Genomic DNA, 288,358 nt, shown 5'->3' with positions numbered 1-288,358 from the left:
CATGAAAAATCCATTTTAAAAAAGTACAAAGAAATGGCAACGCGGAAAAAACCTTCGCTGCATATATAACAAGTTAAGAGAATTCTTACAAATCGTTAAGAAAAAGTAAGCATGCTAACAGAAAAATGGGGAAGTCCATAATTTGCCACAGAAGTGCAAATGACAACAAAATTAGGAAAAGTTCTATCTTTTCAGTTAGCAAACAAAAATAAAGGCCAAAAAGATCTCCTCCTCCTTTTTTTTTTTTTTTTTTTACTTAATCATATTGGCAAAAAACTGTTAAACAATAATATCCTTTGTTGGTGGGAGACTAATTGGGAGCCTTTCTGGAGGGCCGGTTGTATTATAAACCAAAAGCCTTATCAACATGCATTCATTTTGATCCAGCAATTCCTTATCTAGAAATATATTTGAAAGGAATAATCAGAAGTATGTGCAGATATCTCTTTATAACTGTGTCCAGGCAATTTTCTTTTTTGTAGTTAAAAGGAAGAAACAACTTAAAATGTTTACTTCTAGGGAAACAGTTGCACAAATGACAGTATATTGTTCAGTAGAATGCGAGGCAGTTATAAAAAAGGTGCTATACAGGGGCGCCTGGGTGGCTCAGTTGGTTGAGCATCTGACTTTGGCTCAGGTCATGATCTTATGGTTCATGGGTTCGAGCTCTGTGCTGACAGCTCAGAGCCTGGAGCCTGATTTGGATTCTGTGTCTCCCTCTGTCTCTTCTCTCCCCTGCTTATGCTCTGCCTCTCTCTGTCTCTCAAAAATGAATAAATGTTAAAAAAAATTTTTTTAAAGACAGGTACTACACAGCTGATACTGTAGAAGAGTGTTCAATGACATGAGAAACATTCGTGACAATGTATACTGCAAAGTGAAAAATGCATGTTACTAGGTTATATTCACAATATGGTCCTGTGTTTGTTTAGGCACACACACACACACACACACACACACGCAGCATGAATTGTGCATTACAAATTATTCTTTTCCTTTTCCATTTCTGTATTTCCACAGAACATATTTATTGCTTTTCCAATAAGAAAAATGAATAGTTACTATTAATTGTTATTAAATGAAACCTAACAAATCCTGGATCACTTGTTTTCTGAGGGCACGAAGTTACAGGGTTGTTCATGTCCTACAGTATATACTTCTGTAATGCTTGAATTTTGTTAATCGAATTTGGTCATTAAAAAAAATTTTTTTTATGTTTATTTATTTTTGAGACAGAGACAGAGTGTGCACAGGGGAGGAGCAGAGAGAAGGGAGACACAGAATCCAAAGCAGGCTCCAGGCTCTGAGCTGTCAGCACAGAGCCTGATGTGGAGCTCGAACTCATTTACCTCAAGATCGTGACCTGAGCTGAAGTCGGAAGCCCAACCAACTGAGCCATCCAGGTGCCCTGAATCTGGTCATTTGTATAGTCAAAAAGAAATAATTAAAAAAAACCAAAGGGTTGGGGAACAGAGAAGTTCGTGTTCTTCAATACAACAATTTCACTTTTAGAAATGCTCTTGACCCTGAAAATGAGCAAATATTTATGCAAAGACTGCTCACAATGACAGTATTTATAACAGAAAAAGCAAAAAACAAGCAAACAAAAAACCCTGATGGCAAACATACAAACACCATCTAAATGTCTAACAATAGGGAGCTAGATAAATAAACTACGCTAGGCCCATTAGATGGTCCTCTAGTTGCAGATGAAGTCAGCATGAATCCAGCCTGCCTGGATTCAACTCTAATCTGTCACTCACTCGCTGCCTGACCAGGTTCAAGGTGTGAGTTTCATTGTCATCAGTAAGATGGGGATAGCAATAGTACCTACTTCATAGGAGAATTATGTGGATATTTATCAGTTAGAGTCCACACAGGAAACTGATGACACACTGAGATTGGGTAACTTGAGGAGAATTTAACAACGGGACTTTTTACAGACGTGGGGGCAGCTTGTAGGGAAATCACCAAGGATAGCGCGGTACCCTGGTCTAGTAAAGTAGGGAGTCATTGGGCAGTTATGGGAACCTGGAGAGAGAAAGAAGAGAGAGAAGGAGAGGGAGAAAGAGATCGATTCTAGGAGGAGCAGTGCCTTTTAATGAAAGTGCACTGAGCCTTCATAAATACCTTGACCTCACTCTCCAGGGTCCTTCTGACAAACCTGGGATTAGTCTCCCATTGCTGCAATAGTGCTGCGTAAAAACAACTTGTAATCTCAGTGGCTACCAACTGTAAACATTTGTTTTTCTCACTCCCAGGTTGACTGGGTGGCTCTGCTTCAGGCTTTGGATTGGTTGGATTCTGGTCAGCTTTAAGGGCCTTTTGTTCTGGGACCAGCAGTCAAGAGGCCAAACCAGACAGGCAAGTCCATTTCAGGCCTCTGTTCACCCCACGTCTACAACCATTCCATTGGCTAAAGCATGTCACATGACTGAGCCTAAAATAAATGGAGTAGAAATATTTCTATTCCGTACACTCTATTAGAAGGCACACTCACATGGCAAATGCTAACATAGGAAGAGAGGGAGAGAGAGGAGTTGGGAATGGAAATCCAATCTACCACAATGTGTCACTGGCCAAACCCAAGGGAAGTAAGAGGGTAATGAAGCTCATTGACATAGTCTCAGCAGGTTGGCCTACTGGGACACAGAGCAGCTAGAAGAGGGTAGAGGTGTCTGGAGAGGCAAACAAAGATATCTGTGCAGGATTATATGAGTTAGTATTTTTAATGAGTTTAGGATAGTGACTGGCATGTAGAAAATACTATGCAGTTGACTCTCGAACCACATGGGTTTGAACTGCCCGTGTCCACTTACATGCGGATTTTTTGTTTTGATAAATACAGTACTGTACTGTAAATGTATTTTCTCTTCCATATGAGTTTTTTAAATAACATTTTCTTTTCTCTAGCTTACTTGATAGTAAGAATACAGAATACAATACATATACAAAACATGTGTTGTTTATGTTGTTGGTAAGGATTCTTGTCAACAGTAGGCTATTAGTAGTTTTTGGGAAGTTTTTGGGAAGTCAAAAGTTATATGTGGATTTTTGACTACACAGGGACGTTGGTGCCCCTAACCACCACGTTGTTCAAGGGTCAACTGTGTAAGTGTTGTTAAATGAAATAATAAAGTATGGTGCAATTGAGAATGATGTTTTTAGGAATATTTAAATTTAAAAGTTAATAATTAATTGTTAAGTGAAGGAGGTTCATAAAGCAGGTGTACATTATAATATCATTTAAAAACACAGTGTATCTAGAAGAAAGACTGGAAGGAAACTTAGAAAAATATTAATATTGTTGCTAAAAGGTAGAATTATGGGGAAGTTTTTCACTTAGGTACTATGTGTTCAGAAATAGGTTGCCATATACAGTCTCATAGGATGTACACTGTACAACTCTAGGGTGCCCCATTTGTCCCTCTTCACACCTCTGGCTTATACAACCTCCTTTATTGCCTATAGCTTCTAAAATGTACATGTGTTACTCTTGTGTAATCAAACAAATGCAGTTTTAATATATTGCAACTTTGCTTTTTCTCCCTAAAACATTTATTGTATTTGTTTTCAGTTTATTTATTTTGACAGAGAGAGAGAGAGAGAGCAGGGGAGGTGTAGAAAGAGAGGGAGAGAGAGAATCTCAAGCAGACTCAGTGATACCAGTGTGGAGTCCTACAAGGGATTTGATCTCATAAACCATGAAATCATGACCTGAGTCGAAATCAAGAGTCAGATGCTTAACTGACTAAGCCACTGAGGTGCCCCTCCCTAAAACATTTAAAAGGCAACTGAAGTTGACCTAGTTTGGCATTTTTATTAGAGTGGGAAAGAAATGATCCCTATACTCCAAAATGATTGTTGTAAGGCATACTCACCAATGCTTGAGACAAACGGGGTGTTCAGTCACCACTGCAGAACCGAAAGTTTCTTCATGCACGTAGCATAAATAAAAGACACATATCTGGCCTGAGAGTGTTATTAAAATAATAAAAAATAAATAATAAATAATAAATAAAATAATTTTTAAAACCCGTAATATATTTTAATCACTGGAGAAATCCAGAACTGCTGGATCAGAAATGATGAATGTAAGAATGGAGCCTTCATATTAAATCCACAATGGAGAAGATTTAAAGTAAGCCAATGCTTCTTTTCCCATGGCCAGGATGAAAGGAACCTGGTTCTTAATGACATCCAGACCTACCCTGCCCTTTCTGGTCTCCAATGTTCTTGTCACATGAGATGATAAACATGTTTACTTAAAGAGTAAATACCACTGTCATTGGATATTGTATTCCTTGAAGCCAGAAAATAGATATATTCTCTTAGAAGCCCTTCCTTCCCTATGTAGAGTTAAAGATCCCCTCCTCTACGTGTCCACAACCCCTTGCGTGTACTTCTGTCCCAGTCTTCAACGTGACTTGTTTGTGAGATCCTCCAAAGAATTCATGCGTTTTCTTTTATTTTGTAACCTCAATATCCCTCCTGGTATCTAACATAGAAAACATTTGTTTAGTAGGTATCAGGACTCTGTATATTCACTGTTCTGGGAGGTGTGGAGGGCACTTTTTCTTGAGAGTATGGAGAATTGGCGGACCCAGCCCACGCACACATGCACACACACACACACACACACACACACACACACGAGTAATCTCATAGCCTGGGTGAGGCTCTCGGTAAAGGCTGAGTCAGAAATACCCTCGTGTGCTCCTTGAAAATTAGATGGAAGCAACAGCCACTCTAGATGCAGGGTGATGACAGAAGAGTACGTCTCTTCTTCCCACTTGAATTCTTAGGATAGTTTTTAGATATTATTTAAATTTTATTAAAGTAATTTTTGGAGATTAAAATGTTGGCTTCATTACAAAAGTGGATTGGAGAATGTGGTCTAGTTGTGATATCAAATGGGCTTGGTAATACTCTCCTATTTTGAACTTACCCTCCAAAATGCCACCCTCCATCCCTGGTGGGACAGAGGTGGTCCTGTTTGGCTTATATATGGCTGGGGGAACAGACCAGAACACACATCTGCACTCCACAGAGCAGGTTGCCAACCCCTGGCCCGGACAAAAGTGAATCCAGAAGGCCAGGCCTGCCTGGGAAGCGTGAACAGCAGTCTCCCTCATCGCACTTTCCATTTGCATGGTTTCTATTACCTGATGTCAACCGTGGTCTGGAAAGAGGAGACCCTCCTCCTCACCTATGGTATCTTAAGGCTACATCAAAATACCTATGTACCTATGTCACTCTCTTCTTTTCTTTTCTTTTCTTTTCTTTTCTTTTCTTTTCTTTTCTTTTCTTTTCAAGGTTTATTTATTAAGAAAGACAGAGACAGCACAAGTGCGGGAGGGGCGGAGAGAGAGAGGAACAGAGAGAAAAATCTGAAGCAGGCTCCTCAATGCCAGCACAGAACTCAACGTGGGGCTCGAACTCACGACACCACGAGATCATGACCTGAGCTGAAACCAAGAGCCGGATGCCTAACCGACTGAGCCACCCAGGCGCCCCCTCTTCATTTCATCTCATACGTAGGCATTTTATCATCTCAAGTTATCACAAGAAGGAGAAAGGTGAGTACAATACAATATTTAGAGAGAGAGAAAGAGTCCACATTCACATAACTTTTATTATAGTACATGGATATAATTATTCTATTTTATTATTAGTTATTGTTGTTAATCTCTTGTTATGCTTAATTTAGAAACTAAACTTTACTATAGGTATGTGCATATAGAAGAAACCTCGTATGTATAGGGTTTGGAACTATCCAGTTTCAGGCATCCACTGGGGGTCTCGGAATGTTTCCCCCACAGGGAAGGGAGGGGGAGAACTACTATAGAAAGGCGTGAACTTCTTTATTGGTAATCTGCTAGTAAATCGGCTTCTTTGTAACCTCTCTCACTTTCCTTTCCTGGTTTGGATCGTTGGGAGGTCACAGGGTATAAACATTTCCCCCCAATGTTGGTTTGGCTTTTGCTTTCTTACAACATGAAGAATGCGGCCACTGAACCAGCTGAGGAATGTGGGCTGCAAACGTGGTCTATTTCATGTTCGATGTCATCATAATTCCACACTTTCTATACACAGTTTCAACGCGGTGGCTGTAATTATCATTGGCAAACATATGCAGGATTCTGAATTCGAAAATTTGGGCTCTAAGCTGCCAGTAACCAGTCCAGAGTGCTATTTTCAAGGTTCAAAGGTCCCAGTGGGTAGATCTGATTAATGAATTTGAAAGGCATTAATGGCAAAGAATAGGTTTAGTTGTGAGACCACCCAAACCCCATTTGCTTTTTAGCAGCCAAATTCAATGCCTTAACTCAAAGGAGGGTGTTCTGTGGGAATGTTAAATCATGTGGCAGTTCTCCTTAAGGATTGGGGCTTTATCTAGCACCCTTAAATCTTGGCATATAGGAAGCTCCTACTTTATTCTTCCACATATGGGGCTGATGTTTGTATGAATGTGGTGGAAAAGGAGACACTTTCCAGGTTTAATTCAGAAGGAGCAAAACACAGGTGGCCCAGAGCAGGGACCCTTCGAGCCCTGCCATATCACGATACACTTCAGCAGTTTGAGCAGAAACAGGAAGTAGGTAAGGGCAACACAGAGGCCCGCCAATGTGACCAGGGCACCATTTCTGGGTTCTGTAGAGTAAGTTGACCTCATCAGGTTCCATCCAACCAGTCTGAGACTCAGCCTCTCCTTCCAGCCTCCTCAGCCTACTACTGCTCTGGGCCAAAAGGTCCATAGCCTGCCTGGCCCTTGGTTCCGCCCCCACGGTCACAGCCTCTGCATTGTTAATCCTGGCCAATTGTCAAGAAAATAATCTCCTGGATTCTTAAGGGCCTGGGGGAGAGTGTGGATGACTCAGTGTGGCCCATCCCCACTGTTAGGGAAGCAACTCAAAGCAGATTGTTTGTGGCAGTGAGTTACTAATGTCAGCTTCATCAGAGATTATTCTGTGGAAGGTACAGTGGTGAATAGCAGTTGCAAACCTTTTAAGACTAATTTTTGTGCCATGAAAGAAAGGGGAAGTTAGAATAAATAGACTGAGACTCAGATGATTTATTTTTCAGTTTAGACTTGCGTGTTTCATTCATTCCTGGGATAGTCTCATCTATCTGCCTTTGGGGATCAGCATAGAAAGAGGAGTGAGTCATCACTTGGCTATGTCTTTTTTGTCTTTAATCCCTTAATGTAAAGGAGAATTAGGCAAGAAGTTTAAGCAAGGTTAAACAAGATTGATTAATGAATTTTTAAAAATTAAACTCGAGCTTAAAACAACATGATAGATGTGTACAATAAGGTAAGGGACATAAAAACTCTTTATTCAAATATAAGATATGTCATCCATTTACTTCCTGAGAAAAATCAATTGTTAGTAATAATAATAAGAATATACTCAGAAGATATTATAATGTTTCTTCATCCACGCAGAGACCCTATTGACCCCCCTCCTGGGAGAGTATAGACTTAGAAGAGTAGCTCTCTCTAGTCCTGAGATGGGTTATCTGGTATTTCTCCTCATCTGCCATAGGACTGGGTCCCCTTATGCAGTGGACACTCAGAGTTTCCAACTGCTACACCATCCAATAAATGCTTATAGGTTGGAAAGCCTCTAGATGATGCTCAGTTCAGGGCTTGAGAGAGATACCAAAAATTTGTAAAGTTCCCTTCCTCCTCTTAAATGATAGACTTGGCCTTCAAGTTCAGCTTCTCCATCTATTCCTGCCTTCTAGTCTGTAAGTGGAAGAACAGAGAGTGAAGATCCAGGAAAGATTCTGGAAAAAATAAAATTGGGTTTTCCTCCAAGAACTTCTAAAAAAATTATTTAGATTGTCGAAAGATGAATACAGTATTGAAGGTAACATGGTCATGTGTTGCCTATTAGATTTTATTTCTCCCAAGATGTTTCTTAAAACCACAAAAGAGAGGGAAATTTCTGTAGAGCAGCTCAGTCTCAGAAGATTACACTTGCAGACGTCAGAGCTACAGTGAGGTTCTCGAAGGCACAGTGCGTGTTCGCCTTCAGAGTTGCTATGGTTTTCACAAGAAGGAGTCACTTCCTTTTCTTTGTGGGCTTCTTGCTGTTGGGTTTAGTCTACAGCCAGACTTGAAACTCCTTAGTAGAACCACAAATGAGCAACTTGGGAGGGGGGTGTCTGTGAATCCTGTGAACTTACAGGAATATTTTCGTTATATGAACACTGTTTGGGGGAATATGGAGGATCCAAAGCTCTCATTAGATTCTCAGAGGAGTCTGTGACTTTATAAGTGAAGGTCCTGGTCCAAGCCTGGAGCACCTGCATGCCTTCTGAATCAGCTGCAGAACCCATACCTTAAACGTAGGTAATATTATTATCCCTATTATACAGATGAGAAAACAGGCTGACAGTTTAAATAACCCACCCAATAGTCATACAGCTGGTAAATAGTGAATTCAGGTGATAAACCCAGATCTGTCTGACTTCAGAAATGGAGCATTTCATTAGTGGGCAGTGCTTTGCCTACACTTAACAGGTTTAAAATAAGACCTGGAATTTGTTAGGGTTTTTCCAACTTCCCCAAATCCTTGCAACAGCCTTCCTGACAGGTGACCCAGCTCTGTATGAACACTCCTGGGGATGAGTGCTTCCTACTTCTCCAGGAGTCAGCAGCACTGTTGAACAGCACTCAGTGTTGAATGAGTGCCTTTAAAATATTAAACCCCAACTTACCTTAGGATTGGGTGCTGGCAAGGTTCTTTCAAATGTAAAATGCGAAACATCTTCAGGTGTGTTTTCTAGGACTGGGGTCCAAAATTCTGCCGCATGGAGCCTCTACTTCTCTCTCTTCAAAGTGGGGCACATGGGAGAAGATGAACTGTGTTGGGAAATACAAACATACACATCCAGAAATAATACAACATGTGGAATGGTGGATAGACTCTTTCTATCTTTCAAAAGCATTAGAAGAAGGTGTGCTTTGAAAATGGGAATGACCCCAAAATTTCCATATATGGAAAAACTTTTCTTAGCTGCCTTTGAGGTCTTTTTTTCTTTAGTTTCTCTTGCTTATTTATTTTGAGAGTGACAGAAAGAGAGTGAGAGTGCATGCATGTCGGGGAGGAGCAGAGAGAGAGAGAGGGAGAGAGAGAATCCTAAGTAGACTCTGCACTGTCAGTGCAGAGCCCAAGGTTGGGCTCGATCTTGCAAACTGTGAGATCGTGACCTGAGCTGAAATCAAGAGTTGGATGTGCAACTGACTGAGCCACCCAGGTGCCCCTAGCTTCTAAGAATGATCCTTTTTAAAAAAATGTTTATTTATTTATTTTTGAGGGGGGAGGGTGGCTCATGCACGTGCATGAGGTGGGGAGGAGAAAGAGAGAGAGAGAGAATCCCAAGCAGGCTCCCTGCTGTTAGCAGGGAGCCTGACTTGGGGCTTGATCTCACAAAACGTGAGATTGTGACCTGAGCTGAAATCAAGAGTCAGATGCTTAACTGACTGAGCCACCTAGGAGCCCCAAGAATGATCCTTTTTATATCTTCTTTACACTTGAGAAAACAAGAAATCTGGAGGGTGGGGTGGGGAGGATGTTTTCTTAGAGTATTGATGGTTTCTTGTGAAACCAAGTTCTTTCCTGCTTCCCAAAAGGTCCTCAATGATAGATGCCTGCAATGTCTTAAAAATTGAAAGCATTTAACAGTAATATTAGTAAATTAGAAAATTTGTTGTTGTTATTTCCTGAGGAAACAATTATTTTTGCAGTAGTTAGACTCCAGAGATGGCCCCCAAGGGTCTCTCCTCTCAGGACCCATGCCTGGGAATCTAGTCTGCCCCAGATTGCCTTCCATCAGTATAGTATGGTGGAGGTGATGCTGTGCCAATTCTAGGCCCAAACTTTAGAAAAGTCTAAAAATTTCCACTTTGGACGTTTGGGAGCTCTGTGCTAACATGTATGAAGGCCAACTATTCTGCTAGAAATGGAATGTTCAGAGAGAAAGACTATGAGACAATGTGGAGAGAGAAAGAATCCCAGCTGCCCAAGCATCCCATCTGAGTCCATTCAGCCTGCCAGCCATCTCTGAGAAGGTGCCAGACATGTAGATGAGCTTATCTTGGATGTTCCTGTGCATTGGAGCCCCCAGGTGACTGTAGCACCAGCTGATATCACCAAGAGCAGAAGAATCACCCACCTGAGCCTAGTCAACCTACAGAATCATTAGAGATAATAAAATAATTGTTATTTATTTTTTTTAAGAGAGAGAGAGCACGAGCAGGGGAGAGGGGCAGAGAAAGAGAGAGAGAGAGAGAGAGAGAGAGAGAGACAGAGAGAGAGAGAGAGACAGAGAGTGAGAGAATCTCAAGCAGACTCCACGCTCAGCATGGAGCCCAATGCAGGGCTCAATCCCATGACCCCGGGATCATGACCTGGGCTGAAATCAAGAGTCAGACTCTCTACCAACTGAGCCACCCAGGTGCCCCAAAATGGTTGTTATTTTAAGCCCCTAAGTTGTGGGGTGGTTTGTCACATAACAATAGATAACCAAACACTTTCCATTTTCATATGTCAAACCTATTTTTTGTGGGTAAACAAGGTTACCAACAAAGCATATTATAGCAAAATAATTAACAACATTTATTTATCTTGCAGAATACCCAATCATAAATAAGTCTCAGACCACAGTGGAATAGCACTTTACACCCATTATGATGGCTAGAATCACAAAGACAGATCATAGCAGGTGTTGACAGGTATGTGGAGAAATCGAAACCCTTCTGCACTCCTGGTGGAATGCAAAATGGTGCAGCTGCTTCGGAACATAGTCTGGCAGTCCCTCACAGAGTTAGCATATGATCCAGCCATTCCATTACCATATACTCAGGAGCAGTGAAAACATATGTCCCCACAAAAACTTGTACAGGATTGTTCATAGCAACATTAATCATAGTAGCTGAAAAGCAGAATCAACCCAACTGTCCATCAAGTGATGAATGGATAAATAACATGTGGTATTATGTATACAGTGGAGTGTTATTTGGCAATAAAAAGGAATGAAGTACTGATACGTGCTACAACATGAATGAACCTTGAAAATGTTATGGTAAATGAAAGAAGGCAGTCACAAAGACCACAAATTGTAGGATTCTATTTATATGAAATGTCCAGAAGAGGCAAATCTATAGAGGCAGGGAGTAGATTAGCGGTAGCTTAGGGCTGGAGAACAATGAAAAATGACTGGTAGTGGGTACAGAATTTGTTTTTGTGGTAATGAAAATATTCCAAAATCGCTTAGATGATTTCAAACTGTGAATAGACTAAAAACATTGAATTATACACTTTTTTTTTCAATATATGAAATTTATTGTCAAATTGGTTTCCATACAACACCCAGTGCTCATCCCAAAAGGTGCCCTCCTCAATACACATCATGGATTATACACTTTAAATGGGTGAAATGTATGGTATGAATTATATCTCAATAAAGGGGGAGTTTTAAAATTTTATTTTTTTAAGATTTTATTTCTAAGTAATCTCTACACCCAATGTGGGGTTCGAACTCACTACACTGACATCACGAGTCACACACTCTACCAACTGAGTCAACCAGGCACCCCAAAGGTGCCTTTTTTTAAAAGACAATATTCTATAAGACTGATGTCTATTCTGTTTTGACCACTTTGGGCACCAGACTCCTGACTATCATAAGATAAGGCTAAATCAACGCAGATAGCTAACTATGATGACACTTTAATGGGCTTCTGGTTGGGGGAGTTTATAGGACCAATGTACAAAATGAAAACGGAATGTCAGTTTATTATACAATTAATATAGACTAATATTATGGTTACTATTATTTTTAATAATATTTTATTTTATTTTATTTATTTATTTTTTTTTTTACTTTAAAGAGAACAAGTGGGGTAGAGGGACTGATGGGGAAAGAGAGAGAATCTTAAGCAGGCTCCACACTCAGCACAGAGCCCAATGCAGGGCTTGATCCCAAGATCCTGGGATCATCACCTGAGCTGAACTCAAGAATCAGACGCTCAACTGACTGAGCCACCCAGATGCCCCTAGAGTTAATATTCTTATATTCCTCTTATCAATAAGGTGAAGATCAGCACAGACACTTGATCTGAATTCTTATTTTCTCTCATGAGGTTTAACCCACTTCTTAGGATCTGTGTTCTGATTAAAAAGTGATAGTAGCTTGTCAGCATGAAGAAAGGGGAGAGGGAAATATAGCCCCCTCCTCAACTTCCCAGAAAACAAAACAGTGTTCATAACTATATTTCCAAGAACCATCAAAAGTATCTGAATTCATTATTTACATGGCCGGAAAACAGTTTGACTCTCCTGCAATAGCATGATAGCACAGTGTTCATTGTCTAATGGTTACTCTGTGGTTGACTTTCACACAGTGAAATGCTTCATATGGTTTTGAAAAAAGCTTGCATGTTCTATTTGCTGTTACGTGCAGTTTTGTATATATCCATTAATTCAAGGTAATTTGTTTTAGCTACTTTATTCATTTATTTATTTTTTAAAGTGTTGTTTATTTACTTTGAGAGAGAGAGAGGGAGGAGAGAGAGAGAAAGCATGAACAGGAGAGGGGCAGAGAGAGGAAAAGAGAGAGAGGGAGAATCCAAGCAGGCTCTGCACTGTTAGCATAGAGTCCAATATGGGGCTCCAACTCATGAACCATGAAATCATTGCCTGAGCCAAAACCAGGAATCAGAGGCTTAACTGACTGAGCCACCCAGGTACCCCTTAGCTACGTTATTTAGAATTAAAATGATAGAATAATAAATATTTATGTATTGATAAACTGAAATCTATCAGGCCCCATGCTAGGCCCTGAGAAGCCAATCCTGAATCCTACCCCTCAGGGAACTTACAGATGACAGGTGCCTCAATACATGAGAATATATGACCTGCAATGCCAATTTGTTTTTACTTTGAATATATATTTTTAATTTGTACTTTGCTATTGTTTTAATTTAAAGCTTTGCCTATCAGGTTTTGATAAAGCAATGCTAAACTCTCTCACCATGGTCATGAAGTCATCAAATCCTCCTTTAGATCTGTCAATTTTTGTTTAATATGCTTTGAGTTTCCATTGTTAGGTGCATAGTTGTTCAGGATTTTTATAACCTCCGAATGAACTCTCCTCTATCTCCTGCAGGGGCCAATCTGTTGTTCACACCGTGTAGTGAAATTTATCCCAGATATTGTAGATTTCATCTCTAGAGGTTCAATTTGGGTCTTTTTTTTTCTTTCTTTTTTTTTATTATTTTTTTTAATGTTTATTTTTGAGACAGAGAGAGACAGAGCATGAACGGGGGAGGGTCAGAGAGAGGGAGACAGAGAATCTGAAACAGGCTCCAGGCTCTGAGCTGTCAGCACAGAGCCTGACGCGGGACTCAAACTCACGGATCAGTGAGATCATGACCTGAGCCGAAGTCAGACGCTTAACCGACTGAGCCACCCAGGCACCCCAATTTGGGTCTTTTTAATAACACTCATGTCTCTACTTAACATGCTCAATCTTTCCTCCACCTTCTGGAACTTAACGGGATATAGTTACAGTAGCTTAGTGTCCTTATCTGCTAATTCTGTCATCTGTGCTGTTTCTGGATGGTGTGTTTCTATTAATTGACTTTTCTCCTCATTATGGATCGTTGTTTCCTGCTTCTCTGCGAGTCGAGTAAGTTTTGATTAGTTTCCAGACATTGTGTAGTTTACTTTGTTAGATGCTGGATGTTTTGTGTTTCTGTAAATGTTCTCGAGCTTTGTTCTGGGACACAGTTAAATTACTAGGAAACAGTTGATCCTTTTAAGTATTTTTTATTTTTAAGCTTTGTTTTGTGGGACTCCAGTAGTCTTCAGTCTAGGGCTGGTTTTTCTCCACTGAGAAAAGTGCAGTATCCTGATTACTCAATGTCCTGTGAATTACAAGGTTTTCCACTTTGTCCATGGGAACCCAACTATTCCTAGCCCTGTGTCATCTCCCTGCATTGCTCTCTCTGCTCCTTTTGGGTCATTTCTTCTCTGGCTTTGGGTAGCTTCCCCACACTCCTGTGCTGATGAGCACTCAGCTGAAGACCTGAGGGGGATTCTGTGCAGATCTCTGAAACTGTCTTTCTGTGTGCAATTCTCTCCTGTCCAGTACTGTGCCTGCAAATTGCAGCAGCTTTGCCTCCCTCCTTCAGACTCCCAGACTTCCCACTTCAACTCAGGGAGACCACAGGTCTTCCTGGTTTCCACCTGCCTGTGCTGTGTCCTGGGAACTCTCCAGGCTCTCGAGCGAAGCAACGGTACAGCTCACCAAATTTGTTTCCTCTTTCAGGGATCCCTATCTGTGCTGCTTGATGTCCAGAGTGTGAAAAAATAACTGTTTCAAGTAGTTTTTTAGTTGTTTCAGGTGAGAGGGTCAATCTGGGTCTTGTTACTCCATCTTTGCTGGAAGCTGACGTCTAATTAATTTCTAGTAATGTTTTTTGCCTGATATTGGTATTGCCACACCAGCCATCCTTCCTATAGTATTTGCCTCCCTTGTACACTGCCATCCATTTACTTTGAACATCTTGTATCTTTATGTCTCATATTTGTCTCTTTAAAAAGAACATAGTGGTTGGATTTTATCTCCTTGTCTGAGAATGTTTGTCTTTTAACAGCTGGGTTTGTTTAAATTTATTGGGACTAGTGATCTATTTGGATTTATGTCTCTGTCCTCTTTTTGTGCTTTTCCTTTATTGAGTTTTTTCTTTCTCTACATTGTTTTTATTGTATTAATAAAGTGTTTCTTATGGTCCCCCTTTTTATTTCTACGAGTTTGGAAATTATGTATTCTATTTTTTATTCTTTTAAGAGTTACACTTAGCATTTTAATATGCATTTTTGACATAATAAATTACAAAATTAATTGGTATCACTATCTTCCAAAAAAATGCAAGGTCTTATAACGATTTAATTCCTTTCTCTCCTCCCCTGCATTCCATATTACTGTTGCCTAAAATGTATTTCTATCTTGTTTCTAAACCTCCCCACACAAATTAGTAATTTTTTAAAAAGTTTGTTTATTTTGAGAGAGAGAGAGAGAGAGAGAGAGAGAGAGAGAGAGAGAAGGAGGGGCAGACAGACAGGGAAGAGAGAGAATCCCAAAGAGGTTCCACACTGTCAGCATAAAGCCTGACATAGGGCTTGATCATGGTTGAGCTGAAATCAAGAGGAGGACGCTTAACGGACTGAGCCACCCAGGCGCCCCCTCCAAATTAGTAACTTTTAATGGTCAATGTTTGTTACAGTTTAAATTACCAGTCTACCTGTTTGTTCACCACTGCTTCTCCTTCTTCTTTTTTTTTTTTTTTTTAAAGAAAATTAATTATTTTAATGTGATGCCCTTTTTGGTTTGTTTTGTTTCAGGAGAGTTTAGTGATTCGTTACTTACATATAACACCCAATGCTCATCACAACAAGTGCCCTCTTCAATACCCATCACCCATCTAACCCATCCCCCGTGCACATCCCTCCATCAATCCTCAGTTTATTCTCTACGGTCAAGAATCTCTTATTCACCACTGCTTTTTGCATCCCATCCCTTCAACTACCATCTTACTGGAGAATGTTCTTTAGGAGTTCTTTCACTGAGGGGCCGTGAGACGTGAACTCTGTCAAGTGAAGTCCTTTTGCCTGTCTGAAAATGTCTTTATTTTATTTTGTACTCAGTCTAGAAACATGATTTAGCTAAATATAGAATTCTGGGTTGACAATTACTTTCCTTCTCTACACTGAAGATATTGTTTCATTTTCTTTTGGCATTTGTCATTGCTGATGAGAAGTCTGCTCTCAGTAGTTATTGTTCTTTTGTAGACAATCTGTCTTTCCAATTTGGTTGGATTTATCTCTTCTTTGTCTATATTGTTCTGCAGGTGTGATGATGTGTCTAGGTATGGATTTGTATTTATTTATTCTGTTCAAGACCCAGTGTGCTACTCAGTTAGAAAGACTTACTGTGTTTGACACTGTCCTGTATCACCTGGATCCCTCTTCAGGACTGAAGGATCTAATCCTCCAGATACTAGAAGCTGGAGGTGCTTCTAACAGACAACATTCAGTGTCAGCCTCTCTCTGGGAATTGCCCTCAGCTGAATAGTGCTGCTTCACCCACAACTTCACACCCCTTCTTGAGTACAGCCTGCATCCAATGATTGGTTGATGCAGGGGTATAAAGAGGCAGCCCTCTTGTCTCAACATGGGACAATTCTAAAGGTCCATCTCAGTTTCCCTGTTCCCGTGGTAGAATGATCAACTCATCCAGGTTTGCCAGGGACTCGTGTATCTGAAACCCCTCAAGTTTACATCCTGGGAAATTCCTTGATCCCGGACAAACCAGGACCGTTGGTCATCCTTCCCATGAAGCTGAGTGAAGTCTTTGTTGAGACTCCATTGCAGCTTCTCTCTCTGCCTGGTCCTGTTTTCATGCCTTCCACTGGTATTGATCCCAAAAGTAGTCCATCATAAGCCTCCTGCCTCACCAATCTCTGTCCCAATCTTCCTCCCTGGGAACCTGATCTGCAACACCAATGTCTCTCTAAATTTAATTATAGAAAATTCTTAGATATTTTCTTTAAATATTGCCTTTTTGCATTCTCTATTCTTTCCTTCAGGTACATTCACTAAATACATGTTGAATGTCTTCACTCTATCCTCCATTTCTCGTAGTCACCCTTTTTAATTTTCCATCTTTCTATCTCTCTGTTGCTTTCATCTTCATGTGAACCTAAACTTCTGTTTAACCCATCTATGGACTTTTCATACCTTAATAACTTCCTTCAGTTGGCTTTGAAGACACAAACTCATCTGGTTTTCTTCCTGTATTTTGGGTTGCTCTGTTTCAGTCTTGTTTGCTGGTTCCTCTTCATCGTCCCTGCTTCTAAATGATGAAATCCCTGGGGCTCAGTTCTTAAACCTCTTCTCTTTTTTTACAATCTAAACCACTTTCCAGATGAAGTCATCAGCCTTGTGACTTTAAATACCATAGATAGGCTGATAACTTCCAAATTTATATCTCCAGCTCAGATGTCTCCCCTAAACTCCTGACCCATATATCCAGCTGCCTATGAGACATCTCCACTTGGAAGTTTGGAACTGGAGTGCCTGATCCTCATTCCCCAATCCTGCAGTTTTTTCTCAGTAATGGTAACTGTTATTATAGGGGTTCAGGCTAAAATCTTTGGATCATCTTTATCTCCTCTCTTTGTCTCACACTGTAAATACTACAAATCTTCAGGATTTTGTGTAAAAATAGATCCCGAATTTGATGACTTTTTACAATTCTCACTGTGGCCCCCGTTGGTCCAAGTCACTGTCATTTCTTGCCTGCATTATTACAATAGCCTCCTGATGGGTCTGCCTACACTCTCTTTTCAACATGGCAGCCTGAGTGATCCTGCCAAAATGTTAGCCCGATCCTTACCTCCCTCTGCTGACAACCCACCAATTGTCACTCAAAGTAAAACCAAAGTCCTTACTGTGATCTGCAAGTCCCTGCATGATCCAACCCCCTGTTACTTCCTGGGCTCACCTCCCACTGCGCTCTCTCTCTCTCTCTCTCTCTCTCTCTCTCTCTCTCTGTCTCTCTCTCTCTGTCTCTTTCTCCACTATCACCTACACTGGGCTCCTTGCTGTTGCTTAAAAACATCAGGTATATTCCCCCTTCTTGGGCTTTTGCTCTGGCTGTTTCTTCTGTCTGGAAATTTCTTCCCTACATATCTATATGATTTGCTCTCTCACTTCTTCAGATCTTGAATAAAACTCATTTATTTGCTCAGAGAGCCTTTCCCAGATACCTTATCTAAAATGTCACCCACTCTCCTTGATGTTTTATCCCCTTCTTCCCTACTTTATTTTTTCTCCTTAGCACCTATTATATCTACTTCATATGCTATATTTATTATCTATCTTCACAATTAAGATGTAGGCTCTGTTAGGACTAAGCTTTTTGTCTGTTTTTTCACTGCAATGTTCCCAGAGCCCATGTCTGTCGTATAATATGAGCTCAATAAATATCCGGTAAATGAATGAATGAGTGACTCTATTTCTCATTTCTAGAAAGTTTATTTAGTTCTTTCTTCAAATCTGCCTGTTCTTATTTAATAGTGTCCTGTTGCTTTCCATTTATAGCGACAAATAGCATGTGTTCTGGCACGAGACTGCTTGGATGCAGATCCCCACACATAGTTGTGTGAGCATTGGTAAATTCCCTAACGTCTCATCTGTAAAATGGAAAAAGTAATAGTATCTACTTCACAGGGATTTTGTGAAGATCGAATGAATTAACGTTCTGCAAACCCTCTGAACAGTGTTATGTAAGTGTCAGCTATCTTTACTTTCATCTTCATCATTTAAAATCGACTTATAATTTATGGTACCTTTCAGATTTTCTATTACTTTGACTTTTGAGGAGGGGCCAATTTTTCTGTTTCTTGCATATGCAAACTCTCTACTGATAAAGCCTAATCAGCTACTGATCACCAGGAGCAGGTCTGTAGTCTGACCACATAAGTTACCGATTCAGGTCTGCAAGGGAGGGCACTCTGGGGAAACTGGAATGTCACTCCATAAGAGGGAGGTGGGGGACGTATTTTGTAAGGTTCAGATCCCACTAAAGGATCCTGAGGATGCTAAGGGAAGTGGGCATCATTTCTGGATTGGTTGCTGTTACTGACGGGGTATTAGGAGAAGTGCAGATTAAGGATTAGGTGCTCTCATGAGGAGGAGGTGGCTTAGCAGTTGGGTGCCCCAGCAATAGAAGGGTATGGCACAGTGATCGGGGGGTTAGTAGGAAAGCAGTAGTCACTCAAAGAGTCATTATGGTATTTTATAGAGGCTGCCTGACCTTGGGAGTAACAATGTTTTCTGTTAATTGCATTTGGCTATATTAGTGCCTGTCCCCTTGCCCTTCCTTCCTAATTTGGCAGAGCTGTTGTTTTTGTTTTTTCCCCCGTTCAAGCCAATTTGCACTCTTTAAATCCCAGACAAGATTTTGATCTTTCACCAAAATGGCAGGGTGTTTGCAATTTCTCGTTGTGAACTTATCTTCAGCAGGGGGTGTTTTTTCCTATGGGAATCTCTGAAGCTCTGGATAGTGGCTTATCTCCATGGAGCAGATTCAGATTTGTGTTTACAAGAATGCAAAGCATCTCAATGGCCCTAAGCCAGTTTTTATGTCAAATTTTCATCTTGGAATTTGCACCATGCAGTTAGATCAATTTAGACCTCCAGTCCTGCACATGGCATAGGCCTAGGGTTTAGACATTTTTGCTCCGCATCTAAGAACTTTGACAAATGGTGAGCTTCTTGGCCAATTTCCAGGGACTGTGTGCAATTTTTCTATCTCCATTTCAGAGGTAAGAGTTCTTCAAGGTCTTAGATTTTATGCAGAGAGTGCAATCATGGCTTGCCACCTTCTTCTTGTCCTTTACAGGCATTAACCCCTGCCTAACTCCAGATCCAAATTCTTGTGGGCGGGCTGCTGTGACATTAGTTGACCTGATGGATGCTCTACCTTTGATGGCTTGCTTTATTCCTAGCATGTGGGCATTTCCCTTTACTTTTTTCAAGCCTTTTTACTTAAATATAAATTTCAATTGTATTTTATTCAGCATCTTTTATGTATCTGTAATAGAACTGAGCCCACCTCCATATTAGCTCAGCTCACTCTAATGATGCTAAGATGTCAGTGTTTGTCTGGAGTCACACTTGGCTCTAAATCCCAGAGTCTATGCTTATTTTTTGTATGACTGTGGTAAACTCTCTAAGCTTCCATATTTTATGTATAAAATGGGAATAATAATAAGACATGCCTATAAATGAGGTGATAGACACAAAATACATACATAAGTATTAACAGTATAACACTGTTAATACTATCAATATAGAAAATTTTAAAAATAGGCGTTCAGTTGGTTGTGTCCGGCTCCTGATTTTGGCTCAGGTCATGATCTCATGGTCATGAGATTGAGCTCCACACTGGGCATGGAACCTGCTTAAGATTCTCTATTCTTCCTCTGTCCCTCTTCCCCTGCTCACACACAATCTCTCTCTCTCTCTCAAAAAAAAAAAAAAAAAAAAAGGAAAGGAAATAAAGAAAACTAAAAAAATAAAAGGACAAGAAAGAAAATGGCGTGTGCCTTTCCATGGCAAGGCCTACTTCTCATCAACTATATTTCAATAATAAAAAATTCTTTAAAAAGATCTACCTCCTGAAACCAAAAAGTCTACCTCTGTCCATTTTTTGACATATTTACGTATTTTGAGCATAGAACATTTGCTTTTTTTTTTTCCTTTTTGACAAAAAGCTTTTGATTTCCTCGAGGGTTCTAGAAAATGCCTTCCTATAGTTATTCTGCCCAGGATATGGCTTACGTCTTTGGCTGCTGGTGGTGATAGCAGACATCTTTTTTAATACGAGAGCTCTGACCAACTACCTCTGTGTTTTGTGTTTTATGACTTGTGCCCATGGGTTAGTGGTTTTCTGCTTCTTCAGTGGAAGAAAAACGTTCTCTTTGGTGTCTTTTGAAGCAGAAACCTTTCCCCTCACCCCCACCACATACGCCCACCCCAACCAGGCAGAAACACCAAGGCCATAACACTTCTTTTGCAACACCATTGGTTTAAAGTTAGGATTAACTTCAGCAGTCCAAGGTCATGAGAGTTAGATGTATATTTAAATTTCCTTACACATTTCTGCTTTGGGAAATCTGACATTTTTACTAAATAGTTGTACCTGGCTTTCAACTCTCATTTCTCTAGCAAAGATAAACGAGTTGTCTCTATACCTACTGTTTTTACCACCACCTTGCCCTTTCCAGGAAGTTCAATAACTATTTTATGTATGTAACATACCCTGTACCTCAGGAATTCTGGATTCATGTATTATGATTAGATGAAAAAGCAATATGAAGGTGTTTCTTGGTATTTGGTAGGCTCGCAGTGAATAAGTGGTATGCATTGAACGCATCTCCAGCTTCTATATCCCGATGTCATCTAAGGTAGACTTTTTAAAAAGCAAATTATAATTCCCTATTGTATTTGTTTTTAGAGGCTGTCATATACATAATGTATACTATATATACATATAGTACTGGCCTGCCAGTCCGAGCGTGTGTTCCTATTTTTCAGATGAGACAGTGTAAGCTCTAGGCAGCCTGGAGTGATTTGTACTCTACACTCTTGGCCCTTCCCTACCAGAAGGCCGCCTGCTCTGTGTGGCTTCTTCTTATACACATGATGATGTTCATAGCTGGCCTTGTGCATGAGAATGAAGTTCCAGGGGCCTTGGAGAAAATTGCACTGTTCCCCCTCCTCCTTTCATGTCAAATATTGCAGATAGACCCACTCAGTCCCATTTCAACTCCCTCGTAATATGCCTTGCTAAATGCTTCAGCTACAAAGTGAAAGACTCCATATTTTCCAGAGTCCTGGGCAAGCGGAGTTCCAAGCCTGTCAAGGAAACACACTGGGGTGTTTGAAAGTCAGAAACAGGTGGAGGCCATGCCTCTGTGGGTTTGGTCATTTCTGCCGGCTTGCATGCAGTAGAGATGAGTTGGGTTCTTCCGGGAAAGTGACAGAAGTCCCAGTGTCTGGTTTTTAGCTTTGTGGGTGCCCGTATGTGGTGGTGCTGATGACACCGGCTTCATCTTTGGCCCTCCATGGTGTTCATGCCCACACAACGACCTCCCTCATAGCTCAGCTACCAGGCCCCGTGGAGGTTAATGCGTGCCCGGCCAGAATGTGAGGGGGCTTGCTCTGATCTTCCCTAACGGGGCACACACAGGCATCACTGTAGATGACCAGTGGGGAGAACTGGTTTACAGAGGGCCCACTGTAGGTGACTAGTGGGGAGCCTCTGGTGCACAGATGGAACCACTTTAGATAACTACCTTTCACCTCCCCACAGTGATCCCCTCACCCTATAAAACCTGTGGGTTAAGGTCCAGGTGGGGGTGGAGAAATTGCTGCATGGCACCTGGATCTTCTGTCTGCCCAACCTCCACCCCGCCGCCATCAGTAAGTTACTCTGAATAAAACTCTGTGTACATGGTGTGGCGTGCCTTGCTTTGTTTTACTATCTGGAAAGGCCTTCTCAGTCTGGAGGGTACTTTACTGTCCCTCTTCCACCTTCTTTCCTTCTTTCTTTCTATCTATTTACTTATTTACTTATTTATTTATTTATTTATTTATTTATTTTGGAGAGAGAGAGACAGAAACAGAGTGCGAGTGGGAGAAGGGGAGAGGGAGAGGGAGACACAGAATCCAAAGCAGACTCCAGGCTCTGAGCTGTTAGCACAGAGCCCATTGCGGGGCTTGAACCCACGAACCCCGAGATCATGACCCAATCCAAAGGCGGATGCTCAACCGACTGAGCCACCCAGGCACCCCATCCCTCTTCCACCTTCTAACACAGGAGCAAAGTGGTCCTAGAGCTTCCAAATTCTCTAAATTACTAGAATTGACAGTAACAGCTCCCTTGTGGGCCACTTCTACCATCGTGCTCTGGAATCATTCCTGGAAGGTCTTCTGACACCCTTCAAGCAATTTTGCAAGCACCTAACTCCCTTATTAAAGGGTTGTTTAAACTAGCCAAAGTCGTTTCTGTTATTTGCAGATGGACCCTGACTGATAGACCCTATAAATGCCTCCTCCTTTCACACCCCCACATTCCCTCAGCCAAGGCTGGTGGCTATAGTTCTTGCTGGAAAGCGTACTCCATTGGTTTGAGTCTTTGAATCTTATAAAAGCTTACCGAACCTGGGAATATATAACCCACCGCAGGATATTCTCAACCAAATATAGCTCAGAAGAAGATATGCAGAAGATTTCTCCTGGTAGGAGATTTTGAATGGAGGAAAAGAAAGAAAAAAAAAGTAGGCAAAGAAGGGAGAAAGAGAAAGAAAGTGGGAGGGGAGGGAAGGAGGGAGAGAGAGAGATAGAGAAAGGAAGGAAGGAAGTGAGGGTGGAAGAAAGGAAGGAAGAAAGGAAGAAAAAGAAGGAAAGAAGTGGGGGGAGGAAGGAAAGAAGGAAGGAAGGAAGGACGAGACTACAGGTATATAGGGCACCTTTGGGGAGGAGTTGCCACTGAGTGCGGAGAACCAGATGCTGAAACCAGAAGATAAATTTGCCCCCTTCACACTTTCACCCCATCCACCCCCACCCCAGCTTCTCCTGATGATGAGGGGCTTGTTTTTAGCAGTGTGACCATCAGGAAAACCAAGCCACTGAGAAAGGGCTGGAGAAATCCCCATATCCCCACATCCTCCTTGCCTGAGTCTGCATTCATGATGCAAATTTCCCAAAATGCTCTGTTTACCAAATAAAGAGTTGGTTGTGAGATCTAAAGAGAAATCCCTGACATTACATTTGTACCCATCCTAAGTACTCTTTCAGGAGAAGATTTTTTTTTTTTAATTTAAAAGTAAAATGTAGTTATTTTTATTTAGGACAGTTCCCCATTTTGAACACATTTACTTTTTTTTTTTCTTCCCCCATTTACAGCCTATTTCCTGAAAAATGTTGAGCAGATTTAAGTGTCTAATATCTTCCAAGCTGCCTTATGATTCATCCATTTATTGTTTGTTAAAATATCAGCCTCAAGAAACTGGTTTCGATGGGAATGTTCATCTGGATTTTCTCTCCTGATTTACTTCAAGGATGACACTAGACTGAATTAAAAGATTAAAAAGTCAACATTGTGCTGAATCCCTCGAATGACAAAGAGGCCCTGTAAGAACCACGAGACCACAGCTAGCGTCACTTGTCCTATGAAACAGGGTCATATATTAATAGAATTTGTAACCATAAGGGGCCTTAGATCTGTCACCTCATTTCACAGAGGAAGAAACTGGGCCTCCAGAAGGGAAATGACTAACCCAAGCTCACACCTTCAGCCAATGTCAGAGCAAGTACTAGAATTCACGTCTCCTGAGATTCACCCTTGGCTGTCCTCCCACTCCAGGCTGATTTTCAAGTGCATTCTTTTGATCTGTCTTCCCTTTCCGGCTCTCCAATGTCCTTCCTGGCACATACAGTAGGTGGCCTGGTGGCGAATGCACAGGGCTTTTGTTTTAAGAAGTATATAGGAAGAAGAATTTGATCTAATTAAAGGTCATCCCAGGGGGATTAATGAGGTACAAAAAGATCCTCATCCAAAGGAGCTGTCCTCTAAAAGGTCAGTGGCAATTACCTTTCCAAAGTGATCATCAGGAAGCAGTGCCTGTATAATTTTTCAATCATGTACCTTTAAGATTTGTACCAGGAGGGGCACCTGAGTGGCTCAGTTGGTTGAGCAGTTGAGTGTCTGACTTTGGCTCAGGACCTGGTCTCATGGCTCATGGGTTCGAGCCCTGCCTTGAGCTCTGTGCTGATAGCTGAGAGCCTGGAGCCTGCTTCAGATTCTGTGTGTGTCTCTCTCTCTGCCCCTCTCCTGCTTGTGCTCTCTCTCTCTCTCTCTCAGAAATAATAAATGAATAAACTTAAAAAAAAAAAGCTTTATATCTATAGAGTATGTATGGGTCTGCATGATGACCCGAATCATGGTTGACTTGAACAGCGAGTTGCTAAAGGTCCATGATCACACGCTAGTACCCTTCTTCTTGTGTAATTATTTAACTTATGAAAGTAACATAAGCACATTACAGGTCTTTGGAAAATTTAGGAAAGAAAAAAATATAATCGCAATTCCACCATCCATCACGTTATCATTATTATTTTGAATATTTCCTTTCTGTCTTTTTTATAGAAGTGTTTTTGTACAGTTTTACACTTTTCCTCATTTCTGTAGTGTATTTACAAACTTGTACACTGCTTTCCCCCGTGGCATTATATCACAAATACTTTTTGTGTTAATACATCATCTTCGTGAGCATCATGTTCAATGGCTGTAAAACATTCCACCTCACGAAGTTCCCATAAAGTGTCTGTGATCTGCTGCAAGATCCACGGACATTATTCCAGGGAATCCCAGAGAATGTGGAACGTTATTCCACTTTCAAAAACAGCGATGGCATTTGTTTGAATTCCAAAAGGTAGAAAGCAGCTCAATTAGTTATGCAAAACATTTGCCCTTTAACACTGAGCGGTGAGAGAATGTCTGGGCGTGTGTGGGGATAGGGTGCACAGATAGGGTTAGTGGAGACCATGCAGCAGTCCCCCAGTCCTTATCCCGCTCCATACAACACCATGGGCTCTAATACCTAAGAAACCTATTGGGCAGACAATTATAAATTGTTTTTATTCCTATTGCATTATTCAATCTATGCTCATAATGGATTACAGGCCAACAACAGAAAGAATAAAGAATGCTTTTATTACAACACAATAAGTGAATGAGAAGCATTAAAAATATAATTCTATCCTGGGGGCAGTTGGTTAAGTTTCCAACTTTGGCTCAGGTCATGATCTCGTGGTCTGCGTGGGGCTCTGTGCTGACAGCTCAGAGCCTGGAGCCTGCTTCGGATTCTGTGTCTCCCTGTCTCTCGGCCCCTCCCCTGCCATGCTCTGTCTCTTTTGCTCTCAAAAATAAATAAATATAAAATTAAAAAATATATATATAATTCTATACTGATATATGCTACCTTTTCAAGGTGCACCTCGAAAACATACTAACTGAAAGAGGCCACGTGCAAAAGGCCACATACTGTCTGATTCCGTTTATATGAGATATTCAGAATAAGCAAATCAGATCAGTGGCTTCAGGGTCCAGGAGGGAGGAGAATGAGGGGTGACTGCTTGATGGGGATGGGGTTTCCTTTTGGGGTGATGAAACTATTCTGAAATCAGATAGTGGTGGTTGTGATGGTAGCACAACATTGTGAATGTACTAAACGTCATTAAAGGTATATTTTGTTACGTGTATTTTGCCGAAATAAGAAATTATAATTCTAAATTTTTTTCCGTGAAATAGCTCTTGCCAGATATGCAAGTTGTATTTACTTCATAAGTCTAATAACATGAATTTAAACATCAAAATATACCTGAGACTTTAAAGTCTGTGTTAAAAGTGGGAAGGACGTCTGGCTGGCCCTTTCAGGAGGAGTGTGTGACTCTTGATATCGGGGTTGTTGTGTTTGTGCCCCACTTTGGGTGTAGAGATGACTTAAAAATGAAATCTCAAATAAAATAAAAGTGAGGAGTAATTATTTACTAGCAATAATGACTATCTGCATTCAATTTCCATTTCCAAATGTGTTTCTAGACAAATACTTGCAAATGAGAGTTTAAAGTGTCCCTCACCTCTTCATGGAAACAGAATATGAAAATTATAAAAAGAAAAGAGTTTATATTTTAAGTTAAAATGCAAGAATTCTCAACATTAGGTGATGAAAACAATTTTTACCCATTTTAATGCCATGCCATGTAGATTCTTCCAAGCTATGTGAAATATAGATTTTGTCCATAAACATATTTAGCAATTCCATTTCAAAATATATAACAAAAATTATGCTTTTTAATATAATTTAAAATGTAACTATGTAATTATTTTAAAGTATGTGTCATATGTTAATAGGAAGTTACATTTTGTCTTCACATGGATATTAAAGACCCTTGTATTAAAACAATCTTTATCATCGGTTTTAATATTATTTCATTAAAGAGAAAATATTTTACAAAAAGCTTTTAAACTACATCAATGAGCTTATATTTATAAATGTAACATTTTATTTATTTTTTTTATATTTTATTTTTAAGCCATCTCTACACCCAAAGTGGGGCTCAAATTCATGCCCCCAAGGTCAAGAGTCACATGCTTCACTGACTGAGCCAGCCAGGTGCTCCTAAATGTAATATTTTAAAATACTTTTGAAGTTCTTAGAACTGGCTCTTTTTAAGCACTATGTGTGCTTATTAAATAAAAATAATACAATTACAAAATGATTTTTTAAATGCTATGAATTTTATGAGATTATTGTATGAGTGGAAAAGGAGACTTACAGAGTAAAATCTATAGAAATGTATATACATATATTTAAATCTAAATATATAAATCGATATAAATATATGTATTTAAAATTTTTTAATGTTTATTTTTGAGAGAGGGAGAGCTACAGAGTGTGAGTGAGGGAAGGTCAGAGAGAGAGAGAGGGGGAGACACAGAATCCGAAGCAGGCTCAGACATCAGCATAGATCCCGACGTGGGACTAGAACTCACAAACCGTGAGATCATGACCTGAGCTGAAGTCAGAAGCTTTAACCCACTGAGCCACCCAGGTGCCCCTAAATCTACATAAATATAGGTGTATCTACAGGAAAAGGCAGATTTATGTAATGATTTCCTCATTGTTGGCTGTTTGGGTTCCTGCCAATGTCTTGCTTTAACAAGAATTACTATGATGAACATTTTTCAAGCATAAAGTTCTATAGTTTGTTATTTTCTTGAGGTGTATTTACAGAATTAGGGTTATTAGCCCACATGTTAGGATAACATGTATTACTTTTTTTTTTTTAAATGTTTATTTTATTTTTGAGAGAGAGACAGAGCATGAACAGGGGAGGGGCAGAGAGAGAGGGAGACACAGAATCTGAAACAGGCTCCAGGCTCTGAGCTGTCAGCACAGAGCCCGATGCGGGGCTCGAACTCACGGACCGTGAGATCATGACCTGAGCCGAAGTCGGATGCTTAACCGACCAAGCCACCCAGGTACCCCTATTACTTTTGACATATGTCATCGTTGCTAACCTTCTCTGTGTGGCACTTACCATAAGGAAAAATAAAATGTCCCAACTCATTCAGTCCTTTGTACCAACCTTATTTTTTTTGATCTTCATAATAACTCTGTAGGGTAGGAGGTATTATCATTCCCATTTTCTAGATGAGTAAACTGAGACTTGAAAAGTTAAATCATTACTATTTGATATCTAAGAGGTCATACTGAATTTCAACTGCAGGGTAAATTTCTTGTCTTGTGTGGTAAATTTCTTTCTCTTGGCTGAAGAGGGCAGGGAGAGGGTGGTGGTCAACTTATTGTCATCTACAAAGGAAATGGAAAAGGCTTCTATCATGGAACTGACCATGGAAAGATGGAAAATGGGTTGGAAAGGGGACCAAGGATGATTGGTAAGGTTACACAGTATATTCATTTCCTAGCACTGCTGGAATGAATGGCCATGAATGGGGTGCCTTAAAACAACAACAATTTTTTTTGCAGAGTTCTGGAGGCTACAAGTCTGAAATCAAGGTCATGCTCCCTCTGAAGCCTTGGGGTGAGGAATCTTTCCTTGCCGCTTAGTTTCTGGTAATTGCTGGCAATCTTTGCTATTCCTTGGCTTGTAGATATATCCCTCTAATCTTGGTGCCTGCCTTCCCATGGCCTTCTCCATGGGTTTGTGTCTTTGCATCCAAATTTTCCTATTCTTACAAGGATACCAGTCATATTGGATTTATTTACCCTAACCTGGGATGGCCTCATTTTATCTTGACTACATCTACATTCGGGCCCTATTTCCAAACAAGGTCATATTCACAGGTTTGGGGTAAACGTGGATTTGGCATGGTGGGGGGGACACTACTCAATCCAGGTAGGAGGAGACTGATAGTTCTGTCCCTCACCGCTTCCCACTTTGTGTCACATAGCAGTTAGCAGACCTATCTGCCCCTGAATACTGGGAAGAGACCTTTGGGTATAAGGGACAAGGTAGCATCTTGGGAGGCTGCTGATACACAGAAATCAACAGCAGCTCCACACACAGAAGGTCAGACACAGGTGCATCCCCATTTTTCTCCTTAGCAGTTGCTGGAAGTGGGTTTCAGTAAACCCATAGTCAGGGTAACAGTGAATCTCAAAGGAAAAGATGTGCACAAGGCATATACTACTAACACATCATCAAAGAGAAGTACAAAACGCAACACATGACTGATACCTAGGAAACAGTTACTAGAAGTCACAGAGGTGATTATAAGGGAAATAGAATTAAAGTCTTCACAGGGGTATGAGACGTAATTGAATCCATGAGACATAAAGGAAGTTATGAAAAGGCACGAAGTATCAAGGACCCAAGGACCAAGAATCAAGATCCTGGAAATGAAATGTATTCAGAAGAAGGGGAAATAGCAGAATGAATACAGACGAAGTGCTATTTAGTGAGCTAGGAATGACAGCCAAGGGATTCTCCCAGAGATCAGTAGAAGGGATGAAAAGTATGAAAGTAATGTTTAGAAACATGGAGAATAGAGCCAGAACCTCCAAAACCTGGTCATATATGTTCCAGAAGGAAAAAAAAAGAGAGAGAGAAGATGAAAAGGAAGAAAAACTCAAAATATAATAAAAGAAAATTTTCCAGAGTTGAATAAAGACACAGTCTTCAGGTTGGGAACTGAGTAGGATGAATAAGAAATGACTACACCTTTTAAAAAAAAAGAAGGAAGGGAGAGAGGAAGGAAGGAAGGAAGAAAAAGAAAGAAAGAAGAAAGCAAGCAATGACTACATCTAGATATACAGAGTGAAATTTTAAAGCAATAGGCATAAAGAGAATCTGTAAAAACATCCAAAGATTCTTTACTTGTTTATTTAAAATTTTTTAAAGGGTTGGGGCACCAGGGTAGCTCAGTGGATTAAGCATCTGACTCTTGATGTTGGCTCAGGTCATGATCTCACAGTTTGTGAGTTCCAACCCCACATCGGGCTCAGGGCTGACAGTGCAGAGCCTGCTTGGGATTCTCTCTCTCTTCCCCTCCCTGCTCGTGCTCTCTCTCTCTCTCTCTCTCTCTCTCTCTCTCTCTCTCTCAGAATAAATTAATAAACATAAAATTTTTTTTAATGTTTATTTATTTTTGAGAGAGAGCAAGAGAGAGTGCATGCACGTGCAAACAGGCTTGAACCTACAAACTGTGAGATCGTGACCTGAGCCGAAATCAAGAGTTAGATGCTCTAGTGACTCAGCCACCAAGGCACCCCTTCTTTCTTTTCTTTTCTTTTCTTTTCTTTTCTTTTCTTTTCTTTTTTTTTTCTTTTCTTTTCTTTTCTTTTCTTTTCTTTTCTTTTCTTTTCTTTTCTTTTCTTTCTTTCTTTCTTTCTTTCTTTCTTTCTTTCTTTCTTTCTTTCTTTCTTTCTTTCTTTCTTTCTTTCTTTCTTTCTTTCTTTCTTTCTCCAAGAGAGTATGAGCGAGGAAGAAAGGTAGAGGGAGAGAGAGACAGAATCGATCTTAAGCTGAGTGTCGAGCCCAACTCAGTGCTTGGTCTCACGACCCTGGGATCATGACCTGAACCAAAATCAAGAGTTGGGTGCTCAACTGGCTGAGCCACCCAGGCACCCCCAAAGATTCTTAAAAAGCATTTCTACAAAGACTGATGTCAGAAATTTCAGTGGAAGCATGTTGAAAACAAGAAGACAATAGAAACACGTCTTCAAATTTTTGAGAGGAAAATGATTACAAATCTAGAATCCTATACTTAGCTATTATTCAGGTGTGAATGTAAAATAAATACATTTATAGATATTCAAGGACTCAGAAAAATTACCATCCACAAATAATTAATAGAGGATGTACTTACCTAGCAAAAAATTTTAATTTAAATGTAATCCCACAGAGACACTTATTGTAAAATCCATATAACTGAGGGTAACCACTGGAAGAAATAAGCAGATACAAATTCCAAAATTTAAGGGCAAAATAGGAAAAAGAAACTTCAATAAATTTTACAAAAGACAAAAGGAAACAACAAAAACCAGAGTAAGTAGAAAAGGCAAAATGAGATGGGATCTCAGATGTGTCACTATCACATTCAATGTGATTGGGTGAAGTTCATGGATGAAAAGAGAATCTTATATTGGATTTTTAAAAATCTAGTTATCACAAGAGATACCTGTAAAATAAAATCACCTATGCATGTTGAAAACAAAGTGATGGAAAAAAATATTCAAAGAATTGAATGGAAATAAACTCTGTGTGAGTACGTTTAAAGTAAATAAAATAGGGGTGTCTGAGTGGCTCAGTTGGTTAAAGAGTCAGACTTTGGCTCAGGTCATGGTCTCACAGCTTGTGGGTTTGAGCCCTGTGTCCAGTTCTGTGCTGACAGTTCAGAGCCTAGAGCCTGCTTCAGATTCTGTCTCCCTCTCTCTCTCTCTGCCCCTCCCTGACTCATGCTCTGTCTTTCTCTCCTTCAAAAATAAATGAGCATTGGGGCGCCTGGGTGGCTCAGTCGGTTAAGCGGCCGACTTCTGCTCAGGTCATGATCTCGCGGTCCTGAGTTCGAGCCCCGCGTCGGGCTGTTTCAGATCCTGTGTCTCCCTCTCTCTCTGACCTTCCTCCATTCATGCTCTGTCTCTCTCTGTCTCAAAAATGAATAAAAGGTTAAAAAAAAATAAATGAGCATTAAAAAAACTTTAAAGCAAATAAAATAGAATTCACAGAAAGCCTAGAAAATGGATCCACCCACTAGAAGTGAGCATCCCTGGTACCCCAATAGTGGTCTCTAAACATCATTTCCCAATAAAAGAAATCAGGGATCGCTTGAGAAAAGGCTGATTCCAGGTCAGGGCAGGAAATGTACAAGATGAACCTGGAACAAGTTGTCCAATCAGAGGCAAGAAAGCTAAAAACTAAAGTGGCAAAACCACTTAGGTTTTGACTTAAAGGGGCTCCTACTGGCAAATTTGCATTAATAAAAATAATACGTGCACTGGATTAAAACACTTCAAATATAGGTTTATCAGTATGTGATAATTAAAGTAAACAATTCTTATTGGCTGCTTTCTACAAGAAATAGGAGACGATGAAGAAATTAAACAACACCGTAGGGATAAAATGAACAAAATCCAAATGGTAGGAGCTTCTACAGAACCAATGCCTCAGTTCTTTCAACAAATAAATTCTTAGGCAAAAAGAAAAGTGTGGGTGGGGTGGGGATAGGGGTATCTATAGATGAAAAGAGACCTAAGGGACAGATCGCCCAACTACATTTTTGGACTTAGTTGGATCTTAATACAAACAAATAGACTTTTAAAATATTTATGAGACATGCAGGGAAACTTGAGCCTTGGTTAGATATTTAATGATATTATCATGGTAATGTTTTAAAAAGTGTTCTGGGGTACCTGGGTGGCTCAGTTAAGCGTCCTACTCTTCATTTCGGCTCAGGTTATGATCTCTCAGTTGGTGGGATTGAGCCTCGCATTGGGCTCTGTGCTGACAGCATGGAGCCTGCTTGAGATTCTCCCTCTCTGTCCTCTCCCCACTCATTCTTTCTCTCTCTCTCAAAAGAAATAAACTTTAAAAAAATAAATAAAAAGAATTCTTATATTTTATTTTATATTACAAAATTTTTTAATGTTTATTTTTGAGAGAGAGAGAGAGACAGAGCGTGAGTGGAGGAGGGGCAGAGAGAGGGAGACACAAAATCCGAAGCAGGCTTCAGGCTCTGAGCTGTCGGCACAGAGCCTGATGCGGGGCATCAACCCATGAACTGTGAGATCATGACCTGAACTGAAGTCGGATGCTCAACCAACTGAGCCACACAAGCGCCCTAAGAATTCTTATATTTTAGAGACACATGCTGAAATATTTACAGATGGAATGTTATATCAGGGATTTGCTTCAAAATGATCATTGCTATGAGTCAATCATTTTTGGCTATGAGTTGGTAAGTGGGGGGTTATGTTATCTCTTGCATTTTCAAAAAACTTTTTAAAGTTAAAAAAAAACAAGACAATAAGCCTGAAAGTTTTATGGGTACTATAAAACTTTCCAACAAAAAAGATAATTTCTATGTTATAGACTTTATTCTAGTGTTGGAAAGGTATCCAACTCATTCTGTAAGAACCAGCAAAGCATGGATGCCAAAACTGAAAAAAATGAACTGCACTTGGAACATAGATGCAAAAATCCTATCTAAATTTCAGCAAAGCAAATACAACAGTGTATCAAGGGAATCTATCATGACAATAGGTTAATTGCAGAAGTCCACAAATCTAATTTCAACTTGGAAAGTTTATATAACTGACTACATTTACAGATGAAAGCATCTGATTTATATCAATAAATGCGAAATAATTGATCACATTTAACATCTGTTAAGGATTGAAAAAAATCCTCTAGGCAGCTAGCACTATAGGTGGGAAATTTCTTATCTTAATAAAAGGACCTACCCAAAACCTACAGCTGTCATAATACTTAGAGGTGATGTTAGAGGTCATCCTATTAAGTCAGGGATGGGACAGGGATGCTGGCTTTCATGCTACCATAAAACGTTACACCGGGAGAGCTAGTCAATGCAATAAAATAAGAAAAATGAATAGGAAACCTATAAATGAGGATGCTTTCATCTACAAATACTAACGGAAAACCTAATTTGAAATAGCTTATAAAACAAATTTTATTATCTCACGTAATAAGAAATACTGAAGTAGGCAGTCTCCAGAGTTGGCTAATTCAGTGGCATACTGACATCATGAGGGACCCAGGCTCTTTCTATTTTTAACTCTACCATATCCAGGAGATCAGATACGTAAGTCTCTCAAACCTGCCCCTCCCAACGCAACAACATGGCTCCCATACTACCAAACCTCTCAAACCTGCCCCTCCCAACACAACAACATGGCTCCCATACTACCAAGCCTCCTATGTAGAAGTGATGTCTTCCTGCTTGTGTCTTCTCAAGAGTGAGGAAATGTGGGCCAGAAGTGCTTCAGGATGTTTTGTCGCATCTCATTGGTGAGAACGAGCTCATCTACCCATCCCAGAACTGTGGAATAGAGCTCCCAGTCTGCCCATGATGGACATGTAGTGGGAGAAAGAAAGAAAATCTTCAGGCGCCTGGGTGGCTCAATTGATTGAGCTTCTGACTCTTGATTGCGGCTCAGGTCATGATCCCAGAGTTGTGGGACGGAGCCCCATGTTGGGCTGCGCACTGCGTGTGGAGCCTGCTTGGGATTCTCTCTCTTTCCTTCTGCTCCTCTCTCCCACTCGCACGTGAGCTCTTTCTCTCTCAAAACAAGCAGACAGACAGACAGACAGGCAGGCAGGCAGACAATCTGGGCAGATAGACCACTGAGATTCTGCTGCGTTTGTTACTGCAACATAACCAAACCCATCCTGACTTGATTAATGAAATCGTGTTAATCAGCATCTCTATCCTCCTCTTTAACAGTAAGTCTAGTCACTTCCTTCCGGACTGATATGCTGACCTCCATGCCCTCCTTCTCTCTGTAGTTGAGCACTTTTACTCATTTCTTTTAAATATTTCCCATATTCTTTAAGCAGATCCAAACAAATAGGAATATATACATATTTACCCCCTTTCTTGCAAATAAAGCAGAAAATTATAAATTACTGCTCGGTACCTTCCTTTTGTGACTGAAAGTAGATCTTAAAGATCTTTCCCATCTGTACATAAAAAAATTCCAATTTTTTTTGTAGCCGTATTGTGTTCCATTGTGTGAAGAGGGCATAGTTTAGTTAAGCTGTTCCTTATTGATAGGCACTTGTTTCCCTTCCTTTATCATTGCAGACAATCATGCAGCAATGAATTTCCCTGTACATACATCATTTTGTCAGTGAGTAGGGGAACATATAAAATCTCCAGAAGTGAAACTGCCAGGTCAAAGGGTAAATGCATTGTAAATTTGGGAAATAGTGCCAGTTGCCTTCTATTAGGGTTGTACTGTTTTTCACAACTACTGCTAACGTAGGAGATGACCTGGTTCCCTGCAGCCTTGCTAACAGAAACTGCAGTACAATTTTGGGGTTTTTCCTAATTTAATAATTACCTCAATTTAGTTTCAATTTGCATTTTTCTTATTATGAGTTCTAAGGAAAGTTTACTTTCTTTTTATATGTGTAAGGGCCATTTGTCTACCTTGTTCTGTGAACTTTCGGTTTCCTGTACTTTGCTCATTTCTCTTTGAAAGTATCGAGCTTTATTGGTCTTTTCTGCATTGATTTACTGTTATTCCTTGCATATTTGGATAATATACTCTTTGGCTATGATGTAAATTACAAGTACATTTTCCCAGTTTACCTTGGTCTTTCAATATTGCTTATGGTATATTTTCCCATGCACTTATGTGGTCAAAATTTGTATGTGTTTTCGGTATTTTAAGTCATGTTAGCACTTAATGAATTTCACTCATGTTTTCTTCTGATAGTTCTATGGTTTCTTTTTTTTTTTTTAAACGTTTAATTATTTTTGAGAAGAGAGAGACAGAGCATGAGCAGGGGAGGAGATAGAAAGAGGGAGACACAGAATCCGAAACAGGCTCCAGGCTCCGAGCTGTCAGCACAGAGCCTGATGCAGGGCTCGAACTCACGGACTGCGAGATCATGACCTAAGCCGAAGTTGGACGCTTAACCGACTGAGCCACCCAGGCGCCCCTCGTTTTTTAACGTTAAGATTTTTTAAAGCATTTGTTTGTTTGTTTTGTTTTAGTAATCCGTACACCCAACGTGAGGCTTGAACACCCAACCCCGAGGTCAAGAGTTGTATGCTCTTCCAACTGAGCCAGCCAGGCACCTCTTTTAATATTAACATTTTAGATATTTGCCTTTTTTCCCGGTAGGTGATGAGAGCTCCTGATTCAACATTATTTTTTCCAAGTGGCTACCCAGGTATTTATTTAAAATTCTTCTTGTCACTCTGATTTGAGTTGCCATCTTTTTTTTTTTTTAAGTTTATTTATTTTGAAAGAGCGAGAGAGTGAGAGGGAGGAAGGGGCAGAGAGAGAGGGAGAGAGAATCCCAAATAGGCTCCATGCTGTCAGCACAGAGCCTGACTTGGGGCTCTAACTCAAGAAGCCTCGAGATCATGACCTGAGCCAAAATCAAGAGTCAGATCCTTAACTGAGCCACCCAGGTGCCCCTGCCATCTTTTCATATACTAAGTTTTTGGAGATACTGTATTTGGTTCTATTTCTGCACCGTATATTTTTCTCTTTTATCCTGTCTAGTCATGCACCATTATCACACTGTTTGGGGGAATCTATTAGTATGGTTTAATACCTGTTTGGGATAAATCCACCATATCTTCATTTCCAGAGTATTTCTAGTAACTTTTTTTTTAAACTAACTTTTTTAATTCCAATGTAGTTAATATACTCTTTTTCTGTTTTGTTTTAAGTTTTTGATTTAGGTAAGTAATCTCTGTACCCAGCATGGGGCTCGAACTCACAACCCGGAGATCAAGAGTCACCTGCTCTTCGAACTGAGCCAGCTCAGGTCCCCTGGTTACCCTTGCTTATTTATTTTTTGAATGAATTTAAAACCAACCTATCCATTTCCTGGAAATAAGGTTAAATTTATAAATTGATTCAGAGAATACACTTTTTTGCCAAGTTGGCGTTTTCTACTGAAGAACATGGTGTATATGTCTACTGTTCAGCTCTGTTTTAGTGTCCAACAGTGGGGTTTTGAAAGTTTCTTCACAAAGGTGCATATTTCTTATTAAGTTTATTATTAAGTAGTTTATCCTTTTGTCATTGTTTTTACTATTGCAGATGTGGTCTTCTTGCCACTCTAATTTTTAACTGGTATTGTTTCATATAGCTTTATATTAATTTTATATCCTGTAACTTACTGCATTCTTTTATTATTTGTAGCAATTTTTCAGTTGATCTTCTTAAATATAAAATCAAATCATTTGAGGGGCACCTGGGTGGCTCTGTCGGCTAAGTGTCCTACTTTGGCTGGGGTCATGATCTCGTGATTCATGGATTCAAGACCTGCGTCAGGCTCTGTGCTGACAGCTCAGAGCCTGGAGCCTGTTTCAGATTCTATGTCTCCCTCTCTCTGCCCCTCCCCCCCCCTCAAAAATAAAAATTTTAAAAATAAAATAAAATCATTTGAAAATAGTGACATTTCTACGATCTCTCTCAAAGTTCCTTACTTTCTCTCATCTAATTTTATTTGTCAATATCTTCAGGACAATAGTAAATAACAAGGGTGAGAGTGGGCATTTTTGTTTTGTTTCTGACTTCAGCATGTATTCCTTCAGTGCTCTCCATTTGGACTGATTCTGGTTTCTGAATAAATCATGTTAATCATGTTAAATAAATCATCTACTTATATTTTGAGTAATGTTTTTAAAAACCACGAACGGTTACTTTTTGTAAATCCTTATTAGTAACAGTTGAGATGATCATATAATTTTTCTCCTCATATGTACTTATACACATAGATTCCTAATATGGGAGTCTTTTCATTCATGCAATTGGCATCACTTGATTATTTAAAACAATTTTTTAATGTTTATTTATTTTTGAGAGAGAGAGAGAGCATGAGTGGAGGACGAGCAGACAAGAGGGAGACACAGAATCTGAATCTGAGCTGTCAGCACAGAGCCTGACGCGGGGCTGGAACTCAGAAACTGTGAGATCATGACCTGAGCCGAAGTTGCACGCTCAACCGACTGAGTCCCCTAGGCACCCCAATTATTATTTTTAATGTACCCTTTGCTTCTGCTTGTTAACATTTTATTCCATGTTTTTATACTGATATTTACAAGTGAGGTTGGTCTGTAGCTTTCTTCTTTGTGCAGTCTTTGTCAAGGTTTGGTATCCATGTAATATTTGCCCTCAAACTATTTAAAAATACATTATCAGATTGAGGTTTCTCAGGAAACATAGGCCATGTGAATTTGAGTCCCACACCAATGGAAAAGCTAGCTGTAGTTCTAGATTTTCAGAGGATATTTTTATTTCCCCTCCCACCCACTACTAAGATTGAAGCAGATCCGTTTTCTTACTGTACTTTTCTGTAGGCTTGATTTTTCTAACTCATCTTTTAGATTCTAGCTTTATACATGGGTCTTCTATCCCATTTTCCTCATTTTGGAAGAACTTCAATGCTCTAGGCCTCGAGAGGATGTCAAAATGGAAGCTTGAGGTCATAAAAGAGGACAATAACACACCTGGTATTCCACTGGGATTTCTCCTTTCACTCATTTAGCCTGTGTAACTCTTAGTAATTTTCTTGCTAACTTATTTTTAAAATTGAAAACAAATCTAATTTGTTCAGAATTTTTACTTGTCTTGCAGCAAGAAGCTGGTCAGGGTATCTGATCTACTAAACTGCTAGAAATAGACATTAGGACTTGCCATATCAAATATAAAAATATTTTATAATAGTAAAGCAATTAAAATTGTGTGGTTTTGGCATAGACATACATAAATAGATTAATAGGGCAGAATGGAGACTATAGAAATAAATTTGTCTGTATGAAGAACTTAGTAGTATATGATACGAGTGTTATTTTAGATTCAATAGTGTTGGAATAATTGGGGGGAAAAGCTACATTTTTGCCATATACCATTCTCAAAATTAAATTCCAAATGGATTAAAAGGCTAAACTTAACAAAACCCATAAGCTATGAAAGTATTAGATGAAAACACAGACAAATATATACAACTACTGAGAAGGAAAAATAGTTTAAATCAAACATACACAGACACACATAATCATAGGAAGATATGGGCAAATATTTGCAACCCATGGGGTAGGGAAAAATTCTCTAAAGCAAGAAAGACTCACAAACAAAAAGCTTTAGGACAGAGTGATAAATTTGATTACTTCAAAGTAAACTCATGTTCTTATAAAACACACCATAACCAAGTAAAATAAAAAGCAAGGCTAGAAAAAGATTTACATCATACCTACAGTAACAAAAATTAATATCACAAATATGTTAGACAGTCAATAAGAAAGAAAAAAGAAATTTAATAAGAAAAATGATCAAAGGCTACAAAGAGGCAAAACAAAAAGCCAGTGAAGGCATTGAAAGATACCCCACTTTTACAGGCAATTGGGGATATGCAAATCTTAATAATGAGATACTATTTACTGTGTTGTAGACAAAAATTTCATATTGATTATATCAAGTGCAGGCAAATATGTAGAAAACTGGTATCTAATATTCAGTTGTTGGGAATTTAAAAGAATATAATCTTTTGGAAGATAATCTAGTGATATCAAAATTCTAAAAATGCATGCCCTTTTATGTAAGAATCTTACACAGAATTTGCTAGAGGAATATATGCACATATGACAAAAAGATCTATAATAATAAAAATTTTAAACAAACTAAATGTCCATCAATGGTGATATGGTTAAATAATTTATGGATTGTACAGGTACACAAGGAGACATGTACAATAACATTCATTGTATCACTGTTTGTGATAGCAAATAGTTGAAAATGACCTAAATGACAGTCATGGGGGGATATGGATAGATAAAATGTGGTCTAATCATATGAGAGTTGATTGCACAGCAGTTAGAAGGAGTAAACATGCCTATTTATCAATGTAGATGGATCTCAAACATAATTTACATAATAAAAGCAAGTTAGTTGTAGAGACATACAGTGTGATACCATTTTTATATTAAAAAAAATTAAGCTTATTGGGGCTCCTGGGTATCTCAGTGGGTTAAGAGTCCCACTTTTGATTTTAGCTCTGGTCATGATCTCACAGTTCATGAACTTGAGTCTGGAGATGGGTTTTACCACTGACAGCACAGAGCCTACTTGGGATTCTCTCTCTCCTTCTCTCTCTGCTTCTCCCCTGCTTGCAAGCTCTCTCATGCTTGCTCTCTCTCTCCCTCTCTCTCTCAAAATAAACAAATACACTTAAAAACTTAAACTGATTAAATAATGCTATATATTATGTAATAAAAATATGGCAGGTGGTTTGGAAATATAGACATTAGATATCCAGTAGTAGATGTCTATGGTGATGGGAGAAGAGTGGAAGTAAAGGAATAAAACCCCAAATTGGCTATAAATAAATAATCAGATCATGTCAATCCATTTGTACACCTGGGATCTAACACAGTTAGAAAGACAAAAACCAAACAAATGAACAGAACTGTGATAGAAGCATACCAATACTTAGATGAGAATTAAAAGAAAATAATTGAGCTATATTTCTTTGACATGTAAAGATCCCCAAGCCATATTGTTAAGTGAAAAAAGTATGTCAAAAACCATATGTACAATGTTATAACACTTATGTAAAACCACACACACACACACACACACACACACACACACACACGTATACAAATGCATAGAGAAAGTTTTGGAAAAGATAACTATGGAAAAAGTATAAACGGTGATGTGGGAAAATTTCCTGCATTAGTTACATAAATTGATAAGTAGTTAAAAAAATTTTTAAACATTTATTTATTTTTGAGAGGCAGACACAGACAGAGTGTCAATGCGGGAGGGGCAGAGAGAGAGGGAGATACAGAATCCGAAGCAGGCTCCAGGCTCTGAGCTGTCAGCACAGAGCCCGACGTGGGGCTCAAACTCACGGACCGTGAGATCATGACCTGAGCTGAAATCGGACACTTAACCGACTAAGCCACCCAGGTGCCCCAGTAAGTAGTTTTAAATAAAAATAAAGGTAGACAGAAATTTTAAGAAAAACAAAAAGCAGTAAGAAAGGAAATGTAACTAACGATCAGTGATTCTGCAATGAACAATATTTTCACAGTCCAAATAACGTAGAGGTTTTTATTTCTGTTTTTATATGCTCTCTCATTCTAAACAGATATGTATGAATGGTGTATATGTGTGTTTACATGTATATGGGCATGTTAACTTCCACAACTACTTCATGCTCACAAATATTCGTGCCATGATAAAATTTTGTTCATTTGTGAAATGAAATACCTCTCTGCCCCTCCCCTGCTTGCGCACTCCCTCTCTCTCTCAAAATTGAATAAATGTTAAAACAGATTTTTAAAATTGATCCAATCCAGTATCTCTAACTTTGTTTCCCTGTACTTCTTTGGGCTCCGAACTTATTTATTGGTTGTCTTCATCCTATTGGTATCAAAATGGCTGGTATTCCAGGTCTTTCCACATTTACAAGTCCTGGGAAAACTGATCTCTAGTCCCCAAAAGGAAAATAAAATTTCCCTTTATCTCTCTCATTTAATAGTTTTCTAACTTTTTAAAAAATTTTTTTAGAGAGAGAGAAAGAGAGAGCGAGTGGGGGAGATGGGCAGAGGGAGAGAGAGAGAGAATCTTAAGCAGGCTCCACACTCAGCGCAGAACTGCATCCCATGGCCCTGGGATCACGTCCTGAGCCAAAATCAAGAGTTGGATGCTCAACTGACTGAGCCAACCAGGCGCCCCAAGAGTTTTCTAACATTTTTATATTCTAACTGAAAATGAACCTATTTACAACATGATTGATGGTGGGAACATCCATTCTTCATAGAAAGGAAAGACTTGAAACACTTTTGTGGTAGAGAGTGAGCTGCCTGAAGTCAGGCCAGAAGAATGGCCTGGGAGCCACCTGGGCTTAGAAAGTAATAGGGGCACCTGGTTGGCTCAGTTGGTTAAGCACCTGCCTCTTGATATTAGCTCAGGCCATTATTTCACAGTTCATGGGTTCGAACCCAGAATCAGTTTCTGCGCTGACAGCACAAAGCCTGCTTGGGATTCCCTCTCTCTCTCTCTGTCTCTCTCTCTCTGTCTCTCTGTCTATCCCTCCCACTCACACACTCTCTCTCCCAAAATAAATAAGTAAACTTTAAAAAAAATGTGGGGGGCACCTGGGTGGCTCAGTCAGTTAAGCATATGACTTCTGCTCAGATCATAATTTCATTGTTTGTGGGTTCGAGGCCTGTGTGGGGCTCTGTGCTGACAGCTCACAGCCTGGAGCCTGCTTCGGATTCTGTGTCTCCCTCTCTCTCTGCCCCTCTCCCACTCGCACTCTGTCTCTCTCAAAAATAAACATTAAAGAAAAAAAAGAAAATAAGTATAAGTTGGTTTTGAATGGAACACCCTGCCTCTACTCTCAACCTCTCTTACAACCTTCAGGAGGTGTTATTAATGTTCCATCTCAGTCTCAGTGCTGGTGGGGGAAATTAGGAAAGAGATAGTACTCAGGCTTGGCACAAAGAATTAGAAGGAAAAGTGGAAACCCTAACTTCTGGCAGAGATTGTTAGCAATATCAGTCAACAAAAGAAAGCCGTGTCCAGGAAAATGCTGAGCCTCGAGGTGCGGACTGAGGAAGAGCTTCTCAAACACACTGGGGGATGTGTGTGGTGATATATAGCAAGTAGTCTGCTAAGGGCTTGGGTCATAATTATTTGGGTGTAATTGTTTGGGTATAAAGCGAATGAATGAACTAAGTGTATATATGGGTTTCAAATAAATTGGATTTTAGCCTAATTTCTCATTAATCCTTTTCTCTTTTGGGGAATATTTTCCTAGGAAAAATGTTCCCTTATTTTACAGAAAAGTCACTCCCCTCTATAAATGAGTTTCCAGGGCACAATTCATGACCTGGCTAAGGAAGAGAAGGCTGCTTATGTAAGACATGGACGCTTCTTTGTCCGCTTAGCTATTGATTTGTTTTTGTTTTGTTTTGTTTGTAACTCAACTATTTGTGTGTCCTGTGTGTAGATGTGCCTATTTGCGTTCAAAGATTATAGCAAGTCAGAAACTGAGCCCATAGAATTCTCCTTCCGCAATGCCTGCCGTTTCACTGTGTGTAATAGGACACACATGTGTAATAAAAGATTCCATGTATTGGTGACCTTCTTCTAGGAGAACTATTTTTCTAGGGCACTTGTGGGGCTGGAGATGTAGCTATTCTGGTCAAATATGAAAGAGAACTTGAAAATGCTAGACAAGGCTCTCTGGCAAAACAAAGGATTTCCTGATTCCTAGAGACCTTTATGAATGGAGTGGACTGAAACTTATCCTTGATAATTTCACTGTTCATCTCTCTGAAGGAAGAATAACTATCGGATACTCTTTCAGGGTCCTTCCTTTTCCTTTTAGGTTTATTTATTTATTTTGAGAGAGAGTTCAAGTGGAGGAGGGGCAGAGAGAGAGGGAGAAAGGAATCCCAAGCAGGTTGTTAGCACAGAGCCTGACTCAGGGCTCCATCCCATGAACTGTGAGATCATGACCTGAGCCGAAATCAAGAGTGGGATGTTTAACTGGTGGAGCCACCTAGGTGTCTCTTGAGGGTCTTTTCCTAGTTTTGAATTTTTACATTTTAGAAATTTAAGAGCACAAAGTTTAAGCTTCCCATTTTGTTTTGCTCTCAAGGTACATAAATTTGATATTGACCATGGAAATGGTGAATGGAAAGAAAAAATATAAAGTTGAATTTAAACTTATTTTTCCTTCAAATAACAAAGCTTATGATCTGCCACATACGCTCTACAGCTTTGGAACACAATTCTTTCTCCATTTATTCCTAAGAATTATTACAGGCAGGAGAAAGATATAGGGAAGAGTGTTGCTTTCTAAATAAGATTTTATTCAAGGTTGGCAGCCATCAATGTTGTAGGAAATGATAATAGGGCAATAATAATTTTTTCTGCCGGCAAAATGCTTTTCCATGGAAGGACCATTAAGAGCATCTAGAAACGGTGACCTCATTAATCCTAACCACATTTGTGGGGGAGAACTGGTACGTGTGTATATGACAATGTTATAGACGGCCAGGGGCTGCAAAGGAAAGCTAAATGATTTGTCAAAGGTCAACTTACAGATAGATCCCTAGGAACAGATCAACAACCATTTTCATATATTTTGCAGTTCAAAATCTTTGTGGTTCAAAATCTACAGTAGTACTTCTTATTGATTGATGACTAGGACTCGTATCGCAGGTCACAGGTGTTGACTCAGGGAGGTCAGCATTGGAAGGTCAAGTTAATGAAAGAAGACACGGCTACAAAGAATTGTACAGGTACACAAATGCCTTGTTTCTCCTTTGCCTGAAATGGAGCAAAGTTAACCAGAAGAATTTAACCTTCCCCCAGGATAACTTTCACGTGGGCCCCTCTGGATCACATGGCGGTCAACTTCTCTCAGTCCACTTGTGACCTAATGATGGCCTTCTTTCTTTTTTTCTTGCAATCTCTTCTATTTTGCAAATGAACAATGACTTCATCTGTAAGGTTAAAAATTTTATGCAGTGGGAACAATATCAACTTTTGAAATTGGAGCAGGAGATCAATAGGCGTGGTTTTAAAGAGAGCCATTCTATTATTAATGAGGATGAGAATTGTTATGGGTCAAAAGGAAAATATTTTCCAGTTTCAACAAATAGCTGTTTAGAATGTGTCATGTACTGTGTTAGGCACTGCTCACGGTACAGTGATTAAAAAGCCGATCTGCCCTTAAGAAGCTGGGCCAGAGAAGAAGTGTATTTGACTGTGTGGAACATCAACGGCTTAAACATAAAAGGTTTATTCTTTCCCAGAAAAGAAGTCTAGAGGAGATAAGCCAGGGATGGAATAGTGGCTCCACAAAGTCATTGGACATTGTCTGATTCTATTTTTTACTCCATTATCCTTGGTCATGGCATCTATCCTGAAGGTCTCCTCATGGTCCAAGGTGGCTTTCTTAGCTCTAGCCATCCCCCTCTTCATCTAAGGCAGTGAGAAGGTAGAAGGAGGGAAGGACAAAAGGTCCAGTCTTCCACCTGAATCTCTTCTCCTTTCGCGGTCTTTCTGTAAGTTCCAGAAAACATTTCTCCTTATGTCCCGTTGATCAGAATTGAGTCACATGACCATGCTTAGCACAGTAGGCCGGAGAGGGTAGTTTCTGTGTGGGTTTATTGCCACCCCGAATAACTGGGGCCGTGTTACTAAAAAGTGGGGCAGAATGGATATTGGGTGGCAACTTCCCAAGGCAGAAATGTTGCCTTAGGATGTTAAAATCTACCTGGAGAAATATGAACCTTAGGCTTGAAAAGACAGTCAGTAGTATACTGAGAGGGGCCAAGCAATGGGTTGCCAAAATGTGGAGGAGAGAGAAAAGATGTCAAGGTAGCCTGGGAAAGCTGCTTGGAAGAACAAGGATTTGAGCTCCTCTTTGAGGATGGGAAGGAATCAATAGACACAAAGGCTTGGCAAAGACTTCCCAGCAGTAGGCACTAACCTGAGCAGAAGCCTAGAAGCTGGACAGTGCAGATCAGCCTTGGGCAGGAGCAGTGGCAACCGCTTGTTACACTGCAACGTAACAGAGTATTTTGCTGGAAGAGAAGGAATACTGACTGATTTTAAAAATTACCCAAGGCAGGGGCACCTGGGTGGCTCAGTCAGTTAAGTGTCCGACTTCGGCTCAGGTCATGATCTCGCCGTTCGTGGGTTCGAGCCTTGCATCGGGCTCTGTGTTGACAGCTCGGAGCCTGGAGCCTGCTTTGGATTCTGTCTCCCTCTCTCTCTGCCCCTCCCCCGCCCTCTCAAAATAAACATTAAAAAATAATAATAATAAAATAAAAATTGCCCAAGGCAAAAGTTCCAAAACCACTTTGCCAGGATAAAATGTAAATGCTGAATTTGCTCTCCTGTTACTGGAACGGACAGTCATATATTCTATACACAACTCATGCCAGCAGAAATCATGGTATTATTTACTCCAATGAATTCCCCTAATTTTGGATTGTCCAAAATAGCACAAAGAGTGTAACCGCTGAATATGTGACAACAGTAATCGAAATAAATGGGACGCCTAAGACCACGGCTATTATTCATTAAATGGGGAGAAGAAAAAGCCTACAAAAAGGGTTCCGGGCCCCTTTCCTAAATATTAATTGTTTATTTCATGATTCTTCTCCGCTCTAAACAGACCTTAAACTGTCCCTCCTCAATATGCTCCCGTAAATGATTATAAACTAGAGAGGAGGTTGGTTTAAACAAAGTAATCAGAAAGTAAGCAATCTTTCTCTTTCTTTCTGGCTCAAAGCTTGTTTTGTCTGTTAGGGAACTTTTCAGCGCACAGACCTCAAGGTCAAACAGAGGTCACTCTTCTGCTTTTTGAGGGATGGGTGCTTTCACGTTATTTGCTCATTTTTATTGCTGAGAATAACCATCCATTTGCCCCCATAACTGGGGCCTCCCCAACACAAAGACTTGGGAGTGGGCACTGGCAGGGGGGTTAAGCCCATTCAACACAAAGCAAACAAGTTCAAATCTCATTAAATGTCGGACTTTGCGGCAAGAATACACGCATTTCCAATTTAGAAAAGGAAGATAGAAATGTGACAGAGAAGTATTCTAATCATTTAGCAGAATAAATTGTGCCAACACGATACTAAAGCTGTCAACTGGGTGGAAAAAAAGGATAAACTCCATTAATAATACGACAGCAGTGCTTACTTTTTCACATGAGGAAAATTCCATTACAACAAACAGCCCCGGGGCTTTCGGATTGCTTTTGTTCTAGATCAGTGGAATATTGTTATAAAGAATATATTGCTGGCAATGATAGTTTGGATCTGAGGATGAAACCTAGCTGATGTTTTAGAGTGAATCAGCAAAGAACTTGGTGGATGCACACGGGGCCGTGTGTGAATAACCCACCTTTGTGCACATTTTAAAAGGTAGACCCTGGGGTGCCTGGGTGGCTCAGTCGGTTGCGCGTCTGGCTTTGGCTCAGGTCATGATCTCGCCGTCTGTGAGTTCGAGCCCCGTGTCGGGCTCTGTGCTGACGGCTCAGAGCCTGGAGCCTCTTTCAGATTCTGTGTCCCCCTCTCTCTCTGCCCCTCCCCCACTCATGCTCTATCTCTCTCTGTCTCAGAAATAAATAAACATTAATTAAAAAAAAAGTCTCATAAAAGGTAGACCCTTCACACGGGCGAGCGATTGGTGACCAGATTGCAGGCTGGAATTTGACTCCCCTCTCCCCCTCAACCAGGACACAACCTTCTGCAGAGGGCCTGGTTGCACAAGATTGTTCTTTGAAGGCTTATTTATAAGTTGCCTCTCTGAAATTTTCTGCTTTAAATCTATCCCGGGATAGGCCCCACTACACGCAGCCGTTTTAGTTACAAGGTCCTCTGTGATAGAATTTCTCATTTAAGGATTTGAACAAATGCTTCCCCCCCCCCCCCGGTTTTGAAGTGCTTTAGATTCATCCCACAAGGGTCCTGTGAGCACCCCATCCCCAACCGGGCCATGCTCTTGGTGCATCTGGCAAGATAGGCACCAAAGTCTGCCAGAGGCCCTGCTTGTTTAGCAACACTTCTTGGCTGACACACGATCTCTAAGGGGACTGACTGTCTTAGCTTGGGTTCCCCTAAAAGCAGACCTTAAGACAAGGATTTGGATGGAGTTTATTTTGGAGTTGGTCCCAGGAAGCCCAGTGTGTGGTTGGGAAATTGAGACATGAGGTATGGAAAATGTCAATAAAGGATGCATCAGTGAGCAGGCGACTGCTGTGGGCAGCTGGAAGGTGGGGCGGGGAGGGGGGCGGGCATCCCACTGGGGATGCTCTGAAAGGCTGTGTAAAACACACCTCAGGATTGTCCCACTGAGGGTGGGAACGCCGAGGCACTTATTCACTAACTCCCGTCCTCAGTGAGGGTTAGCCCTGGCAGTGTGAACTGATGTGATACTGGGGCCAGAGAAAGCTCAGAGGCAGACAAGAAGCAAGTGTCTGGGATGTGAAATTGTTGGTGTATACAGGGACTTCTACCAAAGCTGGAGGTGGCCTCCCGGGTGGGCTCAGGGGTGACGGAGCATTGAGGAGCATTGACAATATCAACCTTGGAAGCTGTTACTCACACATCAGATCGTGATATGGCCCCTGGTGGTTTGTGCCCTCTCTATGTCCTCCGATGTGTTGGGGCAGAAAAAGCTTGGGAGCCATTTGGATACTGAACGGCTCTTTCCACCTCACTTGTGCTCTTTTTTTTTTTTAAATGTTTATTTTTGAGAGAGAGACAGAGCGCAAGCAGGGGAGGAGCACAGAGAGAGGGAGACAGGCTCCAGGCTCTGAGCTGTCAGCGCAGAGCCAGACGTGGGGCTCGAACCCACGAGACGTGAGATCATGATCTGAGCTAAAGTCGAATGCTTAACCAACTGAGCCACCCAGGCGCCCCTCCACTTCACTTGTGCTCTTAAAATATGGTTCTTTCTCCCCCTTTCCTCTAAATCAGTGCCTTCCGATCTTTTGTGTGTAAGCAAACATACAGAAAGGATCTTATTTGTGTAGCGTGCTGACTTACTCAAGGTTTGCTTTTGGGGTGAACAGAAATTGAGAGGTTGCTCCTAGATGGAGATGCCCAAGAATGGAGAAGTTCTAGCAAAGGGAGTTTCTGCCCCAGCACTCAACCTGTCCCTGCACACCAGTGTTGTTGGGAATGTCTGTGCCTACATCCTCCTGCTTACCAAGTCCTGCTGATACTTCTTTATCCCAGTGGTTCTAACTTTTCTGTGGGCAAGAACTGCTTTGAGAATCAAATGAGAACCATGAACTTGCTCACTAAAATAATGTGCCAACACACACACAGAGATACATCGTTTTCTTTTTTTTTTTTTTAAACGTTTATTTATTTTTGAGACAGAGAGAGACAGAGCATGAACGGGGAGGGGAAGAGAGAGAGGGAGACACAGAATCGGAAGCAGGCTCCAGGCCCTGAGCCATCGGCCCAGAGCCCGACGCGGGGCTCAAACTCACGGACCGTGAGATCATGACCTGAGCTGAAGTTGGAAGCTTAACCGACTGAGCCACCCAGGCGCCCCGAGATACATAGTTTTCATACAGTGTCAGGGGATCTACAAAAACTCCAAAGCTTTTCCAGGGACATTCTATGACTTGAGCCATGGCATTGCTTGCGTGTGTCCATTTCCCTCCATTTCTACAGCCCAAATGCCTCATTTGGGTTTGCCCACCTTCCTGACCCTGTTTTTGAAACGACACAGCGAAGGGATGAGGAGCCAGGGAGCCAAGGATCATCTTAGCTGTGTTGCACATTAGCTGTGTGCCTTTGTGAAGACCTCTTAACCTCTCTGTGCACTGATTGGTTTCCTCATCTGTACAACAAAGAATGGTGCCTACCTGAGAGGGTTGTTGTGAGGGTCAGAGAGTTAGCAAATGTAAAACCCTTGGGAACCATGTCTGGCACATACCAGGTGCCGTGAAGTGTAAGGTATTTTAATTGTTGTTACTTGCGTGGAGGCCATGGCTTTGGAAGGTAGAGTGGCTTAATGGAAAGAGTCTAGACGTGGTGTCAGTCAGCAATTGTGTATAGCTGTCCTCTCTCAATTACCCCCTGTGCCATCTTTTTTTTTTTTTAATTTTTTTTTAACGTTTATTTATTTGTTTTGAGACAGAGAGAGACAGAGCATGAACGGGGGAGGGTCTGAGAGAGAGGGAGACACAGAATCGGAAACAGGCTCCAGGCTCTGAGCTGTCAGCCCAGAGCCCGACGCGGGGCTCGAACTCACGGACCGCGAGATCGTGACCTGGCTGAAGTCGGAGGCTTAACCGACTGAGCCACCCAGGTGCCCCCCCACCCCTCGTGCCATCTTAAGCTAAGGGAAGGTTTGTGGGTTTTTTCCCTCTCTTAGCCTAAGTTTCCCTATTAAGGCGGCAATTAGTTCACCAGTTCTCCATAAACATTTTGTAATGTCCTTTTCAAAAATGACATTTGGTATTTTTTAAATTTTTTAAAAGTTTATTTATTTTTGAGAGAGAGAGAGTGTGTGTGTGTGTGAGCAAGATGGGGCAGAGAGAAGGAGACGCATATTCCGAAGCAGGCTCCAGGCTCCGAGCTGTCAGCCCAGAGCCCGACGCGGGGCTCGAACTCACGAACTACAATATCATGAGTCGAAGTCAGACGCTTAACCCTCTGAGCCACCCGGGTGCCCCTGTAATGTCCTTTTTTAATAGCAAAGTGAAATTCACAGGCAATGTGATCATTCTACACACAAAATTTTAAAATAATTATGATGCCCGAATATAAAGGAGAAATAGAAGAAGAGAAGTTTATCATAAAACTACATAAAATGTGTAGGCCTATCATAGAAAGCATAATGAAATGGTCAGACGTTTGCATCTCTATGTAGAGTCACCATGAAGGGGGTACCTTCAATCGGAGACTGATACCAGTGCACACTGTCTTGGTGGCTTAAACACCATGATCAGTGCTGTCAGGTGACAGACTTTTGGGGGGATTATCTTGGTAAAGCTCTGAACCAACCAAAATTAGAATCTTCTCTCGGTTTAAGTAGTGGTTTACATTCCTGGGACAATCAGTGTAAACCCATGACAAAACACTTTGTGATGACATGGAAAACAGAGACAGGTACTAGGCTTGACCATTCTGGACAGGTCTATCATCCAGATAAATGTCCAGTAGGGCTTTTGAAAGGTGTGTGGGGGGGGTTGGTGGGGAGGGTGGTCATGGGAATTCTTTGTCGGGTAGGACTGATCCATACATGGAAGGAAAATATAGCACTCTGGTTTCCATCCGCTAATGCCAATAATGCCAATCCCCTGATTATTGTGATAATCAAAAATCCCCCCAAATTTCCCAAACACACCCTAGTAGGGATGTACATCTTCCATTGAAAAAAAGTGGATTAACTAGTCCTGAATCAAAAAAGGCTACAAAGCTCAGGACCAGAAAAAGCCTTCCTCAGTGAAGATTTGACTACACCTTCCTCTCTCCCTCAGCCTCTCCCAGGCTTTAGGACTCCGCTCTGGGGGACTGAAATGGAACTGAAGTGACAGGTGGCCAGGCCAGTCCTTGGAAGGACTATGAGGAAGGTGAGTGGTACCTGCCAGCTCCCCTCACCTCATCTCCTCCTATCTCTGCAGGGCTTTTTCCACTCCTCAGGCTTTCTCCCTATCAAAACTCTCTTTCAGGACTGGAGATGATGTTAAGGATTTATAATGGTGTGAATATGTGTTAGCTAATATCTCTCAAATGCAAATGGCCTATGAGCATATCAAAAGATGCTCAACTCCGCTAGAATTTAAGGTGGTGGCGATTTAAAACAACGATGAGATGCTATTTCATACTCATCACATTGGAAAAAATCCAAAAGTCCATCAATACCAAACATTGGAAAAAAGGTGGAGAAGTTGGTACAACCAGTTTGAGGAGCACTGATTTTATCTATTAAGATTGGAAATGTTGCGGTGCCTGGGTGGCTCAGTCAGTTAAACGCCTGACTCTAGATCTCGGCTCAGGTCATGATCTCACAGTTCATGGGTTCGAGCCCAGTGTCAGGCTCTGTACCGACGATGCGGAACCTGCTTGGGATTCTCTCTCCCTCCCTCTTTAGCCCTCCCCTGCATGCTCTCTCTCAAAATGGATGAATAAAGTTTTTTAAAAAAAGATTAGAAATGCTCATATTCCTATATGTCAGCAAGTCTATTCTCTGGGCTACCCCTTAGGGAAACACTATTTGGTTGCACTAGAAGATGTGTATGTTTGTGGCGGCATTACTTTTAACAATGACAAATAAATCAACTGGAGACATATAAATGTCATTAATAGAAGTTCAGATCCATATATCATCACATGTTCATACGAGGGAATATTACACAGCAGTTGCAATGATGAATCACAGTTTTGTGTCTGCACCGCGATAAATCTTAAAAACAATACAGAAAAGCGAATTGCAGGGTATGTAGAATGTGACACCATTCAAATAGTTTAAAAACTTGCGAAACGGTACCATATATTGTTTGTAGATACATGAATATGTAGTAAAAGCATAAAATATGTACAAGAATGAGTACTGCTAACTTCACGATCTTGGTTATTTCTAAAGAAGGAGAAAGAAGAATGAAGGTGGGAAAAGGATGCACAGAAAGCCTCCAGTTGCAGCTGCAATGTTTTTGTTCTAGAAAAAATACCTGAAGGAAATGTGGCAAGCTGTTAAGATTTAATTTGCTGTAAATAGTGCCGGGATAGACTAGGTACTCGTTATAGCTTTTATGTATTTCTATGAAAAATATACCATAATAAAAATAATTTAAAAAATTTTTTTAACGTTTATTTATTTTTGAGACAGAGAGAGACAGAGCATGAACGGAGGAGGGTCAGAGAGAGAGGGAGACACAGAATCTGAAACAGGCTCCAGGCTCTGAGCGGTCAGCACAGAGCCTGATGCGGGGCTCGGACTCACGGACCGTGAGATCATGACCTGAGCCGAAGTCAGACGCTCAACCGACTGAACCACCCAGGCGCCCTTAAAAATAATTTTTTATATTGATGCATCTCTAAGGGGTGGTTTGTATTCTTGATTTAACACATTCTTTTTGACCTTCTAGGCACCGGGAGCTGAGACAGAGAATTCAGCAATGAATAAGATTCAATCGTATTCTTTAGTTGGTGGTCTTCAATTTTGTTGTGCATCTGAATCAGCTGGAGGGCTTATTAAAACACAGACGGTGGGGGTGCTTGGGTAGCTCAGTTGGTTAAGTGTCTAACTTCAGCTCAGGTCATGATCTTACGGTTCATGGGTTCGAGCTCTGTGCTGACAGCTCAGAGCCTGGAGCCTGCTTCAGATTCTGTGTCTCCCTCCCTCTCTGCCCCTACCCCACTGTCACTCTGTCTCTCAAAAATAAATAAACATTAAAACACACACTCAAAGATTGCTAGGCCCACCCCCAGAGTTTGCGATTCAGTAGATCTAGGATAGGGCTGAGAATCTGCATTTCTGATTAAGTTCCCAGGTGATGCTGATGGTGCTGGTTCCAGGACTTCTCAAGTCCTGTGTCTCCCTCTCTCTCTGTCCCTCCCCTGCTCACACTCTGTCTGTCTCTCTCTCAAAAATAAACACTAAAAAATAAATAAAAATAAAAGCCCGCTTATGATGCCCACCCTGGGCCACAAGGAACACATGTTCATCCACTTACCCCTTCTTGCTTGTGTATATTTCAATTCATTCCATTAAAATTTTAGCTCCCTCGAGACAAATATACATCCCGTTTAGGGTACACCCTATACAAAATGTTAACGGTACTTATTTGTGGATGGTAGAATTATAGGTAATTTAAAAATCTTTTTTGCTTGTCTGCATTATCTCTCATTCCCCTAATGAACATCTCCAATGTGAACAAGTGTTAATTATATGATAAGGATATAATAGGGGCACCTGGCTGGCTTAGTCGGTAAAACATGCGACTCTTGATCTCGGGGTTGTGAGTTCAAGCCCCACGTTGGAGGTAGAGTTTACTTAAAAAGAAAGAGAGAAAGGATATAATAGGAAAATAAATATATATCAACTTGCATTAGGCTCTGTGACGAGGACAGAGATACTAAGAAGTCGTATGAGTATGTAATTGCCTTTAAGAGATTTATGATCTCATTCATAAGACAGACCATACACTGGAAAAATATTTCATAATATGACAAGATATTCAGGAAAGAGTGTTCATTAAGAACTAACTATAGTTGGCAAGCACTTTGGGAGGAAATAACGGGACTGGGTGGCCCTGGAAGGGGCATGTGGATGACATGCCTTGGATGACAAAGCAATTTGGCACCTGCCAAAGCCTCGGCAGAGGGTGAGGGAGGATGCAAGTATCTCTGCAAATCCCCGCAGTGACTCTGTTACATAGCCCCATGAGTGTTCACTGAACACTGTTGATGAAGTGAAGAATTGAACAATTATTGAATTCACATAGAAACTTCGACGGGGCACAAGTACACACTCAGCACAAACAGAAACCAAAATCAATTTCATTATGGATTTATGCCAAGTCAAGTAGGGGAGAAAAGTCTGTCATATGCTTTGTTCACATGATTCTGTACTGATGACCACATCCCAAAGTGCATCCATGAGTTTGCCGAGAAAGACCCCTTTGGACTGGACATAATTCTTAGGCGTGTTCTTTACCTTTGCTCTTAAGATCAAAGACTTCTCTTGGATTGTCTGTCTTCTAGATTCTCTGTTCGAGGGGCATCTGGGTGGCTCAGTCGGTTAAGCGTCTGACTTGGGCTCAGGTCATGATCTCGTGGTTCTTGGGTTCGAGCCCACTGTCAGGCTCTGTGTTGACAGCTCAGAGCCCAGAGCCTGCTTTGGATTCTGTGTCTCCCTCCCTCTCTCTCCCAAAAATAAATAAAACATTAAAAAAAAATTAGATTATCTGTTCAAAACCATACTTACTCTGAAGGAGCATCTCCTCACCCCTTCATATTTGGATTAACATTTTTATCTCTGTTAAAAAAAAGCCTGGAGATGTCTACTCTGAACAAGATAAAATAACAGGGACCAAATGTATCCTTCTGCCTTAAACAACTAAGAAAGTAGATTAAAATATATGAAAAAAATGAGGCAGAGGAGGGGCTGGATGGTAGAATTACAAAGGGGCACAAAGAAACTTTTGAGGGTAATGGGTATATTCATTACCTTGATGCTTTCATAGGTATATGCATATTTGAAAAGTTAGATTGTATGCTTCAGGTATGAGCAGTTTATTGAATGTCAACTAGATCTCAGTAAAACTGTTTAAAAATTACTGGGGAGGAAAAAAAAAAAAACCAGCCTGGGAGCACAGGTACTATTTAAAAAAATAACCTATGAATTAATTGGCTGTTAATGGGATAGTTTTTTTAGCAGTTAAAAAAATTTTTTTTGACATTCATTCATTTTTGAGAGACAGAGAGAAAGAGCACAAGCAGGGGAGGGGCAGAGAGAGAGGGAGACACAGAATCCGAAGCAGGCTCCAGGCTCCGAGCTGTCAGCACAGAGCCCGACGTGGGGCTCGAACTCACGAACCGTGAGATCATGACCTGAGCTCAAGTTGGACGCTTAACAGACTGAGCCACTCAGGCTTCCCTCTTTTAGCAGATTTTTAAAATTACTGTCAAGCAGAGGTGAATATACAGTGAAAAATACTTCGGTGTTATTTAGTTGAATAATTTCTCCTCCTTTTATAAGATTTGTCACTACTGTTAAGCACAGGTATGTATACAGTGGACCCTTAAACAACACGGGTTTAAATCTGAGAGTCCACATAATACGTGCATGTTTTTACAGTACAGTAAGTGTATTTTCTCTTCCTTAGGATTTTCTTAACATTTAATTTTCCCTAGCTTACTTTATTACAAGGTTACAGTATACAATACATGTAACATACAAAATACGGGTTAATTGACAATTTATGTCATCAGTAACACCTCCTGTCCAGAATAGGCTATTAGTAGGTATGTTTTGGGGGAGTCAAAAGTTACACGTGGATTTTCAGCCAACCCCTGTATTGTTCAAGGCCAGCTGCACTGTGAAGCTGATGAAGTTAAGGCTTCTGGACCCTCACAGAGTTCTTTCCAAAGTCCTGTATCTAATTTTTTATTAGGCACCCAAAGAACTGTAGGGCTACGGTTGCCATGTTTAGACTTAGAACACCATTCTCGCCTTGGATAAGCCTTGTGGACTTGGCAAAGTAGCTGAGGAGCTGCGAATAATATTTAAGACTTCCTCACCTTCTATTCAAGGATTGAGAAAGCAATGTAATAGAGGAGAGGTCCACCCAGGGGCCCTCTGTGACCAAACCTTGGGGACGTTCAGTTCCAGTACCGCCAGAGAAGGAGTCTTGAAAGGTTGGTGGAAATGGGATATTTTACTACATTTGGGCCACGTTTCACACATGCTGAGTAAGAGAACCTTGCTGTTCTCTGCCTACCGGATGCACCGGTCCCTCAGCACGCAGCACAGTACCTCCTTCCTGCAATTGCTTTCCTAGATGTACCCAGCCCGGTGTGAAATCTTCCTCCCTCCAACCGGGCACTGAAGACATTTCTCTTTCTTGGGCCGCCTGGGTGGCTCAGTGGGTTAAGCGTCTGCTTTCGGTTCAGGTCATGATTTCATGGTTTCTGAGTTCGAGCCCCCATGTAGGTCTCTCCCCTCTCAGTGCCGAGCCCTCTTCGGATCTTCTGTCCTCTTCTCTCTCTCCTCCTCTTTCTCTCCCCTTCTCCCCCCTCACTTATGGGCTCTGTCTTTCTCAAAAATAAAGAAACATTTGGAAAAAAAAAAAAAAAGACATGTATCATTCTCAGAGCTGTGAGAGATTTAGACTCTAACTCCTATAACCATGTGATTTGGATAAGTGATCATCTTTCTGAGCCTAGAGTTCCCCAATAGTAATCCATTTGCCACACTAATCATGTGTTAATTTTATCATTAAGATGTTTTCTGATGGTCATAGTACTTCCTTACTGATCTCTGAGTTAGCATGAAGCTTAACTCAGACAATATATGTAAACATCTTTAGTAAACTATGAAATGCTGTACAAATATAAGGTACCAGTGGAGGTGATATTCCAAATATTTAATGACCTGTAGGCATTGCCGTTGGCTAACCAGAACACTCTTCAACCACAGCCCTGGAACAGAGGTGGGTAGGCTAGATAAAAGACAGGTTTGGGGTTTCCTGAGGGAGAAGCTGTGGTAACGTGGGCCTAGTGGAAAGGGGCTCAGCTATCAAAATATATTTTAGGGGTGCCTGGATGGTTAAGGGTGGGAATCTTGATTTCAGCTTAGGTCATGATCACATGGTCGTGAGATGGGGCCCTCTATGGGGCTCTGTGCTGACAGCTCGGAGCCTGCTTGAGATTCTCTCTCTCTCCCTCTCTCTCTGCCTGTTCCTCACTCCTTCTCTCTCTCAAAATAAATAAACATTAAAAGACATCTAAATATTTTAACCAGTATTTTAACTTGCATATCAGTACAATAATTATTGCTTAAAAAAAAGCAATACTCTTACTAATTTGCTAAAAAGCAAGAGTTCAACATGAACCTTTGTGTACATATGTAGTGTATGTGTGGTTGTTTTTCTTTTTTTAAGTATGCCCAATCCTCTCTTATATTCTACTGGTTTATAATGCTATTACAGAATTCAGTTAAGCCTGAAAGGCATACTAATCAATCCTAATTTTTGAGGCCTCCTGTTTTTTAGTCTTAGAAATGTCCCAGATATAATCCAACACCAATTAGCATACAAAGAACGAGGAAAATCTCAACTAATAAGGGGAAAAAACAATCAACAGACACCAACTCTAGGGAGATATAGATGTAACGATGAGACAAAGACTTTTCTTAATGTTTATTTTTGAGAGAGAGAGAGCAGGAGAGGGGCAGAGAGAGGAGACAGAGAATCTCAAGCAGGCTCCGCTCTGTTAGCACAGAGTCTGATGTGGAGCTCAGACTCGTGAAGTGTGAGACTATGACCTGAGCCAAGATCAAATGTGGGACATTTAATGAGGGGCGCCCGGGTGGCTTAGTCGGTTAAGCATCCAACTTTGGCTCAGGTCATGATCTCATGGTTCATGGGTTTGAGCCCCACATCCGGCTCTGTGCTGACAGCTCAGAGCCTGGAGCCTGCTTTGGATCCTCTGTTTCCCTCTCTCTCTGCCCCTCCCCTGCTTGCATTCTGTCTCTGTCTCTAAGATAAATTAAAAAAAAAAAAAAAAAAGAGTCAGATGCTTAATCTATTGATCCACCCAGGTGCTCCAAGGCTTTTAAACAGCTATTAAAACAGTGCTCAAAGAAGCACAGATGAACATTCTTGAAACAAATGGTACAAAGAACATCTCAGCAAAGATATAAAGAAGAAATGAATGGAAAGATTTTTAATGAAAAATATAATAACTAAAATAAAAATTTATCAGATGACCTCAATAGAAGAATAGAGATGACAGAGGAAAGAGTCTACAAACTTAAAGATAAATCAATAAAGTGATTCAATCTTAACAACAGAGAGAAAAAAAGAAAAAAATGAACAGAACCTCAGGGATTCATGAAGGCATATCTGAAGTTCTAATATATATTTCATCAGATGATTCACATAATCAAAAAGAAATAAGGAAGGGGAAACAGAAGAACAAAAATCAGAAAACAAACAGTAAAATGGTAAATATACGTCCAAATATATAAAACGTTAGAAAAAGTAGGCTTTAAAGCAAGAAAAATTAACAAGTATAAAGAGGGACATTACGTAATAATAAATGGGTCAAGTTGTCAAGAAGACATAATAATCCTAAGTGTATATGCATCAAACCACTGAGCTTCAAGACACATGAAGCAAAAATACAAACAAACGTACAATTGTAACTGGAGATTTCACTACTCCTCTCTCATGTATTTATTTATTTATTTATTTATTTATTTATTAAAAAATTTTTTTTTAACATTTATTCATTTTTGAGAGTGAGAGAGACAGAGCATGAGCAGGGGAGGAACAGAGACAGAGGGAGACACAGAATCCACAGCAGGCTCCAGGCTCCGAGCCGTCAGCACAGGGCCCGACGCGGGGTTCGAACTCACGGACCACGAGATCATGATCTGAGCCAAAGTTGGACGCGCAACCGACTGAGCCACCCTACTAGGGGCGACAGGCGCCCCTACTCCTCTCTCATTAATAAATGATACAGCTAGACAGAAAATCAGCAGGGATATAGAGGAGTTGAGTTACACTATCAAACAACTGGATCTAATAGACATTTATAAAGTATTCCACCTGATAACAGCAGAATACACATTCTTTGTAAGTACTTCGTCAAGACAGACCGCATCCTGGGTCATAAAACAAAATTCAACAAGTTTGGAAGAATTTAAATCATATAAAGTATGTTCTCTTTATAGAATCATAATGAAATTGAACTAGAAATCAACAACAGAAAGATAACCAGTAAATCTCCACACTCTTGGAAATTAACATACACCTAAGTATACCTACGGATTGAAGAGAAAGTCCCAAAAGATATTTTAAAGTATCTTTGACTGAACAAAAAGGAAAACACAGCACATAAAAATTTGTGGGATGAGGTTAAAGCAGTGCCTAAAGGGGAATGTATAATGTTTATAAATGCTTATAATGTTTATAAATTTAAAAAGCTTGTATTAGAAAAGAAAAAAGGTCTCAAATCAACAGAATGAACTTCCATCTTAAGAAAGTAAGAAGAGTGCAATAAACACAATGTAAGCAGAAGGAAGGAAATCATAAAGATGAGAAATCAATGACACTGAAAACAGAAAACAACCGAAAAATCAATGAAATCAAAGGCTGGGTCTATGAAGAGATGAATTCAATTAATAAGCTCTAGCCATACTGGCAATTGAAAAAAAAAAGACACAAATTGATAATATCAGTAATGGAAGAGGGAATATTACTATAGCCCCACAGATAGTAAAAAGAAATATCATGAATGGCTCTACCTACATAAATTCGGTAACTTAGATGAAATGGACCATTTCCTTAAAAGCCACAAGCTTCTGGCTCAGTCAGTAGAGCATGTGACTCTAGATCTTGGGGTTGTGGGTTCAAGCTTCCTGTTGTTGTGTAGGGATTACTTAAAAATAAAATCTTTTTTAGGGTGCCTGGGTGGCTCAGTTGGTTGAGTCATGATCTCATGATTCATGAGACAGAGCCCCATGTTGGGCTCTGTGCTGACAGTGTAGAGCCTGCTTGGGATTCTCTCTCTCCCTCTCTCTCTCTCTCAAAATAAATAAACATTAAAAAATGAAATTTTTTCATTTCAAAAAAATTTTGACATTAGGTTTTAATTTTTTTTTTTTTTGAGAGACAGAAAGAGACAGAGTGTGAGCAAGTGAGGGGCAGAGAGAGAGGGAGACACAAGATCCAAAGCAGGCTCCAGGCTCTGAGTCTGACGCGGGGCTCAAACCCACAAACTGTGAGCTCGTGACCTGAGCCAAAGTCAGATGCTTAACCAACTGAGCCACCCAGGCACCCCTAAAATCTTTTTTAAAAGAAAGGGTTGTGGGTCAAAGCTCCATGCTAGGTGTAGAGATTACTTAAAAATAAAATCTGTTTTGTTTTTTTTTATAAAGCCACAGACTTCCAAAACTCACCTAAGAAGAAATGGGTAACATATATATTAAAGAAATTGAATCCATAAGTTAAAATCTTAAAACAAACAAATGGGGCACTTGGGTGGCTCAGTCAGTTAAGTGACCAACTCTATTTCGGCTCAGGTCATGATCTTAGGGTTTGTGGGATCTCAGGGTTTGTGGGATCAAGCCCCATGTTGGGCTCTGGGCTGAGAGTATGGAGTCTGCTTGGGATTCTCTCTCTTCCTCTCTCTCTGCCCCTCCCCTGCTCATACTCTGTCACTCTCAAAATATATAAACTTTTTTTTTAAATTTTTTTTTAACGTTTATTTATTTTTGAGACAGAGAGAGACAGAGCATGAACGGGGGAGGGGCAGAGAGAGAGGGAGACACAGAATCCCAAGCAGGCTCCAGGCTCTGAGCTGCCAGCACAGAGCCTCATGCGGGGCTTGAACTCATGAACCATGAGATTACGACCTGAGCTGAAGTCGGACGCTTAACCAATTGAGCCACCCAGGCACTCCTCATTTAAAATTTTTAAAAAAGAAATACTTAGGTATAAATCTAACAAAACTTATACAGGATCTGTATGCTGACAATTATAAACACTGAGGAAAGAAACGAAAGGACATAATAAATGGAGACATGCTGTGTTCATGGGTTAGAATACTTGATTTAGTTAAACATCATTTTCTCCAGGTAAACCTATAGATATAATGTAATTCCAATAAATATTCCAATAGGATTTCTGCAGATACAGACAAGCTGATTCTAAAATTTGTTTGGAAAGGCAAAGGGGCCGGAATAGCCAAAACAAATTTTTTTATTGAAGTATAATTGACATGTAATATCGTATTATTTTCAGGTGCATGTCATGGTGATTCGATATTTTTATACGTAATGAGATGATCCCCATGATAAATCTAGTGACCAACTGTCAAAAAGTTATTACAATATATTTTAAAAATTTTTTAAATGTTTTATTTATTTTTGAGAGAGAGAGAGAGAGAGAGAGAGAGAGACAGCATGAGTGGGAGAGGGACAGGGAGAGAGGGAGACATAGAATCCGAAGCAGGCTCCAGGCTCTGAGCTGTCAGCACAGAGCCTGACGCGGGGCTCGAACTCATGAATTGTCATATCATGACCTGAGCTGAGGTCAAACACCCAACCAAGCTGAAGTCGAACCCCCAACCGAGCCATCCAGTTGCCCCAGTTATTACAATATTATTGACTATATTTCCTATGCTGTACATTAGCCAAAACAATTTTGAAAAAAATGATAAAGTGGGAAGAATTAGTGTACCTGATTTTAGGACTTACTGTAAAGCAACAGTAATTAAGACTGTGGTGTCAGTGGAGGGATGAAGGCCTAGATCAATGGAACAGAATAGGATGTCCAGCAATTGACAAAATGTGGATTGTTGACAAAGACACAAAAGCAATTCAATGGACAAGGGAGAGCCTTCAATATATGGTATTGGGACAACTGAACACCCATATGCAAAAGTATCCCACAAAAAAGCCCTAAGAAATCTTGACCTCAAGAGCTTGTCTGGCTCAGTTGGTAGAACATACGACTCTTGATCTCGGGGTTGCAAGTTTGAGCCACGTGTTGGGCATGGAGCCTACTTAAAATTTAAAAAAATCGACTTCAATCTCATACTTGATATAGAAATTAACTAAAAAATGGGGCACCTGGATGACTCAGTCAGTTAAGTGTCCGACTTCAGCTCAGGTCATGATCTTATGGTTTGTGGGTTCAAGCCCCGTGTTGGGCTCTGTGCTGACAGGTTGGAGCCTAGACCCTGCTTAGGATTCTGTGTCTCCTTCTCTCTCTCTGCCCCTCTCCCACTCGTGCTTTCTCTCTCTCTCAAAAATAAATAAACATTAAAAATAAAAGAAATTAACTCAAAAATAGATCATAGATGTAAAAGTGAAAACTATAAAACTTTCAACGTTTATTTATTTTTGGGACAGAGAGAGACAGAGCATGAACGGGGGAGGGGCAGAGAGAGAGGGAGATACAGAATCGGAAACAGGCTCCAGGCTCTGAGCCATCAGCCCAGAGCCCCGACACGGGGCTCGAACTCACAGACCGCGAGATCGTGACCTGGCTGAAGTCGGACGCTTAACCGACTGCGCCACCCAGGCGCCCCATTTTTAGAAGAAAATATAGTGGAAATGTTCTTGACTTGAAATTAGGGGCAGCTTTCTTAGATGTGACACCAAAACCCCTAAAAGAAAAAATTGTTAAACTGGACTTTATTAAAATGAAAAGCTTTTGCTTTGCTAAAGAAACTAGAAGAATGAAAAGGTATAGACAGGGGGAAGATATTTTCAAATCACATATCCAACAAAACTCTCAAAATTCAATGGTCGGAAAACAAAAAACCCAACTAAAAAAAAACAAAAAACAAAAAACTCGAGGAAACCATCTTGTTAGAGTTGAGTTCTTATGATCCTTAAAGTAAGGTACCTACCGTAATAGGAAACAATGACAATGCCTTTTGTTTGATTGTTTCCAATGTCTATTTAAAATATGGTCCTTCCAGGGGGCGCCTGGGTGGCTCAGTCAGTTAAGGGTCTGACTTCTGCCCAGATCATGATCTCACGGTTAGTGGGGTTCGAGGCTTGCGTGGGGCTCTGTGCTGACAGCTCAGAGCCTGGAGCCTGCTTCAGGTTCTGTGTCTCCCTCTCTCTCTGCCCCTCCCCTGTTTGTGCTTTGTCTGCCCCTCTCTCAAAAATAAATAAACATTAAATTAAAAAAAAAAAAAAGTGCTTCCATTCCAGAGCACCTGGGTGGCTCAGTCAGTTGAGCCACCGAGTTCTGCGCAAGTAATGATCTCACACAGCTCGTGAGTTTGAGCCCCGTGGCTGTCAGCGCAGAACCTGCTTTGGATCTTCTGTTCCCTTCTCTCTTTACCCCTTCCCAGCTTGTGCTCTCTCTCTCAGAAATAAATATATCTGAAAAAAAAGTATAGTGCTTCCTGGATAATTTATATCACTGTAAGCGGGAGCAAAACTAATTTTACAATTTAAGTCTGCTTAATAGTATGGGATAAGTATAAGCCAAGCATTTTATTTGCTTAAGATTATTCAAGTGATCAGCTCTTCCAGAAAGCTCTCCTTGAGCCTTACATCTGATTTTGGTTTTCCTCCCCGGTGCTTTGACAGGTTCCTGTGCATATATATCTTTATCACAGTGCCTTCCTTACCTTACAGTATCAACCTGTCTTTTTTTTTTTTTTAACGTTTATTTATTTTTGAGACAGAGAGAGACAGAGCATGAACGGGGGAGGGTCAGAGAGAGGGAGACACAGAATCTGAAACAGGCTCCAGGCTCTGAGCGGTCAGCACAGAACCCGATGCGGGGCTTGAACTCACGGACCGCGAGATCATGACCTGAGCCAAAATCGTCCGCTTAACCGACTGAGCCACCCAGGCGCCCCTCAACCTGTCTCTTAATGGTAGGTTTCACTTTATCCCTAAATCCTAGCACAGTAACTGACACAACATATAGTAACCACTTGGTGTGTTTGTTGAACAAGACTTGCAAAGAAGAAATAAAAATTATTAATAAAGTAATTAAATGACAACAAAAACAACAGATCTGATAATATTACGATGTTTTGGGAATGCCACTTGACACTTAGTAAATACTCAACAAGTGTTAGTTCGTTCATTCAATAGATATTCGTTAGATATCTACTATGTGTGAAGCACTGTTACAGGGGATAAGATACTACAAGTTACAAGCACCTTAAGTTATAGCTGTTAGAGCGATGAACAGCACAGACCACAATGCCTGCTCTCATGTAACTTACATATTTTTGAGGGTTTTTGTTTGTTTGTTTTAGAGAGAGAGAGAGAGAGCATGAGTCAGGGAGAGGCAGAGAGAGAGAGACAGAGAGAGGGAAAATTTCAAGCAGGCTCTGTGTTGATATAGCACAGAGCCCAACGCAGGGTTTGAACTCAGGAACTGTGTAATCACGACCTGAGCAAAAATCAAGAGTTGGACGCTTAACCAACTGAGCCACCCAGGCACCACTGGAATTTACATTTTAATAGAGGAGACAGACATTAAGTAAAATAAATAGGTAAAATATGTAGTTTGTTAGATGTTTAAAAAGGCAAGAGGCAAAAGCCTTAAACATGTAGCCACTTTACCAAAGTGAATTTGTATGAGGAAAATAAACACATGAAAACACGGTCAACATCATTAGCCATTAAGAAAAAGCTAATTAAAACATGATGAGATACTATTTAAAACTTTTTTTTTATTTTAGAGAGGGAATACGTGGTGAGTGGGGGAGAGGGACAGAGGGAGAGAGAGAGAAAGAGAGAGAGGGAGGGTCTCAAGCAGGCTCCATGCTCAGTGCAGAATCGAACATGGGGCTCGTGACCTGAGATCAACCCTGGGATCATGACCTGAGCCAAAATCAAGAGTCAGACACTCAACCAACTGAGCCACCCAGGTGCCCCTAAACCATGATGAGATACTATCATATACCTATTAAGAATGGGAAAAAACAGTAACTACAGCTAAAACTTTCATTCATTGCTGGTGGGAATATATTTGGTACTTAGGAAAACAATTTACCTGTTTCTTATAAAGTTAAACACATAGTTACCATATGGTCCAATGATCTCTCTCCTAAATATTTACCTTAGACAAATGAATCTTATGTTTACCCAAAAACCTGCACAGCAATGTTTGTATCAGCTTTATTCCAGACCATTGCCAAACACAGGAGACAACCCAAAGGTCCTTCAATGGGTGTATTAACTGTGTACATTCATACTCCTCAGCATTAAAATACTATATAGTGATATTTACTTTTGCTAGTATAATATGAATACTATTTAGCAATAAAAAGGAGCTATTATATGCAGCAGCATGAATGAGTCTCAAAGACATTATGTGGCGTGAAAGAAGTCAGCCTCAAAAGATTATGTACTATGTGATTCCATTTATATGACATTTGGGAAAAAGGCAAAGTAAAGGAATGATAGAGAACAGATCAGTGATTGCCAGGGGTTAGGGACTGGGGGGGAGAATGTGACTCACGGAATAGCACGGGGGGGGGGGGGTTGGGGTGGATAACGGAACTGTCTGTACCCTGATCTCTCTCTTTCTCTCTCTCTCTCTTTCTGTCTGTCTGTCTGTCTGTCTGTCTCTCTCTCTCGCTCTCTCTCTCTCACACACACACACACACACACACACACACACACACACACACACGTCAATTTTGCTATCTGGGTTTTTTTTTTAATGTTTTATTTTATTATTTTTGAGAGAGACAGAGACAGAATGCGAGTGAGTTAGGGGCAGAGAGAGAGGGAGACACAGAATCGGAAGCAGGCTGCAGGCTCTGAGCCGTCAGCACAGAACCTGATGCAGGGCTCGAACTCACAGAGCTGTGAGATCACGACCTGAGCCAAAGTCAGATGCTCAACCGACTGAGACTCCCAGGTGCCCCAAGCTATCTGTTAATTTAAAAAAGAAAAGAAAGCCTACACTTAGGGGCCTCATGGTGAGGCCATTTTTAAAATTTTTAAAATGTCTTTTTTAAAAAAAGACATTTTTTTAAAAAAGACATTTTTAAAAATGTCTCACAAGCACGTATTATTACTTTTTTAAACTAATAACTTAAACACATTATAAGAACTCAAATCAATTTCTAACTACAGGATCTCCCAAATAGAGATTTTGTTTGGACCGTATTTTATTTTGTAGACAAGAATGGACTTCGCTGCTCTAAGTATGATTTCAAGCGATTGTAAAAGAGTGCTTCTAAAGGGATTTCCAGCAGTGAGTTCCCTTAAAAAGATTTAGTGTAAGCAGTTTGGCAACTCCTCAAAGAGTTAAACATAGAATTCCCATACGACCCACCGATCCCACTTTAACGTGTGTACCCTAAAGAATTGAAAACAGGTATTCAAAGAAGTACACGCACCCTCATGTTCATAGCAGCACTATTCACAATTGCCAAAAGGTGGAAACAACCTAAATGTCCACCAACTGATGAATGCATAAACAAAATGTTGTATATCCATGCAATGGAATTGTATCCAGCTATAAAACAGGAGTAGAGGACTGACATATACTACCATACGGATGAGGCTCAAAAACATTATGCTAAGTGAAAGAACCAGACAGATAAAGGTCACATAGTGTATGATTCCATTTACGTGAAAAATGCACAGTAGATAAATCTAGAGACAGAAGGCAGATTAGTGGGTGCCAGGGGCTGGGGGAGGGGAGAGTAGGGACTGACTACTTACTGGTTACTGTGGGTCTCCTTGGGGTGATAAAAATGTTTTGGAACTAGACAGAGGTGATGGTGATCCAATATTGTGAATGTATTAAATGCCATTGAATCGTACACTTCAAGATGATTGATTTTATATTCTGTGACTTTTGCCTCAAATTTGGAAAAAGATGAAGCGTGTCCCTGTAATCTTACTCGCATTTGTAGCAGAATCTTGGTTTTTCATGGAAATTATAACGGAGAAATGAAGTTTAGTCCATTTCTGAATAGTTAGGAACTCTGAATGGGATTCAAATTAATCCGTGATATGTACTTTTTTTGAAAGTGACCCAGATACTCTAAAATGTTCAGAGGAATTAAGTATTTGCAAGAGATACAAATCAACATAATGCACTCCCTTTGCCCTTTGTAGGAGTTTTTCGATTTTACTCATATGTAAAAGGCATCTACGAATACTTAATTATACCAAGATCCTTTTTTGGATTATAGTCTCTTCGGTTGCCCTAGTGGCCCTAGCAACTTGCGACATGCTTTGCCTGTCAAAGGACCTTTTTGTTGTGATGTTGACCTAAGGGCGGAGGAAAAAAGAGTGAAGGGAGTGAGGCGTCAGCGGCAAAATTTGAATTTTGGCCTCCAGTGCTTCTCAAAAATTTGAAATCTCAGGTTTGATGATGGTTAATGATGCTTCCTTTAACCACCCAAGCCTCTTTTCTCAAAAAATTCTTAAATATCTTGTTTTTCTTTTGAGAGCTTGTAAAAACCTGTGCATAATGCATACCAAATGACCATCCTTTAAAAACTTAAATTCCTTCACTGAAGTTCATTGTTTGTGATATTTCCCTTTTGTTGACTCTTAACCCTGATCTTGTAGATTTCAGGTAAAAGTCCTGAGCTGGATATTCTCTGCCCTTTCCAGACTAGCTCTTACTTTTTTCCCCAGTGTTCCTCGTGCCCTGGCAGGCCAACATTCACTGATTTTGTCAATGGGCTCCCAGAACCTCTGGTTTCCCCTTAGGGTTCAACCAAAGGGAGGCACACGCAAGAGATCAGAGGGGAGGAGCAGAGGGAAGTCGGGGTGTCTATTCACCTGCCTCCTTCTCTGCAGGTTATGGGTTGACTATGGCTGTTCTTCTACCAAAGGTCTTCGCTTCTATTGTGTGATCTTCTCCTACAGCTACAGCCACAGCCACAACTTCACTAACAGCTCTTTCTCCATGCCAGATAGTTCTCTTTTTTGCCCTTTCTTTTATTTTATTTAAAAAAAATTTTTTTTTTCAACGTTTATTTATTTTTGGGACAGAGAGAGACAGAGCATGAATGGGGGAGGGGCAGAGAGAGAGGGAGACACAGAATCGGAAACAGGCTCCAGGCTCTGAGCCATCAGCCCAGAGCCCGACACGGGGCTCGAACTCACCGACCGCGAGATCGTGACCTGGCTGAAGTCAGACGCTTAACCGACTGCGCCACCCAGGCGCCCCAATGCCCTTTCTGTCTTAAGGATGGTTAAAGGCTCCACACGCTTTTAATCCTCTGGTACAATACCTTCCCTTGCTGGTTTCCCTTAACCCTGCACACAGGACTGGCTACATAATTTGTGAGGCCCAGCGCAAAAATGAAAATGTAGGACCCTTTGTTTAAAAATTACTAAGAATTTCAGGGGCTCCTGGATGGCTCAGTCAGTTGAGCGTCCGACTTCTGCTCAGGTCATGATCTCAGTTTGTTGAGTTCGAGCCCCTGTGTTTCCTGCCAGGACTCATGGGTTCTTGCTCTCCCTCTTAAAATTGTGGTTCCTATAGGGGTTCTGGAAAAGTAGCTGTTATCTATACTTACATTTAAATTGTCCCGTGGTGCAATGTAAAACTTTTTAATAGATTTGCATCCCCCTAGGAAATTCAGTTAATCTCTCTCTCCCTTCCTTGCCCTCAACAGCTAACAAAGCCACCCATTTGGGAAGCATCCTGGGCCGCCACAGCCCTTGAGCACCCCCCATGTACTAACACCAGAGCTGAAATGTGTGACTCCTCAGCATGACTTCTGGGCAGGGGCGGGGATTTTTAGCAGTGGTTTCCAGAGTTAGTCCCTCTTTGTTTTTTGAATTGTATTCAGAATCTACTAAATATACTAGCTTTTTTTTTTCCTTCTCTTGGAACTAGGACTTAAACTGAGGACCTTCTCATAGCCTGGAACGTATTTTCTCTCTCTGGCCAGAAAGTTGCCTGAGATAGCAATCTCTTAGCATTACTACACAAACACCAGTTAGCCTCCTGTCTTGAGTAAGGTCTGCTTTGTCAACACCATCCTTAACAGACTTGGGGGTTGAAGTGACTTATGCTATCTTATTGGTTTTCAAATGGGAGCCCCATAAGCCCTTCTGTGCCATGATTTTTTGCTTTCACTGCTTGGGTTGTTACAGATTTAAAAAGGATAAAGAAATGAGCCTGAGTAACAGCCTACAACCATATTGTTTCATTGCTTTAACTTCATTGCCTTCACCACTGAGCCTCCTTCAACAACTGCATTAGTTACAACCTTACATCCTTCACTCATCCCTAGAGCACACATGGTCCCTTGACTTGGTCATGTTGCCTCCAGAGACTTCACCCTGCAGCCTTGGATAGAGCAGGAAGCATAGTGGTATATGCTTCTCCCCTATTTATCCATACCTCCAGTTTTTCCAGCTTTTAAGAAGTTTTCCTCACCAGCTACCTTTAATATAAAGGAACATATTATCCAGAAGGGTTCCCTTCTTCAAAGAGTTACCACATATATTGTCTCATCTTTTCTCTGAAATGCAAATTTTCTCTCAAAGAAGACAAACTTTTATTTCAAAACGGGGTCACATGTAAACATAATTCCAGCTGTTTGAAATCCGGAGCACGCACACATCCACACACACACACACAAAAGACTCCTAGAACAATAAACAAATGTTCGCTGGGCCTAAAACATTTTATTTGGTTATGAGTTGGATACATTTCCATTTCTATTGAGCTCTGATCTGTTCTTGAGATAGGCAACTAAGCAGTGTGGCCTCAGATATGATCCTTTTCTTGTGGAAGCCAATAGCATTCCCTAGACTTTCAGTCTGGACAGTGGAAGGGGCAGGAGAGGTCTTGCACCGAAACTGCAAAGGAGAGAACTTAGATCCACAGTTCCGCGCAGGGTAACAGAACTGGTAAGTAGGGAGTTGAGGATTTTGCCTAGTGCATCTGATTCCTAATCCATTCAATTTTGAAGTGGCTCTGTGCAGATGTATATTTTAGGGGAAAATCTACCCCCAATTTAAATTTGCCTGTTCCTCTGTTACCCATTCCTCTGCCCATTTACCTTCCCGTACATTGTCTTCTGTATGGTTGAATGGGTCCTGAACAATTACTTGTTCACCTCGCCCTCTGCAGTGTTCATTCCATTCCCATCATCCTACCCCCCCCCCCCCCCCGCCAGCTTACCTCCCAAAGGCAGGTAAGACCGGTCCCGAATGTCTCACAGTACTAAAATTGCCATTTTGCATGTACTATACTCCAAGCCAGTACTGTATTTCCATAGCTTAGAAAATTTTATAATTATTAACAATTCATAGTAATTGACTATGTCTGATAATCTTAAATTTTTAATGTTTTAGAAGACAATGATTTCACTTTTAAATTTATTTCAAATCGATTTGAAGTATTTCAAGCATTCAACAGAAGTAGGGGAAACAGTATAATAAAGAGCTTCAACAATTATCCATATTTCACTAATTTTGTTTTATTTATCCCCTCTTTTTGGGGTGAGGGGGTATTTGAAAATAAGTCCTCAACTTACACTCACCCCAAATCCTTCATTATGCATCTCTAATAGATAAGAACTAAAGGAGAAACATAACCACATTGCCATTATCACATCTATAATATCTATTTCACGTATCTATAATACCTACATATATCATATCACCTTGATAATCTCTTAACATTTATATCAAGTCCACATTTTAATTCCCCATCTCAACAATGTCTTTTTAACTACTGGTTTATTCACATCAGAGCCACACAAGATCTAAACACTGCATTTGGTTTACTAGGCATTTTAAAAGCCATTATCTACACGCATTTGATCTTCACATTAAACTGATGAAACACGTTTGTTTCTGGTTCACAGATGGGTGAACTGGGGCTCAGAGAGGTTAAGAAACCTCCTCGAGGGGCGCCTGGGTGGCTCAGTCGGTTGAGCGTCTGACTTCGGCTCAGGTCATGATCTCACAGTCCGTGAGTTCGAGCCCCGCGTCAGGTTCTGTGCTGACCACTCAGAGCCTGGAGCCTGTTTCAGATTCTGTGTCTCCCTCTCTCTCTGACCCTCCCCCGTTCATGCTCTGTCTCTCTCTGTCTCAAAAATAAATAAACGTCAAAAAAAAAAAAAAAAAAAAAAAAAGAAACCTCCTCGAGGTCTCATTGCTGATAGAGCCAGACCCAAAATTTGAATTAAGGGCTGACAAAGTCCAAAAAAGAGTCCATTCCACTCCTTCCCTTTGAGGCTACCAGAACTTTTCCTGTGCTGCAGAGAGGCAAGAGACCTAGTGGTTAGGAGAGAGGGTTTGGGCTAGGCTGGCCTGGCTTTGAATTGGAGCAGGTTATGTAATCTGAACCTCCATTTCTGTCTGCATTTGTAAAGTAAGGATAATGACGGTTTGGGGCTGATTAAATAGGCTTGTGCATGTCTAGTACTTAGCACAGCACTTGGCACACAGAAAGCCCTCAGTAAACCTCAGTGATTATTATTAGTGTACAGAAGGAGAAAGAACCACAGAGTGTTTGTTTTTTGTTGGTAGCTCAGGAAACGTAGTTCATCACTATTAACACAAATTGTTTAGGATTGAAGTTGAAGTGGGGGGTTGGCGTAGGATGGGAGTGGGGTAGCCATTGTGCCTGGATTGGAGAAGGGAGCCCTGGACAGAAAGACTTAAATAGGCATCCAAAGAGTTCTCTGAAGGCCTCAGCTGGAAAACAGTTAAACATGTCTTCTGAAGGCTAACCCTGGCTACCTCCACAGAGGGAAAAACAGTGGGTGTCAGACAGGGTGGGAGGGAGACTTCTCAATGTTTATTTGAATTTGGAACCATGTGAATGCATTAAAAAACAATCTCTTATTATAGGGGTAAACACGGAGAATGGTAAGACTAGGATCTGATGAGAATAAGAATGCGCTCACATTTTTTTTGCGGCCCTAGGAGGCCTTAGGTCATACAAGGCGGGCTTTGCACCAGGATTAGGACTATTTCAGCCTGACTCTGATTTCAAAGATCCAAGGTGATATTTTAATTTTAGTTATCCTCCCTCAGATACTCACTCTAAGAGTCCAGGACCACAGTTTACAGATTTGGGGTTATCCACCCTGTGGATTGTCTTCAAGCATATGCATTGTTGTGGGTTGAGCCTATTGGCTAAATAACGTCTTTGCATGTGTCATCCGTACATCTAGCAGTGTTTTCGAGTTCCTTGAGCCATAGATTATTTTTGATGGTTAAATAAGTGAAGATTCTGGGAACCTGATTTTCTAGACTCCTTGGGAAGAGGCACATAATCCCACCCATAATCAAGAACTTGTCTAGCCATTGTTCTAAGGCCTTTACATATATTAACTCATTTAAAACTCACAGCACTACACTGTAGACACCATTATCCCAATGCTACAGGCAAAGAAACGGAATCAAATGAAGTTAAGTAACTTGTTCAAGGTCAGAGCCTGCTGGACTAACCATGAGGCAATACTACCTCTCTGTTGGTAGTGGCCAAAGCATGCAGGGGTGTTTGAAGGTGACTCAAGCATGGCTGGTTGTGTAGCAGCAATTCTTTGGGTCCCAAATTCCAAACCCTTCCTTTTCTGCATCTCCTGGTTTAGGAGCAGGAAAGGCCAGAGTGTGAATTTCTGACCCTGGGCAATTAATTTACTTACTCTCTCTTAGCTTCAGGTTTGTCTGTGGGGGCGGGGGCGGAGGTGGGAAGGACAGGGGAGTTTTAGTTGGAAAGACCTCTCCTTGCATTACATGTATGGGTGTGTGCTGGGGTTGGGGTGTCGAGGTGCGCTGCTTTTTCCAGGTCTCTTAAGGTTAACAGGTAATGTTTGGAGGTCCTGTCCCAGCTAACTCCGTCCAAGATGTCAGGCCCCCAGGCAGTGATGGCGTTCAAGCTTAGCTATTCTTCCTCCACTAGGAAAAGGGCTGTCACTGGGGCCAGCTCCGGCTGCAGCTGGGCTGGAGAGAGAGGGAGGGGTGTCCTAGGGAGCGTCTTTCTCCCTTGAGGGTGTTAGAGATGAGACTGTGTGCTCAACAAGGCTTCTTGGAGGTAGTGACAGTGCAGTGGAGTCCTAAAGGTCTAGCAGGAGTTAGTAATAAGCGATGGAGGGGTAAGGGTTAGAAATCGCCCCCCCTCCCCCGCCCCAGGCAGAACAAAGAAGCACCACCCGGCTTACAGTACAGAGGAGGGGCTGGGAGAGTGGAGAGGTCCGTAGAGGCGAAATCACGCAGGGGCTTCAGAGCTTGCCTTTATTCTAAGAGCAATTGGGAAGGTTTTGAAGGAGTGTAGATAGGAGTTTTAGAGACTCCTCTGGCCGCTAGAGAATGGGTGGGAGGGGAGAAGCAGGCTATCACAGAAAGCAGTCGGGTTGGTTGTAAGGGACCGAGGACCGAAGTAAGGGCGGGGGTGGGGGGGTGCGTGGGTGGGGAGCAGCGACCGAGCATCTGAAGCCTTTCTCCGTCCCCGAGACACTGCGCTGTCCGTCAGCTTTCTTTGCTTCTATGGAAGGACCCCATAAAGGAGGGCTGGGCATCGGCCCAAAGCTTATCGAGTGAAATAGCCCAGAGCCCCCTCTTCTTGCGGGGGTTCTCTGGTCCAGGAGCCTCAGAACTGGTAGAGTTAGGCGGGAGAGCTTACCATTGCTAAAGAACCGTTACCCCTGAAAATACACACAAACCTCGGCCGCTTTTGGCAGCAGCCTCCTCCGCCCATGACCTCATGCTTTAAGCTCCCATATAGCCTTCCCCCGCCCTGTCCCCACCCAGCGCCCGAGTGGGGGTGGGGGGGGGTGGGGGACAGTGGTGAAGGTCCGGGTAGCGGGAGCACCTTACTTATGCTGCGCGAGATTTTAAGGGGAAGGGACGCAACAATTTCCCCACACTGAAAAAAAGCATGGTTTAACTTTCCCTTGAGCAAAAACTACTCTCTTGTGTTTGTGGGCCCTTCAAGAGACAGATGTCTCAGACCCGACTCGAGGTGGTCTGTTTAGGCGGCCACCTTTGGTTCACGTTCCCTCGGACCGGGAGAGAAGCCTGGAAACGCTGGGGTCCCGCGCCGGACCGACGGGCGGCCGAGCCTTTGCGGGACCCGGGGGCCGTCCCGCTCTCGCCCCCCCTGGCGCCGCCGAGGTTTGAACCCTAGGCTCGCCTTTCAGCCCGCGCCCTGCCCCCTGCTCGCAGCTGCTCTCGGTTTGGGTGCAGCGGTTTCCCCCGCAGAGGAGGAGGAGGAGACAGCGCGAGGAGCGACTCCCGGCTCGGGTTTCCGCACCAATGCCGAGCAGCCCCGGGCGGCCCCCGGCGGCCGTCCCTCCTCCCCGGCACCACGTTCCACAGTCATGGCGCGCGAGGAGGGGCGAGCGCGCGCCGCCGCGGCACCCGCGCCCCCTCCCCTCCCCTCTCGGCCCCGGCTCCTCTCCTAGGCAACCTCCCTCCCCGGCCTGCAGCGCCGCGGAGATGGAGACCCCTCCCCAGAGAGCTGCGTTTCCAGCGCCGTCTGCAGCACCCCCTCCCCGCCCCCATCGGGGCGGAGGGATGGAGCCGCGCGCTTCGCGAACCTCCAGCCCCTTCCCGGGAGCCCCAGCCCCTCTCCCAGCCCCGCCGAGCCTGGGTGTAGTGGGGGTCGGCACGGGCCCTCTCCCCGCACTCCACCTAAACCTTAGCATCTTTGCAACCCCTTAAAAAATTAAGTGAACCTTCCCCCCCCCCCCCAACCCCCGTCGTTAAATTGCAAAGCGCGTTACAATAACCGGGACGGCTACGCAGGAAGCAATCCTGCACTGGTCCGGGTCTAAGGCGGCAGCTTCCCGGCCACGCCGCCTTCTCCCGGGCCTCGATTTTCCGGTCACGCCGGAGAGTCCGCCACACCCCGGGGCTGACAGGTCCCGCGCGGGGCCGCAACTCGGTCCGCGTCCCCCGCCCCATCCTCGCCCAGAGTCTCGCCAGCCTACAAAAGGTGCAACCTCACGCAAATGCAGAGCACACAAATAAGGTCGGCTGCGCATCGCCGGGGAGGTTGCGAACAATGCGCCAGGCTGCCCGCGCCCGCCGAAGCGCGGCGCCCGGAGGGACAGGGGGTGCGGGTGGGGGCCGCGGCGGAGGACCCGCCGGCCGCGGCGCTGGACACCTTACTTCCTGCTTCCCCGCCCGCGGCCAGACCCAGCTCTGCGGAGGGATATCTCTCCCCTCCTCTGTCCCTCTTTCCCTTCCCCCGCCCTCCCCCTTTTTGCTTCTGCTCCCCCCCCCCACCCCGCCTTTCTCCTTTTGCAAGAAAATAATTTGACAGTCGATTTGCTGACAGGGGAGGAATTTGCATCCTGGATTAAAAAAAAAAAAAAAGGCCGAGAGGAGCTTGGGAACGGTTGCTAGGGGTGGGTAATGGGTGAAAAAAGGGGGGCGCCGGGGAGCGGATAAGGAAGGTTAAGGGAGGGGGCGAGGGTGGGGAGCAATGCAAAAGGTAAGGCCAGGTTACCGCGGCTCGGCCCCGAGTGGGCTGCGGCCGGGGGAGGGGCGAGAGATACATATGTATTTCTGTCTCCCTAGCACACCCCCTTCCCTCTAAGCGATGGCTGAGAGGCGGTGCATGCAGATGGGGAGTAAGTTTCCTGAAGGGGAGGGTGGATGCACGCGCGCGGCCCCGCGCTGCAAATTTCCACCGGGGAGGGAGAGTGGCTGGATGCGGAGAGTTTGGAGTTGCTTGCCGCGGAGGGCTGGAAGGGGAGCAGGGCCGGGAAAGGGGGCTGGCGGGCGCTATATCTGGGAGTAAGTTTCCAGGATCAGGAGAGCCTGCACGCTTGCACGCTAGTAAGTTTCTGGTTGGGGAGGGCGCGTGGGGAGGAGGAGAGGGAGGGGTGCATGTATATAGAAGGGGGGAGGGGGGAGCAGATTTCCTGCGGGGAGGCTGAATGCATATGGAGAGTAGATTTCCTGAAGGGAGGGTGGAGGCGTAGACGGACCGAGTAAGTTTCTTGCTGGGGTGGTGGCGGAGGTGGTGGGTTGGTGCTTTGGAAACCCGGAGCTTCCTCCCGGGGGTGAGGGAGCATGCTGTTGGGGGTGGGGTGGGGGCGGCGCAGGGCCCTGTTCCCTGCTGGGGAAGGGGCTTGCATCTGGGGAGTATGTTTCCTGGCGGAGCGATATTTGTTTACAGGCTGAGGGCAGTACTGTAAGTGAGTAGCGCTTCGAGAAGGCGGCTCTGACATAAATTAATATTGAAATTACTCCATCAGCTCTGCTCGCCCCCCATCTCATCCCCCAAGCGGAGTCTGGTCTTGTCGGATTGCCCATGCACTTGTTGCAGAAACAGCCAAGGTAGGCAAGAAGCTTATTAAGTTTCATTTAAAAAAATTAGTTGGGGGATGCTCCGTGAGAAGACGGGGGAGGGGAGGGAAAAGTCTCCCCCCCCCCCACTTCTTTACTTTCAGTATGTTAGCAGGGCCTTCTTTCTGCTTCCCTTCTTCGCTCTTCCCTCTGCGGGCTGTCCAGCATCCCAGCCAAGGGGGAGGGCTGAGGTGGGCGTTATAATTGGCAGCCCCCGCTTAAAGGGTGGTGGTGGTGGGGCTCGCAGTTGGAGGTTGTGATGTTATAAAGCCTTCATTCTTCCAGCCAAGAAACCGCAGGACCCTAGGGATGTGCCTTTGGGGGTTTTTGACATGATGCATATATGTATGTATATGCGCTTGTAGGCTCTTTGGGGGCTGGGTACTCCCCCAACTTACAGTGGCCACCAGGACGAAAGAAATGTGTAAAGGGGTAGACTTGCCCCTTCACTCCCTAACTTCAGTTTGGGAGACTGGGAAGTTACTCCTGGTGGGCTGAAGAAATAGATGTTTAAGAACAACACAAAACCACGTATTCACTGGCGGAGGCCAAGAGCACCTGGCGGGCAGCGTCCAGCATTGGGCTGGATGGAGCATGTGCGCCTGCCATCCTTAGGTTAAAGAAAATGACTTCTGGTTCCTCCGTGTGCCTTGGACTCGTCTGTTAGAGCCAGCTTGTGGAAACTCTTCCCCAGAGTAGACACGGCTTTGGCAAGTAAAGTGTTGAAGCGGGTTTGCTAACAGCCTGGCCTGGGCTGTCTTGTGAAGTACATGGATGGAGGTGATGCTTAGGAATGATGGATCCAGGGATGGCCGAAGAGTTTTTTCAAAAATGCCTCCCAAAAGCCGGCTGGGTTCACTTTTTAGCAGGCCATGGAGGAGAGCTTTGAGAAAGGAGTTTTAAGTTGTCTCAGTTGGTACCGACCTTCTGCATCATTTACCGTTTCAAGAAAGCAATCTGATGATGGAAAATGTGGTTTTTTGATGCCCACTGTAAGACTAACAGGCACTACTCTGCGCTTAACCAGTTAACCATCAGTCTTGGCTTCTCCTTGCTTCTCTTTTCCTGATTTTCAGCCTGCTGGTTTCTGCAGAGAGGTTGAGGGTTTTGGCTGTCAGGTACCTTGTTTATGCTGGGAATTTTCACTTCGCCAGGATAATTTTAGCACCAGGGATTCAAACCCAGGCATGTTTAGTAGGGTCAGGGAGTAAATGCTAGGTGTGTGTGGTTGACTAAAGTTGGTGAAGCTTTGTGCGGTTCTGTAGACAGGCTCAATTGTAGCAGGGGAAAAAGTGAGTTTAAAAAAAAAAAATTCCTCTCCGTGTTACTGATGTCCTGGACAGTGCTTTTCTTCTTTCCTTCTCGTCATCCGATTTCCAGATTGAGAATTTGATTTTTGGCAGCTTGAGAGCTGAGTTCGTTGGGAATTAGATATTATTGCCACTTACCAAATATTCCTAACTGGGCATTAGTTGAACAAATTTGCTGTTAGTTTTCTCTGCTGAAAATCTTAGCCGGAATGGTGTATATGCTGGAAGGGTAAACAAAATCTTTATGTGTATTTATCCCAGGGTAGTAGAATTATTTGCATGCCTACCCTTGAAGCCTAGAGCACTCATTCAGATTTTTTTTCCCCCCCTACGTTTATGAGATTTATTTTATTGTCTTGCTTTGGCCATTAATCAAGTCTCAGTAGCTTTTTTTCCCCTCTTTTGCTGAGAATGTTCTCCTGGTAATAAAGGTTTGAAGGCCCATGAATCATAATTCATTCTTTTTAAAATATTGTGGTGATTGTCACGATTTGATTTATAGGAATTGATACTGGGAGTGACACGCCTCTTTGGGCCCCGCCCTTTTAGGCATGTCCATTTTCGCCAAAGGATTGTTTAGAAGCCAGCTTGACATCTCAAAAAAAAAAAAAAAAAAAAAAAAAAACCACCCAACATTTCCCTTCTGCTTTATGGGCATTGAGAATATTAATTTTGCAGGTTCCATAGTGAACATGGGTCTTTTCACAGCTTGGTAAGCAGGCTTCCACATAGCAGGCATGTGTTAATATCACATAGCATTTATGTGAGCTTGCTGTGAAAACAGTTGTTCTATGAACTGTGTGGAAAGTACTCAGTTTTGCCTCCTTTAACTCACTTGGGCCTGTGGTTTTTATTGAGGTAAGAGCTTTCATTGTAAAAGAGGGGGCTGCTGCTTATATAATAAAATGTGTGGCCACAGAAACAAAGCTTATTTAGAAGATTCTTTTTCTCCTCCTTTGATAGTTGGTCAGAATGACCAAAAGCATTGATTTTTTTTGGGAAGTATAAGGGTTCTCCTTCGAGTTGATTAATCAGAAAGTGTTAAAATTGTCGTGCATTCGGTAGTTGGCCCAGTTTACAATATTTGTAAAGTGACGAAGAACTTTTCAGGTGGGGGGGGGGATGTCACTATAAAGAAAAGTGGGGAAGGTATCAGTTTCTAGCCATTTCTGGGTTTTGGACTTTTTGTCTTAAAAATGCAGATTCTGTCCATGAGTTTCTTCCATCTCTGAAATTTCTGTGACTTGGATCTTGTGGAGAGAGGTCTCAAGAGGTCTCGACAGGCTCTTCCTGGGCCAACGGCCAAATTGCTTCACGGACTAGGACGAGTTGATTAACTTCTGTTTTTGTCTTCTTATGGAGAGAGTGGATTTGTACCTTGGCATTCCAAAAAGGACTCTTGAGTAGCCTGGTAATTTTGACCACCAAACACAAGGAAATACTTTCACGAAAGTCTGCCACTGTCTTCAGAAAAAAAAAAAGTGCACGGTTGTTTCCCAATTATATGTGCTAATAGAGCGTGGGGCACATAATCCCAGGCACCCAAAATAATTTCAGTTAATCTTGGAAGTTTCCCCTCCAGCCAGCTGGTTTACCTGTCTAATTATGCTTGGTCAAGTCCAAGGTTAATTGAACTGTTATTCCCAGGCCACAGGAGGAGGTAGGCTTGGGGAAGAGTGGGACACCAGGAAGCTGAGTGTGGCTTTATCCACTTTCTGTGGAGAATTCACATGTGGGTAATTGGGATTTGGTCATATGTTTGTGATAGAGTTCATGATGATGATATTGTAATACTGTCATTTCTAGGATATTCTGTATTTCACCATGGGCATTTTTTGCGGGGGGGGAAAGCTCTTGATGTTTTTATTGACTTTGAACATTGACATGAAAAGTGAGGATCCAGACACGTGGCTCAGACCCCAGGCAGTACAAATGGATGCTGGTTCTCTAAAAGCCGTTGAATTCAGCTCATTTTATTTATGACCTCATAAAACTGTGTGATTTAGGGAGAAGGGAGGATTAGAATCAGCTGGGATCTTGTGGATTAATAATATTTCTGAATTTGCATGTTGGAGGGGAACCAGAGAAATAAAGGGGAAAGTAAAACATAGTTGATTTTTTTTGTGGGGAGAGGGCGACAAGAGTAGCTGACAAGAGTGGTTATTGGCATAAGCTTGTCAATGAAGATGGCTGTGGCATTTTAAGGAATAGTACGGTCCTGGTAACAGAAGTGTGATCCCCGTGGCTCTCTTAATAAATCTTTTCATCTGGGTTAAAGAAAATGCATAACAAAAAGACCTTGTGATATTTTTTTTTTTAAAGAATTTCTAAGTACTTATGGTATCTGCTTGTAAGGTCGTCTGGTTAATCTGGGTTTGCTGAGGAAAAGGATGCTTTTTGTTTTTTCCTCCTCGCAGACAACAAGCTGGGGATGGGTGGGTATGGGCAGCTATTGGGCTCTTGGTGCAGTGACACTAAAAAAAAATTTTTTTTTTTTGATGGAGAGGAAGGGGAAAAAGAACCTGTGGGCCTAAATGGCAGTGATAACTCTGGGCTTCTAGAAGATAACAATTATTTATTTTCACGCCGTAACCGGATCTAGTTTAGTACATTCAGCAGCTACTTACTGAGCGCGTCCTATGTGCTAGGCACTGGCTTAAGGTTCTGGGAATAGGTTGATAATTAAAACAGACGTCATCAACTCCCTCTTCCCTTCCCCCACCCCCACCCCTAGCTTACAGCCCAGAGGGGGTGGCAGACGTGTACAGAAATATATATTGCAAAATGTGATAAGTGCTTTGATGAAATCCCAGGGAACAGTGACCTGGACTTACTCAGCTAAAGTAGCCTAGAACAGGCACTCTTAGGTTTGTCAGAGAGCACCAGGCGGTGGGGAGCCTATGTGGAAGGATTTTGGTTTTGGAGGGGGGAGGGGAATTAAAAAGAGGCACAGGCAGACAAGGGGGATGGAGAGAAGGCAGCGTGAGGCGAATGTGCGGGACTCTGGAGGCCTTGAGAAGGTTGGGTTTCATTTGAAGTGTAGTGGGAAACCACTGAAAGTTTCCAGTGGGAAGTGACACCCTCAAGTCTTGATAAAGGGGCTTGCGGCGGTGGAGGGGGCAGGTGTGGGGTCGGAGAGCTGGCCAGGTGAGGAGGAGGAGGAGGTGACAGGGAGTGGAGGGAGCAGGTGGGTGGAGATACACTTTGTAGGTAGAATGGGCAGGATGGGCAGGGTTGCTGGTGGGTTTGATGGTGGCTGGGGAGGAGGAATCCAGGATGGCCCTGGGGGGTTCTGGCTTGAGCGGTTGGGTAGATGGGTGGTGCTGTTTGCCCAGATGGGGAAGATTGGGAACGGGAGGGGAATGGAATCAAGCTATTTCCGTTTGGGCCCTGCTAAGTTTGAAATGCCTGTTAAACTCAAGGTGGAGATGACAGGCCGGCAGTCTGACAGTGGTGTCCAGCACCAAAGGAGTGGCCAGGCGAGAGATAAAAATGTGGAAGCCATCAGCCAGGGGGTGGTATTTAATTTCAGGGGACTGGGTGAGATGTCCTAAGAAACCTAGAGAGAGAGAGAAGGAAAGGCTGTGTGTGTGTGTGTGTGTTTGTTGGGGAAGGGGTGGTGGTTGAATGTTTCATGAGGTTAATAAGGCCAGAAAAGTCACCCCTGGATTTGGCAAAATGGAAGCCACCGGGGACTTTTCAAAGAACAGCCTCAGTGGAATGCAGGGGATGGGGGGTGGGGAGCAAGGTTGGAGGGGGTGGGCAGGGCACTAGGAGGTAAGGAACTGGTCAGCACGTGTAGACAATTTTTTGGCAAAGGTTGATGGTGAAAGGGGGGCAGAGAAATGGAGTGGGGGCTGGAAGGACGTGTGCATAACGGGAGGCGGTTTTTCGGGTGCCGGTGTTACAAATTTTGAGCTAATGGGAGAGATCCTGGAGAGGGGGGTGATTGATGAGAGCAATGGGTGAGGTCAGGACAGCTGACGAGAGCCCTTGAGAAGGATTCAGGAAGATTTGGCCTTTCCCTGGGGGGAGGAGGGTGGGGGGAGGGCCTTCCATCCTGACCAGAGGGATAAGACAGGTGCAGGTGAGCAGGAGGTGAGGGAGCTGTACTCCGTCATGGGGTGCTCTGGGCTGAGGCTGCGCCCTCCTTGGGAAGGGGTCTGGACTCAGGACTTGACACCAGCCAGAGACTTTGAAGGGTTAAGACTGCATCAGAAAATTGTACTGCATATTTCTCAACATTTGACTGCATTACTGAGCAGTACAGAGGCAAGCGCGGATTCTTTCGCTTGGGGAAGAGTCTTCAGTGAAAGTAATTTGGGCCTCACGTAAGATTTATTTGAAAACTATCATTGGAAAAAGACATCTGTGATTTTCAGCCCTGTTCAAAAGTTGGTGGGCACTGTCTCATATGTTTTGAGCAAGAAGCTCCAAGAAAGAAAAAAAAAAAAAAAAAAAAAAAGAGGCCTCTCCTTCAGGCTGCCTTTCACAAAAATATGCCACAGACAGCCAGCCCGGGTGGTCCCCAACCGTGGTGTCTGCATGGGAGGTGGGTGGGCAAGGAGGGACTCAGAAGACCTGGGTTGGGGTCTTCTGGTTCAGCACCGTCCTGTGGCTCTGGACAAGGCGGCCTCTGGGGCTGTCTCAGCATCTGTAAAAAGAGGGTGACCCCATGTGCCACCTCTCCTCTCAGGAGTTGCAAGGATGCAGCCAGATAATGTATGGAAAGTGCTAAGTAAACTGTAAGAGGCCTCCTCCGTAGGAAGACAGCAGCGAGGTGAATTGATCTTCGATCAGATCTCCTTGTCAGATAAAAAAAACTGACGACTGGGAGGGGCAGAGACAGAGGGAGAGAGAAGATCCCAAGCAGGCTCTGCACTGACAGCCGAGAGCCCGACGTGGGGCTCGAACTCACAGAACCGTGAGATCATGACCTGAGCCGAAACCAAGAATCTGTCGCTTAACTGACTGAGCCACCCAGGTGGCCCCAGTCATTTCCAGTTTTTAAAAAATATTTCGTGCTTTTCGCGTAATCAGACCTCTGGCCTCTGAGCCCCGGAGGGTGAGGCTTTATTTACTTATTTACTTACTTACTTACTTACTTACTTATTTATTTATTTATTTATTTATTTATTTATTTATTTATTTATTTATTTTTGAATTGCTTCGTATTATGGAAAAACGTGAAACGTAACAAAAGCAGACAGACTAGGGTAATGGAGCAGTTACTGAGGGGTTTGCTCACCTGTGGATAATGGGACTTCTTGTATTTGTATAACAAATACAACTTGTCAGTTTTGAGAGATCAGTGGAACTGATATCAATTTGGTTTCATAGAGAGGGGGAAATAATCAACGAAAAATCAGAGAGAGAGGAAATGGATGCCATCATTGAAATGACTAGTGTTTACCCAGCTTTTTATTGGTCCAAAGCCTCTTCGGCGTGTCTTAGTTTATCTGACAACAGAAACAGCAGCCATCGGAGGTGGATACTCTCATTTTGCAGCCGAAGAAAGTGAGGCTCAAGAAGCAGGATTGAAAAAATACAAATAAGTGATTAACCCAGAATCACATGTCCAGCTAGCATCCAAAGCCCCATTTTAATGCCAGAATTTGAATGGTCTCCAAATATTGTGCACCTTCAAATAGATATTGCTATGAAGTATTAAATAAGAGTATGGTACAGAATATATGCAGAGGACCGTGGACACCAAGATCACCTGGGAATTTCGGACTTATAAGTCCCAGTGACCTTAGTTGGAAACACTCAGATGATTTAAGCATGTTTTGGGCATTACATTTTTTAGAGCTCGAATCGTCTGGCTCATTCTGGAGCACACAGCTTTAAGGCTGCCTCATAATTAAAGCCAAAACTTGACTTTAACAAATTGCATGGCTGTTCTCCATCAGCCTCCTACCCTTAGCCCTGTCCTTTCTGCGGGGCCCCTCAGTGGAGGAACCTGGACAATCGGTATTCGTTTCTAGATAGCCTGGCCTCCATTTCCAGGCTCCAGCTTTGGACACACTGGGCTCTGAGCAGGTGGCGATCTCAGAGAGCTTCCTGAGGGCCCCTGGTCATCACAGAAGCTACGCTGAGGGCCTCTCCTTGTCTTGGGAAACCACCTTCAATCTAACTTATTTGAAAGATGTTTTAAAAAAGACAAGAAAAAAAGTTGGGAGTTGATGCCCAAAGAGTTTTAACAGGGGTGTCTTTTGAGCTCCCTCTGATGTTCTCACAATGGGAGACATCAAACTCCCTTAAAATTCCACTCAAGGATACCCGTAATGAGGCTGATTATCAAGTACTGGGGCTTGTTCACTTTTCTTTTTTAATTGGGTGAGCACAAGTGAGCCGAGGGGGTTTTCTGGGGAGCCACAGTAGGTAAGGATGTTTAGAGGCCTCTCTCCTTTGGGAGTCTCAGCTTCTTTAGAAACCAGTATGGAATTCAAACAATTTCACTGTGCGTATGCTCATTCCTTAACTCTTCCTTGAGGGCCCTGTGTGCCTGGTCCCGGGCCAGGGCTGTGGGCTGGGCTAGAGAGGGGACTCACTTGGGCTGCCTCAGCCCTTGCTATTGTCATACTTACCACCAGGTGTCTTTCACCCCTTCTACGCTGCCTTGGGGAGGGCAGAACTGGGTCGTCACTCATTTTTTGTACCCCCAGCACCTGGCACAGAGGCTGGCACTAGTTAATGCAGTATACATGCTTATGTATTTAAGAATCAACCGGGTTTTTTTGGTTTTTCTTTTACTTCTGGTTCCCTCCTCCCCCCAGGTCCCCCATTGGTTCTTATTGGAGGGAGAAATCCAGGCCTCTCTGCCCGCCAGGGTCAACCCTTGCAGCCACTGAAGGAGACCGGGCTAGAGAATGTTTCCTCCCCCCCGCCCCTTGCCTCTCGTGGCCTGGCAGCCTTTAGCTGGGGTGGTTTAACTGAGCTCTCAAATTCAAGTGCAGCCCCATCCCCCATCCTTTTTAATAAGTGACATTTTGTTAAATCAGTTATTCGAGGCCTTATCTATATTTCTGTCTGTGCTGCCTTAGTCAAAATAGGAAAGAGAGCGAATATTAGATTTCTTTACCCGCCCCCCCCTCCCAGTTGGAGCAACTCTACGTAAGATTTCTGATGGGGCGGGGGTGATGTGTCCTTGAAGAAGTAAATGCTGCGTGCAGAAAAAATGTGGAGGGCTTTGACTTGTAGCGAATGCTGTTTTTCAGCAGCTGTGATTTTTCCATTTTTCTTTTTCTTTCTGTTTTGATTAGCGGAACTCATTGTGCTCCAGGGTTGGGATTGCGTTGGGGGAGGGCGCGGAGGGAACAACATTTACTGGGAGAGCCGGAGTTGGGGAGGAGGAAGGAGAGAAGGGATTTATTGAAAATATATGTCTACTTCTGCTATGATAAAGCGGCAGGCATGTAAAAATGCAACGGGGAAATCATTATTGTGGTAATGTAGGCAGAGCTCCGCTTTCTCATTAACAGAGCTTAGCTCACGTGGAGGAGGGGGCGGCCAGGCTGCTTTGAGAGTTGGGGTATTCAATAATAGCAGAAACTCAGGGGATTGTCTCCACCCCCCTGCCCCCCCCCCCTTGCCCACCCCCTTTGGCTGCCTTCTCCTTTCTTTCTCCCAACAGTTTGTAACCTTTTTAAAGCTGCTTGTCGGATTGCACGGTCTCCATTGTCACCCCGCCACCCCAAAACGCTGTAAGGACTGTTTAATTTTTAAAGTTGGAGGGAATGAAAATAAATTTTCTCTTGGGAACCCAAGGAGAATTTTGGCAACACACTGTGAGTCAGAGATTGGATTATATCCCTTGCATCCCGGAGAGCACCAAGAAGAGCCTATTTAGGGGCTCAGGAATTTGCATATGCTGTGGGGTATCCAAATGAGGGTTTCAAATGGCTTCAGGAGTAGTTGCTGCTGATTATATAGAGACCTTACTGTGTGCCTGGCCCTGTGCAGATGTGTTAGTCACTTCAGCCTTATAGCAGCTGTAAGAGGCAGATGTGGTGCCCACTTTATACTTGAGGAACCTGAGTCTGGGGGGGGGGTGCGGTTTCAGCACCTTGCTTAAGGACACACAGGTGCCGAATTGCCAAGCTGGTCTCCAGACCCAGGACTAACTCCAAAGACTGGCTAATTACCTTCCCTGTACAGACATCAGGATTCTAGGAACCTTGGAGGGGCCCCTGGGTGGCTCAGTTAAGCGTCCAACTCTTGATTTTGGCTCAGGTCATGATCCCGGGGTCGTGGGATCGAGCCCCACATTGTTGGGCTCTGTGCTGAGCCAGAGTGTGGAGCCTGCTTCAGATTCTTTCTCTCTCTTCCTCTGCCCTTCTCCCCCCACCTGTGCTCTGTCACTCTCTCTCCAAATAAATAAATAAATAAATAAATAAATAAATAAATAAATAAAATAGGTTCTAGGAATCCGGACAAAATAGTGAGAGCTACCACAAGGCCTGCCGTTGACAGCTAAGGGGTAGAATGTTCAGACGTTCGTGAGAACCTTTCCCGAGCCCCTGGACAGAGCTGAGGAAAAGATCAAGGTTAGTGGCTCACATCTTTGATAGAAGAAGTGGGAGAGTGCCCTCTTCCCCATTCCTGCCAGGCTACAGTGACTGTGTCGGTGCTGACAACTTGGTCATCAAGCATTACCGAGTGCCTCCCGTCTGCCAGTGGCTGGAAATAACCAGGGCAAGTAAGAGAAGGAGTTCAGAATCTGGTAGGGACAGCGATGAGAACATATAAATCTGATACACAGTGCTGCCTGCCTAGAAAAAGACCACATTTCAGAAGTAGTAAGTGGGAGAGACTGTGTAGAGCAGCCAGGGAAGTCTTCAGAGAGAGGTGGTACATGGGTGGTCTTCAGAGAGAGGTGGTACAAGGGTGGGGTTGTGTGGGTTCGCTGGGGGATTGCCAGGTAGGTAGGGGGAGGGGGAGCGACTAGCAGATAGCATGGTGAGTATAGGAAGCTACATGTAATCTGGCCTCACCCATCTCCCCTTATTTTCCATTACCTTCAGTTTAATGCTCTAGAACTGTGCTATCCAATATGGTAGCCACTAGCCATGCATGGCCGTTTAAGTGTAAGTTAATGAAAAATCGAATCAAATAAAAATTCAGTTCCACGGTTGCACTAGCCACGTGTCAAGTGCTCAATGGCCACATGTGGCTGGTGGCTACCATATTGGGAAACGTACGTGTAGAACGTTTCCGTTAGTGCAGAAAGTTCTTTTAGGTAGTGCTGCTCATGAACTTTGCTCTGAGGCTTCTTCTTCATGGAAGGGTTCCTCCTTTGGCCCTTACCTGGCTCACTCCTACTTCTCCAGAGGCCTTCCCCGAGCACTCCAGGCTGGATTGCCATCCCACTGTCTATGTGGATTGCAGTGATCCCTTTCTCTGGCTGTCTGCCCAAGGGGACTTTCAGCTTCTTAAGGGCATGAGCTAGGTCGTGTTCATCTTTGTGCCACGTGGTGTTTATCATTGTGTCCCCAGCACCCAGCCAGGGTCTGGCACCTATGAAGTTGTCAGTGACAGTTGCAGGGGATGAGGCTGGAGAGGTAAGAAGGGATTGGGGTGAAATGGGATCGGATACCATGATATGAAGCTTAGCCTTGACCTGGTAGGCAGTAGGGGAGTCACAGAGGGTTTGGAGTGAGGAGAGGTGTGTGGGGAATAGGGACAAGTCAGATTTATGTATTAGAAAGGTCACTCAGAGTGGTATGGAGGACAAGCTGAACCTGTAGGCCAAGAGATCAGTTAGGAAAGTATTGGAAGTACAGGAGCAGGAAGGTAAGGATATGCACTCTTAAGCTGTACCCGTGAGTTTGAAAGAGTAGCATCACTGTCTTGCCAAGTCAGGGTTTCCTACCATTTCTGTTTCCATTTTGGATGCTCTCATCGGTTTCTAAGGCAAATTACAGAAAGCCTTCCCTTTCACTTGTTAGCAGGTGTTAGCAGCTTGTTAGAAAATATTAGCAGGTATGAGGAAGAAAATCACAATTGCCTTTAATTCCTCCCTGTTAACATTTTAATAATTTCCTTCCAGTACTTTTTCTAGGCAGCATAGTCTGGTGATCAGTAGTTTAAGTTCTGGAGTCAGTCTGCCTGGGTTTGGATCCAGGACCCTTCACTCCATGGAAATAATGGGTCTGGGTGAGATGAAATGAGGTGATACATGTAAACATTTGGGGTGGTGCCTGGCAGTTAGTAAGTTCTCAAAAGGGTCCCTCCGTCCCTTTCTACTTGGAGGCCCCCAGCCTTGTTCTCCACTTTTGTAGATGGGTTGCCCCCTCTCCCCCATCGTGCCCTGTGCTCACCTGTTCATTTCTTTTCAGGGTACATTTTACTCTATGTGGTCCCATGTCTGAACCCTTGTAGCAAATCAGAAGCTCAGAGCACAGAGGCTGGGGTTTCAGCTTTCTGTCTTCTTTGCTCCATGACTGATTCTCCTCTGAGGACACTTTTGGGGGCTTAAATTTAAGAAGCTTGTAGAGAGTTTTGCAAAGGATTCTGGGAAGTAACTGAGATCCATGTAGGCTCTTTTGAGATGGTTAAAAGGAACCAGAATGGCAGGGTTAGAGAAGCCTAAGAGGATTATTTTCTTTAGGAAGGTGACGCATTGTGCTCTGGCCATGGTGACGTCACATGGTGCACGTTCGGGGATGGGATACATTTAAAAATATGACAGCTACCTACTAAGCGCAGATGCATGTCGTCATTTTACATCTATGACCTCACAGCAACTCCATGAGGAAGGCGTTATTATACTCATTACACAGGAGAGGAAATGGGGGCACAAAGGGATGGAACCGGCTTGTTCAAGGTCTCGTGGCTAGTAAATTGCAGAGCAGGGATTCAAACCCAAGAATCCCAGATCTGTGTGACTGTACAAGTGAGTGCCTCCCATTTAGCTTTACCAGTCAGTGTGGACCGAGTTTTATTCAGAGATGTGTCTGGTATCATACAGAGGAAGGGGCACCACACCGACCCTGGGAGGGTATTCCTGGATAGCGGCATGACGCTCAGAGCCTCATTTCCTTTATTCTCAGTACCTTTGCTTTACTGGTTGACGAGGTTTAAGAATCAAAGGAGATAAAGGATGCAAAAGTGCTACGGCAGATAATAAAGCCATATACTTCACTCTTCTGCATAATTGTTTTCTGGAAGAACGAAGCCCTGTGGTGGCTGAGTCCCAGTGCGATATCGGGGTTTTGGGCACCAAGTATGTGTGTGTCTCGCAAATCCCCCGTCATTAACTTCCAGGCACGCTTGAACCTGAACATGCTCTTGATTTGGGCGAATGGTTGGTGGCTGGGCACACGATGGATGGATCTTTGACCAGAGCTGGAGTGCTCTACATGATCTTGGGAAAGTCACTTCACCTTCCTAAACCTCCCTCTTCTGAGATGGTCACATCTACTCAGATGGGTCGTTGGGAAGATTAATGGCAGAATGTGTGTATAAATCAGTGCCTTGTCAACCAGGTGGCGACATGTATTTGTGCAGTGGAAGTTATGGACTCATGGTCTGTTGAGTAGACTCTTGGCCCATCCCCTTTCACAGTCATGGCTCACATTTACACAGTGTTCTCCTGCTGTTAAGACCTGGAGAAGACACGATTCAAAATTCCTCTGGAGCTAAGACTTTTCCACTGAGATTGTGTAAATGACAAGTGAGAGTTCATAAAACTTTTTAGTTTGGATGGGAAGGCTACAAATAGTGTAGAGAATTTGGAAAATATTAGCAGGTGTAAGGAAGAAATCACAATTGTCTTTAATTCCTTCCTGTTAACATTTTAATAATTTCCTTCCAGTATTTTTTCCAGGCAGCATAGTCTGGTGATTAATAGTTTAAGTTCTGGAGTCAGACTGCCTGGGTTTGGATCCAGGACCCTTCACTCCATGGAAATAATGGGGCTGGGTAGGAGAATTGAAACGATACATGTAAAACATTTGGGGCTGTGCCTGGCAGTTAGTAAGTTCTTTTTTTTTTTTAATTTTTTTTAAATGTTTATTTATTTTTGAGAGAGAGAGAGAGAGAGACAGAGCATGAGCAGGGAAGGGGCAGGGAGAGAGGGAGACACAGAATCCAAAGCAGACTCCAGGCTCTGAGCTGTCAGCACACAACCTGATGCGGGGCTTGAACTCACAAACCGTGAGATCATGACCTGAGTCGAAGTCGGACCCTCAACCAACTGAGCCACCCAGGTGCCCCGAGTAAGTTCTCAAAAGGCATAAGCTATGCTTTAAAAAAAGCACTGAGCTGGGGCACCTGGGTGGCTCAGTCGGTTAAGCATCCACCTTCAGCTCAGGTCATGATCTCACAGTTTGTGAGTTCGAGCTCCACATCACGCTCTGTGCTGACAGCTTAGAGCCTGGAGCCTGCTTCGGACTGACTCCCTCTCTTTCTGCCCCTCCCCCACTCATGCTCTGTCTCCCAGAAATAAATTAAAAAAAAATAGTATTGAGCTAACTTTGAATGAGACTTTTTCTTACAGTTTATTTTGAGAGAGAGAGTGAGAGAGACAGCATGAGTGGGGGAGGGGCAGAGAGAGAAGGAGAAAGAGAATCCCAAGTAGAGTCTGTGCCCCTTGAGTGAGATTTAATATTCATATCTTGCTCATGAAATATTGTTTGAAATTTTTCATAGTTTTTTTAGTATATTCTCATATGGATTCTATGTTAAATATTTATGGAGTACCTACTGTGTACCAGGCACTGAGTCCCATAATTTATTTAACTAATTCCTATTATTAGAAATTCAGCTTGAGTAACCTGGGTGGCTCAGTCATTTCAGTGTCTGACTGTTGGTTTCGGCTCAGGTCATGATCTCACAGTCCGTGAGTTTGAGCCCCTTGTTGGGCTTTTGCACTGACAGTGCAGAGCCTGCTTGGGATCCTCTCTGTCTCTGTCTCTGTCTCTGTCTCTGTCTCTCTCAAATAAATAAATAAACTAAAAAAAAAAATTGGGGGCGCCTGGGTGACTCAGTCATTTAAGCATCTGACTTCAGCTCAGGTCATGGTCTCATGGGTTCGTGAGTTCAAGCCCCGCCTCAGGCTCTGTGCTGACAGCTCAGAACCTGGAGCCTGCTTCAGATTCTGTGTCTCCCCCTCTTTTTGCCCCTCCCCTGCTCACACTCTGTCTCTTATTAAATAAACATTAAAAAAAAATAAAAAAAATTAACGTTTATCATTTTGACTATTGTAAATAACGCTTCCGTGAACATCCTTGTGTATAAATCTTTGATCACATCTCAGATAATTTTCTTAGGATAAATTCCTGGAAAGAAGAATTACTAGGTTAAAGATAGTGGGTGTTTTCAGGTTCTCAGTAATGTTTCCTAATTGTTTTTCAAAACATTTTTCATTTTTTAAAATATTTTATTGTTTCAAGAAGATTTTAAGAGTTTATTTTAGAGAGAGAGAGCGAGCGAGCAGGAAAGGGGCAGAAAGAAAGGGAGGGAGGGAATCCCAAGCAGGCTCTGTGCTCAGTGCAGACCCCCACAAGGGGCTCGATCTCATCACCCTGAGAACGTGACCTGAGCTGAATTCAAGAGTCAGCAGCTCAACCAGCTGAGCCACCCAGGTGCCCCAGGGGAATCCGAATTCAAACTCACAACCCTGAGAGCAAGAATTATATACTCTACCAACAGAGCCAGCCAGGTGATCTCAAGTTTATTTTGAGAGAGAGAGAGAGAGAGAGAGAGAGAGAGAGAGAGAGAGAATGCTCACCTCCGTGCATGAGTCAGGGAGGGGCAGAGACGGGGAGAGAATCCCAAGCAGACTCTGTGCTGACACACGGAGCATAGAGCCAACTCGGGACTCAAACCCACAAACCTCAAGATATGACCTGAACTGAAATCAAGAGTCAGACGCTTAGCTGACTGAGCCACCCAGTTCCCCCTCTTGAAAACATTTTTAAAGATTAATTTTCATTCATACTGCGAGTGTGTGGGAGTACCGGCCTCACTTCATCCGCTCTAATAGTATTGTTTTTCAAAAAAGGGTAATGCTTGTGTAGCATGTATTACCCTTTAAACCATACGCCACATTACTTCTCTGGGGCTCAGTTTTTTTCTTGCTGTAAGGTGGAGTACAAATGTCTCTTGCATGATAACCACTATTAATTAATTTAGCAAAATCTTTGGATTTCTGTTGTGGAAAGGCTGGGCAAACGACCTGAATTATTATCAAAAGTACTTCTTTGCATCGAGTCAGAATTTCTTCGTGCTTATCAAAAGACTTTAGGAGTGCTTTTGTCTCAGTACGCATAGAGTGTGCGAACAGTCGTTCCCTGCCCAGGGCACAGATTCTGGTTTGTACTGGCAGGTGAACAGCGTTCTCCGTATGAGTAATTGTTGCTAATAATTGACTGTGGAATTATGGGGAATTATGGGACTTTATTATTTATCTATTTATTATTTAGAGTCAAGTTGGTTAACATATAGCGCAGTATTGGTTTCAGGAATAGAATTTAGTGATTCGTTACTTATGTGTGACACCCAGTGCTCATCCCAGCAAGTGCCCTCGTTAATGCCCATCACCCATTTAGCCCATCCCCCCACCCATCTCCCCTCCATCAACCCTGAGGTCTTGTGATTTTAATTCTCTCTGTATATTAAACCCCACAAGACATGGACTTCAAAAGTCAATAATAATTTAGATTAACCCACTTGTTTACTCTTTTTGGTATTCTTCATTTCTTCCTGTATGACTATGCTCATGCTCCCCTCTCAGATTAATTTCCTACTTTCTGAAGAAACACCCCCTTAGTTGTGTGTGTGTGTGTGTGTGTGTGTGTGTGTGTGTGTGGTGAAGGATGCCTGCTGGTGTCACATTCTTTCAATTTTTGTCTGAAAATGTCTTCTTCACCTTCATATTTGGAGGATATTTTCACTGGGTATAGAATTGTAGCTTGCCTTTTTTTTTAATCCTTTAAGGGTAGCATGCCATTGTCTTCTAGCTTCCTTTATTTATGTTAAAAAGTTATCTGTCAGTTTTATTGTGTTTCTTTTGAAAGTAATATTTTTTTCTCTTTAGCTTTTTTTTCTAAAGATTTTATTTTTTTAAAGTAATCTCTATGCCCAATGTGGGACTTGAACTTACAACCCCAAAATCAAGAGTCACATTCTCCACCAACTTAGCCAGCCAGGTGCCCCTTTAGCTTTTTTTTTTTTTTTAAGCAACTTTATTATGATGTGCATAAGTGTGGTTCTCTTTGTATGTATCCCCCATGGAGTTTGGAGTTCTGGAATTCATGGCTTGATTTTTTTTTTTGTCCGTTTTAGAATATCTGGGGGGAGTTACCTTCAAATATTGCTTTAAAATTTTTTTTAATGTTTATTTATTTTTGAGAGAGACAGAGACAGAATGTGAGTGGGTTAGGGGCAGAGAGAGAGGGAGATACAGAATCGGAAGCCGGCTCCAGGCTCTGAGCTGTTAGCACAGAGCCCGACACAGAGCTCGAACTCACGAGCGGTGAGGTGAGATCATGACTTGAGCCGAAGTCGGATGCTCAACCGACTGAGCCACCCAGGTGCCCCTTTGAATATTGCTTTTGCCCCATTATTTTCTCCTCTTCTTAGACTCTGCATAATGTTAGACTCTTTTGTGGTATCCTACATGTCCCTGAAGCTTGTTTTTGTACTTTCTGTGCTTTAATATGAGAATTTTTTTCTACTGACCTATCTTCCAGTTCACTAGTCATCTCTTTACTGTTTATTTGTCGTCAAACCCATCCAGTCAGTTCTTAATTTATTTGGTTTTGTTGTTCATAAATATCTTATTTATAAAATGATATTTTTAAATTGTTGTTAGTGATGGTATTTTTCTCTTGGTTTGGTTGTATTTCTTGATGTTCTTGGTAATTTTTCTTCAAATACTGGGCATTTTAATTTATTTTATTTTATTTTATTTTATTTTATTTTATTTTAAAAACAAATTTTTTTTTCAACATTTATTTATTTTTGGGACAGAGAGAGACAGTGCATGAACGGGGGAGGGGCAGAGAGAGAGGGAGACACAGAATCAGAAACAGGCTCCAGGCTCTGAGCCATCAGCCCAGAGCCTGATGCGGGGCTTGAACTCACGGACCGTGAGATCGTGACCTGGCTGAAGTCGGACGCTTAACCGACTGCGCCACCCAGGCGCCCCTGGGCATTTTAATTTTTAATGTTTTATTTATCTTTGAGAGAGAGTGGAGTGAGTGTGTGAGTGGGGGAAGGGCAGAGAGAGAGAGGGAGACACAGAATCCGAAGCACGCTCCAGGCTCTGAGTTGTCAGCACAGAGTCCAATGCGGGGCTCGAGCTTGTTTACTGCAAGATCATGACCTGAGCCGAAGTTGGAAGCCCAACTGACTGAGCCACCCAGGCGCCCCAAATACAGGGCATCTTAAATGGAAAATGGAGTGGATCAGGATGTTGTATCAGCTTAGTTCTTTTTTTTTTTTTTTAATTTTTTTTTTTAACGTTTATTTATTTTTGAGACAGAGACAGAGCATGAACGGGGGAGGGGCAGAGAGAGAGGGAGACACAGAATCGGAAGCAGGCTCCAGGCTCTGAGCCATCAGCCCAGAGCCCGACGCGGGGCTTGAACTCACGGACCGTGAGATCGTGACCTGAGCTGAAGTCGGATGCGCAACCGACTGAGCCACCCAGGCGCCCCATCAGCTTAGTTCTTTTAAGGCTGGTCTGTTTGTGGTCTGCCCTTGCTTTTAGAGCAGGTGTTTTTTAAGGTCCCTCTTCCTTGGTAGGCCCTGAAAGTCATGATTTGTTTCTCTACCACTGTGAAACTAACAAAATCTCTGCTTAGCTTTTCCAGTCTTTTAACAGCTTTTTTACAATTTTTTTTAACGTTTATTTATTTTTTGAGAGACAGAGACAGAGCGTGAGCTGGGGAGGGGACAGAGAGAGAGGAGGAGTCACAGATTCTGAAGCAGGCTCCAGGCTCCAAGCTGTCAGCACAGAGCCGGACGCGGGGCTCGAACTCATGAACCATGAGATCATGACCTGAGTCGAAGTCGGCCGCCTAACCGACTGAGCCACCCAGGTGCCCCTTAATAGCTTTTTTCTGCCTGGATTTCTAGGGTGTAGCCCTGTACACACACGGCTTAGGTGTCAACAAATACTTTGAGGGGAAATTGCTGCAGAGTATTGGGCTCACTTAAGAGTGGGTCACTTTTCCCTAGGATCTTGGCTCTCAAAGCCTGGATGTCTTTATAGTCTTGAACTCCAGCTTTTGACTACTTGGTACAGAGTGAAAGCTACTGCAAACTTTAACTTGCTGCTTTTTACCTCACTGTTGGTTATAGCAGATCAGCAAATGTTCTGGGTAGAAATACCAGCTGCTGATAGACACCTCACTGAGCTTCCCTTTCTTCTAGGGACATGGTTCTTCTGTCCTAGCCGCCTTGTAGTCCCACATCTTCGAACAGTTATTATTGTTATTATTCTTATTTTGTATTTTACTTACCTTTTACAATTGTTCTTTCTATACAGGAGGGTTGACTTAATAGCAGTTATATCATGATAGTTGGAAGTGAAGCCTAGTTTTTTAATCCTTTATCATTTGACATTTTAGGTAGTTTGTATGTCCTTAAAAATTCTTCATTAGGTGATTTTTAATATCTGCACATAACTTTCTGATGGCTCCTAGGATCTGCTCAACTATATTTCGGTTGTTGGATAATTAGGTCATTTACCATCATTTGCTTTTTAAAATAATGCTGCGGGGCGCCTGGGTGGCTCAGTCGGTTAAGCGGCCAACTTCAGCTCAGGTCATGATCTCGCGGTCTGTGAGTTCGAGCCCCGTGTTGGGCTCTGTGCTGACAGCTCAGAGCCTGGAGCCTGCTTCAGATTCTGTGTCTCCCTCTCTCTGACCCTCCCCCGTTCATGCTCTGTCTCTCTCTGTCTCAAAAATAAACGTTAAAAAAAAATAAAAAAAATAAAATAAAATAATGCTGCAATAGAGGCATGTGGGTGGCTCAGTCGGTTAAGCGTCCAACTTCAGCTCAGGCCACGATCTCGTGGTCCATGAGTTTGAGCCCTGCATGGGACTCTTTGCTGACAGCTCAGTGCCTGGAACCTGCTTCGGATTCTGTGTCTCCCTTTCTCTCTGCCCCTCTCCACTCATGTTCTGTCTTTCTCTGTCTCTCAAAAATGAATAGATGTTAAAATTTTTTTTTTAAATAGTGCTGCAGTAAATGTCTTTGTGCCAAAACATTTTGTCATATTTTATTTTATTTTTTGTTTATCAAAAAAACTTTTTTAATGTTTGTTTATTTTTGAGAGACAGCAGAAGCCAGGAAGCCACCCAGGCACCCCAGCATTTTATTATATGTTAAAAGTATGGAATTGGAATTATCATGAGTTGAAAATATTAATTAGTAGTGATTGTTTTCATGTATAGGTCGTGTGCAAAAATAAACATAGACCTGTTCTCTCTCAGATTTTTTTTTTTTTTTTAGTTTTTTTGTTTCTGAGAGAGAGAGAGAAAATGCGAGCAGGGGAGGGGCAGAGAGGGAGAGAGGGTGAGAGAATCCCAGGCAGGCCTCAAACTCACAAACCATATCATGACCTGAGCTGAAATCAAGAGTCGGACACTTAACTGAGCCACCCAGGTGCCCCCCTCTCAGAAGGTTCTGAGAGAAACTTTCCTTTATCAAAAGTGTTTTTATTTCTTTTTTTATTAAAAAAAATTTTTTTTCGTAATGTTTATTTTTGAGAGAGAGAGAGAGAGAGAGGCAGAGCACAAGTGGGGGAGAGGCAGAGAGAGAGGAAGACAGAATCTGAAGCGAGCTCCAGGCTCTGAGCTGTCAGCACAGAGCCCAACGTGGGGCTCAAGCCCACGAACCGTGAGATCATGACCTGAGCCGAAAGTGTTTTTATTTCTTTAATGGGACGCCTGGGTGGCTCAGTCGGTTAAGCATCCGACTTCGGCTCAGGTCATGATCTCACGGTTTGTGGGTTCGAGCCCCGCGTCGGGCTCTGTGCTGACCGCTCAGAGACTGGAGCCCCTTCAGATTCTGTTCTCCCTCTCTCTCTGCCCCTTCCCCACTCACATTTGTGTGTGTGTGTGTCTCTCTCTCTTAAAAATACTCATATAGGGATGGGGAGCCTGCTTGGGATTCTCTCGCTTCCTGTCTCTCTGCCCCACCCCCCACCCCCCCTCCCCACATACATGTTGGCTCTCTCTCAAAAGAAATAAATAAACTTAAAAAATTTTATCTCTATCTGCCTTATTAAAAGACAAGTAAAAGTATTCATATAGTGCTTACCATGCAGCAGACATTTTTTTACATGCTTTATAATACTAATTTTCATTCTCCTAAGAGCCTTAGGACACAGATACTAATAAAGCTAGTGGTTTTAAAGATGAAGAATCTGAGGCCTGAAAGGGTAGATAACTTGCCCAGGGTCACACAGATAACTTGTCCAAGGTTACACAGCCTGTCAGTGGCAGAGCTGAACCACGAGTTCCTGCTCTAGAGCCCATGCTTTTAGCTTCTAGAACCCTCTACTACCTGGAGCTGATTGTTCGAACTTATTCCTTCCTTTCTACCCATTTTAGCTTATTCCAGAGCTTCCCTGAGCCTTTTCTTAATTGGCCAGTTTTTTTTTCCCCCCTCTGCAGTGTGGTTGCTGGGGGATGAGTGTGAACATGGGGGCAATGTGGGAGGAGAGGTGCCGTGGACAGAAGGTGCTGTGGGGACCGGGTCTGTGCCGTGGCAGCTCGCTTTATAGGTTGACCAGGTAGAATCGCCTGGTGGCTCACCGCGAGTCTGCTGGGGATCCCTGGTGTGGAGGTAATGATGGGGAATTCTGCTTCCGCCTCTGGTTTCTCTGGCTCGTGTTAGCTGGGCCACTGCTTTCGCAGTTTACAGAGGAAGAGTAAGGTAATCCTTTTCTTCTCTCCCTTCTTCCAGTGCCACTTAACATCGGGGTAAGGAGTAAAGAGGTGCAGGGAAGGCTCCCTGCTGATGAGAATATCAGGGCAGCTCCAGGGCTGCAGGGATTGGAAAGATAAAGCGCTGGTGCTTTGGACCTTAGGAACTGCAGGGTGTGGATGCTGCCTCTCTCTGGAGCTTTCTCCCTTTTCCCCCTATGGCTCCTTGCCCCTCTCTGCTTGTCCTTGTGTTTTCCTGGTACCCATTCCCCTCTTTGGTCTTTCTACTCATTATCTCCCCTTTTGGGTCTCTTATGGATTTGGGAGAGAGGTGGATGTGGGGCTGGGCTGGTTTCCTTAAGGTTGTTGGCTTTGTAAGTTGCAGTGGTTGGTTAGTCAGAGACAGCTTTGCAGGAGAGGTGGCTTTGAGCATATTTATTAAGTGGTATCAAAGGAGATCTCTAGGAAGAATGACCAAGTGGCCGGGAATTGAAGGGGAACTTGCCCCTTCCCTGCTCACAGCCCTTCAGCGGCCACTTCCTTTGTCAGGGAAAAGCAATGTCCTTGCAGTGGTCTGGTGACACTCTGCTCCCTCCCCCACCTTGCTTATGTGACACTATCTTCTGTTCTCTTTTTCTCTCACTGTGCTCCAGCCACTCCTGGTTTCTTAGCTATTCCCTGGACATACCTGGCGTGTTCTTGCCTCAGGGCCTTTGCATAAGCTGTCCTCTATGCTTGGAATCCTCTTCCAGAACGTAGATACCATCTGCATTGTGTACTGTCTCCCCTGTCGAGTCTTCCCTCAGATGCATCTCAGGGAGGCTTTCCTCACCACTGTATTCAACACCACACCCCAAATTTCCCATCCCTTTTAACATATTTTGCCTCAATTCTCCATCCCTTTTACCTGCTCTTTTTCTTAAAAAAATTTTTTTTTCACGTTTATTCATTTTTTTGAGAGACAGAGAGACAGAACATGAGCAGGGGAGGGGCAGAGAGAGAGAGGGAGAAACACAATTCAAAGCAGGCTCCAGGCTCTGAGCTGTCAGCACAGAGCCTGACATGGGGGCTCGAACCCATGAACCGTGCGATCATGACCTGAGCTGAAGTCGGACACTTAACCGACTGAGCCACCCAGGCAGAGGGAGAGGGAAAGAGAATCTCCAGCAGGCCCCACACCCAGCATGGAGCCTGACACAGGGCTAAATCCCACGACTGTGAGATCATGACCTGAGCCGAAATCAAGAGTCAGATGCTGAAATCAAGAGTCAGACACTTAACCCTCTGAGCCCCCCACGCGCCCTGAGTTTACTTGTTCTTTATTTTTACCTCCTCCCTCCTAGAATATGAGCCCCTAGAATATGTGTGTGTGTTCAGTGCAGCCCCTTAGCACCCAGCATAGCACCAGGCACATAGTAGGCACCCAGGAAATGTATATTGAATGCTGGGTCCTTCAGGGCTCTGTAGGGCCCCCAGCTCAGGAGACTTTTTATCACATCTTAGGATCTGGAAAGTCTTTGCCTGTAGGAATTTTTTTAATTAAGATTTTTATCATTGTCATCCCCTTCCCCCTTCTAGTTCATTTAAGACTGTTATGAAACAGAACTCATTATGCTTCAGAATCTGACAGAGCGAAGGCCCCAGGGAAAGCGAGAGGAGGCGGCAGTGGCGGGCATTTCCTTCCATTTTCCCCCTCCTTGGTTGTCTTGTGTGGTTGGTTCACTTGGGACGGCCTAAAGCCCACCGGGTCGAGGTGAGCAGGGGTTCCCACACCTCCCAGGGTCCAACCAACGGACGGTGTCTTGTCAGCCAGAGAAGAGAACGCTGCCTTCCTACACTGAAGGGTTTCTCCAGTCTCCAGTCCTCACGATGGAAGGGGAAAAGGTGGCAGGCTGGAGAGGCGGAGGGAGAGGAAGAAGTGAGGTGTGTTTTGTATGGTTCCGTTGGAGAAAAAAATGTCACAAGGAGAAAGTCGGAGTGTGGTCCTCCGTGGGTGTGACTTTTAGTTTTTACTTAAAATAATGAGATCCCGTTCATTTGTTCAGCGGAGGTTATGACAGGCTTTGAAGGGTCCATGGGCCTGGGCTCTCGGTCACTCACTACTCATTCGGCTGCAGGAGGGACCCTACCATGAGGCCTTGTGTGTAACCCTATGGCTCAGAGCCAGCATGTTGAACTTCTCCTGGATCTGTGGGTTCCTGGGAAGTGGGAACACCTGCTGGGAATAATTAATGTGTGTGGGGGATGGGGAAGGGGCTTAGACTCCTCCCAGCATTCTTTTGGAGACATTTCCCTAAATGAATCCACACTCCAACTTTTCAGTTGGGGAGGCCATGTCCTCCCGACTTCAGCAGGCCAAGGCTTTGTTTGAGAGCCTCAACCCTGAATCCCCTTTTGACTTTTGTTTTTTCTCCTATGAACAAAGGAAGGGAGCTCAGAGAATATGGTTAGTTGACCCTTGAACAATGGGGGGGGGGGGGGGGGGCGGGGGGGGTGTTTAGGGGCAGTCGAAAATCTGTGTGTAACTTTTGACTCCCCCAAAACTTAACTCTTACAGCCTGCTGTTGTCAGGAAGCTTTACCAATAACGTAAACAGTTAACACATATTTTGAATGTTCTATGTATTGTATACTGTATTCTTAGAATAAAGTAAGCTAGAGAAAAGAAAATGTTGTGAAGAAAATCATAAAGAGAACATACATTTATAGGCCTATACCGTATTTATCAGAAAACATCTGTGCATAAGCAGACCTGCACAGTTCAAACCTGTGTTGCTCAAGGGTTAACTGTAATGTTCTTGGATCATCATAGGGATGGGCCCGTATAACAATTATTAATAGGTTGTCAGCATGCAGTGATGTAAGATGTGGGGATCTGATAAAGGAGGCCGTGGAGAGCTTCGGCTCTGGAGACCTGGGGTTTCACCCTCTACTACCCCCTCCACCCCAATCTTGGCATTTCATCTGCTAATAAAGTAGTAACACCCACTGATGTGAGTTTCACCTCCTTTCATTTCCTTTCTCCTGTCTTCTGCACTGGGGCCATAACAAGCTTCAAAAAGCCACCAGCCGAAGTATCAGCCTCTGAATAATCAAGTCTGCAGACCTAAAAATACGCGGTTGCATTATAATGCAGATGTACTGATAAATTAAGGGGAAAATAATTGTGCCTACAGTTGTTTACTGATGCATTGTCCCGACCAGAAGTTACATAGGAAGTAAATGAAATGATTTCACCCTCGTTGGTTCTGTAGCTTAGCTGTTTCAAATATAAGATTAAGGAGGTCAAAATCCTTCTTTGAGCCCCGCACGGGGATTATTACAGCATCTTGACTAGTTACCCAGACTTGACTCCTACTTCTGGCCTCAGATGGCCTGCCAAGCCCTTAGCGGCTGTCCTTCGCTGTAGCCCCGCTGTGTACATGATTTGGTGTAATCCGTCTCCACTGTGGAAGAAACTGCTCAAGGCATATACCACCTACTGAGGGTGTCAGCAGCCCCGTTTTGATTTAAATATTGAAGAGTACATTTTCTGGGTACCTGGGTGGTTCAGTTGGTTAAGCATGCAGCTTCAGCTCAGGTCACGATCTCACGGTTTGTGGGTTCGAGCCCCACATCGGCTCTGTGCTGACAGCTCAGAGCCTGGAGCCTGCTTCGGATTCTGTCTCCCTCTCTCTCTGCCCCTCCCCCTGCTCATGCGCGCGCGCGTGCGCGCGCACGCGCGCGCGCACACACACACACACACGCTCTGTCTCTGTCTCTCAAAAATAAATGTTAAAAAGCAAAAGTATATTTCCCATTTGTTGGCATCTGATATTATGTGCCCTGGGTAAATAAGGTCTTTGTTCTCATATATGAGCTTGATTTGGACTTATTTGAAATCATTAATTCAACAAATATTGAATCTTCACTGTATGTAGACACCAGGGTAGGCATTAAATCAAGGACTGGCAAGCTTTCTGTAGAAGGTCAAGGAGTAAATATTTTCAGCTCTGTGGACCATGTCTCTGTCCCCTGTACTAAGTACACAGCCTTGCCATTGTAGCATAAAAGCACCCATAGACCACATGTAAATGGATGGGTGACTGTGTTCCTATCAGACTTAATTTACAAAACCAGGTGGTGGGATTCAGCAGCAGGCCATTTACTGACCCCTCATCTGACCCCTTCATTAAAGATGCAGCCATGAACAAAACAGACATGATCATGACCCTCAGGGAACTTTCATTTTTGCTGGGGATAATTCTTTGCTACTGTTAGTAGCTTGCTTTGAAACCACACCTGTTATAAAGAGTTGACAAGTAGCTTTCAGGGGGCAATGGAAACCTAAGTAACTTTACTGAAAAACGGTTCTAGTGAACACTCAGTTCTATTTATATTGCCCTCCTGTGTCTGAGGGTACTGCGTGTACTTAATTTGGCATGTAGATACTATTTTTGAGTTGCCTTTTTTTCACTTAACGTAATTTCACATGCATATTTCCATGGATCGGGCTGGGATTGTATAATTGTAGTGGCTACATAGTATTTCTTGCTGAGTTAAGGCATGCCATGTGCCTGGGTATAGTAGGTATTTGTGAGGTGTTTGTTTCCAGTTGCAGTAAAAACCCTTTCCAAGTTGAGAAGGAGCTAGTTTCTGCAGAGCCCCGGCTGGTGGGAAGTGTTGACTTGGGAGAACTCTGGGAGACTCGGCTATGGATGATGTCCTCATGCCAGCCTGCTGGGTGACGCTAAGCATCTTGTAGCCAGGGACCTGCCAGGTAAGTGTGCTGTCAGGGAAATGATGGATATAGCAGGGTGATCTTTTACTCAAGCACTGCACCCCCACTGCAGGGAAAGCATTTGTGTGCGGGGGGAACAGAACTTGGAATCGGTATAGCTTTGTGGGGGCAGTTGTGGAGGCAGAGGAGCCCTGTGCAGAGAAGACAAAAAACCCAGGGGGCAAGGGTGGCAACAGGTGTCTGGAAAGGGCATGGGTTCTGGGGCCAGACCGTCCTTGATTTGCCTCTGACTCTGCATTTGCCCCTGTTTACGTCCTGTGGCTGGGCACTTCTTAGCCTCTCTGAGCCTCAGTTTTCTTTGCTATAAAATGGGGCTATAATATCCATTCCATAGAGATGTGAGGATCAGAGGAATACTCCAGTAAGCATGTAACCATGGTGCTTGGCGTGTGAGCATGCTATGTAAAGAAAGAAAGGATGGCTGGTGTTGTTTGGCGTGAAGCGAGTGGCTCATGTTAGGGTTGCAATTCACAGCAGTAGTTGTAGCTTTATTTCTTATCATTATTGAGGAGGTACTGCGAATGATGCTGGACCAAGACTGGATTTCTCCTCCCTTCCCTCCCACCTCATCCCTTCTACCCCCACCCCCTTGATAACTCAGCTGGGGAGGTCAGACCCCGACTCGCGAGCCCAGGCTTTTAATAAAATCAGATTGGAGCCTGACGATCAACTGGATAGTCCCAGTTACTCAGCTATTCATGCATTCGTTCATTCGGCCCATACACAGAGGCCCCACTTTGTTGTACAGTGCGCCGTGGTGAAGAAAGCGGGCATGGCGATGGGCTTTAATCAAATAATCCCACAAATGTTTAATTATAGGCTGTGATAAGAGCCGCGAAAGAAAAGCACAGGGCTTTAGGTTGGGAGAGGATCTTTCTCGCTTTTTATGAGGCACTTAATTTCATTAGTAAGCGGGGAATACAACTCACAATGAGATTCCATTTTATCCCCACTTGATGGGCAAACGCTAAGGAGCGGTGCAGTGGCAAGCCCTGGAGAGAACGTAGAGCTCTGGGGCCTCCTGTGCACTGCTGGTCGGAGCGTGAGCCGATGCAGCCACTTTGGAAAATAGTTTGGGACTGTCCTGTAAAGTTGTACGTGTACAGACTGTGTGACCTGACGTGTCTACCCTAGGTGTGTCATAATCATGCGAGCACCAGGAGACGTGGACTAAGAATGTTCCTGGTAGCGCTGTTGATACTAGCCAAAAAAGACCCTCGAAATTCGGCTCATCAGCTGGAAAAGGAGTTTGTGGTCCTATGATGGGTTGTCATGCAGTAGCGACATAAACGAACAGCATCTTCGTACAACGACACGAGTGAATCTTAGTCATCTGAGGTTGAAGTCGAAAAAAAAAAAAAGACTCTGGGGCGCCTGGGTGCCTCAGTCGGTTAAGCGTCCGACTTTGGCTCAGGTCATGATCTCATGGCTCGCGGGTTCGAGCCCCGCATCAGGCTCTGTGCTGACAGCTCAGAGCCTGGAGCCTGGATCCAGTGTCTCCCTTTCTCTCTGAACCTTCCCAACTCGCACTCTGTCTCTCTCTCTGAAAAATAAATAAACATTAAAAAAAAAAAAAAAAGACTCTAGGAGCACCTGGGTGGCTTAGTCGGTTAAGTGTCCAACTCTTACGCTCAGGTCATGATCTCCCGGTTTGTGAGTTTGAGCCCCACGTCGGGCTCTGTGCCAACAGCACAGAACTTGCTTGGGATTCTCGCTCTCTCCCTTTCTCTCTGCCTCTCCCCAGCTCGTGCTCGCGTGCTCTCTCAAAACGAATAAATAAACTTAAAAAAAAAAATTAAAAAAAGACACCAAACATCCCATACAGCACGATACCTTTTGAATAAATTTTATTTTATTCTATTTAAAACAATTTTTTAATGTTGATTTATTTTTGATAGAACACAAGGGAGAGAGGAGAAGAGAGAGAGGGAGACAGAATCAGAAGCCAGCTCCAGGCTCTGAGCTGTCAGCACAGAGCCCGATGCGGGTCTCAAACCCACGGACCATGAGATCATGACCGAGCTGAAGTCGGTTGCCCAACCGGCTGAGCCACCCCGGTGGCCCTCTTTTGAATAAATTTTAAAGTCAACAAAATTTTAAAATACATTGTTTCGGAATGTAGATATATCTAATGAAATAATAAATGTAGGGTGGTGGGTTCGTGAAGGTTCTAGGGTGGGGGAGACCCTCTTGAATGTGTTTGCCACAAGATCTGGGATCTACCTGAAGTGCAGTGAGGAGAGAGGAGTGAGGGGGAGCCAGTGTGTGTTTTGAAGGCATAGTAGACTAAAATTTGTTACTGTTTTGGAAACCTTTTTTTTTAAACCCAAATTATAAAATGTTGTCCGTCAGAGTAGTGACATTAGGTGCATGTGTGTGCATTTTATTTATTTATTTTTTATTACCACGAACGCCTTTTTTTGATGACCATAAAGGCAGATAGGATATGGGAAACTGTGGCTGTGATATCTGCCGTTTCCTGCCTGTGCAAGTGGTGCCCGTGGATCTCAGCTCTGAAGGGGGCTGTGTTTGCAGCCAGCTGTGAGATTCCTTGTCACAGGGCCCCCCTTCACCAGGAAGGGACAGATGTGGTTGGGTGATGAGGCCTCAGTTGGGTTCCAGGTGTGAGAGGCAGAACTAATTCAGAGATGAGTAAGAAGGGAACACTTGCTGGTTGTAGATTCAGACTCCGGTATGCATCTTGAAACTCTTCCTCGCTTTCGCTTTTCTCACTGATGGGCCCTGAGGCATCCTCATCTCATTGTGGAAGGACAGAGGAGTGGGTAGAGAGGACACCTTTTTGTATGAAAGTACCGGAGTTGGGGATGGGCTGGAAGAAGCCAAGATGTGTTCCTCCGGGGATGAATAGCTCATCTGGTGGGAAGGTTCGAAAAGATGCTCATGTCAGGCTGCCTGACCCGAGGTGACAGGGAAGCCACCAGTGGCGTAGAGCACCCGCTAAATGAGCATGGCCCTCCCGGGCAGCAGGGATTAAAGGGGAAAGCTTGCAGAGGGAAGAGGAGTCCAGAGGATGGGACGTGGACGAAGGGGCATCGGGAAGCCAGATGGCATACAGTGACTGCTTGAGAGAACAGGGAGTGTCAAGTGCCTGAAAGGTTAACAGGCAGGGTTGTTCTGTGTGCTTCCAGAAAGTAAAGCTAGAGGTAGACGCTCCAGGAGGAGATACTTGGTCTTAGTGTAAGTCAGTGTTTTTCAAACTGCAATTTGCAACCCATTAGTGGGTTGGGCACTCAATTAAATGATGAAGACCAACAATTTAAAAAGATGAAGTAGGGGGCACCTGGGTGGCTCAGTTGGTTGAGTCTGACTGTGGCTCAGGTCATGATCTCACCGTTTGTGAGTTCGAGACCCACCTCGGGATTGCTGCTGTCGGCGCAGATCCTGCTTCGGATCCTCTGTCCACCGCGCCCCCCTCCCCCGCCCCCTCCCTCAAAAATAAACATTTTTTACAAAAGTATAATTTTTTGGGGGGGGTAAGGTGGAAAAGTGTGAAAGCCTTTGTCATGAGCTACAAGTTATTAATAGTCCTTACTATTTATGGAGCACTTACACTGTGCTAGGCACTTTGCTAAGTGCTTTACATACGTTTTCTCGTTTAAATCTCAGGACAACTCTTTCAAGCAGATATTATTATTCACAACTTAGAGATGAGGCAGTCAAGTTCAGAGAAAGGAAGTGACTTTCCCAGGGTCATGAAGCATGTAAGAGGCTGAGTCTGGAATTGAACCCAGGTACAGGTCTTTCTCTGAATATAATGACTGCCATCTACTGTAGGAAGAAGCATTTTTGGAGCTTCCCCAAAGCTTGGAAAAGGACTGGAATGTGGGAAGTATTCGAGCAGAGGCTGGGAGGCCGCCTGTCAGGATCAGTGGAGATAGGGGAATTGGATTGGATCATTACCATGGATCCCTGACTGTTTCCTCAGACCTTAAGTGGCGTAGCCCCCAGAATGCAACCTGTATCTAAGACCAGTTCCCACTCTTAGGTTTCTTTGATTCTTGATTGGAATGTGATTTAATTAATTTAGGTATAGACTTGTTTACAGGTGGGATTTTCTTTTAACAAGCTTTCTGATTTTTCTGTAATGAATGTACATTTATTTTATGATGTTAAAAGCTATTAAAAATAAAATGTTTTCTGGTTTTCTGTAATAAGCACAAATTGGTTTTATAAATTTAAAAAGTCATTAAAAAGAAAATACTGCAATGCAACAAAAACTTTAATTAAGAATTCTTCCTGGCAGGGTGCCTGGGTGGCTCAGTCGGTTAAGCGTCCGGCTTTGGCTCAGGTCATGATCTCACGGTTTGTGGGTTCGGGCCCCGCGTTGGGCTCTGTGCTGACAGCTCAGAGCCTGGAGCCTGCTTCGGATTCCGTGTCTCCCTCTCTCTCTGTGCCCCTCCCCCACTTTCACTTTGTCTCACTCTGTCTCTCAAAACTAAATAAATGTAAAAAAAAAAATATTTCAAAGAAGAATTCTTCCTGGCAAGTTTGTGAAGATATCTGGCAGCTGGCCGTTGGTCTTCTAATGTGGGCTGGAGAAGCTATGTGTGGACCATGGGAGGAGATTGGTGGACAGGTTCTTTGCAAACTGTAGCTTCTTGTCAGTTGCCTGGACCAGCCCATGCTCCCCACACGAAACAGAATGACACAGGGACCATGGCTTGGGTCCCCTGGTTTCTCCTGATTGCACACTGAAGCTTCCACTGATGTTACTTAAAGCTGGAAAGGATCTTAGAAGTCATCTCTGCTAACCTCATTTTACCGAAAAGGAAACTAATGAGGGGATGTGACTTTGCTTTGCTCTTGACCCATCCCATGGAGAGCAGAATGGGACCAGCTTTCAGGTGGGTTAAAGTATGTTGCTTCTTCAGGAAAGGGTGTCTTAGAGACTGGGTGAGGTTGGAGGGAGTAAAAAGCAAAGAAGTGGCTAACTTCAAACTCTGATTTCATAGGGGAGTTCCAAAGCAGAGGTGAAAGGAGTGGGATTTAGTTGAAAGAGCCTTGGTCTGGAAATTCAGGGACCCGAATTCTACTCCTAGCTTTAAAACTCTCTGTGTAATCTTGGGTGAGTCACTTGCCCATGGCCATTGGAGGACATTAATTCTTGTTCTTCATGTATTACTTAGTCAACTCATGGTGGAAGTACTACCCCCAAGCAGAGCCAAGTCCTCAGGCTTATTTCCTTCCAGAGTCAATGGCCTAGTCTTCATGGAGTTGTCATTAGACATGGTCTGTAGACTTTAGGCCACAAGTATAGGAAACTCTCCAGCTTGGTGGGTGCCAGCCATTGGGGAACTTACAGTACAGTTGCTGCATGAGCATGGAGAACTATATCTCCTCTTTGAACAACTCCTCAAGTTCAGGGATTCTTGTTTTCTGAATCCCCATAGTGCTAAGTAGGATGCTGAGGTTCTGTATATATGTGTGTGTATATTTTGTGGGTAACATGGAGGTGGCGGCCAGGTCTCCCTTAAACAGTTTCTGTTACTGTTGCTCTGTTGATCGACCAGTCCCCTCATCTCCAAGTGGCACAGGCATGCAGCTTGAAACACGGCCATCTGATTGAAGAATTGATCTGTGTCGAGGAGCTCTGCGGTTGGTGATGGGGTTGATTTGAAGTGGGTCACTGTGTGCCTAAGTAGGTGACCCAAGGGGAGGGGATGCCACCAGAGAGATGGAGAGTAGCAGAAGCTTCTTCCAGGCTTCCAGATTACCCAAGGAGATGGGGACAGTAAAGAAATCGCTCGGATCGTGGTGGATCGTGATCAGTTTCCAGAAACTTCTCAGAGGATCAGAAAGGAGCTGATAAATTTCTCTTGCGTGGTCCATCCAGGATAGGAGAGTCTCACTGTTTAGATGCGCTTTTTCCTTGACCTGGGATGTAATGCCGATGCAGTCAGGTAGCCTGACTGATGGCCTCAGCTGGGAGGAAAGGCAATTGTTGTGTTTGTTTTACTCTGTTACCAAAGCTAATAATATGAGCTTTAAGGCTTTATGACTTGATTAGCGGCATCAGCACTTGAAAGAGCTGGCTTAGGGCTGCTGTGGAAGGTTACAGGGAGAGTAATTAGATGGTAGTTGTGAAATGCACGGTGGTTTCCACTTACTAATGGCTTTGAGGAGGCCCTGTCTGGCACTGAACCCCCATGGTGAATTTTTCAAAAAGAAAATGAGTTGGTTAGTTTGGGTGCTCTGCCATAGACCCCAGGCAGCTCTCAGCTTTCTCTCTGCCTGTGGTTAATGCCCATAATCTGCGGCCCGGGAGCCCCCTAGAGCCTCACTCTCATCTAGCCCTTTGCTACTCAAAGCACGGTCCCTGGATCAGGGTCATCTTGCATCACCCGGGAGCTTCTTAGATGTACATGCAGAACCCACAGTTGCAGAATCGGGATCTGTATTTTTAACAAGATTGTCAGGTGATCTGGATGTACTTATAACGTTTGAGAAGCACTGGGCTAGCACAGATGCCCCCTGAGGTTAGAGATTTGTGGCAATGTGGTTTTTATTGTGTAGTGCAGTAAACTGTTTAAACCCTAGTGCCACAGAATGATTCCAGCCCGGTGTCTTTAATTAGAACCTGGACTTATTTGTGTGTGTGTGTGTGTGTGTGTGTGTGTGTGTGTGTGTCCCCGTCTGTGTATGTCCATTGTCACTTGTGGCATCAGCATAGGGTTGTGGTTTACGCCTCCCCGTGCTCCCACCCCCCTCAGCTCACCAAGTTCTTGGCACTGCTAGTCATTTCTTTGAATGTAAGTCTGGCATCATAGAATGTGTGTGTGGGGGGGGTGGTGGGGATGACCCAAACACCACTTTCTTCCTGTTACTCCCCTGCACAGGAGCCTGTGGTACCTCCTGTTACCTGCTGTGTCATATCTAAACCTCTCTCTGGGGTTCCTGCACCCCGGGGCCCAGGTTTATCTGTCCTCTTCCCTGGTCAGGCAGCATCCCACCCTATCCCATCAGTGCCCTGTGCTGATCCTCCTTGAGCCTGGCTTTGGGCCCCTTGTTTGAAGGGTCTTCCCAATCTTCTCCTGGTGGCCCAGTTATTTCTCTGTTCTCTGCACTCTTGGTTTGCTCTGCTGCAGTTTTGTGCTTGGTTATTCTGGGCTGTTTATTCTGGCCTTATTACTTGTGGGCTCGTCTGAACCCCTCACTCAGAAAACATACTTTTAGAGTGCAGGATCCTTGTATGCCAGGTGCCCCAGGCATCCAGCAGGTGCCTGATGAATGGACGCCTGTGGATTCCCTAATGCTATCTGCCAGGAGGCCGAGGATTTGGTCGGGGGGTGGGGGGGGGTGGTTAGCTGGGCTGCTGGCTTCACAGATGGGGTAGGGATGGGTGCCGGCTCTGAAAAGAAGCCTAGAAGGGATTGGAAGGGACTCCACTGAGGGGAGGTGGGGATTGGGCCCTTTGTCTACAGCCTTTCCCTGATGGTACTGGAGGTAGGCCGTGAGTACCATTGTGCTTCTGGATGGTTTATTGCAAACCTGTCCATTCTCTTTTTGCGTGAATCTAGTGGTGAAGAACGATGATATGTTGAGGAGGGGTGAGGAGGACAGGTGCAGAAATTAGGAACCAGGCCACTTGGGTGTCGTTGTGCTAAGGTTTGGGGTGGAGGCTATATTTACTTCTTACAGTGATGGCGGTAGGATTTTTTCTATGTTTAGAAGCAGTTTATGGAATATGAGAGTATATATCCTTAAAAAACACACACACAACAAACTGACGCGAGAACAGAATAACATTTCAACAGATCAATTACCATAGAAGAAATAGGGAAAGTTATCAAAGAGCTGTGCCTTAAAATAGTCATAGGACCAGATGGGTTTCACAGGTGACATTTTTCAAATATTGAACGTGCAGGTGATTCCAATGCTGTTTAAATGGTTCTAGAGCAAAGAAATAAGGAAGGCTGAAATTCCTTTTGTGAACCTAGTGTAGTAAAAGGTGGCAAAAGAACAGTATGTGCACACACAAGTACCAGGTGATCTCAGTTTTGAATATCAATGCAAAATTCTCATATCAATTAGCAAATAGAATCTAGCAGCCCCCTGAAAGAGCTCCGTAGGCATGTGGGTTGCAGACCAGGAATGCAAGGATAAGTTAATTTTAGGATTTCTGTGAATAAAATTCACCACATTCACGGGTCTAAGATGCCACGAAGGTTTATGAAAAATGAAGCACCTATTTCCAATAAAAACTTATAATGTAGGAGTAATTAAGTATCTATCTCCTCATTGTAAGAAAATATATCTTTTTCAAACTGGTAGCCACATTTTGTTTAGCATTGAAATGGTGGGTAATAGATGCACAGCACCATAATTATATAACCTTGTTTTGGGAGGATAAGCTGGTAAAATCAGATAAGAGAAGGAAATAAGACGTATAAAAACAAGGAGGAGGAAGCAAGACTACAGACAATTAGAGAATTTGTTAAGGTTGTTGAGTGCATAATTAATGCACAAAAATGAGTAGCTCTCCCTTAAAAACAATATCCTACAACAAAACGTGATGGAAGAAAATCTCCATTTATGTAAGCAACCAAAGAGATGAAATGGCTAGTTACAAGGTTAAAAAATTAGGGGCGCCTGGGTGGTGCAGTCGGTTAAGCGTCCGACTTCAGCCAGGTCACGATCTCGCGGTCCGCGAGTTCGAGCCCCGCGTCGGGCTCTGGGCTGATGGCTCATAGCCTGGAGCCTGTTTCTGATTCTGTGTCTCCCTCTCTCTCTGCCCCTCCCCCGTTCATGCTCTGTCTCTCTCTGTCCCAAAAATAAATAAACGTTGAAAAAAAAATAAAAAAAAAAAAGAAAAATTATATTTATATGTAACTTCAGTTCAGGGACATAAAATACTTAAACAGAAAGTTTTTATAGTCCTGGATAGAAAGAGTCAGGGTTATAATAAAAATATCATTCCTCCTATATATTTAAAATGGGATCACGATAGGGGTACCTGGGTGGCTCAGTCGGTTAAGCATCTGACTTCGGCTCAGGTCATGATCTGATGGTTTGTGAGTTCGAGACCTGCATTGGGCTCTGTGCTGACAGCTCGGAGCCTGGAGCCTGCTTCGGATTCTGTGTCTCCCTCTCTCTCTGCCCCTCCCCCGCTTTCTCTCTCTCTCTCTCTCTCTCTCTCTCTCTCTCTCTCTCAAAATCTCAAAAATAAATAAATGTTAAAATTTATTTTTTAAATGTGATCATAATAAAAATTACCAATAGGATTATTTTGGTAGTAGGAAATGTTATCCTAAATTTGCATGGAAAAATTAACATGCATGAAAATATGACAGTGAAAAAGAGAAGGATCTAGCTGCAGTGGATATTAAACATTTTAAAAGCTTCAGTAATTAAGATAACTTGGCACTCAATAGACTGAACAAGCGATGGAACAGAATAGAGAGCCCCTAAATAAATAGGTGTGCGTGTGTGTGCGTGTGTGTGTGTGTGTGAGTGTGATTTGTTATAAAGGGAGCATTTCAGGTGTATGGGGAAAGGTAGTATCTAGATAGCTGTCTGTGGCAGGGGAAAGTGCAGAAAGTAGAATCCCTACTTTGTGCCTTAGATCAAAGTAAGTCTGTCAAAAATAGGTCAGAGATTTTAATAATCAAAGTGTAAAAGCACTAGAAAAATTTTTCTATAGTCTTGGAGTAGAGACCTTCCCAAGTTTGACACACATCCCAGACGACATAAAAGATTGATAAAGTTGACAAAGTAAAAATGAGAATTTTTGCATGAGGAAAACCTCATAAACAAAGTCAAAAGATAGCTGATCATCTGAGGGAAAAAATGTTTGCAACATATATGATAAAAAGAGCTAGTTTTCTTCAACGTTTATTTATTTTTGGGACAGAGAGAGACAGAGCATGAACGGGGGAGGGGCAGAGAGAGAGGGAGACACAGAATCGGAAGCAGGCTCCAGGCTCTGAGCCATCAGCCCAGAGCCTGACGCGGGGCTCGAACTCACGGACCGCGAGATCGTGACCTGGCTGAAGTCGGACGCTTAACCGACTGCGCCACCCAGGCACCCCAAGAGCTAGTTTTCTTAATATGTAAAGAGCTCTTAGAAATAAAGAAGAGCCGCTGACTTAATTGAATGGGCAAAGGACAGGAGCAGAAATTCACAGAAAAAGAAGGGTAGGTGACACTTTTTAAAAATTATTTATTTATTTTGAGAGAGAGAGAGAGAGAGAGAGGGAGGGAGGGAGGGAGGGAGGAGGGGCAGAGAGAGAAGGAGGCTCATGTCATTGCAGAGCCCAACACAGGGCTCCATCTCACAAACTTTGGTCCAAAACCAAGAGTCAGACCCTTAACTGACTGAGCCACCAGGTGCCCCGAAGGGTAGATGACTCTTAAAAAAGAAAAGGTGCACAAACTCTTGTAATTAAACCTGTAAATCAGAACGACAGTAAAATGAGATTTTCATCTATCAGATTGGAAAAGATGAAAGTGTTTGATAATATACTGAGTTGGCGAGGGTGTGGGTACAACTGCTTTGGAACGCAGTTGGTGATGTTTATCTAAATTATCAATGCCCATATCTCAGGGCCCTGCGGTTCCACTCCTAGGTATCTGCCCTAGAGGAACATTTCACATACGTGCACAGTGTTTATCGAACCTTGTTGTCGTCGTGGGAAAGTGGAGACAACCAGGTGAACATCCATCAGTAAGATGGATAAATAAATATTTATTTATTTAGTGAGGGCTAAATAAAACTTGGGCTGTTCAGACCCTTAGAGGGCCAGTAAACCAACTTAGCATTTGTGAGACAATGTGAAACAGTAGAAAATAGAGCATTGTACACAGTGTGGGCCAATATTTGGTGAGGCTTTTGTTTCAGTTTTACCTATTCACCAAGGGTGAACTGAGTCACAATATAATAATTTCATTTTGTGGGACTCAGTCCAGGAAGTTGGAAAAACACTGCAGGAGTGGTTAAAATCCCTTATGATGAGAATAGTCCTTGGAAATGTAATGTGGAGTAAAAAAAGCGAGTTGCAGGGTGATACGTGCAAGGTGATGCCATTTTTGAAAAAGAGAACGGTATCATCTTTTTGACATTATCATGTTTTTGGTGCAATCGTGTATATATATAAAATGGGCCTGAAAGATACGCAATGGGCTCCTGTCAGAGGTACCCTCTGGGGACTGGAGTCCAATTTGAAAGGCCTCAGCTTTGAGTTGCATGCTTGAATTTGTCCAAAAGAAAGTATGAATGCTTTAGCTGTTTACTTGAGTGATCAAAAATGTTTACGCATAGCAGAAGGATTTTCCAACTGAGCCATTAAATGCACAGGCGCTTTTTCCCTTGGTTGTTTCTGCCTTTCTGTGACCCAACTTTGGTTTCTGATCAGTTTGCTTATCTTTCCTTTTGCTTTAATTTGGGTATCTTATACATTTGTCAGCATGATCTTAATCTTTTCAGTTATTACCTTAAGATTGCCTAAAATCCTTAAAGAGTGTATCAGTGGCTCATATATCGGGTTGGGTTTCTTTTCTAACCTTTCCAATTTATTCTTTTTGAAATTAATTGTGCCCATGTTTTAGAACTTCCATTTTTTTTTGAAAGATTTTATTTTTAAGTAATCTCTACACCCAACCTGGGGCTTGAACTCACAACCCTGAGGTTAAGAGTCGCATATGCTTTTCCGACTGAGCCAGCCAGGCGCCTGGCATTATTTTTTTTCTAAGAGCCAACTTTTGGCTTTTTGTTCTCTTCCCAGATGTTTGCTCACACTCTTATTTGTTAATTCTATTTTCACTTTTGTGTTTTTATCCTTCATTTCTTTTTTCCTCCCATGAATTTCTGTTAACACAAGGGCAGCAGTGCCTCTTAAGCTTTTTTTTTAAATTTTTTTTTTAACGTTTATTTATTTTTGAGACAGAGAGAGACAGAGCATGAACAGGGGAGGAGCAGAGAGAGAGGGAGACACAGAATCTGAAACAGGCTCCAGGCTCTGAGCTGTCAGCACAGAGCCCGACGCGGGGCTCGAACTCACGGACCATGAGATCGTGACCTGAGCCGAAGTCGGATGCTTAACCGACCAAGCCACCCAGGCGCCCCACTTAAGCTTTAAGGTGCACACGAATCACCTGGGGTCTGGAACCTTCGTTAAACGTAGATTCTGATCCAGCAGGCCTGGCCCCAGGTTCTGCTTTGCTTTGCTTTGCTTTTCTTTTAAATTATTTTTCTAATGTTTATTTATATTTGAGAGAGAAAGAGACAGAGCACAAGCAGGGGAGGGGCAGAGAGAGAGGGAGACACAGAATCCGAAGCAGGCTCCAGGCTCCGAGCTGTCGCACAGAGCCGGACACGAGGCTCGAACTCACTAACCGTGAGATTGGGACCTGAGCTGACTGAAGTTGGACGCTTAACCAGCTGAGCCCTCCAGGTGCCCCCCAGGTTCTGCATTTCTAACCAGCTCTAGGTGGGGCGGACCAAGAAAGGAGAAGAAATGGCACCTGTTCCTTCTCTGACCTTTGGGCACTCAATCTCCCACGTGTATCCAGGGAAGCCATCAACTGTATAAAGACGATACTTCTATTGTGATAAAATCCATACTGCTCTCCTTAAAAGTAGGGAAGGTGGGATGCCCTGACCGGGTCACTTTCCCTGGCTTCCTTAGTGACCACACCTTTTCTAGATGGTCTGAGATGGTAGAAGAGAGCTTATGTAGCTACAGGACTTCTTCAGCTGTCCTTGGTTGGTGAGCTGATTGATTGCCTTAGCTCAACACTACTGTTTAGCCTCTACTGGTTTAGCTGACCTTTTAGGTACATTTGGATCAGTTGTTCCATACCTTTTTGGTGGTCTGTGGGCCCCTTTGGGAATGTGTTGGAAGCTATAGACTTCTCCAGAAATACGCTCTCCCCTACTCACGCACATTGAAACCCTTAATTCTTCTTTTGCACGAATGGGCTTCAAGCGTTCTGAAGTTTGGGTATAGATCCTAAGACCCTTGATTTAAATGGTCCTGCTAAGGTGAGGAATCCCAAAACGAGGGACAGAACCCACAGTGCAGAACGTACCTGGTCCAGCCCCGTTCACTTCGCAAATAAGGAAACCAAAGGCCAGGATTTTTCAGGCATTTATTCAGTCAGATTCTCTGCGTTCCATGAGCTCCCATTGCACACACGGGTGGTGTGGCCCGTGCTAGTGGAGGCCTGCTTGGCCGGACACCGGTCCGTACCCCTTGCAGTCTGTGGAGCTGAGAGGGGCATATCCACCCAGACCCAGTCCGCATCATCTCAGGAGAAGGCAGCCCCATGGGTTATTTCCTGAAGCTCAGCCCTACCCTCGGCTCTCAGAGTCACGTCTGGTCTGAGGAAGCGGAGACTCAAATCCCTTCCGGCCGGGATTCTGGACTCAGACACTGTTCTGGCTCTGACATGGCAGGGCCTCCCGTCTTGTTCCTGTGTCCCGTTTCCTTCTCTGAGTCTCAGTTCTTCTAAGAGGCTTCTGGGTTGGTTCCTGTTCTGCTAATGTACCCCATATCTGGGTCCTGGGCTGGGACCAAGACCCTGACCTGGCCCTTTGCTGGAGATAGCAAGGTGTGGTGGGAATCCCAGTCTGAATGGCAGCTCATCGATTTACTGGCCCTGTGACTCTGGGTAAATTACATAACCTGCCTGGCCTCAGTTTCTGTCTGTGTGACGGGAACTATTGAGTATACCTCAGAGGGTGGTTGGAAAGATAATTGTGTAAGATGTCTGGTGCATGATAAGTGTTGATAACAATAACAAACATGACTTGTCCTCCCCCCTGGGGGTTGGAATCTTGCCTTATCCAGCCAGCTGGGGCCTTGGTAACCTTTTCATAGATGTCCTGATGCCTGTGTTGGGGAGGGTCATTGTCGGGGCTCCCCCATCACAGGGCTTTGCCCTTTTTTTTTTTTCTTTTTTTTAATGTTTATTTATTTTTGAGAAAGAGCACAAGCAGGGGAGGGGCGGGGAGAGAGGGGGACAGAGGATACGAAGCGGGCTCCGCACTGACAGCAGTAAGACTGATGCAGGGTTTGAACTCACAAACCTATGAGGTCGTGACCTGAACCAAAGTGAGACGCTCAACCGACTGAGCCACCCAGTTGCCCCAGGCTTTGCCCTCTTGTAGAGACTGTTCATAACCTCATCTTATGCTGTTCCCCATCCTCGAAGCCACTGTGAGCCCAACGTCTAGCTGGAGATCCCCAGTATCTCCTTGTACAGGAGGGCTGCCCAGTAGACCACAGCTTTTCTGTGGAATTGGGCTGGCTTGTCAATGTCCTGCTGATCCCAAGAAGGAATTTATGTATCAGTTTCACTTAAAAATACAGCTGCAAAAAATCATCAGGGAAAATAAACAAATAGATGAATGACCTAACTACTCCGGGAAATACTTACTGAGTAGCATTCATCCACCAGTCATAGTGCTTAGCACCAATGATATACCCCTGCTTCTGTCCTCAGGGCAGTGATGGAGCCCTGAGGTGGGGTAGACAGGTGGACGTTTGATTGTATGACAGTCCCTACAATAAATGAAGTGATGGAGGGAGGGAGGGCTGTAGTGCCCGGAGGAAGGAGCTGGGAACTTTACTCCAAAAAGGTGAGGGTTGGGAAGGCTTCTTGGAATAGGTGATATTGGACCTGCTTCTTGGAGTTTGATCTCTCAAAATTCTCATCTGTTAATTTTTCGGGATGAATTTTATAGGCACTTAGGTTCTTGGAAAATGAGTCTTGAAAAATTACCAAGTAGGGCTCATCCCAGGAATATACGCATGGTTTAATACAAAAAGACTACTATTAATAGGAATAAGCCATAAAAATCAGGACACCCAATATTTACCACAATGCCTGGAATATAGTCAGTGTTCAACAAGTATTCAATGAATGAATGAATTAGCGCTCAGTAGATGCAGCAAAATACCTAACTATATGCATTATAAAGCATCATAAACCTAAAAGCAGGATTGTTGGGGGATTTACTCCTAAACATGATAAAGAGCCTGCTTGTATATAATCGTGTACCAGGTCTTCTACCGAGACTGCCGATACCGAGTGGAGAAATACTAGAAGCGTGCCCTGAAAAACAGGAACTAAGCCAGAATGTCCCTTATCGTTACTTTTATTTAACCTAGTTTAACAGATGCTTGTCATAACAATATAGGAACAAAAAGAAACTAGAGGGATTGGTATAGGGAAGGAAGAGATAAAAATATCACTGTTTGCAAATGACACAATTTCTATTCAAAGAAAATTACAAAATCCTACATGGCTGTTTTCTGATCAGAAGTTAAAAGTACTGAGAAGTCAGTATCCCAAGGTTTTTGCCTCGATTTCATGCCCTGGCAGTTAAAATCCCAATGAAATACTTTCTAAAGCATGCAAAGCGATAATAACAGCAATAATCAGGAAAAATTGGTGGGTAAGCATACCGGAATATCTTTTGAAAATCTTTTAGCAGCAGGTTCCTCTTGGCAAACAGGGCAGGCAAGCAGTGTTTACTAAAACTGTATGGTATTACAGAAAAATGGGAGATTGGCGCAAGAAAATAGATCTAAATAAACGGAAGACATACATATATGGCAAATTTGGAAAGGTGAACGATCGTGAAGGAAATTATTTTAAAAATGTTAGTGGCTTTTGGGAACAACTACGTAACAAAACGGAGAAAATGAACTCAGAGGTCCGTCCCATCATAGGTTATGAAATCTCGATAAATTAAAAACGTAGTTTTAAAAACTCTTTTTAAAACTCAGAGGAAGCAGATGGAATATTTAGCCTCGCTGTGGAGAGCAGATGTGTTTGTGGAAATTCCATACAGATGATCATTGACGAAACGGGATGCTGTCAACTTGTCAAGGAACGAAATCTGTGAAATAAAATAGCCACGTACTCCGTCATTTCTTGGTGGACTGTGTGGCCTGGGGGGTTGGGGTGGAGTTCTCACAGTGACATGTTTACACTAGGTGTGACTCAGTAAAGTGTTTTGTTTTCTTTTGTTTTGTTTTTTTTATTTTTTTATTAAAAAAAAAATTTTTTTTTCAACATTTTTTATTTATTTTTGGGACAGAGAGAGACAGAGCATGAACGGGGGAGGGGCAGAGAGAGAGGGAGACACAGAATCGGAAACAGGCTCCAGGCTCCGAGCCATCAGCCCAGAGCCCGACGCGGGGCTCAAACTCACGGACCGCGAGATCATGACCTGGTTGAAGTCGGACGCTTAACCGACTGCGCCACCCAGGCGCCCATTGTTTTGTTTTGTTTTTTTAAAATAAAACATAATAAAATTGTGCTAAGAGAGAAAGGGAAGAGGGCAACAGGTGCCATAAACTGATGGAGACGAACTTGTTGTCAAAGGTATAAGCAGAACTGGCAAAGGTTTTTAAGGCAGCTATTGAGACTGTTGGTAATATTATAACCGGGTCATTTCGTAGTATGAAGCCCAGCTACTACGCGGAGGTGTGGAAGAGTGTTCAGTTTCCTCAACGCAAAAGATCAGTGCATTGAAACAGCTCAGTTGGTCTCTAAAATCAGGAGCAAATAGACGAGCTTTGTAAAACCCGCTGCTGAGGCCCGTGGGAAAGAAAAGGGCCTGCCGCTAGTGTTACTGAAAGGTGGAGCTGTTTTTCTGGACATCACGATGACTTTGGGCTCCAGCAGCACTGGCACGCTTCATTCCTTTGGACCAGTATTTTTTACTTCTGGGAATAAGTCGCACAGAAATGGTCCCAAGGGGGCAGAAAACCAACTTGGCCACAGATGGGAAAAACATTGGAAAGAATCCAAATGCAGGTAATTAGGGGCTGGTTAAGTAAACTCTGTGACAGCAGTACTGTGGCACTACCCACGTGTAGATCCATGGCATGGTTACATGGAACAAAGATAATGTGGGGCAGCTTACCTGTGCTGGGGACAAAGCAGGGAAAGATCAATGTTCAGGTATCGATAAGAATCCGGAAAAGTGCAGACCATAGTTGATGTGCTTTTTGATCAGCTTCCCCCCCGCCCCCCCCCGTAAGATTGTTGATATGTAATGCAGGTTTTTAAAAGAAGAAAGGAGGGGGAAAATTCTGGTAGTAAAAAGAGGAAACGTGGGCACCGTGTTGTGGTGGAGAGACAGCAGTGGGCAAAGGCGTCCGCATGGGCTGGGTTTGAGTCACTACGATGCCATGTGGTTTTGGGCAAGTCACATATCTTCTCCAGCCCCCTTGTCTCCACCCAGAAGGAGGTAATGGTGACACCCACAAATGAGATCCCAGGAGCTCTTGGCGCTTGTGAGCACTCTTTTCATTAACAGCTTTGCAGGGTGCTGGGAGCCCTTGCCTACTCTCCCTCATTTTGTCCCCGTGTCTGCAGAAATGGCACTTCTAGTGTGGCAGCAGAGAGGGGGAGGCAGACAAATACACCCCCAAACAAGGCAGCCAACAGAGCCATTGAAGTACTCCTGGGAAGGCACTGCCGTCCCAGGAAACGTTACACAGAGATACGTGCCCCTTCCATTTTGGAATGGGAGAGGTACCCCAAGAGGAAAGGACAGGGACTTACAGAGAATATTCTGGTGAGCAGATTCAGATTTACCATGCAGTTGAATCTTTTGAGAAGGCTGGCCTGTGGACAAAGCAGGAAGGGAAGGAGGTCAGCCCCCTTTTTGGCCTGTCTGGGACACTTTGGGGCCTTACTAATACATTCTAGTGTCAGACTCCTCCACTTGGGAGCTGGATGACCTTGAATTTCTTAACCTGAGCTCCCAGTTTCCTTATTGTGAAGTCAGGGTAACCTCTCTGTTTCCCTAGCTGGTTGTGAGAATGACTTAGGATTTCTTTGTGCTTTCAGTTACTGTTGGTCAAGGTGTTCCCTGAATGCATGCCAAAAAAGGCACGATGCTACATCCCATAGGGATACAGAGCCGTCTGATTTATTGTCTCTGCCTTTGGGGAGCTTGTATAGCTCAGAGGGGCTGATTACACAGATTTCTAAAAAGGGGCAAGTTCATGAAAAGGCAGCAAGGGCAGGGATGGTGTTTTAGGATGAGGGAAGCTGGGGCTATTCAGGGCAAGGGGCTAGTGACTAGTCAAGAGGCAGAGTGTGGGGATGAGAGAGGGGTGGGTATTTTCTAGAGAAGGTTCCAGAAGGCCTGAGATGGATTTGTGCAGCCCTGTAGGATGTACTGAACACATCCGTGTCACATGGAGGTAGTCTTAGAGCAACTTGTGAGGTGAGAGGAGTGAAGCTCCTTCGTCTGTGCCACACGTCCTCCGAAGATGAGTCGTGGGCACCGGCCGACAAGAGTTGAGCTTCTTCCTTTGAGTGAGGAGAGGACTAGAGGAGAAGAGGACGAAGGGCAGGGAATTTCTGAGGTGGAGAAAATGGAAGGTAAGGGTCATGATGGCGGCCGGGGGGCGGGGGGGCGGGGGAGTGGCGGGCCTGACTGATTTTAGGGAGGTGGTGATAAGGATGTGGGACCTGGACTCAGTCACCTGGGGGTCAGCCCCAGCTTTACAACTGCCAGCCTGCGTGACTGTAACCAAGTTGATCGACATCGCTGAGCCTTTGTCCCTCCCTCTGTAGAGTGGGAAAACCAACTTCCCGCTGAGAGGTGTGAGAGGACGAACACATTCTAGAGTTATCTGTGGAAAGCGTTTGCACAAAATGCAAGTCTTCCATGCACGGTGGCTGCCGATATTATTTTGTGATCACGAAGGATTGGAACCTCCAGGAAATGATGGTGTTTCTGTGTCATTGGCTTTGCCGCCTAGGGGGTCAGTAACACAATGCGTCTCTCTTTCTGCCTGCCTCTCTCCCTCTTTTTTTCCTTTCTCTCCGATTTAAAGCAACTAAGCTTTTTTTTTTTTTTTTTTAAGTTTATTTATTTATTTTGAAAGAGAGAATGAGCCGGGGAGGGGCAGAGAGAGAGAGAGACAGAGACAGAGACAGAGGAAGAGAGAGAATCCAAGCAGGCTGACAGTGCTCTGGAGCCCAGCTCAGGGCTCAGTCCCACAAGCCGTGAGATCATGACCTGAGCTGAAATCGAGTCTGATGTTTAACCGACTGAGCCACCCGGGCGCCCTTAAAGCAGCTAAGCTTAATGAAGCACCTCTTATGTGTTAGGCATTTTGTTCTGTAATTTTACATACATCACCTCATTTAAATACTCTCAATAACTGTTGGAGGCGGGGTTAATCATTCTGGTTTCTCAGGTATGGAAGTTCAGACTCCAAGAGTCCCACAGGCCCAGGAGGGGATCCAACCTGTGTCAGTCCCTGGGGACATACAGTGGGCACTGTGTGCTGGGCCCCTGCCTAGCCTGTGAGCTGGGACAGAACTGGGCTGTCCAGGATTGCTGGAAGATTTAGAGTCAAGGTGCTTAACCCCTCAGTGCCTCATTCTGGTGTCTGTATGGCGGCGTTATTAGGAAGATTCAATAAGATAATACCCAAAGCTTTGGAGCACAGCTGTAAGGGGTGGTGGCTGTTACCCCTGTCTGCAGCCTCAGGCACTGTCCAGCTCAGCGAGAAAGGGACCTATCTGCTGGCCTTAGCTGGGGAATGGGTGCATTAGCCTTGACTGAACGGTGAACACTTCAGCAGCTCTCCAGCCCTCCCTGTTTGTGCCCTCAGGCAAGAGGAGTTCTCAGAGCACGGCAAGTGTGAATTTAGCTCTGCTCTGGAGAATACAAAGACAGCTCAATGCGAGAGTTTCCTAGCAGGCAGTCCCAAGGTGTGGACTTCTGGGGCCTTTGACTCTTCAGTTGCTTAGCTAGGACAGGAAGGAGGAATTAGCAGAGAGAACAGTTGGAGGGTAGGATCAAGAGGTGGGAGGAGAGTATCTTGGCAGCTTGGAGGACAGGAAAATGAGTTTGGGTGGGGCTCCTGCCTGAGTAAAGGCCCTTGAATCAGCCAGAGGCCTTCAGGCTGGGTGCAGTAGGGCCAGAGGTCAGGTGTTGTGGGAGTTAGCCTTGGCTATGGTATTCAGGACAGCTGGGTTGGGGTGGGGGCTGGTCAGGAAAGGGGGAGTCCTCCCAGAGGAATGAAAACCCATGATGCGGCCACAGAGCAATCCAGGAGGCAGCAAGTGTGCTCCAGCGAGAGGGGTGAAAAAGTGGGAGTGGAGTGGACACTTGGTGGCTCCCTGGATGTGGAGGTGAGCAGGAAAGTGTAGGGTGAGCCGCCAACTTGAGGTAGGTAGTACCACCAACAAAGGTAGGAAAGAACCCAACTAAAACATGGCGGACCCAACACCTTGGGTGTGTTGAGTTTGAGAAATCTGTGAGGACAACAGGTGGAGGCCTCTGTTCAGAAGAATGTTCTGGCTGAAGTCAGGTGCCATCTGCAAGTACATTCTGGCACTTGAAGCCACACGTGTGGCCGAGACCAGCGAGCAGCATGTGGGCGGGAAAAGCAGATGGCCTGTGGGAATCCTGGCTGTCACTAACAGGTACAGGACTGGAGTCCACAGCTTTGAAGGGCGTAAGCCCCAGGCTGGTTAAACACACCCCCGAATGTACCCCTAACTCCAAACTCCTTATTCCAATGTGTAAGGCCTGTCCAGAGCAGGCCTTATGTTAGCCGGGTGACCTAAGGCAACAGAAACGTGTTCTCTCCCAGTCCTGGAGGCTGGAAGGTGGAAAACAAGGTGTTGGCTGGGTTAGCTCCCTCCAGAGGCTCAGAGGGAGAATGTGTTCCCTGCCATTCTCTTGGCCAGCAATGCTCCGTACTCCTTGGCTTGCAGACACATCCCTCCAGTCTCTGCCTTCATTGTCATATGACCTTCTCCCTGTGTGTGTTTCTGTGTCTCTGTTTTCTCTCCTTCTGAGGGCCTCGGTGGGCTGAAGATGTGTATGACCTCATTTTAACGAACTACACCTGCAAAGACCTATTCCCTCGTAAGGCCGTATTCCGAGGTTGCCAGTGGTCATCAATTTGGGGGAGGGGGCGGTATTATTCAATCCAGTATAGGCCTTGCCTCTCATTGCTTTTTTCCTTGATTTATTTATTGAAATTCAAGTTAGTTAACACACAGGGTAGTCTTGGTTTCAGGAGTAGAACCCAGTGATTCATCACTTAGGTAAGACACCCAGTGCTCATCCCAACAAGTGCCCTCCTCAATGCCCATCACCCATTTGGCCCATCCGCCCACCCATCGCCTCTGCCTGCTTTTTTGGCCTTATTCTCACCTCTCCCGACCAGGGCTTCCTTTGGGGAAGATGTCCAGAATCCACCCCCACTGAGGCTTATTGTCTCTGTCTTGTGAGCCTCTCTCTCTGCGAGCACCCCAGCACCCTGTTTATTGTGCACCTCCTCCACCAGGCTTGAGTTTCTTGAGACAGGAGCCAGACCTTGGTCCTCTCTCTTCATAGCAGGGTAACTTGGTGGTTGAGAGCCCAGCCCCAGGGCGCCAAGAATTTAATAAATCCAGTGCACAAACGTATGTAAAGAAGCTAGTGCAGGACTTGGGATCTTCGTGAGGGTAGTTCCGATGTATTTTTATTTGCTCCCGTGTCTCTGGCCCTCGGCCCAGTGTCTGACATAGTAGATGCTCCACAAATATTTGTTGACTAAGTGACTGCATGAGGAGACTTAGTCTGATGAGAAGTGACATCTCTGTGTTTATGGATGTGACCCTTCTTCCTTAGAAAAACCCCCTTCCTCCGGCCCTTGGTCCCCAAGAGCCGGGTAATTACAGTTTTGAGTTTCAGCTAAATGCTGACGAGTGGCGGTGACTAGGGGTCACAGATTGAGTCAGGCTCACAGCCCTGCACCCAGTGTTTCTCTTTCATGTGGATGGAACAAACTTTGGCTTATTACATTAGCAGTACCTATGGTGGCTGCAATAGATGAGTCACCATTTACTGTAAAGCTTTCAGATGCCCGGCAGGCACATGCCAGTTGGGAGTGACAGGGCCTTCTGCGATCAGGCAACCCAGCCATCGGTATCTAAAAAGAGAACATACTTTTTGTGGTCCCAGGTAGTAGGAAGTTCTTGGGCGCCAGGGTCCATAGCCTTCTTAGCTTCCTCCTTCCCAAATCCAAATTTCCTACTGGAGTTTTATTTTGATCCATGAAACGGTGGTAGGCGTATTTCGAAGTCAAATAAGTCTGCGCACATTTGTGTTGGCCTGCTTCTGAACTAGAGGTTTTCGCTTGTGTCTGGTTTTGGTTTCGTGTGGAATATTAATTTTTTTTTAAGGGATCCACTCTTGCTTCTTGATTATCGGCCTCTGAGCGCAATACGTCAGAGCCCGAGACCTTTTTTCCTTGCAAGTAGAGATGTCTTTGGTTCCTCTCTGCCTGCAGGTGATGGGTTCCTTTTCCTTTCAAGAGGTGAACCTGTGATATTCCATTTGGTCTCCCAACGGTAGGCAGGGCTTGGGGCATTTTTCATCTTTGAGGATGAACTTGGTTGTGAAGAACCGAAGAGATTCACAGGGCAGCGTGTTCCCTCTTGCAGGTGGGGCTGAGTGGGCCAGGGCGTGGGGAGTTGTGAGTGGCTGGAGAGGCACCCACAGAGTGCCCTATGCGTGCCTGGCGCCATTCTGGGAACCGCAGGCAGGCTCTGCGGCAGGGCCCGGGGCGCTGATGGAATTTGAAATCTGATTGAACAGATAAAATGTTTCTGTGCATGTCTGTGTGCATATCTGTGCCACGGGGCCTTGGGTAAGTTATATAACCTCTCAGCCATAGTTTACTCATCTGTAAAGTGGGAATACTGACACTTTCCTCCATTGAGTGGTTTCAAGGATGTGATGGGGTAATTAAGGCACTTACCACAGGCCTGGTACAGAAAAAGTGGTAGTTATAATTACCAGAAGTGCTGTGAATTTTCCATTTGGAAAGCATGGATGATGGAGGGAGCCCTGTGGTGAGAAGAGAGGAGGTAACATGGTCCTTCCAGGTAATTACTGGTCAGCTCCCTGGTTCTTGGTGGTAACTGAATCAGTATCTTAAATTGGACTCTGTGTTCACTTGACTAGTTTCTGCCTCTCCACTTTGGATTTGCTGGGGGCCCATGTAGAACACCCCCTTTCCCTTCCTCCTGGCCCGATCCTCTTCTCCTGGGCTTCTGGGATTGGCTGGACTGTGCTTTTCTGGTGCATTCAGAGGATGGCCATGAGCCCCTGCAGTTTAATTCACATCCTCCCTCCTTGCTCTGGCCACTCAGGCCCCAGATCTCCCAGAGATCTTTGCAGCTTCCCCAGGAACAGGAGGCGGCGAAGGACATCTTTTTGGACCTCTCTGGGAGATAACCAGAGTTTATGGGGGCAGTCGTGACAGACCGTTTGAAATCGGAACTTCGGGACATTCAGGGTAACCACTGCCCTGGCTGACGTTACCCGCAGTGGAGGACTGTGGGAGGAAGGGGCCATTCCTTGCTTCTGTCTCCTCCTGCATTGGTTCCTCCCTGAGTCCCTCTCTTCTGTCATCCTCAGCTTTCAGAGAGGGAGGTTGTTTTCCTAGAGCAGAATGCCCTTGCTTCTTAAATTTGTCAGTCGTCCGGTGATATTGCTGCCTCTTCCAACCCTCTGTTTGCTGCCCTCCAGAGGACATGGCCCTGGGTTGGGGGGCTGTGCATCTTACTTGGGGCATTTACCCTGGACATTCCCTCAGTAAGCCAGTGTTGAGAGAGGGGGTGAATGAACGAAGGGCCAAATGAAAGCCCCTCACAATGAGAAAAAACCCAGACAGGGTGAAATTACCGCCCCACAGGCCCACGGGAAGGACAGACAGTCTGTTATTTTTTCTTCTTTCTATGTGTTCATGTGCTGGGTCCTAGAGATGTCATTTGGATTGTACCACACTGAGCCATACAAATGCCTTTGCTTGGTTCTCCCTGGTGTGGTCATGGTGCGGCACTTAGGCTATGGCTGGCTGGGGTTGGAGTACCGTCCGTAACTGGGCCCAGGAATATTTTTCTCCGCACAGCAGATGTGGGTCCTGTGACCTCAGTTTCCTGACGGCCGGATCCAGCGGAGGAAGAAAACCTACTCACATCAAGTTGGTTAGGGGGGTCGAGTGACCTCTTGTATGTAACAATCAGGAGACTAGCACAGTTCAGACTCCAAAGGCAGGTGTTCCTTCTGCAGCATCACATTGACTCCTGGAATACTAGAATGCTCTAATACTGGAATCCAGTGCACCTGTTTCCCCCCGGGTCCAGTGGGCCCTGCTTGGAGAACAGAAAAAGAATGCGCATCAGTGGTGGTCGCCCAAAGTGGCTTTCTCCATTTCCTGCCGCACTGTAGAGGGATAGGAAACATGTCCCTGTCTGACATGAGGGATAGGAAATCAGAAATTAGGGCAGAGACGCTGGCTTCTGTTCCCGGAGCCCTCAGTTACCACCCAACGTGTTTGGCACTCCATACTTCCGGTGTCAGTGACCTGCTGGAGCTCTCCTCCCCATGTCCCTTCTGTCCCTAGCGTCGGTCTCTGGTTCCTTCATAGCAACATCAGGCCTGGTGCTGTATACAGCAATGCACATTCCTTCCCTAAGCCTTCCATTTGGAAGAACTCTCTCGTCCAGGATCCCCAGCATTGGAACCACTCAGAGGGTGTAGTTTCTTTTCTGGTTATGCGTTGGCATTTGGGTGCCCGCTTTTGCCCAGCCAGTATTTCTTCCCTGCCTTTTCTGCAGGCAGGTGCACGAGGAAACCCAAGGTCCCCAGCTGATGGTAGAAAAAAAAAAAAGACCTCGCTGTCAGGGCAGCTCTGGGGGTGGAATCTGGTTGCCGTGGGGCCTGTACTTTCTCTGATCATTTTAGGTTTTAATATGCTCTGATCTGTAATGGAAATCATAACACAAGCTGATTACTAAAATTTGACTATTGGTGTAATGAGAAACCTGTGAGAGGGACCCACTTCCTCTTGATTTTTTGTTTTATTTTTAAAAATTCTGTACATTCTGTTTCATTTCTCTTCCTCTGGACTTTTCTTGCAGAAAAGTCACAAACAGCGTACCATAAAAACCCAAACCATTTAGAAAATGCAACTGCACCCTGGGGAATGCACAACACTTTCCCTCCATGGTGCCGTCCTTTCCACCATCTGGTTGAGTTTATTTGTCTAACGGTAGAGCAGGTGGGAGTTGACATGGAGAAACTGAGCCCCATGGAAGCAATGGTAATCGGTTGAAGTCCACACTGGAGAAAGACTAGATTCAGGTCTACACTGCTGAAGTTCCAGTGTTGGTGTTATTTGTGAAATGTTCTCCCTGTCACTGTATGTCCTTAGCCCTTCTTCCTTATAGTTTCCTGGTTTATGTAACATGGGCTCTTCCTAAATGCATAATAATACCTTTTTATGTGGTGTCAGGACCCTTTCAAATGGATTCCTTCCCCATCCATCCATCTGAAATATTTCTTTCTTGTGTTTTTTTAATGCTTATTTATTTTTGAGAGAGAGACTGCAAGCAGGGGAGGGGCAGAGAGAGAGAGGGAGACACAGAATCCGAAGCGGACTCCAGGCTCCAAGCTGTCAGTACAGAGCCCGATGTGGGGCTCGAACTCATGAACCGTGAGATCATGAACTGAGCCGAAGTCGGACACCTAACTGACTGAGCCACCCAGGTGCTCCAGTCTGAAATATTTCTTGACCTGCTCTGCACAAGACAATGTACCAGGCCCAGAAGATGTCAGGGATGAGGGAACCAAAACCACATTTCTGAGTAATCTTTTCTTTGGCGTTGGGGCACAGAACCCTCACACAACTGTAATACCAAGCAGAACAATTAAGGCTGTCAGAAATATATAAGCAAGATGGAGTAGTGGAAGGAAGAGGGGTTAATTTTTGTTGGAAGACAGTAAAGACAGCATCGGAGTGGGATTTTGAAGGATGAATAGAATTTTGGTGCTGGGTGGACTATGGAAAGGCACTTGCAGAAATAGGAAATAAGGACTAAGGGCATGCCATGGTCATGATTCCTTAATGCGCGCACGCGCGCGCGCGCACACACACACACACACAGACACACACACAGGTGATCGTGTCCTGGGTTTAACGGCATTTGCCCAGTAATGGTTTTTGCAAAATGCTTGGACCTACTTCACTTTGGTTTAGGGTTGGAGGTGGCAGGTTGGCATTAGGAGAGAGCTGGTGTTTATTGAGTATTTTATTTAGCTTTATCGTGTCTGCATTCATCAGCAAATCAAAGGCACACAGCTAGCAAGTGGCGGAGCTGGGATTCAAACACAGAATTCTGTGACTCCTGGTCCCCTGATCTTCCCCTTGTATTGCCTTCTCACCTTCTCCCGGGAAGTTGCTGACTCCAAGAAGTCATTCCCCAGCAGTAGGGGTTCAGGTAGCAAAGCAGAGTTGGCAGGGATGCTGTGAAAATATTCTGCCGTCTCAACTCACGTCATTCAGACTTTCTGTGATTGGTGGAAGGACTAGTCTCATTTCAGCCCAGCTTTCTGGAAGCCCCTCCATGGTGCCACTCTTTTGTAATGCTCTTTGGTTGCTTTCTCGGACAATTTGCTGTATATACTATTTTCTGATAAGCAGGTGTCTTCTGACCTTGCCACCTGCCCAAACTGGCAAGTCTCATTCAGTGCTTGAATGGCTTGTTTATGCATTTCTAATGGAGACAAGCTTTTGAGCTGGCAGAATTGGCCTGATAATCTTTGTGTTTGCTGGGGCAAGGTTTTTATCGGACAAACGAATGCCATGTCATGAAATCTCAAAGGGCTGCCAGTGAGAGTGAGTGGGCCAAGGAGCAGTGGCTGAGTGGGAGGTGGTACTTCCTGGGGCAAAGGCTGAGGTTGGCATTGGGAATTCTGGACCCCTTTTTCCCAAGAGCTGCCTTGAGGCATGAAGGGTGTCAGGAAGGTGAATGTCGTATAGGGGTTAGGGTGAGTGTTTTGAGTCTTAATAAACATTTGGCAATAATGAAACAATATTGTGATTTTAGAGCACAGCTCAGGGGTGTTTTGTCTTGCCATTTTGACCCTCTTGAGAAGGAGTTTGTGGAGCAAATTACTGGCTGCGGAAGGAAGGTGCCCGAGGCTGTCGGTTTTGTCAGGCAGATGGGTACAGTCTCCTCGAGCTCCCAGTCCTGTGGCACAGCTGACACCCTCCTCTGATGACCCGTTCTCCTTCCCCTCATCACTTTCCCCTCTTGGTTACAGTGCAGTTTTAGTTTGCAGGATTCTTTCAGGGCTGCAGATCAGTTAATCTTAGAATCTGCTTCTCCGAGAGCATCTTGCCTTTTATCTCTGTTCTCTATATTAGGGTCTGGGATTCTGCTGCTAAAAAAAAGTTAGAAAACCAGATGCCTAGGGCGTATCTGCAGTGCTCGTCGTCTGCAAGGGCGAGGGGGTTTGTGAGTGAGGGCCACACCTCCTGCTGCACAGTGTGTGTTGGGGGGAGGGGACCCGTGTGCCTGTCCTGCTGCTCTTACTCCACTTCTCGATTCTGGGTCCTTCTAGTTCGTGGGGGACTCGTTATCTCCTCCTTTCACCCCAGGCCGCTGAGGAGAACACTTGTGAGTTTCACAGTGGAAACTAATGAATAAATCCCAAGTTATATAATATATTCTCTGTACTATATAGTGTCTCCAAGTTGTATTTACTCTCTCCTCCGTATACTCTCTCCAGGATGTATATACTCCCATTTCATAGATGAGGAAGCTCAGAGAGGTCGAGTAACTTGCTTGAGGTCACACAGCTTTTAAATGAAAAGGCCTAGATTTGAAACCAGATCTGATTCTAGAGTTCATGGTTTTCACTACTGTATGCGTCACCCGTGCTTTTACTTACAATCAAAAATATTTATTATTCTCTGTCATTTCTCCCTCTTGGGGATGTGGGCTGGGTAAATTTAGCACCATGTAAAATAGCATAACATGTATATTTCACTTTTACTCACCTTGAAAGTACTGTCTTTGAGGGTGGGGCATTCTGGGCTGTGAGGATGGCTATGGTGGGAGTGTAAGGGGAGGGGGCTCAGGTTCAGAGTCCCCGGTTCAGCAGATGCAGGGTGAGGGGAGAGGTCTAAGAGGCTTGCCTCCCAGATCCTGAAGCTGAATAGTTAAGTCATTTGTGTGAGAGCTTCAGAGCCTTGAGGCCCCTGGTTGCCCCTCTGTGTCCTCTAAATCTCTTGCCTCTGACTCTTTCTGGTCACCTACTGGATTTCTGTAGAGCATGACTCAGCAGGTGAGGAGTCAGTGACAACCTGCTTGGAAGCGTCCAGCTGCGAAGGGGGCAGGGTCTGAGGAGGACTAGAATTGCTTGTGTGTGTGTGTGTGTGTGTGTGTGTGTGTGTGTATGAGAGAGAGAGAGAACCCACTGATCAGATTTGACTGCCCATCCACTGATTGCAGAGGTTGGAGTCCTTGATTGGCTGGACAGTGCTGTCAATCCATGGGGCTCAGTGAGCACATAGTAGTTCAATGTTGTCTCCAATATGGAGTTTGACTTATACTTTACGAAGATTATGCTGCTCCTTGAGTTAGGAATATTTTTATCCCCCTTTCTCATGCGCCTCATACCTCTGCTTGAGAGAGTGGGTATAGATCCACAGATGAGGGCTTAGACACACTCATGAAACACTAAGGGGAAACTTTGAAAAGGTATTTATGGACTGGGTTGCTAGAAGAGAGCTCCAGCTAGCCTGTGGGCCCCCAGAGCCTCCCAGATGCATCCAGAAAACCAGAGAGAGTTTTTCATTTGCTAGTAATAGAAAGTCCCCTTTTCTGGTCAGATCCCATTTAGAAAGTCAGGTGTGGGGAGAGGGATCAGAGGCTAGGAGTTTGTTGAGTCCCAATGGGCAAAATCCCTTCCAGTGTTGCCTGGACAGGACCAGAGGGCCTCAAAGAGCCTGCCTTGCTGAAGCCTTCCTGGCAATTCAGTCCTGCCTCTCCTTCCTGTTACCAAACATTTAGTGAGAAAACGAATACTCACCAAAGCCGGAGCTTAAGAACTATGGCAGCTCCAGGTCTGGCCAACTCACTTAGCTCCCATCACCCACATCTTGGGTTGCTGTTCATTCATTCTGGGTGTTGGGAGATGGAGTGGGGCCTGCAGGCCTTGCCCAGAATGGCTGCTCTCTGCACACCAGGGTTTAGGAACCCTAGAGCTGTACATCGAGGTGGGCCTTCGAGATCCCTTCTGTCCAGCCACCCAAGACTGTAGACGGGTGACTGAGACCCAGAGAGGGGAAGTTGGCTGCTACAAGGTCACACAGCACCATTCCCACAGAGCTGGTCATGGAACTCGCTCTTTTCAAAGGGTCATCCGAGGCACAGCCCCAGATGCTCCCCAGAATGCCGGCCCTGCGTGCCCTGCCCCGTTTTTCTTGGAACGAGTGCTGGTGTTCCAGATGAGGGCTTTATGACTTCATTTCAGATAATGCAGTTGGGTACAGTTTGCCTGGTGGTTGCCTAAATTTAAACGAAGTGGGCTGGGGTGGGTGGTAGTGAAGAAGATTGGCTTGGTGCTTTCATTAAAGCACAATGTGTTGGGGGAAGGTTCAATTTTTATTTTTACTTCACTGAATGAGGGATGAGCACAGAGCTGAGGGTTTTTTTCCCTTTCGTTTTCTTTCTTCCTTTTTTAAAATTATTAAATATCTGTATATTCTCAATTCAGGACTGGAGTTGCATTTCACTTCCAGCCTGGATATACGCCAAAGTAGGTTGAACTGGAGTATTACTATTTTGGATTTTATGATGGTCAAGTACAGTTCTCAGGCAAGCCTCTTAAGCACCTAGAGACCAGTTTTGGTTAGATGTGTTTCATTCCCCATTCTGGCTACTTGCTGGCTGTGTGACCCTGGATACAATTCCTGAACTTCCCTTTCCTTCTTTCATTTATTTATTTATTTCTTAAAGATAATTGTTTTTATTATTGTTTATTTTTGAGAGAGAGAGAGCGTGAGCGGGAGAGGGCAGAGAGAGAGAGAGAGAGAGAGAGAGAGAGAGACTGAATCTGAAGTAGGCTCCAGGCTCTGAACTGTCAGCACAGAGCCTGATGCGGGGCTCGAACTCATGAACCATGAGATCATGACCTGAGCTGAAGTCAGATGCTTAACCGACTGAGCCACCCAGGCGCCCCCCCCCTTCCTTTTTTTAAAAGGTTGGTATCAGTACCTACATTTTAGAATTACCATACATCTGAATTCACACATGTGACTTCACACGTGTGACTTCAGTGGCACGTGGGGAGTACTCATGAATTGTTAGTGGCTGTCTATCCTCCTCTGTGCCTTCCAGGGTGGGAGTAGATCAGAGAATGAGATTGAGAGGATGGTGTCTTGAAGGAGGAGGTGAGGGGATGGGATGGAGGTGAAGCATGTGTTGGTGAGTGTGTGTGTATGTGTGTGTGTAGGGGATTCGGAGCTCGGGGAGGGGGCTTTTCTCCTTGGGGGATATGAGGAAAGTATTAGAGGCCTGAACACCTGGACCTTTGCTCCAGAGGAATGCCTTCCTGGGGTTTGTTTCACTGATTCTTGGAAGTTCTTTTTCTCAGCCTTCTAAAATCCACATTGAAATTCGTGGTCCACTTATTATTTCTCCGGTTATAAAAACGACGTGTTTTGGAAAAGTTGGAAGACACAGAAGATCACACAGAAGAAAGTAAAAATTATCCATAATCTCCCCTTGCTTAGAAGAAACCAGTGTGGGGATTTGAAATCTGCGTCCCCAGTCTTTTTTTTCCTGCGTCTATACATAGGGTGCGTTTGCCTGTTTGTTCATTTGTATAAAACTGGAATCACATTGCACATATTGTTATGTAACACGCTCTTCGAACAATATTCTGTGAGCATTTCCTCGTTGTAGACTGTTCTTCTAAAACGTGACTTTGGCATTCTGTGATGCGGACGCTCCATAACTTTTTAACCAGCCCCGCGTCGTTTGGCATGTAAATTGCTTTCCGTTTTCTTGTGTTCCTTCACCTTAGGCTGCGGTGAATTTGGGAATGCGGATTTTAATAACTGGATCGCTGTTTTGGGAAAGCAGTGCTCTGGTGAAGCATGCTGAACACATGGTTTCATTAGTTTCAAGGTTTTTTTCGTACCTTCCGTGCTCCCTAGACCTTTTGGGCTCCGCTAGTGAAGTCACCATCTAGGTTAAGCACTGGCCCTCTCCTGCATTTCTGCCCTGTTCTCCACATACTGCTCACCCTTCAACGACTTCTCCTCCGGGAAGCCCTAGTTATCCGGGGCAGTGGGTGCCAGGAGAGGTCACAGCTACCCCAGAAGATCTTGGTTCAAGCCCTGACAATGTCATTCACTTGGCAGAATGACCCTGAAAGTTTTTGGTGCTGTTTTGACACTTTGTTTCCTGATCTGCAAGATGACCCCGCTGACCAAATGGTGATGGTGAGGTGCCGGCCATGGCCGCACTCGATGTGTTTTTATAACTTGAAGTACATGAAGATGTTAGTTGTTAGCATTGACCTCGAGGAATAATTCTAGGGCCTAGTCCGGTGGTGTCGTGTAGCTGGCTCACACCAGCTCTTGAGAGTCGATTGTGGACACCTCTTCCCAACTGCGTGTCCTCTGGCCCTCACTCTGGTCGCTTGAGGTTGGCCATAGTGAGAGCATTTACATCACGTAAGTAGACAAATGCTACAGTCAAGGCTTTCTTTTTCCTTTTTCAGAGGTGATTAGTCAACGTTCCCCAGCACTTTACAGTCCTACTGTCCGGAGCTCTTTGACATTTGACGTACATTGTTTGGGTTTGAGTTTATAGTTTTTTTCATATGTTAATGTCTCATTTTCGCCAGCTGGACTGTTAGCTCTTAAGAGCAGGCATTAGGTACTTTAAGATTTTTAACAATAGGGCCCTGTAAGGCAGCATTTACACAAATGAGCTCATGATTTTAAACTCCGTGAAAAAAAATGTATGCTAAGATTTAGCTCTGAGGGGTTCCTCATAGCTATGCAGGCCCATGGCTCAGTCTTCTCTTAATGATCCTTTATGATGGGTCTTAGATACACAGAATTTTAGTTACTTAGCCTTAAAACTTCCCAGGGTATAATTAAGAGGCTTTATTTCCCTGTGTTTCCATCAGCGACTGTAATAATAATGGCTAAGAAGCGATAGCTAGCATTTATTGATTGCTTGCCCTGTGCCAAGTACATCCTCAGTGCTTTTACAGTCATTTTCTTGTTTAATCCTCACTCCAGTTATCTAAAGAATACATTAATAATATCCTTGTTCCAGAAATGAGGAAAAATTTGAAATTGAGAGATGGTCATTACCTTGGTCATGATTGAGGAAGACCTCCAGGTCTGACCTCTCATTCATTCAGCGGACTCTGACCCCTGCCGTGTGCTGAGTGAGGCACTGGCTGCCTGGATGAACAAAACCAGACTTACCCTCATAGAACTTTCCTTCTAGTGAGCAAGACAGGTAAAGAATAAACATATGCTACAAAGTCAGGTGTTGCAGACGGCTGCAAGATAATCAGGGGAGGGAGATAGAGGCTGATGGGGCAGGGCTGAGGTTTGGCTATTTAGATCACAATCCAGGATGTCTGTCTGACTGCCTTGAAACACAGTCCTCCACCCTGTAGGTAGCCAGGCACCTCGAGCACAGTAGCCCCTTGTCACAAATGTATTGGTCGGGTGATTGGAGCCTTACTGCATACAGGAAGACATACTGAGAGCTTACGGTAAGCTCAAATCAGGTGCACATGCACACGGAACCCTCTGGTGTACTGATCTCTGTTCTGAGGGTTCCCGGGCGTTCGGGGCAGGTAGAAGGAGCAGGAAGGCTGAGCAGTGAAGGGAGGAGGAGGAGATTGGGCTCGCTGGTAGTCCGGGGCGGTCGGGGGAGAGAATATGCAGGTTTAGGACCCACAGGGGTAGCAGCTTTTTGGAGGTCAACGTTCTCATGGGGGACACAGGAACACAGAAGGTGAGGAGGACCGGATGACTCCCCCGAGGCCACCCAGTGAGACCAAGTTTCACCAAAGGGTGGAGCCCAGTTTTCCATTCCCAGTCTCGTGCCTCATGCAACACCATCCTTCTCCCAGGTTTGGTTTTATTTTATTTTATTTTATTTTATTTTATTTTATTTTATTTTATTTTATTTTATTATTTTATTTTATTTTATTTATCTCATCTCATCTCATCTCATCTCATCTCATCTCATCTCATCTCATCTCATCTCATCTCACCTTTTTATTCCTGGCTGGGGAATAATGGAAGATGGATGCAGTAAGCTAGTTTAGGGACCCACTAAAGGACAGCCCCTAACTCCAAGGCATTTGGAAGTCCAAGTGGATTCTGAAGACCCCGCAAAACTTACTTCTAGAAGATGACACCCTCTGGTGTGTAACAGACAAAGTGTTTCAGAGTCACCCTCCCTGCCCCTCATGTGTTGTGGACCGGCCAGTGTCCACAGTGGCTGAGCCAACATCAACTGAGCACCTCTTCCATGTCCAGTTGACAGAGTATTGAAAAACCCTGCCCCGCGAGCCCGACAACTGGGATCCAGTACCTGCTGTGGTATTAATAAATGAGCCGCGTGATACAGGTCTTGTTGTTGGTTTTCTCCTCCGTACTGGGAGGGGCTGGTCAAATGGTCTCGATGTCTCTTTTTGCTCTGATCTCTCCTCTCAGGCGGAGGGTTAGACAGGGTCCCACTCGCAAAGCATCTCAGTCTTTCCGTTCCTCTCGCAAGTGCCATGTGCCGCGTGCTGCCCGGACTGCCGGGTTTGGGAAAGGATTTAAGGGCTGGAATGTATCTCCTCCAGGGTATTTCTTGGTCTGAGGGTACCGAGTATTTTCCGCCTTGGTTCCCAGTTCTAAGCCACCTGGGCCTCGCTGGTGGTTAGGTGGCCGTTGCCCACACAGGACCTTCCCCACAAAATAAAGCTCGCCCACGAGAGTTTTCCTAGCACGCCCACTGTTGACGGGAGGGGGGTGAAATTCGGGGTGTACTTTCCTAATGGTCAGGCGGTGGTGATTTCACGGGCTCAGAACGGTACAGTCCTCATCCCGGTGGCTCCGATGGCCTCCCACTGAAACCGTGCAGTGACACCAGAGCGAACACACACGCTTCAGAGCTAAAAAGTGATGAGGTGGGGAGGCAACAGGAAGTGGGGAAGTGAGCAGAACAAAGCCTGCGATGTGTACTCAGTTCTGTTGACCTTTTTGCTCTCTCTCTCTCTCTCTCTCTCTCTCTAAAATCCTATAGTTCTGCTAGATGGTGGAGGTAGAGGTTCTTGTTTGTTTAAAAGCTTCAGCCTCTGCAGAGACCTATGGAGAGAGAGCGTGTGGTGGGTGTAAAACAAGTTGAGGGAAGAAGCAAAGCGCCCTCCTCCCTGGCTTGGCAAAAGTTATGCAAATTCATGTCAGTCGGTGTTGTGGAGGCTGTTTGATCCTCTCCCTCCACTTCTTTACTCAGGGCTGGGGAAAGTTATTTAAATTGTTCCTCTTTTAGACCTTCCTTTGGCGGACTCAATTTAACTCTTCTTGTATTTGATTAAAGACGGCGGGGAAAGTGGAATTCTGCCCCCACAGGTTTTCTTTCTCGGCTTCTACCTCAGTTTCTCATTTCCTACTCATGACTTCAAAAGGGGGAGAGCGCAAATTTAACCATGGGTTTCCGGTATGGTGAGGGCCCACGGGGGTTGACTCTAACAGGACCCCCTGGCAAAGCCTGTCACTCCCTACAGCGCCTCCCGCTGGGGAGGGCACACTTCACACCTATGGGGACAATTCACAGGCTGGCCAGATGGAGAGAGGGATGGTCAGTTTCGACAAACAGCTTTTCATTTGAGGAGCGGATATGGTCCGAGGACTGAAGCTGCTGATAGGTGTCCCACTCTGTGGATGTTGGAGCTCGGTTAGCTCAGGTTGGATTAGCTGCGTTGGGGCTTGAGGTTAGGGGATTTGAACCGGCAGGCGAGCGATGAGAATCGTGTGTTTGCCCCTCGACCAAACTTATCAAGTCGGGGGGGAAGATACAGGGCGCTCAGTTGTTGGTGGCTGGATAATATTAATAATGTCATAACAGACACAGGAATGGTAAGCCAGTGCTTGCTGGGCACCTTCTTTGGGTCCAAAAGCCTGGCCCTGGGTCATAGGTCTGATCTTATTTGATGCGGAGGGAATTCTCTGGACCATCCACGCAATGAGCCATGGAAGCCTGGAACGATAAACTCAGTGACCCGAAATAATGGAGCAGGCGTCCGGTCCCCTAGTTCACTTGTGTCACAACTCGTGTCTCCTGTGCTGCCTTCTGCGTTCATTGGCATCGGTTTCTGAGACGGCTGGGTTGGGGGTGTGGTCGGTGGCCTGGCAATAGAATGGGCACGTCCCGACCCTGACTCCGTCGGCTTTGCTGGTGGATGGGCATCCTTGCCGTTGCTACGCAGCTGGTATGCTTCGCCACCCGCCGCGGCCTTGCAGACTTATGTCCGCTGAATTCCCCTGGAAACACACCGGGGCACAGGCCAATTCAAACAAAAATTAAGGCGTTCTTTTTCTTCTTCTCATTTTTGTTCTATTTTACGTCTGTGGCATTTTGGCTTTGCCGTAATCAGAGTGTATATAAGGCCTCCTCTGAGGGTGTGAGTCCAAGTCCTGATGGAGACGTTATATACTCAGAGGCCCTCTTCACTGGTGAGATTTGGACGTGTGACTTGGGCACCTTCCTACCTTCTAACAGCTTCATTTCTGTTTTGTTTGTTTTAAATCTTGGAGTAGAGGTCTGGGGAGCAGAAGCAAACTGGACAGTGCCCTAATTTAGCAAACCTGTAGTCAGCAGATGGGCATAGGATGGAAACAGTTTTTAGAAACCCCGAACAAGTTCACCTCCAGCAGAAATTTGGCATTCATGGGCTGGCTAATTTGGGGGGCGTTCTAAACAACTTGCAGGGGTGCCTGGGTGGCTCAGTTGGTTGAGCATCCAACTTCAGCTCAGGTCATGATCTCACAGTCCGTGAGTTCGAGCCCTGCGTCGGGCTCTGTGCTGACAGCTCAGAGCCTGGAGACTGCTTCAGATTCTGTGTCTCCGTCTCTCTCTGACCCTCCCCTACTTACGCCTCTCTCTCTGTCTCTCTCTCTCTCTCTCAAAAATGAGTAAACATTAAAAAAATTTTTTAATTTCCCTTCCTGTTCCAGTACTACCTTAATAGAGTCAACTTTTTTTTTTTTTTTAACTCCACAGTGAAATCAGAGCTGAATCTTTTAACATTTATCTGAGTTCAGCCCAGGTTCTGTTGACTCCCAGTAGGGTTTTAATGCCTGAGAAGATAGACCAGCTCCCTGGGTGGAATCTCGCAGGTTAAATGTTGTCCCCTGCTCTGTTGACTGTTAAATTCTTGTGGGAAATGTGTCTTGGAACATGAACATATATGGACTTGCCCCTCCCCCCCTTTTTTAATTAGAAAGTGGTTCTCTCTATCTTTGTTTGATTATTTGTGTAAGATCTATTAGGAGTTCAGTGTTCAGCCCTGGGGAGGGATGACCTCCCCAGGTTTGCCCATGAACAGGGAGAGTAAATTCAGTTTAAAATTAATAGTGTTTGTGGCTTAGAAACCCACCTTGTCATTAACCACCAGTGAATGCCAACCTGAAACGTGTACTCGTGCCAGAGTAAACCGCAAGGTTGTGGAAAAACATAAAGGAAGTGGGGGGGGGGTAAGTTGGTAGTAAAAGGTGAAGGCTGGTGGGTGGGGGATATGTGTGCGTGTGTGGCAGGGTGGGGGGAGGTTGGCAGGATAGATGAAAGAAAAAGGAAAGCACGGTCTGGCTAGGTACTCCAGGCCCTTAGCTAGGCTTAGACGTCCCTGGTGAGAAGAGGTTAGTATGTACGCACCCAGTGATGATGTTCTGATCTCTCCGTTTGTCTAGATTTGTATTTTGAAACTTCAGAGAAAAGGCAGGGTAAGGGAAACATTACATTTAGTGGAGTGGAGTGGATTCATCTCCCATCAGCCCCGCGTGGTCAAGTTAAGACTTAATTGCTTTAGGACAGTTTGCTCTGGTGGGACTGTTGACAATGTCTGGAGACATTTTTGGTTGTCAGGGCTGTTGCAGGGCAGGATGGGGAGGGCTGTTCCTGGCAACTAATGGTAGGGGCCTGGGATGCTGCGAAACAGCATGCAGTGCACACGAAAGATGAATTATCCGTCCAGGGTGTCTGTAGTGCCAAGGTCGAGAACTCTCGATCTCAAGGCTTGGTTGCTGTGCGTTCATCCTGAGACCACAGCGTCTCGGCAACAGGCCATGGGAAGTACGTATTCCTACTGAAGAGGAACCGCCAGGTCCAGAAAGCTGATTACTGCTCCAGAGATCCGAAAGGGTCCCAGGAGTTGGCACCGTGGCCCAGCTGTACTACTTTTGCAGCTTTGGCATCCTTTTTTCACCCTTCTGACAGTTTCCCATCTTGTTGCTCTGTGACCCTGGCCCCCCACATTAATTCTCTAACCTAGCGCGTGTTACCCCCCCCACCCCTTACAAAATGCCACGATTTGAGTTGTTTTGCTTTTCTGTCTGTACAACCTGTCTTAAGGCTGTGTGGGACAAGTCCTTGGTCCTCTTTGGGGATCTGCTTTTCTCTAGCCCCAAATAAGTTAATGAATCTTCAAATGGCTGTTTTGCATAGGATGCGTCCTGTGTGCCATCCTCCCCCCACCCCCCACCATATAGAGAATTAAAAATATGAACTATTCAATAAACTATAGGCCTGCTGCCAGTCAACTGTAAAGCACATGCCTCTTTCGGGCCACTTTTTGACAAGTTTCAGGTAAGAATGATAGCATATTAAATTATTAGGCAGTTTTATGGCTGTGCAGGGCAGATTTATCCTTTGATGAATAAATATTGCTGTAGCCCAATTTAGAACTTGACAAATGCTGATTTACAGCTTAAAATATATATAAGGGTTTTTTTATGATGAAGTGGCACTGGTAGTAGGGTAGGTTTAAAAGTGACGGCTCTGGCACTTTTGAGTAATGGGCCATTAAAACAGTGCCGCAGGGAGAGCTGCAGGGAGGATTTGGGGTGGCTGTTGGGGGTTCCTTCCGCTCCCAATGGGTATTGGGGTCCAGGTCACTTTGCGATGCACAATCCCAGCTGATAGTGCTTTGAGGCGCTATTAAAAGTGTGGGTACCCCCCGGTCCCTCACAATTGGACATGGAGTGCACTTTCTAAAGGATTCTGCTTGCCTACATGTGGAACCTTCAGGGTGGTGGTGTTTCCGTGTTAAGGACTGTCCATTTTTCAGATATGGAAGGTAGTTTTTTTTTTTAATTTTTTAATGTTTTTATTTTTGAGAGAGAGAGCGAGCGAGTGCTAATGGGAGGGGCAGAGAGAGAGAGGGAGAGAGAGAATCCCAAGCAGGTTCCATACTGTCAGCACAGAGCCCGGTGCGGGGATTGAACCCCCGAACTGTGAGATTACGACCTGAGCCGAAATCAAGTCGGACCCTTAACCGACTGAGCCACCCGCGTGCCCCAGGAAGGTAGTTTTGAGGAGGAATGCTTTCAAAACCCAGTTGAGGGGGGGAAGCTGATGAGTTTGTTGTGTGTTTTCGATGTGGTGATGATCATCCCACTTTTGGATCGAAGACACCTGGGACATTTGAACTGACAAATATGGATACATATAGGAGGAGAGCATTTATAGTTGAAGTGGGCCTTTTATATCTGTTGCATGTGTACATGCATACAGATAGTAGAGCTAGACCAGTGACTTGAAGCCTTTTTCTATTTATCTGTTTATTTATTTATTAATATGTGCACATGGCATACAAGTTCAAAATTGCAAGGAGTCTAAGGTCGTGTATGGTAATTTTTCCTTCTCTTCTGCCTCCAGCCTCCCAGTTTCCTTCTCTAGGGATAACCTCTATACTAGCTTTTTGGTTATCTTTCTCAAAGCTTATCTTTTTCATAAATGTGTGTGTGAACACATAGTATTTTTCAGTAACTGCTGGCACACTATTCATGTCGTTCTGTGCCTTAACGCTTTTCCTGATAGCATACGTGGAAAATCATTCCATATCATGACATAGGGAATGCCTCTGTTTATTTATTTTTTTACAACTGCGTAGCATTCCATGTGATGGAATAATTTATTAAACCAGTTCCCCGACAGTGGATATGGAGGCTGTTTCTAGTTTTTGTCACTTCAAATCATACTGCTGTAGTATCTTGGTATACACATCATTTTGCATATGTAGGAGTATGTCTGCAGAATAAATTCTTAGAAGCGGAATTGCCGGTAAAAGCATGTATACATCTGTGATATTGGTAGACATTGCAAGTATCCTTTCAAGGAGTTGGTGGCAATTTGCACCAACACCCTCAATGAATGAGACGTCCTCGCCAACACAGTGAGTTATCAAAGTTCTCGATCTTTGCCAATCTGATAGATGAGAATTGGTATCTCAGTGTTAATTTGCATTTCTTTCATGAGTGCGGTTGAACATTGTCCACAAGTTTAAGATCCATTTGTATTTCCTTTTCTTTCAGTTCATATTCGTTGCCCATTTTTCTATCAGGTGGTTGATCTCTCATAGTCTTTTAGATTCAGTGTCTGTTTGACCCCTTTCTGTACTTGACGGAGCTCACTTCGGGGGGAGGGGGGCCGGGGCAGACTATGCATGCATTCAAATGAGGCTTTGGGGAGTGGGATGGATCAACCACGCCAGTGATGAAATTAAGTCCATTGTCTTGGGTGTGGCCATTGCTGCGTCTGAGGCTGCTGGAGTCCCTGAGCCTAGCGGTTTCTGGTGTGGTCCCCGCAGCGTGCCTTCAGAGCTGGTAGCGGTGTGACTCAGGCAGACAGCAAGGGCCTCCTGCCGTGTTGAACATGTGAGATGGATTGGTTTGGGGGATGGACACGAATGAGGCACGGGAAGCTGGGGCTGGGAGGAGGAGGAGCCGAGCAGACTGGGGGGCGCTGAGTATTTGCATTGAGGGCCGATTCAGAGGTCAGAGGCATGGAAACTGCACTGAAAATGTTCAAGTGTGCGGTGTCTGAGAAGTCAGGAAAAATAGGGTGCGCTTAGTTTTAAGGAGTGTGTCAGTTACGTTCTCAATACTGTGCTTTATATGGTTTTATTTTTCAACCTCCAGACACCTTTTCAGTTTGGTTTATCTCAACACGAAGCAGCGATTCTGAACCCAGAGCGATTTTTGCACCAGCGTCCTTCCCCAGTCCCGGGGCAGTGTCTGGAGACATTTTTCGTTGTCGCAGTTGGGGACAGGGGGAAAGGAGAATGCCACCGGCATCGAGTGGGTGGAGGCTGGACATCCTGCAGTGCACAGCACGGCCCCCGCAGCGAAGAATTTTCAGCCCCAAATGCCAATAGTGTCCACACACGAAAAGCTCTTGTAAAGCTGCGGGGCCCAGTTGTAAAATCTGAAAGATAAAAATACAGCTGATCCGCTGTTTCCTCAGTTTTTGGACATTTTGGACATTCTGTAGTGTCACATTTAGACGAACTTCTCCGGAAAAGGTGTGGAGGTTGAAGAAAAACGTGGAGAGTCTTATTTGAAAATGTAACTAGCACACTGTTTAAAAATAAGCCAGTCCTATGTTTCCTGAGTTTGGGGACGCCATGTGGGATTCCGGGGGGTGCTGAGACCTGTCACTGCCATTGTCCCTCCTTAGTGCCGTCACCTTGCCCTCTGCATACCTGCACACAGATGGGGTGGGGGGTGGGGTATTTTTTAAGCCCAAGACCCCTGAAAGGAGAGGGATATTGATATCAGCATGATGGCATTTTCAGATATCCAGGCTCTCAGGACAGTGGGAAGGTGGCACTGGGACCGTGCCGGGCTCTGTCTGAGTTCCCAGTACCCCAGTCTCCCCACCCCTCAGGACGCCTGTTGCTGGGAGGCCTTCAACCCCAGAGGTTCAGAGGATCCAGCAGTAATACCCTAGTGGTTTCCTCTTTGTTTTCAGAGAGGGAGGTGGCTGAAAGCGCATGCTGGAGAGGCCACCTGCCCAGTTGAAATCTTTATTCCTCACCTCTGCACAACTTGGGGCGGGCCTCAGTTGACTCGTCTGTAAAAAGGGAGCAGTATTAGCATTACTGTGACCGGAGTTAGTATGTGGAAAGTACTTAGCACAGATAGCGATTATTATTATTATTATTATTGTTATTGCTGTTATTGGAACTGCCCTTGGAAGTTCCAGCCCTCTTGCCCCTCCTCTGCAGTTCTGTGGAAACTCTTCCCTGGGATGAGCTGGTGTACTTGATTCCAGGGGAGCCTCCGGTGGCTTCCCTGAGTCCACAGGAACACAAGTGCCCTTCCCCGTGTCTGGAGAGGGTCTGCTTCTGCCATGAGGCACCAGGACTGTGCTGAGCCAGCCCTGTGCTCTTGGTCCCCATCTCTGCCCACTCACCCCTGACCTCCTCCATCGAGGAAGGCTTGGGCCTGCCTCCCTGAGATGGGTCCCCTTATTTCACGGAGCCCCTGATTGCAGTTCCCATAGCCAGTTTCCTGTTTCCCAGCACATCATCTGGTGTGACTGCCTTCGAAAAGCCCAAGCTGGAAGCTGGGAAGATGGTTGTGTGTGGGCCGTGGGCTTCCTGCCCACGAAGGACTCGGCTTCCATCAGGCCTGGGCTAGTGAGCTCCCTGCTGTCGGTCCTCAAGGCGCATTGCAGCTTGGCCTTGGCCACGGTCACCAGAAATGGGGACAGTCTTTGGCCAGAACCTATAAACAGTCTACCGAAATGTTGTTGGGGGAAGCCAAGTTCTCGTTTTGTTTGCTTTTCATTCACTTTGAAGGTTCATATTCAGATAGTTTTCACGGATCATTTAATGGCTGGAGATCACAGGGATTTGTGCCTGGGTGGGTGGTTTCAGTCTAAGTGCCTCAACCAGCACCTTCTTTCAAGAACACACAGAACATACAGAAGACTTCTGGGATGCAGTGGGGTAATAGAGGTAAAAGGGGCACATAAACCCTGTCCCCAGGGAGCTTCCAGTCCAGTGGGGGTGGCTCAGCCCCTGACATTGGGTGCTCTCAGTCTCTTGGGGGAAATACAGTGCCAACCTTCATGGAGTCCCCAGTCTTAGACCTAGCATGAATTCACAGTCCGATGGGTGAGATAGTTCATATTCTTGGGGAGCTCCCAGTCTGATGGAGCGGGGGAGACAAACCCTGCTTATCCAGCCTGGTGGAGGAGACCTGAGTCTTGCTTTCTGACCCAGTTTGATGATGTGTGACGCAGACAGAACCCTCAAAGACATGGAAAGGACAGAGCAGTTCTTAACTCCATAGCCTTCTTTCTCGGTCCGTGAGAGAAGTGGGGGGAGGTAGGAGAGTCCGTGGTAGCCGGGGCAGAGGCAGATTCAGCAGCACCCTTTGACTGGGCTGCAGCAGCCGCTTTTACCAGCCTCTGCCCGCCCAGCCCCACCCCGAAACATGTGGAGGCTGCGCTATCTTTAGTGGTCACCCTTTGTAATCTTTAGAGGCCGTTGCTGACGTTGCTGCTTCCTGGGCTGGACCTTTCTCCCTAGAGAGCTGTGCTTTTTGTGGGGCGAGAATTCGGCTTGGGGCAGGGGAGGCAGTGTGGAATGACTGGGGGCTTCCAAAACGTGGCCACAAGTCCCTAAGTCCCTAGGCTTCTCCGGATTCACAGGGTGAGACTTTGGGACCCTGTTTTAAGATCAGAAAATAAGAATATCGTAGACAGGACACGAGGCACCATCTAGTCTTATCTTTCCATTTTCACAGAGGAGACTGTGGAGGCCCAGAGAAGGGAGAAGTGTTCTTCTCACTGTTGCTTAGAGTTTGTGCTGGGCTGATGGCCTAGCCCCTGAATTGGTCCCTAGTGAAGAATCCTGGCAATAACAACAATCAGGGAGGTCCTGGTAAAGCCTGTGCCAGGTTAGTTACTCCTCCTGCTCAGAGCCTGCATATTCCCATCCCACTTGGAGTGAAACCAAAGGTATTTCTGTGGCTTCAGGACCGGCCTGATCTGGCTCCCACTCCCCCTCCCTCTCTGTCTGCCACTTTGTTTCTCATTCATGCCGCACAGGACTTCTTACTGTTCTTTAAACATACCAGGACATTTCCACCTCAGGGCCTTTGCACTCACTCGTCCTTTCACTTGGAATATTTTCCCCGGATATCTGTATGGCTCACTCCTTCACTTCCTTCAGAGAGCCCTAAACTGACCATCCTAGATAAAATGCCTTCCTTTCCTGCCCTTCTCTCTCCCTTTTATCCTGCTTTACTTTGCCTCCAGAGCATTTGTCACCATCTTAAACGGTATATATTCATTTATTTCTTAAAAAAAAATTTTTTTTTAAGTTTGTTTATTTTGAGAGACAGAACAAGCAGGGGAGGGGCAGAGAGAGAAAGGGAGGGAGAGAATCCCAAGCAGTCTCTGCGTCAGCATGGTGCCCCATGTGGGGCTCGAACCCATGAACTGTGAGATCATGACCCAAGAGGAAACTAAGAGTCAGATGCTTAACCGACTAAGCCATCCAGGAGGCCCATATTCATTTATTTCTTAACTCTTCTTTGTTTCCTCCCTTTGGAATGTAAATAGGGGTGCCTGGGTGGCTCAGTAGGTTGAGCATCTGAGTTCGTCACAGGTCAGAATCTTGCAGTTCCTGAGTTCGAGCCCTAAGTTGGCCTCTGTGCTGACAGCTCAGAGCCTGGAGCCTGTTTCGGATTCTGTGTCTCCCTCTCTCTGCCCCTTCCCCGCTCATGCTCTGTCTCTCTCTCTCAAAAATGAATGAACATTTTTTAAAAATTAAAAAAAAAAAAAAGAATGTAAATAGTGTGGGGCCTCTGGCTAGCTCACTTCGTAGAGCATGAGACTCTTGATGTCAGGGTTGACTCTTGATCTCAGGGTTGTGAGTTCGAGCCCTACATTAAGCATGCTGCCTACTTAAAGAAAAAAAAAAAGTGTAAATAGGGAAGCATGGTCTATTTTCTTCAGCCTATATGCCCAGAACGTGGGTGACACATAGTAAGTGCTTTGTATCTATTTGTTCAGAGAAGGAAAGGAGGGAGTATAGTACACAAATTGAAATCACTTGATGTTAAGGATGGTTTGATTTGGTTAGGTAAAAAAAAAAAAAAAAAAAAAAAAAAAAGGAAAAAAAAGACTTGCTGAGTGGCAGAAATCCTATCACTTTCCAGTGGCCATCTGGACCTACATCTTGGGTGTGGTGGGCTGGTAGTATTTCTCTGTGTGCCCCCTCATTCCATCTGTCTTGTGTTACCCTTGTACCTGTTAACTAGCAAAAACTAGGTTAAATTTCACCCTTCCCGGAAACAAATGGGTTTATAAATGCCTTGGACTGGAAAGACTCTGAACCCTGCACTGGAGCTCTTCCCACCTTTTGCCAAACGATGGAACAGAGATTGTATTGATGGAAGGCAGCCATCTTCTCCCTTGGGGTTTATAAGTGTTAAACCTATCTGCATGACCAGACTCCCTTACCCCAAAGGCAAAGACAAGTACCCAGAGATTTGTGTTGAGGATCTAGGGGCCGATTGAGGGTGGGGGGTGGGGGGGACATACACCCAATGTATCAATTTTGGTTGAACTCATGAAATTGGGAGGTTGGAAGGGGAAGCTGAAAGCTCCCGGGGTCTGGTCCTGCCTCTTTTTGTGGGTGGCCTTGGCTGGCTACTTCCCCTCACACAGCCTAGCTTCCTCATCTATAAAATAAAAGCGATGAGTTGAACCTGCAAGTCTGGGCTCCTGGGGATCCGTGTGGATGGGTTGTTCCTAAAACCCCCTCCATTCTGACATCAGCACGGTGCCGCTCTTTGGATCAAATACCAGGTTTCTGACTTCCTTGATAATGCTGGAAATAGAGGTGACAGTTAAAAAAAAAAAAGTAAATGTTTAAAAAGTTTTCTCTGTGCCAGTTACTTTAGTAAGTGTGGGGTTTTTTTGTTTTTTGTTTTTTGTTTTTTTTTCCTTTCTTCTTCTTGGTCTTAACCTGTAAGCGATTACGAGATCAAACAAGTTTCGGTTTGAGTCCCCCTGCTTTACAGTCTGAGTCTGTACCGCGTTGACTTTACCAAATTTACTTTCAGCTAGTCCGGCTGTTCCGGGGAGGCCTTATCAGCCGACTCTTCAGCCGTCGGGGTTGGAAGACTTGGTCTTGGGCAGCTTGGAGGCTGGGTTTTCAGCGTCAGCAGCGTAGACCTGGCGCCTCTTCCACGTGGTTCTGCAGTCCCCCTCCCCAGCCCCCCAGCCCTGCTCAGTGAGCTTCTGTCACACAGCCGGCTCTTTGCCTAGACTGTCCAGTTTCAACCGCTTCCCAAACCCCGGCCTCTTGCCCAGGATCAGCTACAAAAATTTGCTGGGCCCAGCCCACGGTGAAAACGCGGGACCCCTTGTTTAAAAATTGAGGCTTTCAAGATGGCGACAGGGCATTAAAGCAGGGGCGGGCGCTTTAAACCTACCCAGGTCACACGCCGCCCTTGCAGCCGGCTCTGCTCTTCCGTCTTCCATTACCAGAATTTATAAAACACATTGGAAGAGTCATGACAAATTTTCTCGGAAGGAATTTGAGGTGTTTCTGCTATGGCCTGTGTGAGGCAGGGCTTCTGGCCTGAGCCACTGGGGTGGCTTCATGCCTGTGCAGGGGGTAGGGTTTGGACAGTGTCCTTGGGTGCCGGTGGGAGGCTCAGAGGAGGGTGGCTTACAAATGGTTGCTTCGCCCAAGCCAGCCCCGAGGACACTGGCATCTCCTTCCTGCGAAAGCATCATTTGCTTTGCGCTTTTTAAAGCCTTTTGATGGGGTATCTGGGTGGCTCAGTCAGGTAAGTGCCTGACTCTTCGATTTTGGCTCAGGTCATGATCTCTCGGTTCAAAGCCCTGTGTTGGGTCCTGTGCTGACAGCATAGAACCTGCTTGGGATCCTCTGCCCCTCCACCACTCGCGCTGGTGTTGTCTCTCTCTCTCTCTCTCTCTCTCTCTCTCTCTCTCTCAAAATAAATAAAAAACAGTTTAAAAAATCTTTAAAAAGCCTTTTAATGGACAAAACAAAACGTGATATCTATATCTCTATGGTGGAGTATTATTTAGCCACAAACAGGAATAAAGGGCTGCTGTGTGCTACAACATGGATGTAACATGATGAAAACATGATGTTAAGTCAAAGAGGCTGGACACAAAAGACCACATATTTTATGGTTCCATTTATATGAAATGACCAGTATGGGCGAGTCCATAGAAACAGAAAGCGGTTGCCAGGGGAAGAGGGAAATGGGGAGTGACTGCTAGTGGGTATGGGGTTTTTTTTTGGGGGGGGTGATGAAAATATCCTGAAGTTAGTGGTGATGGTTGTACAACCTTGTGAATATGCCAAAAGGCCACTGAACTGTGCAGTTTAAAGAGTAAATTTTACGGTTCACCAATTTCATCTCCGTTTTTAAAAAGGTGAAAATAAAAGTCTTTGGAAGGCTTAGACTTTAACTCTCTACCCTCTGCGCTTGGTGGGTGTTGTTGGTTCAGGGCAAGGTGGGCCTTCTCTCCTTCCAGGAGCCCCTCCGCCTTCTTCTTGCCTCACCTTCAGTCACAGATAATCTCTTGAGCATCCCTCATGCAAAAGCCTGTTTAGGGGCACCTGGGTGGCGCAGTCGGTTAAGCTTCCGACTTCAGCCAGGTCACGATCTCGCGGTCCGTGAGTTCGAGCCCCGCGTCAGGCTCTGGGCTGATGGCTCGGAGCCTGGAGCCTGTTTCCGATTCTGTCTCTCCCTCTCTCTCTGCCCCTCCCCCGTTCATGCTCTGTCTCTCTCTGTCCCAAAAATAAATAAACGTTGAAAAAAAAAAAAAAAAAAGCCTGTTTTCCAGGAACCATCTTCTGGAAGCTTTCATGCTAAGAGGGTACGCGGCTACTAAGACTTAGCTTCATCCAAGGCATTTGCATATTTGCTTATAAAGGGAGAAAACTTTTAGGTGAGACAAATGAACGTTCAATTTTAGGATTCCAAGTAAGAGCAAGTGAGTATGGAAGGTTGTTAGTTTACATGGGGTCCAGGGGGTGGCTAGGTGCCCTTTCTGCCCACCCAGCGGGGGGACCCCCAAAAGGCAGGGCCAGGCCGGCAGTGGGTCTCAGGCTGAGAAGCATCCCTTCAGGACAAGCAGGCCTCGCCAGCTTCCTTTATTCTTTTCCCAGCTAGGGGATGGTGGGGGTGGGGGAGGGGTGGTGGGGGCAGTTTGACTGCGGAGGACTGCTGGGGTGGGGGGCATCTTTCCAGTCAGGTCTCATTTCTGCTGTGTTAACGTGCTTCGTTCTTGAATCAGGTGGCCCCAGTGTGAGACAAACCCCTAGCCTACCTCTTCTGCTCCTGTCCCCATCAATTCAGTCCTGCTCATCCTTGCTCAGGGCTGCGCCTCCTCCCCTGTCCCTCTCTCATCCCCTGCTGCCTTCCCCTCTGTCCCCATTGTCACAGCCCCATCCTTCAAGACCCAGTGTAACTCAAGCTTTAGCTCTTTAAGAATCCCCTTTAGACAGCATTAAGCGCTCTTTCTTCCTATTTTTGTGGCTCTTGAATTCCGAGACCATTATTTTAATCAACTTTGGTTCTTCAATGCCTAACACAGTGTTTGTACACAGTAAGCACTTAATAAATACTCTGAGCATGACCTGAGCCGAAATCAAGAGTTGGATGCTCAACCGACTAAGCCACTCAGGCGCCCCATGCACTGATCTAGATTCTGTCACTTTGTTGGAGCTCTATTGTGTGATGGAATTGGTGGGGCACGAGGCCTTTGAATATATCCTGCCTGGCCTGGGAGAGTTGCTCTTCCCTGAGCCTCTTGGGTTTTACCTAGATCCCTAGGGACGTTAAATTCCCATATGATTGCTCATGGGTAAAAGGCATCTGCTTACATCCTAAACACTGCCCTTACATTCTGCCTCTGTGGGGAGGAGGGGAGTGAGCATAAGACAGGGCTGTACAAAAGCCCTGTGCATCTGATGATGGACAGAGGCCCTGGCTCTGTTGGTTAGGGACCCAGCATGAGATGGCTAGCACCTGCAAAGCATTTAGCTGGAGAGACTTTAATGACGGGTATTTAGAGAAGTGTAGTCAGAGTTAGGCAAGCCAGAGGATAAGAGGCACCCGAGGGCTGGCGAGAGAGGGAAACTATTACCTCCCTTAGGCTGGGAAGAGGGAGCTCTAGAGTTGGGGAGCAGGGGCCCCCAACAATAGCTGTGATGCCGTAGGGATACAACCACTGCCGCGCTGTGGTGCGGTGGAAGGAAGAGGGAAATAAATGCTTTCCCTTCAGCCAAATCCATCTGGAAGCCTAGGGAGCCCAGTTGATGCAGTCGGCGGGTCCAATAAGAGCAGAGAACAGTGTGTTTGTGTCAGGTTCAGAATACCCACCCCTGGGTAGAATGCCTGGGCATTCTAATGCTCAGCTGGCTCTTACATTTCTTAGGTTATTCAGCATGTGACCAGTCAGCTAGTGTCTACTTCTTCCTAGAATCATGGCTATTCTAAAGAAGAAAGTCCCTGTCTACATCAGCAGGATGGGTATTGGGTGGTTTTGATAACAGCAAGAAAAACAGATAATATTCATTGATGGCAGGCCCTGAGCATCCTAAGCATTTATGTGCATCCTCATTAAATCTTTGCAATAACCCCAGCAGGCAGATATTGTTATTATCCTCGTCTCCACCATGCTACTCCTAAAGTACAGAGGGCTGGGAGAGCCAGTAGGTTGCCCAGTCACGTAGCTAACAAGAGGCAGAATTGGGCTCTGAGCAATTCTGTCTGACTCCCGAATGCGTACTTGTGACCCCTCACTGCCTCATCATCTCATCCCTCTGCAGTGGGGCCCTACCCACCCTGTGGTCGGTGCCACATGTGTGCTGGCCTCACTGCCTGGGATGGTCTTCCTACTTCCTCTCCACTTGACCCAATTGAACCCATTGTCAGGACCCACTTCCAATCTCACTTCCTCCATGAGACCTTCTCCAACCGGTGCGGGCCCCCACGCCTCTCATTTGGCAGTCAGTGGCAGATAACTCTCCACCATTCCTTCAAGGGATTATCCGGCTGTTTTGAGTGTGTACCTCTCTTCAGTCTCTAAGAAGACTCCAATTTTCGTTGATACAGATCTTAGGTCCTGAGTCTTTTTTTGGACCCTTCACTCACTCAACAGGTTGAATTGAAGAGACTTTAATAATGTATTTAACTGAAGAGCTATAGGGTTAAAGGAAACAACAGTGATGGTCTAGTGCCCATGGACCAATTGCAGGGGGATGGGGACGTGGGGAAGAAGCAAGCCATTACCACTCCAGAGCCTGAAAGGATGTCTTCAGAGGGAGCCATCATGGAGCCCAGGGATGGCTGTGGCCCTGGGAGAGGATCCACATGGCTAGAACTGATGGATCTGAGGATTGCTTTTCTACTTAGTTGGTAAATGCCCACTGGAAGCCAACAGGGAGGGCTGTTTGAAAGGAAAGGAAATAAGCTAGAGCAGAGTCCAGTAGGAGCTTACAGTCTAGTTGAGTGTTTGAGGGAGAGAAGACGGGCACATACCCCTACCTAAAAGAGCACAACACTTCTGCAGAGTGGTATTTCTCTCTGGACAGTTGAGTGTACCATTAGTCAAGACTCAAGCCCAGTGGAGGTGGACATTTGAGGGACCAAAATTGTTGAAGGCTTCCTTCTTACAGGATAGGAGGTGGTGCCAGTCCTGGGGCCTCCACGAGTATTTCCCAAAAGGCCTCACATAGGCCATAGAGGCTTCTGGGTGGAGCATTGGCCAGTTGGTGTTTGAGCAGTTTTGAAGTCTCACCGTTCTTAAAAAATGTCTCTTGGGGGTCCTGGAAGTTTGAAGAGTTGGCAAACATCCTTCACCTTCAGGGCCTCAGGAGAGGCTTAAACACCAGCCATGTTCCCCACACGCCTCAGGAATTGCCCAGAACCACTTAGGAAGATTTGATGTTTCACTGGAAGGACCTCAGCCTTCCTCCCTGTGGTGTTGCTTAATCTCATTTCTTTTTTCTCTATTCCTGTTTTTTCCACCCACTCCTGTTGGCCTAGACCCAACTAAACACTGGAAGGGTAGAGTGAATTGTGGGCAAGCAGAAGGATGAAAACTCTTTGCTTGGGCCTCTCTTTGCTACATTTTGGTGTCAAGTTTCTCCAGATTTTTCTCTCTGCTGGGTCTTGGATATGCTAGGAGATGCCCCAGACATCCCAAATGCCCCTTCTCCTCTGAACACATCACACATCCTCCGGCCTCCAGATGTTTAAGCTCATGGTTCTTGCTGCCTGGAAGACTCTCTCACCCCTCTTCACTGCCTCATTAGACAGTAGGGAGCAGTGGGGACTGTGTGTGGAGAATTCCATAGAGTATACTCCATCTTAAGAGTTTCTAGACTCCCGATCTACAAGTTGTGGGTTTGATTGCTTCTTGGAGCAGGCCTGGCTGCTTGCCTTGGCAGACACTCAGGAAGGAAACAAGTAGGGGTGGGTGGCACAGCCTCGATAGAAACTTAGAGACAGGGACCAGAAGAGACCCTCAGGAGAGAGCGCTGATCCATGTGGCTCAAACTCAGGGAGAAGGGCGAGATGAAGCTGAGGCGGCCAGACAGGTCCCAGAAGGGGCTTGACAGCTGGGCTAAGGCACCTCTTCTGCCGCTATTCCTGGGGACTGGCGGGGCTTGGGCGTGGCTTGGGGTCAGTTGCAGTGGTAGACTCGGTCCCAGAGAGACCTCTTTCATTTTACAAAAAGGAGATTTCTCGACACGTATCACCAGACTGGCCCTGCTCTGGCACCTTTGCTTCTCAAGGCTGTGTAGGTTTCAGAGATCAGATAATGCTTTAGGTCCAGGTTTTAACCTTTCATTATTCCCTTATAATGTAAACAGAACATAATAAAGATAAGCAAAGAAGAAAGGGAAGTGAAATTAATGTCACCCATAATCCTGCCGCCTAGATATCATTTACATTTAGAACTTGGGGATGGAGACTTCCCAGGTGATTTTCTGTATTTACAGAGTGGAAGCAAACTACTTAGACGGTGTTTGTAGATATATTTTGTGACCTCTTGTGTGTGTGTGTGTGTGTGTGTGTGTGTGTGTGTGTGTGCGCGCGCGCGCGTGTGTGCTCGTGTGAGAAAGAGAGAAAGAGGGGGAGAGATTTGTTTTGTCCCATTAAAAAAAATGCTTGCCCCAAATTAAAACTGAAAGAGTATAAAGAGAACGCCCCCTGCCCTCCCGTCACCCCTAATCCTATTCCTCAGAGGTGGTCCTCTTTAAAAATTTCCAGTATATCCTTGATGACGGAAAAATGTAGAAGGGATAACGTGCATGGAACAACAACGTGGGAATACTGGTTGTTGTAAGTTGTGCAAATATCACTTGTCACATGTCAGTCTGGAGGAAGGTGAAGGGTGGGTTTGGAGAGACTGGGAAGTAGTTTGTAGTCAGTGAAGGGGCTTTCAGAAACAGATACTGTGGAGGAGCGCCTGGGGGGTTCAGTCCATTAAGCATCTGACTCTTGATTTCGCCTCAGGTCATGATCTCACAGTTCATGGGATTGAGCCCAGCATCGGGCTGTGCCCTGCAAACACAGAGCCTGCTTGGGATTCTTTCTCCCCCCCTCTCTCTTGCCCCTCCCCACCTGCACATGCACGCTCTCTCTCAAAATAAATAAACTCAAAACAAAAAAAAAGATATTGTTGAGTTAGGGAAAGGAGGAGATGGTGAATTTTTGAGGTCTGGCTTTTGTTTGGGTTTGTCACCTGGATGTTGTGAGGAGCCGGGTGAGTAGAGGTGTGGGAGACTGGGCAGGGGCCAGATACTATTAAATCTTACCTCCTGGAAGAGGATTGAGGTAGGGCCAGCAGCAGGTATGCAAATGAGCAAGAGACCTGTCTGGAAGCAGTGACAGTAATTGGTAGATATTTATAAAAATACCCTTGCTTGACAAAACCAGAAGTTGGTAACTCTGTGTTAGTGCCCCAAACTAAGAGAGAGAGAGAGAGAGAGAGAGAGAGAGAGAGAGAGAGAGAGAGAAGTTTCGAACAAATCTCTGAATGCTAAGAATCTGAGTTGAGACTGCAGAACTGGATGGAGAGTTCCTACATGTCAGATTTGGGTTCTGGTTTTGTCTCTGGCTATGCAGTCTTGGACCGTGCCTTAATTTGCTGAGATCTCCATTTTCCTAACTACAACAGATCCACGGTTCTTAATCCTGGATGCACATTAAAATCACTAGGAAACTTAAAAAAAATACCCAATGCCGGATCCCCACTCCAGCCCAGAGGTGTCCGACAAATCTCTGGGGATGAGCCTGGGAATGTAAGCCAGTGTTCAACCCCTAGGTCAGGTTTCTCCTAATTGCTCATTTTAGCCCGAAAACGTTGCAATTCTGCGTGTTGTATTACATAATTTCGTTCCTTTCAAATACGGTGCACAAAATGTTATAAACTTGTTACAGACCAAGAAGTTTTACTTTTGATGAAAAACTCCCCTTAATTCTTAGTTGGCCAATGATATAAGGCCAGCGTCCTCTGTCATTAGTCAGAATCCTAAACAGAATGAAACATCAAATAATTAATTTTTGCTCCGGGAGTTGAGAGCCCGGACTTTAATTTCTCATTCTCTCATTTTGAAGAAGCTACTGATTGGAGGCCTGAGTCCACCTCCATTTAAAAGAAGACCCTGAAAAGTTCAGAGAGGAGACATTACTGGAAATGTCTTCTGCTAGAAGAATCATATGTACCGTAAGTTCCAAAATAAGAGGTCCAGTTGGGGGAGTCTTTATCAGATCTAAATTCTACATGGAGTAGGGGATGTTTAAAGAGATTGGGTGCTGTTTTATCTTTACCATAGAAGTTCTTGGTTTTGTCTCTTCCTAAATGAGTCATTTTTTTTTAAAGGAACCTAACTTGGGGAGGTGGGGAAAACACGGCTGGAGGGTGCCAAGGAGGCAGTGGGTGGGCAGTGAGGCTGACGGGACTGAGCTCGCACTTGGGCCTTTCACCCGGGAGGGCAGGAACCAGGGACCTGTCTGCTGAAGGTGCATCAAGAAGAGCGACACCACCCAGTAGGGGATAAGGTCGTAGAAATCATATTGGCGTGGTTTATTCATTCATCAAGCACGCTTAGCAACCGTATGGTCCGGTCTCAAGGCTCAGTCCGCAGGTGCTGAGAGAGTGTGCACAGAGGGGAAGAGATCTCCTAGTTTTCACTCTGGGGGAGATGGGACACAGATGATGGATGTTAGATGTGTCGCCGTTTGCCTCCACTTAACATGATCTGAAGTTACGGTGCCCATGCCAGCGTGAACAGTGCAAGTAACACGAAAATGTTAGTGCCAGGCAGCATTTCAGAGGGAGGAAAAAATGGCAGCCTGGTGACCCCATTGTGGAGCGGTGGCGGGCGGGAGGGCTGGTGAAACACACATTGGCCAGACATCTCCACGCATCACTTCCTCTTTCTGTGCTGAGTTCTCCCAGCTGAGAAGTGATCCCACACACCTAAGTCACCCAGGCCCCTGGTTGCTGTTCGGGGGGGGGGGGGGGGGTGTTCACTGCTGTCCTTGATGCCTAAGGAGGTACAGGAAGGACAGAGGGTGGGGAGGAGTTGACAGACCCTGCCTTTGGAAAACCAGAGCAGCTCGTGTGATTTGGCCCACGTGCTTGGGGTGAGGAGGAGCACAAGGCAGGGTGCTCCCTGAGGCCCAGGAAGAGTTCTGTGCATTTGGAACGCTGGGGGCGGGCACGCTCCTTTTAATCCACCCTGACCCCCGAGAGGTGCTGGTTTTCATCTTTTTTGAGTGGTGTACGACCTCCCGCAGTTGTGCCTGCGTATTTGCTAAGTTTGTCACAAACTTCCTGTTTGGGTCCGGGGTGAGGCCCGAAGCTTTGTTGTGTTTTGAAACCCGGGTGTTCACAGAGGTCCAGCGCCTTCTCTCTTAGAGGCCATGGGGTGGCCCTTTTGTTCTCCTTCCCTTTGCTGACTTTGGCCATCTTTCTTTGCAAACCTTCTCTCTGAGAAGTGCCCTGTAGCTTCTGTACTTGTTCTCATTATACAGGGTTGAGAGTTCTGAGATTTGAAGGCTGGAAGGAGGGAGGGGGGCAGCATTTATTGGGCCCCTTATATAAAGCCAGGCACTGTGCTAGATGGTTTTATACATTTGTTTTATTTAGGCCTCACATTAGCTCCTGCGGAAACAGGCTCAGAGAGGTTGAGTGACGAGCCTAAGATTGGACAGCCACTGGGTGACAAGGTCAGGACTGGATCCCAGGGCTGACTGCAGAGCTCTTTATTTCAACTGTGTCATGAGGACCATACTGTGCCTTCAGTTCCGCTGGTTTCAGGAGACTTGGATTTCTTATCGGGCCTCTTCACAGACGGCATCACCTTGACCCCTCTAGTTTTCTCCCAGACCTTTTTATTCAGGTATGGGGTGTGATTTGATGGCCTTTACTGACTTTCATCTTCCCCACTCATCCTCCTCCTGTGGCCTCACGAACCCCAGAATTACTGTGTGGTCCCTGACTAATGACTGAAGTAGGTTAGGGCCAACTCCCAATTCCCCAGAAATGGAGTATCCTTTTTCCTACTTCTGGGCATCCAGGACTGACCATTCTGCTCATCACCACGAACCTTGTTGAGCTGGATTTCTCACATCTCAAGCTCTTCGCTTTAACAAGGAAGAAGACAGGACATCTATGTCTATGGGAGCATGTGAAGGGGTAGCTAAGGAAGGATGCCAAGACCTTGAATATGTAGGAGCAGGAAGAGGACAGGGAGCTAAATCTATCTAGCACCCTCCTTCTCACTGGGATAGCTCTTCTAGGATGCCAGACTCCAGGTGCTCCTGTGGAGGAACCAGAAGCATGCTTCCAGATACTTCAAGATGGCCTTGTGTCCCTTCCCTGGCCCATCCCAGTTCTGTATTTTCTGAAAAACTCCTACAAGTATATCATCTGAGCTACATGAGAATCGTTCTGTAGATCAAGTCACGTTTGCCATTCAAGAGGCCCTGTGTTGAGCAGTGGGCAATTCCAAGCATTTTCAACACGAATACTAGTCACCCTCACGGGGTTTGCGGTGTACATGGAAGGTAAATGCAGTGAGCTCAGAGGAGCCAGAGAGCTATGAAGCTGGGGTGGTGTGGCTCAGTGGGCTGCACGAGAGGGCCAAGAGCAGGGGGTCAGAGGGGTGGAGCTGCAGGGGGAGGGGAACACCGGAGGGAGTGGAGCAGGCGGTGCATGTGGGAAACAGGATTGAAGAAGCTAATATGGGGGACGCCTGGGTGGCCCAGTCGGTTGGGTGTCTGACTCTTGATTTCAGCTCGGGTCACCATCTCAAGGTTTGTGGAATCGAACCCCACGTCGGGCTGTGCGCTGACAGTGTGGAGCCTGCTTGGGATTCTTTCACTCTCCGCCCCTCCCCGACTCGCGCAGGTGCGCGCGCTCTCTCTTGCTCTCTCTCCTCTATAAAAAAGAAAAAAAAGAAGCGGCTGATGTGCATCCTTCATGAAGGGTCCCAAGGACTGGCAGTCGAGTTTGAAATTTTCCTGTTATCAGGAGCTGCCGAGGCCAACTGAACCGGACGGGGTTAGGTAAAAACAGTGCTGTAGGAAGACTCCTCTGGCTGGGTGCCCTGTAAATGGGGAATGCCGGGAGGTAAGAACGCATGGATCCTGTTGAATTCTAGGAGTGAAGCTCTGAGGGCTGGGACGAGGGTGGTGACATGAATACAGAAAGGAAGACGGAGACAGGGAAGATTTCAAACCCCAGCTCTGCCCCTTGCTGCCCATGTGACCTCCTCAAGCAGGTTACTGAATTTCTTGAATCTCAGTTTCATCGACTATGCATGGAAGCTAAAACCACTTCACAGGACTGTCGTGTGAGGGTTTAACTTGTGTCGCACCCAGCACGCAGCTGTGGGTGCCCGGGCAGAGTAGGAATCCTCTTGTGTACGAGACTCGATGTGTGACGAAGAGGGAGGAATCGGGAGTGCAGGGTGAGGGCTCGGAGGGCTCTCCAGGGGCTGACTCTGGGAGCCTGGGACAGTCATGCAGCATTGGCAGAGGTGGACGGAGCTGTTTGGGCCTCCGGATTCGGTTTGGGGAAGACTCAACCCAGGCTGCCGAGGGCCTCTCCAGAACCCCACAGCCCTGAGGATTGGGTCTCTCTGAAACCAAGGCTTCTAGCCAAGCCTGGCTTCATTTATTCATTGACAGGTTCTAGCAGCTCAGCTTTGAGCCCTCAGGTTCCTGTCTTCGCTCCCTTGTGGGTACTGACATTGGGGCTCATCCAACCTGATTTCCTTCCACTCAGAGATGGACGCATCCCCCCTCCCGGCCAGAGAGAACCTTCTTCCTGTACGTGAATCCCCCGCATCTCCTGTCGCTCCTGGGACCTCACCCCCTTAAGGACCCCGGTTCAAGCCGAACCTCAAACCTTCACCGTCTCTAGTTCTCATTCCCTTTTCTCCTCCCCTCGCAGACAGATGTCTGGAAAGAATCTGCCCTCGGGTTTTGCTTCTTAGTTGACACAGCCCACTCGGGCTGGTTTCTGCCTATCGGAGGTGTGCCTAGCACAGGGGAGGGACCTGGTTGGGTTTGCTGCAGAGGACTCCTGCCTCCCACAGGAATTGCCCTCTGTCGACTCACCTGTGGCCTCCATATTACCACACCCAGTGGACGCTCCACTCCTTATCTTTCTGGACTCTTCGCTACTTTTGACGTTGGACAACTTCCCCCTTTCTGCACCTCTCTCGGCTTTTTTCATTCCATAAATAAATCTCTCAACAATTATTTCTTGAGTACCTCCTAGGTACCAGTATCCGGGACAAACCATAATACCATGCCCCTGCTTTCAAGGAGTTTACAGACTGGTGTGAGGGAGGAAGGTAAAAATACAAACAAATGTCAGGTGCTGATAAATGCTACGAAGAAAAATACAACCAGGGAGGGGCATAGGATGGGCGCTGGGGTTTATAGGGGAGAGTCTCACTGAGAAAGTGACATTGTCACAGGAGCCTGAAGAAAGTAAAGGACGCCTGGGAGAAGAATGTTCCAGGCAGAGGGAAGAGCAAGTGTAAAGGCTTTGAGGGAGGGGCCTGCTTGGGGATGTTTGAGGAGGCCATCCTGGCTGGAGGAGATTGAAGAAAGGCAGGGTAGGAGAAGAAAACGTCAAGGAAGAGGCCAGGCCAGGTCATGTGGGCCTTAAAGGTCATTTCAAGGACTTTGCCTTCTATTTTGAGAGAAATGAAACACTATAGGAGTGTTTTGAGCAGAAGAGTGATTTGTTGTTGTTGTTGTTGATTCATTTTGAGAAAGAGCATGGGCATGGGCATGGAGGAGGGGCAGAGAGAGAGAGGGGGAGAGAATCCCAAGCAGAGGCTGCACTGTCAGCACAGAACCCAGCGCGGGGGTCCATTTTGTGAACCGTGAAGTCATGACCTGAGCTGAAATCAAGAGTCGGCGCTTAGGTTAAGTGCCACCCAGGCGCCCCAAGAACAGTGATTTCTAAATGATCACTGAGGCTGCCGTGGGACCATGGTGTATTAGTTTGCTAAGGCTGCCATGACAAAGTACCACAAACTGGGTGGCTAAAGTCACAGAAGTATATTTTGTCACAGTTCTGGAGGCCAGAAGTCTGAGATCAGGGTGTTAGCAGGGCCTCATTCCCTCTGAAGATAGTAGGGAAGGATCTGTTCCAGGCCCCTTTCTCACCTTCTGGTAGTTTCTGGGCTTGTAACAGCAGAACAGCAACCCTCTCACACATCGGCGTTCTCCCTGTGTGAGGGCCTGTGTCCTAATTTCCCCTTTTTGTAAGGATACCAGTCAGACTGGATGAGAGACCCACCTTACTCCAGGATGACCACCTCTTCACAGCTAATTACATCTGCAGTGACCCCATTTCTACATAAGGCCCTCATCTGAGGTACTGGGGTTAGGACTTCAACCTAGGAATTTGGGGGACACGCAATCCAACCCATGGCACAATTCAACCCACAGAATAGATGGATTATGGAAAGGCAAGGGCGGCAGTAGGGAGACCAGTTAGGAAGTTATCGCAATAGCCCAACAAGAGAAGCCGCTGGCTTGGACCAACGTGGTAGCCATGGAGGTGGTGAGAAAGTGGCGAGTCTGGAGATAATTTTGAAGAATCACGTTGCCATCATTTGCTGGTGGATTGGATGCGGAGTGTGAAGGAAAGAGAGGAGTTGCCGTGACTCCTGGGTTGCAGGCCTCAGTAACTACAAGGGAGTTGGGTGTCTTTCTTTCCTAAATTCTCCTCTCCCTTGGGGACCCTCCTCAGCAGCTTTTGCAGGGTCCTCCTCCAGGGCAGGCCTATCAACTGTTGGATTCTTCAGGGCTCCATCCTGGACTGCCTCTCTGGTCTCTCCCGATCGATAGGATCTTTCTCATGTTGAGGGCAAATATCCTGAATGTGCTTTTTGGGTCCTTCCCACAGGCCCCGGCTCTGGAGGATGCTGAAGGAGGAAGACATGGAAGCAGGACGACCCTGAAAGATTAAGCCTCCCAATCCTGCAACAGGTATAGCTGCTCTGAAATGCTTTGTGATGAAGGAGTCCTAAAAGTGTTTCTTTGATATCTGCGGTGTGGAAAATGCCTTGCGAAGGGGAGGGGGGCTGCCGTGGGCCTGGACAATCCTAGATTTCTGGAAAAGGTCTCTCTGGGAAATGGTTGGCGATTATGGATTCACGCGCTGGAATTCAGCATCCCTTCGAATGGGGCTGAGGGCACCGTGCCTTGTCTCTCTTGACTTTGCAGTTGTTGTGAATAGCGGAGGAGCCAAAGGACCCTCATGGATGGTAGCTCTTTCTGCGTTCAGGGGGAATTAGACATCTCTGGAGAGCTGCAGTACAGAAGGCTGCGCTGAGAACCCCCACAGGGCCTGTCAGAGGCAGATTTCTGGCCCTCCGTTCTCTTCCAAGCTCAGTTTGTCCCTCTAGAAAATGGGCGCGTAGCTGTGATTCTTCTGCCAGGCCCCACGCAGACGGTGTCTGAAGGGTCAGTAAATTTGTGTATAAACAGATTTTTTTTTTGTATGTTTAAACCCCGGCATAGCAAGAGGTGGCTATTTTCCACAAATTCTCAGTGACGGCGGGGAAGGAGGGTGGCGGGTGTCTAATTTGATATGTGCAGGTTGTTTTTCTTGGCACGCGCCACACTTTTCATCTCTCTTATGTGGGACTCAAAGCTGATTGCTTCTGTTTCTCTTTTGTTGTGCTTGATTTTGATTTAATTTTTAAGCCATTGTGTCTTGGGGTTCCAGTAAGAAACAGATGGCTCACTCATGGAGTAATCTCAGAGCTTTTCCTGAAGGGGCTGTTTATAGTGGCGTAGGCAGGGTTAAGAGAACCGAGCACAGGATGTGGAAGCATCCCAGGGCTAGGGACGTCAGGGAGCTGTTACCATACCTAGTCCTGAAAGAAAGAGGGAAGGACTGGTTATTAGAACTGGAAAGAGAAGCTACATGGAAAGGTTATCTCTGGTAGAAGGGTGCAGTCAACCTTCAGCAACTCTGCTGGGGAAGAGCCAGGGGAATAAATCTCCTCACTGAACTCACTTGTCAGTTCTCCCGTCTCCGGATGATACCTCCTGTTAGGCACACTCAGCCAGAAGCTAGAAGGTGGGGAGCCATACCGATGCTGTCCAAAGAGATCAGATCCTCTGGGGAAGCAGAGCTGAGTGGAGAAGGGTGAATGTCGAGGTGCGAAAGGGAAATATCTGACCAAGCAAGAGATACAGGTTGCTTAGGTTGTATTGCAGAGGATGTCTCCATCCAAAGAGGGGTTTTGTTTGGTGGAGTGAGTGAAACGTTGCATTATTAGGTCAGCCACATAGATCTGTTGGACGGTGAGGGCTGGAAGGAGCAACAGAAATCCTCTAATCAAACTTCACCCTTTTTTAGTTGAAAAGACCCAGGAAAGTCAAGTGACTTGCCCAAGGCCACTCATGAATTCATGAAAGTGTTTCTGGGAAGCCTGTGACATTTTTAGGAGAAAACCAACACAAAACCACTTGAAACAGTTATGAAACAGTGTAAAGCAAAATCCAGGTACTCGCAGGAGAAAGGTGTGAATTAGTGTTTGTTTTTTCCTCACGTGTCAGTTGGGATTCTTTGGGGTTGTGACTGTCATAAAACCTAACTCAAAAGTGCTCCCACAGCACAGGAAATTAACTAATCGGCTCATGTACTTGCAAAGTTAGGGATGGGGTGGGCTGTATTGTGGTTGTGAACTAGCAGCTCAGCATGATGTCAACCATTATTTCTTTGCATCTCTCTGTCACTCTTCCGTGATGTCAGTTCATCCTCAGGCTGGCTTTCCTCAGGGAGGCAGAATGGCGGCAGGAGTTCCTGGGCTCATAGTTGCATCCCTCTGGTCAGGAGGAAAGAAGCATTCCTTCTGGTAAAGAAAGTCCTTAGAAGACTGAGAAAGTGTCTTTCCCAGAATTCCATCCCCAGGAAACCAACCCTGGCATTTCATTGGCCCACATTGAGCCGTGTGCTTATTCCACAGCCAATCCCAGTGCCCTCTGTGGATTGGCAGGGATGGGAGGTTTTTCTGGTTGGTCTATCCCTCTACTGGAGGAGTGTGTCAGCTTTCCCTAAAGCACCAGGACTGGCAGGAAGAGGATGAGACAGAGCCGGGGGGGGGGGGGGGGGGGAGATGGGTACCAGGAAAGTGGCAGGGGACATCCACTATACTGTATCATGCATAGAAATCTATAGCAATTCCACTGATCTAGACCCATTGTTGGAAGTAACAGTGAGACGAAACCTGTTTTTAACTAGTGAAAGTCTGCATTTTAAAATATCTTACCATAGCATAGTTTCAGACAGAATCTTCCCAAACAGTTCCCAGACAGGCTTGCAATTAGCATCTGCTTCTCACTATGTCTTAAAACATAGGACCATCTAGTAGATTGATCGTGCCTTCTACTACTCTGTTTAATTTCTCATATGCTTATTCAACCTTTTTATAGCCAGAGTAAACGCTGAACTCAAATTCTGGGTTAGTGGAGATTAAATTACATTAATGAAGTTCCTCATTTAAACCTTATCTATAAAATGGGAGTAGAATAGCACCTACTTTATAGGTCCGTTGTAAGGATTAACTGAGATAATCCAAGTAAAATGCCCAGTGTCCCAGTGGCTGGCCCAATAAATGTTATCTTTATTTGCTTCATATATCTCCAAATATTGTCACATTTATGTGTTTATGTGTGCATTTAGTCTAGGAAATTAACTCTCTTCACTACAAATTTATTGTTTGCCACTGATTAGTTCAGTTAGAGATGAGGTAAATAAAGGTGCTAAAAAATTTAGTGTTTATGGATTTTTTTCCACTGGAATGGTTTTTATTTTAGAATTCAGTTCGGGGAAAATCTAAAAAAAAGAAAATTTTAGTAGCATACAGTTAAGTTAAACGTAGGTATAATCCCTGGAAGTGAGGGGATTTTTATTTTGCAGTAACTTATTAATATATTCTTAGTTGAAAAGTTTTATAAGTAGTTGAAGGCCTGGAGCACCTGGGTGGCTCAGTTGGTTGAGTGTCTGACTCTTGATTTCGGCTCAGGTCTTGATCTCATGGTTCTTGAGACTGGGCCCCATATCGGGCTCTGTGCTAACAGCATGGAACCTGCTTGGGATTCACTCTCTCCCTCTCTCTCTGCCTCTCCCCTGCTCTCACTCTCTCTGTCTCTCAAAATAAATAAATAAACATCTAAAACACATAGTTGAAGGCCTGTCATGATCTATCCCAACTGATTTTCTTGCCTTTGTTCTCAGTTTGGAGGCTCCGGAAGGGGCAAGTGACCCTCTTCAGCTTTGGCTTCCCAAACCAACCACACCATTTGGGGTTTTCTGAGTGGATGGATTTTAGGATCACCTGAATCAAGTGAGATGCTGTAGAAGCAAGAATCTGGTCTTGGGCATTTATTTCAGTTGAAGTCTAGCTGACACAATGCTGTGAATTGTTCTCTAAAGCTTTTAGTGCCATAAAGCTGACCTCTCAGAATCTCAGCAGAGCCACTGTCTTGGTTCGGGGGTTCCCAGATTAGCGGTGGGAGAGCACAGATTGATCCTGTGCTCCCTCAAGTACCCTCAAGCTTTATCACCTATGTTTCAAAACCAGGAAGAGATAACCTGATAATGCGGGGTGAATAGGGTACAGTGAGGGGTCTGCAGATAGAAGAAAAATTTCCAGAACAACCAGGAACTTATAGACCTGAGAAAAATTCGTACTCTCGCCCTTGCATATTGACTAAGATCAGTCTTAAATTTTCTGTGGGTCGTTTGCTGACCCTGGAGCTGGTCACCATTGTGATAACTGGATGGGAACCAGCAATAATTAGATGATTGACCCTAAATTACTTGGTCCAGACAAGTCGTTCTCATATGTAGATGACTTGGATGAAGAACTATCAAAAAAATTGGAAGGGATTGGCCTAGAGCTACCAGCTTCTTCTCTTGCTTTGCCTTCCTTAGTGGAGGGATGTTTTAAAAAAAACTAACATCTGTTAGCATAGAATTTCATAAAAGAGTTTCATTTAAGAAAAGGAGTATTTTTTCCTGACATTGCCTGTAAAAACTACCTCACGCAGTTGGATCCTTCATTGCAATCTGTGGGTAACAAGCATTGGGGAGATGGAGAGTTATTTACTTCATGTGCAAGTATAGGGGGGCAAATCCTACTTTTTAAAGACTCTCTTAGAGCCTAGGAATTCTCTTAAGCCATCTCTTTATTTGACTTAAAGGAGCCGGAGAAATTCACTTGAACGCAAGGCTTGATGAGTCCAATTCATTTTTATAAAGAAGGAACTGTTTACTCTCGTCATTAACTTAGAATTGTTAGTTTGATTTTCTGCCGGTAGAAAGAAAGTCTTGCAAGACCTACATAGTTCAGATTAAAAGGTATGTCAACAGTTTTTCTTTTTCCACAGTTTCACCCTAAAAATGATAAATCTGTTCAGTTGGACTTGGCCGTCAGTTGTGTGGTATGTGCCTCTATGTGTGGGAAAGCGCACACACACACACACACACACACACAGAGAGAGAGAGAGAGAGAGAGAGAGAGAGAGAGAGAGAGAGAGAGAGAGAGAATTTAAAGCTCCAGAAAGGAAAGGGTGCTTGTGAGAAATCAGTCACTGCTGTTAGGGCTTGTAGTAACTGTTGCATCTTGAAGCTGCCAAAACAGTATGAGTTAAGATGTCTTTCGGAGTCCTTAAAAAAAACCCCAACATATACCCAGCCACCCCTGGCATCCCAAACAGTCATAAAACATTCCTCATTCTGCTTCACTTCACATGCCTGCTTGGCTTTGCCACAAGCATGTTTTGCCTTCCAGCCAGGGATTAAGCTTCTGTGTGAGGCCATGACTGGTGTGAAAGCAATTTCTCTGTCATTGTGGAGGGGGGAGAAACAAACCGCTTGCACGCTTGTGCGAAATCCTGAGTGGAATTATGGAATCCTAGCTCCGAAGAGGGTTTTGAGGTCCGTGCCTTCCTGCCGGGCTATTCTAACACTCATCACCTTGACTGACAAAAGGTGACCTAATCCCAACGCTTCGTTGACCTCTAACACTTCATGGATCCCCTGTGAACAAGGACACGAACTGAGATGTGTCTTTCTCAAGAAAAAGCAGACCATTGGCCAACATACCACATATGCAGTTACTGCCCTGTTCACGTCCTTGTTCTTGGGCACGGTGTCACTGTTTGAGTCCTGGTTGTATTCTCACAGATGCTCATACAGCACAGTCCTTGCCTGTTCTAGGAGACCCTCCATCTTCATTCAGACTCCTTACTACTTGTTTCTCCTCAGGTGTATCTCTCTCCACAGCAGCCTATTCAGTGTGCCTAGTTATGGCTCCGTGTTCTTTTGGACAGACATTACCACAGCCCCCTTGCTTTGGTCAACTTGGGCTGCCATAACAAAATACCACAGACTGGGTGGCTTAAAATAGAAATTTATTTCTCACAGTTCTGAAGGGGAAGTCTAAAGATCAAGGTGTTGGCAAGGCAGGTTTCATTCTGAGAGCTCTTAGGATAGTTTGTAGGCGGCCGCCATCTTGATGTGTGCTCATTTGACATCTTCTTTGTGTCCTTGCAAAAAAAGGAAGCTCTGGTGTCTCTTCTTCTTATAAGGACACTAATCCCATCATGGGGCTCCAGCCTTGTGAGTCTTCTTAATCTAGTTGGTTCCCAAAGGCCCCATCTCCTAATACTATCAGATTGGGGGCTAGGGTTTCAACATATGAATTTGGGGTGGGGGGTGGGGGGTGGGACACAGACTTTCAGTCCCTAACAATTCTGAATCTTTATTTGTGGTTCCCGTGAAGTGTTTGGAGGGTCGTTGATCCAGGAGCCCTGCAGTCAGTAGAGAAAGCCTTAGAATTACAAACTTTTGTTGCTCTGTAAGAAGTACAGTGTCCTACTGGTGGCTTGCTGGACTACAAAATCAGAAGACCTTTGCCACACACTTCAAGGTGACCTGTGGCAGACTGATGATCTCCTTTTCTTTTCAGATCTTAGGTTTCCTAGGTCCAGATGTCAGTGTTAAAAGGTGTGGATGCCAAACTTGCTCAGCCTCAATGAATTGTGGATGGTTCCGCATTCAATATTCCCTGACCACCATCTATAGCCTCCCTTATGGGCCTCTAAAAGGGAGGCTCTTAGAACAAAAACCTGGGAACATGGCTTATTTCTTAGCGCTTTATCCTCTTGGGCATTCACTCCCTTTCATGGGGAAAGGAAGGCAGTAAATTATAATGCAACTATTCCTTATTCCTTTAGAGATCAATATCTTACAGTGTCATTTTAAATGTATAAAAATATAAATATGGTAATGTCCCCATGGGCACACACACACACACACACACACATACCTGGGCCAGGTAGAAGATTTTAAAATACAAAAAGGCCTTTGAAAATTATTTTAAACTTTCAAGGAACAGAGAATTTATGTGTTATATAAACTGTTCCAGGATTTAGAAAAAAGATGGAATACTTCCAGATTCTTTTTTCAAGCAAACATGACCCTGATAACAAATCTGGCAAGCCCCCAAAGGGAGGCTCTCTACCAGTCTCTCGTAGGAATGTAAAAATTTTAGATGAAATTCTAGTGAGTAGATTTCGACAATAGAGTATATGAATGTTCCACTATACCCAAGAAGGTTATGGAATGCAGGAATGGCTTCATATATATATATATATTTTTCATTTGCTTCACATAAATTATTTAAGTAAAAATATGCAATGATCTCATTAATTCCAGAAGTACATTCAGTCAGTTCAACTTCTAATTTTTACAAACCGCTTAGAAACGAGTATATAAAATGACCATTCCTTCGTATAAGGAAGATTGAGTTCATACAGCCTACTGTCATTATACTTATCGGGGCCACAATAGAAGCATTATTGGATATGGCTGAGATCAAAACAAAAAGCCAGTGCAGAAAGTTATGAAAGTGGTAACATTAACTTTAGAGAATAAATATTGTAAAGAAAAGGATAAAATTACCATTACAGATTGCTTAGTTGTAGATCAAGGAGGCTTAAAGAGATTAAGTTAAAACCCTACTTCTAGGTGGAGAGATTACAATTAAGGATTTAGATATTTCTGAAATTAGTTCATGAGTCTGATGCCATTCCTCTCAAAGTCCCATCAGGATTTTTAAAATTTCACAAGATGGCTATCATTCACAAGATGGCTTATCAGATCAGGCTATCAGATGGAAAAAAACGTAGATGAGAACCTCATGGGGAATCTTGGAAATGGCTCGAGGAGAAGGGAGTTAGATCTATTGGATATTACAATATATAGCGATACTAGATATTAAAGTGTACCTTTGTAATTAAAACACCATGGTATTGACATAAAAAGAGGAAGTAGGTGAGTGAGCTAGGATAGTTCAAAAGCAGACCCTCACATAAATAATTCGATAAATCATAAAGAAGTCATCACAGATCAGGGGGGGAAGGAAGAATTATTCAATAAATAATTGTGATGCATAGTTAGCAATTTGGAGAAAATCATTCTAACTTCACCACAATGAATTACATATTGATTAAACAATTAAGTGCAAAATGTAGAGGCATAGGGAAATCTATAGAATTGAATATTGCTTAGAAAGAAAAGAAAAACACTCAAAAATGAAAAGAACAGTCCATCAAACTACAGAAAAAAATCAAAGATTTCTTCATGTAAAAAACCAGTGGGGTAACAATAGGGAAAGATTTGCATTCATATGACAGAATTTGTATCTTTATTTTGTGACGTACTCAAATAAAAAAAACTAATAAAAAAAAAACCCTAAAACCTTGGTTGGACACTTGAATAGATAACTACATATAGCACCATACACATATATGGAAAATGTTCAGTTTTGTAATAAGAGATATGTAGATTGAAACAGCTGCAAAATACTATTTTAACATATTATTTGAAGAATACATTAAAAAATTAATGTTTATTTATTTTGAGAGAGAGAGAGAGAGAGACAGCGTGAGCAGGGGAGGGACAGAGAGAGAGGGAGACACAGAATTCATGAACCACTCAGATCATGACCTGAGCCAAAGTCAGATGCTCCACCAACTAAGCCAGCCAGGCACCCCTCCAAAGAATGCATTTTTAATGGTAATCCCCAGTTCTGGAGGTATTGTGATATTCAGTGTATTAAAGAGCCATATTATTTATTCATACATTTTGATCCACTTCTGTGGACCATCTTCCCACATTCCCTCCATGAGGGAAATAATACACAACATTTAATAACTTATTTAAACAAAGATGCTCCCTGAAGCATTATTTACAAAGTAGCCACATGCGCATGCGTGCTCACACACACACACACACACACACACACACACACACAATGTCCAACTGTTGAATAACTGTCAAATAAGATAGTTCCTCTATCAGCGTAATACTCTAGTATAATTAACAATTATTTTGAAGATATGTAGCAATGTGACATGATATTTACAATATAATTTTATGTATAGAAATTGCCAATAAATTGTGGTGTAGTTTCATTATGGAATACAACTATATAACTATGCAGTTAAGTTGAATGAACCATAGCTGTGTGCGACAACAGGGAAGGATCTCAGGAACATAGCTGTTAAGTAGAAAAGCAAGTTGCAGTGTGATCCCAATTACATAAACTTCAGATACATACAGAACTAATGATAAAGTGTTTAGACATCCACATGCATGGGGTGCCTGGGTGGCTCAGTCGGTTAAGCATCCGACTTCAGCTCGGGTCATGATCTGGTGGTTCATGAATTGGAGCCCGGTGTCAGGCTCTGTGCAGCTCAGACCGTGGAGCCTACTTCAGATTCTGTGTCTCCCTGTCTCTCTTTGCCCTTCCCCAGCTTGTGCTCTCTCTCTCTCTCTCAGAAATAATAAATGAATAAACTTAAAAAAAGTTTAGATGTCCACATGCATGTGCAAACCCTGTAAGAACAAGCGATCATAGACAAAAATTCAGGCTAGTCATGGGAGGAGAGAAGAGAATGAGGGAGGAGCCCCTGGGGGCTACCTAGGGGATGGTAAAGTCTCTTTCTCAAGCTGAACTATGGACACGTGTGTATATATGTGTATATATATATATATATATATATATATATATATACATTTGTGTGTACATACATATGTATAAGTGTGTATATATACACACGTATATACACACATATGTATACACACACACATATATATATATTATTGCTCTTTTTTATACCTTAACATAAGCAACAAATATTTTTTTTTTTTTAGATTTTTTTTTTCAACGTTTTTTTAATTTATTTTTTGGGACAGAGAGAGACAGAGCATGAATGGGGGAGGGGCAGAGAGAGAGGGAGACACAGAATCAGAAACAGGCTCCAGGCTCCGAGCCATCAGCCCAGAGCCTGACGCGGGGCTTGAACTCATGGACCATGAGATCGTGACCTGGCTGAAGTCGGACGCTTAACCGACTGCGCCACCCAGGCGCCCCAGCAACAAATATTTTTAATGTCAAATACATTAAGTGTGTTAATTTCACAAAGGAGTATCAAAACCCATATTCACTGATAACAATTATGTACAAAATATGTGTCCTTAAAAAAAGATGGTAAGAAAGTATATAGGTAACAGTGACTGTGTTAGAGGAGTGACATTATGGGTGGCTTATTCTTTCTTTTTCTCTCATTTCAAATTTTTCTCTCATTTCAAATAAAACAGGCATGCCTTGTTTTATTGTGCTTTGCAGAGTTTTGTGGCAACCCTGTGTTGAGCAAGTCTGTCGGTGTCATTTTTCCAACAGCATCTGCTTAGTTTGTGTCTCTGTGTCACATTTTGGTAATTCTCACAATATTTCAGACATTTTCATGACTGTTTGCTTATATTTGTGATGGCGACCTGTGATCGGTGTTCTTTGATGTTACTATTGGAGCCTGAAGATGGGACTGAATTGCTGCAATCTCATGATGAAGCTTTAATAGATGAGGAGTTGCTTCCTGTGGATGAGCAAAGAAAGTGGTTTCTTGAGATGGAATCTACACCTGGTGAAGATGCTGCGAAGATTGTTGAAATGACAACGAAGGATTTAGAATATTACATAAAGTTTGTCGATAAAGCAGTGGCAGGGTGTGAGAGGACTGACTCCAGTTTTGAAAGAAGTTCTGTTGTGGGTAAAATGCTATCAAACAGTATCACATGCTACAGAGAAATTATTTGTGAAAGGAAGAGTTAGATGATGTAGCAAACATCATTGTTGTCTTATTTTGAGAAACTGCCATAGCCACACTGATCAGTCAGCAGCCATCAAGTGGAGTCAGGTCCCTCCACCAGCAGAAAGATTATGATTTCACTGAAAGCTCAGATGATGGTTTGCATTTTTTAGCAATCAAATATTTTAAATTAAGTTGTTTTTTAGACATAATGCTATTGAACATTTAATGGACTATAGTACAGTATAAGCATAAATTTTGTATGCACTGAGAAACCAAAAATTGACTTGAAACGCTTTATTGCTATATTCACTTTATATCAGTGGTCTGGAACTGAACCCACAGTATCTCTGAGGTATGCCTGTCTGTGCATATGTTACATTTTTTTAAACAAAGGAAAATTGAAGAATACTTCTGCAATTTTTGGATGATTTAAGCTTCCAGTGGAGGGATTGCCGTTGTCCAGAGAGTAGTAGACCTCACCAATGACGCAGAAGGGGAGGTGGATTTAAAATGTAAATGGAAAATGGAAAAATATGTCCACGAATAGTCACTGAGCATCTTTCTTGTGTCAGAAAGCCTTGACCTAACCTGTGTTCTGAAAACATCTTTTGTATACTGAGTTTATTGAATTGCTGCAAGGGATGAATTAAAAAGGCTGGCATTTCTTTGGGTTCCTTTAAAAACATTTTTTTAGCTTATTATTTTGTCTGGTTATAAAAATAATACAGTGATTTGAAATATTCTTACAAAAATGTAATGGAACCAGTAGCTGAGCGGACACTAGAACTAATTTGCAGTTGAAAGAAAATACAGGGGATAGAGGAACATGTTAGAAGACACCATGAGGATGCATTCAGGAAGTTCTTGGAACATATGACCCATACGCTGCTCATAAATAAAATGGCATGGAAAAGGAGGGGTAGCACTGTGGAATAAATTTTAAAAGACTCCAGGGACATATCAGACAAATTCCAGTGTAAATCTTGTTTGGATCCTGATTTAAACAACCCAACTGTGAAAAGGCATTTATGAGACCCATTAGGAAAATTGGGACACTAATTAGATATTTGATATTGAGAAATTATTGTTAATTTTTAGGTGTGATATTATTATTTATGGTTATATTTTAAAAATACATACTATAGTGTTTGTGAGCAAATGAAGTATCAAATACTTTAAAACAGTCCAGTGGAGAGTTTGAGTATATTAAATATAAAAGGTCCAGATGTTTTTGGGGTATTTATGGATCAATGATATATCCAGGGTTTATGTTAAAATAATCCAGGGACAGGGGATATAGATGAAACAAGGTCAGCCATGTATGATAATTGAGGCCCAGCAGTGGGTACATATATTCTTGCTACATTTGTATATATGCTTAGAATTTTTCATAATAAAACATAAATAAGTGTAATACATGCTCACAGCTGAAAATGTATAAAATATAGAAAAATATAAAGAAGAAAATGAAAGTCACCCATAATCCCACCCCTTGGAGATAACTACTATAACATTTTTATAAGAAAGAATCCTTCTATGCTCTCCTTATGCATTTACAATATATGTTCTTATACACCCACACTTTTAAACAAGAAATTATGCTATCTATATTGTTTTGCATTCTGCTTTTTTATATTGTGGGCACTATTGTGCTTTAGTGCCTTTAGATCTTCATCATAATTTAACATTATGGCTGTGTATTATTCTAATATGTGATAACACATACAACATGCCATAATTTATTGATCTAAGCAGTCCTTTGCAAATGGGTATCTAAATTGTTTCATTTTTTCCCCCCTATTCAGTCATTTCTTCTGGATACTTACTTCTTCTGTCAAGTATCTAGAAAGTCAAAGTGTTTTTAAGGCTTTTTTTCTCTCTTGTGACAAACTGCTTGTTGGAAGTGAGATACTGTTTTGAACTTCCTTCTGTAACATACGTGATTACCCATTTCATCATCATCTCAGCAACATTTGGTGCTATAGTGACAATATTTTAAATGTTCATCAGTCTGATAGAGGGATAATGAACATCTTATTTTAATTTGTGTTTTTAAAATTACTAGTGAGATGAAAATCTTTTTGTAAGTGTATGTCAGTATTTATTTTATGCCTATGTGTTCATATCTTTCCCCCAATTCTTGTATTTATCCCCCTACTTACTGATTCATAAAGGTTCTTTACGTAGTAAAGGATACTAATATTCCATGTATAAGTTGCCATTTTTCTCCCCAGTTTGTTGTCATTTAACTTTAGGTCATTTTTTTTTAAGTAGGCTCCATGCCCCACATGGGGCTTGATCTCATGACCCTGAGACCAAGAGTTGGATGCTCTATCGACTGAACCAGCCAGGCACCCCAACCTTACATCATTTTTGAACAGTCATTTGTCTGGAATTATTTTAGTAGATTTTTTAAAGTTGTAAGTCTGTATTTTTTTTTCCTTTTAGCCTTTCCAATTTTCTACATTTTTATTTTTGTAATCTTATTTAATATTTTATATTTATACTTAACACTTTACTGTAGCATTATCCTTCAAGGTTTGCTTTTTTATTTTAATACATTTATTGGTTATTAAAGAAGATGCTTATGGTAGAAAAAATACATTTTTAAAAAATTTACCTAGAATTTGTCTGTCATACAATGCATCAGATAAAATTTGGTAATTTATCTTTCTATGTGCATATATTAAAGTAACACTAGCTGACGGACAGTTAAAACCCCAAATTGTAATTTAACACAGTAGAGGTTTATTTCTTAGTCCAACATAGGTGTTTCTGATTAGTGGTCAGCCCTCCAGTGAGTAGATTCAGTGGCCCAGGGTCCTTCATCATATTATTCTTCCATTCCCTAGGGCTTTGGGCTCCTCTGCATTTAGTTGGCAGTTGGAGGAAGAGAGCATGGAGAAAGCATGTCACTTCCCAACCACCTCAGTTTGAAAGTGCTTCATGTCATTTCTGCCTATATTCCATTGGTGGGAATAGTCACATGGATATACCTAGGTAGAAGGGATGCTGGGAAATGTAGTCCCTGGCTGGGTACCAGCTTTCCAGTGAAAACCCTACACTCTGGAAAGAGCATGAATATTTGTTGGACGTTTAGCTGAACCTGTCACCATTTGTTATATTTATAACGTATGGTGACAGGGGCGCCTGGGTGGCTCAATCAGTTGAGCGTCGGACTTCAGCTCAGGTCATGATCTCATGGTTCATGAGTTTGAGCCCCACGTCGGGCTCTGTGCTGACAGTTCAGAGCCTGGAGCCTGCTTCCGATTCTGTGTCTCCCTCTTTCTCTGCTCCTCCCTGCTCACTCTCTGTCTGTCTGTCTCTCTCAAAGATAAATAAACACTAAAAAAATTATAATGTATGTGATATATATTTTCTTTACAAAATGGAATCATCCTATTAAGAGTTTTTAATTTTAGCGCCATTTTGTGAGCATTTGTGTCTTTAAATCTCTTTCAAAAATAAGAGTTTTGATGTCTACATATTATTCCCTGTTTTGATGTATCATAATTGATTGAACACTCTTCTATTATGGTACAGTTAGGCTTTCCTAGATTTTTATTATTCTGAATAGTGCTGCTATTATAAATGTCTTTGTGCATAAATCTTTGAGTATTCCTCTGATTATTTCCTCAGGGAAAATTCTTGGGAGTGAACTTGCTCAGTGTTAAGGCTGGCAATGCATATTACCAGATGGCCCTTCAGAAATGTGGACATATTTATACTCTTATCAGTAGTGTCTGAGGATTCTTATTTCAGAGCACTCTTGACTATCCATGGGCAGTATAGTTGTTTCAGTTTTTGCCAATTTGGTTGTTGAAAACAGTACTGCACTGTTTTAATTTGCAAGCTTTCCTTACAGTGGGTTTGAACATTTTTTTTCATGAGGCCGTCAGTAATCTGTGTGTGTGTGTGTGTGTTTGTGTGTGTGTGTGTGTGTGTGTGTGTGTGTGAATTACCTCTTTGAATCCTTTTTCGTTTTTATTTTGAAGTGTTCCATCTTCTTTTCAATCATTTATAAGAGATTTGTATGCAGCATGTATTAACTTGTCATGTTATAAATATTTTTATCTGGCTTCTCCTTCCCTTGATTTTTCTTTGTGACCTAATTTTTTAAGATTAAACTCTACAGTTGGAGCCCTGATGTGTAATATCGTATGCATTGAATCTGCCCGGTTAGCGGTACTTCTGAGATTAACAACATTTTAAAAAGCAAAGCAGATTCTTTTTTCTGACCCATCATATGGTTTGAATGTTCTCAATGTGAAATTTTAGTTATCTTGAAGTGAGGGGGTTTAAAGTAGTCATCAATAAAAAAATGGACTCGGGGCGCCTGGGTGGCTCAGTCATTTGACGTCCGACTTCAGCTCAGGTCATGATCTCACGGTTCGTGAGTTCGGGCCCCGCGTCGGGCTCTGTGCTGACAGCTCGGAGCCTGGAGCCTGCTTCGGATTCTGTGTCTCCCTCTCTCTCTGCCCCTTCCCTGCTCATGCTCTGTCTCTCTCTGTCTCTCAAAGATGTATAAATGTTTAAAAAAAATTTTTTTAAATAATAAATTAAAAAAATGGACTCAAGAAGAATTTGGAGCACTGGTTTCTTACCTGTGGAGATAGTGAGATCGCCTTCTTCATCTTCCTGGGATAGTTAGGAACAGCAGGGAGACAGGCTGATAGATGGTATCTGAAGACTCCATGGTTTAGCTAAGTGAGGAGTAGTGGGGTCTCAGAGGCCCTCTGGCTGTTTTTCACGTTAGATCTTATTTAAAACCCACGTGGTAGAGTGGCAGGGAGCCAAATTAGGGGTCAGGGAGCTGAGATGTCATCTCAGCTCTACCATTGACTGTGACCCTGAGCAAGTCACTTGTCCACTTGAGCCCTTAGTTTACCCATCAGCAGAACTTGAGAGGTTGTTGTAGGCGATGTTGCGGGTACGTGAACCGCTGGGTTGTGCAGTGGAGTTCTCCACGGTGCCTCCTTTATGTTCACTACCTTTTCTGACCTGTGTCAGGTGGGTCTGCGGGGAGTGGGAAGAAGGTGAGTCCCTTTGGCCTCCTGAGTGATTTATGAAAGAAATCAATCCAGTATATATCTGTTCCAGATATAATGTGATCTAAATGTGATGTTCACCTAATAAGATTAGATGAATCTAATATGGTTTTCCTCTAAAACACAAATACTGCACCACTTTTAATTGTAGTAGCCAAATTAAATTACTCGTCCCAAATTAGATTTCCAGCAAACTTAATTTGAACATGAGCTCAGGACTGCAGGCCCTGAGTAATTTTTTCAGATATAAAATAAATCAGTAGGATACTGGCGTTGTTCCTCTGGGCTCTTCAGTGGTTACCATAAAAGAGAATAGGTAAACATCTGGAGGAAGCTTGCAGAAATAGAGCTGAGACAGAAGCTCCAACCCTTCGGCTTATCACTGAGTGATTTTCCCTTTCCATCACTTCCACCCTCACTGGTCTTGGAAGACAGGAAGCAAATAAAGACAGGTCCGGTAGTCACTTGTATCTTACTGCTTATGGTTGCCTTTCTTCTTTTTGTTCCTTGAGTGAGCCCTTTAATGTCTTGCCTGCTCAGGAGGACAATTGGTAGGAAGTGGCTCCCTGTGTGGTTTATGGAGCCACAGGGATTTGGTGAGGGACTAGAGACATTTATAACCTTGTATTAGCTATATTTTCTCTCATTTTATCAGATGAGAGATTAAATGAAAACCAACCCAGACTGTTTTCAGTCTGGGAGTAGACGCTGACAGTAGGTGAGGCTTTATCCAGGGCTCAGATGAGGTGCCCAAGATCCAGTGTTTCTCCTTCAGTGTTGGTTCCTTTCCCAGGCATGATCTCCCTTTCTGGCCCCGGAATGACAGCCCACGGCCCCTGGGTCAGCCTGTTTTCTTGTTCACTTGTTTTTCTAAGGAAAAACCCTTAGTGGATCGACCAAAGGCGTGGAATTGAGTCTGGTTGCCCTTGGTTGACTCCCATTTGGATTTTATGCTTCCCTAAATCAATACCACGTGGAGGGCATGGGACAGATTGACTGCCTGGGAGATTCAGGGGACTGTTGGAAAAATAGACAGGTTAGTGAAGCAGGGGAGGTACCTCCAAACCTCCATGACGCATTAATACAGATCCTTCTTTTCCAAGCACTGCAGGCTTCCATTCTCCCCTTTGAAGTGTAAATGACCCTGAGAGGTAGATGGATATGTTCATGGATGAAGAGGTGAAGTTCACCGTGGGATCAGCTTACCCAAGGCCTTGTCAATGGTACAGCAAGGACCAGACTCGGTGTCTAATGAGTCTTCCATTTTTTTTCCCCGGCATCATGCCTTCTTTCTACGAATCCCTCTCACCAACCCCTCCTTCTCACTCTCCCAACACCAGCACAGGGTTCTTCATTAAATAGACAGTCAGTCAATAGTTGTTAACTTGTTATTGACTGACTAGTGTACCATCAGACCAAATGTGACCTTTCTGCTCATACTTTGTGAATATCATTATAGCAAAAGCCAATGTGGTCGATTCTCAGTCATTAATTTGTAGATTGTCCCTGGTAATTCAGTTTTCTTTCCCTGAATTATGGGGTTCGTTTAACAGAAGGATGGAGATTGGATGGCTTAAGGATAGACATAAGAAAGGCGTCAAGGGGTGTGTGTGTGTGTGTGTGTGTGTGTGTGTGTGTGTGTATACGCACGTGCAGCTATGCACATGGAACTGCAATTACAAAATTAAATATGTTTCCATTCAGCTGAAATTAGATTTGATGCCTATCTTTTCATTTCAATGTAAGTTACATTTGTGAAAGTTACCATTGGCAAGATCCTTATTTGCTCAAACCAAAGACCTGTGAATAGGTGTGCCATTTAGAAACATTTTTAGTAGTAACCATACATTTGCTTTTCATTTTTGAGAAAAAAACCACAGGTACCTATTGGCTTCTCCCTCCTGTAAAAATCCTCCCTCATCAATATTTTGTCTCCGGTTTTACTTCTGCTGCCTCTGGGCAGCTTTATGGACTTTCTCCCGCTGTTTCTTTGTGCCGAAGGTCTGCATTCCACAGTTAACACTTCACCGTGGGTCCTGTGATACACTAATTGTTTCATATGTATGGGTTTATCTCCTTGATCACTTGGTTAACAGTTTGAAGTCAGTGCTTGGTCTTACCACTTTCTTTGTGTGTTTTTTTTTGTTTTTTGTTTTTGTTTTTGTTTGTTTTTTAATCCTCCACAGTACTCCCCTCCATGCTGAAGTCAAGTGGGTGATCGTTTAGGGTTTGGTTCGGTGACTGGGGTAGGTGCCCCTCCTGAGCATTTCCATCTCACCCTCATTGTACTCACAGTGGTTTTGCAGTTGTCTGGTTATTATCTCTGTTCCTCCAGTACAGTTCATGGCACATATTAACGGCAAAGGAAATACGTGTTCATTAATTGATTCTTGCCTTCCTATACCACCCCCGCCTTCCCACCCCACCCCCCAACACTCCCCCACCCGAACCATAAGTTCTTGGAAGGCAGAGCCTACATCTTATTGTTCTTTGTGTTCTCTATAGTCCTTAAGCGTCTGTCCATAGTAAATGCTCAATTAATTCTTGTTGAGTGAGCAGATTTCATGGGTGGGTAGAAGCCAAGGATCGGTAGGTCCTCTCTAGGGACCTGCCTGGGGGAGAAACCAGCTCTGAGAAGGAAGGGGGTCATGGAGGCTGGATGGGGATGGTTTCCAGAGCTGGGTGTGCCAACTCCTCCTTCTTCTGATTTCCAAGTACAGATAAGGCACTTCCCTAATGGCACAGTGCTGTGTCCCCTCCTCGCCGGTGCCTGGTAAGCTCAATGCCTGAGAAGTGGCCGAGTAAAGGATGGTGGCTGTAATTCTAGCTTTTATTTCAACAATAAAGAATTCCCTCTTCTACCTGTACCTGAGCCCCTTCAGAAATCTTCATGGTTGAGATGGGAGGACACAAGCCAGGAGGGGCACATGATCACCTCCCCATGTTGACAATTTCATCCTTCCCATTGCCCTAGAGTCTGCTAATGAGCAATGACAGAGCCACAAAGAAGGGGGCGGTGAGCACCAACGGGTCAGCACCCCCTCAGCCTCCCTGAGTGGTGTTGCTTGGACCACTGGTTGGACCAACTCATCCCGGTTTACCTGGGGCTGTCCCAGTGTTAGTACTGGAAGTCCTGAGTCCCGGGACACCCCTCAGTCCCTGGCAAACCAGGACAGTGGGTCGCTCCCTTCCTGCCCTGGCCAGCTCTTTCCCCGTCCCTTTTCCCTTTGCAAGGTCCTTAATTGGGCCCATTTCTTCTTCTTTCTGCCTTCTCCACTAACCTCTCCTAGCTCTTCCCAGCCAAGCCCTGAGCCCTGCTTGCATTTCTGCTATTAGAGGCCCTTCCAGACCAGTGTTCTGAATCGCTATGGGTTGACCAGAATTCTTGGAGTTAGATATCCTCCCAGGGGCTGCCTTCTCATCCTCTCTGGCCTTGCTTGGCTCCAAAACTCAACGAAGATGTGAAAGCTTCTGTCACATAGAGTTGAAACTCATCTGCATTCAGGAAGAGCCTGCCCTCTCTGGGGGAGGCTTTCTGCACACATGTGGCACTCGGCGGGCACAGCACCACGCTGTGCCTGGAAGGTAGGGCAGGGGAAGTGGCAGTGCTGGGGTAGCTGTGCCCACAGTTTCGTGTCGTTCACACCGAGGCCCATCTCCCTCATCCCAGACCCAGCCCTCAGCACCTGTCCTCTGGGCACACTGTGGCTTACGGCTGTCAGCAAGGCCGACTGTAGCCTGCCTTCCCCACATTTACCTCTTTGTTCTCAGAATTCTTAATACACATAGAGTAAGTGCTACTCCATTAAGTGAGCCTAATTGTTTTCTTCCGCATTTCTCGCGTGTTAGTTCTTCCTTGAAGGCAGACGTCTTATCTTGTTTCCTTTCCTTCCGCCTCATGGCACCTGGCCTTGTGCTGGGCCCACAGCTGGCCCTCACTTGGTACATAGCACTTTGATGGCACCTCGGTGATTTGTGGGTGACAGAGGGACGTAGAAGCTAGCAGGCTGGTGGTTCTCTGTGAGCTCCTGTATGCAGAGTAATGTCAGCAGCATGGAGCAGGAGGGTGGGAATACACGCTGCTCTGAGCCAGGCCCTGGGTCTGGGGTGGAATTCAGTTATCCCGACTTCCTCTTTAACACTGCCACAGGAGAATGAGGCTTCTTTAATGTGGAGTGAATTTTTAGTCACAAAACACTTCACTATGTATTAGGTTTTGCCTCACATTTTCTGGAACATTCGACTGTAATTTAAAAATAATCACAGAGGATTAAATAATTCCGAGACTGCTTTACAGAGGCAGTCAAGTGGGTTTTGATTTTTATAGAGTTTTCCTTTTTTGAGTCATTCCCTTTTTGGAGGAGTTCAGAAGGAGGTGCTGTGCTGTCCCAGACCCTGTAGGCCTGATTCTGTTATTTGTCTCAGCATTGCTGATCCGTGAGTGAAAACGCAGCTCTGGCCCACCCCCATGAGGGTGGATATTTTGAACTTTTCACCAGTGCCGATAACCTCTTGCTTGGGTCTCCTGTAACCAACTGTGTGCTTCTGTGGGGTGTGTGTGTGTATGTGTGTGTGTATACGGTGTATTTGTTTTCAGATGTACGTAGCTTTAAAAATTTATAGGAATAATATGTGGTCTTGGTAAAACATTTAGTAGGAAGTTAAAGCTGTCTTTACTTCTCTTTTTTAATTTTTTAAAAAGTTCATTTATCTATTTAGAGAGAGAGACTGCACACAAGCGGGGAAGGAGAGACAGAATTCCAGGCAGGCTCTGTGCCATCAGCACAGAGCCCGATGTGGGGCTTGAACCCATAAACTGTGAGATCACGACCTGCACTGAGATCAGGAGTTGGACACTCGGGGCGCCTGGGTGGCTCAGTCAGTTAAGCGACCGGCTTCAGCTCAGGTCATGATCTTACAGTTCATAGGTTCAAGCCCTGCGTCGGGCTCCGTGCTGACAGCTCAGAGCCTGGAGCCTGCTTCCGGTTCTGTGTCTCCGTCTCTTTCTGCCCCTACCCCATTTGTGCTCCGTCTCTCTGTCTCTCTCACTCTCTCTCAAAACCAAAAAACATTAAAAAAAAAAAAAAAAAGAGTTGAGCACTTAACTGACTGTGCCACCCAGGCACCCCTTTACTTCTTTTTTTTTTAAATGTTTATTTATTTTGGGAGAGAGAGAGAGCACACCCATATGTGCAAGCAGGGAAGAACAGAGAGACAGGGAGAGAAAGAATCCTAAGCAGGCTCTGTGCTATTAGCACAGAGCCTGATGCAGGGATCAATCCCACAAACCATGAGATCATGACCTGAGCCAAAATCAAGAGTCAGATGTTTAACTGACTGAGCCACCCAGGCGCCCCAAGCTGTCTTTACTTCTTAGAAATAACCCCAGTGAACATTTTAATGTATATTTTTCCAGATTGTTTTTTGTGCACTCACACATATGTTCAGACACACACACATACACACAGTATGTATATTTACACAGATGGGATCATTTTATGTAAAATTTAGGGGCCTGTTTTCTTTTGCTTAACAATTTCTGAAAGACATTTTCTCTGTGTCCGTGAAGACTAATTTATCACTCATTCAGCAAACACTGAACTGAACGCCTACCATGTGTCCAGCATCGTGCAGGGTATTGGGATATAACATTGAACAAAAGGGATAAAACTCTCTGCCCTTGGGGAACCAATAGTCTAGTGGGGTGGCTGGCAATAACAAAGTAATACAATATGTGGTGGGTTAGAAGGTGATAAATGCTATGGGAAGAAATGAGATCAGGAAGGTGAGTGGGAGTGAGGGGGATAAAGTGTATTTTGCAGTTTTAAACAGGGTGGTCGAGTGATGAGGAGGCCTTTGACCAAACCCTGGGGCTATAATGTTTAACACACAGCGTGCTCTACTCAGATGACTGCTGGGTTAGGTCTGCACTTGTGGCAGAAGGAGACACACTGTCAGAGCCTTAGGAGCTCTGGGCAAGGGTCCCTCCGATCTCTTGTGGTAGGAGATACAGACTTGAGCACCCGTGCATGGTCTTGTGTTGCTCGTTACGGACAACAGTGACATGTTATTATAACATGTTCTTGTTTCCAAAGTCGCTTTTTGTCTGTTCTCCTGGCCCTGTTGCTTACTTTAGCTACACAATTTTGGGCAAATAGCCCACCCGTTCTGGGCCTCATGAAGGAAGTATGAGGATTGTTGTACAGTTTAAATGAGTTAATCCCGGCACACAGAACAGTGCTGGAAAGAGCTCCTACGAGAAGTTCAGCTGTTGTTATTACTCCCTTTCATTTATTACTTGGGACAGTCCCGCGAGGAGGATGTTAGGCTCAGTTTAGAGATGAGGAAGCTGAGGCCCGGGGAGGTCGGCGGCACTAGTGAACAAGTTCAGGGTGCTAGGGGGTTGGTGGAGGGAGGTCTCACATCTCGGGCTTCAGGCCCTAGGCCCAGCTCCTGCCTACCTACCTTCCTCCAGGTGGGCACAGCTACTCCTGCTTTAGGTGGGTGCATAGAACACATGGCCACAGATTCCATTCACTGCCTTCCTGATCGCTCTGTAGACTCCTTAGAAAAGAAGCAGCCTGGGTCCAGGGGGTGGGGGTGGAGGTCGGGTAGGGTTGGTAGAAGAGGGAGGAAGGATGGATATGGAGTTCCCACAGGGAGGAGCTTGAGGCTTGGCGGCTCTGCTCAGCATCCTCACCGTTGTCAATTTGGTGTCAACACATGTTCCCTGCCTTCTCCCCCGCCGGTCACCACACACACCAGCTTGTAAAGATCCCCCTTAAAGACTCAGGAACATGACGATTAGTGACTTCTCTAGTTTTAATTTTCTGACTTTGAGAAACACCCCTATCCTTGTGTCTGCGGTAGTTTGTTGAAGAACGGTACCACCGCAGACACAACCCAGCTCCGTAAGTGTTATCACTTGCCTCCTTCCAGAAGGTATCCTGGTGGCAACCTCCCACCTCACCTGGCCCTAACCGGCCCTCAGGTGGCCCTTAGGACAACACACTTTGAAGGACCTGTGAGTTCACAGAGTGGACTGGTGTCTAGAGTCATTTCTTCTCCGAGGTCAATACGCGCCCCCCCCCCCCCCCCCCCCCCCCCGTGACATAGACAACCCAGAGTAATGCAGCACTGGGCATACCTCCCGTCTAGTTCTCCGAAATGGAATGCAGAGCTTGCGTTACCATGGAAACCATAATATAAATGGTGGCTACGTGTAGGTAAAATAGCTCTATTGGTTTTATGCTGCAGGTACATTGTGAGTTCAGAAGGCTTTTGTGAACCTGAGAGTCTGAGAGTCCATCCATCGTTTTAAATATGGTTTCTGTGGCTACATGCTGCCAGGATTCTTAAGAAATCACTTTTAAGCAAACCTTCAGAGCAAGTTGTTTCTAACAGGGAAAGTGGCAGTTGGTCATTTATAGGATATTTTCTTACCGTCTGGTGGGGTTTCTCATATCCCAGGACTCCAGATGGAGTGTAAGCTCCTGGGAAGTCCTGTGGCAGATGGGATGGAATTGTGGCTCAACAGTAGCACGTTCAGAAACAGCGTCAGGGAGCTGGTGGGAGTCAGTGCGTGGTGAAGCTGCCAGATGCTGTAACAGAGTGGAGAATCCAGCAGGGGTGTGGTCACCGGGCATGAGGGGCCTACCTGGGTACTGTACCACAGGAGGGGCTTCGACAGGGTGTTAGAGGATTGGGACAGCACTCCCAACTCGAAACCACATCATGTGGGTAACAGATGGAGAAACTGGGCCTGGAAAAGAGAAGACGAGGAAGGAATTTATAACCGTGTTTTATTATTTGAAGCACCATGATGTGGTTCCCCCCCCCCAAAGAGAACTGATAAGAGAGACGTTTCAGTAAGTAAAGGAAGGAGTTTAACAGCCAAAACTTTTGAAGATAGGAAGGGTTACTTTAAAGGATAGTGAGTTCCCCGTCGTTAGAGGTATGTAAGGAGAGGCTGGCTGGCTACTAGTGGAGGATACTATAGAGGAGATTTAAGCTCTGGATGAGTGATGAGACTAGACCTTGAAGGCCTTTGCTAGCCTAGAGTTTTTATGATTCTAGGGGATAGATGGAAAATAAATTTAATTTTCTGGGCTTCTTATTCAGGACTATTAATAGTGGCTCCTGGGGGCGCCTGGGTGGCTCAGTCGGTTAGGCGTCCGACTTTGGCTCAAGTCATGACCTTGCAGTCCATGAGTTTGAGCCCCGTGTCGGGCTCTTTGCTGACAGATCAGAGCCTAGAGCCTGCTTCCGACTCTGTGTCTCCCTCTCTCTCTGCTCCTCCCCTGCTCGCTCTCTCTCTCTCTCTCTCTCTCTCAAAAATAAATAAACATTAGAAAAAAAATAGTGGCTCCTGGAGCAAAGGTGAGAAGGATTTGGGCCTGGTTGAGTCTGGGTTCCTTGATTGATCAGCAGTGTCTCCCATGACAGGAGCCCAGGTTGCAGGATGGCCCAGTATTAGCCATCTCCTTAGTGGAGATTGTCTAGTGGTGAACTTTGACCCAGGTCAAGCCAACCACCATGATTTGCTTGGGATTGGGGGTGGGGGGATTCTCAGGACCTGGACTTTGAGCTTTCAAACCAAGATGAATTGGTCACCTGAAGTGGAAGGGATAGTCATCAGCAACCGTGTCATTTGGCTTCCGTTTCTACTTGGTGCATCTTTATCTCCTCAGAGCACGAGTGTGGGACTCTGCCCTCAGTAGGAGCCCGGTAGACACATGGAGAATAAATGAGTTGGATGCAGTTCCTAGGAAATGGTTGCAGTATCCTTGCAATTAATTAATTTGTTTAATTAATTAAAGTGACTTCACTAATTATATGTGCAGGAGATTGCACATTTCATTAGGCTGAGCAGATGGCTTCACTAATAATTACCAAAGCCTGGGGTTGCAGGAGGGGGGATGTCAGCATAGGAATTGATATTGAACATTTTAAATGCTGTCCTTCCACAAACAAAGTTGAAACTCCTATCCCCATTGCATCCAAGATGGACTGAAGAACAGATCCTTAGTTTTCTTCTGGTACTGCCAACAGGTGTTGGTAACTCACTGTTTGTGACTGGTGATCATTTTCTAAATGAAGCAGCTGACCTTGGAAGGGGCGTGGGCTCCACGGCTCTGGAAGAGGGAGCCATGTCAGGGTTAGACTTGAGGCTTTGGCGTTGTTCAGACAGTTTAGCTAACCCACCGAATTTTGATAGGAAGCCAGATCTCCCTCAAAAACAGCAGGTGCCTTGTCTCCAAAGGGAATGTGCCTTCCTCTGTGTATTGTTTAAACCTTGCCCTGCCCTCACTCCTGCCCCTCCGTGGGGCCTTAGACTCTAAGGCAGACCCACGGACATGCCACAGAATAAAGACCCTGAGTGGATGCACGCACAGACCAAGCAGTACCAATGACTGAGGTATCACATAAGTGCATGGGTGTATTTTTGAAGTGTTCTCACTACGGTGATAAGGATGATTATTGGTAATTGACCGGACTGAGCATCCCCTCTGGGCCGGAAACTTCCTGCACTATTTGTAATCCTTGAAAGAATCCCGCAGGGCAGGTGTTAATTTACAGATGAGAAAACAGAGGCTTGTAGGTGTTAAGCGGGTATGCCTGGAATCACACCAAGCTAGGTTCAGACTCAGAACTTTCTGTCTATAAAGCCCCTTGTTCTTTCCAGCGCCTGCTCTGCTGGTAAATGATTTGGGGTCATGAAAGTCCCACACCTAAATCTGGAAGGATGTGAGGGGAAGCCACCAGGCTGAGCTTACCACTTTCACTCAGGGAGCCAGTCACCAACTGATGGGCTCTCGGCATCTTAGAACTGGCAGGGCCTTGGAGGAACGGCTTCTGAACAGTTTCCCAGCATCCATGGGCAAGTGCTTAGTGCATAAAGATGAGCTCTAAAAGACCAGGCGGCTGGGCATGTTACGGAGGAGTGAGGTACTGGTTAGAGAAAGTTCCAGAAAGAAATCGATCATTTCAGGAGAATTTTCAGAATGTTAATTTGATGTGATCTGATAAGAGAGTTTTCTTTTTTGCTCATATATATGGTTGGGGAAGGGTGACCCTCCTGAAGCTTCATGCATGGTGTGTAAAGAAGAAACAAAGCCAAGAAAGGGGGGAAAAATGCCACTTGTAGAAGAACGGTAGATCAGTCTGTGTGCTGATGAATAGATGTTGACCATGACAGCAATATTCCTGTTCGGGGAAATTGAGCATTGCAGTTAGGTTGCTTGACCTTCTGTAATGGTCCTGGTGAGCTCCCGTCCCTATCAAGGTCTGCCTCTCTGCCCCCCAGGGTAATCTTGGGGTAATTATCCATTCCTTGATGCTTTCACTCCACACTCCTTATGAGCTAGAGCAGGAATGGGGTGGTGTGTCTGACTCACAAAAAATTGTGAATCATTCTTGAAATGAGGGAGCCCTGAAAACATGACTAATTTCTGTAGCATGTACAGGTAAGAAATGGCTGTTTGGTTGTGACTGGCAACTGCCATGTTATTTCTAATTTTGACTTGGTTACTGTTGTTTTGGGGATGGGATCAGACTTGGCCCTGGGGTGGGTGCAGTGTGGAAGGACAAAGTGCCATTTGGACACAGTTCCTGCCTTTGAGCATTTCACAACCTGAAGGAGGCCAAGGCATGTCAATAGTTGCAGAAAACATGTCTGTTGAACATATATATTAAGGAGTCAGCTGAAAGAAAGAAATCTTAAACTTAAGCAAGAGTAGAATATGTTTTGCCTGATCATGTATCCAGTTAAGTGCTGGAGGGACACTCGGGGCCAGCCAGGTAGTGTCTGGATCATATCAGTCTAGGTTAAGAAGAGAACTAGGCTAGCTCGTAAATCGTGTTTCTGTTTACACATCTGTTCTCAGGAGTAGTTACTTATTCAAGGCCCTCTGTCTTTGTTGATCATGTCAGCCTGGATGAGTTAGCTGCGTCTTGTTACCTGCTATGAAATTCGAGATTTGTTAAAATATAAATACACCTGAGAAATACCCTTATACCCTTATTGGCTCATAATGATAACCCAAGATGTAAAGAAACATAATAATGGGATTTACTCCTTGTTCTTACAGCTTTGGGTAAAAATTTGTACCTCTGCTGAAGTTTCCAGAGATAAGAGGCTACTGTGTGGGGATCGAGGATTGGACATTCAAGCTTGGTGTTTCAAAAGTTGGCTTGCGCATTTGAGCCTGCTGTTTTCTACAATGAGTTGGGGGAAGAGGTTGTAACTCGGAAAATAATAAGGAAAATGGAGCAGTCTGGAGTCTGGTGTGGTGCAAAAACTAGATGGAAATAGTAAATAGACAAGGAGGGGAAGCTGATGAAAGGAGAGGAGCTTAGGATAGGAAAGACCACTGGCATGCTTCTGGCCATAAATAACAGTAACACATTTTCTTATAAAACAAGAAGTGAGGATGGAAGCAGTGGCTACCTGTTGTGTATCTGGCAGTTCAGTGGTGATATCAAGGGTAGGAGATTTTTCGGTCTTCCTACTTGGCCCTCCTTGGTGTTTTGGCTATCTGTCTCTGTGTTTCTTGTCTTGTTGGTTCCGTGAGTCCCGTGCGGTCACTCCTAGCTGCAAGGGAAGCTGCCGAAGGATTACTTAGTTTTTCCAGCCTTAGTAGTGGAGGTGGGCAAGAGGGCTTAGGAATGGCTGGTGGGTTATCCAGCCAACTGTTGGGCATAGATCAGTTGAGAAAAATAAATAAAAACAGATGTGTGTTGAATCATCACCACAAAAAAACCAGATGCTCCCGGGAGTTGGCTTTGTGTGGGCTGTGAATGGTATGGAAGGGTCTCTTTTAGGTCCCATTCCAGCAGTGGGGCTGATCACTTCCAAAGTCTGTGTGTGACATCGAAGACTAGATTCTGGGAAAGTCGTCTTAAACCCTGCTGGGTGGGAATGGGGCATGGGAAGGGAGGAGACAAAGGGGCGCCATTTCCTAGCCCATAATACTCAGAAGCAAGATGGCTGCTTTTCAGAAGTTAATGGTTGGGCACTTGTTAATTTTTCATAAATTCCATTTAACGAATGATGCATTTAATTTAGGACACTTGGCTTCTGGTAATAGTTCAGAGTCTGATAACATCTTTAGCACCATTTTGAATTTCATGCCTGTGTATGCACATACATGCACTCTGAGTTCACATTCCTATGGCCCAGATCACCTTTTCTTCTCAGTGCCTCACAGAATCCTAGTCTTGTCAGAACCCAGGTTCCCCTGCCCCCCAACTTTTTAGTTCCCTCTTTTATATCTGTGCCATATAGTAACCTTCCTTTCCACACAGTGCTCAGCGGAGGGCAGCTCTCTGATACGTGGCTCTTGCTGCTTTGGGTCATTTGGGCATATCATTTTGGGCACAGCCACTTCCCCATAGCAGTGAGCCAGATGCCTTTGAACAAAAAGATATGAGCCTGCTGATGTCAATGCAACTCCTCACCCTTCCTCTAGTACTCTAGAGCAGGCCTTCGCAGAGTTTACTGTGCACACAGATCGCCCAGGGATCTTGTGACAATGCAGATTCTGACTCGGGAGGTCTGGGATGGGCCCTGAGATTCTTCTGTATTTTTTTTTTAAATTTTTTTTTTTAACGTTTATTTATTTTTGAGACCGAGAGAGACAGAGCATAAACAGGGGAGGGGCAGAGAGAGAGGGAGACACAGAATCTGAAACGGGCTCCAGGCTCTGAGCTGTCAGCACAGAGCCCGACGTGGGGCTCGAACTCACGGACCGTGAGATCATGACCTGAGCCGAAGTCGGACGCCTAACCGACTGAGCCACCCAGGTGCCCCAGTTCTTCTGTATTTGTATTGGTTGTTGTTGTTGTTGCTGCTGTTGCTGTTTTAAGTAGGCTCCATGCCCAGCGTGGAGCCCCAGTATGGGGCTTGAACTCACGACCCTGAGATCAAGACCTGAGCTTGGATCAAGAGTCAGATGCTTGACCGACTGAGCCGCCCAGGGGACCCTGAGACTGTATTAATAAGCTCCTAAGTGATGGTGGTGCAGCTGGTCCAGGTAGCAGGGATGTCAACCACCAACCCTGGGGAGTTCTTCATAAATACCAATGCTGGGACCCCACCCCAGATCGGTTACATTAGTATCTCCGGGTGGCAGGCCTTGGGCATCAGTCCCTTTTAAAAGATCCATGGGTGATTTTAATATGCAGCCAGGTTGAGAACCACTGATCCGGCACTTGCCCATCTCCATCCTTTGGCTTATGCTGTCCTTCCTGCTTACGCCTTTCCCTCTTTCCACCTGTGAGGGTTCTATACATCCTTCAAGGTTCAGCTCAGAGACGTGTCTCCTTAGAGCCGTTGTCCATCCCCACCAGGACACCAGTCTCCCTTTCCTCTGTGCTATCACATATACCTGACAGTATAGACATTCTGGACTCTCCCAGCAGACCAGGCTGGCTTTGAGGATGGGGACCACAACCATTGATCTACGAGTGGGGACTCCGTAAGCAGGAGTGAATCAGCTTGTTCCTGGGCCCAGAGACAAACCACAGGGGCTTCCAGCCTGTTACAGTGAGTTTCTCCTGTGTCTCTGTGAGGAGCAGTAGAATTAGAGGTCAAACCCAACTTTTCCAAGAGAAGTCTAAGTGGGAAGTGGTGCTTTGGATGTTGGAGATGGTCGCAGACATTGTAGTTCTTGGTCCACTGCCCTGGACTCTTGACCATCTGCCCACTGCCCTTCTCTGACCACCTCCCTCTCTGCTGGGCCTTGGGCAGCACCTCTACAGAAAGCGGAGAGACCAGGGCCCTTCCCAGGCTCCTCAGTGCTCACCATCCCACTGAGCAGCTCAGGATGCCTAAAGGGCGCATCAGTAGCTAGAGTTTCTCTGTCATCCTCCTACTTCCCTTACTTCTCCCCCCTTACCAGATACACACTCCATTGCCCCCAAGGCCCCACTGTCCCCAGCTCACCTCCTTCAAGAAAGGAAACCATCACGTATTTTTCTTTTTTGGCATTTGCTAGGGCCTGCGCGCCACTGGGAAGGAAGCATGACCATCACCATACGCACAGCCTACGCGCAGAAAGGGTTTAATAAATACGACCTGCATGGGCATGGAATACCATCTGCTGAGACAGGCAGTGTGGCTTCACCAAGCTGTGTGATACTTCATGGCAGACCTGGAGTTTGACCCCTGGCTGCTGACCACCCGTCTGGGGTGCTGTGAATTTGCCCTGAGTCACACAAACCACTATTTCCTTAGGTCACGCTTCTCAGGCAGGTGTTGGGGATGAGGGTCTGATAGGAGTCATTCGCCCTACTCAGTTCTGTGCAGGTGTGATGTGAACCCCCAAAGGCAGAGGGGACACAGAACTTAGAATGGGGAAGGAGTGAAGATTCCTCCTTTGGAATCAGCTTTCTTGCAGATGATGGCTTGTTGACCCCAGCGCATCACCAGTAGGTAGAATAAGGCAGCTTACAGAAGACGTACTTCCTGGCAAGGGTGGGGAGGGATAGAAACGGGCGTTATGGCTCCAGATTCTGCTGGACCTCAGAGGCTATGGAAGGTGAAGGGCTCTGAAGGTGAAGGTGAAGGGCTCTGAAGATCCTCTCAAGACCCAGGGACAGGGCATGATGGTCAGGTTAGCAGGGAGGCCAGAGAGAATGGGAGGCAAGAATGTGGTGCCCCCTGGGATCCTGCTTCTTTCTTCCTCTCCAGCTTCCCTCTCCTGTGTTTGTGCATTCATTCATTTGTTCATTCCTCATTCATTCATATAAACATTACTGTTTCCTGACTCTGGGAATATTGCAATGCAAAAACAGGCCCTCGTGGGGATCAGGCCTCTACTGTTGAATGTAGCAGCCACTGGGCACACGTGGATATTTAGATTTCAGTTAATTAAAATTAAATGAATTCTTCAACTTAGTCCCCCAGTCACATTAGCCAGATTTTAAGAGCTCAGTAGCCACATGTGGCTCTGGCTACCACATTGGACAGCACAAATATAGAATACTTCTGCTATTGCACCAAGTCTTATGGGATGGTGCTGGCCTAGAATCTAGCCAGGGAGAAAAGCATTTATTAAAGTTAGCAGACGAGCGAATAATGTGGAGCCATGGAAAGCAATACGATGACCAAGTAGAGGGAGCCATGTCAGCTCTCCCGAGTTGGGGGAGCCGGAGTTTCCCTGAGGAAGTGAAGGTTGCGTTGGAGTTGGAGAGGAGAAACCCAGCATTAATGCATGGGAAAGCGCCTAGACATAGCACACCACTGGCATTCAGTCAATGACTTGCCCTGTGCTCACGCGTGGCGACTCTTCCATCCAGAACCGTGTGGAAGCACACAGGCCCTCGAGTGAGCACAGGTGAGCACAGACAGACTCTGGGTCCACATTGCCTGGGTTCAGATCTGCTTACGGGGACTCTCTAGCGCCATAGTTTCCCCATCTGTAAAATGGACAAAATAGTATGTGCATGACAGATAGAATTGTCGTGGAGATTAAATGGGTTAATATATGTAAAGCACCTGGGGGCACCCTGTAAGCGCTGTCGAGTGTTGTTGCTGTTTCCGGGACCCCTGGCTTGTCAACAGAGGGATGCCCTACCTCCAGCTGCTTATGGAATCAAGGGGTATCTGGTGCTGGCCCCCCAGTACCTGGGAGCAGGGCTTCTTGGCTCTTGGCCCCCACTGCCAGGTGAACCAAGAGTTCTGGTTCCTAGTGTCCCCTCCCTGCCCTGCCCTGTTCTGGCCTCTCTGATGTTAAGTCCCCCCAACAGCTGGCCCCATACATGCTTGGTTTGCCTCTGCAGAAGTCACGGTAGTTGTACTCGTAGTTGTACTCATTTCTGTGACCCGTGTGCCACGTAGCCTAATAAACGATCCGGCGAGGTCAGTCCTGACACAAATGTGTCAGATTCACCTCATTATGAATGTCAGGACTCTAGAGAGGGAAGCATCTCGCCCGTGAGGAAGCCGAATGAACCAGCACCTTCCATCAGACCGGAGCCCCGGTGCCCATTCCTGTCCCCCACCGTGCGTCGCTCAGGGGCACGTGGGGCCGCTACCACGGCCAGACCGATTGCTCACAGCTTTGAAACATCAGAGGGAGCATTCTGCACCCCACCCCACCTCGCCACCGTTTCACCTCTTTGGTTCCAGTGCCAGCAGGCCTGTGATATGTGGTGGCCCTTACCTGAGTGGCATCTCAGAGTTCAATTCCCTTTTCCCCTCAGGGAGCTGAGACCCTAAGCAAAGCTGTGGTGTTCTCCCCCACACACACCCCCGTCCCCTCCCTCTGCTCTGTGCTGCCGTCAGCTCAGAACCTGCTGTTTCAGCATGGAGAGTGACCACGCTAAGTGGTCAGGCCCAGAGAGAGGGCTTGCTGTATAGGATTAACTCCCAGAGAGACTCTTTTCTAACCAAATCAAAACATCACCAAGACTCGGCCCCTCCAAGCAATTCTTTCTTGTAATGAGATTTGTTACATGAGATCGGCCTGTATGATACCGTTAGGTAATAGAATTGTTGAGAACGTTAGAGCTGGGGCTTGAGTTGCTTTCCAGTTTGAAAGAGGGTAGTGATGGTGGAATTCGCCAAGGAGGCCTAGCTGCCACTCACCCCGTGGAAAGGAGTGAGCGTGTCAGCAGCTGTTGCAGGCAGATCTGCTGGGCTTCCTGTCTTTAGCCTGCCGTAACCCCCGCGGCTCAACTACCTTCAAATCGCTGGGCTCCACTTGCCTTCCCGAAGCGTGCTTTGCTTTCTTTTTAGATTTCCACATTTATCCCTACAGGGCTTCTTGGCTTGGGACCCTTTCCAGTGCACACGCGCGCACACACACACACACACACACACACCTTTGAACTACGTGTGTCAATATAGTTGTTGTGTTTATTTTTTTACCGGCCCCAGCTGAAAACCCACCTAGGATTGCCAACCTGAAAGAAAAAATTTCTTTGCTGTATCCTTGGACTTTTCCATCTACATGGCTGAGACGTGGTTGGATGTGGCCGTTGGGATTCGTCACTGCCCTTGGCCTCAGCGCCTCTGCATCCGTTGGTGGGTGTCTGGGGCAATTTCCTCTTCACATTAAGTAAGTGCGAGAGGGGCCCATGTGGCCCTTGGAGGCTCCTATACTTTCCTCGTGTGGAGGACGAAGTCAGTAACCGGGGCCCCCCTGGGATCTTGTGGTTATTTTCTGCCCCTCATGCCAGTTGGAATTGGGGGGTAGGTCCCTTTACTTAATGGTGGTGGGAGCTCTGCATTCTCGCTCTGGGGCCCAGGTCTGTTCATCTCAGGCAAGAAGAACCCTTTTCCCAGCTGCCCAGGGTGTAGGGAAGCTACTGGCCTTGATGTGGCTGCTGAAGATTTGTGTCAGGCAAGTGAGCATCGGTAGGGAAAGAGCTCAAGTGACCAGTGAGTCAGGTGCCTGATGGAACCATGTTGCAGGACCTTCAGAAAACATCCCCTTAGATGGGCCCGGTTCACTCCTCATGAGGAGGATGGTAACTTCCTCATGCAAGCAGGGCCTTAAGCATTGACTGCAGTCATGAGCTCTCCAAAATGTTGCCTGAACCTAGCTCCCCAGTTTATTTCGAATCCAAGAAAGATACAAGCAGGAGGGGAAATAAGCCTAATCGGGCGCTGTCCGAGTTAACACCAGCCAACACATGATTGGTCGTTATTAAGGAGCAAACTGGTGACTGAGTGTAAATGAGTGTGTGGGCTATGGGAAGTCGGTTCATTCTGCTCGCTCACACATCAAACTTGTGTCTTAACTACAACCGAACCTCATCACTTCCTAGGATCTCCTTGGGAGCAAGGATTGTTTTCTTTTCTTTCCTTTTTTTTTTTTAATTTTCCATCCAACAGTCTCTGGAACATTATGGGTGTGCTCTCCCTATATATGTCTATATATTTGTTGGAAACATGATGGAAGGCCAGATCCATAAAAACAAGCCAGTTTCCTGTCCTTGGCTGTCAGCTTAGCAGAAAGGCTGGCATTACCGAACCAGATGCCCCATAGGAGACCCTCATCTTACCCAACTAGAACCTACTTCCTTCTCGACCTAGATCTTAATGGCCAGAACACAGACTTCTGGAATTCTTAGAAAGAGTAAACGCTGAGACAAGAAGATATATCCTGACTGTCTTGAAGAAGCCAGTGGAAGAAGCCTTCCTCAGATAGATCCTGAATAATTGGGAGAGCCCCTGGGCACATTCCCAGAGGTCAGGTTCACGGTGGAGGGGAGGAGGCCTAAGAAAGGAACGAGAGTTGTCCCCTCGTGTTTAGATGGGACTGTCCCACCCATCGGGGAGTTGAGGCTGTTGCCTGCTTAAAGGACTGGGAGAGATGCTTCTGCCGCCAACTCCCATCCATGTGAGTTCTTCCCTTTCAGCGTCGCCCACAGCCCAAGGAAGGACGGGAGCTTTGCTGTGAGCTTCACCTCTGTGAGAGCCTTGACCATCCGAAGGAATCCTGTAATGGGCGCTCTGTTTTCCAAGCCGTTGTTCTCTCTCTAGAGATCTGAAGAAAAGTCAGGGTGGACCCAACTTCCTTGGGCTCGGCCCCACACACGACACCTCACCCCATCCCTTTCTGGGCCTCTTCTTCACAAGGATGTCACAAGGTTTAGAACGTTTCCCGACTTTTCAGGAAAAGAATGGCTCATGACACATATTTTTCAGGATCTCCTGGAAACACCTTCTCCATTCCCAGCTCTTTGGCAGAGTTGAGGGGAAGAGGGGAAGCTGAGGGCAGAAGGGCCCATCTGCAGGGCCTGCGCGGGCTGGGGTGCACATGCCTCTGGTAACATCGCTAGTGTGGCTAGACCCGGGCTCAGAGTGGCCCAGAATGTCAGGGCTGGGAGGAACGGTGGCAGCCAGCACCCAGCCCAGTGCCCCCTAAGGTTGGATCCTGCTCTGGGTTCTGAATCCCTTCCTTTCTCTTGCTTGGGGATCTGCAGCACTCAGTGGTCCTTCATTCCCCTGTGCCTTTGCCCTCTCTGACTTAGTGATTCGCAGCTGGGGGAGCTTTTGGGGGCGACCCACAGGGGACCTGACCACTACTTGGGGAGACCTGCTGGTCATTTAGTTAATCTGGGGAAGGAACCTCCAGTCTCCTACCTACAGGGTACATGCAGGTGGGCAGGAGGCAGTGATGAGAGTTTGTGGATGTGTTTGTCTTCTGTTCTCTGATTTGCCCTTAGTCCCCACTTCCAGCCTTCTCTCTCTCCACCCTTCCCCGTTCCTGGCATCCTTGCTTTCCTGACTCTCTGGAGTCTACAGAGCAGACCTACCCTTCTGGTCCACATCCTTCTCTGGGATGGCAGAGGCATTGTGCCCTGCTTTTTCTTTTCTTTTTTTTTTTAAATTTTTTTTATTGTTTTAATGTTTATTTTTGAGACAAAGAGAGTGAGTGGGGGAGGAGCATAGAGAGAGAGGGAGAGGGAGGGAGACACAGAACCTGAAGCAGGCTTCAGGCTCCGAGCTGTCAGCACAGAGCCCGACGTGGGACTCGAACCCATGAACCATGAGATCATAACCCAAGCTAAAGTCGGATGCTTAACTGACTGAGCCACCCGGGTGCCCCAGTCTTCCATTTTTAAACCAGAAGGCCTGTGGCATAATTTAATGGCTTCATAATATTGCATTCTCTGGCTGTACCTTCTATTTACCTGGCCTTGCATTTTGCCCATTTGTATTTTGACCCCCCTCCTGCCTCCCCATTAAAGACAGCACATGAGAATCTTTGCACTAAATGTTTAGGCGTATTCACGATGATTTCCTAAGGATGAATTTCTGCAAGTAGAATCTTGAGGTCAAAAGCTATGTAAAACTTTAAGATGTTTCTGGCACCTGTTGTTATAATGTCTCTTCGTAAATAGGATACTGATTTTCATTCCCATCAGCAGTAGTGAATGTGCCCACTTCTCCGCATTCTTGTCAGTACTGGAGATCACATAATATATATTTTTGTGTATATATAATGTGAACATTCTACCAGGTAGATTCCTGGGTCAGACCACATGCACATTAAAGTTTTGATAGACATTGGTCAGTTCATCTTCATGTGTGAGCATGCTTGTTTCCTCTACTTTCTTGTCAACACTGCATTAGGATAGAAAAATATTTCCCAATTTGATAAGTTCTTTCAATCTGCATTCTGTTGATTTCTCCTGAGGTTTACAATTGTTCATGTATTTGTGCCATTTGTATTTCTTCTTTCGTGGACGGCCCGTAGCCCATTTTTTTCTTTGTGTGGTTTATCATTCTCTTGCTGATTTTTATGCTGTCTTTATATTTAAGGATATTTATTTACATGTGGAAAATTATTTTTTTATTTTGTTGACATTTCATTTTGTTGACCCTTTTTTGTTTGCCTACACATAACAGCTGATACGTTTTGAACAGTGGAATTAATCAGTCTGTTGCCTTTTGGGTGCGCTTCCGGGATTACCTGAAATTTGAGCTTCTTGGGTTTCCTTTACTTCAATTGCTGGGGCCTGAGCAATGGGCTGGCTGCAAATGTCAATGCGACTGAGGTGCAGGTGTGGTCCTCCGTTCCTTCAGAGGGAGGGCAAGTTCACTACTGACAGTTCTTCTGGGACTGCTTAGCCACACATAGGGGTGGGAGGTTGGTCCTGGGGAAGAGGCAGCCCTTGCCTGGGACTCAGCATTATTGCCGTGGGAGTCCCTTTTAGCTGGAATGTTCCAGAACCCACCTCACATTGGGTGATCCAAAGTCAGGGCGAATGTCATGAGGGGTATGGACACGATTCAGACGAGCGCGGCTCCCGATCTCTCCTGCCGCTAACAGCTGGCCTCAGGGGACAGCGTTGCGCACTAGGGCTGGTGGCTACGAGGAGGGGCTGTTCCTGTCCAAATCTGCTCTAAGCAGGATCCTGCACAAAGGATCCTGCACAAAGTCAGGATAAGGCCAGTGGGACCATGGCTTTATTATTATTTTTTTAATGTTTATTTATTTTTGACAGAGAGACAGAGCATGAGCAGGGGAGGGGCAGAGAGAGAGGGAGACACATGTCTGAAGCAGGCTCCAGTCTCTGAGCTGCCAGCACAGAGCCCGACGCGGGGCTCGAACCCACACACTGCGCGAGATCATGACCTGAGCCGACGTCGGACACTCAACCGACTGAGCCACCCAGGCGCCCCGGGACCATGGCTTAAAGGGCTCACAGGAGTTGGTTCAGCTCAGGCTTCTTGTAATAATAGCATAGGATAGCATCAAATGACAAGGGACAACGCTGTTCCAGGGTGCAGCGGCTTTACCTTGCAGTGTGTGTTTCTCCTCAATGTTTACTGTATTGACTTGCCTCCTTCCTCCACATTTACACAGTTACTCCTGGTAAGACAGGCTCAGGGAGGAGGCCGACGGGGGTGGAGGCTGGCGAGTTGCTCTCAGCAGCTGTTGCGGAACAGAAGCCGGGGACTTCTAGGGTCCGGAGCCTTGGTTTCCCCGGCCCGTGGTTCGTGGGCTAGAATTAAGATCTGTTTTAGAAATCTGTGAACCGTGCTGAAGGGATTTTTTTTTTTTTTAAACTTTCAGCAAAGTGGGACCTTCAGACCTATTCAGGATACCTTGACCAAACCTTCAGAGTGGCCTTTATGACTTCGCCTACAATGGGGTGGCTATTCGGATGGGTGATTCCACATTTCCTCCTAAAAATTAGGGATAGGAATTGAGATGTAAAAACCATAAGAAAATGGACTGTGACCTTTACAAAACTGGCACTTCCTTCTGCCCCTCAGACACACCGGGCTTACTCCCATCTTCAAGTCTTCGCCCCGCTGTACCCCCTGCCGCCTTGCCCTTCGCCTGATCTGCCTGCCCCACCCTTCCCTCCCACCCCTCCCGGCAGGGCTGACTCCTTTCCATCACTTAGGTCTTGCTCCAGTGTCCCATCCTAGAAGAGGTCCTTCCCCACAGCCCTAGCTGAGGTACCCTGTCCCCCCCACCCCCGCCGATGTCACTCTCGCTCATGTTACCTTCCTCTCTTTTCTTCATAGGGTTACACCGTCAACAATAATAGTAACAGCTAATATTAAGGAGTACTAGCTGCGTGCCAAGCAGTGTTGTAAAAGCTGTGCCTGTATGAATGTTTCTGATCCTCACATTTAACCCTATGAGAAGAATATTGCTATTCCCATTTTACAGACAAAGAGATCAAGTCCTGAGAGAGGCTAATGTAGTAGTTTGGCACCAGGAGTCATCTATTCGGTAAATGTTTTTTTGAGCACTAATTAGGGACCGGGACCAGCCCTGTGCTAGGATTTGGAGATAGAAGGATCAGGAGGGCACTGTCCTTACAATGAAGTCATCAGGAGAACAGTGTTCCAGATCAGGCTGGGTCAGTGACTCCTCTCTGAGACCTCGGGGCAAGTTGCTTACACAGATTCATGCACTTTTTTTTTTTTATTTTTTTTTTTTAATGTTTATTTATTTTGAGGGAGAGAGACACAGAGAGCAAGCAGGGGAGGGGCAGAGAGAGCCAGAGGTACAGAATCCGAAACAGGCCCTAGGCTCCGAGCTGCCAGCACAGAGCCCGACATGGGGCTCGAACTCACAGACTGTGAGATCATGACCTGAGCTGAAGCCGGACGCTTAACCGACTGAGCCACCCAGGCGCCCCTAGATTCATGCACTTTTATTTTCCCCATCTGTAAAATGTGAATAAAGGAAGCTGCCCCAGCTACTGCTCTGGGTTCATGGGAGATTTTGTTGTTGAACTCACTTGGGGACATCCATAGGGCAGGAGAGATACAGGACATCATTGGGCATCCTCACTTTGATACCTGGATATAGGAGAGGTAGAGAATTAGCCACCACTCATCTTTGTCCTGACAGTCCTAAGTTTTTTTTAATCAGATTCCACCCCCTTCCCTTACTTGTGGGCATTTTATAGCATCTCAAGGGGTTCTTAAATGTCTCAAAGATTCTACGTAGGATCTCAAAATCATTTTTTGGTCCACTGATGTAGGAAATGATGCACTTCTATAACTGGTCAACAGGATTATAGTATTTAGGGCAGCGGTCCCATCTGATTGGAACTGTTGAGTTTTATTGTCCAGGGACTCAAAAGCCCCTTGCATAGTGATGGCACTTTTCAAAGGAAGTTGTTCTTATTCATCATTGGGCTACCAGTCTGGCTGTTTAATTTCAACAGCTGGTGTTACTCTGGAACCTAATGTAAGGGCACTGTTTTGCTTTCTACGTTTTTTGCCAAGACCATTCGTTAAAAACAAGACTATGGTAATAGATGAGATGTTGGTATGTGGTAGAGAAACAGCTCTCTGAAAACTGCCTTCTTGCTCCTTGTCATCCTCTTGACACGAACTATAAAAAAGGAAACAACCAAAACTTCAAAGTAAAGTGGGCCAACATGGCTGACCTCATCCTCCTAAATGCTATGTAAGAGGGCGCTTTGGTCTCTGGTTCTTGCCCTAGGCCCCACCCACCTTTCTGTCATTCGTGGCTTGTTTCCTGTGTCCAATTTTTGCACAATCTGTTAATAACCAAACATGCCCTCACAAGCTGGTGAATATTTGCAGAATCATAAAGCAATTAAGTTATAATCTCCCACTTTCCAGAAGAGACAGGCATCAGGCCTGCATACTCTGGGAAGATCCACGTGCTATTCATTCTCCAGTTTCATTTATCTGCATTGTTACTATCCTGATGCAGGCCTGTCACCCCATCCATCCACCATCCATCCATCCATCCATCCATCCACCCATCATCTACCTATCCACCATCCACCATCCACCATCCACCATCCACCCACCATCTATCCACCATCCATCCATCCATCCATCCATCCACCATCCATCCATCATCTACCCATCCACCATCCACCCACCATCCATCCACCCATCCACCATCCATCCATCATCTACCCATCCACCATCCACCCACCATCTATCCATCTATCCGCCATCCACCATCCATCCATCATCTATCCATCCACCATCCATCCATCTATCCACCCATCCACCATCTACCCACCATCCATCCATCCATCCATCCATACGTCCACCATCCATCCATCCATCCATCTACCATCCATCCATCCATCCGTCCATCCATGTAGGGGGTGCTCATTTTTGAGCACTTGTTATGGGCAGGGACATGAGCTAATATCTGAGGACATAAAGGTGAATAGTTAACCATTCTTGCCTTCAAGAGATTTCACACAACAATAGCAGGAAACATGAGTTCAGAGAAGTGTTCCAAGCTCAGATGGTTGGGGCTTAATATTCCTACTACTGAGAAAAGGCAAGGTTTGGTGACAAAAAATTTAATAGAGGTTATGACCTTATAGTTGAGTCTTAAATGACAAGCTCTGTGCTTACTTATAAGCATCCTCTCTTCCTTCATAGCTCCTGGCCTCTGATCTTTCCACGAGTATTGAACATCTACTAGGAGCAGGTCCTTCATGTCCCCACCTTCTCTGTCTTTGACATTGCTTCACATTCTACCTGTGTAAGTTCTGTACAGCTTCAGGCATGTCACTTGATCTGAACACTTTGGCAATGCGGTGTCCCAGATGTAGAGTTTTAGCTCTGGAGCCTGATATTTGGATCCCTCTGTTAATATTGCCCCAGCCTGATGACCAGCTTGTTTCTCATTCCTCCAGTGGCCAAGCAGACCTACTCACCCACCCCCACCCCCAAACACATCTCCAATGCTGCCTTCTCATGCTTGTCTAATTTCACTTACCATTCAAAGGCCGATCAAGCCTCTCCTGATTAGGAAAGCCTGGGGAAGTGTGTTGCTTCCTGGTTTGGGGATTGGAGAAGTATGGTTGCACGTTTCACTGGATGTTCATCAGACCACATTATATCATTACCTTTTTCTGTAGTTCTGCCTTCTTTTTTCACGTTGATGGGATTCTTATCTTGGTTCTCCTCTTTGACTAAATGCAGGACCTACATATGGAAGTCATCCGTCTATATTTACTAATGAAAACCGGGCGGAAAATTACACATCCTTTATCACCTCTTCCTGGCAGACCCTTAGTTCTGCTACTGAACTAGAGAAGGTCAAAGTTACCACTCTGTGCACCTAATCTGTTCTTTTACTCAGGTAATGGAGAGTGTGAGAATATGTGCTGGTCGTTCTCTCTTTGCCCACCACTTTCCACATCCATTCTCTGCCCTGCTGGGGTGGCTGGGGTGGCTGGCCTCTGTGGATTACATCCACTGGGCTCCTCTACTTTACCTTCTGCGTTTAATTGGGTTTAACTAATAGGAGATGCCAGCAGGAGATTCAAGAACAGGAGGAAAGAAAGATTGGAGTATTAATCCCCTTGCTCCCTCTCTGCTTTGTCTGATTTCTGGCAATGGCTGTTTTTTATAGCTTCAGCTCCTCTCCCAGAGCTCTCGCTTCATTGGGCTCCAGGAACACGATTCCCTCCACTTGCCCTTCAAACTTAGGGGCGGTAAGGGCTTCTTGCTGGTGTTAGTCTCTGAGCACGGCACCATATAATGTTGGTTCCCGTCGCCATAACTTGTAACTTGCCCATTTGTTAAATTATTCACATTTAAACCCTTTGAGTGCCATCTACACTGTGTTACTCAGAGTATACTTGCAGGCTTACGTGATCTAACTCAGTAGTCAGCCCCATACATCGATCTGTTTCATTTTCTTTCAAAAACTTTTCTTTTTCCTGGGGTTGGGGGAGCTCACGTTCAGAAGAATTAATAATAACAGTCTCCTGTCCCCTTCTCTCCCTAACCCAGTCCCACTTCCTTGGGGCAGTCACTTTTAACTCTTTCAATTGCTTCTTTCTGGCACTTACCTCCATGTTTGAAAATGAGGTGCTATTTTAGAAATTATCAGCTTACTTCCTGTTGTGATAGGTGATGATTTAGCTCACTCATACCACCCTTCTACCTCCCTCCCCACATCCTCACAACATAGTTGTATTGTTATTTATAGTTCCTCTATTTGGTTAGCTTTACAAGTGAGATTCTTGCTGTCGTATTTCTTGTTCATTAAGTGTTTCTTTATTCTCTGTTCAGTGAGATGAAGATGTGCGTGTTCCTACCCCAGCTACCTTCCATTTTCCACCTTCTGTCGTCTTTATTTTTACCTTTAGAGTTGATAACGTTTACATTTTTATTTTGTAATTGCCGTTAAATCCTCTACGCTCTGTCTGTAGGCTGATCCTAAAGACTGAAAAATCAGCAGATAGGATTTGTTTTTCTATGAATATGTAAATGATAAATTGTGTATTGACAGTCTACCCTTGGACATACTTTTTTGGTTTGCCTAGTGATTTTTTTTTTTTTTTTGGTTTAAGCCAACATTTTAAAATAGAGTTTTCATAAAAGAGTTAGAGTTTGGGGTATTGTTTTAAAAGTTGGAAGCTCTGGGGCGCCTGGGCGTCTCAGTCGGTTGAGCATCTGACTTGGACTCAGGCCATGATCTCACGGTTCGTAGGTTCGAGCCCCGTGTCAGGCTCTCTGCTGTCAATGCAGAGCCTGCTTCAGATCCTCTGTCTCCCTCACGCTGCTCTTCCTCCAAGCCTCTGTCTCTCAAAAATAAGTAAACATAAAAAAATTAAAATAAAAGTGGGAAGCTCTGGCACATGTGGTCTGACTTCCCAAATGGAAACCCTGCTTGAGGATGTCCCCTTTAGAATGGGCATGCCTACCCCAGTTTGCCACAGTCCCCACCACTCATTCAGTGTATGCATATGCTCAAATACCTAACCTGCTTTGATCATTAACTTACTTGCCTCACCATGAAGGCATTTAAGTGTGTTAAATTCCGATCTATTATCTTCTTTGGAGCCAAGTAATAATATATTAGGAGTCTTTTTTTTTTTAACAGCTTTTTATTTTCCCAAGAGTATCTTATTGGCTTCCTTTTTTTTTTTTTTAAGCATTTTTTGTTATATTGTCATTTTTTTTCTTCCCCCCAAATTCTGTAGTTGGGTATTTTATATATCCTCCCTTCCTCCCAGAGCCTCTATTCTCCTCAAGTTTGACCTGGTTGTCCTCTAGGCCTGCTACACAACTGTTATCTGAGATTTACCTATACTGTTTTACTAGGTTTAGTTCCACTGCTTCCTGGATCTCATATCTTTTCTTTGGGCCCATTCAGTTTCTTCGAAGAAGAAAATGCCATTTTTTGCTTGGGAGAGTAGAGATACTTGGCTGCCCCATGAGCCATCCATGGAGGATTCAACTCCTCTGACTTCAGATTTCATGTAATCCCCCAGTTCAGCCTTACGTCTGACTCCTGCCCTCCGTTGCCCTGAGTCATCAGCCTCTTGGCCATTCTGCCAGGCTGATAGATTCCCATAACATTCACACCCACTCCGGGCTCAGGCTTCCTGTGCCTGCGTCATCAGTTTCTAATCTTCCATAGTCTGTCTGTTTTCCACAGAGTTGTTACAGAATCTTCCCCAGTAACCCTTACCTGTTCCCCTTTGTTATTTGAAATGATGTCTTCTTAAAAACTTTTTCTTTCACTCTCATCTTCGCAATATCCAGATGGAAAAGCTATGAGTGAATGCGGTTAATGTGTTTGTCCTGGTTCCACCTAATAAAGATGGAATCTCAAACCTTCTTGAATCTGTTTAAAATGTTTGCCTGTGTCACTTCAAAAGCTAACAGGCTAAACTTTCCCCCATCTAAGTAGGGGCTTTTAATCCTAAATTTACCTTCTTGGGGATTTAGGAGAGGTTCCCTGTTTATAATATTGCATACCTATCCAGTCCATCCCTTTTTAAAAAATGATCAAATGTAGATCTCGTATTAACATTGCTAAGGCTGTATTGGCTGCCATAATCATCTTGCGATTTTCAGGAGTTTAACATGATCAGGTGTTTCTTTCTTGCCCTTATAACAGTCAGATGCAAGTGTTCTGGTGTGCCTGGCATTCCTCCACAAGGTTATGGGGACCCAGGTATCTCTGTCTTGTGATTCTGCTCTATTTTAGAGGATACATTCTCAGGGAGAGCAATCTCACCCTCAAAAATTAGTTCCCAGGGACAAAAGAAATCTTATATCCCCTTGCATAGAAATCACAGATATATATATATGTGGTACCTAAACAGATACATGGTGTATCTGTGTTATTACAATTTCATGGAGGAAGGCCTTTAGGGAAGAAGTGTCCCAAAAGGCTCTTTTCTGGGGAATAATAATGAAGAAAGGATGGAAACGCTACCACAGGCCCAAGAGGCCCCTGGATTCAGGTGGAAGGGAGAAAAGAAGGTGGTGGAAGCTCACCCACCTGGTAACCAGCATGGCCCCGAGATGACATACATCCCTTGGCCCATGTTCCATTGATGAGAACCAGTCACAGCGTCCCATCTTGCATCAGGAGGAGCTGGCAGTTAGAGTCCCTGGCTGTGGGCAGCTGCTTCTAAGTGACAACTCTCAGCTAAATAACAGGAACATGGATTTTGGAGGATGTTTGGCCTCTAAACACAGAGGTCAGCCAGCTTGGTCTTAAAGAGCCGAGTCCTGAATATTTTAGGCTTGTGGGCCACATGGTCTCTGACACAACCACTTTGCTTATTGTGGCCGAAGGCAGCCATAGACAAAATGTAAATGACGAGTGTGGCTGGGTTCCATTAAAGCGATTTTATAAATAGGTGGCTGGCCAGCCTACAGGCTGTGGTTGGCCGACTCTGATGCCTGATGACCAGTCGGAGCTTTTCATTTGTCCCCATTGCCTCTACTTCTCAGACCTGGAGCTGCCCCTCCACTGAGGGAGGGTGAGGCCCTGGTTTTCCTGGGAGAAGAATGGAATGGGATGTGACCCTTAACCAAGTGAGGTGTGGAAGAAAGGGAATCAAGTTTGCGTGTGACGGTATGATATTACGCCGTCTCCGCATCTAACCTTCCCAGCCACCTGACGTGGCAGGAGGCAGTCCCTGACACAGGATGGTAAGTGCTCAAAGACTGGTGACTGTTCATATTCTGTGCTCGGGGGTCACTTACAAGTACCTGCTTTAGGTGAAGTAAGTCTGTGGAGGATATGGGCTCCTGCTTCTCATAACATTAGGGAATACACCGTAATGTTCAATGAATTATTATCCAACAGTTAAAGCTAATATTTACAAAGAGCTTTTAATAACATGACTAAAGGCTTATGTTAGAAACAGGATACAAAATTATACATACAATATGATCTCAACCATAGTTTCTTAAAAGTTTAGAAAGGAAGGAAGGAAGGAAGGAAGGAAGGAAGGAAGGAAGGAAGGAAGGAAGAAAAAGAAGGAAGGAAGGAAGGAAGGAAGGAAGGAAGGAAGGAAGGAAGGAAGGAAGGAAAAAAAGAAAGAAAGAAAGAAAGAAAGAAAGAAAGAAAGAAAGAAAGAAGAGAGAGAGAGAAAGAAAGAAAGAAAGAAAGAAAGAAAGAAAGAAAGAAAGAAAGAAAGAAAGAAAGAAAGAAAAAGATTCCCACAAAGTGATGAGAGTATGAGGAGTTTTCCTTTTTATTTTGTATATTTGAAAATATTTACACTCACGCTACCAGATATCCCACCCCTGGCACTTGACAGAGGCTTTGGGGCTTCAAGGGAACCCCTGTGTCAGAGGAGACAACCAGCTCCTCTGGATCCTGTCAGAGGTTACCAGGAAGGCTTAGATTTGGGGGTAACAGTTGAAGGGGGAGGGATGGGAGAGTCAAAAGGTTGCAAGGAGACCCTCTCTCCTGCTTATGTAATTGCTCTAAGGAGAGAGGAGGGGGGAGAGAGAGAGAGAGAGAGGGATCGGGGCTCAGCAAGTGAGCTCCTGGCTGCTTGTCATGTGAAGAAAACTGATGTGAGCGACACTTTCCTCCTCTGCTTCCTGCCCTGCTTTTTTGTTCTTTGTGTCGTGAATAATGTGAATACAGGTTCCTCATACTTGGAGTTATTTTTACAAGGTCTCCTCTCTGCTTCAGATGACTCAGAGCTGGGGCCTTCTCTTGAAGATGTTCCTTGGGAAGCGCTCGAGGAGGTGCTGAACCCTGGGCGATCTGGGGGTCAGGAGTGTGTGCCCTGCCCCAGACCTATCCTGGTCTTTTTTTTTTTTTTTCTTTTTTTTTCTTGGAGCCATGTCCACTGGAGGGAGGAAGTAGTGGCTGGAGGGAAAGGCCTTGCTGGAGGCAAGACGGCTGGGGTTTGCAGGCCCCAGAGGCCAGTGGTTCTAGTCTAAAGGCATGAAAGCTATCTGAGCAGTGGTCACCACGCACCCAGGGAAAAGGATTAGAGAGACCTGTTTTCCTGTCTCCTGCTGCCCCTGCTGGTCCTGTGTTCCCAGAGAGTAGAGGCTGCGTCTTACTCTCCGTTTCGTCCAGCACTGTGACCCAGTGAACGGGTGTTGGGTACATAAATTCATGCAAGAGAAGCCCCTTTGCATGGGTAAAGCTGAATTACCTGGACATGCCCGTGGACGATGCTGGCTTCTCGATCCGCTCCAGAAGACACGCGTGCCCAGACTCTGGCATGTGGACTGGAAGTTGTTACTCTCAGAACCGGCATCGTCTGACCTGACCCCTCGTAACCGCTCTGAGAGGCAGGGTCTTCTTTTCAGTTTGCCAGGGGGTCAGGGAGATCGCCCCGGTGTTGTGCAGTTAGTAAGAGGCACGGCTGGATTCTTCTGCCCTAAATCTGCTGACTCCCTCGCTGTTTCCCTGACCCTGTGTTGCCCTGGGAAACCCCAGAAGCAGAGGCTTTGCTGCTTTTGGAACAGATTCCATGCCTTCCTTCGTTCACAGCTGTGGTGCCATCCTTCCAAAAGAACCGACCTTTTCCCTCCTGCCCTGCCTGTAGCGGGAGAGTGGGTCTCAGCCACTTGCTGCCCAACAACCCCTGGAAGAATTATGGTGGGAAGGCCCCTCTCAGACTCCTCTTCTCTGACGGCTTTGGAGAAAGGGGGGGCGATTGGGGAATACTCGCTTTTCCCTCCAGATCTCCCCAACCCCCAACTCCCTTTCCTGCTGTCTTAGATCACATAGTCCCCATCTTAAAACCCAGGTTGACCATTTGGAACTCAGAATGCATTTTCCCATAGAGGTGGCTTGATCATGACGCTTGGTCTGCCTGTGATGTACCTGAGATAGAATATTATGGCCAAGTCGAGAGCTAGTATTAGTGTTAATGATTTTGTTGATTGATTGATTAATTAATAATGTCATTGCCATCTGTTGCTTGGAAGCAGTCTCCTTACTGGTCTGTCCTTTTCCACTCTTGTCCTGTAGTTTGTTCTCTGTGTGAAATGTTAAGCAAGCCCCATCTCTCCTCTGCTCGGAGTCACCCAGTGGCTTCCTGTCCCTGCCGCCTGGCCCCTGCCTGCCTCGCTGACCTCTCTACCAGCCCTCTCCCCCTCCCCCAAGCTCGTATCACCAAAGGACCCGGCACCCTCTCTTCCCGCTGCCTGGAGCTTTCTTGCCTCCTCCTACTGCCTTGTTCAGTCTCAGTTCATTCAGATCTCTGCCCAGGTGTCACTTCTTTGGGCGACCTTCCCTGTTCACTCTTCAGAGAAGTGACCTCAGGCATCCATTCCCCTCACCACTCTGTCTCCTAACCCTGGCTTCTTTTCCTTCCTGGCATTATCATTCCCCCACTTCCGTTGCTGGTGTATTTGTTTCCTTATGTACTCTCGGTCTTCTCTAGAAGAAAGTCAGCTCCACACAGGCAGGGACGTGGTTTCTTGTATTTACTCCTCTGTTTTCAACACTAGAAGATACCTGACACATAGTAGGTGCTCAATAAATACTTCTAAATAAATAGATGCACGAATGAATGACTATCTACACCTGACTAACAGGCAGACTGTGGTTTCCTGGGGAATTTACCACACATTCCAAACAACAATGCCAGAAATGAATATCTGCCTCTCCTAATCCTTAGGATTCCAAGTGCAGGGACTTCATTTTAAAAATGAGTTGATAGAGGGGCACCTGGGTGGCTCAGTCGGTTAAGCGTCGGACTTTGGCTCAGGGCATGATCTCGCAGTCCATTAATTTGAGCCCCACGTCAAGCTCTGTGCCGACAGCTCAGAGCCTGGAGCCTGCTTCAGATTCTATGTCTCCCCCTCTCTCTGCCCCTCCCCTACTTGCACCTCTGTCTCTCTCTCTCTCTCTCTTCTCAAAAGTAAATATACATTTAAAAAATTTTTTTAATGAGTTCATAGAGGGGCACCTGGGTGACTCAGTCGGTTGAGCATCCGACTCTTGGTTTCAGCTCAGGTCATGATCCCAGGGTCATGGGATCAAACCCCTCGCTCAGCATGGAACCTGCTTGGGATTCTCTCTCTCCCTCTCTCTCTGCCCCTCCCTCCCACCTCCCTCTCTAAAATAAAAAATAAATAAAAATAAAAATGAGTTAAGAGATTATTTTGCATTCTGCATTCTTGACAAATACAGACATCTGTTTGCTTAGACAGTTGTTCTCAGGGTTCTGAATTCGACAAAGGATGGGGTTAGGGGCACTTTGGTCTTGTCAGTCTCTCAGTTTTACTCAGAATGGCTGTGTTTTCTTGAGTACTCTAGAGCAGAGTTTCTTACCTCAGCACTACTGACCTTTGGGACCAGGTCATTCTTGTTGTGGGGACTGCCTTGTGTGCTTTAGGATATTTAGCAGCACCTCTGGCCCCTGCCCATTAGATGCTAAGTAGAACCACCCCCCGCCAAAGCTCTGACAACCAAAAGCTGTCTCTGGACATTGCCAGGTGTTCCTTGCAGGGCAAAATCACCCGACGTTGAGAACCACTGCTCTACCATATGCCGGAAGCCTCCTCCTCCCCCACAGCAAAGCATTATCCCACCCCAAATGTCACTGGTGCCAAGGTAGAGATACTGCGCTCTAGAAGAATTCTGTCACACAAAACTCTTGGTTAGCAGCGATGGAAACTCTGTGTTCTGTGCCATCCAATATGGTAGCCACTAACTCCATGAGGCTACCGAGTACTCAAAATGTGACTAGTAAGACTGAAGAACTGAGTTTTTACATTCATTTCATTTTAATTAATGTAGATGGAGATGGCCACTTGTGGCCAGCGGCTACCATGCTGGACAGAGCAGCTGGAGAGACCAGGGCTGATCACACTTTAGTGTGCCCACTGATCACCGGGGGCAGTGAGGCTAATTCAGCAAGCCTGTCCTGATACAAAGTGGCTTTGAACTCTCTTGTTTTCGTGTAATTTAGTGTGAAATTCTGCATCCTGTTGCATTGTAAAGCTAGGGAATTTCGTTCCCAATATTTAAGTGTATTTCAGGAACACATCAGGTTAATCCTGTGGCTCCGAGGGTAAAGGTGGTAAAGCAGGGTGAGAGGACAGAGGTGTGTTGGTGAGGGAACACTACGGAGAGAACTTCATGAAAGAAATAGTATTCGTCTCTAACAATGAGGATTTTGTTTCCCTCTTTTGGAATTTCCTCAGATTTAATCTCTGGAATGGAAAACAACGTTTAGATGCTACACTGTATACACAAGCAAAGGGAGCAGGGTCAGGGTCCTACTGTAACTCTCTGGGCCACTGCAAGGCTGCTCTGGGAAGTAAGCCCAGCACCCACGACCTCCTTAAGTAGCGGTTCTCAGCCTTGGCCACATATTACAACCACTTGGCAAGCTTTAAACACTATTGTTTAATAGGTTTGTGGTAGAACCCAGGCATCCGTGGTTTCTAAAGCTCCCCAGATAATTTTGATGTGCGATCAGGATTGAGAACTGCTGTGTGCTAGCCCACGGGACGCAATGGTGAAAAAAAAACCAAGACATTGCCCATGCCGTAGTAGGGCTTACAGTCTGACTGGGGGCATCCAACTTGTGAATCACATAATTAACTAATTGCAACTCTCTTAAGTGTGGCTGCACACCTTGTATTTCGGGAGAGTCAAAGAAGTCTCACTGAAGCTATAACCTGAAAGCTTGACTAGATGTTAATGAATGGGGAGCTAGGAAACAAGCATCTTAGCGGGATCGGTATGTGCAAAGGCCCTGGGGTAGGAAAGAGCTTGGGGTGTGTGAAACCCTAAAGACAAGCTGGCTGGAGCTGTGAGCAAGGAGGTTGGAGAGTGGATAGTGGCCTGCTGTTCGCTGTCAGTCTACAGTGAGTCTGTCTGATACATTCTCAACGTTCGAGGTATCCTGATATAGATGTGAATGGCCCAGCTTCTGTGTTCTGGAATAACCAGATGCACGAAGGCTGGATTACATGGGCTACCCCGTCTCACAGTGGTCTGGGCAGGATCCCCTCTTGCCAGACAGCTCTTTTCTCAGCCTCGGTGGGAGTGGGAGTGGGGCACCAAAAGAAGAGATGTTTGGACAGAGAATGAGAATTTCCCCCACAGCTTCCAGGCCTCCCCTGGCTGTCGAGGGAATGTGTCTCACTTGAAAATCAGCCTTTCCATGCCACCACTGTCCCTGCAGTGGGACTCATTTGACAGAATGGTGGGGTCTGAGAGTTCTCATTGCATCGATTGCTCTTCGTACTGTTGCTTAGCTGTTCTTAAAGCTTTATTTTCTTTATTTATTTTGAGAGAGACGGAGACAGAGTAAGCAGGGCAAGGGGTAGAGAGAGGGAGGGAGAGAATCTCAAGCAGGCTCTGCACTGTCCGTGCAGAGCCCAGTGCGGGGCTCGAACCCCCAAACCCATGAGATCATGACCTGAGCCAAAACTGAGAGTCGGACACTTAACCCAGGCACCCCTCTTAGCTGTTTTTAAATTAGAGCCACAGATTGAATCCTCCTCCTCCTCATTTTTCTTCTCCTCCCCCTCCTCCTCTTCCTTCATTTTAAAAGCTGTGCCAATTTCTAATTTATTCTGGGTGGCATGGAGGGAATTCTTCGCACTTCGTTTTGTCCTGCTTCCCATTTCAGAAGTTCCCTCTTGGATATCCTGTGTCCTCTCTGCTCCCCCAGTGAAACCTTCCCTGACCAGGTCCAAGTGGGATGTGAGCTTTTCTTTTCATTTCAACTGCTTTGTGGCTGAGGAGAGCCCTTCCTCTTTGGTTTGAGCCTCTCAGTGCCCATTTAAAGTGTTTGTTTCTGTCCGTTAATTTTTTTCCCTTCCCCCCCAGATCTTTCAATCTTTGTCTCCCCACCCCCGTTAACTCTAACAACAGTGTATAAGGGGGCATTTATCACCATGAGTGTGCAGAAGGGAAAATGAGGCCCAGACGGCAGTGTGGGGCGGGGGAAAGACTCTGGCCTTGCCTGGTGGCTTGCTCACTGCAGATCCCTGGAAACGCACACAACCTTCCAGGGCTGCGTCCTCACTGGTCGTACAGGAAAGAGATCGGAAGATTTCTGTCCCCGTAAGGTGGCGTGGCAACGGAGTGAAGAGGAAGGGCTTCCGGGCTTCGTGTTCTGGCTCTGCCACTCAAGTTTTGTGGTCTTGGGCAAGTCAGCAGACCTCAGTTTCCTACTTGTTCAATGGTCGTCCCCACAGTGACTCTGCAGGATGGTTGTAAATATCAGAGGTGATCGCTGGGAAGTCCCAGGACCATGCCTAGGCTTGTTGGGTCTTCAGGATGTGGTCGCTGTCCCATCCCCTCAGCCATCTGGGACTCAGATGTTTGTCTGAAGGCTGTTAGTGGTGGGAGCCCAGAGCTCCTGGCTGGAGCTACCCATAAATCCTTGGAGGGGCATCTGGATTCCTCCGGTGCAGTTGAGCGTGGGGCAGATGAGGTGGGGCTCAGTGAGGGTTAACCCTGGTGTGGAGTGGGGACTCTCAGCAAGGTGGCCGGGGACCATCAAGGGCACACACCAAGAAACAGTGAGTCATCAGGACAACTGGCCACTGCTGGGTGACCCCTGAGCCCTTGCAGAGCTGCCCTACAGCCCCAGTAGTGGCTGGGAGATCATCTCGTGGACTCCTGTTCATGGTCCCATTGAGGGAGGGGCATGGCGGTCCCTGCTCCCCGCTCGCTGGCGTGTAGTGATGCTATACCACCCCTTATGCAGGGCCTGTTGGGAGCCAGGCAGTGTGCCGGCTGATTTTGCCGATCTCCTTGAAACCCCTGCAAGGAGGCACTGCTAATCCCATTGTAATAGAAGAATAAGGCCAGGGGCGCCTGGGTGGCTCGCTCGGTTAGGTGTCCAACTTCAGCTCAGGTCATGATCTCACGGTTTGTGGGTTCGAGCCCTGCGTCTGGCTCTGTGCTGACAGCTCGGAGCCCGGAGCCTGCTTCGGAGTCTGTGTCTCCCTCTGCCTCTGCTCCTCCCGCACTCATGCTCTGTCTCTCTCTCTCTCTCTCAAAAATAAATAAACATTAAAAAAAATTTTTTTTTTAAATAGAAGAATAAGGCCAAGTGGCCAGTGAAGGGACGGGGTCAGATTTGAACCCAAAGCCCCAAAGCTCCTGTTCCATGCATGAAATTGTATAAACTTCCTTAAAGTACCACCCCCAGGATGTTTCTATAGCAATAATCTTAATAATCGAATGCTTGTTCACATCCCAGAACGCACACACTGTCTGTCTTCTCAGCGTTCACCAACTAATTTTTACTACTGGCCAAATTGAATTTAGCCAAGTCACCCACTGCTGAAAAGAAAATAGGTAATAATGCCAACAACCTGGTCGGAAATTGGAGGTAGAGAGCAAGGTGGCCCCTATTTTGGATGCCTCATGCCGGTGTAGGAGGAGAGAGAATTGCACCTTATGTATATCTCTGTGGCACCCTTATTACACTCCTGGCTTGCCATATGTAACTTCTTGGGCACTTTTTTAAAAAATATATTTATTTATTTATTTATTTTATTAAAAAAAATTTTTTTTAACGTTTATTTATTTTTGAGAGAGGGAGAGAGAAAGAGAGAGAGACAGAGTACGAGCCGGGGAGGGGCAGAGAGAGCCAGAGGCACAGAATCTGAAGCAGGCTCTAGGCTCTGAGCTGTCAGCACAGAACCCGATACGGGGCTCGCACTCACGAACGTTGAGATCATGACCTGAGCCGAAGTCGGACGCTTAACCAACTGAGCCACCCAGGCGCCCCTTATTTTTTTTATTTCTGAGAGAGGGAGTGCAGGCAAGCAGAGGAGGGGCATAGGGAGAGGAAGAGAGAGAGAATCCCAAGCAGGCTCCACGCTGTCAGCACAGAGCCCGACGTGGGGCTTGAACTCAACAAACTGTGAGATCATGATTTGAGCCGAAATCAGGAGTCGGACGCTTAACTAAACTGAGCTACCCAGGCTCCCCTTCTTGGGCACTTTTGAAAAACCTGCACATCTAATGCTTCCCTTGACTACCACAGTGATTGAAGCATGGTGTGAGGCCAAGAACCGATGTGATTTACAAGCCTCCTTTCATGGCATTCATAGCATGCCACATGCTCCTTCCCACCATAGGACCTTTGCCCAGGCTGTTCATTGTGTCGGCAGCACCTTTTCTCTCTCTTTTCCCTCCTGCCCTCCCTATTTTGCTTCACTAATGTATTCTTAGGGCTCAGATTAAAGACTGATACCAGTGACCCTTTTCCATGCTAGGTCTATCCCCTGTCACATGTTCATACAGCAGAGGCCATATTTCTTTAGAGCATATCACGATTACAGTTATTTCCGATTTGCTGATGTTTGTTTTTCCCGCTAGACTTTAAACTCCACGAAGGCAAGGACCACGTTGGTCTCAACTGTTCTCTGCCTAGTGCCTTGCATTTGGCCTGGTACATACTAGTCATCAGTCACCATTGGATAGATGAATGAACGGTTGGAGAGATGGGTTGAGCTGGTTAACCTCACTTCCTCTCCCTTAGTTCCAGCCAATATGCTCTTCTTAACAGGGTAGGGAGGTTGTAATTACCTGCTTCTATGTCTGTCTTGGGCCTCTCTGTAGGAGAACCCATCTTGAGACCTGGGAGGCTAGCCCAGCGCCTGACATAGAGTAGATGACCAATAACATTTGACTCTCTGGTTGTCTAAGCTTAGCTCTTGCCCATGAGACAGCCAGCTGCAGGGACTCAGGCTGCATCAGGGAAGTTAGCCATGGAAAGTCTTGGAAGTCCGTCCCTGCCTCCCACCCCACGCCACGGGTTAGCTTCTGGCTAATGTCTACCTCTCCGGTTGCCAGCTACTATATTGACTTATTTGTGCATAAACAGTTATTCCCATAACCTTCCCAGCATACAGAGATGATGATATACAATCTTTATAACATCACAGACATCGCTTCAAAAGCATTCTGTTGCTATAGGAGTGTTTATGATGTGCTTATCACTAGAATTTCATGAGTGACAAACTCCCAAATTGCATACGATTGAGCATTTGAAGCAGGGAGTGAGGCTATATGGGTTGTTTGCATTAAAAAAAAAAAAAAAAAGACTTTGAGAAGGGAAGTTTTTCTTCTATAGACTTATCTTCTAAAGTTTAAAATAAGAACTACTTAAAAGCTGAGAGTTTAGAAGAACGAACATTTTCTCTTAAACATTCAAATGGGTGAAAATGACTTGTAATCTCTCCCTCAAGTATTAAGGCAATAGGCATTTAAAGGCTTTTTTTGGAGCTGGCTGTCACAGACAAAGGATTTCTCAATTTAAAAAAAAAATCATTTTTATGGCATTAAATAATAGGAATGAACACCAGCAGCCCTCTTGACATTTCGGAACTGATTTATTTTCCGAAATGTCCCAGTCCGTTTTAATAGATGACACTTTGTCCTTCCTATTCAGGGCCGTGGCTTGGGCTGGGGTGGCCACAGTTAGGGTTGAGAAGTTGAGGCTAGAGCCCTTGCAGGGCACACAACTTTCGACCAGGTTCCATGAGCCTCGTGCTCTGTAACCTGAGCCCAGCAAGTTCCACCGCGTCTATCTCCTACGCTTTCCCAAAGTCCCTGCTGTGGCCCTCCTTCCCGGAGAGAGGCTCTCTGATCTGATGAATTTGACATCAGCTGTACTGTGAGCCGTTCCGTCTGAACCCAGAGATCAGCCAGACGTCTTGGGAAAGCCCGACTCTGTGTAACTAACTTCTGCTGTAGCTAGCGATGCTGTTCAGCTGTGATCTGTGGAATGATGGCTAGCTGCAAATCGCTTACCGGGCTGCGAGACAAGTACAGAAAGGGCAAGTAAGCACTTGGAAACCTCTGTACCGACTGGACGGGGCAATCGGTCGAATCGAATAGTTTGAGAGGTGGTGCTCTGGAGGGGCAGTTTTTCGCTTCATTTTTCTACCAGTTCATTTTTATTACCTTTGATAAAAGTGTTTTTTCATCGGCGGTGGGTTGGAAATTAAAACAAAAACAGGGACACCTCGCCCTTCCTGACAAGTGTTTTGGGAAGTCTCGTGCGGAGCGTGCTTGGGCTGCCTCTGCTCCCCTGTGGGACAGGTAGGCTGTTGAATGAATTTGGGGAAATCACAGCACTTACCAAATTATATTGTAATGAAATGTGCACCCCCCCCCCAACCTCTCTCTCTTGCTAAACCGTTTTTTGAGAACAGTGAATACATCTAATTCATCTTTGTCGCCTTGTTCCTCATACCCCCGCATGGCACATTATGGGGCACGGGAAATGTTTGTCTCATCCATGCCTGCTCCCCGAGGACATGAGAGTGAGTGAAGCCAGCTTCAGGAACTCCCTGGGCTTTTGGTTGGTATCCCCTGCAGGCTGGTGATGGCGAGCTAGGAGCGAACGATGAAGGAGTGATCTTTCCTGCTCTTTTCCCCCACAGGACCAGGCCTCCTCTTCCCACCTGCCCAGCAGCATGAGAGCAGCATGACTGGTCGGCCACAGGAGAAGCCCCCAGAGCCAAGCCCCCAACTCAACCATCTGCTGCGGAGGTCAAGGTGAGCTTGCTTCCCTTCTCCTGGAAGGTTCAGGCATTGTTATTCTAACTAATTCTCTATGCTCTTGTGATCTCGCACCTTGTGCTGGGAGAATGGGGTTTACTGGCACATGGGTAGCCTTAGAAAGTGCATGTCAGCCTGGCAGGGCAAAGCATGCCCATTGCAGGTAATAGACAGGCCATTGGTGGAACAGAAATGACGCTGAATTGAGTATTTAGGGCCTCAAGCTCTCATTAGTCCTCTACGACCTCCTGAATCTGGGACCTTTGGCAGATCTCTTAGGACTTGTAGAGCCAGGGAAATTTGGGTGAAGGAATCTCTGGAAGAATGGCATTGGAAGGACCGTCGCTCCGTGGTCTGGGACTCCCAAGACATCCCAGACAGACTCCTGTCCCACATAGGGTCATAAGGGGTCTTAGAAGATCACCCAGGCCAATTCCTAACCAGTGTTGAGCAGTGGTTGGAAAACTCTTCCTGGTTTGGGACAAATTCTTCTCTGTAATTCCTGTCTGCCCTTCTCTGCTCTGCCATTTGGAACCACAAAGACTGGACTTCCAGAAACTCTTCCATGTGACTCTCTTCACATTTGAAGATGGCTGTCATGACTTTGCTTTCCTTGCTTGTATCCATTCTCCCTAGAGACTGGCACCACTCACCTTGTCCTTTTGTCCCTCTCCATGTTGGAAAGGGCTCCCGTGTTGGCCCTGCCACTCGCCAGCCTGTGCCGTACTCAACGGAGAAGCCTCCGTTCATCATTCTTTCTTCACTCCATTTAAAGAGCCTCCTCGGGGGGAAGGGAAGCAAAAATAATATGAAAACAGGGAGAGGGACAAAACAGAAGAGATCCTTAAATACAGAGAACAAACTGAGGGCTGCTGGAAGGGCTGTGGGTGGGGGGATGAGCTAAATTGGCAAGGGGCATTAAGGAAGACACTTGTTGGGATGAGCACTGGGTGTTATACATAGGGGATGAGTCACTGGAATCTACTCCTGAAATCATTATAACACTATATGCTAACTAACTTGGATGTAAATTTTAAAAATAAATAAAATAAAAATTAAAAAAAAAAAGAGCCTCCTTTGGGACACTGTGCTAGACGTGAAGTACATCAAGACAGAATAGGTTTGGATCCTTGGAGAGAGTTTGAAATAAGCATTGAACCCCTTCTGTGTGCTCCTTTTTTATAGATTATCTCTTTTCAACTTTTTTCTCAAATGTTCCATGAGTGCTTGAAAAACCTGTGTATTCTATAATTAGTGGATATAGTTTTCTGTATATGATCATCAAAATAAATTAGTCTGTTATACTTTTCAGATCATCTATAATACGTCCTGTTTTTGTCCAGTGACTCTATCGATTATCGATATTATCTTAAAAATCTCCCATTGGATTTGTCAGTTTCTCCTTGTAGTGCTGAAATTTTTGTTTTACGTGTTTTAAGGCAGTGCTGTTTAGAATCCGTGTGTATTATTGGTGAATTCAGATACGTTTGTACCACCTTTATATACTTGCAACTTTTTCTGCTCTTTCTTCCAGATTGAGGTGTTTTTCTCCCTCATTCCATTTTCCATCGTCTTATTTGGAAGTTACACACTCTGATCTTTCAGTAGTTACTCCAGCTGTTGTAACTGGCGTACTTACCGAAGGCTAAAATTAATCTGGGTCTTTATCTTCCTCCCCAACAATGCAAGAACCAGACAGTAGTTCAATTCTAGTTCAGTGCCTCTCCCAATTTATATACAATTATTTTATTATTTTTTAACATTTTATATAGTTTTGAGAGACAGAGCGAGACAGAGCATGAGACAGAGCACGAGTCGGGGAGGGGCAGAGAGAGGCAGAAACACAGAATCTAAAGCAGGCCCCAGAGGCTCTGAGTTGTCAGCACAGAGCCTGACGCAGGCCTCGAACTCACGGACCATGAGATCATGACCTGAGCCGAAGTCCGACGCTTAACCGGCTGAGCCACCCAGGCTCCCCTACAATTATTTAAAAAAAAAAAATTTTAACGGTTATTTATTTTGGGGAGAGAGAGAGACAGAGTGTGAGCAGGGAGGGGCAGACAGAGGGAGACACAGAATCTGAAGCAGGCTCCAAGCTCTGAGCTGTCAGTGCAGAGCCCGAAGCACAGCTCGAACCCATGAACTGAAAAATCATGATCCGAGCCGAAGTTGGGTGCTCAACCGACTAAGCCACCCAGGTGCCCCTATACAATTATTATGCTGTGTTTTCATTCTGTCCTGGTTTTTTCCCCTACCAGTCAGACATCGTTGTTTTATATAGTAAGTGTTGATACGGATGTACCTACATACTTATCATTATCTTTTCTTACCCTTATTTCATGAATCTGAGGTCATTTTCCTTCTGCATGAAATAAATACTTTAGCATCAGCCTTTCGTGAGAGCCTGTCGGTTGTAAATTCTCAAAGATTTTTTCCAGTTTGCTTTGGTTTTGGGGCTTTTGTTGGCTTGAAACTAAATGTCTTTATTTTGCTCTCCATTTTGAGAGGTAGCTTTACTGAATATATTCTCTTAGGTCATTGAGGCCATTATTTCACTGCTTCTGGCCTTGAGATTGCTGTTGAGAAAGTCGGCCTTCAGTGTAATTGCTGTTCCTTTACAAGTGACCTGGCATTTCTCTCTGGCTGGGTTGAAAACAACGGTTTTTGTCTGTCTGTTTGGTTTTGGTTTTAATAGTCCTGGAAATTTCTCACCTTTCATTTATTTGAATATTGCCTCTTTTCTGTTCCCTCTGATACCTTCTTCTGAAACTCCTATTAGACTTATGTTAGGCCTTCTCACTCTGTTCTCTGTACCTTTTTTTTTTTTAACATTTATTTATTTTTGAGAGAGAGAGAGCGTGAGTGGGGAGGGGCAGAGAGAGAGGGAGACCCGGAATCTGAAGCAGGCTCTGTGCTGACAGCTCAGAGGCAGAGATCGGACTCACAAACTGTGAGATCATGACCTGAGCCAAAGTTGGATGCCCAACTGACTTGAGCCACCCAGGCGCCCCTGCTCTCTGTATCTCTTAACCTCTCTTTTTCTCTGGGCTGAACCCAATAATTACTTCAAATCTGCCTTCCATCCAACTCCTGTATTCTGTGATTCAAATGCTGCTTAATCCACCCACTGATTGCATCCATTTTCTTTTTGATACTTTTATTTATCGTTTCTAGAAGTTCTGGCTCATTATACGTCAGATCTGCTTGGTGATTTTTTTCCTAGTCTCTTATTTCCTGCTCATGTTTGCAGACTTCTTTTTTTATTTCTTTAATATATTCAGGTAGCTATTTGGACATCGTAACATTTCGTGTCTGGTAATTCCAGACTCTGAAATGCTTGGGGGTCTAGTTCTGCTGATCAGTACTCATGGCGCCTTGTTTCCTGTACACTGCTCGTTTTCCTTGCAACTTGAAGAATTACTTGAGGTATTCGTTGATGTTGACTTTTCCAGAGAGAATTTGTGTTAATTTCTGCTAATTGCTTGCAGGGCACTAACATCCAGAAATCACTTTAAATTGATTTTCTGCCGAAGACTTCTCTAGCTACATAAGAAGCATCAGTTCAAACTCCAAACCTGTGTGAGGTCCAGCTTGTGGTTACAGATTTCCGGGAGAGATCTGTCTCCCGTTCTACCAGCCCAAGGTCAGGTTTCCTTGCAGTCCCCTTCTGTGTTGTGCATTTATTTCTTATTCCCTGAGGGTGGGGCCTTCCACCCCAACTTTATGGAGGAACTAGGTTTTTTTTCTTCTGGCCCCTGAGCCCTGTGCAGCTCTCCTGGCAAACATAGAATCTCTAGGGTTCGACGGGAACCCTCAGGGCAAAAGTCAGCTTTGCTGCCAGCCCACTTCTGAGGGTTGCTGCTTTGGGTTTGTTTTTGGTCTTTGAAGAATCCTTCCATTAGCACAGCTCGGTGATGTGTATACACTTCTTCTATTTTACATTTTATCCAGCATGTCAGTTGTTTCGACAAGGAAGGTCAAGAGGGCATCTGGACTGCCATATTGCCAGAAAGTGTATCTTCTTTCTTCCCCACCATAGCTCTGAGGGGCAGCAACTACTATTCCTTGTTCACAGAAGAGTGAACCAAGGCTCAGAGAGGGCACGTAACTGGCTGCAGTCACAGGGCTAACAGGTGATGCATTGTGAGGTATGTCCTCTCCTGTCCCCCTTTCCCACTTTCCCTCTCCCCAAGGTAACTGTTGACCATTTTTGGTGGATGAACTTTATGCTCACAAGGGATAAGGAGTCCCTACTAGAATCCTTTAAATAGCTGAACAGCTTTGGGAAATTTGTTTACGAATCTATTGTTTATCTTCCTTGAGAGAGGAAATGGCTTCTGCATATTTTGTGGCCTATTTCTCCAGCAGTCACCAGCAACTTTCCCGCTTCACTCCCACTCCTCAAAGGCCTCCTGGCTCCAGTGCCAGACACATGTGCGTCTCCTCCAAATCCCAGCTTCCTCTCCTCTGCATGCCACTCTCTCCTTCCCAGTCTCCTCCCTCCTCTTCCCCTGCCCCCACCCTTTCTGCTGTCGGCTTTTCCGTCTCTTGGTATGTGCCGTTCGTTGGAAGAGAGGCCACAGAGCACAGTGGGGAGGCTTTTTGAGCTTTGGGGGTAGGGAGAAAGAGCTGAGTTTGAACCTCACTCTGCCACTTACTAGCTCGGGGTCTCTGAGCTTCAGTTTCTTCATCTGTAACAGGGGGACAATAGACCGACCTATTTAAGGACTAAGTAAGACTGTGCACGTTGAGCTGGTGACAGGAACTTGGAGCATCTCAGCACTGAGTCTGTGGTAGTCGATGTTATTATGACTGAGACAGACCCCTTCAAGGCCCGAGCTTTCGTTCAGTGGTACTTTTAAGTTGACAAAAGCTGGTTTACGAAACATGATGAAAATGGAGGCAGAAATCTAGGGGCGGTGTGGGATTCCCAGCTTCACCATTATGTTCTTCAAAGTGGGGTATTTTTTAAAGAAAGTTTGAGGGAAAACAGAGCCTACACTGGTCTGGCCAGTATTTGCAGAGGATATAAACCAAGGGTTCTGGAAGTGAGATACTCAATCTCGGTCCTTCCTCCAAGATGTGCCCTCTGTCATGGAACCGTGAGGGGGCTGGGGCCTCATGACGCTTTTCCCTTGCGGACTGGGGACTTTTCCTTTGTGGACCCCCCGGATCAAGGGAGGGCACAACCAATCCACTGGACACATGTCCAGCGAGGGTGAGAGAGAGGTGGCCCTCACTGTCCGTTTTACTTTCATCCGTATAGCCGGCGTGACACTTTATTTCACACACTCCCTTCTATTAAGTGGCTTTATATCACTCTCAGATTTATATCGCTTCCTGATTTGAGATCTGTCAGGCAATGACTTTATTCAGCGTCTGCTATTCATAGTGACCGTAGGCTTTATACAGTAGGCAAGTGGCATAAGAAAAAAACGCATGGAGTTGGTGGGACCCTAAAACTACTCTAAAAAATAGAGTCTGTTTATTTGAAAAGACTTTATGACCAAAAGCAGACATAAAGGATAAACCATCTTCATGAGATTAAGTGTTGGGTATACAGAATGGGTTGCCATGGGGGGACAGCACTGTATCCTATTGAGTGGCCAAGGAAGGCTGGAGCAGGCAGACTGGAGCTGGCCTGATGGGGAGGGTAGAGTGAGGCAGCTGGGTGTAGAACCAACGTGAACAGAGATGGGTGTTCTCATGAGCCAGTGAGACTCAGTGCGGTGCTTCTGGCTGGCTCCTCTCGGAGAGCCACGTCCACTAGCATATCAAAAGCCCTGAGAAGTCCTGCAGTCAATGTTTGACTGTGTTTCACCAAGCTTCCCAAGTGTGTTTGACCAGTCGTGGCCAGTGAACATGGTGGTCTTGGGTGGATTAGAATTTGGCTTCTGTCTCACTAACAAATGCTTCAGTTGACTCTAGGTCCTCAGCTCACTGTTGTAAAACAGTGATTGGCAACTTTCTTTAAAAATGCAGTCTGTAAGTATCAGCGATTTACTTGGAGTCAACTACTTGTCTTCCTTTTCCAGGTGTTGCTCAACTATCTAGAAGGATGCAGGTTCTAGGAGCCTGGGCGCTGATGTTGCTATGGTTAGAGAGGGGCTTCTTTGTTCTCCACAACTCCCAAGATGATGTCCTAGATATGCTCCACCCAGCTGAGGGGCCAGGCCTAACCCCACCCCTGCCTGCAAACCTCAAAGTCTATTAACAGCTCTCTCCCCATGATGACTCATGCTTCCTGTCCCTCCTCCATTCGAGTTACTCAGAGCCGTGAGCCAAGATTGATTACTTATACCATCCAACCGTCTTTGCCCAGGGAGAGCTCAACTGGTAGATGAAATATTCTTCATTGGGTGACAACCCAGCCCAAGTTCTCTTTGCCCAGGGAGAGCTCAACTGGTAGATGAAATATTCTTCATTGGGTGACAACCCAGCCCAAGTTTTGTTTGTCAGCCCCGCACAGGGAAACAAGGGGTTTATTCTAGGTGCAGTCGTGGAGGCCGTTTTCCAGAACCAGGAAGTTCAACACATTATGTCTGGGGCTGTCTAGGAGTTTGGGGGGAGTTTGGGGAGCCAGGATTATTATGGATACAGAGACCAGAGGAGCCCCAGGCAAAGGACTCCTATGCTGGCAGGGGCACTAAAAGCCAATGGATAGATGACTTTTTTTTTTAATGTTTATTTATTTCTGAGAGAGAGAGAGACAGAGAGAGAGAGAGAGAGCAGGGGAGGGACAGAGAGAGAGAGGGAGACACAGAATCCAAAGCAGGCTCCAGGCTCCGAGCTGTTAGCACAGAGCCCGATACCAGGCTCAAACTCACAGACTGCAAGATCATGACCTGAGCTGAAGTCAGATTCTTAACCACTGAGCCACCCAGGCGCCCCCAATGGATAGATGTCTTAAACGGAGTCTTTAAGTGCTGCTCTGGAGAGTGACATTAGTTCCTTCTCACTGTTGGGTGGGCTCCCCTCTAAAAATATTTTTAAAATCTTTATTATATTAGTCATATACATTCTGGGGTTTGTTTGTTTGTTTGTTGGGTTTTGTTTTTAATTAAAACCCTGTAGCTGGAGCTTAAGTCTGCTCAGGTACCCTCCCCCACTCACTCTCTTCCCTGTTCCTAAAGATGGCAGAACTGAGCCTGAAATCAGGCTCCCATCCTGGCTCCCAATCGCTCTTTCCCCACCGTAGATTAGGATGCTTACGGGTAGTGTGAGGTGGTAGAAAACCCCACTGCCTCAGTATCCTGACTCAGGATTGTTGTGTGTCCCCGGGACCAGGCAGGGGCTAGCGAGGCTCAGCCATCTGAGCCTTCGCAGTCAGAGCCGGAGGGACCTCCTTGCAGCCCATCAGGCCCAACCTCCTTGTTCTGCGGAAGCTGAGTCTGAGATGCAGGGAGGGGAAGTCATTTGCCCAACAAGGTCACAGGGCCAGTCTCCTTTTCTGTTTGGTCCGGGTTATCTTTATATTGGGTTTGCATTTCCTGAATACGCAGCAACCGAGTGGGGGGTGGGGGTGGAGGGCAGGGGAAGTGGGCTTAAAAGAACCCCGTCTGAGAATGTTTAAATTTCCTGTGAGTGTCCCATGAAGAGGGAGATAATCTATGTGCACATAATCAAACGGAGAGGGGAGACTTGGGTTAGGTCCAGAAGACCAACAATGGGGGGGAGGGGGGGAGGCGGGAAAGAAGGCAGACAGAATAGGAGCTATTGAGAGAAGGCTGGGACACTTATCGATGGAATAGAAATAAATAGGAATTTGGGGTTTTTGCACTTTCATGATGCCTCCTTGTTAGTGTTTTTGGAGGACGTTCAAGTCACGTGGGTGCCCTAGTCTCATTTTAGTGGCAGTGGTTTTGTGGTCTCTAGGGGGCCCTTTGGCCTGGGACCAGAGGCCTCCGCTTTCGAGTCCCTCGGGTTTTCTCATACTGGCATGGGGGGATCCTTTGGAAATCTCTTCCTCCACAGCTTAGCTCAGAATGGGAATGCGGCCTCCTGCGGGGCCTGCCTCACAGAAAAATAATGGATGTGAGAGTGCCCTCCACACACTGAAGCTTAGGTTGGCCTCGTTTTTCCTTCGCGAACACCTGCCTTGGCATGAGCTCTGAGAGAGTTTGGTGCTTCCGCTGGGGAAGCTTTCATTTTCCCACCGGATCAGGTGGCAGATGTGGGCCACCGAAGCCACCCCGGGCCTGCTTCCCTGGGACAGCCCCGCCACACAGTGTGTCCCAACTTCCTTAAAGAGACCGTTGTTGAGGCTGGCCCAGAGGCTGTGACTAAAAGTAAGGAAACTGCAGCTAGGGACAGAGTTACTGACGGTTTCCAGGAATCTGAGAGCTGGGGGCCTTCTTGAAACAGGAAAGGAAGTAGACTGTCTCCTTATCTGGTATCATTGCAGGAATGAAATGACTCTTTATGGGTAACAGGTACACCCTTTCTTCTTTAATGATACCCACAGATATTGTTAAGCTTTAGATGGCCACTAAATAATTACTTGTCTTTTCTTCTTGGGGTCTTGAACTGCTTGAGGGCTAGACCCCAGAGAGCAGGGCACCTCCTTCATTACCAGTAACCACATGGGAGGACTTGGACTGAGTCAGAGTCCCTCTCAGGTACCTCCTGAGTTTCACTGACCCATGGGGGGCCGAAGGCCTGTCTTGCAGGGGCGCACCTGGCCCAGAAATCTTCCCTCAACAATGAGCAAGTCACGTGAGCAATTACATTCTCCGGTTTATTTCTCTGCCTAGTGCATGACGTGCTAAAACACAAGGTGAGGCTTAGTTTGTGGATTCAAGCCCCGCGTCGGGCTCTGTGCTGACAGCTCAGAGCCTGGAGCCTGCTTCGGATTCTGTGTCTCCCTCTCTCTCTGCCCCTGCCCCGCTCACACTCTACTCTGTCTCTCTCTCTCTCTCTCTCAAAAATAAACAAACATTTAAAAAAAATTTTTTTAAACGCAAGGTGAGGCTTTCCATGGTGTCTCCCCATCTTCATTAGGGATGAAGGTGAATGAACCCGGATGTAGTGGGTAGTGGGGTAAATACGGTTGTTAGTCCCTGCACCAGAGGGCCCCAGACTGCGGAGGTTTCCCAGCGGACGGTTCATACAGTGTTTCTCTCTTCCTTATCGTGTCCACTTCTGGCAGTTTCTGCCCCTGAGCACCAATCTGCTAACTGAAACAAAGGGAGGGCTCAGGGTTGCCCAGGAAACGAATAACCACACCAATTCAATCCTGACTGAGTCATTGAGCCCGATCTAAACTGTACCCAAGTCATAACAAAACAACAGGAACCCCACCCCAGGTGGTGAGCCTCCGTGAGTCCTCACTGGGTGCCATGCATGTCCTGTACATTCTCTTGGTTTAATCTTCACCAAAAAACTGGAACCGTAGGTATTGTTATCCCTCCTTTACAGATGTCGAAACTGAACCTGCTCCTCCCCCCCCCCCCCGCCAAAAAATAAAAATAAAAAATAAAAAAAGACAAGATCAACCTGCTGGGTCTGGGTTCTTACTTTGCCAATGGGAGTTTAGGATTTGAACTCTGGTCTTCTGACTCCAGAACAGCGGTCTCGGCATTTCTGTGAGGAAACTGCCTGCCATTTGTGTCTCTCCAGGGAGAAGTTCCTGAGGAGTAAAAAAAAAAACAAAATTTCCGGATAGCTGGAGCTTATCCCTTTCGGACTCGAAATAGGTTTTTTTGGTCTAAAGTGCATCAGCTTCTTTTCCAGCGCTTCCAAGCTCATGGCCATGTGCTGGAGGGTTGAAGGTTGCTAAGTGCTGGTGGCCAGATTCCCAGGGCACGTCTGTACTGTGGTAAAACTGGCTTTGACCCTCGGGAAGTCAAAGAGAAAGCTGGACGGCTCCAACTAGGGAAGTAGCTTCATGCTAATCAGATCTGTGATGGGGAACCAGGGACACTGCAGAAGATCACAGGAAGCCTCATCCTTGGGCGTCAGAGGGCTGGAGGCCCAGACCTTTGTCACTAATTGTGTGACCTGGGGCAGATTATCCCCTCCATATTAATCCCCTCGTCTTTTAAATAGGGAGAAACACTTCTAACCTCACAGGTTTGTTGTGAGGACAAAACAAAATTATTGTGAGGACCAAACAAAATTGAGGACAAAAACACATGTCTGTGCTTTGTTCACTGCTTTCCAGAATGCACACCCTCCTGTGAACTCCTTGATGTCCCTGTCACAGGCTCCACATTGGAGCCCAGATGATCTGTGGCTGTGGACCAGGGGACCCGTCTGCTCTGAGCTCTACAGATGCCTGCAAACACACCCCATGGTCATCAGGCCAGGCCACTCTGTATCTCAGCATTGACCTCATCGCAGGGCTGTCAAAGAAATGGAACCACGAGCTTATTTTATTTGGGGGGGGGGGGACAAGGAAAAGAGAAAAATTGATTTTCTTTAACCTGTAGCTTTTTTTCCTTTCTACCCTCCTTGCTGTGAGTGGAATTGCTACTTCATTTTTTTTTTAATTTAAAAAAATGATGTTCTGGGTGATGGAGCATAATATTTAGACATGTTGAACTGACAGCTGATGGGTGTGTTATTAATACACTATCACCACAAATCATGTTGCAAGGGTTGGTGGGGAGGAGATTTGTGTATAAATGTGTGTGTGAGCTCACACGCTTGGATGATTTAACGTAACTGGGGGGGGGGGTCCAGTGACCCTTATCAAAAGCAGCTCTTGGGAAGGTTAGCCGTGGGACATGGTCTGCTCTTCAGAGAAGGATTCCTTTGTGAATTGAGGGGGTCTCCTCCATGTTATCCTGTAGGAACAGAAGTTCTCCCCTTCCCCCCTCCCTGTCTCCCTCTCTCATGTCCTTAGTGCCCATGGGTACCACATATTATGCTGGTCCCTGAAGACGGAGTTGATGAGGCACTCCTTAGGGGCGCCTGGGTGACTCAGTTGGCTAAGCGTCCAACTTCCGCTCAGGCACGATTTCACGGTTTGCCAGTTCAAGCCTCACTCTGCGCTCTCGCAGAACTCACAGACCTCCCAGCCTGGGAGCCGTCGGTCCGGCTGCCTCAGTGGCAGCTTTTGTTGTAGGTCTCAAAACAAAACTGAACTCTCACAGTACTCCCCGTCTTCACAGGTGCAAACCTGACATCTGGGCGCCATCCTGACACCTCCCCCTCCGGCCCCCCTGTACCCATCCATCACTAAGTTCTGTCACGTTCACCCCCAAATACCCCTCTGTCACTACTCACATCCGAGCCGCCTGGCCTGGACCATCATAGAACTAGGTCCCCCCTGTATCCCCACTCACCCATCTCCAGTCCACATCTGCTCCACAGATCCACAAACTGTGGTCTGTGGGCCAAATCCGCCGCTGCCTGATTTTGTATGGCCCATGAACACTTGATGATACGGGAACACTGGCTTTGAACCCCAATTAAACAAAATGTTATCCCTCCAAAAAATCTTTCCGTTCTCCCCATTAACAGATCTATATTACAAAAAAAAAAAGTACTCCATTATTAATATGTTTTCAGCTTCCTTGAAAAATTTGTAGAAATTTATATATCCTTTATTACATAGGTGTCTACATCATAGCCTTGGTTTTGCAATCTGGCTGCAACACCAAGAATATCTTCTATCTGGCCCTTTACTTTGAAAAAACTCTGTTGACTTCTGGTCTACACTGTGTTCTTTTCAAGATGGAAATCTGGTGAGTCACACATGCTTGGACGACACACACACAGACACACACTGCTCAAACTACTTTTATGGTTCCCCATTACTTTTAGGATAAAGATAAAACTCCTTGCCCTCAAGAACCTTGGGTGGTCTGGCCCTTGCCCTGCTTCCGGTTTTATCACCATGACCCTTGATCCTGCATTTCAGCCACTCTGGCCCTTTTGTTGTTGTTGTTCCTTCTGTCTACCGTGTTCCCACCTGCCACAGGACCTTTGCCCATACTGCTCTTGACTGTATGGAACGTGGCAGTTCACATCATTTCCACACCCTTCTCATCTTTCACATTGCAGCCTCACTGTGACTTCCTCAGAGGATCCTTCCCAGACCTCTCTGCTGAGGTCACGGCCCGTTATTATAGCCATCCATCACATCCATCACAGTCACAGAGTTACATTTTTCTGTGTCTGACACTGCCTGTCCAGATTGCAGGCCCCATGAGAGCTGACACCAAGTTGTGTTAGCCACCCCCCATTCTGTATAGTATATAGTAGGCACTCAATAAATTTTTTGTTATAATGCATGGCTGAGAGTCAGGGGAAGTTTTCATAAAAGATGTTAAGTCTGAGCAGGAACTTGTAGTCTGAGAAGGTGGAAGATGAGAGAAAGTGATTTCAGGCAGAGGGACCAGTGTTCTGGAAACTCAGAGTAGCTCCATAGGTCTGGTGCTCAGGATGTGTATGGGTGAATGGATGGGCAAATCGTTGCACAGGTAGGTGAGGCCAAATTGTGAGGGCCCCATGTGCCAGGCTGAGCTGTTGGGAATCTTCTCCTGTTGACCAGGGGGACACTGGAGGTTTTGGGCAGAGGGGTGGTGTGGACAGGACTCCTGGGGGGAAAGTGGGCTGGAGGGAGCGAGGCCAGCCATGACTTGGCAGGGGAGTGACAGGAGAAGATGGTCAGGCAAGGCCATGGAAGAGAGGCCGACAGGAATTGATAACCTGTTGGAAGTAAGGGGATACTGGGCTCTTGAGGGTCCCAGGTTTCTGATTCAGGCCCTTCTGGTACTTAAGACGAGTGAAAAGAGTTGGGGCAAGGGTAGAGGGGTGAAAGTTCATGTGGGGCCCAGGAAGCAGAGGGAATAAATGCCTCCAATCTCCATTTTCTCTGCGAAACAGAGAGTCAACTGCTGAGACAAAGGCCTTTTGGGTTCAGGTCACGGATTTTGGCGCTTTGCCCCTGTTGCCAGTGGGGGGGGGGGGTGCCACCTCTCCCCCATAAGGGGATTCTCCTCAGCCAGGAGCAGCGGGGGGCGCTCAGACTGAGGATTTATGTCCCAAATAGCTTCTCTGTGGGTTAGTAGGGCACTTCAGGAGATCTTATAGACCTGCCTTTCCTCTACCTTCAAACGTAATGGCTACATGTCCTCTGTCAGAAATCCTACCTTGAAGGCCTTTGAAAAAGGCATCTGGCTTCCAGAAACTGTTCCCTGAGGGCCTACCTCACCCCTCTGAGCGCCACGAGGACCAGCCCTCTGCCCCCAGAGAGTCTGTCTGACCCGTGGACAGAGCTGACATGTCAAATGCACAAAGAATAATGCACAAAGGTGTGGTTCAGCGACATACTGCATTTTTGTGGTTCACAAGGCACATTCACACACAGGTGATGCACTCTACAACGACCTTCACCTAATGATTGGCACCTGCTCTTCTCCCCCTGCCCCCCAGGCCACCCACACGGCCCCCTCCCTCACAGGTGTGGTTGGGGCCACAAGGGCACCTGCTTCCAACAGTTGTACTCAGTTCCGTAACCATGTAGATGAAATGTGACGTGAGCTGATGACCTCTGGAAGCCAAAAAGAAATAGAAATGCGGTTTCTGTGAAAAGGCAAGTGAACGCTTTAGGAAGAATTTATAAAAGCAAGCCACCCAAAGAAAACCCCTGCTCAGGTGTGTGCACGACAACTGCTGGAGACCCGCGCTAGGTGGAGAAAGAAAACGCGTCTGTTAGAGGAGTCTGCGCTGTGGCTCCTTGACTGGCATCCTCAGTTTTCAGCTCCTTTTTACAGACACCGGACTAGAAAGTGACAGGTTATGCACGCATCCCGGGGTGATTTATGCAGAAAAGACAAATGCAGAGCTCTCGTCCACAAATCCACACCCAAAGGCCTGGACCCCACCTCAAAAGATTAGTAAGATATTTGCGTTTGAAGCTAACATAAAATTTTAAGGGGCACCTGGGTGGCTCAGTCGGTTGAGTGTCCAACTTCAGCTCAGGTCATGATCTCACACTCCGTGAGTTCGAGCCCCGCATCAGGCTCTGTGCTGACAGCTCGGAGCTCACCTCAGATTCTGTGTCTCCCCCTTCCTCTGTCTCTGTCTCTCTCTGTCTCAAAAATAAATAAAAACATTAAATAATTTTTTTTAAAAACCATAAAATGTTAAGGCATGAATGCAGGGCTTGTAAGTGTCCGTGCAGGGTTTTCAGTGTTTTATTGTCTGTTTGTTTTTGAAGAGGTAATAGCTTCCCATGATTTAGTAATTGAGAGAAATGTAAAAAGTTATAAAATGAAGTCTCCTTCCCACTCTCTTCCCATTCAGCCTGGACACAGCCCCTCCTGTCCCTACCCCACCCCAAGTACAACTCTTACCGGTTTCTTGGATCCTTCTAGATTGTCTTGATGCCCAACAACCAGCCGTGAATATAAGTCGGGCCTCATGATTCATGGATTCCATGTTTGCAAAGTCTCCTACTCTCTCAAATTTATTTGCAACCCCCAAGTCCATACTCGCGGCGCTTTCGAAGTCATTGGCGGACGTGCACAGAGCAGTGGAACATTTGATTTGCCCCACACGCGTCCCCGGCTAAGGTTGACCTGCGTGGTGCATTGCCTTCCTGTTTCGGCTCTTGTGCTGCAAACAGGTGTCCTTTTCCCAGTCTGTTTGGTGCCACGTTTTTCACATTCTTGTGCTTCCTGTTGATGTCACTGTTTAAAATGGCCCCCAGGCGTGGTGCCAGTGTGCTGTCCAGCGCTCCGAAGTGCAAGGAGGTTGCGTGTGGCTTATGGGGAAAATACTTGTGAGATAAGCTTTATTTAAATAAGAATGAGGGGCGCCTGGGTGGCGCAGTTGGTTAAGCGTCTGACTTCAGCCAGGTCACGATCTCGCGGTCCGTGAGTTCGAGCCCCGCATCAGGCTCTGGGCTGATGGCTCAGAGCCTGGAGCCTGTTTCCGATTCTGTGTCTCCCTCTCTCTCTGCCCCTCCCCCGTTCATGCTCTGTCTCTCTCTGTCTCAAAAATAAATAAAAACGTTGAAAAAAAATTTTTAAATAAGAATGAAAGTGCTGCCGGCTGTGAGTTCGTTGTTTATGAATCAGTAATATATATATTAAATAAGGTAGCTTTGAACGGAAACACACATAAAACAAGGTTGTGATCAGAGGCTCACGGGAACCTAACCTCATATTTCTTCTGGAAGCAGTGGTACACTGTTCGTGACTTCACAGGACATATTACTGCTAATAATGAGGATCAACTATTTACATATATATATGTATATTCCTTTCTCTAAAATTTTTTTAATGTGTATTTTTGAGAGAGAGACAGAGTGTGAGCAGGGGAGGGGCAGAGAGAGAGAGAGAGAGAGAGGGAGACACAGAATCTGAAGCAGGCTCCAGGCTCCGAAAGCCCAACACAGAGCTCGAACTCACGAACCGCGAGATCGTGACCTGGGCTGAAGTCAGACACTTAACCGGGTGAGCCACCCAGGCGCCCCTATATGTATATTCTATTTTAACTTTGGAAAGCTTTCCATATCAGTTCGCAGAGAGTTTCGTTGCTCTTTTTAACAGCTGCATAGTATTCCATTGTGTGGTTATTCCTTAATTATCTTTAATCAGTCCCTTAGTGATTGGCATTTGAGATGATGTCGATCTTTGGCTATTCAATACAATGCCACAGTGTGTATGCTTGTGTCTAGGTTGTTTGGATGTGTCCGTCTGTTGTCTGTAACCAGCTTACTAGAAGGGGAATTCTGAACTCCTGGGTGTATATCCTGAAGAGAGTCTCGGAGAGATTCATAGGGGGCACATCTGAGAATGCTGTCACAGGGTGTCAGTGGGAGATGGGTAGGGTAGTGAAGTGTGATGGGTGCAGGTTCCCACCTGGGGGGGTTGCGTGAGGGGCGTGTAAAGGACTTGGCACTGTGCGTGGCCCGAGGTCAGCATCACATGCGTGTTAGCTGTTATCTTTCTTTACCATTCTTCTTTATCTTTATCATTCTTCCTTCCCATCTGCCCGGTAGCGTTAGTCCAGCTCACCCGCATGGCATTGGGTGTCTGTCCTGCTGCCCTCCCATCAGCACCTCCCTGCAGTCGTCCTCCACCCGGGGCTGGAGGACACCTGGGCACTGTTGGGGACAATCTTATGCTGTCATCCAAGGCTTAACCCTGGGCCTCACCAGCTTCCTGGAAAGAGGAGTGTCTCCTTCACCTCCTGGTCCTTAGCCAGGCACACAGCACTCATGTTTGACAAACTTGTTTGCCGAATTCTGTGAACACTGAGTGGATCTGCTTTGGGCCCAACACTGGTCATGGAAGAGTGGAAAAGGGAGGGCGAGACATAAAAATAGAGGTATTAAGACACAATTCTGCGCCTTTAGAACTTAAATTCTGGCATTGGTTGGAAAATAGAATATCTGAGGTGACTCCCTGATGGAGTGATATTTCCAACAAGCAGAAGGATGCATGTCAGGGCCTGTAAATCCTCCCTCTGCGGTTCTCACTCTCCCCGAGGCCCCCAGCCTTTAGGGGCTCTATTTCCACCCTCTGATTTCAGCCACAGGGGCCCCTGGGGGATGCCTCACGGCAGCCCCCTGGTCTTAGAGCAGCAAAGGGAAGTTGTCTGGGCAAGAATTTGAGACAGAGAGATAATGGTGGCCAATGACCAACTGGATATGGGACTTGGGCAAGTCCAGACAGGTTTGGGGGCTTCTCGGGGATATAAAGGATTACCAGAGGAGAGAGCAAATTCAGAAAAGGTAAGATACCCTCCTGATTCCCTGAGGCCTCTCAGTAGCCGTTTGGGTAGATGGAAACCAACCCTTGTGGCTTTCCACATCATCCACATTCCCACTGTTGACAGTGGGAATCTCGGGTGAGGGGGTTGTCGGGCATGTTCACTTCCAGCTTTATAATATTTGAATCCTTAGAAGCATCTGTAAATTAAAGCACAGGTTTTCTTTTCTTTTTTTTTTTTAATTTTGTTTTGTGTATTTATTTGTTTTGAGAGAGACAGAGACAGTACGTGTGGGGGAGGGGCAGAGAGAGAGAATCCCAAGCAGGCTCCGTGCTGCCATCGTAGAACCAGACTCGGGGCCCGAACTCGTGAACCATGAAGATGGTGACCTGAGCCGAAACCAAGAGTCAGGCGCTTAACCGGCTGAGCCACCCAGGCGCCCCTAAATCATAGTTTTTCTTCATCGTGGCTTGCTGTGATTTGGAACGAAGGCCCTCCTGACAAAACTGGTCTCCACAGCTCTATCAGCTTGTCCCTTGCAGGATGTTCACCCCCGTGGTCTGTTTACTATTTGCTTCCCTGCGCTCAGCAGCTTCCTGAGGGCCCTGGGACAAGGAGCCCCTGTCATCTGATTGAGAAGGGCAACCTCCCTCAGCACAACAAAGAACAAAGGAGATGTCTTGGGGCAGCAAGGCCACCGAGTCACATCTTGGTCAGGGGGCTACAGGGTGACAGGACGTTTGAGGTGGGCTCTGAGGCCCTGTGTCTGGCTTCACTGAGCAGACACCTACATGGTGCCAGGCATGAGGCACAGGCTGGGTCCCAGGGCTGAGCAAGATGGGATTCCAGCTGCCCTCAGATCTGGAAAGGTGGGGGCGTGCGCCATGATGATGGGCCCGAATCCAATCCATGGGGGCCTGGCGGAGGGAGCCACTCAGGAAGTGCCTCTGGGAAGGCCTCCAGCCCCTGACACAGAGGTCCCTCTAGCTTGTCCCACAATTCCCCCCAAAGTCTTAGAACTCCGAGCCAGAAAGGGCCATGCGGATGCTTGACTTAGCCCCCTTATCTTCCAAATGAAGAGCCTAGGGGCCATGGCATTGCCCCAGGGTGGGGCTGTGTTGCTGCTGCTGTTTACAGAATGCCCAAACATGGCACTGACATCATAACCCATGGAACCTCCTGGAGACCAACAGACACCCCACGCACAAAGAACACTGAGGCGCAATTATTTTACATACAAGGGAGCATCACTTACTTTGTTTCCCAGTGAGCTGTAAGCTGTGTTCCACAAAGAAGTGTGTTTTCCCCAAGACCCCGACCCCATCTTTAAGACCTTGGGTGTCCAGGGATATTTGTTTCTTATATTCTGATGTCTTTGAAGACCTCAGACCAAAAAGCCAAGCCAGCTGCTCCATTTGGGAGCTGAACCCCTGTCCACCTGCGGCTCAGGTCACAATCTCATGATTCATGGGATTGAGCCCTGCATCAGGCTCTGTGCTGACAGCTCAGAGCCCAGAGACTCCCTCGGATTCTGTGTCTTCCTCTCTGTCTGCTCCTCCCCCACTCGTGCTCTGTCTCTCCCTCTCTCAAAAATAAACAAACATTAAAAAACTTAAAAATGGTAATAATAATTCACCCTGAGGTCGGAGGCAAGGTAAAGGAGTCAGATCTACCCCCCAGATCCACTGACCTTCCAGCCCGTCTTCATCCCCTACCCTCCCTACGGCTTCGTCAGAGCAGCTGGAGGGGAATCTTCCATTCTCCCAGCCCTGCCCTGCCCTACCCTACCCTGCCCTGCCCTGGACAGCTTCAGGGATGAGGATCCTTTCTTTGGCTGTAGTCCCAAGTGTTGATTCACAAAAGCGGTGTCCTCGGTCCTCGGGGGCAGGAGTGGTGGATCCTCCCTGTGGCCCCAGGCCCGGACCCCTCCAGATGGACACCCTCCAGAGATACGCACCCCTGTCCCCAACAGCAAGGGTCTGCCCACCGTGCCTCATGGGCCCTGGTGGGAATGACCTCGCCCCTGCCCCCTTTGAGGTCCTCCTTTGCCTCCTCCTTGTGAAATTCCTTGGAGTCTTTAGGAAGCCCCGCCCCTGCCCCCTCCCTGCCCCAGATTGTGAGCTTAAAGTGCAGGTTTTCAGGTTTTGATCTCCCCTTAGCAGAGTCCTGGTGCAGGAGGTCCTTGGTGTGAGGTTGTCTGAAAGAACATAAAGGGCGGGCAGTGGCCATGGAGTCCCCAGTCCGCTCAGCTGTAGGCCTCTTGAGGCCAACGGCAATGACCTGGTCAAGTCTCCTGGCACAGGTAGGTCTTCAGTATGGTTGCTGGTTGATTCTGAAACTCTCCTAACAATTCCTTCTTAGGAGAACCTTGTAATTATGGAGTAGCCGGTGTTTGGGTCACTCAGCGACTCACGTGGGGATTGTTCAGGTGATTCCCCTGCCCCACCCTCTCTCTGCAGACCTCTTGGCTGCGTCATCTGTCAACCTCCCCATCACCAGGAGGGACCAGCTGTAGTTGGGAGGAGCCTTCCTGGAGGATCAGGCAACCCGAGTGGACCTCGTCCCTGGCATACCCCACCCAGAGCCTATTGTATCTCTCCCTTAAGACCTAAGGTGCCCTAAGTGTGGGGTCATTAAGTTTCCTATGCTGCCTCCATGTGTCAGCTTCTCCCTGGGATGTAACTGACTTTATCTGTACTCATGTGAGGAATGTGGATCTCACTGGGTGCGAATAAGCAAGCCTCACTCTGGTCTCCCAGAGCAGCTATGTCCGGTGGTGCTGGGAGTCAGGAAGGGCTGGGCCACGTGAGTTCACATCAGCTGCCTCCTCCTCTCTTCACTTCTCTGTCCCAGAGGACGTAGACACCAGTGGTATCCAAGCTGGGTGCATTTGCCCCTGAACCGTTGTCAGTTTCACACCTTGAATGCTAATTAGATGCTGAACAGTTAGCAGCCTCTGCAAGTTGATAAAAGGTGAGGCAGGGATTTTACGGATCTTGTTTAGGCTTCCTCTAGAAAAACTTGGCTTAGTAGTAGTTCTGGATATATAAAAACACGGCCAAGGTCCAGGAAGGGCAAATGACTTGCCCACTTTCACACAGAGAGTCAGTGGAACCAAAGCCCAGGTCTCCTTTTGGCTCCTCCTTTGCCCCTCTATCTAACTGCACCATATCATGTGGGGCTCCTGGCTGGCTCAGGCAGTAGAGCATGCGACTCTTGATCTTGGGGTTGTGAGTTCGAGCCCCACACTGGGTGTACAGATTACTTAAAAAAATAAAAATAAAATCTTTAACTGTACCATATCATAGAGTCAATGCCCATATCCCTAATATCTCTACCCAGGCCTAGCCATTTGTGGAGGAGGGTGGTTTGAAAAACTATATACAGGAATATATCAACAAGGCATGCTCCAACCATAGCCGCCTCCCCCAGGAAGCCATCCTAGATTACTTTGGTCCCTTATCTCCCCACATCCTCAGCATCCACATCCTCCATGCCAGCTGCGGTTGGACGGAAGGGGCCTGTGGCAGTCACCACCAGGGGAAGACAGTGTTAATTCCCTGGTCGAGAACTACTGCTAGCCCAGAGGAGAGAGCAGTCACAGTGAGGACCAGAAACCCGCACACCAGAAAGTGAAATATCTCCAGTCACCATTTCCTGATGGAGAGCTGTCCGCAAGAAGCAAAATCCAGACTCCATTTTGCAGGTTCCCAGGCTGTGAGTCAGGTTTCTTCCTGGTTCCTGGGCCTATTAGAGTGACAGTTGATGCCACAAGATGAGTCTGAAAGAAGGAGGAGTAAGTGTCCCTTGGAGCCCAAAGGAAGTCTTGGAAGTCCTCCCACAGTGGAGAGTCAGCAGAGACCCAGGGCAAGGAGCAGCAGGCCACCAAGGAACAAGAGCAGGCCAGTCACTCTGAGAGGGGGGGCGTTTCAGTGCTAATCACTGTCGTTGGCAGAACTCGTCCGTGGTAATTGGGTTATAGGATTATAAAATACCCACTGGCTTTATTCAGAAGACTAATTAGAAAGTATTTAGAACAACAACATTGCCGTAACGGAGACCATGAACCATGGGCCCACGTCTTGGAGAGCTGCCCTTGGCCTCTGCCTCCTTGGGGAGCTGGGGAGAGAGCTGGATTGAGGAGAATCCCAGGAGAATCCAAATGGAGCTCCTTTGACGGACCTGAGGGGAAGGGCTTGCCTAAAACCCAAGCCAAGTCATTTGGGGAATTGTGTATACAGTCTCTGAATGATGACCCAGTGTCGGAAGAAGGAAAATCTTTTTGGTTTTTCTTCCTCCAGCGAGTGGTGGTGGTCTGGCGGGAGCAGGGTGTTACCCCTGCTGAATTATAAGCAAACAAGTCCCGCTGGGTCCTCGGCCAAAGTCAACTTCCTCCCTCTCTCTCTTTCTGGTTCAAAGGGTAGTCCTTTTGGACACATATCCTCCTCGAAGATTGTGTTCTGTCTCCTGGTGCCCTGGGGGTGCAGAGGGAGTGGGGTGGGTGGGGGGGGAGACTTTGATGCACCAGAATAAGGGTCGGCAAACTTTGGCTGGGGCCAAAACCAGCCCACACCTAGCCTTGTACCACCTGTGAGCTAAGGGTTTTTACATTTTTTACATCGTTGAAGAAAAATCAGAAGAAAAAAACAGTAATATTTCCTGATACGTGAAAATTCTGCCCCGATTCCAATTTCCGTGTCCATAAATCAAGTTGTATTCGAATACAGCCACGCCCATTCATGAATATATGATTTTGTGGCTGCTTTCACGCTGCAGACCTGAAAATATTGACTAGCTGGCCCTGTGCAGAAAAACTCCTGTGCTGAGAAGTCTGCGTAGAGCCTTATAATCTACCGTATTCCATGAATCGGGCGCTTTACAGAGCACTCGGCCTGAAACAGAAAATAATAGGTTCTGTCCCTGGGTCCATGTCAGGGGTGAAGTGCGCTACGTCTCATTTGCTTGGCTCAGCTTTTCAGTTCGCTGAGCGTTGATGGAGCATTTGCTGTGGCCCAGTCACTGGGACACACAAGATGGGTAGAATGCTGTCCCTACCTTGGAAATGACTGGACGGCCAGTGGGCAGATGGGCATGGATGCAGGTCATGTGGCTGTAATGCTTCCGGGGGAACAGAGAGGGCACCTCAAGTTCCGAGTGAGCATTTTTTTGTTGATTCCACTCTGGAATCCCCAAGCCTGGCTCTAAGGAAAGAACTGATCACAGAAATGTGAAAGTAGTAGTTCTGTTTCATTGGTTTGTGCATGAAAAAGCTCCTGGTGCCAGTTATCCAATAGGAAGTGTTTTACATACTGAGCAAGACATTATTAGAAAAATTATTAAGACTTGACTCCTGAGTTGGTATTATGACAATTCTAGGAGATTGACCAATCCACCAAGAAGAACAGTTTCTAGGTGGTAAATGGTATATTTAAAATACCCTTTGATGGGGCGCCTGGGTGGCTCGGTCGGTTAAGCAGCCGACTTCGGCTCAGGTCATGATCTCACGGTCCGTGGGTTCGAGCCCCGCGTCGGGCTCTGTGCTAACAGCTCAGAGCCTAGAGCCTGCTTTGGATTCTGTGTCTCCCTCTTTCTCTGCCCCTCCCCTGTTCATGCTCTGTCTCTCTCTGTCTCAAAAATAAACGTTAAAAAAAATAAAAAAAATAAAAATACCCTTTGACAAGATGCCGAACTGTGGCATGCTACCGTCTTTGCAGAAGGCATGGAATGGAGGTGGGAGTGTGTACCAGCATTCTTGTGTGAGCATAAAATGTTTCTAGAATACACAGGAATCTGATTGTCCCAAGAGGACTGGGTTGCTCGGTATCTGGGGACAAGGCTAGGAGGAGAACTTTTCATGTATACCCTTTTTAAAAATTTTGCTCTAACTTTTCCCTTTATTTTCAAGCATTTATTTACTTGGGGTAGTTTTCACTCTTTTGTATACTGTTACACTTCTTGAATTTTGAACCCCTTAGATATAGTTCCTATTTAAAATATATATATAAATTTGGGGGCCGTGGGTGACTCAGTCGGTTAAGCATCTGACCTCAACTCGGGTCATGATCTCACGGTTCATGAGTTCAAGCCCCACATTGGGCTGTCTGCTGTCAGCACGGAGCCCACTTCAGATCCTCTGTCCCCCTTTCTCTCTGCCCCTCTCCTGCTCATGTTCTTTCTCTCTCTCTCTCTCTCTCTCTCTCTCTCTCAAAAATAAACATTTAAAAAAATAAATAAAATATATATAAATTCAATGTAAAATAAATAGCATGTAGTTTTGCTATTACCTCCTTAGATCTTCTTAGGGAAGTCATTTTCTTCTCTCTTCCATTCCATGTATGATTCTTAAATGCCTGCCGCTGTGAACCAGACACTATTCTGGGCCCGGTAGTAGTTACGTCTGTGGGCCTCAACTTCTCCATCTGTAATGTGGGCAGACTAGATGACCTTTACAGTGGTCTTCAACTTGAGAGGGCATCAGACTCAACAGGAGGGCCCGTTGAAACACAGACTGCTCCCCCTCCCACCCCCCGCCAACCAAGTTTCTGATTCAGTGGTCTGGGTGGGGGCCAAGAATTAGCATTCATAACAAGTGCCCGTGTGATGCTTATACAGCTGACCCAGGAATCACAATTTGGGAGCCCACCTCTAACTTTGCAGGGCTCTATACTTGTAAATAAACTACCTTTCCGGTTTTGAAAATATGAGGGAATTAAGGAATAGAATCCTGTAGCTCAGAACACAAAGCAGACACATCAACAGAAGTAAAATTATCTAGCTTCCACCCACGGGGGCACGGTGGAGGGACATGAAATCAGGTCATGGTCAGAATCTGGTGAGTTTCGATAAGTAATTCTTCCTGTGGGAGGTAACGTGGTGCAAAGAAAGCCTTTTGAGGAGGGTTTAGTGGTGAGGTTTAAGCTAGGCAGGGCATTGTGTTATCACCAGGCCTGATGCCCACAGGATAACACTGCTAAAGGTCATTTTAAAGCCCCCACAGTTTATCCCTACCTTACAAATTCAGTCTGATCATTGGTGAGTTCCTGACATGGGCACCTGCACCTGACTTCGTGCTTTTGTGCACACCATTCCCTTGGCTGGAGTACCTTCCTGGTCCTCTCGTCTCTGCATAAACCTTATTTGTCCATCAAGACCCAGGTGACTCTTACTGTCCTCCATAAGAACTTAACACACACTCAGCCTACACTGAGTGTCTTTTTCTGCCAGCACCAATTCAGTGGGACACTTGATCATTGTTGGGTTTTTTTTTTATTCATTCATTCGACAAATATTACCTCTCCTTCAGCAAATCCTTATTGGAGAGCCTACAGTATGCTGGACATTATGGTCGGTTTGGGGAGACATGGTTCCTGCCCTTATAAAGAAAGATCCAGTAATCAAATAATGACACTGGTGGAAGTATAATTACAGGCTGAGAAGAGTGGTTTGAAAGAAAGGAATGTGGTTTTATGAAAATGTATGAGAAATGACCCTGATATTGACTTGTGGTTGGGGTCAGGGTAGACTTCCTTAGGAAATGTAGTCTAAGCTGTGATCTGAAGGATGCTCAGGACATGACTGGATGAAGAGGTTGGGGAAAAGAACAGCTCTCCAAATTAGGGGAATGGGGGGGAAACCAGCATATGCAAAGACCCTGTGGTGGAAGGCAGCATGGCAGCTTCAAGAAACTGAGAGAAGAGGGGTGGGGGAGAGGGAGAAATGGGTGGTGGGCATTGAGGAGGGCATTTGTTGGGGTGAACACTGGGTGTTGTATGTAAGCGATAAACCACGGGAATCTACCCCCAAAACCAAGAGCACACTGTATGTTAGCCAATTTGACAATAAATTATATTTAAAAAAATAAATAAATAATAGGAAATTTACAATTAGAAAAAAAAAAAAAAAAGAAACTGAGAGAAGACCAGAATGGCTTGGAGTGGTGGGATGGGAAGGGGGTAAATAACAAAGAGAAGAGAGATACACCACCAGATTGGGAGAAACTGCAGAGCCTGATCGGCCTTGTTCATGATTTTGATTTTTAACCTAAGAGCACTAGGATGCCATCAAAGGATTTTGAACAGTGATGGGATCAGAGTTATGTTTGAAACGCTCATTCTGCTGCTGCTGTCTGGAGCATGGGCAAGACTCAAGGCAGAGAGACCAGTAGGAAGGCTGTTGGGATAGTCTGGAAGACAGACGAGGTGTCTTGGATTAAGGTGATGGTAGGGGAACCAGAGAAAAATGGATACAGTTAAGAGAATATTAGGTAAACTGATAGGTCATGATGGTGATTGGCTAAGGGAGAGGGAGGAGTCAAGGGCAAGAGTTTGGAGGAGCATCCATTTGGGGGAACATGATGTTGACTTGGCATTTGAACATGCAAGTAGAATTTGGGGCAGGCAGTGGGGCTGGGGGTAGTGATTGGGAGTCAGCAAGGTATAGTGGTGAGTGAAGATGTCAAGGGAGAGAGCTTGCTTGAGAAAAGGGGAGGGTGTCTCCTCAGACTGGGTCATAAACCCCTGAAGGAGGGTCACTTCCTATTGGCAACACAGGGGATGTTTCTCTCATTTCTCCCTCTGTTCTGCTCACCATCTTAATTATGTCTCGCCTGGATGCAGCGAGAGCCTACTAATCCATGACTTCTCAAATTTTAATGTGCACACGAATCACTCGAGGGTCTTCATAAAATGCAGATCCTGATTCAGTAGATGTAGGCTGAAGCCTGAGACTGAATGTCTCATAAGCTTCCAGGTGATGCGGACCACATTTTGAATGAAGGGAGCTGGTCTCCCTGCTTTAGAAGTTCAGCGCCATCACACCCAACATCCTTGTGCCTCTCCTTGGAAGCCTTGGGCAGCCATTCCTGGCCACATCAGGATCTACTCCAGCTGTCTTTGGCCAACCATGGTTTCCTCCCACTGCTTCCCTTCTTCCACCCTTCATTCTACCAAACCAAATCCCTCACTCCGAATTTATCCATCTCTCATCGTTCAGAACGGGACAGAGACCAACTCAGTCTAGCACCTGGTCGGAGGGGGAAACTGACATGGTCTTCCAACTTTTCTGCTTAAAATCCTTCATAAAAGGATGTGGTAGCCATTTGCAACAACATGGATGGAACCAGAGGGTATTATGCTAAGCGAAATTAGCCAGTCAGAGAAAGACAAATATCATATGACTTCACTCATATGAAGAATTTAAGATACAAAACAGATGAACATAAGGGAAGGGAAGCAAAAGTAATATGAAAACAAGGAGGGGGACAAAACATAAGAGAGTCTTAAACACAGAGAACAAACAGGGTTGCTGGAGGGGTTGTGGGTGAGGGGATGGGCTAACATGGGCAATGGGTATTAAGGAGGGCACTTGTTGGGATGAGCACTGGGTATTAGACATAGGGGATGAATCACTGGAATCTACTCCTGAAATCATTATTGCACTATCTGCTAACTAACTTGGATGTAAACTAAAAAATAAATAAGTAAATTTTTAAAGAATATGGTAAATGTAAATAAACCCCTGACACATTTCAGGCTTACATCTACATTTTTTTCATCATACATTTGCAGAAGATGCAATTTCCAGTATGTTGCAAACATTGATTATTTTTAAGTAAAACTACTACGTCACTGTTTTAAATTTATCCAGTGGTGGGGCGCCTGGGTGGCGCAGTCGGTTAAGCGTCCGACTTCAGCCAGGTCACGATCTCGCAGTCCGTGAGTTCGAGCCCCGCGTCGGGCTCTGGGCTGATGGCTCAGAGCCTGGAGCCTGTTTCCGATTCTGTGTCTCCCTCTCTCTCTGCCCCTCCCCTGTTCATGCTCTGTCTCTCTCTGTCCCCAAAATAAATAAAAACGTTGAGAAAAAAAAAATTTAAATTTATCCAGTGGAATCTAAACACCATAGGAATTTGCTACCCACCATCATCCATTTTAAAAATGCATGAGCATGTTCTTCACTAATAGTCAGTGTTCCTTCTTGAAGGAAAATTTCTTCTTGAAATTTTATTTGTTTTACTTCCCCGTGGCATTTTATCCTAATGGAATATATCTAATATATTTTTATGCTTAAAACTCTTTTGTTTGTTTCCCTATCATATTTCTCTGTACCAATTTTATATGAAATTAAAACTTTTTTTAATTTCCTGAAATCATCAAGCGCGACGTATTAAAGTTTTCTTCTGGTTTGAGTTATTGTTAACAGCTATTAATAGGACACAAATGATCAAAACGACATCAATGTATTGCTAACTCAGATAAGTAATGAACAAACATAAGTAAAATGATACTAAGAATGGTAACACTGATGACTTTTTAGAATACTTTTTTTTTTATTGACTTACAGCAAACACACCTGTGTGTGAGCAGATCGGAGCACACAGCTTGAGTTGTCAGTGTGTGCACGCTCATAACAGCTATCACTCGGTCCAGAAATGAAATACGGCTGGCACTGGGTTATTTCTCCAGTTTGTTTCCATATCCATGGAAGAATATTATATATTGTAGGAGACAGGGGCCAGCCTGATTACATCTCCGTTTTTCATTCATATAGACGTAAGCCCTGAAAACCCTCATTCACATGAACTGACAGAAATGGAAGTTTTGTTCTAAAGCAGGATAACCCAGTTCTTGATCTGCTTCTGAATTATATGCCAGAAATCACCTAGTGATCTATCGCAAACAATTAGATTTTAATTGCTTCTATTAGGCCTTCCTAACAACAACAGCAACAGAAGAATTGGAAACCATCCAGCTTCCAATAAATGATTCACTACTCATTTTAGAGTGGTTATTTTTTTTTCCTTAGCTTTCTAGGTGTCCTTTTGCGTGGTGGGGGGGGGGGGGGTTGGTTACTGGGGTGATAATAAACCCAGTTAAGGTTTGGGGTGAGGTAAGAAGTTTGTCTTTCTTTTGTAGAGGAAGAGGGCTGTTGTGAGAGTGCAGGTATAAAGGTCATCTTGTACCTTCGTCACCGATCAGTTCTAGAAAACAGCTTCTGTGGAAGTTCAAGGATCTAGGAATTGAGTTTTCTCTTAAAACTCTGAGGGGTGCCTGACTGGCTCAGTCCGTTGAGCGTCCTACTCTTGATTTCAGCTTAGGTCATGATCCCAGGGTCGTGGGATCAAGACCTATGCCATGGAGCCTGCTTAAGATACTCTCTCTATCGGGGTGCCTGGGGGGGCTCAGTCAGTTAAGGGTCTGACTTTGGCTCAGGTCATGATCTCACAGTTCATGAGTTCAAGCCCTTCATCAGGCTCTGTGCTGACAGCTCGGAGCCTGGAACCTGTTTCAGATTCTGTGTCTCCTTCTCTCTCTGTTCCTCCCCTGCTTGTGCTCTGTCTCTTTCTCTCTCTCTCTCTCTCTCTCTCCCCCCCGCCCCTCCCCCACTTGCACACACTCTCTCTCTCAAATAAAAGTTAAAAAACAAACAAACTTTGATTGCTGTGTAGTGCTTGAAGGTCTTCATGTATTGCCAGGGGTTTACATATTCCAGCTAGAAGTCCCCTAAAACATTTTTTTAAAAAGGGCGGGGGGCACCTGAGTGGCTCAGTCAGTTAAGCATCTGATTTCAGCTCAGGTCATGACTTCACAGGTCATGAGTTCGAGCCCCGCATCGAGCTCTGCTGTCAGTCTGTCAGCGTAGAGCCCACTACGGATCCTCTGCCCTTACCCCCCGTTTGTGCTCTCCCCAAAATAATTATTTTGAAAAAAAGAAAAAGAGAAGTCCCCTATAGAACCTGTGAGACTCACACCGGACTAAACCCGTCTCTCCAAATTCCCTAGTTCATGTTCCTAAGACTTGTCTCACTGTGGTTTTTTTTCGTGCCAGGTCATCACTGTGCATACATATTTCCCTGAGCAGGAACCTCAGAAAGTGAGGAACTGTGTTGAGCTAACAGACAGACTAGCATGTGCAGTACTCCTCCTTGGAAATTTATCCAGTTCTGTTTTGTATCCAGCATAAGCTTTCTAGTCTATGTTCCCATATCTGTTATTTTTTTTTAATTTTTTTAAATGTTTATTTTTGAGAGAGAGACAGAGTGCGAGCGGGGCGCGGGGCAGAGAGAAAGAGAGACACAGAATCCGAAGCAGGCTCCAGGCTCCGAGCTGTCAGCACAGACCCTGACGCGGGGCTCAAACTCACGAACTGGGAGATCATGACCTGAGCTGAAGCCAGACGCTTAACCAACTGAGCCACCCAGGCGCCCCCCCCATATCTGTTATTTTTACCTTTTTATTACATGCATCTCTTTTCTCCTTGTATCATACTTATTCATGTGACCTATCATCACCTTTTCTAACCATAAGCGTCTCAAGAGCTGGCCCACGTCCTAATCATTTCTTGGCATTGTGCCTTATGCTTAGTAGGTGTCCAGTAAGTGTCTGCTGGGTGGAGAAGTTGATAAATGAAGTGTCCTAAACTTCTTCCTATCCCCTGCAGGTCCTAGGATAGTGCTGGGCTTTCAACAGCCGAGTCCCAGAAGAATAGATGAATTAATCAGTGAGCAAAACAATGAATTAACAGATCAATAAACTAATGAGCCATTGAGCAATGGCTCAAAAGGAAGAGAGTTCATGTCTCACATGAGGGTCCAGATCTGCAGAATCAGTGTAAAGGGTGTGCAGTGTATGAAACAGGCTATTTCTAATCAAGTCTCCTGTTTTGTATTTAATTCTGTAACTGGTTGTGGTAGATGTAATTGCTCGCGCAGAGCATCCAAGTAAATCCTGTCCTGTGCTTTGCATCTTGTCTTGCAGGTGTGAGCATCATCTCTTCGCCACGGTGGTGTTTGGTCCATACCTCAGCCCGGGTGAGGATGTAAAACCCCCCGCTCTGCACATGAGTGGTACAGGCCAACAGGAACATCTGGCTGCAGCCACGTCCACAGACATGTCAGCCGTGGAATAGTGTGGACGCCTCCTCTCAGCTTCTCAGGGTTTCAGTCCTTTTGGGTTTGTCTCATTGACCTTTTTTTATGGTTTTGTGGCTGGACGTTCACGACCAAGGCAGGCGCCATGGGGGATCAGCAACTATACAAGACCAATCACGTGGCCCACAGTGGTGAGAACCTTTTCTACCAACAGCCACCACTTGGCATCCACGGCGGGCTGAACCACAACTATGGGAATACAGTCGCCGGGGCTGGAATGGATGCCCCTCAGGCATCGCCCATCTCCCCCCACTTCCCTCAAGATACTCGGGATGGTCTAGGCTTGCCTGTTGGTTCCAAAAACCTTGGCCAAGTAGATACCTCCAGGCAGGGAGGGTGGGGAAGTCATACAGGACCCGGAAACCACGTCCAGCTCCGTGGCGGCCTGACCAACTCAAACATGATGTGGGGGACACCGGCCCAGGCTGAGGCCACCGATGGCTACCAATATACCTACTCCCAGGCCAGCGAGATCCGGACCCAGAAACTCACCAGCGGTGTCCTGCACAAGCTAGACTCCTTCACCCAGGTGTTCGCCAACCAGAACCTGCGAATTCAGGTCAACAATATGGCCCAGGTGCTGCACACCCAGTCGGCAGTGATGGACGGAGCCCCTGACAGTGCCCTCCGCCAGTTGCTGGCCCAGAAACCCGTGGAGCCCCCAGCGCCGGCTATTCCTTCTCGCTACCAGCAGGTGCCCCAGCAGGCTCACCCTGGTTTCGCTGGCGGGCTGTCCAAATCAACTCTCCAGGTAGGGCCGCACCCTAGCCAAGGGCATCTGTATTATGACTACCAGCAGCCACTGGCGCAGATGCCAGTGCAAGGCGGACAGCCACTGCAGGCCCCACAGATGCTGTCCCAGCACGTGCCACAGATGCAACAGCACCAGTATTACCCGCAGCCGCAACAGCAGCAAGCCGGGCAGCAGCAGATGGCCATGCAAGAAATGCAGCAGCAGCAGCAGCAGCAACAGCAGCAGCAGATTCGCCCAGCACAGCCTCAGCAGCCGCAGCAGCAGCTGCAGCTACAGCAGCGGCAGGGTTCCATGCAGATACCTCAGTATTACCCATCCCAGCCCGTGATGCAGCACTTGCAAGAGCAGCAGCAGCAGCAGCAGATGCACCTACAGCCCCCTTCTTATCACAGGGACCCCCACCCGTACGCCCCAGAGCAGGCGCACGCCGTCCAGCTGATTCAGCTGGGCTCCATGCCCCAGTACTACTACCAGGAGCCCCAGCAGCCCTACAGCCACCCCCTCTGCCCACAGAGCCACCTGCCCCAGCACCAGCAGCGCGAGGACGGTCAGCCCAAGACTTACCCAAGCGACAGGCAGGCCCCGGCCATGCTGAGCTCCCACGGCGACCTGGGGCCTCCTGAGGCAGGAATGGGAGACCCGGCCAGCTCGGACCTGAACCGGCTCAGCAGTGCCCTCCCTCATCGGCCACTCCTGTCCCCCGGCGGGATCCACCTCAACAACATGGGGCCTCAGCACCAGCAGCTGTCTCCCAGTGCCCTGTGGCCCCAGGTATTCCCATGAGGGGAGTTTCTCTTGGTATCTCGGGGCGCTGCAGGGCCAGCCAGGGCTGAGTGTGTGCGGAGCCCCGTCCTCTCTGCCGCCCCTCCAGTGCCTTTTGTTCTTTTTTTATTACCCCACGAACGTTAACCTACGTGTGCCAGGCGAGATCCGGGCCAGGCATGTGGAATACAAAATCAATTTCAACTCAGTCCTTGTGACAGAGGTGGCCAAAATACCACGGGAGGTCCCAAATGATGTATGTAGCAGTCAAGGCCTGAGTCAAGGGTCCAGGGATAATCCAGCAGGGGTGTCTGGCCCCCTTCGATCTGAATCCTCAGGGAATTCCTTGTGAAATTGTTTCCCCTTTGGGAAGGAGACCACGTTATGACAGCATTGCTCAAAGTATATTGCTCTGAAGAGAACTACCATAGAACGTTTAATAGATATGGCTGGGGGGATGGGTTCTCCAGATGAATAAATGTGGCGGCAGGGGCGGGGGGGTTCTTAAAGTGAGTCAAGTTGCAGTGCTGAGGGGCTTCTCAGAGCCTTTAATAGGCCCATGTGCGCTGTGAATCTCCCAGAGGGGATACCTCCTGTAGCTTCAGAGATGAAAATCTTAGCCGCCCTCAGGATCCAGGCAGTTAAACTGAATAAGCAAAATGACTTGTCAGGAGACCATCAGGGATGGTGCCAGCTGTGCTGGCCTGGAGGACAAATGCCCCATCTCTTGGCATTCTTATTCAGGACTTTTCAAAACAGTCTAGCCAAACAAAAACTGTCTGCAGGCCTGTGGGCCACTGTCGCTAACCTTTGATAGTTTCCCAAATGGATTTGCCACAAAACGGCCCCCTGTGTGCTGGGCACTACTCATGCCTTGGTATGCTCCAGGTGCTACACCCATGTGACAACAGGTTCACGGGAGAAGGGAGCCTTGAATGGGACCAGGATAGGTGGAGAAAGGGCTCTGATGGAGGTTGGAGGCTGGAGATGAACTTCCCTTGACCCTGTCTTGTTTGGCACTCAGGCCCAGTGGTAACTGAGAGCCTTTCTGAATATAAGAATAAGGTGACATGGCCAAAGCTGACCTGACCAGCGGGCGGCCTCCAGGCATGCTGCTGTGTCATCCAGCTCTCTGTTCCATGTCTCTCTTGGGAATGGAGCCTGTGCGCAGAGTGGTGGACAGGGAGAACAGGAAGGAACAAGGTGGGGGACAGTCCTGGTGGGCTGGTGGCGGCTCCTGGAATGGGCATGGTCCTGCGTTGGGGGGTTGGGGAAAGCAAGGGAAAGAAGTGTCAGGTGCACCCAGCATCTGGACATGAACTGCTGGCCCCAGTGAGCTCAGGAAGCATTCTAGAAGCGCAGGCGCTGGGGGTCCCTCAGCTCAAAGACTCCTTCCATCAAAAACACACTTTTTTCTCTTTCTTTTTTCTTCCGGTGTCGTGCATGGCTCAAAATTAGATGCATCTACCTGATGGCAGAGCCCAGCCAGGGTCCCCCGAGTCAAGGTAGGATTGATGCAACGAGGCATGTGGGCATTTGGGGAGACTGGGAGGTTTTCCGGGGTTGTCTCTCAAGATTCATTTTCAAACTCAGTTACTCAAAGAGGTTTGTAGGAATAATAATAGCAACTATTGTGTTTGAGCACTTACCATGTGCTAGGCACTCTATATTTTGTGTGATAAAGCCACTCAGTGAGGGTAGGTAGGATTACCATGTGCCTAGCGCATAGTAAGCACTCCGCCATTGTTAGCTTTATTACTATGACTTTACAGAAGAGAAATCAGGCTCAGAGAGCTTAGAGTTGTACAGCAAGTAAGTGGCAATGCTGGGATGGACTCCAAAGGCCATGTTCTGTCCGCTGTTCATTCGGTCAGTATTTAGTGAGTACCTACCATGTGCTGGGCATAGAGCTAAGCTTTGAGAACGCAGCAGTGAATAGTACAGACTTGCTCCCCTCATCATGGGCATGGTAAATACTGCGCCAGAACCTGAGAAACTGCTAAGTCTGGAGCCTGAACCAGAGGACTTAGACACGTGTCTCTAAGGGAAGGCTTCTGGAATAGGCGGCCCAAGCTGACCCTAGAAAAGTGATTGGTCAGAGGAGGAAAAAACCCAGCACTCGACGGCCTAGAACGAAGCAGGTTTTGTTCAACTCTTGCACGGTTTTGAGCAAGCCCTTTGCCACTCTTGAGCCTCGGTTTTCCTTCTGTAAATTTGGCTTGGTTTGGGATAGTACACGTGGGGCCCTGGGAGCACTAGATAAATGAAATGGGTTCATTGTGGGGTGTGAGGTCTTGCGATAAGTCGTTCTTCCTCTTTCTCAACGTGTGTGTCCTCTTCGTTTGGCCCTACCCTTGAGCAGTGGCCAACCAAAAGGAGTGTTTGGGGAGCAGTTTGATGCCAAGAACAAATTGACGTGCTCCATCTGCCTGAAGGAATTCAAGAGCCTGCCTGCCCTGAATGGCCACATGCGGTCCCACGGGGGAATGAGAGCCTCCCCCAGCCTCAAACAGGTTAGCAGGAGCCAGCCCCCCAGCCCTTCCCAGGCCATGTGCTGCTTGCTTTGCTTTGCTGCTGTCAGACAGAGAGTGATGTGAACCCCAAGCGGGTACCTGGGGAGGCACAGTCCTTCCCTGACGGGAGTGCTTAAGCTTTGACGCTAGGAGCCGGCCAGGTCAAACAGACCCCGCTTGCACCAGTTCCATGAACAAGGGTCAAAATCAGAGGGACTAGAAGTCTTTTTTAGGAGATCCCAGTCTCCCCACCTCCTAGAAAAAACAGCAAAAGAAAACATGTAGATTTTTAACTTCTGCTGCTTGAAGCACCCAAGACCAGCGTTCTCTTGGGCCTTCCAAATTAGTAGCCAATGGCCCGGGAAAGCTAACGTGACCTTCAGGCTCTCAGCCAGCATTTTCTATTCATTAGTGCACACTAGCGTTAGGCTGTGGCAATGGAAGGTCTTTAAAGACGCTCAGGAGTATCCAGGGAGGATATCCATGTGGTGAACTATCCGTGCGGTTTTAGAGTTAGATTAAAATCCGACGAAGAATTTCTTAAATTCTTTGGATATTGTTGATCTGAATTTAAGTCTGTGGGATTAACTCTCTGTTCTCCAAACTTTTGGCTCACCCAGGTCACTTCCATTGCCTGACCATACCAGATAAAAGAGCTTTGTCTTCCATTTGCCAGATGAGTAAACTGAGGCCCATAGAATTAAAAGGGCCTACACAAGAGCTTATGTGTTCTGTTTTGTGCCTGATCACCAGTCCATATTCTTTTCTTTAAAAGCAGTGACAACAGATGTTTAATATCTGTTTTAATTATGCGAGTGATAACAGTCTAGATTTTTTAAATGTAGAAAATAGAATTGCATGGCCTTGTCCACTGCCAACTGGCATCACTTGAGCAAGGGACTCAGGGCCTTGCATCCTGAGTGCACCACCCTGCAGTGGTTCTCTGTCACCCACGCATGATGTACTAAAACATTTCGAAAAAGGCAAAGTGCATCCCCCCACCCCCTTGGGAAGGCTGCTCTCAGCCCAGGATCAAAGCCTTTATTGTCTGTGTAGGAGGAAGGAGAGAAGGCCCTGCCGCCTCAGCCCCAGCCGCCACTGCCTCCGCCTCCGCCGCCACCGCAGCTCCCTCCCGAGGCAGAAAGCCTCACGCCTATGGTCATGCCCGTGTCTGTCCCTGTCAAGCTTCTCCCGCCCAAGCCAGGCTCTCAGGGCTTCGCCAACAGCATCGTTGCCGCCCCCTCCACCAGAGACAAGCCAGCCAGCTCGATGTCGGACGACGAGATGCCCGTGCTCGTGAGGATGACCCTTTCTCCCCCACACTCACCCCAAGGGGCTGCCCCCCACCCGCCTGCTGTGAGTTGCTGCCCCGCCCCGCCTGCCTGGGGTGGGAACATCCCTTTGCTTTCCTGGAGATGGGGCAGCTCTTCCAGGGTCACTTGCCTGAGCTCCAATGTGGCTTGGCCTCTCAGGTTGAGCACCACCCCCCCGCCCCCCGCAATCATGGCTGCCTTGGGAATACCATCCTTGTCCACACTGGCTGCTACCCAGGCGAATTGTCTGTTACTCTACCAGGCGAATTGTCTGGGTTAGATTCTGAGAGACCCGAAGGGGTTCCAAGATTAAAACAAAGATGATAACTCAGCTGGTAATCACAGCTATTAAAATACGGAAATACTACCCCAAGTAATAGAAAGCTGTTGCCCAGGGCCCTGGCTCCTCCTTCGAGATCTTCGAGCCTCCTCAAATTCAGAAGTCAAAGATGTAACCCCTGGCACAGCAGAACCTCCACACAGCAGCCCTGGCATCCGTTCTGATGGCCAGCCTAACCAGATGCTTGATATTTTCGGTATCACACCTGCATAAATATCCTGGGAAGATATTTACTAAGGTTCCCAAAATAATTCCACTGAAAGGCATCCACCCCCAATCCCAGGAAAGCAAAGAGATTTGTGTTTCTCGCTCACTGTTAAATTCTCCTTCTCTCTCAAATTCCAATTGCTTCACTCAAGCAGCTGAGCGTGGCTCTGGGGCAGAGATCTCTGTCTCCGTCTCTCTCTCTCTCTCTCTCTCTCTCTCTCTCTCTCTCTCTCATTCGATCTCTTCCCCCCCCCCACTTCCTTCCTTCCCTCCCTCCTTCGTTCTTCCTCTCTTCCTTCCTTCTTCCCTTTTTCCCTCCCCTAGGGAATCTGTAACCCACATGGTTGATGACCTCAGACTTGTTCCCTCCCCACAAAGTGTATGCTGGGTCACATTTGTCCTCAGAGAATAGGTGGCTGCTGGGATCCCAGGTGGCATGAGGGTGGAGGTTGGGCCATAATAGGGGTAGGGAGAATAATGAAGAGAACTAGAAAGGGCCAGAAAGAATATTCTTTGTTCTCTGTGTAATACCAAGGCCTCAGAAGAGGAGAAGCTAATGGGGAGCCTCTGGGGGTGAGGGTTCTCATAAACCAGAAGGACTTGGAGGCCAGCAACAGGCAGAAAGATGAAATGACAGAGCCGGGCTCCCCCTTTGCCCAGGGAAGTTCCTGATTTGGTAGGAGGGACACGGTTGCTACCCCTAGAGAAGTGTCAGCCTGAAGCTGGACACAGTAAGACGCCTAGTCACATGGGGATCAGAGCCCCACGCAGCACCCCCTGCTCCAATTCAGACAGTGAGAGAAAAGCCAGGGCAGAGAAGAAACCGTGATCCCCTGCATGTGGCTGGACGGGAGCACCCCTGGGCAGCTAAAGTAACCAGGGGGCTGGGGAGGTGCGAGGGAGTTTGGTATGAGTTTGCTCGGCAGATCACCATGAGGACAGTTCTGAGCAGGGTTTTAAAGGCATTGATGGAGCTGGCTGTGCGGAAAAGGTGAGAGAGAACTCATAAGTAAGGAGATACGCTGAAGAAGAAGCATGTAGCTGGGATTGAGTGAACACAAGCAAGGTCCTGACACTTGGCTTAAAGAAATTAAAATATCTGGGGAGGACCCCTGAGTTCTAATCCCCACTCTGCTACTAGCCAGCTGGGGATGCAGGCAAGTGAAACCCTCCCCTCACGGAGCCTGGGTTTCCCCCCTGAGCTTGGGTTTGGACTCATCATCTCCCTGTTCTGGGGGAGCTTTTAAAACCTCTGTGAGTGGTCCCGCCTCCAGAGTCTGAATAGATTGGTGGAAGTGGAACCCTGCAAATGCTTCCTGTCAGGTGACATCCAGGTCTGACATTCTAGGTGGCTTCTCTTGCCCAGGTTCTCAGAGCCTTGCCTGGAGTTGAGAGTTGGAGTGACAGGACCAGAGGCTCAAGTAGAGGGAGCCCAAAAGGGACCTTTGACCCTGTGATCAGAGGTCTGGATTCCGGTGCAGGGTTGAAGTCATGCAAGGTCTGCATGTGCTCAGATGGCCTCATCAGTTACCCAGGAACAGGATATATAAAGCCTTAGGATTGCTTCCCAACTTGGGGGGCATAGATGTCCTCTCCCCATTCTCCTCAGACCTCTTTCTCCGCCTCAGCCTCAGATGGTGAGGAGCCCTCTGGTGGGGAGAGGAGACAGGTTGTGGCACTCTGGCCTAAGGAGAGCCCCCCCTGGGGGTGAGCTGGGAGCCTGAGCCGGAGGGGGGCGGGGCTCTGCCCCCTCTTTTTTCCTCACCTCTCAGTTTCTCTGGACTTCCTTCCCAGGGGCTGGGATAGCACTCCCGAAGACAATGAAACTAAGGGACAAACAGGAGGGGTGGCAGTGGGAGCCCAGAGCTGAGGGGTGACTGGAGCATGTCCATGGCCTGGAGGCAGCTGGTCACATGACCATGGCCAGCCCTTCCCATCACCCCTTTGCTGCCTCCTACTCAGATGCTACCCTGGGCACAGGAATTGCCAGGAACTACAGCTGTGACAGGCACTGGCCTGCAGGGCCTGGGAGGGTGCCACAGACTGTCCAGAACTTTTCTGCAGGTATCCCCACTGCCTCTCCCAACCCCACTGCGTGGCCTCCCCAGACACACCCAGCTCTGGGTTCTTCTGGGCTGATGCTGGCACACAACCCACGTCTGTTTCTGTTTGGCTTTGGCATGCCCTGCTTATCTATTTGTGTGCATATGTTTACTTATTAGTATATATGTATCCACGTGGCAGATCTTCCTTCCAGACTATGCTTGGTGCGGCTGCCATAAGATAAACGAACGCTGCTGACAGGAAGCAACACAGGAGAAAGGCTTGCTGCAAATGAGCTACCAGGCCTGGGAGCATAGTGAGGGGTGGTGAGGGGGGAGCTCGACCAAATCCATTTTTAGGAGAGCAGAGGGCCTTAAAGGCCATAGATGGCTCTCCCTCAGCTCGCAGGAGAGCCTGGTGTGTGGGTCACTGGCCCTGGGAGCCTCGGCTAGGCCTGTCCCCCTCGCCGCAGCCTCTGCCCAGCTTCCCTGCGTGGATTATTCTTGTCCCCTTCTCAGAACATGTGTTATCTGTCCCCGATGTCTGTCCCCTGGGAGCGGTGGGGAATTAAAGGGCCCACTCAGGCTGGATTCCGCTCACCAGATGGGAATGCAGTGATAAGCAATAAAGAATGTGAATTTATTCTTTCTTGCCCACCCACCATTCCTACCACCCCCATCTCTCCCCAGACATTAGGGATTTCCTCCCAACCCAGAGTTTTCTCCCCGGTCAAGCCACGGAACTCGCCCTGTGGGAAACGGATGGGGCTGCTTTTCAAGGGAGGGGATGCGGGGGAGGGGGGGCGGCGGACAAGTGGACAGGCGGCCCCCCGTTAGCGCGGAGGGTCCCCTTCCCTCAACCTGTGGAAACGGCCTGCGGGGAAGGCCTGAGTGTTCGAACGGGCCCATTCTTTCCGTTCCAGGAAATTCCCAAGAAGCATCAGCCGGCCCCGGCCAAAGCCGAGGAACCCCTCAGGACGTTGCCGGAGAAGAAGAAGTTCCGGCACCGGCCCGAGCCGCTCTTCATCCCGCCACCGCCCTCCTACCCCACCAACCCCGCCGCCGCCTCCTACTCGGGCGCCACCCTCTACCAGAGCCAGCTGCGCTCCCCGCGCGTCCTCGGGGAGCACCTGCTCCTGGACCCCGCCCACGAGCTGCCCCCCTACACGCCCCCGCCCATGCTAAGCCCCGTGCGCCAGGGCTCGGGGCTCTTCAGCAACGTCCTCATCTCGGGCCACGGCCCCGGCGCCCACCCGCAGCTGCCCCTCACGCCCCTGACGCCCACGCCGCGGGTGCTGCTGTGCCGCTCCAGTGAGTCCCCGCGGCCCCTCGGGGCCTGGCCCTGCCGGGTCCCCGCCGCTGCGGGAGGGGCTCCCTTCCTGCCGTGGGAGCGCATGTACCCCACCAGCTTCTGCCGTGGCCCCGCTCCATGCAGTACGCCCTGGGCCGGGTGCCAGAGGCAGAATAAGTGTGCGGTGCTTACCCTCAAGGCAATCCCAGTCCAGCTGGGGAGACCCCAAAGCCGTGATTCCGGTCTCTTTGGCCTAAGCGGGTGGTTCAAGTGTGCACACGCTGCCTGAGCCTGTGCCGTGGATAATCGTCTGAGGCACCCCCGCATCAGTGTACTAAGTAGATCTACGGATGGGGTTAGGTAGTATTTGCAAGGCCAGGCTTCCGCATTTTCTGAACATGCTGTGTAAAGATCAAGCACCGAGAGCCCGGTAGCCAGTATCTCTTTCTAGGGTGTGCATGGCTTCCTAGAAACAGTGAGCTTGGCAGACCAGAGTGGGGCCGCTGGCTTCCTACCCTGTGTGAGAAATGAGTAACCCTAAGCCATTTAACACCACACACCAGCCAGTTCCTTGGAAACTGCAGGGGGTAACTCTGGCATGGGTTGGGCGCGAGAGGGGTCCCAGTATGACTGTTTAGGTCGCTGCTCATTTGCTTTAGTCTCTTCGGTACCATTTCTTGTTGAGCGTTAACCTCTGGTTTTGTGCTTCAGACAGCATTGATGGCAGCAATGTGACAGTCACCCCAGGGCCTGGAGAGCAGACCATTGATGTTGAACCGTAAGAAAAAGCCAATTTTATTTTTAATGCTTTTTTTTTTTTAATTTTTTTGACGTTTATTTATTTCTGAGACAGAGAGACAAAGCATGAGCAGGGGAGGGGCAGAGAGAGAGGGAGACACAGAATCTCAAATAGGCTCCAGGCTCTGAGCTGTCTGCACAGAGCCCGATGCGGGGCTCGAACCCACAGACCGCAGGATCATGACCTGAGGTGAAGTCAGAAGCTTAACCGACTGAGCCACCCAGGTGCCCCTTAATGTTTATTTATTTTTGAGAGAGAGAGAGAGAGACCGGGAGAGAGAGAGAGAGAGAGAGAGAGAGAGAGAGAGAGAGACCGGGTCCATTGATGTTGAACCGTAAGAAAAAGCCAATTTTATTTTTAATGTTTATTTATTTTTGAGAGAGAGAGAGACAGGGTGTGAGCAGGGGAAGGGCAGAGAGAGGACGACACGGAATCTGAAGCAGTCTCCAGACTCTGAGCTGTCAGCAGAGCCCGATGTGGGGCTCAAACCCATGAACCGCAAGATTATGACCTGAGCCGAAGTTGGACCTTTAACCGACTGAGCCACACAGGCACCCCCCAGTTTTTTTTTTATTTTTTATTTTTTGTTTTAGAGAGAGAGAGAGTGTGTGTGTGTGTGTGTGTGTGCACAAGCGGGAGGAACAGAGTGAGAGAATCTTAAGCAGGCTCCATGATCAGCAAGAAGCCAGACACAGGACTTGATCCCGTGACCCTGGGATCATGACCTGAGCTGAAATCAAGAATCAGATGCTCAACTGACTGAGGATGAGGAACTTTTTTTTTTTTTTAAGTTTATTTATTTATTTTGAGAGAGAGAGAGAGAAAGAGAGAGATGGGCAGAGAGAATCGCAGGCAGGCTCTGCATTGTCAGCACAGAGCCCGATGCGGGCCTGGACCCACAAACCACAAGATCATGACCTGAGCTGTTTAACCGACTCAGCCACCCAGGCACCCCAAGGATAAGGAACTTTGAGAAGTACCACTTAATGAGAAGTTGTAGAAATTATAGGATCATGCTATTTCTCAAGTACTGGTGTTTCAAGGCTTTTGCCAAAGACTAACTGCATAATAAAAGCATGAAGCCCTGTATTCACTAGCTCTGAACCTCGTGTCTCTATCTCCGGCTGTATGAGCCAGTTGGGTTGTGGCCACATGCTTGCACATCCCCAGTGACATTGAGGCAGCCCTCTCAGGGTGCCCAGCTCTCTACAAGGCTCCATCCAAATGCCCTTGCTTTCCCATCCCCTCCCTAAGATTCTTGGCTGGTCGTCCAAACAGGCTTGTTGAGTACTTAAGTTGTGGGGTGGGTGGCGGGAGGTATAATGGAAGAGAAAGGTGCTGTTTTCATAGATGAGCACAGAACATACCAGGCGGTGGCATGGTGAATACACTGAGTCAGGAGGCAGAAAACCGGAGTTCCAGCCCCATTTTGTTACTTGACCTTGATCAAGTTAACCTTTCTAGGCTTTAGTTAACTCACCTATTAAGTGGGAATAATTGTCCCTGCCTTGCTTACCTCACAGGTGTTTGTGAGATTCACATGGGATAATTTAGGTAAAAGTGATGTGAAAGGGATAACAGGTATCACCAGCACATTGTATTTGTTCCATTTTTCCTGGTTAAATGGTGCCATCGGCCATACTCTGGGCAGCTGTTGCCTTGCAATTAGCACCCTCCCTGTCTCGGTTACAGCATGCTGTGACCATCCAGGCGGGCTTCTCCCCTGCTCCCTGTAGTATCTCTTCCCGATCTTAAAGCTGTTCCTCATCCCAGTGAAAAGGCCATGCCTGGAATCTTGGGATCACACAGTGAGGAAATGCCCCTGCATTCTTCCTGCAGAAGGAATTGGTTTCCTTCTTTTTCAAGTTCCTGACAGTTGCTCTTGAGCTCAGATTGAAGACCACTCTGTTGTTTTCCTTCTTGTCATTAAAGACGCATCAACATTGGCTTGAGGTTCCAAGCAGAGATCCCAGAACTTCAGGATGTCTCCGCCTTGGCCCGGGACACACACAAGGCCACACTGGTATGGAAGCCCTGGCCAGAGCTGGAAAACCATGACCTCCAGCAAAGAGGTATTGGCCCATGGGAAGAAGTGGGTGGGAAAGGCTTGATCCTCTCACAGGGGTCTCTGACTCCAGGATCGTTCTGTTTGTCCATGAGACTGAGCTCTCTCTGATGCAGTGACTTCTCATTGTTCCCATCAGTGGAGAATCTCCTGAATTTATGCTGTTCGAGTGCGTTGCCCGGTGGAGGGACCAATTCTGAATTTGCTTTGCACTCTCTCTTCGAGGCCAAAGGTGATGTGATGGTAAGGAACCGTGGAAAGAGGGTTCACAGTTAACATTCTTCGTGTCAGAATTCTGGAAAGTATTTTTCCTGAGTTTGTGTTGTCCCACATACCATAAAACCAGTTGCTAAGATCATGACCAGTCAACATGCCACCATGTTCCTTAGCTCGTTGAGTAGGTGAGGATTTAAAGCCTTCGGGGGGGACCTGCGGTTGGACTTCTGCTTAGACATCTGTTCCTAAGTAATAATTATGGTCACATCTGTCTAGAGAAATGAGAATTTCGTTTCAGCAGTCTTATAATTCCCATCAGAAAACTGGCCTCCAGTGATGGGAGGTAGAAAGCCTTACTGAAACAAGACGTGACCTATTATGCCCTGCTGATTCTTCTTCCCTCCTATGGAGTCAGCCAGTTTGGTGTTCATAGAACTGTTTTCTCCCCTAACCAAAGTGAAATGTCGCCTGTGCACCAACTGGTGTCATTCTTCCCCCTTTCGCACAGGTCTTTGGTGTCCCCAAACCAGCACTTTGGTGCCATTTTCCTAGGATCCGGAGCTGTTTGCCTGCTCCCCCTGGATTCCTGGCAAGAGCACTCTGTCACTAACCTCAGTTTCCCCTTCAGTAAACACAGGGTTTTCGTACCAGATCTAGCCTCCTCCTTGTTGATTTTATGAAAGTGCAAGTAAACAAATGTCCCAGTACTGTCTTGAGATTATTGGTAGCCTTCGAGGATTTTCTAGAATGTTAGAGAACTCTCCTTAATCCTTTAAGCTAAGTGTGGCAGTAAAGCACTACTCGAACTTTCCACGTGCACACAAATGACTTGGGTCATCTTGTTAAAATGCAGACTCTTATTCAGCAATTCTCAGGGCAGGGCCCAAGGTTCTGCATTTGTGACCAGCTCCGAGAAGGGATGCCTGTGCTGCTGGTCCACGGACCACACTTAGAGAAGCAAGATTGTAGACCTTGGCTCTGCCCCTAACCCATCTACTGTCCAACTCGACGTGCGCCATTTTTTTAAAAAGTCAACAAGGCTAAAGGAGGCATATTTGAAAGGGTTATTTAGCTAGGCTTCTCTGGAAAGACAGTGTGTAGTACAGTTATTACTAATAAAACTGTTTATGTTAAGTTGTAATTGAAACATGATTTTTCTGCAAAAACAGTTCCAAACCACCCACTCATTTCTGTGGAGCCTTTCCCCCGAGATTCAGTCTCCATTCAGAGGAGGCCCCGCCACCTCTCAGAGGCCAGGGACTTCACCAAGGAGGGAGCGGGGTCTCGACCACCGCCTGTATTTTTTTCTGACATGACCCAACTGGCTGCAGGCACGGGCTGGGGGAGATAGATGTTCGAGTGGTGAGCCCTGTGGGGCGCTGGCCTGAAAGGGAGCCTCAGTTAGGGGAGTCTCCCTCTGGGTTTCCTTCTGCCACCCCCAGCTCCTGCCTCTGCAATGCTGACTCCTTTTCCCTCTTAGGTAATGGCCTTCCTAGGACGCACAGCCCCGTTACTGACTTTTGCCTTTTCTCTCCCATGGGTCTGCAGGCTGCTCTGGAAATGCTGCTGCTGCGGAAGCCAGTCAGGTTAAAATGTCATCCTTTAGCAAATTACCACTATGCCGGTAGGTCGCCAGGAGCCTTGTGCCCCATTGCTTCCTGAGAGCGGGCTCTTTGCATGTTTGGTGGTGTCGCTTTTTAGTAATAAGATAGACCAGTCCTGTCCTAATCACCACTTGTGAGCTCAAGGCCCCCTGGGACGCTGCTGGCAGGACAGCTGTGTCTGTTGGCTGTTTGTCTAGGCTTGGCCCCGCGTGGTTGTGCCAAGGGCTGGGTGATAGTGGTCAGTGCCTGCACGTGTGGCGGTGAGACTGGTGTACTGGGGAAAGGAACCACAGAGGGGACAGCACGGAGACAACCACACTCAGCAGCCCCTCAGCTTTGGAATCTGTAGACGTGGGTTCACATCTTGCCTTCTGGAACCTTGGCTTCCTCGCCCATGAAATGGGGCTCCTACTGCGTCCCTTGCAGCATTTTTTGTGACAGAGTTAGTAGGTGTAGCGCAACGCATGGCACGTTCTAGTAGCTCTTGTTAGTCATCTATTAGTTATTGTTTGCTGTGTACGAGAAACTGTGCTAAGTGCTAAGATGAAACAGTGACTATGACAGACATAGACAGAGTCCTGCCTCATGCAGTTTGGGGGTTTGAGGAGGAAGCAGTCGTTCAATAACAGATCACACTCGTGGCAGGAGAAAGCTACTATAAATATGCATATACGGTACATGTGCACACAGGTGCGTGCATATGCACGTGTGTATGCGGCTACAGGTAATACGCACGTTACAGGCACATATACAGAGTGTGTCCTCTGAGGGTATGGGTTAATGATGGCATCACCAATAACAGGGGAAGGAGAAAACACGTTTGAGAGTTGAGTGTAGTGAGAATCGTGAGGAGAGAAGGCAACAGATGGCTGGGGGGCCTGCGGTGACAAAACGAAGTTGAAGTCCACATCTTAATTTCCGGTACCTGGTAGACCCATCCATTCCGGGGGTCTCCACGAACCCTGCCTGGGTTCTCTATTTCAGAGGGGGCTGAATCCTCTAATACTCCCTTGATAATCATTTGAAGGTTCCTTTAGAGCTTTGGCCAGACCCTGCATAGTTAGGTGCTAAGTCCTTAAGTGGGCTTGGGGACCTAGTCATACCTTTTCTAGTCGTTGGTCCCAGTGGCCAGATGTAGCCTAAGGTGAGGGCGGCTTTACATATACCAGCACATTCTTGATGGGCCTGCCCCTGCCCCCCCCAGCCACCTATGCCCACCACCTTTTGCCTCACTCAATGTGCTTCTCCCGTGAGCCGGCCTTCCTGCCTGTCATCGCAGCGGGGAGTGGCCTCAGAAGCCACCCACCTGAGCACAGACAGCCCTGGATGTCCACCTGTGGATCCCTGTCAGCACACAGGCCGCTACTGGAACTAGACAAGCACAAAATGGACACACGGATAAGAAATCCATCGTTTAATTGGGGCCTAAATGAGCCAGTTTCTTAAGATTGTCTCCATCATTTCCTGCTTGGTGTCTGCCCCGAGTGTGGGTAGGAAGATGTGGGAGTTCTCTCTAATCTGCCATGGAAACAATTCAGTCCTCTTAATTCCCAGCGTCATCTGCTGCCCATTAAACCCTGACAGGCTGTCCAGCCTCCTGGAGCCTGTCTCAAGCTTCTTTATATAGTGGGCGAGATGGTTGATGACAGGGAGCTTCCCAACCATCTTCTGCGACTGCCCTCGGCCCTCAGGGTGACCGGGATGGCCGTCACCTCTGGGCTGGGGCAGCTCCAGCTGTGAGCAACCTCATCTGAGACCCAAATCCCCTCCAGTTCTCCCCAGCGTACTAAGCAAGCATTACATTGTTTTATGTGTGTCATGACATAATAAAATCTGGAAAGCTACGGACCAGAGGCCACCCCCCACCCGTGAACAAAACAAAACCAAAACACTAAGATAATAGTAAGAATTTTGAAACTGGAAGCCCCTCAGCTCTGCTAAGATTACTGATCTTCTGGGGTCCCTAGCTAACGTGTTCCCCATCCACGGCCTCCTTCCCCCACAGGCAGACCAGGAAACCCTCTGTTGCCTCCTGGAATCTTTTGACAACTAGGGGCAAGAGAGGTGGAGCTGAGGTATGAAGGGTTGGTATTCCACTAGCTGTGTGTCCTCAAGAAAAAGGAACTCACCTGTATCTGCCAGACATCTGCCTTCTCCAGGAAGCGATCACAGACTGAGCCCCAGAGAATCTTGTAGAACTTATGAGCCAAAAGGTCAGAGGTCACCGGTCTCTAAAGTCTGGCCTGACTCCATCCCTTAATAGTTTCCTTCCAGGCTACAGAGGAGGCCCCAGAGGATACCCCTAGTTACCAGCCACTGCCTCCTTCCTTCGATTTGGTTCCAGGGTGTGAGTGAATCCCATCCCCATGGCCCTGTCCTGCCTTGGCCTTTGTACCAAGCCCTGTAGGGTTGCTCTCTAGTAGGACTCTGTCAGGGCCAGTCAGCATCACCCAGATACTGTCTTCTGGATCGCCTTTCACTTCGGCTCCGTAGCTATGGCCAGTGTCACCCCACCCCAACTCCCCGCCCTGGAGGCAAGGCAGAACCACTGAGCTCGGGGACAGAGGCTACAAGTTTGGGAGAGACAGACCCAGGCCTGTGAAAATCACTTCCCTTACTTCACTCCTGACTTCTCCCATCCCATCTCAAGCCATTCAGTAAGAAAAGGAAAAAGTGACCAGTGCTGGGTCCCAGGAGAGACTCCAGTGTGGGTGGGCAGCTCACCCGAATCGGGAGACTGCTTGCCGAGGCCAGGAGAGCCCTGTACAAGATCCATGGAGGAAGGTGCTGTTGCGGGGGCTCCCGCACACTAATCCATACCCGAGCACTGGGCCCAGCCCTCTCTCAGCACCCTCCACCCATGTGTGGGTAGCAGTTTGCAGAGGCTCTCCCTGTCAGCAGTTGGATTGGGTGGGGACGGCTTGAGCATCGGGGAATCAGGGTGCGGAAGACGCCTGGTTGTGATTAAGGGGCTTGCTGCATCCTTGGTTTTTCCATCGAACTGGTCATTCTTGCAGATGGGTGTGGACACTGGCCTTAGGCTTCCTGGTAAGAGTGCAAAAGAGGCCACTGTCTGGCTCCCACACAGCCCAGGTGGGCCCCAAACACCGACCCGACTCCCGACTCCAGGCTTGCAGGATGCCTTGAGGAAACACCCGCTCAGTTGGGGAAGGCCTGTTTGCAGCCTTGGAAGCTGCCCAGTTTGACGAGAAGACAGAATTACGTACTCAAGAGAACACTTTGCAAGAAACACAGCTGTAATGTCATTTTCCAGGCATTCTTAGCTCATGTCTCTGGCTGGAGAGTGGTCACCTCAAGGACAGAACCTGATACTACTTGCCGGCTTTGCCTGATACAACTCTTACAAAGAAAGAGGCAGTGGACAAGCTTGAGGTCTGGATTCGGATGGAGGCCTCCCTTCCTTCTGCCTCCGGGGGGCTCTTTGGGGTCAGCCAACTACACCCTCCTCCCCCGAAAAATCATTCATCCTTTTACCCACCGCAGAAAACCTTTCACAGAAATGAAGATCTGATTTAATTTCATTTTTAAAATTGTTTTAAGTTTTTATTTATTTATTTTGAGGCGGGGGACAGAGAGCGAGAGAATCCCAAGCAGGCCCCACTCTCTCAGCACAGAGCTGGACGTGGGGCTCGATCCCAGGAACCGTGAGATCATGACCTGAGCTGCAACCAAGAGTTGGACGCTCGACCCGAAGATCTGATTTAAAAACAATCCTTTTCCTGCACTGAACATGTCTTCCTGTGTATGTACAATAAGAGCACCATCACAAAAGTTTTTTAAGTCTCGGGAGGATGACAGAAGGGCCCTCTTTAGAAGATTCTGTGCCCGATGCTCTCATCCCTCCGGTTCTCCTTTTAATTGCCCGGGTTCGCTATAGATCGCCCCAAATTTAGCCACAGTCCAGAGCCTGTTTCCCAGCAACTGGAGTTCAGAATATTTTTCCTCTGGATACTGTTCAGCACCAGTTTCCTCAGTTAATTAGACCCCTTGTAATTAGCCTTAATCGGCTTGTTAGGGACCCCTGCTGATAACAGCCCGATAGCCAGGAATCCCCAGGTAGTACAAATGTGCTGGGGGAATGTCAACCCACTGACCCTGTGTGCATGCTGACTGGACAGCAGGGATCCTGAAGAGGAAGAAAGGGCAGAGCAAGGGGAGGCTTAGAGGCAGCTCCCTGCCTCGGTTTCGCATTTTATCCTGGGCTTTGCCCAAGACACGGTATCCAGCGAGGGCTGGCTTAGAACCTTGTCTGCAAATAAGAAAAGTGCTCCCGTCAGAGACTCCAGGAATGAGACGCCTGAGCCTTTCCTTGACAGGATTACAGAAGGAATTCAGGGACCGGGAGCGCCTGGCAGCCGAGTAAGGCTGTGGGATTACACGTCCACAGAACAAAGAATACCAGCAAGGACCCACAGTCTTCACCAGTGCCACTAATGCATGTCAGCAGGGGACAGTGCGTGTCCCGTAGCCGTGAGCTGACTTGGAATCTCCTCTCCAAGTGGCCGGTGGCATTCATTCTGCATGACGCTGCAGCCCCAGTCACATAAGAGGAAACCGAGACCCAGAGAAGTTGAGTACGTTTGCCTGTGGCTGAAGGAACCGTGAGTGGCAGAACCAGATTTGCAGCCTGTGGTCCCCTGACTAAAGCCACCCCTTTTTATCACACCACAGTGACCTTATCTGAGAAGAGCATACTCCAGTGTTCCCAGGCTTTGGCAAGGGTGGATTCCCGGCTCCATGGGCAGTCTCGTGATCAGGAGGTCACGAAGACGGAGCCCACTCTCGTGTGAGTGTGAGAATGGACTTGCTTGTCTGGCCCTGCCTCTGCCTCTCACTTCACAGACGCCCTTGCTGGACAGACACCTGTACACAGCACTATGTTGCGCACTCAAGCGCAGCCCCGAGGACTACTTAGAGGAGCCGTCTCTTTCTGCCCGGCCCCTGCGGCCCTCAGAGTGGGAAAGTGCAGCCCGCTTCCAAGCCAGGGCTGGTGGAATAGAACAAGCGCTTGGGTGGGGGAGACCGAAGAGTCCATCACAGAGCAGCAGCCCTAAAAACCACCGAGGAGTCAGCAAGAGTCATTCCCTTCCTCCATGAGGCTTGGGGTCCCCCATAACAGATGGGCCAGGAAGCAACTTCATGTTCTGTGGAGTTGCAGCTGGCGAGCCATTTGGGGGCATGCAGGGATTTGCTTCCTAAAAGATCTGGGTGGGGCACCTGGGTGGCTGAGTCTGTTAAGCGTCCAACGTCGGCTCAGGTCATGATCTCACGGTTCATGGGTTCAAGCCCTGCATCGGGCTCTGTGCTGGCAGCTCAGAGTCTGGAGCCTGCTTCGGATTCTGTGTCCCCCTCTCTGCCCCTCCCCTTCTCTCTCTCTCTCTCTGTCTCTCTTAAAAATGAACAGAACGTTAAAAGTAGACCTGGTCATGTAACACTGCTGCTTGGGCAATAATTGCATGATGACTCCACTCGTGGTGTGGTGTGGTGTGGAAGGAAGTGTGTCCACCATAGAGACTGGGTGCTGGCCTGAGAAGGCTGCATGGCCCTGTTAGTATCCCACCAGGTCTTAGAGGCACTCTAACTCTAAGAGATGTATAGTCTGGCTGAGAGCAGAAAGGATTCTTCTTGATCTAATTGGGTGATTCCCCATCCGAGCTGCAACCGAGAGCTGCACGGGCTCTGGACCTGCAGTGGGGTAGCTTATCCAGGGACAGCTGCTGTGACATGTCCCCATCATGATCCTCTTCCACCATTATATATCTTTTAAGTTTATTGATTTTGAGAGAGAGAGAGAGAGAAAACCAGCAAGGGAGGAGGAGAGAGAAGGGCGGGGACAGAGGACCCTAAGTGGGCTCCGTGCTGACAGCAGAGAGCCCGATGTGGGGCTCAAACTCACGAACTGTGAGATCGTGACCTGAGCTGAAGTCGGACACTTAACCGACCAAGCTACTCAGGCACCCCCTCCATCATTGTGTTTCTGATTCCTATTACCTCTTGCCTATTTTGATGGATATCTAAAAAGAACCTTGACTGCTCTTTGGCCATTCAGCTAAACTGTTGGTTAATCCTTTCTGTCTCTTTCTACCTTTGCTCCTGAGCAAGGGGAGCGAATGGGAGCTGGGACCCCATGGCCTTGAATATTAGAATTTGAGGAACACTGATGGAACCATTCCAGAACCCCAAATCCCACTAACCTCCTCTGTTCATGTCCACTCCAGCAAAACTTCTCCAACACTCAAACTCTCTTCTCCTTCCTGTCGTGATGGTTGCACAACCGGAAATGTCCCAGCCTCCAGAACTTGTGGAAGATGCTTCTTTCTGCTGGGGATTAATCAAAAAGCTGCTTTCCTTCCGGAAGTAAAGATAACTTTGCAAACCAAAGAAACCAGGCAGTGGTGGCCCTGTGCTTTAGATGTCTGAGCCAGCCCAACCCTGCAGAGCATATTCTGAGCCTGGAGCCAGAGGCTCTTGGCTTGAGGACCTATCACCAAGTCACACAGGGAAGGTGTTTATTTCAGAAATCTGAGTTTCTGTCACTGACTCACACATTCTCTCCAGGAACCTGATTCACTAATTTTGGCTGAACCTTCCAAGGGAAGGAACAATTCAGATTTCCTGCAATTTCAGCTTCATCAGTCAACCATAGCAAAATGGAAATCCTGGGCTTATTCTGGTTAGGAGGGAAAGTACTGCAGTTTGGGGGATTATAGCTCTGAGAAGTGGAGGAATGTCAAAGTCAAAGGCCCAGCCATGCACCATCCAAAGAATCAGAGATGTGGCAAATTCAAAACACCAGAAAAATGAAGCCAAGTTTTCTGCAAAGCAGCCACGGGGACGAGCCTTCCCTGGAGCCCCCAGAAATAGGACTTATCTTAGGAATAAGCCTCATTTCTTATGCAACACAAGCCAGTACCACTCGGCGTGATCATCTGCACATCCTGCTTTCTCATTTATGGAGGGAAAAAGATTGTGAAAATCAAGTTCAGCCCCCAAGGCAGATGCATCAGCTCAGCACTGCGGGGGCCTCTTCCTCATCGGTCTGCAGCTCTCTCAGGGGCTGGTCCCGCTCACCTCTCCAGCCCCATCTGCTTTCTCTTTGCCAGAAGCCTGTAGTTGAACCCTACTGGATTACTGCTCATTCTCTGAGCACCCCCGTTTCCTTATCTGTAAAATGGGTAACAGTGATCTTGCAGGGTTATTGATGGAGCCAAATAACTAATGTCTGTGAAGTACTTAGAACCTGGCACACAGTAAGCACTTAGAGATGCTAGGGTTTTTGTGCTTTGTTTTTTTTTTTCCTAGCTCAGCGTCTTGCATGTAGTAGACACCTAAAAATACCTGTTGAATGAATGAATGGATGCAACATCTTACTCTTGCCTCTCACTTTTGCCTCAGCCCCTTTTCCTCCCCAGAATTCCCTTCCATCTCCTCCTTGCCTGAATTGCTTCTTGGGGTCCTTTAAAACTCAGCTCAGGTGTTTTCTCTGCCTGGAAGCCTGGCCCTCACCCGAGCGTGATGCTGCTCCTTCTTTGTGCCCCGTTGGTACATGACCTCTACCTCAGCATCGCAGCCATCACTTTGAACACCGTGGCCTCCTGGTTTGTCTCCCCACTAGATGGTGAGCATCTTGAGGGTGGAGATGGCCAAAACTGCCACATTTCAAGGAGCACATGCTGCATGAATGCTTGCACCCGTGAACATCATAATTGCATAGAAACTGTAGCCACCACGTGTTGAGCACTCACTGTTTTCCAGTTACTAAGCTAAGCCTTCTTGTGCATTATCTTCTTTAACCTTCCCAAAGATCGCAAAAGCCGAGGGCAATTAGAATTGTTCCCATTTGTAGGTAACAAAACTGAGCCTTGGGTTCAGTAACTTGGCAAGGCCAAGGCCCTAGCTGGGATTTGAACCCAGGTGTCAGGGTTGCTAACTGTTACACTACGTTGATTTTTTTGTTCAAACGGGAGTTGGGAGTTGCATATGTATTAATATCACTTGCTAACCAGTTGTGTTTTGGAACTTAACGAAGTAAGCCAGCACCGACAAGTAAGGAGAACTGTGCTCTGTTCTTACATTTGTTTTGTTGTAGGCTCAGACAAGTGGACCTCCCTAGAAAGAAAACTGTTTAACAAAGCACTAGCCACTTACAGCAAAGACTTTATTTTTGTACAGAAGATGGTAAGTATGCCTTTTCCCTTCGCTCACTTGAAATTGAATTGGGGAAATTATACACCTTAAAGACACACAGAAATATTTGGTTATTGGTTTCACTCTCAGGGAAAGAATGTCTTCCACTCATCGCTGGTGAAGGATGGTATTTGTTACAGGGGTGGCATCGCCCAGTGTCAGGGCTGTGGGGGAGAAGGAGGACCTAGATTATTTGGACATGGTGGGGAGTTATTTTTATCTTAATAAAAAATGTGTAATTTATACACCCTATCAGAATAAATAGAACTGAGGCTGTTGGTTTACAATGTACATGATTTATTTCGTGGATATTTGACAGATTTATCATGTTCTTGACAATTCTTATTTCTGAGACATTAGAGAAGGGAAGATAACGTGCCTTCCCCCTAGCCAGTAGCAGAGTTTCTGGAGTTGGGCCCCTAATCATAACGACAGTCATAATAAAAATAATAATACTTTGTATATACAGCATCTCACAGCAAAATAGAACTCTTGTACACAGATGAAGTAGCACTTTTCAGCAGATAATGAACTTAACAGGCCTTAATTGGCTGAGAGGTGGTTGAGGCTAAAAGTGAAAATGATTCAGTGTTTCAGAAAATCAATGAACAATGGAGCCATATTGTGTCATTAAGGTCATTAAAATGTTCAGGTCCACTGAGAACGCAGTCGCGGGCAACACCTCCCACTGGCTCTGGGCTGGCCCGATGCTACCCACCGGGTGCATGTCTCCTGTCCTTAATCTAGGACTTTCCTTGGTGGGACAGGTAGACTTTTCTCTGCTTGTCCGCCCTCTCCAGATCTGTATTCACCCCTGCCTTTCCCTACCTTGGAGGCCACCATGCTCTTTGCTGCCCTGTAAGCTCAGTAGCCTCCGTGCTCTCGTGCTGTCCTCTTTCTTGAGTCCCCATCCCCCAGGACTGACCTGCCCTGGGCCTCACCCCTTGCAGGCCTGCACCTTGTTGATTGGTGTGTCGTGCTTGCCAGGCGACACAGCCTTTCCATCAGGTACCCTCTGAGACAGTGTCCTCACTCCCTGAGTGACTAGTGTAGAAACTCAAGAAATCAAGTGGTGGAAAGAGGGGCACTTTCAGAAGGAGACAACTTCTGGCGGGACCTCTCTCATCTCACAGTTTGGGTGGCTGGTCTCCCACCTCCACAAGTATGGCCAGCCTTTTATCTGCCTCCAGAAGCCCACATTATTGAACCCCACCTTGAGCTTGGAGATCTATGAACTACACAAAGGCATTTTTTTTTCTCTTTAAAATACATGTACCTTTGCCCCCTTGAGGGAGGACAGGGCAAGGCTTGTTTCCTGCAGAAACTAAGCTCTTGTCATCCTAACTTTTGCCTTACATTCCTGTTCGATTACTAAGGAACATTTTTCATAAATAGATTTTGAAGGTCAACCAGTCGGAGAGCCAAATACGCTCAAGCACATTAAATGAAAAAGCACGCTGCTCTATGGGTTAAAAAAAAGGAATGAGCTCTCTATGGGCTGACATGAAAAAAATCTCCAGGCTATATTGTGAAGAAAAAAAAAAAAATCAAGTTGCAAAACAACGTATGCAGTGTGAGGAGAAATATATTCTCACGTTCTTTAGTATGTGCGTGAAGAGATTCTGGAATGACACCCAAGAAATTAAGAAGAGGGTTTAGCTGTGTGACGGGTGGGGAGGGTGAGACCCAGATGGAGGGAGAACAAACCGCGTGGGAAGGAGGTTTTTCACTGTATACTTTTTTTTTTTTTTAATTGAATCGCACGCATTTTTCCCTATTACAAAATCGCACGTAATTTTCCCTATTACAAAATTAAATTTTCACAAAAGCTTGCGGCTTGGCACACTGCCCACTGCTGAGCTGATGTGGAGCTGGCTTTCCCGGCAGGTGAAGTCTAAGACGGTGGCTCAGTGTGTGGAATACTACTACACGTGGAAAAAGATAATGCGCTTGGGGCGGAAACACCGGACACGCCTCGCAGAAATCGATGATTCTGTGGTGAGTGAAGCCGCTTCCGTGCGCCCCGCCCCCACCCTTCACCCAGGTTAGTCGGTGGCTGGTGTTTGGCTCGGCTTTGCTGCCGAGGTGACCACGGTGAGCGGGTGACAGGCTTCAACTTCCTGGCATAGAAATGCAGAAGGAAGGTGGCTCCGGGTTGGCCCCATAGCTCAGCACTCCGTTAAGGAGGTAAGGGCTGGCTTGGTTTCCAGGGCAGGCAAGGAGGGAAGCCAGAGTGGTCCCAGCCTTGACTCGATGGCTTATAAGTGGGCGCCCTCGGCCCCCTGGGATATCCTTTCTGATCCGTCCGTGTCACAGATGCTGCTGACCAGAGACCCGGAGCCCTCGGGTGTTACCACAGCTTCCATTAAGCGTGACCAAGGAGGAGCGTTGGCCTCTAGATAGTTCCAGGAACTCTCAGTTATCGAGGAACAGGTAGCAGCGTGTGTATTAGTCTAATCCTTGATCACCATTTATCCCCGAGACTGATTTCCTTCATTGGCCGATGATCCCAAGTTGTCTGCGTGTCAAGTATGCACTAAAGATGTGACACGCTAAAGCTAAAGACATCGAAATCTCCAAATCCCTAGTGTGCGGCTTCAGTAATTACTATCACTTTGTCCTTGTGGTTAACTCTTTTTTTCCCTGAGTCTATAGCCAGGGAAAGTCTCCTTTCCACACATGGTGGAAAACGTTACCTGCCGTGCATGTGTATGTAAAAATGGCACATCTTACAACAGATTAGTAAACTCTAGGCTGTCACCACTCGGGAAAGTGTTTAGAATTCATGAATGTGATGGATGTCTGTAATATACTTTCATTCCCGATTGTGCCACGGTTTTGTTAGCACCTATGTGGGTGGTTTTCTTTAACTGACACTTACATGGTACTTTCTGTGTTCCGGGCATCGTGCTAGGCCCTTTACCGATATTGACTCATTTAATCCTCAGAGCCAATCTGTGAGGTAGGGAACTCTGAGGCACAGAGCCTAAGTAACTGAGCCATGGTCAAATGGAGAGTGTGTGGTCTGAGCCTGATTCCCTGTCTAGTATTTAAGAGCATTCAAATGCAAATCCTCTTAGAGAAGTATAAAAACACTTGGACTCATTAATGCCTCAGGGCCCAAGTTCCTACCTGGCCTGGGAGACCTAAGAATGATTCTAGCTGTGAAATATACGCACATGTTTGAATTTACATTTAGACCCACAGGTCAGGAAAAAAATCGACATCTGTGTCAGAGATGACGATGGTACTGTGTGTTTGGGGTCTCCTGTGACCCAGGCTTTCGTGTGAGTCGTTTAAGTAGCGCTTAAACGTATCTGTAAACGTTAAGTAGCGCTTAAACGTATCGTATACGAGCGCTATTCTCGTATCTGAATAGCATTGTTCTCACCCGTGCCTGATGTTTAAAAGAAACAACGTGGCCTCTCCTGGTTTAGTCAGCTAAAAGCAGTCGAGTTGCCGTGATGTAAATATCAATATGCGTGTAGTGCTGTGGGCGATCAGGGATGTTCACTGGCCTCTGTCCCCCCCCCCCCCCCCACCAGGAGCATATACTGAAGTTGGGAAGATGTGGCACACACAAGTGGAAGCTTTAGCATGAACCCCAAGAGTGTTTACAAGCAGTGTAAGACGAGAACCAAGAAAGGCTTGGATAGGGCCTTAGGGCCTCTCCCTCATCCAGCTCCATCATTTCACAGGCAGGAGGTTGAGGCCCAGAGAGGGGGAAGGGCTTCCCAAGGTTACACAGAGCATTGCTTTCCAGATGAGTGGATGGACAGTAAACAAGGAAGCAGGAGGAATCCTGGCCTTGGAGACCTAGGAGACTTGTCTCCTAAAGCTTACTGACCTATAAAATGGGGCAGATGGTTTAGATGATTTGGAAAATCCCTTCCAGTTCTGAAATGTTCTGGGCTCTGTCAGAGTCATGTTTTGGAAAAGGGCAAAATCTGAGGATATGGCTTCCTGAGGCAAACTGATGCCTTTCCAGCTTGTGTGTTACCAAGTGCCTAGGACAGTGGCTGGCATAAGATAGGCCTTCTAAATATTTGTTGAATTAATTGAGTGAACATCACTCCCAGATAGGAGTCACTGTGGGTCACAGCAGCAATCCCTCTATGAACTCACTGCAGGGAGATGAAGTGCACAAAGGGATTCAGAGCAGGGATTGCTGCTAAGGAAGATGTTACTACGCAAGGAAGAGGTGCCATCTTGGGCCAGCAGGGCTTTGGAGATGCATAGAAAGACCTAGGCTGGGGCGCATGGCTGGCACGGTCTGTGGAGTGTGCGACTCTTGGTCTTGGGGTTGTGAGTTCAAGCCCCACATTGGGTGTAAAGATTACTTAAAAATAAAATCTTAAAAAAGGTAAGAAAGGCCCAGACCCACATGTAGCCTCAGACTAAAGAGGAGAGGTTAAGACGATGCCCAAGGAACCACACCTTCTTGGGCTTACTCACCAGGAGTCAGTATTTAAGCTGGGTCAGGAGCATCCCCACCCTTGTTACCTTAAGGAGAACCAAAAGCAACATGCAGAGATGACTCAGGCCCACAAAAAAAAAAAAAAAAAAAAAAAAGTCTTGATTTAAGGCCAGCATGTAGCTCAGTAACTCCCTTTTGGGCTCTGTGAAGGCACAGCCAGCCTCTTGAGGGAAGTTTGTAGAGGAGAGATGAAAACCTGGGACCATGCAAGAAATGGGGAGGGTGCAGAAGGCACAGTCCTAGGACAGGAGTCCTGCCCTTTGTCCTCGGGCCTGTCTGGACACTTGGGACAACTCTCCCGATCATAGAGGTCCTCAGTGTTTTCATCCCAGATGGAACATGATGGAACACGCGCAGGTCGTTCAGGGACTTGTGTGGGGAGACGGGAAGAGGACAGTTGGTGAGGAATGGCTGTTCTTTAGGTAGCCACAAGGCTAACGCAACACAATAGCCTCCTCCGCTTTGGAGACTTCTACCCTGAGGTCATCATAGGTCCTTCCACCTTGGAGGCAAAAGAAGGGGACCAAGGTGGACTCCGTTAAGGATATGGGAAGAAAGTGTGCTGATCACATCTTCCTGTCCCCTGCCCGTGCTCATGCTCCCACTCAGGACAGATCTGTGGATCTGGTTTTGCCCAAAATATAGCACAATTCAAGAAACCAAGTGACAAAAGTGACTGACATTGGAAGACAGCAGTCAGGACTCCGAGGGCAAAGCTCACCCACGGTCTAAGCACCTAAGTTACTCTAACACGGTCCACCAATGGGGCGGTGGCAGGGCGGGGGGTGGTGGTGGCGGGAATAGCCTGCTGCTCTCTGACATTGACCGGCAGCTGTTTCCAATGGTTGTGAGGGGTTTAGGATCTCCTGTGTTTGGGCTGAAAATCGAAACTATGTGCAGATGGACACACATTCTCCTGTGGACATCTGCTGCGGGGCCAATAGATGAAGAAGGCTGAGGTGTTGAAATCAGACGGTTTAGGTGTCAAATCTCAATTCAACTTCTTTACCAGCCGTGTGACCTTGGGGAAAGTAGCTCGCTGGCCAGTTTCGTCGTTTGCTTAAAAAAGAAAAATTTGTACCGGGCTATCAGAGCACTAGAAATTGTGTGTGTGTGTGTGTGTGTGTGTATGTGTCCACGTGTGTGTGCGTGCGTGTGGTACCTGATTCATAGCAGGCATTCTACATGCTTTCATCCCCATCATCCTCCTCCTCATCATTAGTGATGGTGACACTCAGTTTTGTGTCTCTGAGTACATTTGGGCTGTTGAGAGTTTGTATTTTAACTTAACAAGTGTCTCACAATGCAAATTCCATTTGCATGCCTGAGAAATAAGAGTATCGTCCTCCTCAAGAAACCCTTATTGCAGACACTTAAGGCTTTAAGCACCATGTTAAATATATAACCACCTCCTCATCCCATATTTGCCCACCTTCTACCAATTTTGGAATATTACTCAATGTTTCATTTCACAATACATCATGAAATGGCCAACTTGTTGATACAAAGTTGTACATCTTAGGATTTTTGTCCTCCTATCTTTGTATCTCTTAGTCACTTTGGTAAGCCCATATGGCTTGATGATACATCATCTTGTGAACGTGTATAGATTGCCAGTTGAAATAAAACCTATCTAAATTCCGGAGACACGTGTAATCACAGTGCAGTATAATTTAATCTGTGATTTTGTGGCTCTATGGCATGTCTCTTCTATGAGTTTTTAAGCCCCCCAAAAATGGTGTTGTGAGAAAAATTGTAATTATAAATGGTACTGTAAAACAAATGCCATTGCCATTGAAAGTTATTGGATAATCTAGTTTAAGTGCCACGCTGTAGGCCCTGACCTGCTTACTAAACTGATTCCTGAATCCACAAAGTTCCATTTCTGTAAAGGAAGGGAGGGAACCATTAGAGTTCTGCATACTGTGGTTTGACCTGAAACTCCTTGAGGTTGAAAGATGATGGATTCGTATGGGAATGAGACCATTTAAGGAAAATCCACCTGTGTGTTCTATGTGAATAAGAGACCTACAGCTTATATAAGATGAATCACTCTATAAAATAAAGTGGGCCTACGTTTGTACTCATTGAAGTCTTTCAGCACATGTAATCATCACTACTTAATCGTAATTAACCCACTGGAAACTGAAGCCATTTCTCAGGTACACCTTGTTGCCACATCATCTCAAATATGCATGTATATGCTATCAAATGCAGACAACAGTGAAACCATGATAGAGTGTTAAATGCCCCCTATTTACTGGCATTGACTTTCTCCCCTGCCCCCAATCCAAACTGGAGAGAGACAGCTTATTGTCTCTGGATCCCAGGATCCCACTATACTCTTAGAAATCTTCACCCTTAAGGCACCTTGGTGGCTCAGTCGGTTAAGCGTCTGACCTCAGTTCAGGTCATGATCTCACGGTTTGTGAGTTCGAACCCTGCATCAGGCTCTGTGCCAACAGCTCAGAGCCCGGATCCTGCTTCGGATTCTGTCTCCCCCTGTCTCTGCCCCCTCCCCCCCTCTTAAAAATAAATAAACATTTTTTTTTTTTTTAAGAAAGAAATCTTCATCCTTTTCAGAAATTCTCCCTTCTGGGCTCTGACAATCATAGGCTGACCCAGAGTTACATCACTGTCTGGGATCAACCAAACTGGAGCCCGTGTCGTGCTTTAAACAGAGCCTGGCAGACACAAATGACCTGCCAGGGTCAAGGGCAAGCAGGACATGCCATTTGTTTCCTCGTCTGTAAATGAGGGTGCTTCCATGTCGTTCAGTGATCCAGCAAATACAAAAATGCTTTGTAAACTGTGAAGGGCTGTGAAATAGAAGCTGAAATGAGGTGGATGTAACCTAGAACTAGGGTCTAGCCCTTTCCCTGGTCCTCGGTCCTCTCTCAGCCTAGAGGAGCCAACATCTTTCCATGAGAACAGAGAGACCAGAGTAAGGTGGTTAAACAAGAAGTAGAATGAGGGCCTCCTCCGTCCCTGCCTTCCGTCCCAATCCACCCATAGTACCACACCAGGCTGCTCCAGTGGCTTCCTGTCTTGGTAACCCTTGGGAAGACGGGACCTACTTTGTTCTCCACCTGCTGCTGTTCTGAAGGAGGGGGAGGGGACACAGTAGCCACAAGGATATTTAGTCACAGAAAATATTTTTCTTGGTCTTTTTCATAGAATGCCTGCGGAAGGCATTTCTCCAAGCATGTGATGACAGACCAAAAAATAAATAAATAAGGGAGGGGTCCAGGGGGGATATCCCTTTCCCCTTTCTCTCCTCAAAGTCATTGCACTTCACTCTTCCATTCTATTTTCTGACAAGAGCAAACAGGGACGCATCGGAGCACTGTGGGTCACATGCTTTCCACAGGCCACGGGTCAGAGCAGACATCTGGGGCATCTCGTGTGGAAGCGTGTCATAAGGCCTGTAGACAAATCATTACGTAGGTCTTTAGTCCCTCTCCAGAGGGGTTTCCATAGTATCATTACTGCTTGAAAACCCTGCTCACTGCTCTGGGGAGACAGAGTGGCTCACAGCGAGTTTTAATCCTTTTCAAGGTCTGCTGGTCTTGAACAAGGGGGAGAAAGTCTACACACAGAAATCTCTCCTCCCTGCTTTAGCATATTTTGTAGAAGCGGTGAAGGGATCCAAAGTGAGGCAGGGGGACTCTCTCGACCCCAGAGCCCCAAGCTCTGGTAGAGACCACCATAGCACTCCCCAGAGGACTCCGTGGGCTGTTCCTTAGACAGAACCCCCACCCCACCCCCCACCCCCACCTCACGTCCAGCACCTTTCTCCTCTCCTGGCTGGTGACTCTGTTCATCACTAAAAATGCTATTTGGGGCTGTCCCCCCTTTTGCTTCTGTTGCCTTAACACCAGACGAGTGAAGAAGAAGAGGAGTTAGAGGAAGAGGAGGAGGACCCAGAAGAAGATAGGAAATCCACGAGAGAAGAGGAGAGTGAAGTGCCCAAGTCTCCCGAGCCCCCACCAGGCCCCGTGCTGGCTCCCGCGGAGGGGCCACCCCTGCAGGCCCTCGGCCAGCCCTCCGGCTCCTTCATCTGTGAGATGCCCAACTGCGGGGCCGTAAGTATCTCTGCATCCTCTGTCCTCCCCGGGGAACCTGCGACTAAGAGGGCAGTGGGCTGTGCCTGGCTTTAAGGACCACGCATTTTAGAAAGGGTGCACTTTCCGCAACGAAAGCTTCACAGAGGGCATTCCGTGTCGCCGGGATTTTCTTGCTTTGTTTTCATTTACTTACTCAGCTCGCACACACTGCTGTGCTGTGTGCTCAGGGGACACAGAGAAGATCCCTGCTCTCAGGAAGCGTGTGATCCAGAGCTCTTAAATGCTGCCGCACATGGCTTCGCAGTGAGCCTTGGCCTCCAGAACTTATGCCCCATGTTTCTTGGTGCCTCTCCACCCCTCCGGGCCCTGTGAGCATGCATTTTAAATGCCCCGAGTGGGGAGCCCACTGAGAAGGCTTCGCATTTCCTATCACATAAAGTGTTACTCATTCAAATGTCATTGATTTGAAATTTCAGAGAAGTGTTACAAAGATTTGGCTAAAGTTTACCTGGGTACTTTTTGGGGAGAACAAAAAAATCTTACTAAGCAAATTAATCATGTAAACAGGCTGAAAGGGAGTCTGTATAATTTTTTAACCTAGTGCTTTTCAAGTACATGGGAAATAACATTTAGCTAAAATAAAACAAATTTGTTTCATCATTCTTAGCCCTATGGCAGGCCTTAGAGAGTCTGTGCTGGTCTGTTCTGAGGCCCCCAGTATATTTTAAAGGACGTATTTTTTTTTAAGTTGTTAACTTTAGACTTTCAGTCCCTCGTTGATCCCCCTCGAGTCCGAATTGTTGAACTTTTCCTGAATCGGATTTCTTAAAGCCCGGCACACCTGTACAGGCAAATTCTAGAGGTGTTACAAAAGACGAGAATGTTGCTCCTTTACAAGAAGTCCTGTTTTTCCCAAGTTACTTGGGTTGATCTTTGCTTGTGCATTATACAGGACAATAGTGTCTTCCAGAGTGTATTGAATGCTGCTTAATGAGTCTGTCACGTAGGTGGAGAAGGCAATAGGCCTTATAATATTTAGATACTAACGCAGAAGTTCACTTGATTTACATTTGATGAAAAAAAATGAAAAAGTAAGAAAAAAAAGGGATCTGCGTTTTGCATCAGCTTTGAAGAAAACATGAGAAATTGCTAGCTTGTTTCTGTCTTTGATGTTTAATGACCTGGAAGAGTCACTCCATTATTTCCATTTTGTATAGAGCGCTTCCGTGCAGGGATGATTAAGATGTGACTTTAAATGACAGTATTTCTGGGTGAATTTGTTTAGAAATTGACTGTTGCCTCAATTCATAGCTTTGTGTACGGCAAATTCTTCACTGAGTGGGGAGTCCTCTTTCGCTTGTTTCCAATCAGAAATGCTCAGCAAGCTGGATATATTTTAATGATTTTTAAAACTCACAGAGAAAAAGCATATTGGTTTTATTCCTTGCCTAACCCTGAAGGTTTTGGTTGCTAAATCAGCCATAGATTTTTTTTTTTTTTCTCCCGGTCAGACCATAAACAGAGCTCATGAACTTAACACAGAGCGAACCACCCGCAAAGCAGTGGGTACTGATGTGTTTCACAAGCTGGAAGTCGGGGCTCTTAGAACTCAAGGAGGTGGATTGCATCCCTTGTCAGCAGTGGTGCTCAGCTGGGAATGATTTTGCTCCTCAACATTTGGCAATGGTGTGGGGACAGTTAACGTCACAACTGGAGAGGTGCTGGTGGCTTCTCCTGGGTAGAGGCCAGGGATGCTGTTAAACATCCTACTCCACACAGCCCCCCTCCAACAAAAAGTATCCAGCCCCAAGTATCGGGAGTGCTGAGGTGGGGAGAGCCTGCTTTATGACAAGCTTCAGCTGTCATCCTGCAGTAAAATTTGGGAGTCTTCAACATTGCTTCAACAGTTGGCCACTGATGGAGGCTTGAACGTAATATACGGGATTTATCAGGTCAACGAATCAGTCTTTCCAACTGTGTTTCTTGGGGCTCTAGGACTTCCTGGGCGGGGAGATAGAGCTGAGCAAATGCACTCACTTCCGGGGTGCTGTCTCTATTTCAGCCAGAGCATCTCTGCTTTTAACTGAGAGCTTTTGAGCAAGACCCGATTTGTCATTTTTTTTTTTTAAGTAAGGGGGGAAAAAAGGAGAAAAGAAAAGGGAGAGGGTAAAAACACCTGGAAGCCGGTCAACTCCCTCATCTTACAGATGGAAAAAAAGTAAGGCGTACAGAGGGGAAGTGGCCCGATGGCCCGCCCTCTCAGAGGTGCTGGGTCTGGCCCCCCAGTCCCCTGCCTCCTGGACAGTTTCTCTGTCCTTCATACTGTGCATCTCGTCCTCGGGTTGTAACAACAATGTGTGTGTGTTGGGGTTTTTTTTTTGTTTTTGTTTTTTTTTATGGGCTCAGTGTTTGTGGTTGTAGTATCTGACCTCGGCTTTTAGCGCACACACCCAAAGTTTGCTTACGTAAAACCCCTGCGCCCCGTCATTAGACACTGTTTCAAATATCATGTGTTTTACCACTGAGTAACTAATAACCCTAATTTCCTTTTCAGGACTGTAGATGTCATGTCACTCCCTTTCTTCCCCAGGTGTTCAGCTCCCGACAGGCACTGAACGGCCACGCCCGTATCCACGGTGGCACCAACCAGGTGACCAAAGCTCGGGGTGCCATCCCCTCTGGAAAGCAGAAGCCTGGCAGCGCTCAGAGTGGATACTGCTCAGTGAAGAGCTCACCCTCTCACAGCACCACCAGTGGCGAGACAGACCCCACGACTATCTTCCCCTGCAAGGAGTGTGGCAAGTAGGTGAAAGGGGACCAGGGACTGAATCTAAGTCCAGGATGAACAATTGCTCCGTGGAGGCCAGGCCAAGATGGTCTGAGGTTTCTTGAGCGAGTAAAAGAACCCGGAGGTTCCAAAAACTCCCTCCTATCATCTTGGGGTCTGCATGGTGCCTCAGGGTGGGTGGACCTCGTCTCTGATTCAGAATATGGTCATTCTGATACCCTAAAAGCCCTAATAAGGACAGACATCTTCAGAGCAAACCTCTAGTGACAAAACTTGACTCTTTTTCGGAAATGGTGGATGGGACTCGGATTCCCACTTCATCCCTTCACACCCAAACCACATCCACTCGCGTTGCTCTCTTTGCATTCCTGCTGAGCGATTTGACAATGGCTCCAAACACCTAACAGGAACTCTCCTATCCCTACGGTTCATTCCTGTGCCCGGGGCAGACATCACTAACCGATTGCTACACTCCTCTCTGTCATCTTAAAGCCCTGCCATCGGAATGCTTCAAGCAGGCACAATCAGTTGATCGGGGTGACCCAGGAGATGAAGCCTATCTGTCATCCCTGCCCTTTTAAGTATAATATAAAACAACTAAGAGAAAAAAACTGACAGTAGGTAGTAATGATAGCCAACATTTACTGAGCACAGAAACGCCAATACTGCTTTTATCCTTGTGATACAAACAAAGATTGAATGTTAGGTAAAATCACCTGCCCCAGGTCACATCCCCAATAAGAGCAGAGCTGAGATTTGAACCCATCTCAGCTCCTGACCACTGCTCCACCCTACTGGTTTGTTTATTTTAGGTCGAAAATATCACTGATGGTAAGATGTACAGGGTTCCCTCCCCCAGCCTCCTGTGTAGAATTTCACTCTGCTTCTCAGTGAGTCTGCCTGACTTTGGTTGTCATGACTGACTTCCTTTAGCATCCCTAGTTGTGTGAATGAGGCCAAGTGGTTCCTCTGCTTATAATATGCATCCTCATTAGGATATTTTAGGCAACTTACTAGTACCTGCCATTTATCAGGGCCAATTTGCCTGGCACTGTTTTAAAGGATATTTACGTGTATTGATTAATTTAACCTTCAGCGAAATATGTTAGGCACTTTGAGTAGCTTCTTTTTTCCAAGCAGAGAAAATGAGGCACAGAAAGGGTAAATAAAGACTTTGTCACGGCGCCCATCCGAGTTTGGATTTGAGCCACGCAGGCTGACCTGGGGCCGGCACTCTCAGCCTCTGAGAGAACCTAACTCCTTTTGGTGGCTCTCGCCGCAGGGAGCTGGAACTTAGCAGCAATTTCCCCTCTATGAAGCACAGAGATCGGGGAGATGGCTTTTTAGGTATAGCTCCCCTCTGTGTTCCGATACCCTTCAGAGCCAGGACAAGATATCTCCTTCGTCTTACCACGGAAAAATGAGCCCCCAGATTGATCATGAGGCTCAGTGACTTGAAGTAATGAACCGTCCCACCTGTCCCCAGAGAGGAGCCAACACCTCCACTCACAGGGCTACAAGCAGGCCACGACTCCTTACTCCACCAGGTGGAGACAAAGAACATTTTAACAAACAAAAATTAGCATTTCGAGCTTTCTGGCTGTCTTTCAGTGACATCCATTAAGTGTTTTTCTTGTCTTGTTTTTATGTTGCTTGTGACCTTTTAATACCATAACTCCAGTTAAAATGAAGATATTTTCTGTGGTTTTCCGGAGTAGAAATAATAGGCAAATGTTTGCAGAATGCCTGTTTTAGCGGCTGAAATCATGTTCATCACATTAAACAGTTTCAATATGTGCAATTGTGATTCATCAACTCTGCTTGTCTTAGGAATCAGAGTTGTTTTTTGTTTTATTTTGTTTTCCCTTTATGGGCTCAGGAATGAATGCCAGATATTTGTATCACCCCATCTCTAGAAACAGGCAGTCTCACATCTGGGCAAACTGTTTCGGAAAAAGGTTCAGATAGAAATATTTTAGGCTTTGCAGGCCATACTGTCTGTGTCCCAACTACTCAGCTCTGCCATTGTGGCCATAGACAATACATAAACAAATAGACTTAGCTGTGTTCCAGGAAAACTTTATTTATGAAAATTCAGTGGGCTGAATTTTGTCCACTGGCCATAGTTCGCGGGCCCCTTATCCCAGAGTTTCTCAACCTCAGCAGTGACATTTGGGCCTGATAAGTCCTTGTTTGGGGAAGACGGGCCACCCTCTGCATTATAGGGTATGTAGCCACATCCCTGGGCTCTTCCCCACTAGGTTGGAAAAATACCATGCCCCCCCTCAAGTTGTGACGGTCAAAAATATCTCGCCAGTTGTCTCTGGGGAGGCAAAATCACCTGCAGCTGAAACCGTTCTTTCATTCTAAACCTAAAAGTAGGAAATTACAGTAATACGATCGCCAATAAGAAGGGGTCTTAGGTGAAAAGAAGTGGTGGGTGCAGCTCAGAAGTCAAGTATAGTAAAGACAGAATGGGGCTGGCGGCATTGGATTTGGCCACAGAGTTACTGGTGACCTTGAGAAGAGGGTTTGGGCTGCAGGGGAGGGGACAGGCGTCCAGTTGGAGAGGGTGGAAAAGAGAGGAATTTACCAAGTGTGTGATATACCAAAGTGAGAAGGGTCAGGCAGAGCCTTTAAGAATTTTGACTGCGGAAGACAGAAACCACAGGCAGGTGATGGGTTTTGTTACAGGTGCCATCAGAGCTCGGCAGCCTGAGTGGGGGATTCTTGGGTTGTGCTGAGAGAGAGGGGTAAGCTAAAGGACGAGAAAGGGCATGAGCTGCAGACCACAGAGGGACAGGAAGGCCTTTGAGAATCTATCCTCCATTGCCACAGAGAGGAAGCCTGACACCCTGTACGTGCGTTCCTGTCCCCATCCCCTTTCCCTTGTAATGCTAGGAGAGGAGAGGCGACAGGTCACAGGGGCAGGAGGTCCTAGGTGACCAGGGACTCTGTCAAAGCCACCCAAACCAGACGTTAGGCCACACGGCCCCTGTTCCCTGTAGGACGCCCAGATTTCCAAGAACTCAGATCTCCTGAATTTCACAGTGCTTCTTTTTTTCTTCATTCTCAGAGTCTTCTTCAAGATCAAAAGCCGAAATGCGCACATGAAAACGCACAGGCAGCAGGAGGAACAGCAGAGGCAAAAGGCTCAGAAAGCAGCTTTTGCTGCTGAAATGGCGGCCACGATCGAGAGGACTACGGGGCCCGCGGGGGCCCCGGGGCTGCTGCCCCTGGACCAGCTGAGCCTGATCAAACCCATCAAGGATGTGGACATCCTCGATGGCGACGTTGTCCAGCAGTTGGGAGGCGTCATGGAAGAGGCCGAGGTCGTGGACACGGATCTCCTCTTGGACGACCAAGATTCGGTTTTGCTTCAGGGTGATGCAGAACTATAAAGCCCCGCTTGTCATGCGGAGACCGCGAACACCCACGACCTCCGTCTTCGTTAATCAGGAAACCTGGACTCCCTGCTCGTTTTGTAACCATTTTAAACTACCTGTTTAAAAAAAAAAAGTGGTCGTTTCATTCAGGTTTAGAAGAATTTTTTTTTTTCAGTTTCTTTTCCTTTTATTTAAAAAAAAAAAAGTTTTTGTGGGAGGTTGGAGGGAATAAATAATTGGCACAACTCTATTTAAGAGGTGTTTCTCATCTGGGCTACATTCCCACGAGCTCATTCCTGGCAGGGAATAAACCTGACCTTCATGTTCTTTGGCTTTCAGATGTCAACCATCCTTGTTGCCTTTTATCCCAAAGCTTGCCGTGAGCGTGTGTACGTGTATGTGTGGGTGAAGCAGGCTTACCCTCTTCGAGTGGGGGCCTTGGGCCATCCTTTCCCACTGAGAGTTATTTTTGTTCTGTTCTGACCTCATTGTGTAGTTTGCAGTGAACTCGGAGTCTTTGCCGGGAGATTCTGTGCTAAGGGGGTAACTTTTCCAGGGAGCGAAGCAAGCCCTCGTGTTAACACGGCTTTCCTCTAGCACACGCACCGTTTGAAAAGTTGACCGAATGTGGAAATAAGTCTTCTCCCTGCCTCGCCTGTCACCGTTAGCCTGTTTCCAAAAGTACTGTATAATTTCAGGCTTTCGCTCCCCGGCAGTGCTTTCCTGAGGACCTGGTTCAGAGAGGAAGTGCACCCTCTTCCGTGTTCCCGGGGGACCAGTGGCTCTGATTCGTGGATTGGCAGAGCCATATCTCGGCATGAGCCCACGCCGGCTGGAGGTAAATAACCCCCATTATTAAGTTGCCGGGGCTCTTTAGGGAGGGTGGTTGAGGGGCACCCATTCAGGAAAGCGCAGAAGCATTCTTCGGCCCAAAAACTAGACTAGAGGAGCCCCTGCTCTTTTTGGCAACACTGTGAATGGTTTTGTGGAGTTCTGAAATTACTTTGTGCCACTTGGAAGTACCATGAAACCTCATTCACTGGGGTTTTGCTATTAATTCACCTTTGCCAGACTGTTTCCCAACACATTGGATAGCAAATACAAGTGCGGTAGCATTCAAGGCCAACAGAAATGGTTTCAGATACCACTTTAGCTCCAATGTTTGCATTCAAACAAGGAATGTATTCATTCAAGTCATTTACCAAAGCACTTCTAGAATTCTCCAAGCTACATCACTCTGCTCTGCTTCCTCCTGTCTGTTGTAGCAGGGTTGCTGTTTGTACTTGAAGGTAATAAGCCTGTAATCCTTCAAAAATGGCATTTAGCTCAGGCTTTTGAACTGAGTCAGACTGCCCCATCCCCCTGTTAGGGCAAATGAGCACGCGTCTCCAGAGTCCGAGTCAGTCAGCCGGGGCAGAGAGGACAGCCCCTGGCAGCTCCCCCTTGAGCTTTAAAGCTGCCCGGCTGCTTCGGAAGCCAGGGCTTTGAGGCCCCGCCCCACCCCGGGGAGGCTGGTTCCCCAGCCTGTGTAGGTGTGGCCCATCCCCCCAGGCAACTTGGCTGGCCCACTAATTAATAGCTTGACATTAGAGAGAATATCAGCAGAAACCAGAGGACAGGTCCTGAGCGTCTTTTAAGTTTGACTCTGGCAGAAGCATTTAGCACCCACTCATGGCCCACAGTGGCCCCACCTATGGGCAATGGTCTCTGAATCTCAGGAAAGCCATGGGCAGAAGAGAAATAATAAAGGTTTCTTTCCATTTCCATCATTCTGTTTTCAGACAAAGAGGTCTTGGAGGTTTCATTTCATCTTTTCTATAGGCAAAAAGAAAGGTTTTATTTGCTGCCGTTTTAGGTTATTCTCATAGGTTTTGAGTTAGAACTGCCTAGGCAGTGTGCATCAACTTTGTGGCAGGACTGTTCCAGAACCATTCCAGCGGTCACATCAGCTGACTGCGTCTGTCCCGGTGACTGCTTCCCTCTGCGTGCTGGTGTCTGAGAGATTCTGGAATGGTTCTGCTATCGGGTCTATGAAGGCTTATCTATCAAAGGAGCAAACACCCAGAAACATGTTTATAAAGCAAATGTACTTGCTGCGTTTGGAGACTTGCCCAGCCGTTCCCGTTTTAAACATTAAAAATAAACCGAGTTGCCAAGGCAAAAATGTAATGCACAACTTAATTTTGATTTTTCATGCAGTATAACGTAAGCATTTTTGACTCGAAATAACCAAAGAACTCCTCCTTCCCGAGACAGTTCAAATTCCTGAAGTAGTATTTCTTGACAATATCAACTTAAAAGAATTGACTTCATGGTAAAATATTGCACTTACTTGTTTCTGAAATGATTCTGCCTGCATGTATGTGTTGTGTTTTTGCTTCCCTCACCCCTCCCCACCCCAAGAACTTCTCTTCCTTAAGATTGATGTCTTCAACACCATTACTGTTTACTATCAGATGGTTTTTCATTAGTGAATTTAGACCTCTTTGAGAAAGCTTGTATATAAAAAGTTAACAGATATATTTTATGGAAAAACCCATCTTATTTTCAAATATATTTAACTGCTGTTCTATTTTATTAGAGGAAGGTTGTAAATATTTTCTAGGAGTTCTATTGTAAAGAAAAGTATTTTTGAAAAAAAAAAGTAATGTAATAAAAACGAAAACATTTTTAAATAGTGATTGCTTCCTGTTCTGGCTTCGTTATGTTCTATTCTCAGCAAATGATTTGCATGCCTTCCCATTTCAGGATGTAATTTATTCAGGTTTGCACTATTATAAGTTGACATCATAATATTTAGCGTACTTAACTGTATTTTCCCCGGAATGCAGGTCCCTTGGTCCATATCAGAAGCACTATGTATAGCATCTTCATAATTGTTCTTTTGTAATGTGTGTATTTTTAATAAGGATTTTATGTAACATTTTGGCCAAAAGAGGACAGTATTTTCTAGTGAATTTTATAATACATTTTGCTAAAAATGTTTCTTCCTAGGTCAGTTTTTGTTAAGGTGAACCAAAAGTCTTATTTTACCAGGGGTTTAAAAAAAAGTTTGAAGCTTGAAAGCAAAGTTATATTTAAACATCATATGTAACAAATAAATAAAGATGTTTTATAGACTTGTCCTAAAAAGGTGCATTCCTTCAAAACAAAACTGAGGCATTCTAGGTTGGTTTTCCCCCTGAGTGAAAAGCATTTTTTTAAGTTACCACAATCCTTTTTTCCGAAAGAGAGCCAGAAGAATTTTACTTCAAAGGTTCCAGTCATTAGCCTTCTCAGAAATTTATTACAGTTCCTATAGATAGGCCTTCATTAAATAGAGATGTAACCAAACAGACACTGTCCTATTTATTTGTGAAAACCTGATTCGATATTGCATCAGCTGCTCTGAAAATAAAATGTTATCTTTTTGAGTTTCATTTGGCTTAAACATTCCTTCTTTCTAGCCACTGAAGTGACTTCTCAATGCTGGATAAATGCTAACTTACCTGTTCGTTGGTTTCTGAAGAGCGATTTAGAGGTCTGCTGATGAGATTTAATGCTCGTTAGAGTGTCCCCTAGGCACATCCTGGAGGCCAGGACATAACATTTCTGCTATGAAGGGCAGACAAGCCCCTTGGGTTGGCAGTCTCCACACCATACTTCGAAGACTGCAGCTTAGGGAGCTCGACATTACCCACGGGCGGCCCACGGTGAACGCACCACGAGGTCCCATCCACCCTGGCGTATATGCATCGCTCGTCTGGATTTCCAAAGTCTAGACTGTGTTTACTTTCTGATGATTAAACACAAACTTCAGGAGAAATCTGAAATTCTGGGTTTCCCACAGAATTTGCTGTAAGGGGGGGGGGGCATGCCTGTGCAAGGACCTTGATCTAGGTTCTTTTGGGGGCTTTTTACTCAAATATTTAGCCATCAGTTTTAGACAGTTCTGTATAAATAAAACAGCACTTCCTCTAGAAGCAGTGTGCATTAAGCCAGTCATTTAAATTCTGCTTCCAGAGGTTCACATGTCCAACCTGAAGACTTTTTCCTATGTTTGTATGTATTCATTCAGTACTTGTGAGCCCCATGTGTACGACACTGTCCCACGCATACAGGGGGCGGGGACTTGATCTAATTCCACTGTTGGGAAGAGGAAAGGTCATGTTTTACTAATATTCTGAACCCCCTTATCACTACTGCCTTTTCAGGCAGAGTATATCGGGTACTTAGCAACTATTTGTTAAATTGGCTAATTACTACTACTACTAATTAATTAATTAATTAATTTCTTCTACTCTTCCAGGTATGCTTATCCGTGTGTGTGTGTGTGTGAATAAATAAAGCCTCTTGAGTTTACCTAAAGTCAGTTCTGAATTTCACAGATTCCCAGTCTACCTTCCCCAGCCATAGCCAGCCAGTTGTGGTGTTCTAGGAATAAGGATGAGTTTTAATGTTGACACAAGCAAAACACAATGAGGAAGGCATGTTAAAAATTCAGTAACGTCTTTCTAAGTGAACCATACCCCAAGGTAAGTGTGCAATGTTTCTGTTGGAGTTCTAAAGGCCAGAGCAGACATACGTGCTTATTTTGCATTCCAGCACACATATTCTTAACACACCACACCAATGTTTGCTTCGGACTGTTTTAGGTCATTACTTCCTCCGCTTGTGTGGCTTTATTTTTGGCAGGAATCGGCATTTTTAAAAGCCACTTCATTGAGATACCGATTGGCATATAAAAAGCTATACGTATTTAACGTCTACGACTTGATGAGTTGTATCTTTGGAGATAAGTGTATACCTGTGAAACCATCACAATCCAGGGACAGGGGATGTCTTTTAAAACCGAACCGCTGGTGCAATCAAAATATGGTAGAAGTTAGAAATATATGGCACACATGCTTTTATTTTTCCCGGACATAAAGCAAAGTGTACTTGCATCAACTATCCAGAATCATCTGGCCTCCTACTCATCTACAGTAGATCAGATACGTGAAAGTTTAGGTAGTAGGGAAGAGACCCATAATGGACAGGTCAAGCTTAAGAACACTGTCCTCGCCTACACTCCAGGGCAAAGAACCCTGTCTACGGCCCCACTGCTGGCCAAGACCTGGTTTTGCCCCTCACAATGATCCTCCCCATTGCCCCCAGTTAACCGGGCCTGGGTTGGCACCTGACCCCATGCTATTAGGCCCATAGACTGGTGACACACAATACCCACATTTGAGAGTATGAATGGAGACAGTGAGCCAAAGGCAGCGAGCAGTGACAATGGGCAAAGCAGAGTTCTGGGGGAGCAGAAACTATTCATAGGCAGGGAAAGCCCACCATTAGAGAGACCATATTTGGCCTCAAAAATGGAGTTGGTATCCAATCCCCAAGGTTACTTTCAACCCACTTTTTCAGTTCCAGGAGCAGTTCAGGCCACACGTCTTTAAAAATAAAAATAAGCCCTTGAGGCGCCTGGGTGGCTCAGTCGATTAAACGCCCAAATCTTGGTTTTGGCTCAGGTCACGATCTCACGGTTTTTTGAGTTTGAGCCTCGCGTTGGGCTCTGGCAGCATGAAGCCTGCTTGGGATTCTCTCTCTCTCTCTCTCTCTCTCTCTCTCTCTCTCTCTCTCTCTCTGCCCTACCCCCACTTGCACTCTCTCACTCTCTCTCAAAATAAATAAACTTAAAAAAATAAGCCCTTGTCTCTTGCTGAGAGGTGGGGGCAGTGGGGTTCTCTATTCCTCAAGTCCACAGAGACTTCAATAGAACTTGACCTCAGCATAGAGTCAGCAACAATCCACTGCAGGGGTAGAAAAGGGACTGAGCTGGGATTTTGAAGATTATTGGGATTATTGGTTCAGCTATAACTAACTCATAGAACTTTGAGTGGGTCATTTCATCTCTGAGCCTCGGTTTCATCACCTATAAAATTAGGATAAAATTCGTGTCCTCCTGTGAGGATCAAATTAAGTAACATAGGTGAAAATCATTGCCTGGCTGTAATGTCACCATCATTGTAGCTGCAGAACCCTTACCCAGCTGGGACTACTCAAAGGGGGCAGGAGGCAGACTGAAAATCCGTCACAGAAGTGCCATAAGAGAGAGTGATGCAGGGGCTCCTGGGTAGCTCAGTCAGTTGAGTGTCCAGCTTCAGCTCAGGTCATGATCTGACGGTTCATGAGTTCAAGTCCCACGTTGGGCTCTCTGCTGTCAGCGCAGAGCCTGCTTCAGATCCTCAGTCTTCCTCTCTCTCTGCCTCTTCCCTGCTCACACTCTGTCTCAAAAATGAATAAACATTTATTTAAAGAGAGAGAGAGACTGATGCAAACTTCAGAAGCAACAATAGAGTTGGAGAGCTATTGGAGAACCCCTTCAGCTGAGAGAGACAACTTTGAATGTCATGATTCAGAAAAAGCTCTGAAAAGGGCACTGGGCAGCCTGCCAAGGTGGGGGCACAGCTGAGGACAGTGGAGGTGCACACAAGTGAAGTGTAGTGTTTGCACAGTCTGATGTAAAAACACCTGCATCTCTACCGCACCTCCACACGGACAGAGTTCTGATGAAAAGAGACCAGTCTGAGGGGCCAGAAAACTGGTGTCAGTTCCTTCCTATCTTCATCAACTTGCGCAGTGTTGGGAAAGTCATTCTACCTCTTCCCTGGTTCTCTTGCCTGCAAAGTAGAGTAAGTAATACCTTGTGGGGGGAAATGTCTTTGCACAGTACTTTAATTAGACGGTACAAAACGTTCTCATAAACTTGATCTTATTATTTTTAATCTGCTCAACAATCTTAGAAGGCAGGTGAGGTAGCAGCTTTATGTTACAAATAGTGGATGACATTCATCTTGCATCATTATGTGCTGGGCATTATACCAAACATTTAATCTGCCTAGCAACTCTTTGAAGTGGGAACTATTTTATCATCTCTAGTTGATATATGAGAAAATTGAGGCTCAGAGTGGGCAAGATACTTGCCTGAGTTACTGGCAAGCCCAGTCACTCAGCTAAGTGGTTAAGTCTGGGTTGAGAACCGAGATCTCCCAATTAGAAGTCCAGAGTTTTCCATTATGCTGAATTGCCTATGTGAAAGCACTTGGGGAGAATAAAGCTTAGACAACTGCACAAATGAAATAAATTTTTATTATAACCAACCCAGGTTATAAGCCTTTTTACTTGCAGCTAAATTATGGTGGACATTAATAA

The 288,358-nt window shown here is 45.8% G+C and overlaps 1 protein-coding gene and 2 long non-coding RNA genes across 20 annotated transcripts; 1 reads left to right on the top strand and 2 right to left on the bottom strand.

Moving 5' to 3' along the window:
- The first annotated feature begins 73,849 nt into the window (after nt 1-73,849).
- Nucleotides 73,850-284,598, top strand: TRERF1 (transcriptional regulating factor 1). Of its 15 annotated transcripts, none has more exons than XM_045057556.1 (18): nt 73,850-74,075; nt 75,310-75,391; nt 159,720-159,802; nt 214,634-214,748; nt 244,175-245,872; nt 247,322-247,368; nt 248,226-248,376; nt 249,433-249,732; nt 253,202-253,589; nt 254,281-254,347; nt 256,301-256,440; nt 256,573-256,676; nt 258,198-258,273; nt 266,364-266,452; nt 268,349-268,459; nt 274,820-275,023; nt 277,560-277,807; nt 280,870-284,598. In XM_045057556.1, the coding sequence occupies exons 5-18, from the start codon at nt 244,433-244,435 to the stop codon at nt 281,192-281,194; spliced, it is 3,690 nt and encodes a 1,229-aa protein (XP_044913491.1). In that variant the 5' UTR covers nt 73,850-74,075; nt 75,310-75,391; nt 159,720-159,802; nt 214,634-214,748; nt 244,175-244,432; the 3' UTR covers nt 281,195-284,598. The 15 variants fall into 15 exon arrangements, with proteins under 15 accessions (XP_044913491.1, XP_044913489.1, XP_044913488.1 ...); XM_045057554.1 differs by lacking the exon at nt 73,850-74,075 and adding an exon at nt 74,332-74,454; XM_045057553.1 differs by lacking the exon at nt 73,850-74,075 and adding an exon at nt 74,553-74,679.
- On the bottom strand, nt 164,681-189,368 carry LOC109499672. 4 transcript variants are annotated; one of them, XR_006597774.1, is made up of 6 exons: nt 188,984-189,368; nt 186,488-186,643; nt 184,815-184,989; nt 183,652-184,172; nt 182,482-182,800; nt 164,681-165,643 (listed from the first exon to the last, which is right to left on the bottom strand). It is a non-coding gene; the product is annotated as an uncharacterized LOC109499672 (long non-coding RNA). The 4 variants fall into 4 exon arrangements; XR_006597775.1 differs by lacking the exon at nt 164,681-165,643 and having other exon boundaries at nt 182,165-182,800; nt 183,652-183,802; nt 183,931-184,172; XR_006597773.1 differs by lacking the exon at nt 164,681-165,643 and having other exon boundaries at nt 182,165-182,800.
- Nucleotides 223,185-229,224, bottom strand: LOC109499671. Its single transcript, XR_002157079.3, has 3 exons — nt 229,058-229,224; nt 224,268-224,379; nt 223,185-223,927 (listed from the first exon to the last, which is right to left on the bottom strand). It is a non-coding gene; the product is annotated as an uncharacterized LOC109499671 (long non-coding RNA).
- Nucleotides 284,599-288,358: the final 3,760 nt, after the last annotated feature.

This window comes from Felis catus, chromosome B2, assembly GCF_018350175.1.
Source record: "Felis catus isolate Fca126 chromosome B2, F.catus_Fca126_mat1.0, whole genome shotgun sequence".
Classification (NCBI taxonomy): Eukaryota; Metazoa; Chordata; class Mammalia; order Carnivora; family Felidae; genus Felis; species Felis catus.
This window is presented reverse-complemented; position numbering and strand designations above follow the sequence as displayed.

Coding starts and splice junctions, on each gene's coding strand:
- TRERF1 (XM_045057556.1), top strand. CDS start 244,433: ATGGGGGATCAGCAACTATACAAGACCAATCACGTGGCCCACAGTGGT. Junction 254,348..256,300: donor CAGACCATTGATGTTGAACC/GTAAGAAAAAGC, acceptor TTGTCATTAAAG/ACGCATCAACATTGGCTTGA. Junction 256,677..258,197: donor AGGCCAAAGGTGATGTGATG/GTAAGGAACCGT, acceptor ATGGGTCTGCAG/GCTGCTCTGGAAATGCTGCT.